At 39.2% G+C, this 288,358-nt stretch overlaps 3 protein-coding genes and 1 non-coding gene across 15 annotated transcripts; 2 read left to right on the top strand and 2 right to left on the bottom strand.

Moving 5' to 3' along the window:
• Positions 1–1,379: 1,379 nt before the first annotated feature.
• LOC135274889 (leucyl-cystinyl aminopeptidase-like) lies at positions 1,380–46,405 on the bottom strand. 2 transcript variants are annotated; one of them, XM_064376180.1, is made up of 14 exons: positions 45,773–46,405; positions 44,941–45,095; positions 42,814–42,927; positions 41,200–41,334; positions 35,353–35,484; positions 32,688–32,848; positions 32,368–32,456; positions 25,063–25,246; positions 23,805–23,961; positions 16,836–17,020; positions 14,897–15,058; positions 12,542–12,682; positions 11,829–11,910; positions 1,380–1,762 (listed from the first exon to the last, which is right to left on the bottom strand). In XM_064376180.1, the coding sequence occupies exons 2-14, from the start codon at positions 45,058–45,060 to the stop codon at positions 1,469–1,471; spliced, it is 1,956 nt and encodes a 651-aa protein (XP_064232250.1). In that variant the 5' UTR covers positions 45,061–45,095; positions 45,773–46,405; the 3' UTR covers positions 1,380–1,468. The 2 variants fall into 2 exon arrangements, with proteins under 2 accessions (XP_064232250.1, XP_064232251.1); XM_064376181.1 differs by lacking the exon at positions 1,380–1,762 and adding an exon at positions 9,654–11,251 and having other exon boundaries at positions 45,773–46,402.
• A 19,357-nt stretch (positions 46,406–65,762) lies between these two features.
• On the top strand, positions 65,763–65,903 carry LOC135274913 (U4 spliceosomal RNA). Its single transcript, XR_010342658.1, has one exon. It is a non-coding gene; the product is annotated as a U4 spliceosomal RNA (small nuclear RNA).
• A 12,100-nt stretch (positions 65,904–78,003) lies between these two features.
• Positions 78,004–187,585, top strand: CAST (calpastatin). Of its 8 annotated transcripts, none has more exons than XM_064376173.1 (32): positions 78,004–78,125; positions 91,087–91,149; positions 108,248–108,319; positions 135,659–135,718; positions 139,810–139,875; positions 140,494–140,535; positions 141,864–141,920; positions 142,629–142,742; positions 143,849–143,929; positions 147,934–148,002; positions 149,895–149,993; positions 152,058–152,138; positions 152,773–152,811; positions 153,300–153,392; positions 153,529–153,615; positions 155,016–155,117; positions 159,144–159,227; positions 160,190–160,237; positions 160,958–161,053; positions 163,251–163,346; positions 166,943–167,044; positions 167,545–167,628; positions 170,364–170,414; positions 170,503–170,574; positions 175,111–175,209; positions 178,082–178,186; positions 178,894–178,986; positions 180,280–180,324; positions 180,743–180,835; positions 183,378–183,449; positions 184,592–184,657; positions 185,586–187,585. In XM_064376173.1, exons 1-31 carry the CDS (start codon positions 78,051–78,053, stop codon positions 184,640–184,642), a joined length of 2,391 nt encoding a protein of 796 aa, XP_064232243.1. In that variant the 5' UTR covers positions 78,004–78,050; the 3' UTR covers positions 184,643–184,657; positions 185,586–187,585. The 8 variants fall into 8 exon arrangements, with proteins under 8 accessions (XP_064232243.1, XP_064232244.1, XP_064232248.1 ...); XM_064376178.1 differs by lacking the exon at positions 78,004–78,125 and adding an exon at positions 142,166–142,222; XM_064376174.1 differs by lacking the exon at positions 139,810–139,875.
• Positions 175,111–222,741, bottom strand: LOC105707067 (endoplasmic reticulum aminopeptidase 1). 4 transcript variants are annotated; one of them, XR_010342617.1, is made up of 20 exons: positions 222,689–222,741; positions 216,205–216,741; positions 213,995–214,133; positions 210,460–210,594; positions 208,323–208,443; positions 207,106–207,260; positions 206,676–206,789; positions 205,394–205,525; positions 203,862–203,993; positions 203,652–203,723; positions 201,588–201,742; positions 199,569–199,648; positions 198,883–199,066; positions 196,835–196,991; positions 195,974–196,158; positions 194,941–195,102; positions 194,264–194,404; positions 193,639–193,720; positions 192,327–192,460; positions 189,721–189,770 (listed from the first exon to the last, which is right to left on the bottom strand). XR_010342617.1 is itself a non-coding variant. In XM_012437830.3 (19 exons), the coding sequence occupies exons 2-19, from the start codon at positions 216,726–216,728 to the stop codon at positions 189,615–189,617; spliced, it is 2,826 nt and encodes a 941-aa protein (XP_012293253.2). In that variant the 5' UTR covers positions 216,729–216,741; positions 222,689–222,741; the 3' UTR covers positions 175,111–189,614. The 4 variants fall into 4 exon arrangements, 3 of the variants coding, with proteins under 3 accessions (XP_012293253.2, XP_012293254.2, XP_012293255.2); XM_012437830.3 differs by lacking the exon at positions 192,327–192,460 and having other exon boundaries at positions 175,111–189,770; XM_012437831.3 differs by lacking the exons at positions 192,327–192,460; positions 222,689–222,741 and adding an exon at positions 217,191–217,285 and having other exon boundaries at positions 175,111–189,770.
• Positions 222,742–288,358: the final 65,617 nt, after the last annotated feature.

Genomic DNA, 288,358 nt, shown 5'->3' with positions numbered 1-288,358 from the left:
TTATCACATATTGTAGTTTCTTCCATCTCACTTTTTAAGTCTTCTGGATGTTGTTCTTCTACATCCACCTGTGGTGCCTCTGAATCGTTCCAGGGATTTGCGGGGACGTTTAGCGGGTAGGGGCCCCACGTCTCTCTCCCACCTCCATTCCTGGGGAGGGACCAGTCGAAGACTGTGGCTGCCAGCTGCGGGTAGGGAACAGCTGCCTACTGCAGGAGCTGCAGCATCCTTGGGCTGGGTGTCCTCCCACTCCATTGTGGTATCAGAGGTGTTGCTGAGGTGGTCTTTCTGCCAGTGGGAACAGCCAGGAACTGGGCCAGGAAGCACTGCTGGAGCTGGGTTGTTGGGGCCTCTTAGGATGGAACTGGGCCCCAATTCCTGGAAGAGAGAGTGTGCAGAAGAAAAGAATGTCAGAAAGATGGGGTCTGGAGGACTGATGAGGCAATGCCCCAGTCAGCAGTTTATTTCATGCACAGGGTCTCATTATATACTTTTCAGCCCACAATGGCTGACGTCAAATCATTACAACAAAGGGGAATAGAACATTGCAAGCCTGGGGATCAAGATAAAACTAGTACGTAAAGATTGATCCAAAAAATCATAAAACAAACAGATGACCTTTTCTACTTACAGGAATAAGATAACATTTTACAACTGTCAAAGCAAGCGATAAATCTTGAGGACAACAATTTCAAATGGCATGCGAATAATCGCAAGCTTCAGTGAATACCTGGTAAACAAAGTGATAAAACTAGCCCAGTACAAAAACTTCAAGAAACACAATGTCTAATAAAACCACACAGGCTTCACCCAGCCATAATATTAGGTCAGTGAACCAGAAATAGACTTTTGCAATATCAAACTCCTTTCAGTTCCTTCTTTCCCTCAGCTCGACTGCTTCCAGGGAGGGAGAAATGTGTCTGGGCTCAAGCTCCATTATGGTGGAGACACTTAGGGGTCTCTATGCTGGAGTGATCCCCACACTGGGTCAGGCTTCCCAAAGGGAAGGACGCCTCCTGCAGGGCTGTGTGCGCTGGGCACTCCATGGCCCTTGGAGTGGGAACTCACAGGCACCTGGGCCTTGTCAGTCCTGTTCATTTCTGTCAGGCTCCTGCTATGGGCATTTCCCTTTAAGGCCCTGGGACTGCAGTCGACGGAAGCAAGGTTTCCCTGAGTCTCCAGGGGCCTCGAGATAGATGCTGCTCCCCCACTGCTACAGGGGCCCCCTTTCTCCTCCTCCTGCCCCTGGGTCTCTACCTGATCGTCGATGTCCATCGGCTCCTCCTCTGCCCTCAGCTCTGTATTTGGGACTCCGTCTTTTACAGGAGGGATCCCCACGGTGCTTCTGCTGTCTGCAAAGTTGTGTGGTGTCTTCCTCGTGGGGTGCCTCAAGACAAGAGGAGGAGGGTCCCGTCGTTCGTCACTCAGGATGTTGCAACTGACTGCAATACAGAGCTGAAGGCCAGGCTCAGGGGTCAAAAAAAATTGATGAAAGTATAGCGCTCCCCGGGGTGGTGCACGCGCAGGAACTGCAGGGTGGTCCTGGCCGGCTGAAGAGTCTGCATACAGAGGAGGTGACCCTTGTGAGGCCGGCGCACGTGCAGGAACTGCGGGCTGAACCTGGCCACATGAAGAGTCTGCATACAGAGGAGGTGACCCTTGTGAGGCTGGCGCACGTGCAGAAACTGCGGGCTGAACCTGGACAGCCAGAGTGTCTGGATAGACCGGAGGTGACCCTTGCAGTTGCCACTGCTGCTGGGGCCTGCGTTGGAACCAATAAAGAAATTTACTCAAAAAATTCCCCATGTTTGGGAAGTTGTGCACAGACCAATACAATGGTCAGAAATGGAGAGGGTAGTCCTGAGTCACCCACTAGTCTGTGTCCGGGTGGGGCACTGGGCAGCTGGGCTCTTATGCCATCACAATGGGGCTGGTGACAGAGCAGGGTGTGGGGCAGTGCACAGGAGCCCAGTAAGGGCACCTACAAGTGGAGTCAAAGATACTGGATACTGGTGAAACACAAAACTAACCACAAAAGACAATGAATACAGGAACTGCCCAGGTAGAGGCCATAACCCAAGAAGAAATAGCACTTTATATATATACATATATAAATCCAAAAAGGCCACACAATATTTGTATTTAAATACTTTTATTTTCATTTCACAAAAAAGCAACAGTGTTTGCAGTTAAACATGCCTTTTAGTCAGTGCTGGTCATATGCAAAACAGGTTATCAGAAATATAAAGAAAAATAAGCCTTTTCCCTTTACAAGTGAAACAACACAATTTGCATATACAATATTATAGATACATATTTTCAAAATCTTTCCCAAAAGACAGATTATAATACAAATTTAGAATTCCACCCACAAGCTCAGACTCAAGGAATTGAAGATCTCTATAGGGGTTTAAATATAAAAGTGTAATACCTTTACAAGTTTCCAAGTAGCTACTTTCCAAAGTATTTGAAAGAGACTGTTCTTCACAGCAACATGGAACACTTGGCTTTCATCAAGACCGCTGTAAGACTAAGTTTTGTCTCAATGTGAGTTTGTTGATTAATGCAAATGCTCCAATTATGCCGTAATTCTCATTTTACATACACATACATACGCAGAGTATTATTGTACTGATGGTTTATACAGTTGAAACTTCTGGAGCATTTCCTCCAGCTAAGCCATCACCTTTACTTCCTCTGAAGTATTTTAAATTAAGAACTGTTCAGAAATATCACTAATGACTACCATGACTAACTCCAAAAAGGTTCCCTTTTTTCTTTCACTTATGATCAAATTTAAATGTGTCATGAATAAACATTTTTTTTTCCTACAGCAGCAGGTATAAGTAATAACAAAGTATAGGCTAATTTTTCAACACTAGAACCTGAGAGTTTGATATACAGTCTATAACAGTGCTTTGCAAATTTTCTAGGAGTTCTATCACTCAATGTTACCAAAATAGTAATATGGCAAATCTTCAGCATGGAGTAGAAGAATCATAAAGGAGAAAACAAACAATGTTAAGAGGCTTGAAGGGAGGGAGGAAAGCAGAGAGGGAGGGAGGGAGAATGTGTGCACATGCATTTTCTTTGATGCAGACAAATGCGGAGTTTTAACATTTACCATATGGTAGATAAAGAGACACGGTGATATAAGAATGCTTAAAGCGAACATACAGGTCTGGATACACCATATGCACCAAAATACAATTTGTGAATTCCAGTGAAGAAGACATCTAACTGTGTAGGCACGAAACTCAAAATGGAAAGCATACAATGGAGAACAGAGGAGAAAGATGCAGCCACACAAAGAACTCTGGTAGGAAAGGGCCAGCTTGTCTTGCCAGATGTGGGGGTTGAAAGAGAAAATTCCTTTTGGATTAGTTTTAGGGCTCATGTTGTTATTCATCGGAGCCACGTCGATAACTCAAAAGGTTCATTCCAAGAAACAATTTCTACTAGGTACGCAAGCTATGTTATTGATGGAATCATAATAAACTTCTATAGATGAATCAGAATTCCAGGCCTCAAAAAGAAGCTACTCTTAAGGGTTTGCAAATGAGTTTTAGACAGGACTTTCATTGGCTTATCAGCTTCACCGGTTTACTAGTTACTAAGAGATACATCAGCAATGAAGTTTAAACACACCTTTATTCAGTACTGTCCTCTTGCCTTTCTAGAATTTACAAAAGCACAGGTCCCTTTTCGCTATCTCATTCAATCTGAATCAATATAAGAAATGCTGGATCTAATTAGTTTGCACAGCTCAACCATATCCAAGTGTCTTTCCCATCTTATCTGCTGCACACCTGCTGCCATTAGCTACATCACTACACTGCTACACCTTCCAGCCAGATGGCAGGGATTTAGTAGGTCTTTATTTTTGTTAGGTACAGTCAGACCCCTGCAAAGGACTAAGTGTTAAAGGAAAATAATGAAGGAAAAAAGCAGCAAATTATGTATGTTCATCTCTATGTTTGCATCCTTAATGGAATAGATCCTAGAGAATAAAATAAAATAACCACAAAACAACCATACTAACTACTGCTAAGTGAGGAATATGTAGGAGAGGAAGAAGTGAGCTGTCATATTATGAAACTCAACTTTCATTATGTCCCTACATAGCCATGCAAAAGACAACAAAACAAAATAAAGATATGAAAACATATTTATACTTATTAAGAATATTTCCCTAAGAAAAACAGAAAATCTCTACAAAACAGACAAGTAAGTAAACGACACACAACTATTCTATTTGCTATTGCCGAAACAGGCAATAAGGAAAGGGGAGGATGGGAGATTTGTCATACACTGATCCTCGATTTTCACTAGGTACCTATATATCCACACAAAGGACTAGGTACAAAACCAGTAACATGAAAACATTTATATACATCTTTAAAAAGTATAGACACTGTCCTTTTCCCCTAACCACTACCCACCCAAAGAACCCCTCCCTGCAAAAAAATAAAAATTAAACAATAAAAAAACCCAAGATATGAAATGATTGCCCCTGCAGGCAACAAGGGAAGGGAAACAGAGGAGAGCTATCATACGTCTGGACCTCCACGTTTCATTATGTACATACATGTCCCAGCAGAGGACTGGCATCACGTTATATAACACACAGCATTTAGCAAATATTTATATATATTAAAATACTTGTGTGTGTGTGTGTATACATATATAGTATATAAAATGTATATACACATAAATGTGTGTTCTTGTGTGTGTGTGTGTGTGTATACACACACAAAAACACACACCACACCGACACCTCCCAAAAGAAACCAAACATCTACTCTACCATTGCCCACTAGGCAATGAGGGATGGGGAGTATGGGAGATTTTTCATAGAGCCAATCTCAACTTTATTTCTACCTAAGCAGTCATGCAGAGGACAAGATTCAAAATAAAGTTAACACAAAAAAGTGGCAAAACATTTATACACATTTAAAAAAATTATGTATCTTGCCTTTTCCTCTCACAATCCCACTCCTCATTAACACCCTCAAAAGCAAAAAGCCAAAACCAAAGCCCTGCAGTGCTCATATACTATTGTTTGTGTACACAGGCTCTGAGGAAGGAAAAGAATATTTACCACAATCCTGGGTCTGGGTCCCTCATTACATTTGATTCCTACAACTGGCTTGAGAGTGAAAGAACAACAACAAATACTAGCAAACTTGTATACACATTTAAACAAAAGACAAAGACAAACCCAGAAATCCCCCACCTCCCCCCATCAAAAACAAAAAAACAAACAAAAAACACAAACCCTTAAACAACTACTCTACTAGCCATTGCCCAGACAGGCAATAAGGGAAGGGGAGAAGGGGAGATTTTTCATAGAATGAACCTCAATTTTCATTACGTACCTAAGCAATCATGGCAAGGCCTAGGTACACAATGAAGCAACTGGAAAAAGGAGCGAGAACATTTATATACATTTCAAAAAGTACACACCCACCCTCCTGGAGACAGGGAGATGGAGTGAAAAAGAAAAACCATCTATACTACTCTATAATTATTGCCCACACAGGCAATAAGGAAAGGGGAAAAGAGGAGATTTTCATACATCCGGACCTCCACGTTTAATTAGGTACCTGTAAGTCCAAGCAGTGGACTGGATACAGCATGAACTAATACAATATAGTAATGAAAAGTATATATACATTTTTAAGAGTATATATTCTGCCCTTAGACCCCTCCCACCCGTCAAAACTTCAAAAAATTCAAGCTACTTTAAAATTATTACCCATATACATAAAAAGAGTTAAGGGAGAAGAGATTGTTATACATCCATAACTCCATGGCTCTTTAGGAACCTACATGTCCAAGTGAAGGACCAGGTACCCAATGAAACACTATAATGAAGAAGTAAAAATGTGTACATACATATACAAAAGTATATACCCCAATACTCACAGAAGAATCCCTGAAGCTAATCAACTATTCTCTCAGACACTGCCCACACAGGCAATCTAAGGGAAGGGGAAACGAGGAGAGTTGTTACAGGCTGAACCTCAATTTTCCTCATCCATCCATGGAAAGGACAAGGTAAGAAAGGTAGTGACAAAAAAGTAGCAAAAACATTCGTATACATTTTAAAAGCGTATACTCTTACTCTGAAACCACTTTCTCTCTCCTAGAAAAATATCTTCAATAAACCCAAACTACTCTAAGTATTGCCCACATGGGCAGTAAGGGAAAGGGAAAGAGGAGATTGTTATACATTTGGAATCCCGTGGTTCATTACGTACCTTTCAGTCTGGGCACCCTACGAATTAATACAATGAGTAGTAAAAACGTAAGTGCATTTTCCTACCTTCCCCGTCCCTCCCCCTCACCTCAAATACTCCATTTGACAACTACTCTGTTAGCTACTGCCCAGTGGTCAACAGGGATGAGGAAAATGGGAAACTGTTATACATCAAGATTACCACATTTCACTAGTACTTTCACGTCCACAAGAAGGACACAGTGTGAATTAAATTAGTAATACGATGTAGTAGCAAGTATATTTATATACATTAAGTTCCTACTCCACTCTCTCCCACACCCTAAAACAAAACAAACTACTCTATTAGCTATTGCCTAAAAAGGCAATAAGGAAAAGGGAGAAGAGGAAATGTGTCATACTCTGAACCTCAATTTTCATTAAGTATATATACATCTATAGAAGGAAACAAGTATAAAATGAAGTAGAAAAACGTGGCACAATATTTATACACACTTGAAAGAATAATATACAACCCCAGCACCCAAGACTAGTCAAAACAACAGCAAAGAGGACTGCTCTGTTAGTTATTGTTCATGTGAACAATTAGGAGAAAGGCAAAGGGGACATCTGTCATGCTTTCGGATCACCACGTTTTATCTACATGTCCACAAAATGGATGAATGAAATACAAAATGAAATAACACAGAAGAGCAGCAAAAACATTTGTATATGCTTTTAAAAGAACATACCCAGCTCACCTCTCAACATCATCACTTTCTTCTAAAGAAGGAAACCAAATAACCAGTGTGTAGCTGTACCTATTGCCCGTATAGGTAACATGGGAAGGGTAGATGAAATTTTCATAGGATGATATATATCACTCTTCATCAGGACAAAAATACACAAAATGAAAGAATATAAAAACTATCAAAAACATATATGTACATTTTAAAAGTATATATTCCCCAAAAAATAAAACAAACAAACAAAAAACTCAATTTTTCTGTTAGCTATCAGCCACAGAGGCAATAAGGTTAAGGGAGAAGATTTACCATACTTTTGGATCTCCACTTTTCATGTGGTACTTATTTGGCAAAGCAGGGAATGGAACATAAAATAAAAGAATGCAAAACCCAGCAAATACATATACCTTAGTTTTTAAAAATATCAATGGGGTGAAGGGGGAAGGAAGCTCAAAATTTAAAAAAATGTAATTCCAACAAATATAAAAGTAACAAAGGCAAAGGTGAAAAGAAGAGATATGTCATATCCATGAGCTCAGATTTTAGAGATGCCTACGTAACAAAATCCAGAGCTAGTTTTGCAGCCCAGGAACTGCTGTTCTTGGAGATGGCTCATCTGAGATGCGTTTACCTGCCCTGTAGCCCCGTGAAACATGGGGATTATGTGAATGTTTAGCAATCTGACCGCAGATTATGGTTCCAGGCAGTTGGTTTGAATAGACTCTTTTTAAAATCCACCTCAACAAGCAGTCAGTAATCCAACAAAATCAACACTTAACTAACTTATTTTTTTTTGAGACAGAGTCTCACTGTCACCCAGGTTGGAGTGCAGTGGCACAACCTTGGCTCACTGCAACCTCTGCCTCCTGGGTTCAAGCGATTCTCATGCCTCCCGAGTAGCTGGGATTACAGGTGTGCGCCACCATGCTCAGCTGATTTTTATATTTTTAGTAGAGATGGGGTTTTGCCATGTTGGCCAGGCTGGTCTAGAACTCCTGGCCTCAAATTGTCTGCCCACCTTGGCATCCCCAAATGCTGGGATTACAGGCATAAGCCACTGCGCCCAGCCAACCCTTAACTAATTTCTTACTTCCTAATAGAAAGGATTCTGTTTGGTACCCTATAATACTGACGCAGGTTGATTTGCTCCCTATTACCCAGGAGTCTTCTGACAACTCTTGTGTTCCTATGGTGGCTAATGTCACATAAAATGGAAAAACATATGGCAAAGAAAATTAAGGTAAAACCTGTGATGGCAAGCAAGTTCATGAATGTTAAAACAATGACAAAATTTCACTTAAAGAGACTTAAATAAAACAAGATGGAAGAAGGCCCAAGCTTATGGTGAAGTTGATAGGACTTGTAGTTTAATATATCTAGCCACTTTATATTAACAGAACAAACTGGACTCCTCCACTTCTTACATTCATAAGTTTTTAGATCTCCAAAGCATAAATATTTCTTCCACCACTCTAGATTTCCCATTCTATCGTTTCAAAAATAATCTAGTATGATGTCTCTTTTATATTCAAGTAGACCTCTCTGCAATGAGAACACTTATTCAACATGTACTTATGTCATGAATCGTGTGCTTAAATCAAAGAAGCGTACTGTGACTTCTGTGCTTCAGTCTGAGTTCTCAGAAATACAGTGGCTAAGACACGTTTTGAGAAGATAAAATTTTGAAAGCTACCATTATACCTATTACCTTATGAGTTCTACCTCTCATTTAACCTTACATTCCTGATGTGGTTTTCAGAAGTCCTATAGAGATGGGTTAATTCAACATTAAAAATTTGGAATTCTATGGGAAAAACTGAGGCAAGGCTTACTAAAATTACAAATAATTAAGGTAAGGGCCACAAAAAATAAGAACTACAACTATTATGGATCTGGTACCGTAGGAATGAACAGCCTTTGGGTAACAAAGATAGCAATGGATCGTGAGTTATCTATTTTTTTAGACCAAGTTTTGATAAGGTTTTACTCATAACAACATCCCCCACACCTCCCCCCGCCACACACACACACACACACACACACACACAGAGAGAGAGAGAGAGAGAGAGAGAGAGAGAGAAAGGAAATGATATAATTCAAGACAAGATTTGCCATATGCAGATTAACTAACATACATTAAAGGAGCGATGTCAAGATGTACAGGTAAAACTGAAGAATCTTAAACTGATTTTGAGAAGTTACAAAATTTAAATTCTGTATCGAAGTGGAATTTAGTAGGACAACATGGTAAAAAAAAAAAACTAGCAACAACAACAAAACTCTCAAAAGTTTACTATTTTTCCCTCACTCTAAAAATATAAAAACACATTTACTTTCACTATCAACTAAGATATCATTCATTTACCAAAGCACAAGAAAAATAAAAACCTGCAATGACCTCAGTTCAATAAGACATACTTAGATGATTCTGTGATTCTCAGGATATAATATTTTCTACTCTAAACAGAGAAATTTTAGAAAAGAGTAAATGGGGAAAACACACTAGGATTAAAGACAACTTTTTTTTTTTTTTTTAGCTTACTAGTCTTTTAAATTTTATTATACAAAAATATTTTCATAAAATGAAATATAATTTTATGCACAATTTCATACATTCTAACTTTATACCTGCTGAATTTAAAAAAGGTAACCTTTCCCACTATCTGACTCTGTGGAGTGTTTTAAGTGCTCACAAATGGGTAACTACCCTTTTTATGTACATAGGAAACTGTTTTCCAAACAAAATATAAAGTTCTCAAGAATCATTAGGAAGAAAGCTTTTCTCCTAAGAATCAAAGAAACACAACAATCTAGGTATAAGTCTGCATAGCTCAAAAATTCAAGTACAGTATTTCTCTTTCAGAAGGAGTAAAATGCCATACAGTTTGGACGTCCTCCCTCATTTTTGCTTCTTTCTTTCTTTGATCACTACTTTTATGTTAGTTTGGACATAAAAAAAGAAAAACTATAATTTTTAACTACAGAAAAGCACTATTTTTGACAGTGAAAAAAATTCAAAGCCCATCATACTAAACACAAATTCAACTTACTCCTATCCCACATTCCCTTTGTTCCTTTAAGGTACTATGGTGAACTTCAAATAAATGTTTTTTCAATTTCTCAAAGGTCCTATTTTAAAATATGATTCTAATATGCTACACTATCATATAAAATGAAAATCCACACATGGGTATGATTCAGAGAGAAAGTTTCTAGAATCTATGATGCCAAAAGGCAACTTAAATTGCATTCTTAGTAATAGTGATAAAATTCACAATGAAAAACACTGGTGTTAGCAAAATGCTTGCCATGAATGTAGAAATACTAACCTAAAGTATAGCTACTGCAGAGAGTGAGAAAGGTATACAGATTTGGGGACTATCACCATTTACAAATAAAATAATTATAATTAAAGCTAACTTGGTTTGGAACAGTTTCCTATGGTAATGCTATAAAAGATGAAAAGGAAAGTCTTAAATATTCAAAAAATTTAACCTTTTGGCCTTGTTTAGCTTTTCAATACAACAAAAATTTTAAAAATCTGTAGCACCTGGCTATTCTGCAGGAAAAAACACAACAGTTACAGACATTATTTAAACTTTTTTTCAGAAAATAATTAATCAAAACCCCAAATCAAAGTAGATCTGCACACCTGAGGTCAGTTCTTACAGTGCATACTTACTGTCTTCATTATCATATTCTTCGGAGCTAACTTTGTACCACATTCCAATACCATCTATCAATAAGAAGCAACAGATGGCTGACAAATCAGCAGCCTGCAGTGATGGTGGCTCTTAGGGTAGACCTTTCCTTGTTTTACTGTGTCGGTAACTTTCTGGATACTGAGGAATAGAACAGAATTCCAAAACAAGGTTTTCCCCCCATTTGTAGATCTTCAAAGTAGAAAAATTACTCATTGTTTTTGTAGATGGTTGGCATTTAGGTGAATATAATTTTGTAATAAATAACTATATACTGCCCAAAGACATTTCAGAAAAGACGGATGAAAAATAGGCCCTGAGCTAACTAGAACTCCTAAGAGTGCAAACAACTCGGCAGCAATCCTGGCTTTACCTTGGCTTTTGCAAAAGCATCAGAGCCCAAGCTTACAAGCTCTCTGAATGGGCAACAAAATGAGGTGTGGTTGTGCATGCTACAGCCACCATGTGAGACTTTTGAGGTTCTTCTCCATCCAGTGGATATTCAACTGAATGACTTCCAAAGCCTCCTGGACACAACGAAGCTGGAAGGTTGCCTCTGTCTGATTTTCAAAGAATGCCTGAACCTGTAAGTTCCACATAGAAGAATTTCAAAAGAAGAAAAGGACAATAAACCTCAGGTAACTCCAGCTTTTAAAATAAGCTTTAACTTAGAGATGGCTCTGCTGCTGTATTGGAAGCAGCAGAAAGAAGTACTTGAATATTCAAGGTATCTACATAGAGTTCCCAATCAAGTATGGTGATATCGAAATGATTTTACAAAGGAATTCTTTTTATTCCCACATGGATACATTTTTCTAATTTAAAATGGAACCAACGAGATGTTGAAGTAACAATAAATGAGGTAGAGTCCAAAGGCTTAGTGCTATGAATTCACCCTTAGAATGGAATTTTTCCAAACAATTTTATGACCACTTAAAAATTATTTGTATCAGGGAGACAAGGGAAGAGAACGGAATCAGAATTTTTCCTCATTATCATATATCCCATCCTCTAGAAGTAATCACAATGCAGAAACATTAGTACTGATTAAGGAAGACAGAGGCAAGAGACAGGAATTAGCACAAAAATCCACCATCTGGCTTAAAGTGAGCAGCCTGGCTAGGGGATGCAGTGTCTGTATTAGCATTTTATACAACCAACCTCAGATAAATGTGCCTTTGTTGAAAACAGATGAGTTGATCCAGCAACAATACTTTGTATGGCATAGGACCGCAGTCGGAACCTGAAGAAACACAAAAATGAGAGCAAAAAAATTAGGCAGCTGTTGGTAAAGCGTTGTTCCTCAGTGCAAAGGAAAGTATTTAATGCCAAAGGCAGAGCAGAATCCTCCTCCCAGGAACCACAGCTGAGACTAGGGTAGTCCCATGCATACTTACTGCTGGTGGTAAGGAAAGGTGGGCAGAAAAAGGGAAGAGTTCAGAACATGCAGACAAATTATTAATCCATTTAATATCATCGAAGATCACACTGAACACCCAGAAATGCCGTTATTAATTTAAATGAGAGAAAAAAGCAAAAAACCTACATCTGCATCTAGCCGTGAGTTCTTAACTGATGCCTGGGCAATGCAGACGTATTTTTCAACATGCATAGCTAAATGGTTGCTGTAAAATAAAATAGTCTGTAGCCATGCTGAGCTAAGAGACTTGGTGTCAACAAGGCTAGGCTTAATTAGAACTTAGATGGAATGCTACTGTTAAATGATGCCTGCTACGGAATTATGTTAACAAATGTGAACATTTCCGGATCTTTCAGTTAAACTCTCATGGAAGTGAGCCAACACAACACTGGGAACTTCTTTCAAATGCACAACTTGAGAATACTAAAAGTTAACAATTCTCTGAGAAACTTACTTCTCTACAAGCTTATTCCAGTTCTCTTTGACAAAATCCCATGCTAGTAAGTGTCCAGGAAGATGTCGACCCACTGTTCCAATGATAAAAGACAGCTTCTGTGCTCGGATGATCTTCCCATCAAGGCTAGTTTTCATTAACCTGAAGAGCAAAGCAGATTTAGCCTCCCAAATTATTATTCATGAAGAAGTGATGACTGAACTTGGATTAAACGTAGTATGGTTTCCTAATTAAAGCTCTGTAGCAACTCAAGAAAAATAACTGTTCAGTTAGTCTATGGTTGATTTATAGATTGAAAATGTCATTTTTTTAAATGAAGAATTCACCAATGAAATAAGCATTTACCTATATTGTCACATGACAATAAATAGTTTTGAAATAGTAAAAACATTTAGGAAATAAATTCTGGTAGAATTTATTATAATTCAGGAGGTGGGTATTTTTTCTGGTAAAAACCTTATTTGATTTGAATGGGCAGGTATATTATATTACTATTATTATTATTATTATTATGAGATGGAGCCTCACTCTGTTGCCCAGGCTGGAGTGCAGTGATGCGATCTGAGCTCACTGCAACCTCTGCCTCCTGCATTCAAGCGATTCTCCTGCTTCAGTCTCCCAGGTAGCTGGGATTATAGGTGCCTGCCACCATGTCCGGCTAATTTTTTGTATTTTTAGTAGAGATGAGGTTTCACCACGTTAGCCAGGATGGTCTCAATCTCCTGACCTCATGATCCGCCCGCCTTGGCCTCCCAACATGCTGGGATTACAGGTGTGAGCCACTGCGCCCAGCCATATTGCTATTCTTAAAGAAAACTAGGCCATTTGAAATATTTGAAAATTAAGATACATTTCAGAATATACTCTTATTAATGTTTGTAGTTAATATTTAGTGATACTATGTACTAAATAACGTTCTAAGTCCTTAACACAACAATGGTGTAAAGTAGGTATTTATTAATACTACCTAATTCAATTTTATAGTTCAAGAAACTGAAGTTATCTAATTGACCCACAGTTACACAGTAATAAATACTAAAGCCTGACATCTGAAGGAAAGCAATTCTAATCTACCATGCTGTACTATCTGTTTATAGTGAGAAACCACTCCCCACCCCAAGGCAGTATTTTTAGAAGGTAAAAAAAAAAAAAAGCTCAACAAAATGTGATGGGTTAAATAAATTATGATAGATCCATACTACAGAATACTATGAAGCCATAGAAACACTTTAGTTTTTTTTTTTAATAAAGCAGGCTTCGTGAAGTGACATGGCAAATCTCATAGACTGATCATTCACTAAACAGATTGTCAAAAACACTGAGTACAGTATAAACCTAATGCGATTTTTAAAATGTGGTTAAACATGTATGTATGTATGCACGTACATACATATGTACATATATCTATTCCAGATGAATACAAAGACCAGGACTGACACTGTTGTTAACAGAGAAAATGAGAATGGAAGTGAAAGATCACGAAAAGACTTTCATATTTTATTCCATATTCTTAGGTACTGTTTGAATACTTTATTGTGGGCATTATTAGTGTATTACTAGTACAGTATAAAAACAATTATTTTTCTCTATTTGCTTAAGTCAGAAGCTGGCTAATACTTTAGATAAAATGTCTATTTACAGCATATCTTTTGGTAAGTGGGTATGGGCAGGTGCTGAGGACATCTCTGCGAAGCTATAAAGATTTATCTGAGCAAAATTATACAACAGAAATAATGAGACCCAGGAGCCTCCCTCTATCCTCGGTGTGACTTTTAACATCTGTGCTCTCTATACCAGTTACCTCCATATTCCTTTTGGCTACGTAGAGCTCCTCTACCCCACCACCGCCTGTTCTTTTTCAGGAGGCCCTACTTACTGTCCTTCCTTCACCCATATGACACTCCTACTTCTGGGCCTTTATCACTACATACTAAAAAGTCTGACAAATAAATTCATATGAATGTAGAACCTAGAATGTTGAATATGTTATCTTTTTCTGAAATGTCTGCATTGTTAAAATGACAGCTTGCACAGATCAATGCCTCAGCCCCAAAATATGGAGTACTAATTGTGGTGTATGAGACAACATTCCAAGGGGAGGAAGACTTTTTGAGCAAGGAGTAGGAGGGAGCTATGATTCCTGACATCTTGCAATCTCTTTTGGGCAAAGCATATTATACTTGTCCATAAAGATAAATCCCAGCACCTGTAGTCTCCTCACCACACTGCCCAACTTAGGCCTGGCCTATAACACAATGCAGGAAAAGAGATCCCCTCAAAAATGAGCTCCTGCCCAGGAGCACAGTGCTTGTATTCTTTTGGTTTCTATATAATATTCCTTGGGTGGATTCATACCAGTAAAGGTTCTGTACATCCTCTGAGCTGGCAAGTGCCTCTAGTATTTTGTTCTTCTCTGCTTCAGAGCCTGTAGAATTGTACTTTTCCAAAAGGAATGACCAGCCTTTCTGAGTTTTTGCTCCAACCTTGAACACAGTTGTCATGACATCAGTAGGTAGGCTGTAAGAGAGGAGGTCAAACATGAGAATAACAAGAAAATATTCTGAATACAAAGGCAAAGAGTTGGCTGTGGTGGAGTTTCTGGTGTAAGGGTCAGTAATAATTACAAGTTTAGGTACACAATTTAGGGTCAAGGAAAAGTTTAATTCAGTGACTGCTACTTTCCTAGCAGAGCAACTATGGATATATCAGTTCAATTTAATGTTCACTGAGCACTCACAAAGAACCAGGCAGGCAACTGGCTGGACACTAGGGAGCAGAAGAGACATTAGAGCCTCTATCCTCTGGGAACTCACAGGTTATTATGAAGCATAGAGCAATAAATATATGCATTAAAATTCAGTGTGATAAGTTTCATGGTAGAAATAAAGCAGTAAATGGGGTGCAGGGAAGAACATAGTGTACTCCCTTTATTAAGATCTCAGAGCTGGGAAAGACCTCAAAACGTTATCCAAATCCCCCACCCAAACTCTTCATCTGATGCTTGAATCTTCTCTCCATAATGTCCAGTGAGGAGGTGGACAGAACCATTTACCACCGAAAGCATTTCCATTAACTGCTAACTCTACCTGCTATGTTTTATTTCTAAATTAAGAGACTTGTTTATCACCTCACACCCATTAGGGTGGCTGCTATCAAAAACCCAGACAATGGCAAGTGTTGGCAAGGATGTAGAGAAACTGCAATGCTTGTGCACTGTTGTTGGGAATATAAAATGGTGCAGCTGCTGTAGAAAACAATATGGCAGTTCCTCAAAAAAAATTACCATATGATCCAGCAATACTACTTCTGGGTATATATCCAAAAGAATTGAAAGCAGGGTCTCTAGGAGATACTTGCACACCAGTATTCATGGAATTATTATTCACAATAGCCAAAAGGTAGAAGCAACACAAAGGTCTATCCATGAATGAATGGATAAATAAAATGTGGTACATACATACAATAAAAAAGTATTTAGCCTTTAAAAAGAAAGAAATTTCGGCCAGGTGCAGTGGCTGATGCCTGTAATCCCAGCACTTTGGGAGGCTGAGGCAGTCGGATTGTCTGAGGTCAGGAGTTCAAGACCAGCCTAGCTAACATAGTGAAACCCCATCTCTACTAAAAATACAAAAATTAGCTGGGCATGGTGGCGGGCACCTGTAATCCCAGCTACTCCAGAGGCTGAGGCAGGAGAATCGCTAGAATGTGAGAGGTGGAGGTTGCAGTGAACTGAGATCACATCACTGCACTCCAGCCTGGGTGACAGAGCAAGACGTCGTCTCCAAAAAAAAAAAAAAGAAAGAAATTTTAATGCATGCTACAACATGGAAGAAACTTGTAGACATTATGGTAAGTGAAATAAGCCATTCACAAAAAGGCAAATTCTATACGACTTTACTTATATGAGATATGCAGTGTAGTCAAACTCACAGAAACAGAAAGTAGAATAGTGGTTACCAGGGGTTGGTGGGGAGAAGGAGTGAGGAATCATTCAATGGTATAGTTTCAGTTTTGCAAGATGTGTAAGTTCTGAAGATAAGTGTACAATAATGTGAATATATGTAACACTACTGAACTGTACAGTAAAAATTGTTAGGATAGTAAATTTTGTTATGTGTATTTTACCACAATTTTTTTAAAAGTCTTGATTTGAGAATGTAGATACACAGAGTTCACCTACACTAACACTCAGTTTTGTAACATTTATGATCCAGGATGAGATTACCCTGGTTTCTGTATACGATGTGAGGTAAAGAAAAAGAAGATAATTCATCTGAGTAGAAGTATACTTCACCTTTGAGTTCCATTGGATGCCATCCAGTCATCAAACAGTTTCATGGCAGTAGTGTAGCAGTTCTCCTGTTTGTAGGTGCAAGCAAACTCTAGCAGGACTGACCGAAGCTCTCGCATAGATGGAGTGCCCTCGTCAGTCCAAGTTTGTTGTTTAATTTGGTTTTGAAGTAATTTAAATACTCTGGCCTAGAGAGACAAAATAGATTGTAATGGCTTAATAATAATGAGGACAATCAGAAAAAAATCAAGACAATTACAGCCAAGTGCAGTGGCTCATGCCTGTAATCCCAGCACTTTGGGAGGCCAAAGTGGGCAGATCATCTGAGGTCAGGAGTTCGAGTCCAGCCTGGCCAACATGGTGAAACTCTGTCTCTATAAAAATACAAAAATTAGCTGGGCATGATGGCAGCTGGCTGTAATCCCAGCTACTAGGGAGGCTGAGGTGGGAGAATCACTTGAACCTGGGAAGTGGAGGTTGCAGTGAGCTGAGATCACATCATTGTATTCCAGCCTGGGCAACAGAGCAAGACTCTGTCTCAAGAAAAAAAAAGAAAGAAAGAAAAACAAGAAAAGAAAAGAAAAAAATCAGGACAACTGGATCTCTTTTCCCCAACATTTACCCAATGAGGAAAAAAAAAAGCATAGATATTATTCATTAAATATCAACTGGCATATGAAGCCCACATACAGTTGGGATGAAATCATTCAATAACAAAGGTTATGCATAAGGCTGCTATAGCTAAGGGGGACTTTTACTGATGTTAACTCAGAAAAAAATTAATGACTTCTGTGCAGTAGGAAATCTTTATGCTGCATATACTCAGCTAGAAGTTATTTTCATGCCAAAAAGTATCATTTATACCCATTGCTGGAAGGAAGTCAGAACTTCCTGACCTTGTCACTTTAGAATCTACAAACCTATAAAGCAATGAAAGAAATTTTAAATATACTTTACTGATGTTTAAATGTTTCTGAATCCAATATTAAAGGTATATTTAACACTATCAACTAGTTTGATTTTATAACAAATTAACCCAATTAGCAAGAAACTGAGGCCTGCAGGAAAGAATAGTTGTTTATAGTTTATGTTTTCTCCCAAGTTTTTATTTAAAAACCTTTCAAACCTACAAAAAAAAGATGGTACAATGAACACCCTATACACTGTTAATCTAGAGGCACCAGTTTTTAACATTCTTACATTTGCTTTGTTTCCAAGTGTGTATAACACACATATACACAAACATTTGTTTTTTTTTCTTGTTTTGGCTGAACAATGTGAAAGTGAGATACAGATATGATATTTCATGTATAAGTACTTTGGCATGCAACTCACAGATATCAGAACATTCTCTTACAGAACCATAATACCTTATCACACTTAAGACAACTAATAGTTATTCATTAATATCATCTACTACCTAGTCCATTGGTATGGGATGTCATTGCTAAATGTATACTTGCAGTATTAAGGTACTAACAAACAACTTTTTCATTTTTCTCCACTTAAAAACACCAAAGCTGTTAATAGTATGTGGAAGTATTTCCATACTGCAAGTTGTGCATGGGGAGGGGTGAGGACACATGAGATTTAAAAAGCGTCATATGAAATATACTTTTATGAATGCAACTAGAAGGAACAAAAATTCTGATATAAAAAATGTTTTCAGGTATTCTTTAGAAAACCTTCATGGCTATATAAGGAAAATCAAAATGAAAAAAATTTCAACAGACACCCCCTCTGCAGGAATCAGCACGGGTGTATTTCTTCCTGCTGGTGCTTCTTTACCTCCACCACCATCGTCACATCTTGTCTCAAGCAATCACGTACCACAGATGACCACATACAAAAACACCTAACTTCAGAAGTTTAGCTCAAGTTCTTCACAGATCATTGCTTTCTTCCTTTCTTTTAGGTATTGACAGTGAGTACCACTGAATACCACTGCCAATACCTAAAATAAATCAAATTTGGAAATTTTTTAACTATTGAGGCCATTTTCCTAGCAATGACTTACTCTGAATCAGCTTCTTGTGGAGTTGAATTTGAGAATAAAAAAAAAGAATCTGCAAGGAAAAAGACTCAAGGTTTGTGACGACATGTGAACTCACTTGTGTTTGTTAACAAAGGCAATGAAACACAGAACAGACACCTTGTGGAATGCATAAGTGGTAAAGCTTTTGAGTCACAGGAGGACATGAAGTGGAAAAATATTTGCTATGCGGACTGACAATGCAAGCAACAGACAAGCAATAGAGACAATCCCACTGGACACACCTGACTTCATTACTATACAGTATCTTCATTGGCCTTACCTTCTCAATAACATTATAACAGAAACCATCCCAAATGACTGGAGAAAAAAGAAATTTAAAACCTACTCATAACTGTCAAATAGAAACAAATGAAGAATGTAGGAAAAAAATCACATGCTTGAAATCCTATTTTTTAAAACTCAGTGAAGAACAATGGCAATACTCATTGAGAGTTTACTAAAACACAAAGGCAGCAATGGAAAAAATGGCACTTAAAGTCCTGGAAGCAAATGAAATCTGACACTTGAAGATGACTGTGGTTAATTCCTAAGCAGTTACACCACTGAATTACAGTGAGCAATTTTACTAGTCTCTGTACTAAATCATTAAGATGAGTTCTCAAAATAGTTGTTTAAATATATCTCAAATTATAGCATAAGAGTAAAACATTTTATTTTTTAAAAAGAATAATTATATTTTTAGAAAAATCCTGCTGTTGTATCATTTTTATAAGGAATCCAGGTTTATTTTTAATATTAATATTAACGAAGCATAGCATGTGCTTCAAGTTACCTTTCCCTTTTAGAAATAAAATGAAATGTTTTTCTATGACTCCAAATTAATTTTTTTAGATTTAAGCTCATTTGACAGTAGAATCCAACCCTGATTTTACAAAGTGAAATGGCAAGTGGAGAGAGAAAATAAATTGATGGGTTATACAAGCTACAAACACTGGATTTGTAATAAAATGTAACAACAAGAATATACAATTATTTCAAAAATGAAGCAGACAGGGAAAGATGCTAGCACTTATGCTGTATATTACATTTTGATTTACTGCTTTAATTTTACACTGATATGCCCAGGGGGTTCTTTCCTGGGTCAACTGAGTTTCTTAAAAGTGAAATGTCAGTTTTTATTTCAAAAGGTTTATCCCACCAATGCCTCATATGTAGAAGAATGACAGATTTGTAAGTGATAAAACAGGAATATGGCTAGGATCAGATGTTCACATTAGATATGAACAATTTAACACAATTGAAATGTGCCTCCAGACCCTACCCATCACAACACCGCGGCATCACAAAATGCAGCAAACTTCATGTGCAGCCTACATAACAAAATGACCAATAAATGTACATAATGCTCTGGTTACAATGATATAGAAGTTAAATTAGAAATCAGTCTTAGACACTAATACATCTGAACATTGTATCCAAGGATTCAGGAATGTCTGCCATCCTAATTCCTAACTGTAGATTGTCAGATTTCCTAGTTTGAGAGTTTTGATGCTACCAGAATGCCCTAACATTAGAATAAGAATGTTAAAGAGACACATTCTCCCTCCTGATGAACTAAAGTTAACTGGGCTAATTTTAGCTAACCATATGAAGACATACGCAGTAAAAGGGCATCTAATCTTGGAAACACATACTAAGCTTTCTGCCCTTGCCCTCTATCCATCAGTGCCTTGGATCCCTCCTTGAGTTATGTTCCTAACAAACACATACCTGCTCAGAAAGCTTGAAATCATCTGGGATGAAGATGCAGTTGAAGGAAGAGGTTAAGTATCAAGTGCTTCCTGAGCACTAAGCTCTAAACTGAGTTAACAGAGAGGCAAGAAGAAGACTGGCTTCTGCCATTATGAAGTTTAACTGGGCAGCTTCAGAATCAGAAGATATTCTGTCTCCTCATAGTGTATATTCAGAACCAACACCGCCCTTTAATAGTGAAAAAAAGTGAGTGATACACAGTAATATTATTTATTGCTACCTGTAATAGGTTGAATAGTATTCTCTCAAATTTTGTATCTTCCTGAAACCTAGGAATATGACCTTATATTTAGGAATAGGGTCTTTGCAGGTACAATCAAGTTAAGATGAGGTCATACTGGATTATGGTGGGCCCTAATCTAAGAATTGGGGAATTTGGACACAGAAACACAGGGAGAATACTGTGTTGACAGAGGCAAAGGCCACGGTGAGGCACCTACATGCCCAGGAATATCAAGGATTGCTGGCAATCGCTTGAAGTTAGGAGAGGGGCACGGCATAGATTCTTCCTCAGAAGGACAAACTTTATTCTGCCAATACGTTGATTTTGTCCTTCTAGCTTCCACAGCTATGAGAGAATGCATTTCTGTTATTTTATGACATCATGCAGTAACTTGTTTTGATAGCCCTAGAAAATTAATATACTACCCCAAATGGTGTTGATATGATACTAATTACCTCCAACATAATTCTATACAATAAAATACGCTGGTGCTGGGATAACTAGATATCCATACTGAAAAGAATGAATCTTGGTATCTATCTCACACCATCCACAAAAATAAATTCCAGATAGATCATAGATCTATCTGTAAAAGATAAAATCATAGTTTGCAGAAGAGAAAACAAAATATCTAGGGGTAGGAAAAGATTTCATAAACTAGATTACATTAAAATTTAAAGCTCATATTAATAAAAAATCATTAAGAGAGTAAAAAAAGCAAGACGGAACAGGAGAAGATATTTGCAAATATACATGACCAACAAAAGATTCATATCTAGGATAGATAAAGAACTCTTACAAATCAACAAGAAAAAGGCAGACAATTTAATAGAAAAATAAGCAAAAGACACGCATTTCATAAAATTACACCCAATGGTCAATATACATATCAAAAAGAAATTCATCTTCACATCAGTAGAAAAATGTAAATTAAAGCCAAAATTGCAATACCACTATACACCTATCCACATGGCTAAAATGAAAAAGAGTTGGTATGAATGATAATTACCAGCAAAGAAATAGAGCCCCAGAATTCTCACACACTGCTGAGTGTAAACTGGTACAACTTTGAAGAACTATTTGACAGTACAGTATTAACTATGCATATGTTATGACTCAATAATCCCATTTCCAGACATATACTCCATAGAAATGCATAACGACATTGATCAAAAACACCATAGTAGTGCTATTCATGATAGCTCCAAACTACAAACAACACAAATGTCTATCAACAGTAGCTGAACTGGTTAACTAATGGCCAATCTCTTTCCTATACTAACACTAGAAAGTCAATATTGGATTCTAAGTGTGACCTAAAGAGATGAGTAAGCTATTTGCATACTTCTTGGAAAGGCACATAAATATTGTTTTAAAAAGCCATTAACATTTTAGATACAATATATAACTCATAAGTTGACAATTTCACTTTTAGGAGAACAACTAGATGTTGGTCTGTCACTTGAAACCTTAAATGCATGGTCTCCAAGCTTTTCAAAAGAAGTTGACAGGAAGAAAACTTTAATTTTTCTAACAAAAGGTATCCTGGAAAGACAACGTTGCTAGGACACAAATTAATTTTAAAAATAGCAATATACCACAAAGATCAGTCTTTGGAGTGAAATTAATCTGGGTTTAAATCTCAGCTTTCTCATTTACTAGGTAAGTGACTTTAAGGAAGCTATTCAGTCTCCTCATTTATTTAATGGGGGTTGAAATATCTACCTTGGCATTGTGTTAGGATTAAATGAGGTAATCTATATGAAGTACTAGCATGGTGTGTAAAAGCACTCAAATGCATTTGTTTCTGGTGTGTTTCACTCATTTATTCACTCAACATTTACTGAGTGTCACTACTGGCCAGGTCATGTTCCAGGCACTGGTTTTTATTAAGGCTGCTAGCTGAAAGCCTTATATGAAACAGAAAATGATAAAAATCTTAAAAATTAGAAAAGACCTCAGAAATCATCTAACTTAAGCATCTCATTCATGGGTAGGGATGGAGTCATTCCTCTAGGGTCAGATCAGAAACTTTTGGGGGAAGAGAGCTTTTCAAGCTCCATATGGCCACTCTGCCCTGCATTCCCTCCCCTCACCGAGAATTATGCAGGTGATGTGAAAACTGATCACAGGAGATGCACAGTCAAGCAATAATAGAGGCAGAAAGAAGGTTGTTTTAAGAAATGATTTAATCCAACCCCTTCCTTTTACCAGTGAGAATACCAAAACTCCAAAAGACCGATTCTAATTATTGGTCTAATACTGCCTTCCTTTCCCTGAAAGCTGCCTTCTGCCTGGGTCCCTGGAAAATCTCACTAGTTTATAAAGCAAATCAAAAACAAATAATTTATCACTCTCTTCTAAGCTTTTAGAGTCTCAGTCGACAGTTTAATATTGAAAGTATCTAAAATAACAACTGTTAAGATCAGGCAGTTGATATTAAGAAAGGTAAAATGGCCTCTGATACAAAGATTCCATCAGTGCTTTGCAAAGAAACATATCCACCATCATCATTATCATTTAGACAGTTATCAGCAAGAACTCTTAAGTGGAATATTCTCAATACAAACATAACTGTTATTTTATAATGACCACTAGAAATTAATGGGGAGATCTACTTTGCAAAAGGGCCTATTTCAAGCATTTATCATGCAAAAATAAAACAGGATTTGAACAGAGAAATATTATTCTCATGTGACCTCATTTTGATAGTGGTGACAAATGTCTGTATTTTGACATTCAAACAAGACCACAGCATACTAAGCCTTTATCAGCTCTTCACAGTAAGCAACATCTTGATTTTAAGTAACAATTTCACAAGCAGCAAAGTAAAGAAAATGGAATTTAACTGGTTGCTTTTTCAGCCTATTACTGGCTGAAAATGGAACCGTGAATAACAATATTAAAGAAAAACAAGAAGCTGGCAAAGAGGCAGACTTACCACCAGTCTCGAGGTCAGATTCATGTATCCCAGTTTTTCAAGGAGGTTATAGATGAGGCCTGTCTGAAACAGGGCTTCAGTGATGGGTGCAGTATGAGTCTCATTTCCAAGATAATTAATCAAATCAAAGGCCTTCTGGAGTGGCACCTTGCCTAGGCTGAAGGATAAAAGAACAGAAAAAGTAAATATGCAGAGACACACGGAAGAACTCTGCATGCCAAGAGAAAAACTTATGGTTAGATGATGAGTCTTGAAGACAAAAATTTAAGCTTATTCTGTAAAGTTAAGCTAAGTATGATTATCTCTGATTACGTTCATGTGGCCCAAGATTAAGGAAGCATTTCAAGAGAAAGATAAACAATAGCTCATTTTTTTTTTATTCCTAAGTCTCCTGTAAATTGCTACTGACTTAGCAAAAGTATAATATCTTGGGTTAGAAAAGATCAATAGTATTAATTTTATTTATTAATTAGTTATGTTTCTCAGGAAAGACAGTATAGCATAGAGAGTATCTGAATTTTTTAAAAAAAATTTTTGTTGGTTGAATGTTGTTCAAACTTGTTAAGACAAAGTCTATTGTGAATTTATGGTAAGTACATTTTAAAAATTAACCACTTTATAGAAATCACAGCCATAATGGCTATGACGATGTAAGAAGGGTACTTCATAAAAAATGAGACAAAATGGAAATGTCAAGGGAGGTCAGAAGGAATACTCTTCATTCCTTCTGACCTGAAGTGTTCTGGTGTTTCTAAGGCTATCATCAATCTAAATTGGTAATATTCTATTCAGAGAACATCTTTACATGAGGTCACTGTCATCTTTGGCTTTGGGATTCTATAATTCATAAGGTGGTTGGGGAGGCAAGCAGTACAGATAAGGAGGCTCCAACCATAAGAGATGTCCCTCAAAACCAACGGGTAAGCACTAAGCTTCATGCTTAAACCAACTCCTGCTTGAAAATAGTTATCTTATGAAACAAAATAAAGCCTATATCAGTTTATTCAACAAAATATATATCCTGTTTTTGGTATCTAGTCATGAATTATTATTAAATCCTGTTTTATTTAAAGGTTCAGTATGTTTGTAGCTAATGTTTTATAAAGTCCCTGGAGGCAAAGCACACGTCCTATATTTTCCCAATCCTCCAAAATGAATTGTACCAATACATGCTAGTCCTTTCAAACTGTTTTTCATATATGTTCTTTATCTCAATAACACTTGTTTAAAAAAAGAAAAAACTCTAAGTATACTCTACCCTGCAAGTTCAAAGATGTTGTTGATAAGGTTCGCTCGGTCTTTGTCACGTAGAACATGTGGATTTCTTTTCAATTGTTTGATTAGTGCTTCCCAATCATCATCCGCGTACTGTACAATAAAATAACCATTCATGTCTATATTGACTTTGACCCATTCCACTTCTTCTGTAAGATTGATGACATCTAATGGAAACCAAAAAATGAGAGACTGAGAGAGAAGACAATCAGGCCAGGAAAAAAAAATTACACTAGTGCTTTGTTTGTTTCAAAGTTAATATACTTTATTTTGATATTTAATCATTCTAGTAAGAAAAAAAATGCTTGTCTCCAAGTACAGTTATTTTCATGTTAGTGAAGGTCAGAACATTCATTTAACAATTATTTATTTATTATGCATTATTGGTTCTAAGCCAGGTGCTGGAAATCAAATGGTGAACAAGGTAGATATGTCTCTGCTTTTAGAGATCTCACTGTCTAAAGTAACCAGGCAAGTACAGTATCATACAAGCGCTACTGACAGAAAAAGAAAAGACAACATTCAACGAAAGCACAGAGGAAAAATGCTTCACTCTCCTAGGGCAAGTTAGGAGCGATTTCTTGCAAGAAATGACACATAAGTTGTCATTCTTCTAAGAGACCTCAGAAATCATAGGTGTTGGCCAAGTGAAGAAGGTATAGTAGGGAATCCAAGTGCTCAAGGCCCAGAGAGAAAGTATACATGGTATCCGTGCACTGAACTGGCTTCCGAGTTCATTATGGATGGAGGAGAGAGGGAAGGAGAAAGTAAAGGTGTAGGATGAGGTAGCAGGGGAAGACAGTGAGAGAACTGTGTAAAATGTGTTCCATTTCAGCCTCTGTCTTTTGTCATGTTAGCAAAGGAAGAACAAACAAAGCTATTTAGAAAAGTCACATGATTTAAAGCTAGCATAATAAACAATAGGGAAGGCTTAAGATCGCCTTAGGGACAAATAAGAAATAAATGGGTTAAAATAATAGGAAAGGATGTGCACTTTTTGGGTTTCTACCATAAATGCTGAGAGAATTGTTAGAAATTTCTATGGAATTATGTCAATAATGTACCAATAATGAAGTGCTAAGAGCTAAATGACCACAAAATATATGCATACCTTTTTAAAATCCTTAAAACTGCTAATGAAGAAATGTCCTTTAAAGCTGGCAACAAGGATGTAGACTTAATTATAATAGGGATATGCTTCTAAGCATCTTGAGGTTTACCTTTTACTAGAATATAAGCTACATAAGCTTACTATTTCGTTTACTGCTAATGCCTCAGCCCCTAGAACAACATACCTAGCAGGTATTCAACAAATACCATTTAATTAGTGAGTAAAGGAATAAATAATGACTATGTCACAATAAATAGCTTAAATCAAGTCTAGATAAAAGTTTGCAGATATTTATTATGTAATTTTTTACCCCCTTTTAAAGTAACAAATACTTAAAACAATTTTAATTATAAGAAAAAGAAGAACAGAGATAAAAAGAATAATCTAAACTCAGACAATGATAGCATTTTGGAATGTACTTCTTGCCAAATTTTTTCTTATACTTGTTTTTAATATTTTATACAGCATATCTATATGCATTTATTTTATCCTTTTTTCACCTATCAGACCCCCCCTCACATTTTTGCATTGTCTTTATAAGCAGTGTTCAACTATCTTCATAACATTCCATCTCAAGTTTAACCAATCTCCTATTTTTAAAAATTTAGGCTGTTTTAAAATGTTCACTATCATTATAATTCTGTCGTGAAACTTTTGTATATAAAATGCTTTATAAACATGTTTTCAACCTAAAGAGTATATATTAGTACCTGAAGCCTTAGCTTAGGAACTAAAGATTATATTATTAGTACCTGAAGCCTTAGGGTTTAACAACTTCAAAAACATGAATTTAAGATTATATATATTTAATATATATATAAATATATTTTTAAGATTATATATTATATAAATATAAATATATATTTATATTTTTAAGATTATATATATTTAATCTTAAAAACTAAGATGCCCTTAGTATCTTTGTTATTCCAATTATACTGATACTGCAAAAGATGTTTAAGATGAAAGATATTCTGATCATGTCTTAATAAGCTAACCAGTCTTTTTTACTAAAACAATCCCATACTTATTTCTGGTACATTGCTGATATAGCAACAAATGGGAAAGATCAATTAAATAAGGTTTATTCCTTTTTCGTGGGCAGAATGCAGTTTTAAGGAATACTTGTGATGGCAACAGTGGCTGCTCCAAGTTGGAGCCATTTTTAGCAAACCTATGACGAAGAAAATTACCTTTATTGTTAGCTAATAATATCAACACTCTTCAGGTCACCAAACACTATATCCTATGGAGCTTTTATCAAGAAAGAACCCCGGGGTGGGGCATGGTGGCTTACACCTGTAATCTCAGCACTCTGAGAGGCCAAGGCAGGAGGATCACTTGAGCCTAGGAGTTTGAGACCAGCCTGGATAACATAATGAGACATCATCTTTACAAAAAAATGAAAATTAAATCAGGTATGATGACACATATCTGTAGTCCCAGCTACTCAGGAGGCTGAGGCAGGAGTATCGCTTGAGGTCAAGTATCACTAGGTCAAGGCTGCATTGAGCTATGATGGTGCCACTGTACCTTAACCTGGGTGATAGAGCAAGACCCTGTCTCTAATAAAAACAAAGGTAAAGAAAAGAAACAACCCCAGGAAGAAAGGCTACAGAGACCCAAATCTCCCTTGCCCATAAAAGAAGACAAGGAATGACAGCTATGGCAATTGTTCCACTAGATGGATAGAGAAAACACTGAAATACATAACAGAGTATCTTGGTTGATAAGCAACTTGCCATGTTGTAAACTTACGCAAGTCCAGAGTAGAGAGGAGGGACACAGCTGGGAATATACTGGAAATTATTACTGTCATTGAGGTGACACAAAATAAAGCAGTGCAGCCAACAGCACAAAGACAGAGTTACCATTTAAATAATCAACATATCAGTCTCTCTTAGGTCTTCTGAATGATTAGAATCGCGGACCTTAAAACCACAGGTATCGAAAAATAATAGCTTTGCACACAAGGGAAGTAACTACATCTTGCAGTTCAAATGTGGATGAGGCTACCCTCGTATGTTTTTAATTTACTGTAATCATTAACAGATTAACAGTTCAATTTTCAGTCTATTGAGTAGCAAAAAAGAGTGAGCAACTGCAATATTAAGTGGCAGAAGCCCAGACGAAGTAATCTAACAGCGATTTTTAAAAACCACCATTTGTCAATGAGCTATGAAAATCAACTACTGTTTTACAAAAAAATTAAAGTTCTGAAACTAAAAAACATGTTTCCACTACAAAGTTACAAAATTTCCTGTAGAGTTTGCTGTAGAGGGCTGGCATCATACATGCTATTGAACTGTATCACTCCTTGTTCAAAAGCATTCCCTTCTCTAACACTCCTTTCTTTCTCCTTTATTAGGAGAAAACAAGGCAAGAGCAGAGAATGGACATGATAAATATTTTAATTACTATATGCCCTTCCTTCTTTCATCCTAATTGCCTTTTCTTCCAATGACATATCTTTTACTTTCACAGTAGTATTTCTGATAGTGACATCCATTTGGAAACATGAATGTTGTGTATTTGATTTAATATGAAAATCTCCTGTAGTTAAAGATCTTAGGTCTGAGTAAAATGTGGTTAAGAAAGAGAGGGAGGGAGGGACAAAGAAAGGGAAGAGGAAAACTTTTTAAAATACAATTTCCTAATATGTAGACTGGAAAAATGACCCCATCAGCTGTTCTTATGCACAATAAATATTAATTGTTCAAAATTCATGTGAGAAAAGGAGACAAATATATTGACCAAACATCACTCTTATATATGACTGAACTAACAACTAACCCAACAACCCTTGAATTAGAACACGTGAAAATATATTTAAAATAAAAAAGAAAGAAAATATATTAAAGATTTAACCAACCATCAAGCATCAAAATAATACGCTATGCAAAAGTATCATGGCATAAAAGAAGCCTGAAGTCACTCCCTTGGCTACCTTTCTATTAAGAATAGAAAAAATAAAAATGCAGTTACATTAAGAATAATTCTCATTGGAGCATTAGGAACCAAGAAGACTGTCCTCAGGGTTAAACATGTGGACAGAAGTTTTCATGTGGACTCTCTAAACCTGAAATGGCAGGAATTAAAACAGCAGCAGCAGCAGCAGCAAGGGAAATAACACAGTTGAAGAGGAAGTAACAGACACTACTTTCATTAGATACTGGCCCAGTTCCAGCTCTAGATTAAATCAATTATATTCTTGTGAATTTCGTATATTCTTCTTTACTAAGAAGAGGAAGGGAAACAGAAAACATCATTTTATCAGGCTTTGCATGTTCTTTTCCTAGAAGTTTTTATAGTGAGACTGGAGTCATTTCATTACAGATTAAAATTTAGTAATTCATTATAACACATAAATTTTTGTGTGCCTACTGAGTGCTAAAAGTGATTTACAGTGATTCATAGAGCCATAATCCCTACCGTCAATGGGAGAATTATCTAATTATGAGGATAGATATAAGTGAACAGTACTTAACAGTATATTATGAGTGGAGAAGTAGAGAATGTTATTAAAAAACCTAAGTAGGGCATCTAACCTGTCTTCAGGGTAGGAAAGGTTTCCTGGAGCAAGCAATAGCTGAGCTAAGATCTGAAGAATAAACAGGAGTAGGCCAAGGGAGTGAGGAGGCAAGGGTGTTCTTCAAGGAGAGAAAACAGCATATGCAAAGGCCTAGAGACAACTGGCAGTATAGCACGTTTGAGTTGCTGACAGAATTTTTGTGCGGCGAAAGCCGACAATGCCAGGTAAGGGCCAAGAAGGCTAAAGCAGTAGAATATGAGGTCGTCTATGGGGTTAAACTCTCAAAGAGAGTTTAACAAGCTCATAAGTAAAGACGAGCCACGTGTGGTGGCTCATGCCTGTAATCCCAACACTTTGGGAAGCCAAAGCAGGAGGATCACTTGAGACCAGGGGTTTGAGACCAGCCTGGGCAACATAGGCCCTGTCTCTATGAAAAATACAAAAATTAAGCCAGGCATGGGGATACATGCCTGTGGTCCTGACTTCTTGGCAGGCTTAGGCAGGAGGGTCACTTGACCAGGTAGTCTCCAAAGTCCCATTCCCTTACCCCTAAGCTACACTCACCCCTCAAAAATAGAGGCTTTGACACCAGATCCAGATTCAAACAAGACATTTTCCCCTTTCATCAATCCAAAGCATCACTAATGGGTCCTACGTAACCCAAGAGCCTTGTGTTTCTTTAGGATGTAAATTAAGAGGGTTTGAGGCTGCAGTGAGCTGTGATATTTTCACTGCACTCCAGCCTGGGCAACAGAGCAAGATTCCAACTCTAAAACCAAACCAAACCAAACAAAACAAAGCAAAAAAACAAAAAACAAAATAAAACAAAACAAAAAAACCCAGAGATAATAAAAGCAGATTTCTTATTGTCCAATTATTTCTAATACCATCAAAAATTAATGAACTATCAGAAAGTTTGCAAAATTTCCTTAATGGTTTCTTGCAAATGCTCCAGCCATGTTTTGACTGTTCTGCAGGATATAGGGAAATGGGGTTATTTGTTCTCTCTTGGGTCAGAGACTATCCTTTTAGGGGTCATTCAAAGTTAGAGTTTTGTTTACTCAAAGACAGTAGCAATTCCTTGCACCTCCAGCTATGCTATCAAAGATATGATGACATTACCACTACCCCTAGGATTTTAAATAATTAGATTGTTGCTGCTTTAACTCTCCACTATGGTAAGGCAATGAAACCAGCATATTCATATATTTCAGGAGGCATTATCAACTGTAACTACACAATAAAAAGGGCAGTTCAGTTATATGTACCAAATCACAAAAGGCAAATGCAGTCTTCATTTTTGAGAAGCATGCCTTAAAAAATTCTATATAATGGAAAAATCTTTAAGATTTGAAATATTTAATTAAGGCAATTTTTTATAAAGACAAACGGTGAATCAAGCATGTTAAGGCAATCACTATATATGTTAAGTAAAAAAAGGCAAGATACAGAAATCATATATACATAATGATTTTGACCTAGTACAAATATTTATTAAAAATGACTGGAAACAAATAATCATGAGAATAGTTTTGACAGGGTAATAAGATTTGTTCTCCATTTTCCAGGTTTTATGTAATATGGATATATTATATTAAAGATTTACTTTTTCAATAAAATCCATGATAGTTAACATTGTTATAGCATATAATACATGCCACTCATTGCTCCAGGTGCTTCATATAAATGAAATCATTTAATCCTCACCACAACTATATAAAGTAAGTATAATTACTATCTCTCTTGTATAGCTGAGGGCATGAGGCTCAGAGAGGTCACATAACTCGCTTGAAATCATGTAAGTGATCAATGGTAGTGCTAAGAACTGAACCAGGCAGTCTCCAAAGAAACATTCCCTTACCCCTAAGCTACACTCACCCCTCAAAAATATAGGCTTTGACACCAGATCCAAATTCAAACAAGAAATTTTCCCCTTTCCTCAATCCAAAGCATCACTAATGGGTCTTACAGAACCCAAGAGTCTTGTGTTTCTTTAGGATGTAAATTAAGAGGAAGATATGAGGTGTGACATTCACAGTGGTATTTAACAAATGGTCAAAAACTATATTTCAATTGCTTTTTATATTGTAGGTAAGCATACGCCATGTTTATATTTTACTCTCTCCCTCCCCATTCCTATCATAGCTTCTTCCCCCATTTTCTTGTTCCCAAAAACGTATACTATGTCTGCAGGGCATATTGCAATAACTATTTAATCTAAATCTGATCATGAATCAAACTTAATTATGCACACAAATTATTTTGGGTGTATCTTGTTAAAATGCCGTTGTCCAAACCCAACCCTGGAAGGTAGAGAGAAGATACTTTAAGAAACTCCCCTTATTTTGTAACAAGATATTAATCTTGGATATATACATAAAAACATGGCATTTGCTATTTTCTGTCAGGAATGCCAGCACATTCTCTGCAACTTTTTGTACCTTATTTCACAAGGCTAAAGGTCAGTTTTGTGCATGATATACAGAATCAATCTCATGTTAGTTGTATCTTGTATATGCAATTCATAAAACCAGTTCAGACAGTGTGCACACTGGAAAGTGTAATCTTACATATGCACTCTGATCAGATTTTAAAAATTATGCCATTTCCAATTTCTTATCAGAGCTGTGTCATTATGGTCCAACCTGATTTCTTATCCAGTAATAACACCGATTGATATTTTGAATAATTTCCTCCGTCAGTGATATAGGATAGTGGAATATGCCACAGGTAGCTGTAAAGAGAAAATATTGGAAAATTATTATTATAATATTTCAGTTAGTTTCACATGATTTGTTTTTTTGTTTTTTTTTTTTAATTTGGCAGAAAGGTTAACTTTGTTAAGCTATTCCTAGAAAAAGATAATCTTGTTAGGTTTCACAAGAATGTATGATTACAAAACACTTAAAAATATTTCCACCTGAAGTTGCAAAAGAGATGGCGTGAAAAGAAAGAGGGCATGTACCTTGCATTTGAAGGCTGAATTCCAGGCTTCATATTTAAAAAGAATCTCTCTTGTTGTATAAAAAGTTCTTTTCCTTTCCTTTGAACAGTCACTAAAGGAAATCCTTTCTGATGGGTCCAGGTTTTCATCATTCTCTTTACATCTAGTGTTTGGTCTGTGACCTATAAAATATATATACATATAATTCTTTTTCCTTAAAAATAAAAATTGGTTTAAAAAATTTTACAGTTTATCTGTACCCTTCCCTCTTTTCCTACCACATTTTTAACATTACATTTAATGTTAATATAAAAAAGAAGCATGAATGTTGAGTTTACACTTCTAATCTAGGTAAATGAGCAACTGCTAAAAGGAATGTAACCTGGAACAGAACTAAGTGATAGCCAAGTGAGTGACAGAGGCACTAGGTTGAGAAGTTGCACATATAGCAACCAACTCAGAGTTCATTAAAATCCCTATATCCTTCACGATTAAAATCCCTAAGGTATAAGTATTCTTTCAAATCACAATACTATCATCTAGAAGATATGAATAATGATATACAGTCTAGAATCAGAAGCACTGCTACTCAATCCTGTGAATCACCTGAGTCTAGGTTTCTCCTTATGCTCCTACCCTCTACCTCCATAATGATAGTCTTTTAGGACCTAATACTGCAGGAGTGCCAGGAAGCAGCAGCAACAGAAGAATGACAAACAGGTCAGTTGCCTTAAGTCTTTCTAGAAAACAGTGGTAAACTACTTTGGTAGTCACAGACCTTCTTTCCCAGAAAATATATGAACTTAACTATAAAATCTGGAACCTAGTGTCAGAGCTTTATAGACTCCCTAAGGCCCACAGCCCCTAAGACATCCAGTATCAATGACTAAGAAGCAATTTTTGAACAATGGTATCTTTAAAACAGGTGGGTTAAACTTAGGATTAAAAGTATTTTTCTAGATTACATATGAATTTGAATTGTAAGAAACAAAGTCATCATGTACCTAAATTGATAATATCACTCTCCTATGGCAGGCCTTACCTCCATCACCACATGCCCATTTATTTAAAGCACAAAAGGATGGAGCAAATCTTCCCATTTTAATTCATCTTATATTTCTCATGGCTCTGACCTATTTATTTCTGAACCAGAGGATTAGAAGAAAACAAGCTTGCCTAAAAGCAAGGTGGTTTGGGGTGTCGAAGCAGTATTGAAGTAAAGAGGCCAATGCATAATTTGATGTGGATGCTGAAAAACCTGAGGATACTGTTAGGAACTAGGTTGGGACAGAAAAACACCATGATGCAAAAGCTACAGTCAATGAGAAAGGCAGAAATATATTCTAAATGTCAAGAGATAAGACAGTAAGTATAAAGTAAACAATGTGGCTTTCAAATGAAATGCACTATATGATCGAGAAAAAAACAATGATTTAGAAACAACTGTTAGGTAATAAGATCTCAAAGAGAACTCAGAGAGTAGGGAAGGTATATCTTCTGGGCAAAAGATTAACAGCTAGAAAATACCAGGATTCAGATGAGGCAAAGAAGCAGAAAGAGTGTATGAGGAAGATCGAGAGCAGGGGTTCCTAACCTAGAGTCAATAAAACTTTGAAACTGCGTGTGATATTCTGCATATATGTGGTTATTCTGAGTAATATGGCCAGAACTTTCATCAAATTTCCAAATAAGTCTGTGATCTTTCTGTTGTTGTTTTTTTTTTGAGACAGAGTCTTGCTCTGTTATCCAGGCTGGAGTACAGTGGCAGAATCTCGGCTCACTGCAACCTCTGCCTCCAAGGTTCAGGTGATTCTCCTGCCTCAGCCTCCCAAGTAGGTGGGACTACAGGTGTGCGCCACCAAGTCCGGCTAATTTATATGTATTATTAGTAGAGACGAGGTTTTCCCATATTGGCTAGGTGATCTCGAACTCCTGACCTCGTTATCTGCCCACCTCAGCCTCCCAAATTCTTGGGATTACAGGCGTGAGCCGCCACGCCCAGCCAAGTCTGTGATCTTTCAAAGCATTATGATCTATCAATCTAAGTCAGGGTAACAAACGCAAATGCTTATAAGGGTTATGCAGTCAGCATACATGCATGAGGTAGGTCGTGTTCATGCGCTGCTTCGAAGTGTAACTTCTAGATAATTATACTGTTTACTAGAATATTTCCAGGAATGACAAAATTCCAACAGCAAAATCCTCTAAGGGTAACATGCAGTCACCTTGTGATGTATCATCTACTCTAGAGGAATAGTCACCAAGTCAAGAGATGCATGGAGCAGAGTACAGAATCATTAAAAGAAGGGAGAAAAACTAAAAGAGGGTAAGAATAGGAAAAGAGATTTTGGGAAAAAAAATCAAGTAATGAAAATATAGTAATATTCATTAATACAGAGAAGATAACTTTTCTACAAAATAGGAATGGAGTTTAAGTTACAGACAAAAAACTGGCTACCCAAGCCCACACACATCTTTTCCAACAGCCAGGAACAACACTCCCATTTTTTGACATAAAACTCAGTGCTCCATTCATAAATATTTATATAGCAAGCTCCATCCCTCTCTTTCTCAAATAACTATGCTTGGTACCACAGACTTAACTTACACACATGCTAAAAAGTATAAATAGATGACCCCCCTCCCTTTTATAGTAAGAGCTAAAAAAATTACCTAGGTCACTTACCTCATTAAAACTATCCCACAGATCATCACTTTGAATGGATGCATAGCTGTGATTATGCAGGTAAAGAATGAGAGCATGTTGAAACACATCTTCACTAAGGAAAGTTTTCAGCATCAACAAGAGAGAAGCTCCCTATTCAAAAAAAAAGTGAGAAAAAAGGAAGAAATAACAGAATACTATAGATTATTGAATTGAGAATCTAAAATTCAAACTACAGTCAATCTAAAAATATGCTTCCACATACAGAACTTAATACACTGCTACTTAGTTTCATATGTGTGATATGGACTAGATGTGGACTGTGTTCAACTGTCTTAAAATTATTTTAAGGGATTTGAAAAAGAGTTAATGGAGTAGATTCCCATGTGCACTATTCTAACCATGAGCCATTCTGTGTGGTCTATCGGTATACTCACTGTTTTAATGTTAGTGTTGAAAAGCTAAGTATTTATAAATACATTTTAATAGAAAAACATGCCAAATTCTCTGTGGCATCCACACCTCCATCTCCAGTGCTTAAATTACCCATTGAATTCATGAGTGCACACTGCTGGAAGCACAATAAGGCGAGGTTCTCAAAAGTCTCCCTGCTAGGTAGGTCATTAATTTCTTATTTTAGTACTTTGTGTTGTGATGTAACAAGGATCTCTCTTCTTCCTGCAGAGTCACTTCAAATGCTTGGAACTAACAAATGTGTAGGGCAGTAAGCATACTATTAAGGCCACACTATATCCATTCATGTACATGTCATCATTCCCAATCCTGAAATAAGCACCACCTCCTCTGTGAAGCCCCCTGACTTGAAATAGAAATCACATTTCTCCATCTTCAATACAATTTATATGATATCCCGTATCTGTTACACATTTATTTCCTCATCTACACTGTATGCTAATTGAGGGGAAAAGTAAAAAGCTCAACTCCAATGACAAAAATAATGCCCACTAAATAGTAGGTACTCAAATAGTTTTTGAATAAATTTCACTTTTGATAAAAATGTAGTAATGTCAAGATTATTTGTACACATAACTAAATTTATTACCTATTACTCTCATTTCTATGTCACACTTCATAGCTATTGCTTGTTCTATAAATTTAAGTACTCATTGTTGTCCCCATCAGTCCCTTCTCTTCTGCATCACCAATTTTCCCCTCCATACTGTAACATGCCCATGAATAAAACAAAAACAGGCTAGGCATGGTGGCTCGCACCTGTAATCCCAGCAATTTGAGAGGCCAAGGCGAGCGGATCGTGAGGTCAGGAGTTTGAGATCAGCCTGACCAACATGGTGAAACCCCATCTCTACTAAAAATACAAAAATTAACTGGGCGTGATGGCATGTGCCTGTAATCCCAGCTACTCAGGCAGCTGAGGCATGAGAATCGCTTGAACAGAGGAGGCGGAAGTTGCAGTGAGCTGAGATCATGCCACTGCACTCCAGCCTGGGTGATAGAGCAAGACTCCGCCTCAAAAAAAAAGAAAAAAAAAACCCATGATTTAACATTCCTAATTTTTAAGATATAAAAGAATATCCTTCCTTAACTTCACCCTCCTCCAGTTACCACAGTATTGTTTTGTTCCCCCATTGTAGTAAAACTCCTCAAAAGAGTTGTCCTCAATGTGCCATCTCCATTTGCTCTCTTTCATTCACTCTGCTGGAAAGGTTTGTTTGTTTTTTCTTTTTTTTCTTAGGCGGAGTTTTGCTCTGTCGCCAGGCTGGAGTGCAGTGCAATCTCAGCTCACTGCAACCTCTGCCTCCTGGTTTCAAGTGATTATCCTGCCTCAGTCTCCCAAGTAGCTGGGACTACAGACACGCACCACCATCACCAGCTAATTTTTGTATTTTTTAGTAGAGATGAGGTTTCACCATGTTGGCCAGGATGGTCTCTTGACCTTGTGATCCGCCTGCCTCAGTCTCCCAAAGTGCTGGAATTATAGGCGTGAGCCACTGTGCCCGGCCTCTTTTTTTTTTTTTTTGAGAGAATTCTCACTCTTGTCACTCAGGCTGAAATGCAATGGCACAATCTCAGCTCACTGCAACCTCCGCCTCCTGGGTTCAAGCGATTCTCCTGCCTCAGCCTCCTGAGTAGCTGGGATTACAGGCACTTGCCACCATGTCCAGCTAATTTTTGTATTTTTAGTAGAGACAGGGTTTCACCATGTGGGTCAGACTGGTCTCGAACTTCTTACCTCAGGTGATCCACCTGCCTTGGTTCCCCAAAGTGCTGGGATTACAAGTGTAAGCCACTGTGCCAGGCTGGAAATATTTTTATCAAGGTCACTGGTAAACTTCCTGGTGCCAGACAAATGTGAATTCTCAGGGTCATCATATCAACCTATTTGATACAACTGATCACCTGCTCCTCCTTGAGAGCGGCAGGACACTACTCTTGATTCTCTGCCTATTCACTGGGCATCATTTCCAAATGATTCCCTAATTTATATATCTAACCAGATTTCTTACCCCTTGAATTTCAGACTCATACCCAACTGCCTGCTTGGTACCTCCATTTGGATGTCTAATCCATATCTCATACTCACTCAGAAATTGAAGTTTCTTCCCCCTTTTTTTTCCCTAAATCTACTCTTAAAGAAGTCTTCCTCATTTCAGCAAATGGCAACTCAATTTTTCCAGTTGTTCAGGCAAAAATCTTAAAGTTGCCCTGACCCCTCTCTTGTATTTCACATCTAATCCATCAACAAATTCTACTGGATTAATCTTTAAAATATATTCCAAGTTCAGTAGTATCTCCATCACTTTCACCACATCCCCCCTTGTGCAGGCCACCATTATGTCGCCACCCATCTATTACAATAACTTCCTAACTAGTCCTCTTAACTTCATGTACTGCTGAAGACTGGAGTGATCTTTTACAAAATAAGCCATACCATGGTACTTCCCTATCAAATGGCTTTTCATTTCACTTAGAATAAAATCAAGGTCCCTACCATTGGCTTAGCAGACCCTATAATAATCTGGCCTCTTACAATCCCTCTAACTTCATCGACTACTTTCCCCTCTGCTTACTCTACTCCAGATAATATTGGATCCTTGCTGGTATTTGAACATGGAAAGCATCTTATACCTCAATCTCATATCTCTCTCAATCTTGTATCTCGTGTGGGGATCTCCAAGACCAGTTCCAGGTTTGATTATGTAGTAAAAGGATTCACAGAACTCAGCATATAATCATACTCACTGCTATCATTTATTATGGTGAAAAGATGTGAACTAAAATCAGCTAAGAAGAAAGGTGTATGGGGCAAAGTCCAGAGGAAACCAGGCACAAAGTTTCGAGTCCTCTCCCAGTGGAGTCACACAGGATGCACTTAATTCCTCCAGCAAGTTGTGACAACGTGTGAAATACTGTCTACCCGGGACGCTCATTAGAGATTCAGCACCCAGGACATTTACTGTGGGGTAGTCATGAAGGTACCTTCCACCTAGCACATATCAAAACTTCAGATACCCAGAAGGAAAGCAGATGTTCAACATAAACTACATTGTTTAGGCACAGTGAGCTACTCTTATAATGTAATAGTGGGAACTTTCCCAAAACCCAAGTTTCCACATGCACCCAAGGGCCAACCTTGCAAGCAGGTCTTTCAAAGGATAGCAATCTCAGGCCTGCACACAAGCACTATACATTGGCTATTTCCTCTGCCGGAATATTCTTCCCCAAGAAAACCACATTCCTCATGCCTTAGGCGGTGTTCAAATGTCACCATACAGGAAAACTTCTCAACCATATTATATTATAAATATATTTTATATTATATTCCTTTGTCATTCTCATTTCCCTTATCATATTTTAATTTCATGTTAGCACTTATTACTTAACACAATACCTATTTATTCATTCATTTGTATACTGGCTGTCTCTACCTTTGACTCCTGAAATGACAGCTTCAAAAAAGAGATGGTCCATCTTCTTCCCTGATATAACCCAGCACCTAGAACAATGCCTGGTACACGGTTAGTACTTGTAAGATTTGCTAAATGAATGAATTCTTACAAGGCAACCTGCATCAGAATTAGGCTTGATGATTATAAAGACCAAACAGAATATGTCTGCTAACATATTTCCCTACCGGCGCTTACCTTCTTACACACAATACTCCAAGTAAGCGCCAGTAGGGATAACTGGATAAGTTATCTAGTATCCTACTTTTCTTATAGAATATTTTCCAAATTCCCAATTCTGATACACGTAGTTACCATGTTGACAGGGATTGACTATGATGTGGAAACTACATGTTCAGAAGACACTGAATTCTGGGATAAGAGGGCTGGGGTCAGAGACAGAACTCTGTTATGACTCTGTTTTGTTATTATATACTGAACTTAGAGCATTTTAAGCAGGATTTCAAATGCTGAAATAACTGCACTGTTTAAGTTTGGTATAATAACAGAACCTCAAGTTTTAAATTTTCTGTATTGACAGGTCCATTATGGGCTTCAAAAATCATAGCAGTAGCTCTAATTGGAATAGATTTCATATAGCTAACTGAACTCCTGATTTTCTTGTTTGTTAAAAGTACCTGTGCAGTAATTCTTCCTGTCAGTCAGGTTTGAACCTGAAAAACATTTCTGCCTCTTTCTTTACCTGCCTTACCCTGTCACTAATAATTTCTTTCCCTGCCCAGTATTTTTTATACCCATTGTTTTCTTTCCACCCTTACTAGCACTCCTCATTTCGAACTTTTATCATTTCATGCCTAGACTTTGGCAGCAATTTCCTGACTTTATATTTCTCTCCACTTAAATCTACTTTATAAACTGAAACCAATTTACTTTTCCTAAATAGTAACTTTAATCAAGTTATTTCACTGTCCAAAAGTCTTTTCAAGCTTCCCATTACACAGGAAAAGAGGATTCCTTATGGTATCCAGAGCCTTCTACAACTGGGCCCAACTCAACTTTCCTTCCCCTCTTCACGAGGCTTCCACTGCAGTCAAACACTGACTCTCAGAAAAAAACATACTTGCCCATTAGTACTTCATTTTCTTTGCAGATCTCATTGTTCCATTCCTGCACTACCCTATACGTCCCATTCCTGCACTACCCTATACGCCCCATTCCCCTTACGTATATTTTAATTATTTAAAGCATCTCAATTCCCATTTTTCTCCCCCAAATTTCTCTTCGTTATCCTAGGCAAAAATTCTCTGCCCCACTCAGCACATATTACCTCTTATTCCTCCACAAGTACCAACCACCTAAACTTTCAACTACTTGATGGCACAGACTGTATCTCACACATTTTATGTATTTTCTACTCTATCTAGTCTGACAGTCATAACATTCATCCCTCCCCACAATATAAATGTGAATGACACTATTATTCCTATTCTTTCATTCTCTGACCCACGGTGATTCGAATGGGGTTTAACTTTCTGCTTTTTCTTTACTTTGAAACCCAGAGTGTATGTTTCAGATCCTGCAATCTAATCTTCAATTCTTAAAATCTTTTTTGCTTACTTGTTTTGGCAATCCTGACTTGAGAGCATATCTCATTTCTGAGTAACACAGCCAAAAGCTTGCTTAGGACCTTCCTCAAACATACTCTACCTGTAAATCTGGAGTGTAAACTGACTTTAAAAGATGGATTGCTATAAGATCTGGTTAATTGTCTGGAATACTAGTCATACAACTTTAATGAGAATTAGAGAAAGGTAAAAACTCACAAAAAAGTTAAGACTAACATATATATATAAGCAAACATTTTAAAGTTTAACATTAATACCTGAAAAAAAATTAATCTTTAAAATAATCTAAATCATGCAGCTTACTCACATATGAAATTTGAAACCCACTCCAACTACCTTTTTGTTCACAGTAATACCTTTAAATAGTAAAAAGAATCAAACATTCCAATAATTTGTTCTGCAGTCTGAACAGATGGTGGTGATAACAGACGAGTTGAATTTAAGGAATCTCTCTTCATGGTTTTAAATCGAGCATCTAAGAAATCTTCGTACTTTAAAAAAATGAAAAGGTTAGAGTATCATGAATAGTGTCAAACGCAAAAGTATAGTAATTATTTACATGAATTAGACTAATTATTATGTAAGATCATTAGCAAAAAAATGATGTGTCACTAAACTTCAGAATATAAGCTTTCAAAAATGTAGGAAGATTGCGATCTTCATTAATATTCCTTAAATTTAAAATTACAATTATAACATGGCCACATGAAAATTAGCATTTCCTAAACAATAGCATATGAAAAATTAAGAATCTATTACCAAAGTAAACAAATGCCAACTCTGGGTACACATGATGAATATTCTAAAAAGGTTAGCATATATATTTTCTAAATGAAACCTGAAATTTAAAAAGAGAAAGAACAAAAACTGGTCCTTATGCTTATTTCTTATATATAGCCTAGCGTTTCTATTAAGAAAATATATATTTCCCTTAACTGAGGTCCATTTTAAATAAAATATAACTCTTCAACAGAAAGAATTCTTTAAGAGGTCAGCAGATGAGCTCCCCTAGAACATGTATTAGACGTTTTTGCACATGCTGGGCACCACCAAGTGGTCAAACTGTGTATCTCATTGCTTAATTAAGTAGCATACACAGATTTAGAATATCTTTCTTAGTACTCTAGCTACCACTTGATATTCATCAATTAACATCGGTTGATTTCTCCTACCATTTGAAATTTTTGAACAAGCCCTATCAAAAATTTAAAATCAAAAGCTCTAAGAGTACTTCTGTTTTAAAAGCCATCTTGGTTCATAAGTTTAATATCAGGAAGTTTAATAGAAAGTCAAAAAAATTCAAGGTTGGAAGGTATCTTTACACTTTCCCACCTGCTGTTTGAGTTATCTTGATAATATCTGGGCTAGTGTGTCTGAATATCCCTAAGTACTAGAAATATTTCCTGAGAGTCTCATACCACAGTGACAACACTATTATACCTCTCTGTATTGAAATGCTATTTCTAATCTTTGGAAAAAGGCATAAAATGTGGTTTGTACCTTAAAAAGGGCAAATTATTTATTTGTAACAACTTATATACCATTATTACAAGAATGTACATTGTGATAGTAAAGAAACAGTAATGCTACAAAATGTTTTAATTTTTTTCTCTTTTTACACACTTTAAATTTTGCAAAAAGGAATTTGCAACTTTATCTAAATTCCTGCAAGCAGAACTACAACTCTTTAGAAGAAAATGTTGCAAAACAGTTTGAAATGTTCAACTTAGTGACAAAAATATGAAATAATCTTATACAAGTTCAGCTTTCAATGAAACACATCAATAAATAGTAGCATAATTTTCACTATCAAATCTCAAAAGGTATAGCTATCAGTAACCAAGGTCAAGCTTGGCATACCTTCCTAGAAACATTTTCATTACTCCAGATGCACAGAAAATACATGAAAATGTGATTTGACTATTTTTCCTCCTAGCATTCATAGTAGGCCAAAGATACTCTGTACTTACACTAGAAAGCTCTTTGAATATTTTTTCCAAAGAGAAATACTCCATGAAAGTGGCAAAACCTTCATTTAGCCATAGATCATTCCACCACCGCATTGTCACCAGATTGCCAAACCACTGAGGGAGAGAAAACAACCCACAGTATATTTATATCCTCAGGAATTTCTTTTAAATAATTGGCTGAAGTGTCATATTAGTCACCCATAACTTGATTATAATATCTTAAAATACACTTATAGTTAAACTGTATTCAAATTAATTTAAAACTTATAAAAGTTGTATAAATTTGCTTTAAAAATAAAATAGAAATTTTAACATTTTACCTTAACTGAATGGGAAAACAAGCAAGAAAGGTTATTAGCATATTTATCAATTTAATAAACATGGAATATAGCATGAATATAGGGAAATTAAAACTTTTTTTGGCCAACTCATAAAGTGAGATTTCCTAGATAATGACTTTTTCTACTTTCTAATATCAAGTTAGTAAGATTATTTTCCATTATATCTACTACCATCCATAATAACTAAAAAGTCTCTATATGAGAGATGTTTCTGTAGTCAGAAAGCCTATAACTTTGTTTCTCCTCAGTTGCCCAAATTGAAGACAGTATTTGCATGATTCAAACCAGAATTCAAATAACATTCCTTAAGGATTTCTTAAGGCCAGGAGTTCAAGCCAGCATGGACAACATAGCAAGACTCTGTCTCTACAAAAAAATTAAGCCAGGCATGGTGATGCATGCCTGTGGTCCTAGCTACTTGAGAGGCTGAGGTGGGAGGATCACTTGAGCCCAAGAGTTCAAAGTTGCAGTGAGCTATGATCATGCCACTGCACTCCAGCCTGGGTGACAGCGTAAGATCTTGTTTCTTAAAAAAAGATGGCATATCTATAAACAAATGAAGTCAGAAAGATATTAAATATTTCCTTCTATGAGATAGAAGAAAAGAGGAAGGAAAAAAGTAACAGGAGAGTCCCTTTAAAAAAATGTATCTAAAAAGTCCTCGAAATAAAAAGTAGTTATAAGATATGTAATTTGGTCAGTGTGGCCTAAGGCTTATCTCAAATCAGCAGCAAAAAGATGAGGTTACTGCATAAAACAAAATACCTCTGAGAATTACAGTAACATATTTTTCTATGATATTATCTTCAAACCTGTTTCAGAGGAAGATGATTTATAAGTCCTAAAGAGGAAATAACAGAGTAATAGTCCCAAATGGTGGCAGGTGGCTTCAGAAATAACAGACATAGAGGAGATCCCCCAAAAGACAACTTACCTATATGACCTATTTTTAAAGCAAATAAGAATGTGCTTCATATGCCAGTGTGTCATGAAGTCTTCACAAGGGCTAGATTCATACATGGTGTTTGAAGTAGGAAATAAGCTGACTAGAATACATCCTATTCCTAACCTGTTGCTGTCATGACATCACCCAAACCATATCCAATTCTAGTTAATCACCTCATCCAGGGCACAACAGACAAGGTATCAGGGAAGAATGGGGGTGCTATGTACCCATATAATCATCTTTCTCTCCATATCACACAAACAGTACCTTTGCCATTTTCTCAGAAACCCCCTCTCCAAAATTAAAAAAATTAACAGAGAACCCCATTCCAGCAAGAGATGAATAAAAAATCCAGCCCTGACAGCTACCATTCGAGTTGTCAGAAGAGTGCAACTTAAAGAAAGGGATTCTTCCCCACAAAGTTATACTGGGCAGTGGCCATTTGTCAGAGGTGAGGCAGCTGTGTATTACTGAGGGGGAAAAAGAAATCTTGAAGAGATAGTGGCTCTACATGGACCAAGTGCTGCCACTTATTAGCTATATGACTTATGGCAGGCCATTTATTTAAACTGAGTCTCAGTTTTTACATCTGTGAAATGTGATTAATACCTACCCTAGAGAAGTTATGAAGAAAGACAGATGTGAAAATCCTTTAACCTGCAAAGTCATACATCAACAACTGATAGCATTTTCATTGGAAAATTGTTTGTGTTTAAAAAGCATTTTTCTATTACTAAAAAAGGCAATACTTAAAAAAAAAAAAAAAGGTGAAGAATTATTAGCATCTAAATGCTAACAATAACTCCAGGTGTGACATGTAACAGCCCTGGTTGCTAATACCTGGTGGGCCACCTCATGAGCAATGATTTTAGTCATCAGTTTTCTATCCGCCACTGAAGAAGTGTTACTGTCATACAGAAGCATCTCCTCTTGAAGGGTGACCAAACCCCAGTTTTCCATTGCTGCTGCTCTGAAGTCAGGAATAGCCACCAAATCTAGACATAACAGGAAATAAGTGATCAACTTTCCCTCATCTTTTGGCATTTTCTACTCAAAATATTTTATTCAGTGGTTTATCATTGTGAAAGCAATGAATTCTTCTTATGCTTCTAATAAATGGAATCTTCCTTATTCTAAATCTGCATGCTCCCTACCCACATGTCAGCTGAGGCAGACCTGTTCAAACCCTTTTAGAGTCACTGGACCACTGTGTCTTAGTGAGGAAAGAGATGCCTAATTCCTTCACAAATCAATCAGCTTCCCAGAACAAGAAGGACAAAGTTCATGGCCAATACTCTACTGTCTAGGACTAGCTACAGTACTGAAATGCTCTTGCTTTCCTGAGCTCCCATTACTCAGTTTTTAGTATTTGAATCAGGTATTTCTTGGAAGTTACAATTAGTCAAATTGCAGACTAAGTCCTAAGCAAGTTCCTACTTATGCAGCTCTATAAACTTTTTTACAGCCCAAGAAACTTAAGTGTTTGAAGTTCCAAGTTTGGATATATTCATGAAATCTAAATAATCTTAACAAATACAATTTTAAAGCATTAGTAATGTTTTTTTGGTTTTATCTGCAAACAACTTGGGCAGAACTTCCTTTTAAAAAACATTCGCAAAATAAATCTAGGTTCTAATTATAACAAAAATCAGAGACACTATTTGATTCTTACCCAATTTCTTAAGTGGGTACTGAATTTCAAAGTAGTTTTGAAAAAACTCGAGAAGCTTCACAGTTGTTTCGAAGGCATGGTGAACTTGACCAACCTTTTCTGGTACAGCATATATAGAAACCTAAAGGGAAACATTATGCACGATGTAAGGACAGGAACAATTAAAATGGCATGATATTCAAGTAGCACTGTCTAGACTAGCATATCTGAAAATGCTATAGAATTTTATGAGATCTTTCTGGATAGAAACACTTGCTTATAGTTACTTTAGGCTCCACAGAGTTTAGCAACTCCCTTCCATACATATAAAATGTTGAAAAAACTTACTGATTCCCTCCCCTCCGACTTTTTTTAAGCTAGCAACATTCAAAATAACTACTTTAGGTCATCTTATAGCAATTTGTAAGTATTTGCCTGTAACTATATGACACTCTTCTCTTCTTCCATTACCTGTAGTTGCCCTTCCTTACTTATGAGGTATAAAAATTGAGAGTTATTTGAAGGACAAAACTAAATGTTCATCATTTCAGGACCTATCACTGCACCTGGCATCTAGCAGGCACTTAACACTGAGGAGTCACATCTTATGATGAAGTTAGTTCTAAAGTTAAGATGTAAGGCATAAATTGTACATTTGTTGAAATTATCGTGCATCGCTCTTGGGCTTCCATTCTCCAGAACTGTGAGCCACGTAAACCTGTTCTGTATAAATTCCCCAGCCTGTGTTCTTCTGTTATAGCCACAGAAAATAGGCTAAGACAGTATTCTTTCCAGAGCTCCCCTCTGGGTAGGCCAAGGCTTTGCCAAGACACAATCTCGGTTCAGTTTCTCCCACAGCTGAATCCTGCATCCATTCACAGGTATTAATTCCTCATAAGTATCTTGTATCACAAACTCTGTCTCAGCATCTTCTTACTAAAAAGTGTGGGTTGGCACTTTGCCTCGGTTTCTCTAAGAGTGAATATATCGCTAAACAAGAGGACTGTCTTAGGTCAATCAACCTGAATTCAAACTCTCAACTTATATCTCAACCTTTTCTTCCAATTTCATTCTTTAACACTCCTTCTCAGCCTCTGGCTCAAGCAACATGGTGTTTGTTCACTTCCCACCTTTAAAACCCACTGCTCTGCTGTCTGGGAGAAATGTTGTCTCCATCACTCTCTGCCCAACCTTGACTAATCAGGCTGAGCAATGTACCACAGCACTTATTTAGTGTTGATTTAGGCAGAGATGAATTTCTTCTGCTATAGAATACTATAAATTTGCAAATACAGATTTAAACCACAGCCAAGCCCTAAACCAGCTAAGCCAGGAGTACTGTGGACTAGACTCAACAGGATTGCAGAACAAGGCAATTCCAGGCCACTTCTGGGCCTGCCTGTAACCTGAGAAGGCTTGATCTATCTGTCACAGCTTCCTGCCTTCTCAATTAGTCATTCATTCAAATAATATTTATGGAGCACTATCCTAAGCACTGGGGATGTATCATTCAATAAAACAGTCATGTTCTCTGTCTTCAGAGCTTACAGTCTATGGTTAGAGACAAAAGTCCAGCAAGGAAGCAATTAAACATAATTGCCCATACAGGATATTAACAGAAAGCAGTGATGGAAAATAATGGTGATAAGTGGGAACCTATTAATACTCAGCTATCAGGGAAGGCTTCTCTAGAAAAAACTAAGTTGGGCCTGAAAGATAAGAAGACATGAGTCATGGGAAAGTTAGGAAAGAGCATTCGAGGCGGAGAGACTACATCCAATCATCTTTTGTTTATTGATCAACTAAGTTACTTCTAAGCGAAGGATTAAAATACAGGAGGGAAGAAGACTAACTTCTGTTCAAGAGAATAAAGCATCATACTCCCCTGAGGTCAGGCACGGTGGCTCACACCTGTAATCCCAGCACTTTAGGAGGCCAAGAAAGGCAGATCACCTGAGGTCAGGGGTTTGAGACCAGCCTGGCCAACATGGTGAAACTTTGTCTCTACTAATAATACAAAATTAGCCCATTGTGGTGGTGCATTCCTATAATCCCAGCTACTCGGGAGGCTGAGCTGGAAGCGTTGCTTGAACCCAGGAGGCAAAGGTTGCAGTGAGTTGAGATCGTGCCACTGCACTCTAACCTGGGGGACAGAAAGAGGCTCCATCTCAAAAAAAAAAAAAAGGAGTATCATACAAGGAAGGAAGGAAGGAAGGGAGGGAGGGAGGGTATTTTGTTTTGGTCTACAATTGATTCTTGTATACTAAAAAAATTTTTTTAAATAATCTCTTGCAGAGTCTCGACCTGACTGCATTGCTTCATGGCACTGTGCTTTGGACATTTGATATCCTTCAGCTAGAATATATTTCTTCATCGTTCACTCACAGGAGCCTTTCTTTATTAAAGACTCACTGTAAGCATCTTCTCTTTTTAAAGTCTCATTTTTAAAATTGAAATAGTCTTAACATGATATCAAATCCATCACCTTAAAACAAGTTCACTATGTTGTACAACCATCACCACTATCTAATTCCAGAACATTTTCATCTCCCCAAAAAGGACTCTAGGACCCGTCAGCAATTAGTCCCAGTTCACCTCTATCCCCATGAACTGGCAAACACTAACCTACTTTCTGCCTCTGGAAATTTGGCTATTTTGGACAGTTCATATAAATGTAATCATAAAATATGTATCTTTTTGTGTCTGGCTTCTTACATTTTGAAGTTCATTTATGCTGTAGCTTGTAACAGTACTTTCTTCTTTTTTATGGTTAAATAATATTCCATTGTACGGATTCCATTTATTTATTTATTAGCTATGGCCATTTAGGTTACTTTCACTTTTGGCTATTTTGAATAATGTTGCTGTGAATGTTTGTGTAAAAGTTTTTCCGTGAATCCTTGTTTTTAATTCTCTCAGGTATATATTTAGTAGTAGAATTGCCAGGTCAAATGGTAAATTTATGTTTAACTTTTTGAGGAACTGCCAAGCTGTTTCCACAGGGGCTGTACCATTTTACATTCCTACCTGCAATTTATGAATATTCCAATTTGTCCACATCCTCGTCAACACTTGTTATTGTCCTTTCAGAAATTATTATTACTACGGCTATCCTAGTGGGTATGATGTGATAGAGCATCATAATTTTGATTTGAATCTCCCTAATGACTAAACATGTTGATCACCTTTCATGTGCTGGTTGGCCATTTGTATATATTCTTTGGAGAAATGTCCATTTAAGTCATTTGCCGATTTTTAATTGTGTTGTTTGTCTTTCTGTTTTTGAGCTGGAAGGGTTGTTTATGTATTCTGGATACTATACTCTTATGAGATGTCTAATTTGCAAATATTTTTTCCCATTCTGAGAGTTGTCTTTTCATTTTCTTGACAGTGTCAAGAAATGTATACCTGTATTACAATACCTACTACAATATTCCAAAGGCCAATTTGTTAAGGCCCAATTTATTATGCCAATTTTCCTTGCTTGTGGGCAAAGACCATCATGCTCTGTTCCCTTTTTCACCCAGGACAAAGTGTGAACAGAAATAGCAAAGCCTAGGAATGAAGTTAACTAGAGGGAAAAGATGAGTTCGATGTTTTCTTGACAATGCTAGCGAAAGGCTCCACTTTACCCAGAAACACAGTTACATTAGTTATTCTGAGAGATAGTGACTCAGGCCTTCTCCTGTTAAAATCTATTTCTCTTCTTTTACTCACAGCCAGTGTATATCTCTTCTCTAATTTTCCAACCAATTAGAACAACTCATGACTCATCCTGACTCCTCAAAACTGTTTTGCAAATGGAAAGAAGTGATTGCTTTAATTATGTCTTCAATATGTCTCTGGGTTCAGTCTAGCTTAGTATAAATTCTTTGAGAAAACCAAATTTTATACTATGTCTATTATGGTTGTGCTGACTGAATACACGATGTACTTACTAATCTTTTGTAACTATACAAAACAGTGCTTTGATTTCAGAAGAATGTGCAGACTTCTTTTGCAGCATGTGTATATTTCATTTTGCTCTTAATATGTTCTTCAGTTGACTTAACCTTTATCATAGGGATCAGCAAGGGCAAAAGGGGTTCAACTGCTTGTTCTTTTACTCATTGATTGTACACATTATCTAATCTTCATGACATTTAGTGTTCTACGATACAGGATTGTTGTGAATATCCTGTGAAATTATGTATATAAAGCTCCTAGCAAATAGATATTCACATAGGTTAGTTTTTCTTCTCTTCCTTCTATTCAATATACAACATGCTTTCTACACTTAAACTTCAGATAAACTGATGCCAGCGGAAGGGACTCTTATCTTGACATAGGGGACCAGGGAATTGGAGCTTCAGAGGACAGGAGCAGTCTCATTTCCTGGATCTTTCCTGGCTGCCTACATGAAAATGTCAAGGACATCTCCATTCCAAATCCTTTTAATAAAAGGCATCAGATAGTGTTGCTTCTGAAATGAGATAATGTTTTGCCCAACATAGTTTGCAGTTTGACTAATTCCTAACATATTCTACAAGGATATAATAATCCCTACCTAATAACCCCTGTGTTTTTTTAAATTTTTTAACTTTTAAGCTCATGAAAACTCAACATTGAAAATAAGCTCACAAAACTATTTGTGACTAAAAATAAAAAAATCCTTGCATTCTGACTGTGCAATTTAGGGGATTCAGAAGAGCACTGGGTAAGGTTTTTTAAAGAACTCATAATCTGGTTGGAAAGATGGATATTGTATAATGCCAAATATTCACAGACAAGGTAATTCAGCACTAAACTGTGATACAGACTTACCGTATCAGAGAAATTCTGAGAAGAGTATGACTAGAGACTCCATGACTAGAGTGAGACTTGAACACTGAGTAGAACATGGCACAGTAGATGGGTGGATTTCCTAAGAGAAGAGCATCCTAGGCAAAGGAAAGCAATGTGAGCAGGGACATCACACCTGGAAATGGGTCTTGATGTTCTACAGAATGAGGAGATTTGAAACTTCTTTACTTGAGAAAGGCATTTTTGCTAAGGCATTACAAGGAGATAATAGGAAATGGGACCAAATTACATAGATTTTGTTATCCTCTTTGTCTCCAGATTCAAACTTTCTCTTTTTGAGGGGAGAAGATGAGAAAGCCTAAAAAGAACAAGTGTTGTTATGCACACGTTGAAAGAAAGTCGAGGCACTCCTTTCCTAATTAATTGGGAATTTGGGATGTTTTATATAATCAAGAGGTTGTATTGGATCTTGAATGGCTAGACTCCATCTCTTTGGGTTGAGGCAGGATAAGATGCAAGCCATCCAATACTGGTTTAAAACTGTATATTAAAGTTTCTAGATACATAGATTGTAATCTTTCTGGTAACTTTTCAATTCCACAGCAACCTTCGCCTCAGAAAATCTTACTACTAGTGTGCTGAAGTATCTCCTGTTGTGACCTACCTAAGTCTTATGCATTTGTTCTGTCCTAGTGGAAATCAGAAACACTCTATGTTCATAGTGAATTTCACTGGCTTCCCCAAAACTGAGCTATTGCCATTCAGTTGCCTTTCTGAAATATTAAATGACTCTCATCTGTGCTTATTTAGAAAATTGCTTCTGCTTCAGGTTATTTTAAAGATTCTTCAATGTGGCTCACAATAGATATATTTAGATAGCTTCTTTCTATTCCCAATCATCAATTCTTCCCTACTGCTTCCTAGAACCCTGGCTTCTCTCAATAACTAGTGTTTAATCTTGGAAATGTCAATTTCCTTTTTATCTAGGTATGCAGCCATGAGCCATGTGGAAGAAGTAAGAGTTGAGAGCTAAACAGGCTTAGAATTCCAACTTGATCCCTCTATGACTCTATTTTCTTATCTGCAAAAAATTAGTAATAATAATAGTACCAACCTCATAAATTTGCTATGTGGGAATTATAAAAAGTACTCTCCACTGAGTATGCTCCATAGTGAGTACTCTATAGCAGTTATTATTCACTTTTTAAAGCCTCACACCATCAAATGCTAACTGCGGCTTTACCTTTGTAAGCACATTTGCTCATTTGATACTGAGTATAACAAGATCTGTCTAATACACTATTAAGCTCCTGACATCAAGGGATGGACTCATTACTCATGGGAAAAATTTGGTATTCACAATGGCCTATCCACCCTTACTACATACTAAAGGACATGATTCCAATTTTAGGGTCAAAAATGTATTTAAATACAGGCATTTCTCATCTATGTCCAAAGCTTTTTCTGAATCCTTTAAGATGCCCCATAGAGGTTCTGTAGCTGTCATCAGTGGCTCTGATGGCTTAGTATTAAGGACTACCATTTTATGTGGCAAAAAATAAAAGATAAAATTCTTCAGCTATCCTTAGATTTGTGCTGCTGATCCCCTAATATTAAAATACTCTGTTGGATTTAGGAAGAAAAAAAAGAAAACAAAAATAAAATTAAAATATTGAAATGTAAAATGAATGAAAGGTTGAGTAGTATTTGGAAATGCTTTCAAATGTACATTCATAAGGAGGTCAGTGGTGGCTGCGGCTGATGAGGGAAAGGGCTTAAATGTGGCTGCTGGAATTCCCTTAAGACATCTGCACAAGTGTAAGAGGGACGACAAGTTCTCGTGCTCCACTCTGGAACTGCTGGACCTGAACAGCCACATTTAACTTTGTGTCACTCCTGGGGAGCAGAAGGATAAGGGTTGGGGATGGAGATGCAGTGTGGGTGATGTGGAGGTACGGCTTCAGTAGATCCTGGCAGGGGATCAGAGCTGGAATAGATCACAGTCCCACTTTGGGTTTTCCAGCTCTCTGCCTCTCCATGTGCTCAAGGCCATTACTGTGACTATGAATGAGTTGCAGGCTCACCATCAGAAGCAGCACCAGCGCAGAATATAGTGCTCCGAGGCTTGGCCAATTACGTCTTAGGTCAGCTCAGTATTAGTTGTTCTGTTGCTAATGTAATTTTATTACTATGTTTACTATGTGTCAGGTACAATCCTAAACACTTTACATTTATTTTCTCAGCTAATTTGCATAGCAACTGTAAGGTCTGTTCTCACCGAGGATGAAACGAAGAAACTGAGGCCAGCACGAAAATAATCCAATGTAAGGGGTTTTATTCAGGCTCCCGGACGACGTTCTGCGGCCCGACAGGAGGCGCCGGAGAAGTCGCGCAGACGCCTCTCAGGCACGGGATTTTATAGGGAGTGGAGGCGTCCGATTGGCTGTGGCCAAGGTGAGTGAGACAAAATGGAGGGGAGTGGGACCCGGATGAAACAAAATGGAGGAGAGTAGGACCCGGATGGTGGGGAGTGGGGCCCAGATAGGACAAAATAGTAGGCAGGGAGTGGAGCCTGGATGGGACAAAATGGTATCAGGTAAGTCCTGATGGGGCTTTTTTTCCCGGGCTCCCGGCGGGGGGGAGGGGGCGTGTCTGAGCTCCCGGCAAGGGAAGGAGGCGTGTCCGAGCTCCTGGCAAGGGAGGGAGGCGTGTCCGAACGCCCCGCGAGGGAGGGGGCGTGTCCGAACGCCCCGCGAGGGGAGGGGGCGTGTCCAAACGCCCCACGAGGCAGCCAACCTTACAGCAACCATATAAGAGGTAGTTCTATTTCACAAATGAGAAACTAAAGCACAGGGAGGCCAGGTAGCTTGCCCAAGTTAACTCAGCTAGTATCTTCACAAGGCAACTCAGAGGTCTAGCCCCAGAGCATCCTATGTAACCACGAATTTCTACTATCTTTCTGGAATGTGGCTTTCTAACATTCCAGTGTTCCATTTTCAATAATTCTAGTCCATGAGTAGGTAAATGAATTCAGCTTTTTTTTTTTTTGAGATGAGTCTCGCTCTGTCACCAGGCTGGAGTGTAGTGGCATGATCTCGGCTCACTGAAACCTCCACCTCCGGGGTTCAAGCTATTGTCCTGCCTTAGCCTCCTGAGTAGCTGGGACTACAGGTGCACACCACCACACCCAGCTAATTTTGGTACTTTTAGTAGAGACCAGGTTTCACCATGTTGGCCAGGATGGTCTTGATCTCCTGACCTCATGATCCATCTGCCTTGGCCTCCCTAAGTGCTGGGATTACAGATGTGAGCCACCCCACCTGGCCAAATTCAGCTTCTTAGAACACATTTTGCAAATACTTCCCCTGGTGAACTGTTGTATGGCCAGTAATCAAAGAAATTCAAGTACCCGAAAGTGACATTAAACAGATGAAAACTGGCTGGCTTAATGATCCTTTAGAAATTACATTGCTGTCATGTTACCAACTCTTGAGAGTTAAAGATTTCTTCCCAGAACGGTAATATAAAACTAAAATCCATAAAAGTTAAATAGCTTATTTTCTCTTCTAAACACAGATTTTTTTTTATTAATCACTAGTTGCATTTTTTGACAAAATAATATCTTACCAAATAAGTAAATTTTACTATTTAAGAAAAATATGATAATGTAAGAAACATACAGTATTTTGTCTATCTAAATAAATTCGAAGATTTAAAGATTGGCTTTAGATACAGCATTCATAGTGTGAAAAGAATTGTGACTGGGCTTTGGAAAAAGATAGCGAAATCCCTGGGCCACCACTATCTTTTGGAAAGCTTGAGTGCAAATTTTGGAAAAACTTCTCCTGTGAGTAGATTAACTGAGAAAAGTCACTTTCTCTGACTGAGTGAAATCTTGGGCATGGCATGTAGCTCGGCAAGGAGGAGGTTGGGTCCTTCATCTGGGTGTTTTTATATGCTATACAAAATGCTCATTTGGGCCTGGTGTGGTGCCTCATGCCTGTAATCCCAGCACTTTGGGAGGCAGAGGAGGGTGGATCACTTGAGGTCAGGAGTTCAAGACCACCCCGGCCAATGTGGTAAAACCCCCATCTCTACTAAAAAAAAAAAAAAAAAGGTACAAAAATTAGCCAGGTATGGTGGCACAGGCCTGTAATCCCAGCTATTAGGGAAGCTGAGGCAGGAGAATCACTTGAACCTGGGAGGTAGAGGTTGCAGTGATCACGCCACTACACTCCAACCTGGGCAACAGAGTGAGACTCCATCTTAAAGAAAAAGAAAAAGAAAAAAAAAATGCACATCTGTAAACAATGGCATTACTGGGTGCTTCATCCAAATTGCTTCTCTTCCATTGGAAAAGCCTTTGGCATTCTTCTGAGGATCCTCTAGATCTCCCCCAAACACCTTGGGTGTTTTTCGTGCAAGTGCTTGTGAGGTTAAGGTTACACAAGGCAGCTGAAGTTTTCTCCTTCCCTTATCTTCTGAATCATGGGCTTGAACGATTTTGTTCTGATAAACCAGTAAGAACACCATAAGCAGCTCAACTCTCAAAGCCCCTCTCAGGGAACATATTCGTGGCCGTTGTTAACGCTAAGGATGTTTTCTCCTCCCATGGGCCTCTTAAATTCATGGGTCTCAATAGTTTGTATCAGTTCCATCTAATTCCAAGGATTCCTTTCTAAATGAAGCATAAATAAGTTGCAGAACAAACTTTTACGACTGCAGAATTTCCCTATCCCATCTTCATTTCATCTCTTTGTCTCTACCGCAGCACGTAGGGACATAATTTTCAAAGAGAAACAGCCTGCCTCAGAGGACTTCATCCCTTCTCTAGAAACTCTGGTTCTCAGACGTGGCCTCCTGTCTTCTCAGGATCTTTTCCATCTTTTGATATTCAGCCCACGTCTTGGTCTTTGGTCCTGTTCCTTGTCCCACAACAACAGATCATACAGCAACATTATATAACTCCTATTTCTATACTCACTCATCCCATTCATCTGAAAAAGTGAAGGTGTGCAAGCAGAGAAGGATCTACCTCAAAGCCTGAACTGCAGGGCCCCCCACACTGTGACCGATGTACAGTACACAATCACAGCCACGTGATCCTAGGAAGAGGGCAGAGGCAGGCAGAGGTATTTGGAGAGTGCTGTCAGATTCCAAGATGGGCTTCTCACTGAGCCTGAATGAGGGGTAGGCTGGCTGTAGCGAGAGGAGAGCTGAGGGGCTCCTTCCTCCCATGTTCGGCCTGAGTGAGCTGAAACCCCATCCTAAGTCATCTGCACACTTTATCTCCTATTCTTCATCCCCACGGCTCCTGCACTTGTTCAGAAACTCATCACTTCTCCTCAGGAAATGTATAAAATGAGAAAAAGGAAGGCAGAATGAAGTCCAGAGCGGGAGAAGCCAATGATGCCTGAACAGGAGAAGCTTATAGACACGGGGCCCCGGGGCCCTGGTAGGAGGGTGCTCTAAAAGGTGAGGATGGGCCATGCAGGGACCTTATCAACACAAAAAGTCACCCAAAGGTTGTCAAACAATATGTGATGAGTATCCATTTGATCTGAGAGCCGAGAGTTTTTGGGTAACTCAGTGGGTAAAACTGAGACGGGGCCGGGCGCGGTGGCTCAAGCCTGTAATCCCAGCACTTTGGGAGGCCGAGGCGGGTGGATCACGAGGTCAAGAGATCGAGACCATCCTGGTCAACATTGTGAAACCCCGTCTCTACTAATACAAAAAAATTAGCTGGGCATGGTGGCGCGTGCCTGTAATCCCAGCTACTCAGGAAGCTGAGGCAGGAGAATTGCCTGAACCCAGGAGGCGGAGGTTGCGGTGAGCCGAGATCGCGCCATTGCACTCCAGCCTGGGTAACGAGAGCGAAACTCCGTCTCCAAAAAAAAAAAAAAAAAAAAAAAAAAACTGAGACGGAGGCAGAGTTTTTTTGTTTTGTTTGACGTATGCACAGTTTGGGCAGTTCCCTCCACTTTGGCTCTCCTGTCTCCTCAAGTCCTAGAAGAGAAGCCACTCCAGGTAGCCTGGACCTTGTAATTGACACCCAGTTGCTTCCAATCCCACTAAATCTTACCTGTCCTATTTGCCATCTCCTCTCAATCAAGCTCATCCCATAGTGATGTTTTCCTGAGTAAACCAGAAAAAAAAAAAAGAAGAATCCTTGTAAACAAGCAAAGATTAATTAGTAAAATAGGCAAAGACTCTCAGAGCCCTTTTTCCCATGTAACGTGCATGTATCTGAATAGGAACTTCTTGCTTCTAACTATTGAATTATCCAAAAGAATGGCTTTAGTGGTGAATTTTGTACATAAAAAGGGGAAGGCATGTTAGCCAGCAGAGAATACATTTAGGCCACAGGGACCTTGTGGTGTTTCTTGGATTACACTGGGCTTTAAGCATGGATAACAGATGGGGCCAGGGGAAGAAAACCTCTAGAGCTGGAAGGATGGACGGACAAAGGAAGAAGAGAAGAAAGAGAGAATAAACAACATATGAAATATGTTGAATTCGCACTGCTACAAAGCAAGAACCTAAGACACACATGCCTAGAGCTAGGCCCTCAGGATATATTTCTCATCCTTTGTGTTTTACTCTCCTCCAGATAGTAAAACACCTGCAAAATACCTTCAGGCCTTGTTCGTCAGCATGACAAAATTTCCTGCTTCTTGCCTCTGTGGACAAGGGGGACTGAGATTGTATCTCCTTTCCACAAGAGCCCTTGGAGTCAACACCTATGGAAGGGAAGGAAGGAATGGGCAAAGGGACAGCTGAGCTGGGATGCAGACCTGCTAGATGCCGCAGACAGCCCTGCAGGGAGTTACAGAGATGGAATGCCGTTTAGAATTGTTCAGGTTTCAGGAGACAGGAGAGGCCTTTTTATGCCTGCATCACTTAGTCACCGGATATGATTGATAAGGAAGAATCATGACCTTAGGAGAGGGAGGTGGCTTTCTGAAGCTGTGGCAATCCCCAAAGCGGGCAGAGCTCTGCAGATGAGGTCTTTCTTTTGGCAGCACTCCCAGAAAAGTCTCTGTTATTCCTGAAGGGGATCTGGATGGCTTATGTCCATTACACTCCACAGTGCTGTGTAATACTATAATACTATAAAACTTCGCAAATTAAAAAAAGGAGAAAATAAATATTGCAAAAGCATACTGTCAAATTGCTACATAACAGAATATTAAGTCTGAAAATATTACCCATTTAATTAAATTTTTCCTCCTTTTACAATAATGTTTGCTTTTCATAGAGTCACCAAAGAATAATTTGTTTCACAGAGCAGCCATGCTATTAGTACTACTGTTTAGAGATACAGAAACAAGTTTACAACTGTGAATTGAAAAGAATTGTAGAAATAAAGGGAAAATAAAATTTTTATTCTCGAATTTTGTCTAGTGATAATAATAATGATAATAACCTCTCTAGTTCTGGCACTAGGCAAAAGGTATAAAATATCTCCTGCTTGTGAGGAGGCTATGGAAAATTTCCAGCCATCTTCTGGTTTCTTGTTAACTTTCTTGAAGTTTGCAGCTTTCCATTCTTGAGGGTGGGATGTGGGATATGGGATGTGGGGTCAGTATGGGGTAGTGAAAAAATCTTTACTCTCAAGAGTCGGGCTCTTTGCTGGACCAACAACTACTAGCGCCCTGTGAATCATCCCTGTTCAGTGCTTACAGTCCTTGATGGTTTCCCAGTGCCAAGAGGATGAAGTTTAGACCCTTATGACCTCGCAGCCTCATCTGCTGCCTTCTGCCTTCTGGCTAATGTGTTCCAGCCATGTCCTCCTACTTTCAGATCCTGGAACATGCCTGGCTTGCCCTGTTCCTGCCTTTGCTCATTTCCCCTCTCCTGGAATACTTTTCCCCATTGCAGCCCCTTCATCCTCCAAGTCCCAGTTTAGATGTCTCTTGCTCCTTTTTGAATCTTTTAAGTTAAAGTCCACTTTCCTGCATGCTCACAAAGCTCCCTCTAACTTTCCCCAGGATTGCATAATATTGTAACAGGCTAGAACCTACATAAAACCCAGGATCCTCACAGCTCAATCCTAAATGCAGTCTGTATTTCAAGAAACAGTGGTCAAATGTTCATAAAGTAATTAAGTGTTTTCATCTTTACTGAAGTCTCTTTACTGCAACTGAAAATGCCTGATGGGGGGAAATCAAAACTCTCAGCAAAACATCTCAGAAATCCTTCCTCCCTTTATCTTACTCCCCTTATCTCCCTGTGCTCTGAAACTTCTCTAAGCTCTCCAAAAACCAACCAGAACGTGTTATCTTGCCTGATTTCTCTTTGTTCCCTTATGCAATGATATAATTCTTCTGTTTACTACGTTCTTTGATCCCTGTCATAACCGTTTACCTGTATCTACCACTAGAATCCATGATGAAAAGGATCATTTCAATCTTATTCACAGAACTTGAGATAATGCGTGGTACATAACATGCCCTCAATAAATATTTGTTAAATGGATAAGGCCACATTATTGGGTCTTTCTAGGCTAAAGTTTCTTCTTCTAAGGATAGAGGAATAAACTGGAGAATTTAGAAAGGCACTTCTAGTTGAAATGGTCTATGATTGAATAGGTTCCAGGGAGTACTTTGTGGCACTTTTTGCATTGAATTGCCTTCACAGTTGATAATGATAGTAAATAAAGCACATATAGTTTGTTTGTTTTTTGAGAAAAGATTTCACTCCTATCACCCAGGCTGGAGTGCAGTGGCCTGATCTTGGCTCAGTGCAACCTCTCATGCTTCAGCTTCCCAAGTAGCTGGGATTACAGGTGCATGGCACCACACCCAGCTAATTTTTGTATTTTTAGTAGAGACAGGAGATGGGGTTTCACCATGTTGGCCAGGCTGGTCTCAAACTCCTAACCTCAAGCGATCCACGCACATAGGCTTCCAAAGTGCTGGGATTACAGGTTTGAGTCACCATGCCCAGCCAAGTGCATATGTTCTTAATATGTACTATGAACTGTTTCAAAGGCTCATTTTATCCCTCTATCCTATTTACTCATTTTATCCTTCTAACACTCTTATGAGGTAGGAACCATTATTTTCCCAGTGTTACAGGTGAGAAAATTAAAAACCAGAGAGGTTGAGTAATTGCCCTAGGTTACACAGCTGCTACAGGACAGCATTAGCATTTAAAGTAGGTGGCCTGCCTCTCTCGGCTGTGCTCTTAACCACTACTCTATATTTATTATTTTGCTACATACAAAACAATGTTTATAATGGAATGTGGAGTGGCATGTTTGCATGCAGATGGGATGCAAGACACCGTGGGAGTAGGGCATTGAGATTATATTTCAAAATGATATAATATCTGCATCCCTAAAACTGCATTTTTGCTATCTATTTTTGCACTTTTGCTATCTATTCTTCAAAGTTTATCTGGAGAATACAAAATAATACTTCAAGCCAGTCACAAAATATCACTTATTATACAATTCTATCTCTATGAAGTGTTCAGAATAGTTAAATCTATAGAGGCAGAAAAGTTAGTAGTTGTTCAGGGCTGGTCGGGGGGTGGATGTGAGGATAGGAAGGTGATAGCTAAAGAGTCTGGAGTTTCTGGCTGGGCGTGGTGGCTCATGCCTGTAATCCCTGCACTTTAGGAGGCCGTGGCGAGTGAATCACCTGAGGTCAGGAGTTTGAGACCAGTCTGGCCAACATGGTGAAACCCCATCTCCATTTAAAATACAAAAAATTGGGCTGGGCATGGTGGTTCATGCCTGTAATCCCAGCACTTTGGGATGCTGAGGCAGGTGGGTCATTTGAGGTCAGGGGTTCGAGACCAGCATGGCCAACATGGTGAAACCCTATCTCTACTAAAAGTACAAAAATTAGCCGAGCAGTAGTGACACGTGCCTGTAATTCCAGCTACTTAGGAGGCTGAGGCAGGAGAATCGCTTGACCCTGGGAGGCAGAGGTTGCAGTGAGCCGAGATAGGGCCACTGCACTGCAGTCTGGGCGAGAGTGAGATCCTGTCCCAAAAAACAAACAAAAAACCCCGACCAAAACTCCAGACTTCATTTGGATTTATTATCCCACTAATTCCCTTTCCTTGTTGGAGATCCCAATCCAACATTGCATACTCACTACATTTAGTCACCATGCCCCCTTCGACTCCTCTGCAGTCTGTGACAGTTTTTAGGGCTTTCCTTGTTTTCACGCCCTTGACAGTTTGAGTACATCTAGTATTTTGTAGAATATCTCTCCATTTGAGCTTATCTGATGTTTTTATCATGAGTAGCATGGAGATATGAGTTTGGGGAAGATTATCACAGTGGTAAAGTGGCCTTCTTGTCACGTTCTACCAGGCTGCATGAGATCCACATAACTACCACTGGTGCCGTCAACATTCATCAGTTGGTTAAGTGATGTCTTTCAGGTTTCTCCACTTCAATGTTATTATTTTGCCCTTTCTATGTTATTTGGAAGCAAGTCACTAAGTTCAGACCATGCCCAAATAATTTTTAAATGTGAAAATTAAAATTATTCCTATTTTATTTATTTCAAACATAATATCCATTTGTAAGATTTTCTAAGTTTATTAAAATTGACTGGGATTCTCTTTTCCTTTAGTCTGTAATACTTAACTTAAAATTTATGGATTCTAATGCTTTGAAAATATATATATATAGTTTTAATTATAATTATAATTATAATTATACGATAATGTGACTGCTGCTTTCCAAGACGTGAAATGTAAATTTAAACAATTATCTTTTTTATTTTAAAATGGCACTTACTGGGAAAACACTTTGAAAGTATATCAAACTTTACTAAAACAAAAGAAAAATAAAGGAGAGTATTTCTTACAATCTTGAAAGGTGGCCGTCGGCCACCTTGAATCAAGCCACCTTTGCTGCCTTAGTTTCCCTATTGATCAGTCATTCTAGGGCTCCTGGATAAGGCTGTTGAAAGAGTCATGAGAACTGGATTCTAGTTTTCCACCGGAACTAGTTGATGCAACTTTGACCCAATTGAGCAGTCTCTGAACTGTTTCCTAAATAATCAATTGAAAATTATGTTTTTCCTGCATCACACAGGTTTATTGTTGACATTCAAACTGTAAAATACCATTCAAATGTAATACGTTCCTCTTAGAGTCACACTTCAAGTCACAGAGGCAGTAAAGATTAGTCAATCCTTGGTGTGTATAGTGAGTTAGGTAATACGGTAATGATGGTAACATAACAGCTAACAGTCATAAAATTTTCTCTCTGACAGACACTATTCTGAAAGTTTTACTTGCAAATTCTCATATAATCCTTATAGTAACCTCATAAGTTAGATATTATTCTATCTCTATTTTACAGTTGAAGAATCTGAGTCAGAGAGCTTAAATAAATTACACAGTGAGGAAGTGGCAGAATCAGGCCTTTCCATCTATGCTTTCAGCCTGTGGTAGAGATATTTAATGCTCACCAAATATCCATGTGTTCCCTTTAATTTCCAAGACTCCCTTGTAATTAAACTGGGGCCTTGGAACTAGTTCTGGTCAGTGGACTGAAAGTACAAGTGATGCGGATCACTTCCAGTTTGAAGCATAGAAGAATGATTAGGATTCTTCATACATTTTCCTTTTCCCTGCTATAGGCCTCAGGTTGAAATGATGATGTTAATTATGAGAGCGTGGGTCACTTGAGAGCAATCTGCCTTGGGGAGCTGCTGGACCTGCAGTGGACCTTGCATGAAAAAGGAATGCACTTTCATGTGATCAGCCACTTAGGTTTCACGTTTGTTGGTAATTGAAGTATAGCCTATCTTATCCTGATGATTATCCTACTTGTTTAAGTAGATGTATTTATTTTTGCATCTAGAAATTATAAATTGTAACTTGGAATTTGAAATCCAATATTAACAATTAGACAATTGTCCTCTAACATGCTTCCTCCTAAAAATCTTCCTTTCAGAATTACTTTATGTAATTTGCAATTCTCCCCTTCACTTACTTTCTCTACCCGTCAGCCTAAGATGTATTTTCCATACATCTTATGTTACTACCTCTTACCCACTTAATTTCCATACACTAATGTTCCTACCTCTTACCCACTTAATTGTGTGTTTGTGTATGTAGCATGTGTGTGCATTCATGGGAGGGTAGGTGGGGGAAAGGAAGAAAAGATTACTCAAAACAGTCTTTACTGCTTTTCAGATGTATACCATCCTTTTAAAGATGCAGATAGACAAAGTTTAGAAAAGAATTTTTTTCAAACTAATGGCGCAAAATTGATATATAGAATTGTGTTTGGAAATTTGTTTTCCAATCTTGACATTGAAGCATTCATTGGCTGATGTATTGTGATTGTTCTTTCTGCTGTGCTCTCTCAGAATTGAGCTTGGATAACAGTGTGGGTCAATATTCTCTTTCCGAGAATATTCTGGAAAAAAAAATTGAACTAATAAAAACAGACCCAAGCAGTAGTAGAAATAAATGTGGTTTTAGGGAAATGATGCTGCGGACGCCAGCCTCCCCATCTCAATTATCTAAATCAGACAAAAATCTACTGTGCCTTGGGCTCCTCAGCAACAAAGCACTGTCTAGTTAGGAAGGAGAACAGCAGTTTGTGGTGAGACGACACGGCAGAGGATGTCCCCTCAGCCTCTGAGACATTCTGATGTGGGACAGAGCACCAGCGATGTGCCTAGGGAAGATTGTGAGTGTGTGTGTGTGTCTGTGTGTGTATTAATATCAGTCGATGCTGATATTTTAAAACATCATCACTTGGTTATATCTTCTCTGCTTTCTCTGTTGTCTTTTCAGAAATCCTACTGGATGTTGATATCTAATTTTCTTATCTTGTCTCTACTTTCTTTCTCTTTGTAAACTTCCCATCTCACCTGAGGCTGGGAAGGGGTAGTTGCCTTGATGTGTGGGATGGAAGAAAGAGACTGAGGTTCTAACTGCAATCAGTAAAGATTTTCACCCATCTCTTTCTTTACAGCCCATGTCCCACCTCCAAACCCTGAGCCTCAAACTGTCATTCAGTCTGGCTCACTTCTGTCCATATCTCCCCTGCAGACTCTCAGGTTGTAGCTTTCTCCATTCTGTAAAATTTGGCTTCTACTACACATTTTACAAAATTGTGTTGATACATCATGTTTGTAATTGTCTCCTGTTCTATTCCCTTTATCCTGTGAGTTTAGAACTTTCCTATTTGTTTTAATTTCATTTACTGTCAGTGAAGTTTCAGGTGAGAGAATGAATAAAGACACACATATTTAACCTGTGTATTAAATCAGACTCTCCCTGTGGCATGTTTATAAAAGTAACAGCTCTGCAAGGTATATATTAGTAGGCTCATCTTACAGATAAAGATACTGAGTCTCAGAGATCTTCAGTAAATTGCCTAAGAGCGCACTGCGAAGGACCAGAGCTGGGATTCAAATCCATATGCGACTGAATCCAAAACCCCTGCTCTTCAGCAGAGCAGATCTTCCTGCAGTGGCCACTAGAGCAGGGTCAGAGGACCTCCCGGGGATGGTTCTAAGAAGATGGTTCATGGCAAACAAGGTTCAGACCAACCCTCAGGTCTCTTCCAACCAGGTTGTAATAATTGGCTTTGCTTTGTTTGATAATTACAGATGATTTCCAACATGGAGTCTATAATTAGAATATTCATGGTGTAAAAATAACACCCTTTAGGGAAAAATGTAGAATTGATGGGTCACAGGGATTTTTTTAAACAAAGAAAATTGATGCAATATTATTTTATCCTAAGTGCAAAATAGTGCTCAATTCAAACTCTAGGGGAGGGACATAAACAGAAAAACTAGCTTAGTAACCCAGAGCACCTAATTATACTTTTGGCTACCGATCCAATCAGTTCATGGCACACCCACAAAGAGGAAACCCTATGTTTATGTGACTCCTTGGTGAAGCCTCCACATAAATGCTGTGTGTCAAAGAGCCTCCTGATGCACAGCATTTGGCCTAACTCACTCAAGGAGTGAGGTATGTGCCATTTGTTTATTTTAAGATTTCCTTTGGATGCGTTATTTGCACATGGGCTCATCTTGCCTATATTAAACTGACACGATGTAAAATGTAAGATGTGATATCTGATATATCCCAGGAAAAATAGAGCTGGTGACAGAAATTGGTGGGCATAGGGACTCCAGCAGTGACAGGCTGACTACTGCCTACTTCTGAAGGGGCACGCACTGCACGGGAACCATAATCCTTCCCGCAGGCCAACAGGTTTGGGAGAGGTAGCTAGGCACCAGCCGAGACCACACCCTCTTACCCACCTGCTGTGAGGAGCTGGTTTGGCTTGAGCACAGTGCTTGAGGGATGTCTCCCAATCCTTGAGACCCATCAGGGTCCCTGTTGAGCCTCCTTTTCTCACAGCCATTATCTCCCAAATTAATGGCAGTGTTCCCACAGTTTAGCGATTGCCTTGATATAGTTTCCCAGGCTCCAGGGACATATCTCCTCTGTGACAGCTATCCTATATCTCCAGGGTGGGGTCAGACCTCACAGGGAGTCTCTGGGTCTGAGTAGGCAAACCAGTCCGGATCCATTGCCTTGGGGTGGGGCTAGGCCCAACCTGGTATTGAAGTTATGCCAGACAGGTGTTTTTAATCACATTTTTTTTCTCTAAGTCAACTGCAAAATAAATTCATAATAAATAAATGTGGTCTCATCTAGAGAGTTCTGGGAGACCTAGAAAAACAGATGATTAAAAGAGAACAATTGAGTTGTTGCTCCAGAAAGGGCAACGATTTGGAGAGGAAGTGTAGTTAGTAGACCTGGCTTTGGAATCTGGCTCTGCCGCTTCCCAGCTGTGGATGAAGTCTTACCTTCTTAAAACAGGCATCTTCTTCTCTGTAAAATAAGGGTACAAATAAACCTCATAACATTGCTGTGAGGATTTATAAAATGCCTGTAAAGTCCAAGATTACAGTCAGCAAAAGGTAAATTATAGATAAAATAAAAATTATTTAAAGACTCTTTTCTTTCTTTTCTCTCAGATCTTTATCTTGTATCTCAACCCAATATTTAGAGAACTAAGGAATATTTCATTTTGACTTCTTTAAGCAGAAAAGAAAAAAGAATTTGGGGCCCAAAATAACTATCTTTATATATTTGAAAGACTGAAAAGCAAAATAAATATATAAACAAGTAAATAACTATGGGTCTTATTCTATCTTTTTCTGGTGGTAGCTTTAGTCTAATATTTATTGTTTCCCCTTAAAAATACTACTTAATTAGCTTTGCGCAGTGGCAGTGTTATAGGCAATGAGGTTTATCCGAGGCGCGATTATTGCTAATTGAAAACTTTTCCCAATACCCTGCCATGACGACTTGAAATATAGTTGGCATTGGGAATTTTTGACAGTCTCTATAGAGATTGAAAAAAAAATACTACTTAATTTCCCCTTTTTCATTCCTGTTGCTTAACTACCATTTTTCCTTTTTCTTCTTCCTCTCTCCCTTTCTCTTCCCTTGTATCTCTCCTTTCTCTTTATCATTTTCTTTTTTCCATTGTCTTTCTTACATTTCTTTCACTTTCACTTCTTCTCTCATTTTCCTTCCTGTATCTTTTTCTTAAGAAAACCAAATTGTGGAGTACATAGTGTAAGCAAAAAACCTCACATGTATAGTTTGCATCGCTACTGTATATTATCAGTTTCAAAAACAAAGCACTGTCCTTTTCTCTGATGTTATGCTTTAATCTGAGAGGCAATATTTATAGAGTGTTCAGTGGTCTGAAGGAAGTAAAATATAACACAAAGATCTTCTAGACATACACAGTATAAGCTTTTACTTGACTACATTCAGATGTTATCAAGAGCAAGTTCATCAATAACTTGCTGTTATATCAAAATTGGAAAATGTGAAAAGCAGCATCTGGATTTTCAAGAATATTGCAATACATTTGGAAGTGGAAGCTGAACGCATGGGAAGAGAACAATTAAGTCCACATGTATTTGTGTTAAATTTGGGGAGTGCTCAAATGATAGAAGACATTCACAGCTAGCTCAAAAGTTAAGACTTTCCTTTTATTATATTTATTGTATACTATGTGTTAATAAGAAAACATAAACTGGGAAAACAAAACCAAAACAGAATTACCCAAATACATCTAGTTAATTTCTGGATGTATAGCTTTATCTTTATCTTTAGCTCTACAATGTACATGCTATTTTATAAATACACTCTTCTTCCAACAGGATCCTCAATATTTTTCTGTATCAATAAATATGGAATAAAAACCTTTCTAGGCCTATAGGTGATCAGAAAAGGAAGAAAAGATATGGGACATCATGATCAGCAAGACCTGATGGTGGGTGAGCTTATGCTGCTACTTGAAGGATGTGCAGGATTTAGAATACCAGATAGGAGATGAGAGTCTCCCGGAAGAACAGCAACATGGAAAACTGCAGGAAAGGGAAAGAGCATGGGTCAGGCATGGCCCAGTGGGCGGACCAGTGTGGCTTCCTGTGGGTAAGTGGGGAAAGGCAGAGAGAAGGATAGACCCAGGCAAAGAGAAGCTTTAGAGCACCTGTTCATTATCAAGAAGAAATGAATTTGAATGGCAGTCCACAGTGAAATACAGAAGACTCTCCACATAAAGAGAATTGTTACAAATTATCCACAGTACTAATTGAAAAACTGGGATTCCCCTCTAGAGAGCTTTAAAAAAGACAGATGTGACAGGCGCACTGACTCACATCTGTAATCCCAGCACTTTGGGAGACCAAGGCAGGTGGATCATGAGGTCAGGAGTTTAAGACCAGCCTGGCAAAGGTGGTGAAACCCTGTCTCTACTAAAAATACAAGTATTAGCCAGGCATGGTGGCGAGTAACTGTAATCCCAGCTACTGGGGAAGTTGAGGCAGAGAATTCATTGAACCCGAGAGGCAAAGGTTGCAGTGTGTTGAGATCATGCCGCAGCACTCCAGCCTAGGTGACAGAGTAAGACTCTCAAAAAAAAAAAAAAAAATTACAGATGTCTGAGCTCAAATAAAGATCTATTGTAGATACTTGCAATGCATTTGCCTTATCTTAGCTCACCTTAGCAGTAGGCAATTTTACAACATTTCTGGCATACTGTTTTTCAAACTGTGGGGACAATAGTCAGTTATGACATTAGTGAGTCATCATCAGCAGTTTAAAAAAGAAATTTGACTAAAGTATAAAGAAGTTAAACATCAGAATATGCTGCCACTGTTAACAGTCTCAAGAGCCTATTTGTGTAAATGAGGATTTTCAATCTTGCGTCAATTAAAATAACAAAAACACATAGCTGCAGCATTAAATAAAGTATTTCCTAATTTTTGGTTTGGTATTGTTTGTTTTTGATTTGTTTCCATTTTGTGTTTACAGATTAATAAAACAAATATTCACATTATACATTGCTTTTACCTGATCATAGATAATAAAGATAAGAATTGTTTCATGAAACTTCATGTTCTTATTATGTGAATGTATATGTACTAGTTGAAAGGTAAGATGTATTTCTTACTGAGGACAATGGGGAAAAACTTTTGGAAAAATTACTGAGAACTTTACTTAAAAACAATTTATTTATCTGGCAAGCAGTCTATTTTGTTGATCTTTTCAAAACCACTAACTCCTGAATTTATTGATTTTTTGAAGGATTTTTTTATGTCTCTATCTCCTTCAGTTCTGCTCTGATCTTATTTCTTGTCTTCTGCTAGCTTTTGAGTTTTTTTGATCTTGCCCCTCTAGCTCTTTCAATTTTGACGAGAGGGTGTCGATTTTAGATCTTTCTTCGCTTCTCTAGTGGGTATTTATTGCTATAAATTTCCCTCCAGACACTGCTTTAAATGTATCCCAGAGATTCAGATACACTGTGTCTTCAAAATAGACAGACCGCTAGCCAGATGAATAAAAAAGAAAAGAGAGAAGAATCAAATAGATGCAATAAAAAACGATAAAAGGGATATCACTACTGATTCCACAGAAATACAAACTACCATCAGAGATTACTACAAACAACTGTATGCACATAAACCGGTAAACCTAGAAGAAATGGATAAACTCCTGGACACTTGCACCCTCCCAAGCCTAAACCAGGAAGAAGTGGAAACCTTGAACAGACCAATAACAAGGGCTGAAGCTGAGGCAGCAATTAATAGCCTACCAACCAAAAAAAGTCCAGATACAGACAGATACACAGCTGAAGTCTACCAGATGTACAGAGGAGCTTGTACCATTCCTTCTGAAACTATTCCAAACAGTACAAAAAGACGGAATCCTTCCCAAATCATTTTATGAGACCAACATCATCCTGATACCAAAACTCAGCAGAGACTCAACAACAGCAACAAAAACTTCAGACCAATATCCATGATGAACACAGATGCAAAAATCTTCAATAAAATACTGACAAACCAATTGCAGCAGCACATCAAAAAACTTCTCCATCATGATCAAGTAGGCTTCATCCCAGGAATGCAAAGCTGGTTCAACATACACAAGTCTATAAATGTAATCCACCACATAAACAGAACCAAAGACAAAAACCACATGATTATCTCAATAGATGCAGAGAAGGCCTTTGACAAAATTCAACAGTGCTTTATGCTAAAAGCTCTCAATAAACTAGGTATTGAAGGAACATATCTCAAAATAATAAAAGCTATTTATGACAAACCTACAGCCAATATCATACTGAATTGGGCAAAACCTGGAAGCATTCCCTTTAAAATCTGGCACCAGACAAGGATGCCCTCTCTCACCACTCCTATTCAATATAGTATTGGAAGTTCTAGCCAGAGTAATTAGGCAAGAAAAAAAAGATAAAAAGTATTCAATTAAGAAAGGAGGAAGTCAAATTGTCTCTATTTGCAATCGACATGATTGCATATTTAGAAGACCCTATCATCTCAGACCAAAATCTCCTGAAACTGATAAGCAACTTCAGCAAAGTCTCAGGATACAAAATCAATGTGCAGAAATCACACATTTCTATACACCAATAACGGACTAACAGAGAGCCAAATCATGAGCAAACTCCCATTCACAATTGCTACAAAGAGAATAAAATACTTAGGAATACAACTAACAAAGGATGTAAGGGACCTCTTCAAGGAGAACTACAAACCACTGCTCAAGGAAATAGGAGAGGACACAAACAGATGGAGAAACATTCCATGCTCATGGTTAGGAAGAATCAATATCGTGAAAATGGCCATACTGACCAAAGTTATCTATAGATTCAATGCTATCCCCGTCAAGTTACCAATGACCTTCTTCACAGAACTGGAAAAAAACACCTTAAAATTCATATGGAACTAAAAGAGAGCCCGCATAGCCAAGACAATCCTAAGCAAAAAGAACAAAGCCAGAGGCATCATGCTACCTGATTTCAAACTATACTACAAGGCTACAGTAATCAAAACATGGTACTGGTACCAAAATATAGATATAGACCAATGGAACAGAACAGAGGCCTCGGAGGGAACAACGTCACATATCTACAACCATCTGATCTTTGACAAACCTGACAGAAACAAGCAATGGGGAAAGGATTCTCTGTTTAATAAATAGTGTTGGGAAAACTGGCTAGCAGTGTGCAGAAAGCAGAAACTGGACCCGTTCCTGACACCTTACACTAAAATTACCTCCAGATGGATTAAAGACTTAAATATGAGACCTAACACTATAAAGACCCTAGAAGAAAACATAGGCAAAACCATTCAGGACATAGGCGTAGGCAGGGACTTCATAACTAAAACACCAAAAGCATTGGCAGCAAAAGCCAAAATAGACAAATGGGATCTAATTAAACTCCAGAGCTTCTGTACAGCAAAAGAAACAATCATTAGAGTGAACTGGCAATCAACAGAATGGGAAAAAATTTTTGCAATCTACCCATCTGACAAAGGGTTCATATCCAGAATCTACAAAGAACTAAAACAGATTTACAAGAGAAAAACAAACAAACCCATCAAAATGTGGGTGAAGGATATGAACAGACACTTTTCAAAAGAAAACATATATGAGGCCCATAAACATATGAAAAAATGCTCATCATCACTGATTATTAGAGAAATGCAAATCAAAACCACATTGAGATACCACCTCATGCCAGTTAGAATGGCAATCATTAAAAAATCTGGAGACAACAGATGCTGGATAGGATGTGGAGAAATAGGAACACTTTTACATTGTTGGTGGGAGTATAAACTAGTTCAACTATTGTGGAAGACAGTGTGGCGCTTCCTCAGAGATCTAGAAATAGAAATTCCATTTGACCCAGCAATCCCATTACTGGTTATATACCCAAAGGATTATAAACTGTTTTATTATAAAGACACATACACACGTATGTTCCTAGTGGCACTGTTTACAATAGCAAAGACCTGGAACCAACCCAAATGCCCATCGATGATAGACTGGACAAGGAAAATGTGGCACACATACACCATGGAATACTATGCAGCCATAAAAAATGATAAGTTCGTGTCCCTTGTAGGGACATGGATGAATCTGGAAACCATCATTCTCAGCAAACTGACACAAGAACAGAAAATCAAACACAGCATGTTCTTACTCATAGGCAGGTGTTGAACAATGAGAACACAGGGATACAGGGAGGGGAGCATCACACACTGGGGTCTGTTGGGGGGTGCCAAGTGAGGGACAGCGGTGGGGTGGGGAGGTCAAGGAGGGATAATGTGGAGAGAAATGCCAGATGCAGGTGACAGGGGGGATGCCGGCAGCAAACCACATTGCCATGTGTATACCTATGCAACAATCCTACATGATCTGCACATGTACCACAGAACCTAAAGTACAATAAAAAAGAAAGAAAGAAAGAAAGAAAACAAGTTACATACTTCATGCATATTCTGCTTAGTTTCTGAATTTGTTGAGACTCTTTTGGTTAATAAATAACAGAAAAAACAACTTGTACTATGAAAACAAAAATGAGGAGAGGTTACTTTGAAGGCTATAAGGTACCTCCCAGAACCAAAGCCTTTTGAATGCAACTGTGCCTCACTGGAGAGTGGAGCTCAAAATTGGAAGGTTGCAAGGAAGCTCAGCCCTTTTCTACCTCCTCCCATCTCTGCTTCCCTGGCAGGCCTGTTCCTTCTTCCGGTGCAGACTGGTTTCTGGGTCCTCAATGTCCACAGTAAAGCCCAGGTCTACATGCTTCATGTTACCGTTTTTAGGACCCAGAAAGTTTTTTTCTTCTATCTTCCTCTTAATTTCATTACTCAGTCCCCATCTCCCAGTGAGGAAAGAAAACTTGTTTGGGTCAGTTCAAGTCAGGTGTACCGTTGGTCCAGTCAACTGTGGGCTGCAGAGAAGAGGGATAGAGTAATGGAGCCCTGATGGGATCTAGATTTCTACTCCAAAGAAAGAGAACGGGAGAGAGCTGGGCAGATAATCCAAATGGCCCCTGGTGCATGTTCAAAACTCTTTTTTCTAGAAACTAGTAAATTCTTATTTGTTGAGTCAAAGAAATCAAGATTCTGCATGTGCCCAAAATGAATTTGAGTATCAAATTCAAAGAGATACTTTTTCTCAATTAAAAAAAAAATAGACAAAAACACTGTGGCTTGCAGGCAGTTGAAGAACCTCTTAGAAATGTCACATTTCTTTCTGCAATATTCTAAGCTGGAAACAGAAATGCAGGGAAAGAAACAAAAGTGAAAACAAACCCAACACCAATAAATATGTAATGTGAAGTGATCAGCAACAAGAAGGATCAAGACTATTTGATAACCAAACACCAAAGAGAGGTGACCTTAGGCATACCTTGGAACATAAAAATCTTGCTTTGCAGGATGGCTTTATTTTCTGTGTTAAATCTAATCAAATTGTTTGCAGTATTGTGTGGCTTGGGTGTGGTGGTAGAAGCCTGGGGTGAGTCACAATGATGACCAATTGTGGTTTCTTTTTCTCTATAGTGAAGAAATGTGGTTTGCTCAGCATATCATCCCAGTCTAAATGCCTTCTGGATAGGTTACAGGAAATACCTATTAATGGACAAAAGACAGGCTGAGGGAGAAAATGAAGACAAGGCCTGGATTTAGATAACAATTTTTTGGGCAAGAGGGGGTAGGTTAGGCTATATAGAAAGGATAAAATAATTGATTCAAAATCTTCTGTATAACAAAAATATAAGAATTCTTATAATAAAAGTTGATTCCTATGAATGACTGTGTCTGGATACATTCCAGACAGAAATAACACGTTAAAATATTCATCTAGCTTTGGTAAGTATTCGAAGCAAGCAGTTGGCTGTAGAGATATTTGGACTGCTAAAATTTCTATATAGAAAATTAATCCCATAAGGTGGTGCTTGTGAGTGGGAGAAAAATGAAAGTTACTGGAAAGGGGCAAGAGTTCAAAAATATAACTTGATTTCCAGAGATACACTTGCTTGTCTGAAAATGTAATTTTGTAGACCAGGTGCAGTGGCTCACACCTGTAATCCCAGCACTTTGGGAGGCTGGTGGATCACTGAGGTCAGGAGTTCAAGACCAGCCTGATCAACATGGTGAAATCCCATCTCTACTAAAAATACAAAAATTAGCTGAGTGTGGTGGTGGGCACCTGTAATACCAGCTACTCAGGAGGCTGAGGCAGGAGAATCACTTAAACCCAGGAGGTGGAGGTTGCAGTGAGCCGAGATCGTACCTCCAGCCGTTTCTGCAGTCCAGCCTGGGCAACAGAGTGAGACTCTGTCTAAAAAAAAAAAAAAAACCATGTAATTTTGTGACTCAGTTTTCCGTGTCGCCTCGAGGTCTGAGGGGCCATGATGAACTTGCACCTATCCCAGGACAGGAACACGGTAGTACTTTGGGTTTAGTAAGTTCATTACCATGCACACATCATGCCAAATTTGGTTTCTTGTTGCCTAACAAATGTTAAAGTTATTTCAAATAACCAGCCACTCTATCAGCACATACGCAAAAGAAATAAACCAAAAAAAAAAAAAAGAAAGAAAGAAAATGAAAAATGGAAGAAGTCCCCATTATTGGGAATGAGCACATCAGCATGAATTCTGGCTGCTAGCTCAGGTATGTGGGTCCGGATTAGAGCTTTCCCGAGGTACTGCTCAGCTATGGCTCATTTTATGATGTAGAGAATGTCTGGAATGTGGGTTGAATGGCAACAGATCAGGAACATTCATTGACTAGACAGGAGGTTGCTTCTAACTGGGGATCCAACCAAAAATGCTTTGCCCCTGTCCAAAGAACATTCAGAGATTTTGAAATTTTTAACTATTAATAATAAATGCAATTTAATAATTGCAACCAGCATTTATTGAACAATTATCATACATGAGGCACTATGTCAAGTGCTTTAATACATTGCCTTATTCCATTGTCGGAATAACCCTAGGATGTGGGTATTCAGCTTTATCATCCACAGGTAGCAGGTAAGAGAACTGATGCTCAGAGTGATTAAGTAATTTGCTTGAGGTATGCGGTCCATAAGTGGCAGGGCTGGGATTTAAACACAGCTGTGTGGATCTAAAACTCTTAGGCTTTACCCACTATGTTGTATTGCCAAAATATGGCAGTCTCCAGCAAACGTGATGTGATGTTTACTTGGGTATGTTTCTTTCTTTCTTATTTTAATTTTTTTTTTAAAAAAGACGAGGTTTCTCCATGTTGGTCAGGTTGGTCTTGAACTCCCGACCTCAGGTGATCTGCCCACCTCCGCCTCCCAAAGTGCTGGGATTACAGGCATGAGCCACAGCACCCAGCCTCTTTTTTTTTTTTTTTTTTTTTTTTTTTTTGATATGGAGTCTCACTCTGTCACCCAGGCTGGAGTGCAGTGGTTTGATCTCGGCTCACTGCAACCTCTGCCTCCCCGGTTCAAGCAATTCACTGCCTCAGCCTCCTGAGTAGCTGGGATTACAGGCATGGGCCACCAGGCCCGGCTAATTTTTTATTTTTAGTAGAGATAGGGTTTCATCATGTTGGTCAGGCTGGTCTTGAAGTCCTGACCTCGTGATCTGCCCACCTCTGATGTCCACCTCAGGCCTCCCCAAACACTGGGATTACAGGCCTGAGGCACCATGCCTGGCCTTACCTGGGTGTTTCTTTGACTCTGTTATTTACTTCTTTATAGGAATACTGTTTCAAGTATATATTTATATGCAAATTGATTCCTAGGTAGAACAGCCCATTGGTGGAGCAGTCAGAACACACACAATATTTATGGATTAAATTCTCTATCTTCTATAGGTACAGTGTGTGGTGCCCCAAAATCATTACAATAATAACACCAAAGATCTCTGATCACAGATCACATAACAGATATAATGAAAAAAGTTTGAAGTGTTGCAAGAATTACCAAAATGTGGCACAGAGACATGCAGTGAACACATGCTGTGATGCTATTGACATGTTCGAGGCACGGTTGCCACAAGCCTTCATTTTGTAAAAAACACAGTATTTGTGAAGTGCTATAAAGCAAGAGCAATAAAATGAGGTATTCCTGTATTTACTTGTCTGTCTCTTCTAATTGTAAAGTTCTTTAGTGTAAGACGTCTCCAGTACTTCCCCATAGCAGGCATCTGTTACTGAGTAAATAAAGGAATAAATGATTACCTATGTGCAGACAATAATGTAGCAAAAGCTATTTATTTATTTATTTATTTTTAGTTTATTTATTTTTTTCTTGAGACAGAGTCTTACTCTGTCACCCAGGCTGGAGTGCAGTGGTGCAATCTTGGCTCACTGCAACCTTCACCTCCCGGGTTCAAGGGATTCTCACGTCTCAGCCTCCCTAGTAGCTGGGATTACAGGTGCGTGCCACCACAGCCAGCTAGTTTTTTGTATTTTTAGTAGAGACAGGGTTTCGCCATGTTGCCCAGGCTGGTCACGTACTCCTGAGCTCAGGCAATCTGCCTGTTTCGGCCTCCCAAAGTGCTAGGATTACAGGCATGAGCCACCACTCAGGACCCCAAAGCTATCTATATTTAAAAGGACCTTCCTCAAATTAGTAAATGCTGGTCCATGTTATCAAAGTTCCAGTAATTCTTCACTGGCTACAAGAGAAAGTGAAGCATCAGGGGCTTCAACTTCTTTGAAATTCTTCTTTTACTCATAATCATTAATGCATTGTTTAGCAATTGTTCTGCTTATGTGAGTTCTGACTCTTAAACTAGGCCTAAACTATCAGTCCCGGGAGGGCAGGAAATGCATCTTTTTAGTCTCTAAACCTACCTTCTACTCATCCTTTCACAGCGCTTTACATAGGATGTCTCAAGAAATACATAACCGGTTTGAACTCAATTTTTTTTTATTGCATTTTAGGCTTTGGGATACATGTGAAGAACATGCAAGATTGTTGCATAGGTACACACATGGCAGTGTGATTTGCTGTCTTCCTCCCCATCACCTATATCTGGCATTTCTCCCCATGCTATCTCTCCCCAACTCCCCACTCCCCCGCTGTCCCTCCCCTATTTCCCCCTGACAGACCCCAGTGTGTGACGCTCCCCTTCCTGTGTCCATGTGTTCTCATTGTTCATCACCCGCCAATGAGTGAGAACATGCGGTGTTTGATTTTCTGTTCTTGTGTCAGTTTGCTGTGAATAATGGTTTCCAGGTTCATCCATGTCCCTACAAAGGACACGAACTCATTGTTTTTGATGGCTGTAAACTCAATTTTTAAAAACTTTGTTGGAAAATACCTCAAACTTTAATGTCACCAAGTCAGTGGAAACCATTCCAGAGTTTGAATAAAGTACTTCAGGGATCAAAACCTTGAATCTGGGACATTCAGACTCCCTAGTAAGAAAATCATTGTAGTTCTTGGGGTGGAGGCCAGGAAGGAGAAGTTTCCTGTCACCTCAAGGCTACAGCTTTTGTGTTTGTTTAAATTGCTGTAGTGGTGTGGTCACCATCATAAAAACACCTTGTTTTCAGACTTATGGCATACTTTCCCTCGTTTCTGAATGTAACTGATACCAACAATCATTTTCTTTTTCCTGAGTGGACATAGTCCCGATATCTAAGTTGTTTCATTTTTATGTATAGATTCCTGCAGTACTGCCTGTTTGTTGAAATACTAGATACACAGATAGTAAGTAGAATCCTTTAAGAGAAAATGCATTTCAATCCTCTTCTTCCCCCTCCCCGCTCCCTCAAAATTAAGAATGCTGCTAGCGTACCCTTTGAGGAAGAAGTGAGAATTCCTAAAATGAGGAGGTAGAGAGGAAACCAGAATTCTGTTCTGCCAGGCTCCATATAGCATAACAGATCTCTCCTTAAAATCTGCCTTCTGGCCAGGCGCGGTGGCTCATGCCTGTAATCCCAGCACTTTGGGAAGCTGCAATGGGTGCATCAGTTGAGGTCAGGAGTTCAAGACCAGTCTGACCAACGAGGTGAAACCCCGTCTCTATTTAAAAATAAATAAATTAGCTACTAAATAAATAAATAAATTAGCTGGGTGTGGTGATGCGCCTGTAGTCCCAGCTATTCAGGAGACTGAGGCAGGAGGCTGCAGTAGTGAGCCGAGATCGCGCCACTGCACTCCTGCCTGGGTGAAAGAGCGACACTGAGACTCCAAAACAAAACAAAACAAAACAAATCTGCTTTCTCTCTCTTCAGTTGTCTAAACCCCAATCCTGCAGACAGCTGTGACCCCAGGTCCCAAAATGATGTTGCTATTGCAGGGTAACAAACAGGTTTTCTGTCAGGCCCGACGGTGAACCAGCAGCAACTGCAGGCTGACAGTCTCTCACAAGAGCGTGTCCTAGTAGGGCTTGTTAAATTTCACTTCCAACCCCAAACCAGGAAGTGCTGTTTAAGATGAGCCCAAGACAAAAGCAATCTAGCTTCAGAAACAGAACCCGCCAGACTGTAGAAAGACTATAACTGTTTAATAACGGTTTAAATTTGGGACTGTTCTCCGGTTTGCACTGGCATCTATGATCTCCTCCCCATAAAAGTTTATTAAAGTTCAAAATTGCCAAAAAACAAAGTAAAATCATATAAAGCATACACAGGCGCGTGCACTCAAACACTCACACACAGACCAATTGTTTTTATGATCCGCTTCCTTATCTAGACAGTCCAGGCTTGAGCCAGATTTGAGTTGGTAAACTCTCAGCTAAAGCAGGGCGGAATGTAAAAAAGTATCTACTTCTCCGGATTCTTGGGAGGAAGGTCGAAGGGTAAACGGGCCACGCCCGGGTCCCGCTCTCTCGTTGCACAACTGCAAGATCGATCTGGGCATCGAAGGAGGAACGCTGTAACCTCCAACCCCTTTTTTCTGACCAACCGGGACCCGAGCAGTGCTGGGGCCGGGGAGGGTCACCCGTTGAGGACCGGGGCGGAGGGTGTTAAGTTACAGGGCAGGAGCCCGGGTCCCCCCGCGGGCAGGAAGAGGAGGGCCCAACGGGGCGAGGGGAACCCCTGTGCAGGCCTGGGGTGGGGTCGGAAAAGCTGTCTCACAGCGCGCTCCAGGGCCCTCCGCTCCCTCCCTCCCTCGCTGGCCTCCCCGCCACTCTCTGCGGCGCCTTCCCGGAGGCAGCGCCCGCAGCGGCCTCGCCATGTCCCAGCCCGGCCAGAAGCCCGCCGCCTCCCCGCGGCCCGGGCGCGCTGCCGCAGCCCGCCGCACCCAGGAGGTGAGTGGAGCTCCTGTCGGCGCCGCGGGGCTGGGAGACTGGGGACCGGGTCTCGGAGCTGTGGCCGCCCTCCAGGGGCGTTGCCGGGCTGGCCGATCTGCCGCCCCCGGCGCCCCGGCGGGGCAGGGAGAGGGACAGGGAGAGGGCTCCTGGCTCGGCCGCTGCTGGGCAGGTGGCTGGAGGTGGCCGCGGTTTCCTGTCCGGCTCAAGAGCGCTGGGCGTGGCGTTGGCCGGGTATAGTGGGTGGGGGGCGCGTCGAGAAAAGTTGGCTGGTGAGACATGGTGAATGAGGATGAGGATGAAAGGGGAATGAGGTTCACTCAGGACCCCCGAGTGAGTGGGGTGGTTTCACTGGACAGCGGAATCTAGTCTTCTACGCTAGTGCCGGGCCGCAGGGCGCGGCTGCCTGGAGACGCCGAGCCTCTTTCCTACTCAGCCCTGAGCCAAATCGGGCGGGCGGGGCGGGGCGGGGCGGGGCGGGGACCTGAGGGGCGGGGTCTACTACTGGCCCCGCCCCCAGGGTTCTGCCCACCTGGCAGCCTCGGGGTGAGCCGAGCTCAGTGCCAACCAAGTCCCGGCCAGGCATAGTGCGAGCCCGGCGCCCCCAGCACAGCACCCCGCGTCCTCGCCGGGTCCCCCGCCGTGCGGATCGGAGCCAGCCGGTTGTCGCCATGGCATTCGCCAGCTGGTGGTACAAGACGGTAAATAGGAGCGGTTGTGCCTGGGCAAGACCTGGAAGGGAGGGTGTTGGAAGGGAGTGTGTTGGCTTTGCCCTTCTGGGCGTGCGGACGAAGCGTTGTCCGAGGTTTGGCGGAGAAGGGTTGCGGACCGGGTGCGACCTCCTCACAGACCTCCAGGTTAGGCTCCGGGAAAGGCCGGGGACTCACCCTCTTGTGGTATGTGTGAGCGCGCCCGAGCGTGCGCGGCGTGTGCACCTCTCTCGCCCCGGTACAAGTGGGATGGAACTGGAATTGTTGCTGGAGGAATTCCGTCTAGGAGGTGGATTCCTGAATGAACTCGGACGCAGTTCATACGAGCTTAGATCTAGGGTTTGTTTTTAACCCCTAAGTAAACCTCAAAACTTTTAGAGGGAGGTTGTTGGACTTAACATTTGCCAATGCAAAGGAGAGGCAGCTGCAATGTAAGTCAAGGAGAAAATCCCAAACACCAAGGCGCAGAAGCAACTGAGATCTGAAACCAAGACCCTTGGACAGAGCCTTGGAGGGATGGGAGAGAGAAACCGAGGAAGTGAGAGAGGGAGGGAGAGAGAGACAGCGCGCAAGACAGCGATCTGCTCTGCACTTTATTGCTTTGGATGAGGGACGGGAACGTTCCATTTGTTTGGTGCACTGAATGTCTGTCTTACCAATTAGGTGTGATATCCAGTCAAGCTGGCACTTCTAATGTTTTGGAACCAGGAAGCATGATTTAACATTACATTGCCGTTCAAAAAAAAAAAAAAACACACAAAGGTTTTGTTGACAGTGAAAGCCAAAATGTTTATGTCCCCCATTGATTTATGGTGAGAATTTAAAAATTAGTTAGGTATATCTCTTTCTCTCTTAGCATGTGGTGTTGGAAAAAGCAAAGATGTTGGATTCAGACACTTTGGAGCTATAAATTGTATATAAGAATCAAGAAACTGTTACTTATCAGACAATGGGCATTTATTGATCATCTACTATGTGCCAGGCAGAATTATATCCACAAGTAGTGTTTTTAAAAACTATTTTTACTCTCCCTTTCTATATATATAGTATATATAATATATACTATATATGGAGATAGGCTATATATGTGTAGTGTGTATGTGTGCATATTTATAGTGTATATATATGTGTGCATATATAGTACTATATATATATACACACACACATACAATATACTATATAGGGTCTCTCTCACTATGTTGCCTAGGCTGGTCTAAAACTTCTGGTCTCAAGTAATCCTCCCACCTCAGCCTCCCAAAATGTTGGGATTACAGGCATGAGCCACTGCACTGGGCCTGCAAGTGCTTTTTAAAGCCTCCACATACATTGTGGAGAACAAAGAGTTTTTCTCAAATGGAAATAAGTCAACCTTTTCAACCTGCTTTCACATCTGTAAAATTGAAATGATATGCTCTACATAAGTACTGGTGAGGACTAATTAGATTCAAAATCAAGATGCCATTTACATATACTTTTAAGAATTGGGAATTCCAATTTCCCTTGAGATATTTCTTCATGAATGTTTCCCAGTGCATTTCCTGGACCTTTAAATGTAGCATTTTATTGATGTGCTAAGAGAAAAAGTTTGCTTTGAGTCATTATTGTCCTAAGATTCTTATCGAAATGAACCATGTACATTATCTGCAAATATGAGTAGTAGTAGTTCAGAGCTGACATAAGACTTCTCCTTCCACATTCATGATTCTCTAAAGGAAACTACTGGGTTACTTGGATGAAAGGAGTTTAAATCTATGCTGTTCTGTTTAGTCATAGTCTGATGTTTTTGCTAAAACCTCTCTTAGAATCCAATTTTGGTACTGTCATGAAAACTTTTTGCTGGTAGGAACTTCCTAGAACCAGCAACATGACTGTGATCAAGCTTTAACTTTTCCCAACAGAAATATAATGTGAGCTACATCTGCAGTTTTAGATTTCCAAGGAGCCACTTGAACAACAACATCATAAAGAGCAGGTGAAATTTGTGCTAATTGTTGTATTTTACTTAACCTACTACATCCCACATATTATTATTTCAACATGTAATCAGTGGATAAGCCATTAAGATATTTTACATTCTTTTTCATATTAATTCTTCAAAATCCAGTGTATATTTGCATGAACAGCACATCTCAATTCACGCTTGCTGCATTTCAAGAGTGTTCAGTAGCCACAGTGGCTAAGGGCTATACTAATGGACAGTATAGCTCTAGACCATGGGCTCCTAAACTTTCTTTTTTTCCTTTGGTAATAGGTAGGTGGTCAGAGACAATTTTGAGAATCAAATGGAATTTATGGACTGCTTTCCCACAACAAAATACATACAAATGTACACAAAATGCAGTTTCCAATATACCTTCAGGGAGTTCAGAGATTTCCAAAAGAACACCCATAAATCCCCCAAAGCTCCATGAAGCCAGTTTATATATATATAATACCTACATACATATATATGTATACGCATACATAAACATATATAATCCAATATAAATATGTGTGCATATTTTTATATAATATACACATGCATGTATAATACATATATAGACATATAGATTTATATGTGTATATGTCTACAGATATAAATACAGATGTCTGTATGTACACAGGCATGTATAATACCTATATAAATATAGATTCTTATGTGCATATATCTACAGATATAAATACAGATGTCTGTATATACACATACATGTATAATACATATATAGATATAGATTCATATGTGTATATATCTACAGATATAAATACAGATGTCTGTATATACGGACATCTCAGAATACCTCAGGTAAATCCTATAATTAAAATATCTTTGTGGAATCCTTTAAGTACTGAAAAAGTTTATAAATGATCTAACTTTCAAAATTTAGGCAGAATAAAATAAAATAATTAAAAGACATACCTAAGCTCGTTCGTTTAACAGCATGCCACCTTTAAAGCTAGTCAGTGAAACATCACAGTGTGTATTTCCACATTGAATGCCATCAATCGTATTGACTTCATCTTCTGAAGAATTATGTGGTTGTAGTACACACGCACACACACACACACACACACAACTTTGAAAGGCTAGATTTGAAGAACATCTTATGAGCAATGTAATGATCAAGCATGAAAGAAGGTAAATTTGGCCCACACCAGTAATCACATTCCTGAATCACAAGTTGATTCTATTAGGCTATGTTAATTAAAGGTGCTTCTTACCCTAATTAGATCCATAGACCTAGTGACAGCATGATCAAGGAGCACAGTCATTTGGGAGGCCCCATCATTGCAGCCAGTCTGGGAAGAGTGTTGCAAGCCTCCCATGGCAGGACAGATCTCTCGCTCATAGTGAATTTTAGGACTAAGGAAGGCAAATAATAGGGCCTGCAAAAAGGCCACAGACTTTAGGGTAATGAAAACATAGAGGTCAAATACAGCCTTTCTCTTTCACCTGATAGTCTTTGAATTAGTTTGCTCCCATTGTGTATAAGCCTTTTAAACTAAGAGTAGCATCTGATAATACTTTTCTTTAATCAGTTTTGGCACTTCCCAGAAAGTTAATTATATCCTACAAGCGCTTTTTAAAGAATGCTATAGCCCTCTGGGGGTGGGAACAGTGGGTGGTCATGTCAGATTCCAAGGTGGATAGGTGGGTGATTAGTCCTGACTAGATTGTCTCAGCAGATACAAGAGTACTCTAAGTAGACCATCATTTTTCCTCCTTGAGACATATTAAAGATGAAAATAATATTAACAGATACTAAAGTTCTGTTTTTTAAGTTCTCTCATTTTCTTTTCACGAAAACATACCCAGAAAGCTTTACAGCCACCATAAGTGGGGGCAGGTGGGGGGGAGTATATCAGATGTCTTCCAGTTAAGAAAAATGCAAGAACTCCATCCAATAAATACTGTTTATGTAAGTTACTTCCTCAGATGGAAAAGTCAGTTAACTCCGGAAGAAAAAGGTCTAAAGTTATAGTTTCCTAAAACTGTATGGAGTTCGTTTCGACTGTAGAAAACTCATAGAACATAAGAATACATTTGCTAAAGGTCAGAGATGTTCACAGTTGTTTATTGTCCACCTGCTGTGTGTCAGTTTTGTGCAGACTGCAGTGGACACACACACAAAAATAATTGTGTGGTGGTCTGCGCGCCTGGCCTCCTCTTGCATTTCATTCTCATGACCCACTGCTGTGGCAACAAAGTAACTATGTAAATTCTTCTGATACCCCTTTTGACTTAGGAAAAACTCATTAAGGCTTACTTCAGGTAAATCCTAGGAGCTGATCTGTGACAGGCAATAGATGCTACCTCTGAAAACTGGACACAAAGAGCATATACCTTTATGGTGTCATCTTGTCTTGTCCACTAAAATCTTAAAATGTTAGAAAAAAATGAATACTTGGGGTTCAATGAGACATAGGGATTTCAGAATTACAGCTATGCAGTTAATCCTTAATACATAGTAAGCATTAGTACACAGAACACGAGAAGAGTATAATGACCTCTTCATATACCAATCATTGATGTCAATAATTGTCAACATTGTGCCAATCTTATTTTATCTGTTAACCTTCACAGCTGCCAGCACACACACACAGACACACACACACACACACACACCCCCTTTCAACATATTTTAAGCATGGGAATTGCAAATCTAAGTGTCATCCTTGTAACTAAATTGCTGTAGTTTGTTGGGAAAATGAATTTTTTAACCCCCATGTAGTTTATCTCCTTTAGTATAATATGAAGATGTGAGAATAATATATAATACACAGTCATGAGATAGACAAAGTACTAAACAAAAGCTTTATCAGATGAAGCTTAGAAGGGTCATTTGTACTTCAGGAAAAGTAAAATACTAAATTCATCTGTTCTAGTGTTTACAGCCTTAGAACATGAAACCCTCAAACCTTTGCTCACTGGCTTCTAGTTCACCAGAGTCAGATTGCTGCCAGGGAAAAAGAAGGGAGTGTAATAATTTTAATTGTATTGTTAAAATGAATGAGGAAATGGGCCAGGCTCCTCACTAATGTCAGCTCTTTTCATAAATTTGCCAGCCCCTGGAATAGATACCATTAGCCCTATTTTACAAGAAGAAACTGAAAAATTAAATTATCTGCCCAAGGTCACGGTCACATAGCCTTACAAATCTATGCTCTTTCTGCCCTATCACAGTCAACTAAGAGACTGAAATGACCCTGAGTATTTAAAACAAACGGACTGTAACAGGGAATTGGTTACCCAGGTAACAGAAAAGTCTGGGAAGCCATCAGGAGATGGTGAGGCAACGCAGAGATTAGAAATTACAGGAAGCTGCTACCAACCCTAGTCTAGCTGGACACTGGGAGGACAAGGGTCACCTTGCAGAAGTTGGAATCACAGCTGACCTGTCCTGCAGGAGGTACTACTGGAGGAGAAGGGGGTGGGGCAAAGGGAATACCACCTGCCCACCACCTCTAGTCTCCTGGCAGTACCTGCTGTTGGCTAAATGCAACTTGAGGCCATCCATCAAGAGAATTGCAGCCAGCAAAGTTCCACTGCAACTTGAACAGAGCAGGAGTGGAACGAAGAATCCACCTGAAGGCAGACGCTCCTAGGATCTGCACCCAGGGAGATTGTTCTGAAACAAAACCAACTTTACAGAAGCTTTGGTCCTTCTGCTTGTTTGCTGAATCATCTTGCTTTAGCAACTAGAACACATATACAAATGTTAAGGTGTTTTTGTGGGAAATACCAATTTGCACATTGTCTCTTAATTTTTCAAGCTACTTTCTTGGCCTCTTTCTCTTTTGTCTAGCTTCCTGATCAGAAAAGAGCAAAAGTACTTCTCAGAGAACGTTTATAGGTTTGTGGAAACATGGTCATTCAATCAAGAATTATTTGCTGTGGTCCTACCAACACTAGGGAAAAAAGGATATAATTTATCCTGCGATTAGGAAGGCAATATGTAAGTTTATAAAGTCATCAGTAAGCAAGAGAGTGTACGATAAAGTGCTAATTTGTTTGCTTTACTGAGAAAATAGAGATTAATGTGCAAATATGAAAATATGATGCTTCATTAGTAGGGCAAAGCTCAGAATTAGGAAACACTGGTGTGGACATGGGGCACTGTGCTACTTCACTGAGCAATCAAAGTTTACCCAGGAGGAGCCCACAGACGCCCCAGTCGGCCTGACCCTGGGAACCTCCCCGCAGGTGCTGACTCGGTGGGATGGTTTGAGAAGTAGAACCTTCCACTTCCTATCATGGTGCCCACAAATCTTCCCCCAAAACCAGTGGTTCTCAGTCCTGGCTGTATATTAGAATCAGCTGGAGAACTTTAGAAAATTTATCCATGCCCAGGCCCCATTCTATGCAAACTAAATCTAAATCCCTGTGCCCTGGCACAAATGTTTCTAAAAGCTTCCCAGGTGCTTGTGACAGGCACAGAAGGATGCGACCCACTGCTAACCTGAAGGCTTTGTGATCCTCGGGAGCCCCTGGAACAGGCCTTTCTCAGTGTGTGTGATGGTAGAGAGCTGAGTTTCATACACTCCGAGAGTCCAGAGGGCACCAAGATAACTTTTTGTTGCCCCATGATTTTTCCACAGCTGTCCCTGGACATGCAAATACTATCTCGATGAAATTGTCACCAAATTGAAGAAGGAAAATTTTTAAGTTTTCAAATAATTCACCCACTAAAGCATATGATACAGTATTTTTTAGTATATTCACAGAGCGATCACAACCATCACCACAATGTTACTTTACAATGTTTTCCTTTCGTCCTAAAAGAAGACCCATTAAATAAATAAATAAATGGCATTTCAGAAGCACACTAGCATTTGGTATTCTCACAACTGGACTTACACTGGCAAGGACTGCTTTTCTGTCTTCTTGCTTTTTTTTTTTTTTTTTTTTTCTGAGACAGAGTCTGGCTCTGTTGCCCAGGCTGGAGTGCAGTAGCGCGATCTCGGCTCACCACAACCTCAGTCTCCTAGTTCAAGGGATTCTCCTGCCTCAGCCTTTCCAGTAGCTGGGACTACAGGCATGCGCCATCATGCTTGGCTAATTTTTTTGTATTTTTAGTAGAGATGGGGTTTCACTATGTTGACTAGGCTGATGTCGAACTCTTGACCTCGTGATGCCCCCGTCCTGGCCTCCCAAAGTGCTGGGATTTCAGGTGTGAGCCACTGCGTCCAGCCTTCTTGCTTCTTTTATATGTGAAGAAGTTTCTTAGATTTTTTTTTTTTTAAAGACGGAGTTTCGCTCTTGTTGCCTAGGCTGTATTGCAATGGCACGATCTCGGCTCACCGCAACCTCTGCCTCCTGAGTTCAAGCGATTTTCCTGCCTCAGCCTCCCAAGTAGCTGGGACTACAGGCATGCGCCACCATGCCTGGCTAGTTTCTCTGATTTTTATCTTGTTTTGTGTGACGTGTTTCCTTGGCTGTCTATGTATCTGTGTGTATCTGGGTAACAACAGGGCGGGTGCCCAAATGTGGCAGAGCTGAAGCTTCTACCCTGGCAGAAGAAGCCCTGAGCTGGGTGAGAGCTCAGGCTCTGAGCCTTATTGCATTTAGCTCTTGTTGATTTTTTTTCAGATTTATGGGTTTGCTATGGCAGATTTTAAACATATAGAAGCTGTCACCTAGAATGAGGACAAAGGACAGTTCTACTTGCCAATTATGTGATAAAAATGGGAGTGAAAACAGTTTGGAAGATTATTCCTTCCTGAGTGAAGACAGCAAAGCCCTTTATGTGGTTTTTGTCCCTGGCTCTGGCTTCTGTAGCACATACCACCTTCATCTTAGCCCCGAGGTAGTCTCCTGTCTTCTACGGCCTTGTCCTCCCAATGACATTCTTTACTGTGGCATCCTGTCCTGCTCTTCCTGTCTTTGACCTCTGCTCTAGCTGCCAATACAGGACAGAATTTGTAAGTATTGTGTGTTCGGTTCATTTGTAAAACAAGTTTTAGAATAGGAAGATTTTGTTTTGTTATTTTTCATGCCCTTTGTTTTGTTTTCATTCCAGAGCACTGGCTTGCTCTAAAGACTTTCTTGATGATAATCCTAAGATCTCAGTTAGCTTTTCACTAGATCCAAAGTAGCCTGGCCTCTGGTCCTCATAATCCTGAGAGATATGACCATGGAGAGCATCACTGTTCAGATCTTTAGTTTCTTTATCCATGAACCAAGGCCACAGTGGGTACTCCCTAGAGTTGCTATGGGGAGCAAAGAAGACCACATAGGAGATGCCTGGCACTAGGCCGAACACAGAGCAGATGCTTAGGAGGTGTTAATTTCTTTTCTCTAATTAGTTTCGTGGTGCAATTCTCCTTTCCCAGCTGTCACTCCTTCCCTGTTCCCTGCTTGTCTCACTCTCCTCGATCCAGCAGTTACACGTCAGCAGAGTTTTCTCTCTTCACTTGTTAGAAAGACTCCTGCAGATTCCTGAGCTGAATCAAATTTGACATATGTCAACCCAAGTATTTCATTCCATCCTCTCAATTATGTGAAAAGTACTCAATTATTTCATAAATCTCTCTCAGCGAAAAGATACAATTGATTTTATATTATTAACAGACTGCTGAATATTACATAAGCTCCAAGAAAAGATCAGGGCAATGGTTACTTGATACAGTTGTTATTTACTGGAAGTTCTTGTTAATTCTCTTAGGGTGATAATGGTATTGGGTATATACCAATACCATTTGGGTGAATGTGCTCAAGTTTAAGGAGAGGCATGGTGAAAAGTTTAGGGTTAAAATTTCAGGATGTCTGCAATTTACTTCTAATACAGGTATGTAAAGACGTGTAGTGCCCACTTGTTTCTCTCTCTCCTCTCTCATGCAAACAGGGCAAAATATGGCAACTATGTTAATAGTTGTTGAAATCTAAGTGGGGGGATTATGGGCATTCATTGTATTGTTCTTTCAACTTTTCTGTCTGTTGGATATTTTTCATAATAAAAAGCTGGGCTTAAAATAGGAACTGTGTTGGGCATGGTGGCTCATGCCTGTAATCCCAGAGCTTTGAGAGGCCGAGGCAGGCAGATCACCTGACGTCAGGATTCCAGACCAGCCTGGCCAATATGGTGAAGCCCCATCTCTACTAAAAATACAAAAATTACCGAGGTGTGGTGGTGCACACCTGTAATCCCAGCAACTTGGGAGGTTGAGGCACGAGAATAGCTTGAGCCCAGGAGGAGGTTGCAGTGAGCCAAGATTGCACCACTGCTCTTCAGGCTGGGCAACAGAGTGAGACTCGGTCTCAAAAAAAATTAAAAAATAGGAAGTGGGCCGGGCGTGGTGGCTCAAGCCTGTAATCCCAGCACTTTGGGAGGCCGAGACGGGTGGATCACAAGGTCAAGAGATCGAGACCATCCTGGTCAACATGGTGAAACCCCGTCTCTGCTAATACAAAAAATTAGCTGGGCATGGTGGTGCATGCCTGTAATCCCAGCTACTCAGGAGGCTGAGGCAGGAGAATTGCCTGAACCCAGGAGGCGGAGGTTGCAGTGAGCCGAGATCGCGCCATTGCACTCCAGCCTGGGTAACGAGTGAAACTCCGTCTCAAAAAAAATAGGAAGTGGAAAAATATAATCCATGAAGTTTTTGAAAAGTTGACTTTTTATTATAAGTGAGTTTTATTGATGCCATTATACTTTTGCTTATTTTAAAATAGCTTTCTATTGTGAGCAACAATTTCCTTTGAAGTCAAAAAATAACAATGCTTATAATACATAATTTAAAAATTGTTATTATAAGTCAACATTTTAAAAAGCATTCATTATTTATGTCCCTCCCAAACTATTATTTGGAGCCTGCATAATTTTGAGAGGTTTTAAACATATCAATAGAAGCAAGTAACTGATAATGTTAGTTAATCTAGATGTCTACAAGGAAATCCCTTTTGAATTATCATTAGGAAACAATTTAAAACATTTTAAAAAAATAAATCTATATCCCTGTATTTTAAGGGAGAAAAGTCTGTACGTGCATTTACTGTGGGGTAATAAATTATGATATATATTTACCACAAAGTAGAAAGCAGAGTGAGACCCTTTGGAGAGCTTTGAACCTTGTACCAAACAGGAACAAGTCACCTTTTAAAGTTTTCTCATTTGTAAAATGGAATAATTACACCTCCTGACAAGTCAATGAGTCACTCAAATCAGTAAATACCCAATAAAACAGTGGCTATTATTGTTATTACTTACATTATGTAATCTGAAGAAATATGAATTACAGATAATAATTGAATGTGATATTATGGTTCTAAAATTACCAGTTCTGGAAGATTTGGTAATCTCTGTCTTTGTAGAATGTTTTTTAGAGATGTTTAAATAAAATTTTAGACAAATTTTTTTAGGGATGTTTAAATACAATTTTAAACAAATTTAACAGAGCTTATTCAAGCAAATGATGATTTATGAGTCGGCCAGTACTGAAAATCAAAAGTAGTTCAGAGAGCTCAGTACACTTCAGCAGCAAGAGCAGCAAGCTTTTACAGGTGAATGTGATTACAGAAAATATTATCTAATTCCATTTAGCATGTTCTAATGGCAAACAACAGATTTTAGTCAGAAAGCCTGCTTTGTGACTTTTTCCCATTTACTAGTTATATTTCCTTGTAAACACCATCAAATCACTATTATTCTAAGTTTTCTCATTTATGAAACAACATGAGCCTCTTTTTTGTATCAAATGAGACTCTATATGTAAGTGCCTTGTGTATAATTATAAATTATTATATTACCATTATTATTATCATTTTTAATTCAAATAATTTCACTGACCTATAAGTCCAGTTTATGAATCCTCTCTAGGGAACATAATAGCATTTTATATTTTGATTCAACTGATGGTGATTAGGATTGAATTCAACGGTGAACTTTTATTTTCTCCTATTTGGCTCTCTTTTCCCACTTTCTTGAACATCCCACAGTGTGCCAGAGATGAAATAATTCTTTGCACCCCCTATTCAGAAACATATAACTATTTTTTCATTTTCAAAAAATTTCAGTAAAGTTATGGTTTATTTTATCACCAACACAAATGAATATGTAAGCTACTTGAAGCTTTTATGCCCCATGTAAAAATATTTGCCTTTGGGAGAGGTTGATCAATGGGTATAAAGACAGTTGGTTACAAGGAATAAGATCTGTTGCTCTATTGCACAGTAGAGTGACTATAGTTAACAGTAATGTGTTATATACTTCAAAATAACTAGAAAACAGGATTTTGAATGTTCTCACCACAAAGAAATGATAAATGTTTGAGGCAATAGATTTAGCAATTACCCCAATTTGATCACTACCGAATATATAATTTCAAAAATCACCTTGTACTCCATAAATATGTACAAATTATGTGTCGATTAAAAATAAAATAAAACTTTTAAAAAATCGCATTTATCCTCAGTGTCCTAGTAAGAAAAATAATTCTGTTTATAGACATAATGAAATCTTAAAGCCATAATACATAGAAGAAGTTTCAGGTATGGTCTTTGTCCTTCAGGTCTTATCTTTCTGCACTGGTGAATACATGGAAGAACTCTAGGGAATTTCCTTGGAGGACTCTTGAGTCCATGCTGAACTGAGCCTTAAGTATGGCTTCAGATGAAACATGGTTCTTAGAGGTCTCATCTCCTTGATAAATGAGATGTCTACCATGCTTTAAACTTGAGCTTAAAGTTCATGAGACGTTTTGTAGGAGACAAGATGCCACCTTGGCATCACCATCAGCTCTGCATCTAGTTAATTACAGAATGACCTTCTGGATCCCAAATGAATGTCTGTAGCATCGCTTGATTTTTGAAAGCCACCTAATTTGTGAATTACCAACATTCTCAGGAAGAAGATTAAAGTGGTCCTTTTAAAAAAAGCGGCGGGGCGGAGGGGGGCACGGTGGCTCACACCTGTAATCCCAGCACTTTGGGGGGTTAAGGCAGGTGGATCACAAGGTCGGGGGATTGAGACCATCCTTGTCAACATGGTGAAACCCCATCTCTACTAAAACTACAAAAGTTAGCTGGGTGTGGTGGCGCAGGCTGGTAGTCCCAGCTACTCCAGAGGCTGAGGCAGTAGAATCACTTGAACCAGGAGTCGGAAGTTGCAGTGAGCCAAGATCATGCTACTGCACTCCAGCCTGGTGACAGAGTGAGACTCCATCTCAAAAAAAATCAAACAAACAAAAAAAGGGTATGCATTTAGCCTTTGGGGATTAAAATTACTATCATCTGTGTCATCTTCCTTTATTAAGCATCATTTTTTCCTTTTTTATAGCACGTCAGTGAAAAAACCAGTGAATCGCCTTCCAAACCAGGAGAAAAGAAAGGATCAGATGAGGTAATTTCCACAATGCTGGACTTTCATTTTCTCTTGCTTTTAAACTGCGAAGTCTGCCTTGAAATATTAAATAATGATGTCACAAAGAGCTTCTACTTTGCTTCATATTGGTAAATTTATATTTAACCAATATTTGATTCAAGAATATAAAGGGAAATCACTAAAAATACATTAAAAACATGTTCTTGGGAACAGATCCTATATGAATACTTTCCATTTAGAAAGAGGCCTTGGTTGCTTAGGGTGTTTTCTCTATAGGAATTGGTGAATCCAAATTGTTTTGTTGGTGAACCCGGCAAGTGTAGAAGGGAAAACAAATGTTGTAGTAGAGAGAAAAATCTTTTTTTCTGACAGTAAGCCATGAAAGGAGGATAGAGACAGCCAGATTAACCAGTCATTCAGGTTCATAAACAAAAGGAAGAGATAACTACTTTTATTTGCACAGATTCTGTGGAAAACTAGTAAAACCAAATCTCCCCACCTTGAGATGGGTTTTTCTTTGAGGCTGTGAGTTTCGTCTTTCACTGAATGACATACCATTCTTTGTTTACACTGTCAAGAATGACCTGCTTCTCTACAGAGGGGTCATGTGAAAATTCTGCCCTTCCAAAGGGTACAGGATTTGCCTCCCCTTACCTGCTTTTTATGTGTTAAATCTCAATATAACTGGATGATATATCCATCTTCCTCCACTAGAAATTGAGTCTTTTCTAACTTGTAAAGGTCATACAGCCAGGTTCTAAAAGGTATATGGAAATTTAGAAAGCATCAAGTGATCATTTTTTCTCTATATTGTCAACATTAATCAGGTTTTTTTTTTGAAATTTAGTTCCTCTTTCAGCTTATTTTCTGCAGTTTCAAAATAGTTAATATGTAAGAAGGCTGTCATAGCTATAACCTGCTATCCAGTCTATACTAAAGTGTATGCCTCCATTTTCTACCATTGTTTTCATTACCAGTACCCATGAAAATGTATTGTAGATTGTTTCTTACCGAGCAAGTTTGTAATGAATTTTTTATAGCCATGAAAGGCAAATGTTTCTTTAAAAATAGAAAATAGAAGTAAACATACTAAGATTTCATCCTGCTTACTGGTTAAATTATTGAAAGTTAAATTTTCATTTAAAAAAACCCCACAATTTTGGCCGGGCAAGGTGACTCATGCTTGTAATCCCAGCACTTTGGGAGGCTGAGGCGGGCGAATCACCTGAGATCTGGAGTTCAGGACAAGCCTGGCCAACACAGTGAAACCCTATGTCTACTAAAAATACAAAAATTAGCTGGGCGTAGTGGCGGGTGCCTGTAGTCTCGCTACTTGGGAGACTGAGGCAGAAGAATAGCTTGAACCTGGGAGGTGGAGGTTCAGTGAGCCGAGATTGCGCCACTGCACTCCGGCCTGGGCGACAGAGCTAGACTCTATCTCAAAACAAACAAACAAACAAACCAATTTCTTCCTTTCCCAGCATGAATATCTACCTAGTGTCATTTAACTCATTCATCAATGGTACCCTTTAAATATATTTCCAGATAGGTTATATATCAAATTAATATTGAACAAATATTGGAACACTTCCTGATTGAAAACCATGATGTTCCTTTATTCTCCAGACTAGTAAATAATGTTTTGGATGTTATCCTCTATTAATGTTAATCCTTCCTTTCCAATATGGTCAAATGGATACAAAGCCAAGACTCATATGGTCATTCTGGCCAATTATAACTTGAAAACTTAAATATTACACCTTGGATATCCAGGCATTATTGGTATGTAACAACTGATGGCACATAGATAAGTCTTTATATAATGTCTGGATTATAATGCCTCTCATCTCCATATTTATTAAAGGTTTAGAAAGGAAAACACTGTTAAGAAGCCCTGTTAGAAGAGGCAGACTTTACTTTGATTTAAAAATTGAAAGGCTGAACTTTTGCTTTAAAGAAGGAACAGGGGATTTTTCTTCTCTTTCTTGGCCATTCAAGCAATTCTGATGTTGTTTTATATATTACTGGTAAATTCACATTCGTGACTCCTGCCCTTGTGCCAGAGCCTGGACATATCAGTCTTTCAGCTCTGTCCCAACCAACGGAAGCAAAGAGAGGATAGAGACCTTGCTCTGCCCCCATGGCTTTAGACAAAATCAGTTTAACAGAATTTGTTTGAACGAAGAATAATTTGTGTATTGGACAGCACTCAAAACTGGAAGAGGTTCCTAGAGCTCTTCTCTCTCCTCAAATTCTGCCAGTATGTATTTGCTAGGGTGGCCAAGCATGGAGGTGGGTGACTTGGTAGTCAAGGTATATTTCCAAAATGATCTGCCTCAAAAGGCCTCATTCTTTATGTTATGTGTAAATAAGTCATTGATGAGATACTGTGTCCTGGAGGCAGTTCAAGGAAACTTGGAAATAGATGCTCGATGCCATAAAGAAAAATTGGCCGGGCGCAGTGGCTCACGCCTATAATCCAAGCACTTTGGGAGGCCGAGGCGGATGGATCATGAGGTCAAGAGATCGAGACCATCCTGGTCAACAAAGTGAAACCCTGTCTCTACTAAAAATACAAAAATTAGCTGGGCGTGGTGGCAAGTGCCTGTAGTCCCAGCTACTCGGGAGGCTGAGGCAGGAGAATTGCCTGAACCCAGGAGGCGGAGGTTGCGGTGAGCCGAGATCGAGCCATTGCACTCCAGCCTGGGTAACAAGAGCGAGACTCTGTCTCAAAAAAAAAAAAAAGAAAGAAAAATCAGCACTGATACAAAGGATTTTTCAGCAATGCAATTTTTACTTCCTGGACTGTAGGAAAGGTACCCTCATTAACCATCTTACCCCAAGAGTACAATGAACAAAGGAAAAACAGACGAATCTATCCCTTACACATTTGGGGTCCTCCTTACTGCTGTGCTTTATCTTTGTTGGCTGGAGCCAGACCTCACAATCTAAACTAAAACCCGATTGGCTAACAACTTAAAACTTTTCTAAACAGGTAAAAGCAATGGAGAACTGGGAAATGCCTGTGAGCATGTCCAGCACAGATATCTTGGTTAAAGTGCAAGGACATAGAATGTACTATGTTCCTGTAGGCATGCATGTCTAATAGCTCCATAGGATAGGGCTTAACAAAGAGTTGTTAGCACACTTATTATTTAACAAGAAAGGAAACTTTGAAAAGGAACTTTTCTACTTTCCACAGAAACTATCCCACTTTAGGCATTATGTTAGCCTTTATGTTCATGATTATAAAACCATGAGCAATCTGAATTTGTTATCTGCCCTGCATACCATCCATAGTTTGTTGCCATCCCCTTTTCTTCTCAAAATTACCAGAGAAAGACTTCCTGAAACTGATTATTTCTCCCAAATACTTTCTTACCTGCTGCTCTGTTGAAGAAAACGTGAGATTAAGAAGCTTAGTTTGGATTTAGTAATCCATTTCCAAACTGGCATGTACCTTCAAACGTTAAATAATGTATTGTCCCCAAGCATATGCAAATATAATGGTTAGTCCTCTGAGTACAAACCAGGGCCTTTAAAACAAAATCAGTTTGAAAATTTGCTTTCTGTCTTAGGAGTACTTCTTTACAGTTTTTTCTTCTCTTTTTATTACCCTGCTGCATTTCAATTAAAGATGCCAGAAAAGGGCACAGAGGACTTTGGGAGAGTATAACCAAAAGAAAAAATTGATGAGGGTTAGATGAGAACCACCATTATATTGCCATATATAAAAATACATGGAGTTGAATATAGCCATGTGAATTTCAGAGCTCTTTCTCCCTTGCTATTTGTCAATAGTTTTTACTTTTTCATAATATGACCCCAACACAACTGTTAAGTGATCCTAAGATACCTGCAGCATTTTTTTTTTTTCTTTGAGATGGGATCTTACTCTGTCACCCAGGCTGGAGTGCAGTGGCATGATCATGGCTCACTGCAGCCTCGACCTCCCTGGGCTTAAGTAATCCTCCAACCTCAGCCTTTCAAATAGCTGCGACTACAGGTGTGTGCCACCTTGCCCAGCTAATTTTTTCTATCTTTTGTAGACATGGAGTTTCATGTTGCCCAGGCTAGTCTTGAAGTCCTGGGCTCAAGTGATCCTCCCGCCTCAGTCTCCTAAAGTGCTAGGATTACAGGTGTAAGCCATGACACCCAGCTACCTGCAGCAATTTTAATAGAATGTTGCAACTAACATATCATTTTTCATGCTACATTTGAAATACAAATACTTGAGGATAGGGTAAGGTAAGTGTCTATGAGAATTTATTTATGTTTGCTTGTTTATACTAATTGTTATGAATTTTTCAATTCTTTCTTAGATGTAGAGAAATTATAGCACCAAAAGTTGCATGAACTAACAAGCCAAAGATAAAATAGTTAGAGAGGAGGAAAATGAAAACACTTAACATCAGCAACTTTAAATACAGCAAAACAAATAAGTCTTTCCAAACCTGCAATCAAATCTATTTAAAGGATGTAACTAACACATCTGGCCACACTGTTGGGAGTGTGAATCTTTTAGCAACAAATTTCAGTGAAGTCCTGGGGAATGGAATTTAAATTATAAAATGGGCATGATCTCAGAGAGCCTATTTTAAAAGCTTCAAATTTAACAATGGGTGTATTTTTATGAGTAAAGAAAAGAAGATATAAATAAAAGAGAATGGAAATTATGCCTTAAAGGAAAAGATATTTGTAACATTTTCCTTACTATAATAGCATTGGTAGCACTCTTTTCATCAATATTAACCTTTCCTCTTACTAAAATGTATGAATTGTGTTGAATGACTCAAACATTTTTTTAACTTTTTTTTGAATGAAGTTAGACTTTTTTTCATCACAAAAGTAATACATACTTGTGAAAAACAATATTACCCTGAGTCTTACTGCTTAGTTATAACTACTGCTATAAAATTGTGTGTATATTCTTAAATTATTGTGATAATGTCATGTATTTATAATTATTATATATGTCAATTTTGTACTTTTTAATGATTGTGCAGCTAAAGTATAATCATTGAAAAAAATTTAGAAAGTACCAGAGAACTTAAAGAAAATAAACACCCTCATCTAGGATTCTAGCACCTAAAGAAATGGACACTATATACATCTTGGTGTATTTTCCTGCATCTTTTTTCTGTGTGTGCATGTTGCATTTAGTTAAATGCTGCATATCTTGATTTTTAAGCAGAGATAGCAAAGGAACATCACAAATAGGGCCTAGTCTGAAAATGATAATGTGCTTCATGATAGATAAATCTTTTTCAATTAAAAAAAGACCCATCAGTGTGTGCGGCATTTAAGCATATAGAAAATCATTATTCAAGTACCTTGGCATCCAGTATGGCATTTAATCTGTCATTGTTTTGTGCTCTGTTTTTGAAAGGGGGAGAAATTTACTTCTTACTCAATAAGTAATTTGTGACGGTGTTCCCACAAGTGATTTAGCTGTCATTAGCAAGTTCTAGAAGAGTACTGCAGCAAACATTATTTTAACATTGTTTTATGTGTCATGGCAAGAGAGTGCTTATTATTTGTGGGGAGTTGATTGTGGCTGCACAAGCTCATGTCTCAGTGCCAAGAAAGGCCAAGCTGAAAAGCTGCATTGAGGCAGTCACATCTGGTTCACCAGGAGATCCAGCCCCAAGCAGTGAGCACAGGCTCGCGCTGGGTGTCCGACTTGGGAGGCTAAACTGACTCCGGGAAGTTACAAGATCTTTCAAACTGTGGTTTCCCCATTTTTTTCATTTGAAATTTTTGTTTCATTGATTAGAGTATTTTCTAAGATTTTTTTCAGGGAGAGAGCACAGTGATGATTTTCTGAGTGTGTGTGAATGTAAGAATGTTTTCTCTTTGGTGACAGACAAGAAAGTCAATCAATGCAAAATTGTGCAACATTCTCGGGTCACAGTTTTGTTTCATCAAAATTCTGTATCTATTGCTTCATGGTTTTCTGGCTTTTTGTGCTACAGAGATGTCTGAGGCAGCCTAATTGGCTTACTTTTTAGGAAGCTTATTTTTCTAGCCTTGGTGCAAGATTTTATTTTTCTTTTGTTCTTACAGTTTAAAAATACTGCCAGAATGTCCCTATACATTAATGTGTTTTTCTTTATTAATTTGTCTTGGAATATCTGTTTAGTGATTTCTTCATTATTAGTCTTATTTTAGTTTCCCTTGTTTCTTCTTAAACATACATATGCAATAGTTCCTCCTTATCAGCTGTTTCACTTTTCATGATTTCAGTTACCCATGGTACAATACAGTGAGATATTTAGAGAGAGAGACCCCATCCACAGGACTTTTATTATAGTATATTGCTATAATTGTTATATTTTATTATTATTGTTGTTAGTCTCTTACAGTGCCTATTTTAGAAATTAAACTTTATTATAGGTATGTATGTATAAGAGAAACTATAGTGAATACAGGGTTCAGTACTATTCGCAGTTTCAGGCGTCCATGGGGGAATCTTAGAATATATCCCCTGCAAATAAGAGGGACTACTGCAATTCTGACATTAGACATTCACTAATCATCTGCCTCACAATTTTCTTTTGTTGGCATTTACCCTTGCACTCTAGGAGAGTTTCTGAAGTTTGCCCCCCCCCATATATTTTATTTCTAAATTCTGCTCTTTGAAACTTCTAATACAGGTTTAAATTTTGGTTTTGGTTTTTGGTTTCTTTGTGCCCCCCTCTTATCCTCTCTTATCTCTTTGTCTCACTCCGTTATCTTTCCATCTCAGTCTGAGGGACTGTGTTAACTTCTCTTCCCAGTCCACAAGGAGCGTGGTTTCAAAGGCAAGAACTTCCCAGAGCCATGCCTCCATCCACCTCCCTGTCTGGGAACTTGAAGTTCTTTGTCTAACTTTCCTGCATGAGGGATGGGTAGAAAGCCCAGGTGAGCTTCCTTTGTTTAGAAAGCCTGCCAAAAGCTCTGAGGGAGGAAGCTTTGATTGTGGGCCAGGCAACCAATCCAATATCAGAGTCAAAGATCAATGACTCCAGAGGAAGTTTGGAAGAACTCCTTTTACTGGACAAGAACTTGAATGGAGTGGGAGTAACTCCAGGGTTAAATTCCCCCACTCCCTTACCTTTACGGATTTCCCTCTCTGGGATCCCCTCCCATGGCAGCATGGGAGTCTTCTCTCTTTCTCTCTTTACCTATGCAGACTCCATCTCTGGATCCCCTCCCACAACAGCATGGGAGCTCTCTCTATATATTTTTTCTCTCTCTCTCTCTCTCTCTCTCTCTCTCTCTCTCTCTCTCTGCCTAATAAATAGCTTTCAGCAAAACTCTCTGTGTCAGATACTTATTTGAACAAGCTCACTGCACCACCAGGGCCCTCTCCCCATTCTTGGGTGAGTGAGGCCCAAGGACCTGGGAAAACACATCCGATTGGGGAACAGTGAGCATCTTTTGGACACCCCCACAACCCTGCTCCTGTCACCCAGTTAAAATTCTGTAGCTCTCTATTCCATTTCATGAAGTAATAACCTCTCGTTTCCTATCAAAGATGCACACTTTTGTCTGAATTTTCTTCTTATCGTGTATCATTTTATGAGATCTTTTTCAGTCTTCAAGATAATGGCACCCTCTTCCTTTCTCTGTGTTGGTTTTGAGAGGCAAAATTTCTTTCTAGTCACTCATTTTTAAGGAGAGCTTGACCTACTTCTAGAGCTTGTCAGCTGTGATGAGCACACTGTCCTTAGCCCTGCTCTCCATGTTCAAGCTAGCTAAATCTCCTCAGAGCTACAGCTGTTGGGCAGGTGAATAGGCACAATCCTGATAAAAATTCCCACTACCTACTAGACTTTCATTCATTACAGAGCATCTGCTGTATGAAATGAGATGCAGGGAAGAACTCTCAGATTGTTTGGTACTGTTCTCTGTCAGTTGTTTGTTGGTAAATGGATTCACTTATTAATTAAGCAACATCAAATAAGAAAGGTGTTGTTTGGAAAGAACTAACAAGTGAATCCTAAAAAATTGTTTATCTTAAACATTATGATTCTAGACTTCCTAGTTTGTTATTCACATTAAAGCTGGCATTTCTGGACTCTTTCCTTTGCACATCAAGTCTCTCATTGCTAAAGGATCTAATTGGAGGTTAAAGACCAGAATTTTTTAGACTTTGGTACCATTCTATAAATATATCACTCTAAAATCTGAAATCTACAATTTTGAAGAAAATCATTTATAGAAAGCCAAGAGCTAAAAGAATCTTATAATCACATTCCATTTTTGGTTTCACTTAGTACTTGGGATAAAAATTGCTTCTCTGAATGTAATTTTGTCACCTTTTTTCTCCTGTTTACTTTCTTAATACAGCAAGTAGACTCAGCAAAGTCTAATACAATATACTTCTTTCACTAAATAGTGAAATTGAAAGCTCAATGACTAACAAATTTAAAAGATAATGAGGGTTCTTACTACCAGCTGCTGATAAGAAAGATTAGATATTTGTTAGACATGAAATGGTGTTATCTGCCTGGGGTTAACTGCCTGAGTATTAACCATATAGTTCGGGGGACACCCAGTGGTTAAAAGTAGGTAATTCCTTGCTGTGGTACAGTGTTAAAAAAATTATGGAAAAATACATTTCTTGGCTTAGCAGTGACCACACATTGTTGACTTTGTCTTTCTGAATGAGTATATGTTAGGGTGTGTGTGTGTTTTGAGAAAAGGTTTGGTCTTGATTTTATATAAAAATTTTCTTTGAATAATAAAAAACTTACCAATAATGTTGAAAATGTTAGAAATATGATTGAACTTTTCCTTTAATTAAAACAAATTATATTTATAAATAGGGAACAAGTGACTGCATCATAAACAAGAAAAGCCTTTTTGATCCAGAAATTCCAGTTCTAGGAATGTATTCCAAGTACATAATCAGAGGTGTACATGATGACTGACTGACTTATATTCAAAGATATTTATGATAGCTTTATTTATAATAACAAACTTGAAATCATGGCACTGATGTACTGATGAAGGCATTTTTAATACTCTGTTTTGAAAAACATTTAATGGCAGGTGAAATGCTTATATTAGGTAAAAAATCTTTATAAATGTAAGATCTACAATTCCATTTATATAACATAATTATAATATGTTATCTTGTGCATATTTTTGTATTTGTATAAAAACAGAAAAAAACTGAAATTAGTTGTCTTGATTGACAGGATTTTAAGTAATTATTATTTCTTCTTCCTACTTTTTTAAAATCCTAAATGTATTTTTTAAACCAGAAGAAAAAGAACAATAAGCAGCATAGATAATAAAAGAGTAAGATAAGAGTGTTTTAACAATGACCAGAGAAATACCTATGCATGTATCTGCTTACACCTTAAAGAGACCAGTGTTGTGTATCTGAGCTTTTTTTTTACTTTGGAGCCCCTAAGAGATACTTTCAGATCAAGGCTGCTGCTGCTGTGTGTGTATATATGTGTGTGTATATTTTGTGTGCTTGTGAGTGTAGGTGGGGCACACGCACATGTTTGAGTAGAAAAGCACCTCTTAAATATGGACAGAAAATAAGGACTTACAAACAAAGACAACTTGGAGGGCTAGAATACTGAAATAATTTTAGTTCATGTTTTGTTTGGAATCTGATGAAACTGTGATTTTTTCTCTGAAAGCTACACACATGTATGAATACAAGAAATATCCTCCAAAATGTTACATACGATTTAAAGAGGTTTCTTCACACACATCATCCCCACCCTTGCAGGGACAGTCTTATCAAGTAGATATTTAGAAAGCACTATGTAATCGTATTCCTAGTTGGCTTGTTGATGTCTGAAATTCTACCATTAACAATTTCCTTGTACTCTCATCACCTTTTTCTGGATCTTTTTTTAAACTGTAGGTATTTCTAGTTAATACATTCATTATTAATGCCCCAGTGAGAAGTAGTTTGGCAGGAAAGGAAGAGAAAAATGTAAGCATTTTTTTTTTCTGTAAATTCTGTAGAGGTAGTAGTGAACTAGAGTCATTTGATGAAAATAGCTAACACTTACATAGGCAGTATATACACATGCAAATACACATGTGCACACACATGAGCACACACATACCCTATATGGCAACCCTGTTCTCCTGATAAGGAAATTGAGGCACAACTTGATTAAATAACTCGTCTAAGGTCACATAGTTATTTAATAATAGAACCCAGAATTGAAATTACTTTCCAGAGTCTGTGCTTTTCACTAGTATCTGATACTCATCATGAAATTACCTATATCATGAAGTCTGCCTTATAAGATGGAGGCCAACTTCACAGACTTTCTTACTTCTGTTGTCACTTTTTTGTTATTCACTTCTCTACCCTTCATATCCCTCCTTCTTCCTTGTGTGATACCCTCTTTTCATTCAAGAAGATTGTATAGCAAGTTAAATTATTTCAATTCTCATGATGTAGGTATAGCTATTCTCCCTTTGTAAGTAGGAGATGAGACTCTGAGGGAAGCGTTGGCAAGGCAGAGGCAGAGCCCTAGAATAGTAGCATTTTCCTGACTCCTGGTCAGTGCAACAACCTCATGACTGGAAAGACTTGAGCTGGACTACCTTGAGAGGCTCCACCTGAGATGATGCATGGAAACTGAGTAATCTGAAAAAAACAAAACAAAACAAAACAAAAAAAACCTCACTGGAGCATGCTCACCACAGTGGGTGTTATTAAGGCCCTAGAACATGAGACATTTCATTCGGTATGTAAATGTCTATGTAATATTATGAGTTAATGATAAGGCTTATTCATTGTGACTTAGTTATCAGTGTTTATTGGAGCCAGCACATCCTATTTATTGCTTTGCATTTGCAGTAGCACACATTTATACTTCTTTTGGTAATAAAAGCAATTTGTACTTATTTGGTGACTGCTTAAACTATGGTGTAAAAGAACATTTGTAAATAAGAGTCATAGTTTTATAATTGCTAGTGTTGGAGAATCTACCTACACTTGAAAGACAATCTTTTTCTAGACACTATTTCCAAATCATTTATTTTCACATGGAAACAATACTTCTTGCCATTTTATAGGATGACTCCTAAGTTATGGAGTAGATTTCTTAACACATATGTAAAAACTTACATATTTCAATGAGAGTTTTTATCCTGAAAAATACTTTTCATGAAGTCTAAGAAATGTGTCATTAATGTGATTTTATCATTGTGGAAATGCCAGAGTGTACTTATACAAATCCAGATAGTATATACAGCTTTATTTATATATAGTTTTTCATATAGAAAACCAAATATCTCAGCACCATGACTGAATATTAGTAATTTCCCCTATTTGATCTGCAATGCCAATATCACGTGTCATACATCAAGTTTGCATATATGCCCTACTATAATCTTATGGGACCACTGTCCCATATACAGAAAACGCAGTCTGTTGTTGACTGAAACATGCTTATTCAGCACATGACTATATACATTTCTTTTTATATCACAATAACACGTACTCTAAAGGCTGATCTGTTCCAACCTAACAAAGCTTAACAACAAATCTCAAAAAAATCAAACTGTTTCCAAATAACTTAATAGCATCCCATTATTAGGATCATGAGCTAGTTCTAAGGAAGAAATTACATTTTTCTGTCCCACAAAAAGTTATTATTTTTATATTTATATACATAATAAAACTCATAGAAGATTTTCAGCAGCCACTAAGTCTTCTCATGAGTAAAAACCAGACCCACTGGGGTTGCCCTGTAGGGGTCAGTCTGTTCCATTGCTACCTGGGCGAAGACTCTGAGCCTCTCACTTTAGGGTTAGGAATTTCAACTTGTGGGTCACAGTCCTCAGGACATGTTTTAGCTCATTTAACCCTCAAAATCACCTTCTGAGGTATGAGCAGAGTTATTCACATTACTCAGTTAGAAAACTGGTGTTGACCAGTTAGAACGGCGATCATTTCAAAATCTGGAGACAACAGATGCTGGAGAGAATGTGGAGAAATGGAACACTGTTACACTGTTAGTGGGAGTGCAAATTAGTGCAACTATTGTGGAAGACAGTGTGGTGATTCCTCAGGGACCTAGAAACAGAAATACCATTTGACTCAGCAATCTCATTACTGGGTATATACCCAAAGAATTATAAATTATTCTATTATAAAAACACATGCACACCTATGTTCATTGCGGCACTGTTTACAATAGCAAAGACCTGGAACCAACCCAAATGTCCATCAGCAATAGACTGGATAAAGAAAATGTGGCACATATACACCACGGAATACTACACAGCCATAAAAAATGATGAGTTCGTGTTCTTCATAGGGACGTGAATGAATCTGGAAACCATCATTCTCAGCAAACTGAAACAAGAACAGAAAACCAACACTGCATGGTATCACTCATACAACACGAGTGTTGAACAATTAGAACACGTGGATACAGGGAGGGCAGCATCACACACTGCAGTCAGTTGGGGGACACCAGGGGAGGGACAGCAGAGGGTGGGGAGGGACAATGTGGGGAGAAATGCCAGATATAGGTGATGGGGGGAGGAAGGCAGCAAACCACATTGCCATGTATGTACCTATGCAACAATCCTGCATGATCTGCACATGTACCCCAGAACCTAAAGTACAATAAAAAAAAAAGAAAGAAAGAAAACTGGTGTTGAGAACTGTTCATAAACTTGCCTAAGATCTCATAGCTGGAATTTGGTAGAACAGGACTCCTGCTATATAAATCATAAGGTAGGATCATTGTCCAAGAGAATGTGGTGCCTTTCTTCACAGAGTCAAGAAGTCTCAGGGTAAAACATGTGGCTTCACTCAGGGAGCCCTTTCTGAGATTTTAGGTGACAATGACGCAGCAACTCTTTGCCTGGCTCTTGAAACTTCATTGTTATTTTGAAAATTTTAAAGATTCAAGTTTTGATTGGTTCAGTAAAAAATTTTTTCTCTGAACTGCAGTAGATACACAAAAAAGTATGCAACTAATTTTTTCATGCCTTCTTGCAACAGATGATGCAATATCATATATAAATGAGCTTGTTTTGAGAGTTTCTGCTTACTGTAGGTAGATGAATTCTGTCCTGAAGGTGGATCCAGCCTTATCACTAGTTAGTGAGAATGCAGATCTAGCAAGGTAAGAGATCTGTCCAGGGCAGGGTGGAATTTCTAAGGACTGATGCTGTTGTTAAGGAGTATGAAGGTGAAGAAGATACCAGCAACACTAAGCACAAGATGACATGAAGCCAGAGGATGTTGAGAACCTTGCACCTGAAGGCAAGGTTCATGGGGTCTAGATAGTAACCAGAGAAGACCAGAAGCAAACCAGATCTTCGAAGAAACTGATGATCCCAAACTCATGTGACTATAGGGCTATTCTGAACCTGCATCACTTCAGAATAAATATTGTGATCCTGCATTTTGTTTCATCTCATACCATACATGCCCGTACCCAGCATGCTTTGGCTGCACTGGCTTCTTTCTGCTCCTCCTGCTTACCAAGCCCAATCTTACCTTAGGGCCCTTGCACCTGCTGCTTTGTCTACCTGGAATGCCTCCTCTCCATCATCCCATATTTACATGGTTTCTTCACAGCAGTCAGGTCTTAGTCAAATGTAGCGTCCTCATCCATCCTGTCTGAAGCAATCCTCAGCCAATCACTCTCTGTTACCTCTTCCTGTTTCATAGTTTGTTTAGGACTCACCACTCTCTGAAATCATCTTGTTTTTTTGTTGACTTACTTAGAGGCTGAGTCTTTCTACTGGAATGTAAGAGCCATGAGAGCAGCAGCATTTTCTGTTTAATTGGTCATTCTTTCCCCATTGCCTAGAATAGGACCAGGTTCATAGTTTGCCCAGTGAATGAATGAACAAATGAATATGTAAAGTGAGACACAAATGAAGAAGGGGGGCCAGGTCTTGTACATCGGCCAAAACAACATGTAATTAAACTCTGATTACCAATCTCAAAATAAGAAGGAGTCTGCTCTGTATATGGGTGTATTTCCAGCCTTTGCATTGTATTTTGAGTGCCAGATGTCAACAAAGAGCTTAATAAATATTTGTTAGATAAAAATGTAATGAAAGATCATTTTACATATTCCACTCTCACTTCAGCTGAACTACATTGGTCCTTTGTGGACTAGGTCATCCAGGCAGCTCTGAGAGCAAGACAGTCTGTAGGGGAACAGATCACACCCACAAGAAAGTTGAGGGAACCTCCATTAAGTTAAAAAGCATTTCATTCATTAGTAAGTCATTTTCAGCATGTATATTAAGTTTACAGTTATTATTTTTAACTTAATAGTTTCGTCACTGCCAAAATACAAGTTTTTAAATTCTCATTGGCAGATACTATTTGGCATATTGTAAGTAGTGGAATCGATTTACAGACTTTACAGGTAAGCTGGCATCCAATATGTGGGCTGTGACGTAGTGAATGGAATCTGTAATTAGCCCAGGATTGGGACATGGCCTTCCTCAATTATAGCTAAGATCAAAAGCTAATAGCTGGAGTTTGGGACAGCTGTGTCACATTGAAAATGGACCTAAACTCCTTCAGTTTCCTCATTGGAGAAAGAGAGGCTGAGATAGGTATGAAGTTGAAATGGATGCTGCTGCTGCTGTATTCTTGTCTTTATGTCTTATGTCCAGTCTTTTACACAGAATCCATTTGTACATTAAGGTTGTCAGAAGCTATTTGTTATTATTTGTGATAATTTTAAAAAGACTTGCAATCTGGATAAAATGTGGGTTATCCCCTCCTTTTACCATCTCACCTATCACACCTGCATCACGAGCTTCTTAGCAGCCTCTTTTATTTTTATCACATTTATCTAGGATTTTTCTTTCCTTGGTTGATGGTAGTATGTGTATGCTTGGGAGAGACTGTTTATTTATTCTACAGATGATGCCTAGGAGGCTGAACTCCTGCAAATGCCTGTGAGGCCCCCTAGAGTGGTTGACCAGTGGACACATAGAGATTGTGCTTTGAGGACAGCAAGCTAAGTTTTGAGTTTTGGCCATGCTAAGGCAAAATTTACCCTGAAGGAAAAAAAGACTTCAGTTCAAACTTCCATGGCATGCATTTTCAATAAATTAGAAAATATAATCCCCCTTTGACTAAATATTTATTCTAGATATTAAAGAATGAAACCAAATAATTATCAATATGCATATAAAATGTTTATTGCATAGACATAGAACACGTTAATGTGTTATATACCAGCTAATTCATGCATTAGCTTACCTTGTGTATTCAATGTGGGCTTTGTTTTGTTTTTTTGTTTGTTTGTTTGTTTGTTTTGAGACGAGTCTCGCTCTGTCGCCCAGGTGCCCAGGTCAGAGTGCAGTGGCACAGTCTTGGCTCACTGCAACCTCCGCCTCTCAGATTCAAGCCATTCTTCTGTTTCAGCCTCCCAAGCTGGGATTACAGGGGTCAGCCACTACGCCCAGCTAATTTTTTGTACTTTAGTAGAGAGGGTTTCACCACATTGCCCAGGCTGGTGTCAAACTTCTGATCTTATGATCCGCCCACCTCAGCCTCCAAAAGTGCTGCAATTACAGGTGTGAGCCACAGCACTCGGCCTATTCATTGTTTACAGTACATTATTCACACTTTAGAGACCTTGGAGCATATCACCATTTTACATTATAAAGCTTTATAGTTTATATGCTTGCTTCTTTGGAATATAGATACTCATAAGAAAGAGATACAGGATATGAAGGTCTTGTTGAGAAAGCAACTGTGTATTTTACCTTTCCTTTTTTCCTCCATTTATTTTCTTTTTCTCAATTAAAATAGTTACATAAGAAAACACAAAAAAAGCCCAAGAAGGATTTTTTAAAAATTACTCTTTACACCATCAGAAAATAACCTCATATGACCTTAAGGGATCATACTATACATACTATTTTATAATTTGACTTTATATAAAATATGAATAATGTGTTTTTATCTAATGAGGTGTTCTTCTAAGTCATAACTTTTAATAACCAGATGATATTTCATCCTATGGCTGTGCAATAACATAACCCCCTATTATGGGAGGCAGTATAGGTAGGTAGAAGATTAGAGTCTGGAGCAGACATCCTGCCTTTTACTATGACCATGGCCAAATAATCTATGCATTCCGTTCTTCAGTTCTCTCACCCATAAAAGGGATAACAATAGTATCAGGTTTATATTGGTTTATGTTGTTATGCATGCTATTTAAAACACTTAGAGTACTTAGAATAATGCTCTAAGAGGCTTTATTCTTAAAGTGTTTTTATCCTATTATTATCTATAATTCTATTATTCTAATAGAATAATTACCTGGCACACCATAAGTACTCATAAACATTCATTATTATAGACATTGTTTTCAGCTTTTTTTTTTTTTTTTTTTTTTTTTTTGAGACAGAGTCTTGCTCTGACACCCAGGCTGGAGTGCAGTGGCACGATCTTGGCTCACTGTGACCTCTGCCTCCCAGATTCAAGCAATTCTCCTGCCTCAGCCTCCTGAGGAGCTGAGACTACAGGCATGCGCCATCACACCTGGCTAACTTTTTGTATTTTTAGTAGAGATGGTGTTTCATCATATTAGCCAGCATGGTCTCTATCTCCTGAGCTCATGATCCACCCGCCTCTGCCTTCCAAAGTGCTGTGATTACAGGCATGAGCCACTGCACCTGACCTGTTTTCAGGTTTTTTAGCTTATAGTACTGTGATGAATATCTTTGAAGCAAAATACTTTTTCTCTTCTCTTATTTCCCTAAGATACATTTTTACAAGTAGAATAGCATCCTTGATACATATTGCTAAATCACCCTCCACAGACATTGTGACATTGTATACTCTCTGTGACTGGGAGAGTGATGTTCTTGGAAGTGTGTGACAACTGCCCTGGTGAGTTTTGCAGTTCTCCGAACTCACTGAATATTGAACAATTGAGATTTATTCAACGTACTCTTCATTTTAATTTCTATATCATCTTCAGGCAAAGTTATGAAAAATTAAAAGCATATGTTTACTTTGGGTGTGTTTCAAGTATTAGTCTGATTTTTGCTTGAGAAAATATTTGTATTGATATGTAAGTTTGCATTTGACTATATTGGTAAGGTGTTTTCCCCATTGAAACTAATATTTTTTATTTTCAAGAGAAAAGCAACAAGCCTCAGGAGCAGTCAATCCTCCAGAGCCCATGCTGATGGAACAGCCTCGGCCACCAAGGTCAGTGATTTCCTGAACATAAAAAGACCCCTACTGTATTCTACAGGGATATCATTAGTGGGTGGGGCCTGTAGGGAAGGCAAACAGTGTCTGGATATCACTGAAGGTTTTTGAACCAAGTATCATTTCTGTGCTGAAGACAGAATACAATTTCTTAATAATGAGGTGAGTGATTTAAAACCTAGTAAAACCATTTATTGTATAATTCTCCTCGGTATATAATAAGTTTTAAACAAATATTAATTATGAAGACTATCTGTAGATAATATTGCACTTTTGCACATACTGTGAGTAAAAATGTAGTCCTCCCACTTTAGAAAATAATTCAAATCCTCCTCATGGGCATTAACCACACCAGGCACTCTGCTAAGTGCTCTGTGTAATTATATCATGTAATCTCCTCACAATCTTCTTCTTCTTATTCCTTTATACACGAGGGAACCAGAGCTCAAGGAGTTTAAGTAACCTTGACAAGCTCACAACACCAGTAAGATGGAGATAGGGCTTGAACCCAGGTTTCCTGTCATGAGGTCTTTGACAATGCTGGATCTCATAAGCTCCATCTAAGCAATTTTGGTAATATAACCCTTCAAAGTTTTGCAACTTATAAAAATCACTGAAATGTCACCTTTCAAGCAAGAAAGTGGCCAGGCACAGTGGCTCATGCCTGTAATCCCAGCACTTTCGGAGGCTGAAGCAGGAGGATAACTTGAGCCCAGGAGTTTGTGAACAGCTTGAGCAACATAGTAAGACCCTGTCTCTACAAAAAAAATTTAAAAATTAGTCAGGCTTGGTGGTACGTGCCTGCAGTCCCAGCTACTCAGATGGCTTAGGTGGGAGGATCTCTTGAGTCTGGGAGGTCGAGGCTGCAGTGAACTGTGACAGTGCAACTGAAGTCCAGCCTGGGCAACAGAACAAGACCTTGCCTCAAAAACAAAAAGACAAGAAAGTATAATTTTATAATTTTAGCTAGTAGTTTTTGATAAATAAAATTGTTTCAGGAGGCCGAGGCAGGCAGATCACGAGGTCAGGAGTTCAAGACCAGCCTGGACAAGATGGTGAAACCTTGTCTCTACTGAAAATATAAAAATTAGCTGGGTATGGTGACATGCTCCTGTAGTCCCAGTTACTTGGGAGGCTGAGGCAGGAGAATTGCCTGAACTCAAGAGGCGGATGTTGCAGTGAGCTGATATTGCACCACTGCACTCCAGCCTGGTGACAGAGCGAGACTCCGTCTCAATAAAAAAGAAAAAAAAAATTGTTATATTCCGCCCATTTCAACTTTGTGGTCTTTTAGTATGTCCAAGATTATCTAAAACCTCAACCTATGTGTCAGGACTATCTATACAACTATTTAAAGTAAACTTTTTTGTTTGAAATTGGTGGCTATCTTATGAAAGTCAGACTTTCTCATAGATGTCACTTGCTCAATGAAGAGTTAGTATTTTAGTGTCACTCAGAGTTCTGACTGTTCTCAAAGCCCCTGATGGTGCCTAACAAATAATCAGCTGAGGAGTGAGAAGAGGCCAGTCCCTCTAATGCTAAATACCATCCCACTTTAAGACCCATGTCTTTTAAATTCTTTTTCAAAGCCCTCTTCTGCCAGTCAGTAAAAATATAAAAATCATTGAAAGACAATGAATCATAAATACAGGGAATTAATTAATGTTTGGGACCAACATAAACTCAAAACTGAGGTCTGCTCTTTTTTAGCCATTCTTTACTGCTGGAGACACCACAGCATTGATGGTCACTGGGTAAGAGACTGTTGCTGACACAAACAAATACAAGCTTGGATTTCCTCTTTGTCACTATGATTTGTCCAGTCCATTGAACCTCAGTTTCTTCATCTGTAAAATGAGGATAGGACTTCTCTTGTCAGAGCTTTTGAGAGGCTTAAATGAAAGAAAATATATACTAACACTTAGCCCCGGCCCTGGCGTTTAGTAGATGCTGGGAAAATGGACCTCTCTGTGACTGATCTTGTTAGTCTTCATATTCTGTTGTTTCCAGGTCTCCAAATAAAAGAGATTCTCCAACTAAAAATGATTTACTCTGATGGTTATTAGGACTTGTATTTAGCATACCCTTAAATTATGCCTCTAGAAATGATACATCTCATTGGCAAAACCACCCAATGAGATTTAGTAAGTTATTTGTAAATGTTCCCAGACTTTCTATTATCTAAACTTTGTATTAACTGAACTTGCTACTATCTAAACGTTTTGCTATTATCTAAACCACACCCAGTTTTTTCTTGAACGTAATCATAAGAATCAGACCTTTTCCATTTTTTTTTTTAACATGGACGTTACCCAATTTTTCTGAGATGGGATAGTTATAAAGAACTTGAACATCTCCCCACAAACCGTGTTCTGTCTTAAGATCTGGAAGGGGCAGAGCATAACTGGGAAGTGGAGATGTTTTAGCCACGTTTATTGTTCTAGTATTTAACAGCAAACTTGAAATTATTTTCTTGGCTTTATGAACACTGTCCTCTCCCATTTCCATTCTTATGTCTCCTGTTTCTCTTTCTCACTATGCTTTTCTGACTCATTCACCAGTTTCCTGACTGTGAGTTCTCCAGGGTTTGATTCTTCACCTCTTCCTTTCTCAAATATTTAATTTTTACAAAGTTTTGAAGAAATGTAGTTGCTTATTTCTTATTTTGATGCCAGATTGGAATGGCTGTAGCTCGTAGCATTATCCCTTAAGAAATTACATACCCATGCATCATTTAGAAAAGCTGGGGGTAATAGCATAACTTGAAGCCTTTTATTACACAGTTACCATTGCACACACAGGCAAATAATATTCTCCCAATACATTATGAAAAGGTGTGACAGAGTGGTAGATAGAATTGGCAGTAAGAACTAGTGCTAGTTTTCTTGATTCTGGAAATAGTTGATTTGAAATTTAAAATAAGTGATAATTTTATAATTATTAAAATGTAAAGTTTTATTAAAGTTTTAAAACTTTAAAGTCTTAAAAATTAAGTACTTAATTTGAAGCATATGTGTAAGCTATGTATTAGAGCATGGTTTCTGTATATTTTAGAACTGTTTTATGAGAATGCTTAGAAAAGGAGGATTTGTGCCCTCAAATAGCATCCCTTCTGCTATGCAGGTTTGGGTTTCAAAGATCCAGTGCTCTTCAGTGATGTAAATATTTCTAATTTAAAATAATTATTGTAAATTGTTTAGTTCTTAAAATCTAATTTTTGGTAAATCAGTAGTGAAGATGAGGCTGCAGAAATTATACAGATTATTGCTAAAACCTCTATGAAAATAGTTGTGATCCATAATCAGTCATGCAATTTTATTGCTGGAAGACTTCTCAGGCAACTTCTATTTCATCAATCTGACTATTCAGGTAGGGAAACCAAGGTTCAAATTGCATTAGGAATATCTCTGTGGAAGTCAACATGGTGAAACCCCGTCTCTACTAAATATACAAAAAATTAGCTGGGCATAGTGGTGCGTGCCTGTAATCCCAGCTACTCAGGAGGCTGAGGCAGGAGAATTGCTTGAACCCAGGAGGCGGAGGTTGCAGTGAGCCGAGATCGCGCCATTGCACTCCAGCCTGGGTAACAAGAGCGAAACTCCGTCTCAAAAAAAAAAAAAAAAAAAGAAGATGTACTGGTTGAAGCTGTTAGTTCCAATTAGAGCCCACTCTGACTGAGCCAAAAAGGAATTCCTTAAGGAACAGGGGGTAGCTGGTAGAGAAATCCAGGCAAGTACAGCAGAAGAAATCTAAAGCTTTACAGCAGGAACAATGCACAGTAACACTATGAGGCTTTCTCCTGCTGCCACCACAGCTCAGTTTCTGTCACATTTAGAACTGGGTGCCGGAACTCTGTCACTACTGATGCAGAAAACTCAAAATCCTTATTATAACATGGATTTCCTGGTGGGCAGCAGCCTGTACACGTTGCTCACCTCCAATCTCATTCTTGTCTGACACATCTGATCGGCCAGCGTACATCATATGCCTTCACACTGCTACAAGGGAATCTGGGAGTGTGAGTTTTCTGGATCCTGCTTTGGGAAGGCATGGACTGATGAGGTGGGAAATTATCAATATGTGGTGAGGGTTTTCAAATGTGTGGCCACCTGCTGAATGACAGATATCCATGAAAGAAAGGAAAACAGGAGAATTACCTAACTGTATAGAAGGAAAACCATAGATGACAGGTTATTCAGAAACATTAGGCCTTTCAAACGGAAGGAAGTGCAAACAACTTCCCTCCCAGACTAGCAGGGAGGAGATCTATGAAGGAATAAGCACCTATCAGAGAAATACTTTTGTGATTGGTCCTGGGTCTGCCACAAATAGCTGTGCTAACTTTGGCAACGCAGCTCTCTTCCCAGGTTCTTACTTTTCTCACCCCTAATAGGAGCGAGGGTCTGGATTAACTCTTTGGGTATTGTGGAGGATGTGCTGACATTCAGCACCGGCATCAGCCCACAGTATCCTCCTACCACCTGTGGTTTGTGAGATGACTGTCTGTTAGACAAGAAAGCATTTTTATTTTAATAATTACACTTATATTTTAATGTGCTATAAAAAAAGTAAGCTAGCACATCAACTCCTAATCCCATGGATATTTTTATTTATGGCGAGGCCGAATTGAAGGTTAAAGTACATCTAATTATTTTATAATAATTACAATAATTATAATAATACAGCTATGGCAGGTTTAAAAAATATTATGTAAGTAATGTACAAATAATAACCAGAGTTTGAGAAATAATATCCGGTTAATTCTCACCTTTTAATGTACATAATAAGTCAGCGTAGCTTTTATTAAAATGAAGATTCTGATTCAGGAAGTCTGGGGTGAGACTGAGATTCTGCTTTTTAACAAGCTTCCAGTTGGTGTGCTGCTTCTGGCTTGGTGGCCACATTTTGAGCAGCCAGGAGACTGAATTTTGCTGAAGGTAGGTAGTTTAGGCTACCCATAACCTAAACACCAACTGGAGAATCTGGTTAAAATGCAAATTCTCAGGTTCCAAGCCAAGAAATTTGGATTCACCAGAGTGGGGAAGAGCCCAGGATTTTATATATTTAATAGGCAATCCCAGGAGTTTCAGATGCAGGTGATTTGAGAACCACACTGGCAGGAAGGACACCCTCAGGGATTGTGATGGCCGTAGCACAGCCGTGGAACAACAGTTTCCTTTCACTCTAAGGAAAGGAGCCCCTTTCTACTTAGAGCAGAGAATGTTCCAAAAATTTGTTTCTGTTTATTTTGTTTTATTTATTTTTTGATACAGGATCTCACTGTCACCGAGGCAGGAGTGCAATGGTTCAATCTCAGCTCATTGCAACCTCCACCTCCTGGGTTCAAGCAATACTCCTGCCTCAGCCTCCCGAGTAGCTGGGATTACAGGCGTGCACAACCACATGTGGCTAATTTTTGCATTTTTAGTAAAGACAGGGTTTCACCATGTTACCCAGGCCGATCTCGAACTCCTGACCTCAGGTGATCCACCCACCTCAGCCTCCCAAAGTGCTGGGTTTACAGGCGTCGGCCACTGTGTCCAGCAGGAAAATTTGTTTTGTTACCATGTGATTACTCATCTGTACTCTTCAGGAGCACAGAAATACATTCAGAGATAGGCATCATTGAGCTGCCTAACTCTGGAAGCTATGCCCAGGGCCCATCCCTATGGGGTGTGGCCTAAATTAGTCACCCTGTGCTATTTTTGTCACAGGAGAAATTAATGTCAGTGAAACCTAGATGAGCTGAGTTTTAGTTTACTTTTAAAAAGGAATGACAATACTAATGATCAACAACAACAAAAAGGGGATATATACGCTATACTTCCAACAAGAAGAATTATAAGGCCGGGGGCAGTGGCTCACATCTGTAATCCCAGCACTTTGGGAGGCTGAGGTGGGCAGATCACTTCAGTTCAGGAGTTTGAGACCAGCCTGGCTAACATGGTGAAACCCTATCTCTACTAAAAATATAAAAATTAGCCAGATGTGGTGCTGTACACCTGTAATCCCAGCTACTCAAGAGGCTGAGGCAGGAGTATTGCTTGAACCTGGGAGGTGGAGGTTGATATACATATGCATATATGTATATATGTGTATATATAGAGACTTTATATATCTGTATGTGTATATATATAAGGACAGAGTCTTCTACTCTGGAAATGTTAGCATCTTAAAGTTGGAAGGGCTCTTATTTCACCAGATTTTTCACAGAAATAAAAGAAAAAAGATAAGGTGGCTATGAGGAGTACCTTGAAGGGGATGTCAGAGGGCCCTACCTGCCTTGACTGCTTGGTGGTGTAGGTATAGGGCACAAAGCTGTGGTTGAGTTCACCTTTTTCATTCCACTGGCCATCACTTGTCATGACTCGACACAGCACTGTGTCCAGCCTGTCCTGAGGTCTGTGTTCCTCAAACAGTGACCATCACCACCTCCTTCATTCATACCCCAAGTTCAGGGTTCAGAGCCTTTAATGTGGTTGGTGTACAGCTTTTCATGTATATATTTTAAATTTTTACAATTTTTTTCTCTAACTCCATAATTCATTCAATACTTATTAGTTGGTCTTCTTCTATAAGAAAGAGTGACTTAACCCCTCTATTCACTTATTCATTCATTTCTTTACAGCAGTATAGACCCATGAATTTATATTGTAGCCACTGGTTTCAAATCTATTCTTATTAATTTTGAAGTTTGTAATATACTATAATATAAAATAATCTGGCAGAATTCTGACTGTTAAACTACACTTTTTAAAAAAATCCATTACACAGTTTTGACTGCATTTGCAAATCCTGGTTGTAGTCATTACTAATCCACTTTATAGTTTCAAAAGAGGTCTTCGCGGGGAGCCTATTTGCGAAGAGCACCCAGCGTCGTTCCTTTATTCTGGTAGTCACAGGGTGACAGCCAAGGGAGCGAGGGAGCTGTACCTGTCATCAGCCGGCCGAGCGCAGCCCACACAGCACGTGGCCCGCGTCACAGGCTGCGTTACTGAGTGAGCCAGTCTCCAGATGCCAGGCGCATGACTAATCCATGGAGCTGGACGTCCCTCCCCACGCATCCCGGGCTCCCGGGGCGGGGCTGCCGGGGGTGGGGTGGGGGGCGGGGTGTCTCCGGCGTCGCCGTCCCGGGACCGCCCCTCCCCGTCGCACTCTGCGAGCCGGGCTGGAGCTCCCAGCGGAACCAGCGGGAGCAGAGCGCAGCCGGGAATGCAGACCTCCTGAAAACCAAGCCGAGGTCTCCGGAGCCCGGAGTCCACGCAGCGTGAGTGAGTACCGTCTTCTGCCGCTTTGCTCCGGGCCGCGCGGGCTCCCAGGTCGAGCGGCCCGTGTCCCCCGCGCCCGGCCCTGCTCTGCCTGTCCGGGGCCCGGACCCTGCAGCGGACTCCCCGGGCTCTGGACATGCGCTCTTCCTACTGTGGTAACCCTGGCGATACTGTGCGTTCTGGGTTTAGCTGTGTTTCTTGGCGATCCTCCTCCCCGTCGGTAACACGGTTACTGCCCCTTCCGCTGGGAATGTATCTGGTGACCGGACGCGTAAGGTTTCGAAACAGGGGATTTGTGCGGCCCGGGACAAGTGCCGAAAGAAGGAAAGCAGCAGCTATGTCAGTTTGGTTTGGCACCTTTATCCCTAGGGTTGGAGATGGCCCTTCTCCTCCCCAACCCTGCCCCACCCCGTGATGACCTCCGTTTTAGAGCGTGAGCTCACTCTGACCTTTCTGCGCACCTGATACATACTGGGTGTGGCGTGGCAAGGGTTGTAACATGTTTCGGTTCCATTTCCTTGACACAACCTGAGACAGTTGTAGGATAACATCACTGAGGGTTACTTGGTGTCTATCTTTTAAGACTACAAAGTGTTTTCACAGAGATTTAACAATCTCTTCCGTGTGGTTAGGGACCCGGCATTCTCCACTTACACACAGGCAGGGGACAAGTTCTTTATTCCCATTCTACAGCTTCGGAAAATGAGGCAGAGAGTTTAGGCAGCCTCCCTAAGGGTTGGGACTTTGGGACCTCTCTAGTTTTCTAGGAACCCACCTATGCATCAGAATGACAGAAATGCTTAATCAGCAGCTCCAGAAAGTTCCTGCTGTTTGAGATGTTTTCCAGAGGAAAAACCTCTGCATTGCAGGGAAGCTCAACAAGGAGTGGCATCTACTGCTCAAAAGGGGAAAGTAATCAGTGCTAGAGCTTATATTAATATAGAGTGCTTCTTTCTGATGTTTTGCTTGTAGGCATGAATTCAACTTTTGCACACTGATTTTTCAGTATCTAAAAGGAATATTGAGTTGCTGGGAATGTGGTGGGGAGGGTGTGCTACCTGGGTTCTAGGAGGCAGTATGGGATTAAAATGAAGTAGGGAAATATAGCAAAATCTTCGGAACAAGGAAACGCCACATCTGTAGACTGATGGAGAAGGAGTAAGCCACCTATAGCAATGAGACTGACTAGGGAACCCGTGTGTGCAGCAAGGACTCTTGGTGTCTGTTATGAACTAGCATGCTTTGTAGACTGTGAAACAGTGTTCATGAAGCAGCACATTCAAGTATAATTATTTACTGTGGTTGAGTTCAGATACTTTGAAAGAAGAGTCCCAATGCATGAGAATAGTTGATTATATAGAATTACTGGGGAGTTTTGGTTCATTGGTTACTCTCTGGTAGAATTGATTGAGTATAACATCTCTCCTGCAATGAAAATGTAAAAGATAGTATGTAAAATAACAGTTTGAAATAATGAAACCAAAAAGAAAAAGAAAGCATTTTCTTTTCATTTGAACTAACTTTTTAAAATTGGCCAAGTATTTATGTTTCTATTCATGGCTATAATAACATTTAACTTTAAGTGATCACTACTTCTTAGGTGGAAACATTTACTTTTTCTCAAAATATGAACTATCTTAATTAGTCCTATTCAAATAAAATCTCTATAACCCATACTCTTCTATGTTCGTATATATCTTTGTATCTGCTCTTTCATTATACCTTATAATTCCCTCAATTTGGAGATCATATGTATCTGGGATATCTGTTTTAGCATTGGTGTGTCTAACCTCATAAGAAGAACATATTGCATAGTTTTTCTGATATATTGAATTAGCAATCTGCATACTAGAAAGTTACAGGAGGTCTTCACAAACATTGTATTTTATTTTTTCTCTGTGGACACTCTTGACTTAAAAATGTCATCTTAATATTTCTCAAAAGGCATACTCTTGGCATTTTGGGTGACAGTTCCGAATTGGATAGAGCTCTTTGCTCCCACTGAATGTCAGAGCATTACCAAAAGCACTTTCATGCATTTAAATGAACTTTAGTTGGGTACTACCTCCAATCTTTTTTTAATTGGATAAGAGATATTAAAAAGGGCTAGGCATGGTGGCTTATGCCTGTAATCCCAGCACTTTAGAAGGCTGAGGAGGGAAAATCACTTGAGGCCAGGAGTTCAAGATCAGCCTGAGCAACACAGCAAGGCTGTGATGCGTACCTATGTGGCCGCAGCTACTTGGGAGGCTAAGGTGGGAGGATCAATTGAGCCTGGGAGGTTGAAATTGTAGTGAGCTGTGATTGTGCTGCTGCCCACCAGCATGGGTGACAGAGTGATAAGACCCTGTGTCAAAAAAAAAAAAAAAGAATTGAGCCATACCATTTTGATGGAAAGCCATAAAAATACTCAGTCACATGATTTCCAATTTTTAAGTCAATGTTACATCTCCTAAGACTTGATGTCTTCTGAGCAAATCTGTTTATTTGAACATTGTAATTTGGACAGAAACTATGTAACCATACCACTAGCAAGGTGACATTGTTGGACCCATGTCCTATAGTTCTCTATTGTCTACCCTAAGCAATAATAATAGATTATTAGAAGGTGACTGTAAGAGGTTCTAGTAAAAGAATAGATTAACATAATCTGTATTAAAACAGTGTTAATAGTTCTAATATTAATATTTATATTAATAGTTCTAATATAGCTATAACAGATTAATAGTAACAGCTACATTTATTGAAATGCTGTATTCTAAGCACAGACTGAACCCTTATGTGCTGTGATGATAATGTAGCTATGCTCTTATTATGTTCATTTTACAGATTGAGAAAATAAGAACTACCACACTGTATTGTTTTTTAGGACATAGTTAACAGCTTGCTATGAACGCTTTTCAAAGAATGACCTTCAGTGCATGAAAATTTATCACACACTAAATTCTTATTTTGTTACAGTGATTTCCTCTCAGAATGCAAAATTTTACTATACCATAAGCCCCTAAAGACAGACTCTCCTATAGCATCTACTTCATGTCTTCCACATAGTAATTGCTCACTATTTATTGGATTGGAATTGCTTAATATTTATTGGATTATCTTAATATGAATAGAGCCCTAAGATGCCGTTACCTTAATATAGATTCTTCCTGGTTAGGTAAAAATGATAAAGTAATATTCATTTTTGTTCTCTGGGATATAAGTAGAGTTTTTGGAACTTAATATTTATTTGTGCTTTGGCTAAAGGTTACAGAGTGGATAATCAAAAAAAAAAAAAAAGATGAGCAAGGAACCCTGTTTTTCTTTCTTTTTCTTTTTTCCAGGAGTTTCTTTAATCAGCCAGATGTGATGCTAGCCATACAGAAGTATGGACCACATTATCAAATATAAAGAGCAATATGAAAAGTATTAAATGGCACTGCTATCATGATGCTGTAAAAGCAGAGTGAAAGGTTAAAGAGGGTTGAGGTTCCATCCTTGCTAACATGGTGAAATCTCATCTCTACTGAAAATATAAAAAATTAACCAGGCATGGTGGCACACGCCTGTAGTCCTAGGTACTCAGGAGGCTTAGGCAGAAGACTCGCTTGAACCTGGGAGGCGGAGGTTGCAGTGAGCCAAGATAGCTCCACTGCACTCCATCCTAGGTGACAGGGTGAGACTCCATCTCAAAAAAAAAGAGGGTTGAGGTTAAGCTTGGGAGCCTGTTTTTCTGGGAGTATACAGTAGAAATATGATTTCCTTAAGGGAAATCTGCAACCAGGAGGCAAGGCTAAATCAGAAAAGGCCAACAGCTGCAGATCCTAATGACTGAGATATTATTCCGGTGGAGCCCAGTCAGAGGCAGGACTGCTCATAAGGGTGAAACACATCCAGCCTCCCAGTCATTGGCTTACCTCATGCATTATTTTCTTAATCTCTTCTTCCCATGCTTTCCCCTGAGACACTCCAGTTTCTGTTGCACACCGTTGCTTGTGCTGTTTTGTGGAATTGAGAGTTCTGGTTAATTCTTGGACTTTCTGATGAGATGTTCTTGCTACTCTTCCCTTGTAGACAGACTGGATTTTTATCAGGTGTCAGCAACACCTGAGATTTTCATTTTGTCCTGGGGCTCTACGCACTTTACGCATTTCTGCTTCTCATATTTCGGTCTCTTTCTTCACCACTTAACCCAAGGTACAAAAGTGCAAAGACAAGTTCATCAACAATCAGAATAACCTGCCCCCTGAATTCTTTCTAATGACTCATTTTTCTCAGTCTAGTTTCTAATTTCATATTTGGCGGCTGCCACCTGGTGAATACATCTTAGCTAGAGGAGGAACTCATCACACCCAGTTTACTCACCTTTTGTCATTTTCCCTGGTTCCTCTCACAGGAATGGTTAGCACACCTTGGTTTCAAAGTTGTCACTTGGTCTGTTTTGTTGCTATTCATTTTCCTTCAGATCCCTTTACAACACTCTTAAAAAAAAAAAAAAAACTAACATTTAACTTTATTTGGGGAAGATATTTTATATGTTAGAAAAGGATTTTGGGTCTGCTTTTATTGAATGTGTTAACTTTGGTAAGCACTTTTTGTATTGCCAACATACTCATAATTTGCCTCAGTTCCATAGGCCCCATAGTCAAGTACATAGTGATCATACTGATTAAAGTGTAAGTGAACCAGGAAGGCAACATTGATTAGAGAGTCTCACCCGTAGACTTCTGATGAGCTACTAAGGAATGATGAATGGAATTGTGATCTAAGCAAGGCATCTTCAGTTGCAGAGAGCTGTGCTTTAACATTTGGGGTCTCCTTGTCCTCAGACAGAGAGTGCATGCCAGTAGGTTGATTCCAGAATAACCCATGGCTCTGGGGCTCTCCCAACCCCTGTCCCACAAATGTGCTGCAACTTCTTAGGATTCTCTTAGACAGTGTTTCGTGATGTGTGGTCTGCAGAGAAAGTGCATCAAATTCTCCTTTGATACTTGATAAAAGTGGAGTTTTCTCCAGCCACACCTCAGACCTACTCCTATCAGTATCATCGAGGAATACATGGCTTGGTAGGCTCTATAGGTAAATCCTTACACCTGTTAAAGCTTGATAAGCGCTGCTCTAAGAAAGCGATTGGACTATAAAAAGCCCATCTGTAAGTAGTCTTATGGCCTGAGCAGTGAAATTTTGGTAAGGAATTTAGCCAGTTACATAGGGCTTAGACTGCTGAATCACAGGGAAGGTCTCTCATGAACTGAACTGATTGATGTGCATGGCCCATGTTTGGAGCCTGAGCAAGGTTGTGGACCACTCACATTTCACTCAAAGTTGCCATAAGAGATGAAGGCGTTTGGCATGCAAGCATACTCCCTGAATTCTATGATGAACTGAGGTCCCCCATACAAGTGACTTAAGGGTCAGACCTAGATCACACCTCAGGGCCTCCAGCGTTGCCTAGGATAAAGTTGTTGGGAAAAGTATGAGCTGTGAGTGCTGTTCCCACCGAGAAACCAGGAGCTCAGCCTCCTGCGCATACTGTTTCCTCATTAACTATACTAACAGAGTGGCCAGGGAAGGTAGCAAGGAATAGAATCACTTATACATTTTTCAGTTACATGTACCTTTTCCTTATTGTGAATGTAGGAAGTTGTGTTTATATCCAATAGGGAAAATGAAACCCTTTTATATGACTCCATTACTATGACTAATAATCATCAGAGTTCCTGAATATAAATATTCTCATGCTAACAATATGTTTAAAACAGTGCCTCATATGCTTTTAGACATGTGTCATTTTGTAGTATTTTATTTTAAAAGATGTGTCAGGTTTAGAGGGCCAAGTCTGCATCAGAGAACTGAAACTGGTAGCCAGCATTTTTATTTTTCAGGATTCTTCTCTTTCATATGCCCCATCTCTTTATATTTCTGTGCTGTATTCTGGGTAATGGCCTCAGATCTATATTCCAGTCACTTAAGTTTCTATGCAGTTATGTGTAGTTTATATTTTCACCTATTTTTGATTTGGGTTTTTATTCTTTCTTTTGTGTCTCTGATTTTTTTTTTTTTTTTTTTGAGACAGAATCTCCCTCTCTTGCCTAGGCTGGAGTGCAGTGGTTCAATCTCGGCTCACTGCAACCTCTGCTTCCTTGGTTCAAGCGGTTCTCCTGCCTCAGCCTCCCAAGTAGTTGGGACTACAGGTGCACGTCACCACGCCCAGCTAGATTTTTTGTATTTTAGTAGAGACGAGGTGCCATCATATTGCACAGGCTGCTCTCGAACTCCTGACCATGATCTACCTGCCTCAGCCTACCAAAGTGTTGGGATTACAGATGTGAGCCACTGCACCCCACCTGATTTTTAAAATATATTAAATGTCTCCTTGAGATTTTTCTATTGTCTAAGTTTATTTTTTCTTTTCAGACAGGGTCTTGCTCTGTCGCAGGTCAGAGTGCAGTGGCACGATCACAGCTCACTGTAGCCTTGACCTCCTGGGCTCAGGTGATCCCCCTACCTCAGCTTCCCAAGTAGCTGTGACCACAGGTGTGAGCCATCATGCCCGGTTAGTTTTTGTATTTTTGGTAGAGACATTGTTTCATCATGTTGCCCAGGCTGGTCTTGAATTCCTGGGCTCAACCGATTCACCTGCCACAGCCTCTTTCTTCACCTCTGTTTCTTTCTTCACTACTTAACCTAAGGTGCAAAAGCAGATAGACAAGTTCTGGGATTATAAGTGTGGCCACTGCACCCAACCTGTCTTTAATTTTTGAAGTATAATTTCTCCTGTATTTGTAATGCTGACTCTACCTCGTGGTATTTTGCTTCCTGATTAGGTTTGAAAAATATGGCTTGAAATTCATCTTCAGTGAGGGTGGTTTTCCATGACAGTCCCTCTCCCACTGTGTTGTAGATCTGCCTCTACGAAGTAGTTTTTAGTATGTCGCTGCCTGTGGTCATTCAGATTTCATCAGCATTGATATCTTGGCTTGGAGCTTCCTCTCTACAGGAATAAATTTGGTCCTTGAGTGCCCAATGGCACAAGTTTGGAATTTCCTTCTCTCATATGTGGCCGTTTTTACACTCATGGCTCCAGCCAGAAAGGAAGCTTCCATGCCATTGTTCTGGACAGGTGGGCAGTTTTCAACGCTTGTGTTTGTAGATGATCAGTTCTTAGTAGCTCCTGGCTTTAAGGCAGTAACTCAGCACCGGGCCTGCTGCCAGGATTCCTTTCTCATTAGAGAATTCAATTCCTAGTTCCCAGCTGTTATATCTGTTTCTGATATCCCCATGAGCCATTCTGTCTCAGCCCTGCTCACCAGAGGACTTAGAGTTCCCTCCCCTTTAGGTCACTTGGGAATTTCTCTTACTTCTTTAAAGCTTACCTGTGTATTTTATTTTTTATGTTAAATTTTATTCAGTATTTTCATGTCTGGAACAAAGGAGGTTCTTTTATTAAACACAGACTAATTTTGTTAGACCTGAACAATGGGTTTGGAATGTCTGAAAGCCTTTAAGTGGGGGAATACATGTACTGGTTTGTCACATGCTTATCTTATCTTCATACTGGCCTTATGAGATTCATACTAGCCTGATCTTCATACTGGTCTGATGATAGTCACATCAACCTACACGTTTTCATTTGTTTTTTAGACTCCTCATCTACAGAAATAGACATATATTATTTTCTAAAAATTTAATTACTTGACCATTTGAAAATTGCATCCTGTTTTAAAAAATATCCTGGCAGCTGAGCTGTATACTGGGTGTATAATGTATGCAGCACTAGGGGTTTCCCTCATGTTCCAGAATATCTACCTATAAAATGATAGCATTATTGGGATTGATGATGTCTGCAACACACTACTATTCCTTGTAGTGCAAGAAAGGATGCGGGCTACAGAGAAAGTCACAAGTAACAAGTGTTCCTGGGGTTTAGGGACATAAGACTAAAGAGGACAAGTATTCTTGAGGTACTTCAGGGGAAGCAGGTATGCCTTTGTCCCAGTCTTTTTAGGGAATGTTTAGATTCTTTGGTAACTCCTGGGCTGGCAATATTAGCACCAAAAATCTTATTTTAAATTGGCTGGAAGGTAATTTTGATGAGTCATTTTGCAAATTTATCCTAATATCTAATGTGATCCTTTCTTTTAACTAAATGTAAGGGTGAAGAGACAGAGATTGTCGCCAGGAATAAAGCACTAATGTACAGTAATAGATGGTAGAAAACAGCAGTCATTTCACTGAGCCACTACAAAGCCATCTGTTTAAAATTACCTAAAAGTGATTCTCCATCTCTGGGAATTTTAGAATTACCTGAGGGCTTACAGCTTTTTAGGCCACAGACCTCCTTCCCTCTTCTTCTTGCCCTTTTTCCTTTGTAAATTTCTAAGTGTCCATTGGTCTTCTCCTCTCCCACTATTCTAACTATTGCCTATAAATAATTCTGTACCAGGACCATTTCTACTCATTATGTCAAGAACCACTGAGCTATGGTATTAATGCTTGGCCTGTTACATGGACCAATTGCTTGACATTACATTCATTGCCAGCAATAACTATGAATGTTTTTAGCCTAAAATATTTAAATAGTTATGAATTCCTGCCTATTGTACATACAGTTTCAATGATTAGAATTAGTGATCATGTTTTCCCCCAGCAATATTATAAAACTAAATATGTTCCACGTGGTCTCTTACTTTAACCTTGAGTTTTTAATCAATTAATTAATTATATTTACTTGGAAGTTTAGCCCTAAAGGGTCCACATCACTAAAATAACAGTCTGTCCTCTGCTGAGTATTCAGAGTTCAGAAACGGAGGGTTAATCTTGCTTGGCTATTGAGTTTGACCGTTCTGTTGGTTTCAAGAATCTCTTAATTATTGCAGTATTGTATGCTGAATTATTCTCACTATGTTACTGTGGCAGGCTTGGATTCCTAGCCTGACAATCATATTTTTATACCCGTTCACAGGTTTCCAAAGATTAAATGTGATCAACACTGATCTCCATATTTGCAATTAAAATCTTGGTGAAATACCACTTGATTTCCGGTTGAAGTAGTAGTAAACCATACCTTCTCTATGAATGTGTAACTTCTTCATATCCATATAGGCCAATGAACTGAAAATTTGGGTACCATTCAAATTGGCAAGACAACCTATATAAAACAAAGAAAAAGTTAACCAACGACATTCTAGCTATCGCTGATAATCTGAAAAAATTTCTGGAATGCTCTAGGGGCAGGATTCAGTCTAGCATGTATATAGTTTAGGGAAACTCTACAGGATGTAAATTTTGAAAATAAATGTAAACAAAGAAATTTAACATTTATTAATTTATAGGACAACTACTGAGCTAAGTGATTTACATAAGATTTCATTTATTTCTCTTAAGAGTTGCATACTTTACAACTAGGTAAGGAGGTATTGACAGTTTTATAAATGAGGAGACTGAGGGCGCAGAGAGTTTATATAACTTACCCTGGGTCCCACAAATAGCAGGATTCTAAAATTCTTTTCAGCAGACTAGTCTTACGAAAGCCTTCATTCAGTAGTTTATATCTAAGTAGTTTAAATAACTGAGAGGGGAATTTGTATCTAAACTTAAACCCTAGAAATCAATATTGTGCTTTCTTTTGTTATACACAGTATCTTAGTACTGTTGAAATTCTGATGGGTGAGGTTTCCTGCTTGCATGAAAGAGAGTATTGTACACTGATTGGAATTAGGAGATAATAGTTTGACAGTTTCTTTAGACATTTTACATGGGCAGTAGAAAAGGAATAAATTAGCCATTTGGAACACGGTGAAATTTTTAAATAGTAAAATTAAGTGGCACATAACTGAAAATGCTCTTATCCTATAGGAAATAAGACAGCCTTATCCTATAGAAAACTTTTGCTTAGATTGAAATATAAGTAGCAGTGCTCATATATTTACAGCAATTTCAAATTCAAATGAATCCTACTTTAAAATCTGTTCTTCTATTCCATTGAATTTTTATCTGATGGGAAAGTGGAATGCAATGCAGTGGAATGTATCATTATATGAAACAGGCGCAGAGCAGTTTTGAAATTTGCTCAAGGTCACACAATTTAGCAGAGCTGAGATTAAAACTCAAGTGGCCTGGCTCCAAAGCCATTCTTTCAACCATGACACAACTTTTTTTTTTTTTTTTTTTTGAGACAGGGTCTCGGGGTCTTGCTCTGTCATTTGGGCTGGAGTGCAGGGGTGCGATCATGGGTCACTGCAGCCTTGATGTCGGGGCTCAAGTGGTCTTCTCACCTCAGCCTCCCAAGGGCCTGGGACCACAGGTGTGTGTTACCACACCTGGCTAATTTGATTCTCTTGTAGAGATAGGGTCTCACTATGCTGCCCAGGCTGGTCTCAAACTCCTGGGCTCAAGCAATTCTCCCACCTGAGCCTCCCAAAATGCTGGGATTATAAGAGTGAGGTGAGCCACTGTGACCAGTGGCCATCTCTAATATTTGCAAAGATTGATACAACACTGCCTCTTCATTATTTGCAAAGTTTAAACTTGCTGTCAGTATACATTCATGAATTTTTTCTTCTTAGGTGGTTTCCAGAATGACATTTTATTTCACTCCCCATTTTCATGTTAAGCTATCCTGTCTCTTAAACTATCTTAAACTATGCTCATATGTTCCTCCTCACTTTCTGTTAGAGACATTTTGAGTCTATCATTTCTGTGGAGATTTAGGCTTGCCCTTGGTTTTCCAGCACAAATACCCATAAAAGTTCTTGTGTTCCTTGCTCTCTATTAGGTTTACACCTAAGGAATGAATGCATGATGGAAGTCAAATAGAAAGCTTCTGGGATGATTGTTCAGCAGAGCTCAGAATTTCTCATTCTTATACCATAATCATATAATCAATAACCATATATTCTTTAGATAAGCTCATAATCTGTCAGGGTTGTTATAAATATATGCTCTTGCTACCAAGATTCATCTTTATTTGACTGGAACGTGGGTCTAAACCAACTATGCATTTGAATCCAAAGAAAATGCCACAATGTAAAATAATATTTCAGATTCTTTTCTTTGAGAAAGATCAATATGTAACTTCTCAAAGCAGTGGTCAGGCTGGGCATGGTGGCTCACACCTGTAATCCCAGCACTTTGGGAGGTCGAGGCTGGGGAATCACCTGAGTTCAGGAATTTGAAACCAACCTGACCAATATGGTGAAACCTCATCTCTACTAAAAATACAAAGTTAGCTAGATGTGGTGGGGCGCACCTGTAGTCCCAGCTACTTGGGAGGCTGAGATGGGAGAATTGCTTGAACCCAGGAGGTGGAGGTTGTTGTGAGCCGAGATCGCACCACGGCACTCCAGCTGGGTGACAGAGTGATACTTTGTCTCAAACAAAACAAAACAAAACAAAACAAAAAGCAGTGGACAGCACAGAGTTACTCTGTCATCCTGAGGCCAAGCAAAGAAACTTCTGAGGCTGTTGGCATTGATAAAATAATAAAAATCACTGCTGTCTATAGATGTACCACATGCCAGGCACCAAACCAAGCACTTTATACACATACCATCATTTAATCCTCACTGCTATCTTATGAAATAGGTATCATTTTTTACATCCATTAAATGAGTTTAAAAACCTCAAATTTGGAAGGATTAAGCAGCCTGCCTGAAGTTGTGCAACGAGAATTAGGCCTCAGGTCTGTGGGATTCCAGAGGCCATGCTATTAACCCCATTTCCCAATCGAACATCTATTCTTGAGCACATTAGTTAATGCCCTTCACTAAAGAATAGCATATAATATTAGAGTTGCAGAACGACAAGATTCTCAAGGCCTACAGTTTACAAATAAAGAAAAGGAGTGCAAGAAAGATTAAGAGCTCCAAGTCACATGGCTAGTCAAGGGCAGTCTTCCTCATGGCTCCTGTAGTGTCTGTTAGCAGAAAGTGCTTGGTTCACAGGCTTATGTAAATCCTCACCTGTCAAAATTCTTGGGGAGGGACAAGAAGCAGAAAGTGTTCTGCATTTTCTGGACCTGACTTCCCTGTTTTGCTTCATTGTGGGCAGCCAAAGATTAGGCATAGTTGGAATTATTTCATACATCAGGAAAAGCAACTGAAATCCCTAGAGATATGAATGCAACTTCAGGAAAAAAAAAAAAAGGTTTTCTATTCCTTGATGACTGACCTAGGCTGTGTAGCTTGCTCTTCTCTTTACTTACAAAATTATCATCCCATCAAAAAGCACTGGAAACCTAGAGTTTGGAAAGCAATGAAAATGAAGCAGTTGCCTTGTAGAACTGAAAGCTCAACTTCGTGCCTTATGTGGATTTTTTTTTCCCTAAGTTCTTGGGGTGGTCCAGTATCAGAGCTCATAATCGGATACTCAGAGAGTAAGGCCAGTTGTCCTTCTAGGTTGGCTTTAGAGCACAGATCAGCTGTGACTATTGTCGCAGTTGCTAGGCAATGCTTGTATGTTTATTTTGAGGTCTGCCCCCATGTTGCATCAGAGGCCAAAGCTTCATGTGCTCTGCACTCCCCAGAACAAGTAAAGCTCTTTATTTTTAACTAAACTGTTCCCTTGTAATATATTTTATGGATGTACAGCCTACTCTGCCAAGCAATAGTTATCTTCAGTTTCTTCCTAATAGTCCAAATTCTCTAAATTTTTGCATTCGACTTCATCTAACCTGTTGCGTTCTGGACCGACTGTCTCTGGTACTTTCCTGACTCTAAGTCTTGAGCAAGCTGTTTTGCTCACCTGGAATGCCTGCCTGATCCAGCATTTTGTAAAATCAAAATATTTTGTTTTAATATTTGAAATGAGGGCAGTCAACTTGTTAACAGCAAAAAGTTTATGGACATTAATGTTATATCTATGTTCAGATTCAGGCTCAGCCACTTCTTAACCATGTAATCTTAGATAAGTTATTTAACTTCTCTAAGCCTCAGTTTTCTCATTGATAAAATGCAGATAATAATGTTCGCCTCTCAGAACTTTGTGATGATATATTAAAATCAGATACAGAGAGCACCTGTCACAGTTCCTGGCATATGGAAGATTCTCTAAGTTGCCACCTCCCTGTAGATGACACTACAATAAGCATCCAATAAATAGTCCCTGCCTTGTCTGTGAAGCCTTTCCTAACCATCTTCCAAACCGGCACCTCAGAAATAGTCTCCCTCTTCTGACAACCTGTAGCATTGTATTGTACCTAAGATCTTATCACAATCAAACTTGTCAAACACTATGTTCTGAGGTATAAGTTAGCACCGTAACTAGATCTGCTAGCACAACGCCGTATTGTCCCCAAAAGAGTTGGCTGAATTTCATTCATAGATGATGCATTGTTTATCTCTCATCAGAATCACACTTTCTGTTATAAACATTATACCTTGTTAGATGACTCTAGGAGGTCTCTTTAAAAGCACCATTATTATACTTAATAATTAAAGGGATTGCAAGAATGTATGTCATGCTGTGACAGCATGGCAAACAACAGACATCTGAATATTCATTTCCTGAAGTGAATAATCTATCATTACAGAAACAAAAATGGAAGCCTGTATTCAATAGACGTATAAATGGTGTTTAAACAATGTCCATGTCTTCCTTACAAAAGCCCCTCACGAGCTGCCTTGTTTTGTTGCAGGTATCTTACAGGAAGCAGCTCAGGGTTTTGTGTGTAGTTGTGTTTTTTTAAAAGTTGTACAACTCCTGGTTGATTACAATAATAATGTAAATGACCTAATGTTTAAATTGTGTTATTCTAATCAGTTTTCTGACCTGTGCTATCAACAGAATTTCTGATGATCTAATAGTAAAACTCAAGGTTGATTTTGTGCCATCAAATAATACTCTTGTGTTTATTCATGCACAAATTCATACATTTATCTCAGATACTTGTTAAGCAACTACTATGTTAAGACTCTGTGGATGGGATGGGTGGCAACTCAAACAGGCTGGTGCCTGCCCTCATGGAGTTCACATTTGGCTGTTTTATAAACGTTGGGAGGAAGGGATTTTTTTTCATACATGATTGCCTTTATTTCAATATTTGAGCTGTGTTATTAAATAAGAATCTGATCATGGTTTAGGACAAATTATTCATTTTTCTCTTGTACATCTAGCAGAGCTATTTTTAAAAGTTAAAATTAGTTATTGATTTCTCACATTTTTTAATTTAGAAAATTTTTTGTATTTGTTTTGTTGTTTGCCTAAATTGCTCTAAATTTGGTATGTATCTAATTTGAGTCTTACAATAACCCTATGGGGTTCATGGTATTCCCATGATAAGAAACTAGATTCTCAGAAGACTTAATTGACCTCCCATGGAGTCTGAGCCACTTAGCATCCACCCAGATGGAAACTTAAATCTTTTGATTTATTAAATATGTTCTGATTTCTGCTTAAAAAAAAAAAAAACCTGAAGTATTAAAACTATATTTTATTCCCTGTTTAAATGAAACTTTAATTGACAGCTAGAAAGTGGAAACAAAAATGTGAATCAACTGTGATTTTTGAGCCCCTCTCTGCTACTGTATAGGCAATATGGAGAGTAGAAATGACCTCTGCCTCTTGCTAAATTTATAGCTTCATTGATAAGACATTATGTACACTTAGAAAGGAGCTCAGTAACCCTCCAACACAGAATACATGATTCAGTGTTAAAATGAGGAATACAAACACAAGAGCTGAGACGATAATAAGAGCTAAAGCAGATGCAAATAGTGTATCTTGACCTACATCTTCAAGGGTTGGGACAGTGGGACTTGGGCAGGGAAGAGGCTTTCTAGGCAGGGGGAATGGCAAGATGCAAGGCTCAGAAGTGGAGGGGAGTGTGGTAGTGATGGTGATAGCAATAACTGTCATTTGCCCAGCACTTACCACTTGCCAAGAAGTTATTGGTTCACATGCATCAACTTATCCTTAAAACAGTTATCAAAACAATTCAACAAGAATTGTTACTATTTCAATTTTACATTTGAGGAAACTGAGGCACAGAGAGGTTAAGCAACTTGCTCAAGGTTGCACGTGCACTAAACGTCAGCTGGATCCCACCAGGGTCTTGAGACAAGAGTCCACCCTCACGCTCTTACTATGTGTTATGCTGGCTGATGCGGTGCTCCTGAGATCATAAGGACACCATCATGGCTGGAGGGGAGACTTGATGTGGGCCCATCATGAGAGAGGTGAAATAATGGAGAATCTAAAAATCAGGCAGAAGCATTATACTTTGTCTAGGACATATTGGTATTTCATCAGTGTGGAAACATGGTAGACGTTTCTTTTAGAAAGATTAGTCAGCCATAGACAGAAAGGATTGAGAGACAAGTAAGGATAAGGATGGCAACTATTAGATGGAAACTATTAGCAGGAGCTTTCTATAATCCAGGTGTGGGTGATAGGTGATTAGACCTGGAGTAGGGTAGCAGTAGAAATGAAAAGGATGTAATGGTGATAAGACCTGGAACTGGCACTGAATCAACGGGTGAGTCTATGCCAGGTGATTTCCCAAGAGCAGCTTCAGATCCAGGCGGTATTACCCCCGTTTTACAGATGAGGAAATATGGAGACTCCAAGAGGTTAGTTAATTTGGGCAATTAAGCATTGGAGCAGAGATTTGAGCCTGTATCTACTTTTCTTGGCTTCTTCTCTTTAAGTTAAAATAGTACAGTCTGGTGATAAAGTAGAGTTGCTGATAAGGCTTGAAGAATTCCTCCCATAATAAGAGACACCTAAAGTCATGGGGAGAAATCAACGTTCAGAGGGAGCAATAATATCAGAGAAAAGGCAGAGCCCAAATATTAAAGAACACTGGAGGGAGGGAGGAGGGATAGGACTGAAGAACTACCTATCAGGTACTATGCTTATCACCTGGGAGATGAAATAATCTGTACACCAAAACCCCACGACACACAGTTTACCTATTTAAAAAAATGTACACATGTACCCCTGAACCTTAAAGTTTAAAAAAAAAAAAAAGAATACAGAGAAGAATGGAGCAAGTGGAAGAGGCTTCCAGAAGAAAACAAGTCAGAGGTATAGGGAGGGAATCTAGGGCTCCTAAGGCCACAGCAGCCGACAAGGAGATAAGTCAGTGACTCCAAGTGAAACTGCTGTTGGATTGTCAAGCGAGAAGGAGACTGCATGCACGCAGCCTGATGTTCTTAGTAACCCTCAACAAACAAAGGCAGGTTCAGGTGTGTGAAGGGCAAGTAGTGTTGCAGGTGGGAGGATATGGGAATGCTGCCAGTGATGGGGTGGAGAATGGAAGCAAAGTCTGGTGTGAGGAGAAAGAGATCTGACGCATCCAATGCCTCACTCTGCACAAGTTGAGCCAAGCCAGCTGGGGTCAAGGGAGATCACCGTGAGGTTGAATGGCTGGAGGGGAGGCAGAGTGGACTTCTGTAATCCAGTGGCAAGTGCCTGGCAAGAGGCCAGGAAGACGTGAAGGGACTCTAAAGTGTGGTAGACAAAGTAAGGAGCTGAGGGAATGGTTGTTCCATCAGCTAGATGTAGTGGTACAATGGACCAGCACGCATTCTAGAAGCCCCCCACCCCCTTCTACAGAAGCTCTTATCCTCCCACCCTGGCTCACTTGCCAGGACCTGCTGAGGAGCTTACAACCCTCCCCACTCCCATCCAGTCTCACAAGACAGTTAAGCAAGCTTCCCACCTCAGCCTCCCAAGTGGCTGGGACTACAGGTGCATGCCACCACACTCAGCTAATTCTTAAATTTTTTGTAGAGACAAAGTCTCACTATATTGTCCTGACTGGTCTCCCAACTTCTCAACTCAAGCAGTCCTCCTATCTCAGCCTCCCAAAGTGCTGGGATTACAGGTGTGAGCCATTGCACCCATCTGTACATTGCTTTTTAAATAATAATTGTTGAATAGGTGGGTGGGTGGAGAATGATTTCTATGAAGGCATTTTTCTCTGCTTCTTGTTACTCTGATTTGTGCCTTAATTCAAGTTTATAAATGATTACTAATATTCAGGATATTAAGACAGTTACATGGGCCATTTGGGAGGGGAAGTATTTTGATAGCAGCACTTAAGTCGGATTTACAGTATTAATTCTTTAGAGGTATTTTGGTGTATATGAGCACTGGTGGTTGTGCTTTAAAATTGGCAACCTGTTGATGTTAGCAGGACCAGCCAAGTGGCAGGCACTGCAGTAGAGCAACACTGGGTTAGAAGTCAGATGGCCAAGCTCCCAGGCCTGGCATACACAGCTCAGAGGGTCCTCATGCAGAGAGTGCTCCTTTCCAGCCCGAGCGATGCCTCCTTATCCTCCAGTTACCGCATAACCAGCCACATTCTCAGAACTGCCTGTCTCAACTATCCACTGAACTAGCTATGGTTCCCTCATCTACATTCTTATGGAACCCTATGACTTTCCTTTGTAGCAAATAATTGTTGGAGTGATTATTTTGCTAATGCCATCTTTGACTAAGCTATAGATTTCATAAGGGCAGGGACGTGCCCATTGGTTTCACCCCTGTGTCCCCAGCACCTGACACAGTACCTGGCACAGACTGTATTCTGGATAAATACTTGGGGAGCCAATTAACTCTGGTAAAATCTTGAACTTGAGATTCCATTTTTCCCATCTGTTTAAAACCTGTGTATTAAAACTTGTATTATACTTTATCACTAAGGTGCTTTCTCTTTGAAGATCTATGGATTAACCCTTCACAATTTTTTATTATAAACGTTATCCACATCAATGATAGGAAATTCAAACAATGCAAAAGAATATAAAATGAAAATGTATTCAGTCCTTCACTGGAGATTACAAATACTGAAAGTTGCTTGTCTTTACAGAGAGAATAAAAAGTGAACAAGCTGCCATAAGCCAGAGTCGAATGGGTTAATAATGGGGTGGGCGTACTCACCATTTCTAACTCCCATGAAGCAGCTTTCATATTTCAATTTTAAAATGGTTAGTGTCTTAGTGAGGGAAGAAAGCTTTCATGCAGGAATCTGTGCTGCCAACAGGGGCCAACTCCTTGAGCTGAATTCCCACTATACTCTGCTCCATTGCTGATTTATAGCTATTCTATGTAGAGATTTTACTGTTGATGGGGGTCCTTTGAAAGTTTTTTCCTTTCTGGAATTTGAGGATAACTTCAAGATATTGTTTAATAAAGTAAAAAGGCAGGCTAGACAATTCAAGGCTGTGTGATTTTAGGAATGATTTAATACATTTGGATGTGTGGAAAATAAGTTAATGTCTACCTAAAGATTTTCAGCTTCAGAAGCCCTTTCACATAGAGTGTTTAGTTTCTATGTTGGTGTCGCATGGTTGAGGGGAATCATTAAAGGAATGGAATGCAGCAAAGTAGAATTTCTTGAGTTTGAATGGAAATTTGTACAACCAATTCTACTTGTAGAAGGATAGAATTATATAAATATGGGGACATTAATCCCCATAACATTTTTTAAATATTTTCAAGGAAAAAAGTAGATATTCATATATTTATCCATTAATTTGACAGAGGGAAAATCTATCTTGGTATATTTTCCAGTTTTCAATACCAAAAAGAATGTGAGAGAGGCCATTCTATGCCCTGCTACAGTGACCGGGGCTTAGTGTGTGTGTGTGTGTGTGTGTGTGTGTGTGTGTCTGTGTGTGAGAGTGTGTGTGTTTATGTGTGTATTTTGGTGGAAGAGGGTGTCCAGTTGGTACCTAAGGGTTATCAGGAATAGTTATGTTTATATGATTATTTTTTAAACATAAGTATACTAACGCTTTGGATTTCTATATGTAAATTATGATAGTTTAACTACAAGCATCAATGTGTTCTACATTAACTGAGGTTTGTGGGGAAGTGATTTTGTTCATGGGCCATAGGCTTTAGTGGGTTTCATACAATCACCTTGAGTGATAGTGTATTGGGGGGTGGGGAAAGGTAAAGGAGAAGCAGAGATGTGCTCATGCTGCCCTGTGACTCAGCCTTTGAAGTGGCTTTGGGCCAGGCATTAGAGACAGAGTGAGGTCCATCTTATAGGCTTCCCTGGGTATTGCTGGCAGGGTAGCAGCTGTTTACTGAGAGTCAGTTACTTAAGAAGGAAGCTCATGCCAGATGGAATCCCTGGGCTCTAAAACCTAATGGACTTAAATGTTAAGGAGCTTTAAATGAGTCTGGGTAGGAGTTTGCAAAGATGATAATTATCTGTTTAATATTAACCAGTGTAATACAAGTTAAGTACTAGAATAGTACTCCAAACCATGCATGTATCCACAGGCACATCCCGGTACTTAGATGACTGGATCACAGGGCTGACTCCACCACTGCAAGCATCTGAAGAAGGGTGTTTCTTGAATACTTCAGTTACTATTCATCGCCTCCTACCTTCTAAAGAAGAGCCTAGATGAGACGAGTAACACAGCAGAATTCCCACTGCAACCTTGTCTCCCCTTCTCTTTCTTACATGTCACTGAAAGGACAGTTAGCATCCACCCAAGTCTATTTCCAGGAGTTTTGTCCTTGTTCCTTCTTTCTTATATATTAGGAATAATACACTGGCAATTTAATGAGCATTTACAATTTGCCAGACATTTTGTGCACATCATCTTAAATACAACCCTGCAAATAGATGTTATTGGCCTTTATTTGTATATGGACCTGGAAAACTAAGGCTCAGAGTCACAGAGCTTGCAATTGACAGAGCTGGGGTTTGAACAAAGTTTTGTTAAGTTGCAAAGTCCATGTTTTTTTCTGAAAATAACATAAACAGTAATTATAATATTTACTGAGTGGCCATTATATGCCAGGGAGTAATTCTTATATTAAACTTTCAAGGTAGTTGTTAACTACCAAAGAAAAATTGAGCCTGGGAAACTGAAGATAATAAAATTTAAGTATCTTACTTGAGATTGTTTAGTAAATAGCAGACCCAAATTTTGAACCTATTTGATCTGGTTACGAAGGCTTTCACTGCTGGACACCACCTCCTACTAGATTTTTGTGCTCTAAACTGGGTAAAACCAAGGTAAAGGGCCAAGGGCAGTATGATTAAGAGGACCTGAAGGACCATGTAGTTTGCAGGTTAAAGAGAATCAAACTTTCTATTTCTTTCTTTCCTTTCTAGGTGTCAGCTTCCTCTGGTGCGACCAGCAAGTCTTCCAGTATGAATCCCACAGAAACCAAGGTATGAAAAATGCCAATTGAGTCAATGCTAATTTAAGTTGATTGTGTTGCAAAGCAAAACAAATGTAGCTTAATTGTTGTTGATGAGTTCTATGTGCTGGGAAGTTTTAATTATGGAAGTAAACATTTACTTCCTAATTTATGGGGGTCTTAGAAAACTCAGCTTTCCTTTCAATGCTTACCTCAAACATCAGCTACATGGTTTTAGATTATCTAGAAAAGTGGAGTCACCTAGAGTTGTTTTGTTTTGTTTTGAGACAAGGTCTTGCTCTGTTACCCAGGCCGGAGTGATTACGCTCACTGCAGCCTCAACCTCCTGGATTCAAATGATCCTTCCATCTTGGCCTCTTGAGTACCTGGGAAATACAGAGGCACACCACCATGCCCAGCTTATTATTTTGTTATTGTTGTTGTTGTTGTTGTTTATTTGTAGAGACAGAGTCTCACTATGTTGCCCAAGTTGGTCTCAAATTCCTGGACTGAAGCGATCCTTCCACTTGGGCCACCCAAAGTGCTGGGATTACAGGAATGAGCCACCATGCCAATGGCCAGTTTTGTTTTTGTTTTGAGCCTAGATTTGATTGAGTTTTTTAATTGAAGTTGTTTCTCTTAAGTTTCTCTCCATTTCTCTACATTGAAATGAGAACATAAATTATTAATTTCTTGCTACAATGGTCTTATTATTCTGGCCATTTAAAAATAAATATAAAAGTGAAAGATTATACTAAATAAACATAAAAACATACTGGTTAGTTCAGATGCTTTCCTTAGTTTTCTTTTTTTTTCTGAAATTTGAGTCTTGTGGGGTACCATTTTATTGACAAACCTTTCTTGAGCTGTATTTGGGATTTATTCTTAAAAATTTTTTTTTTTTGAATTTTAGAATTAAAAATTTTCTCTAGTGGGATTATTCACTTTGTTCTGAAGAGCTGGCTGAAGCTGACTTTTAAACCCTCTCCCTCAGTTACTGTATCTCAAGCTCTGTCTCTTGGGAATATTTCAGGGGAGGGAATTAAAGAGGGAGCGTTTTCAAAATTTTCTCAACTAATTTTTGTGTGCCAGTTTTCTTTAAGACCTTTAAGAGCTACCCCAACTCCATTATTACTACATTGCCCTTGTTTAAAATTACCAATCTACTTTTGTTTTCATATCACCTTGCTATCCCTAGAGTTTCCTATCCCCAGGTGGTGTGGCACTATAACTTAGTACTATCAAAGGATCATATGGCCTCATCTTGAATCATCTTCAAAAAACATTACAAATATCTAGAAACACACTATGCACATCTAAGTTCTTATAAATGTCATTTAGCGTTCATTTAAAATTGTAATCTAAAATTATTTTTTTATTTAGTATTTAAATTTACATTGATTTCTAAATTGCTTTCAAAATATACATTACATAATCTCTAATTAATCTATTAGCCCGCTCTACCTAATTATGTCAATCTTAATCTTAAAAAATTAAAAATCTTTTTTTTTTTCTTGAGGCAGGGTCTCACTCTGTCACCCAGGCTGGAGTGTAGTGGCATGATCATAGCTTGCTGCAACCTTGACCTCCTGGATGCAAGTGATCCTCCCACCTCAGCCTCCTGAGTAGCTGGAACTACAGGAGCACACCACCATGCCTGGCTAGTAGTTTTATTTTTCTGTAGAGATAGGGTCCTGCTGTGTTGCCCAGGCAGATCTCAAACTCCTGGGCTCAAGCAGTCCTTGCATCTCAGCCTCCCAAAGTGCTGGCATTACAGGCATGAGCCACTGTTTCCAGCCTAAAATTAAAAATCTTAATTAAAAAAAAATATACCAGAAGCATCTACAAAATAAAAATTCTCATTAAGGCCAGGCACAGTGGCTCACACCTATAATCCCAGCATTTTGGGAGGTCAAGGCGGGAGGATCACTTGAGCCCAGGAGTTTGAGACCAGCCTGGGCAACATAGAGAGATCCTATGTCTACAAAAAATTTTTCAGGTGTGGTGGTGCACTTTTGTAGTCTCAGTTACTTGGGAGACTGAGGCAGGAGGATGGCTTGAGCCCAGGAGATCAAGGCTGCAGTGAGCTGTGACTGCACCACTGTACTCCAGCCTAGGTGACAGAGCAAGACCCTGTCTCCAAAATAAATAAAGAAACAAACTCATTGCATTTAGAGAGCATGAAAACCAACGAAAGATAGGAAAGAGAGCCAGAAACATAGGATTTCCTTTTTATTCTTTTGGTTCTTTTTCATCCTGTTGCCTGATTCTAATCCCCTGTGCCTCAGCTCAAGTACCAACGTTTATTTCAAGCGTGCCCTGTTATCTAGAACAAATTTCAGCAAACTCTTCACCCTTCTCTAAGAATGAATCATGAGAATTCTTAGCAGTCCTGTAAAACTGGACGAAAGTAGGAGGGAGAAGAGAGGGAGAGACAAAAATAAGATGCACATAATGAAGTGTCCCCAGTGGCTGACTAGGGACCACTTTTGGCCTCAAGTCTCTTTCCCTGGAACTTGGTTCCACATCAGCTGTGATATTGGGCAGTCTCTTTTTGCTTTGGTTCCTGTGTCAGTACAGTTTGGAAGAAGGTGACAATAGTACCTATCTCACAAGACTGTGTAAGGAAACATAACGTATATTGGATAATGCCTGTCCTATAGCAAGTATCCAGATGGAGTTGTCTGTTGGCCAGGGCTAGGGAAACAGTGCAGTGTGGTGACTGGAACACACAACCTCAGATCCACCATGGATGTCTAACCTCAATTTCTCATCTCTGAAATGGGTATAATAATACTTGTCTCAGGATTATTATGAAGTTAAAGTGAGTTGACACATGAGATGATTGATACACATTAGTCATTATGGTCATCATTATTATGTTCAGCACAACCACTACAAGAATAAATTTAGCCATTACTGATATAAATGTGCATTGCACTATAAGCTGCCTGTGTCTGTGAGCATACATTCTTAATTGTAGGGTAGCGTTCTCCCATGCAAAATCTTGATTGCCAGATTACAAATTGGAAGCTATTAATAGATTCAAACCACTCTACTACCAGCTGGCTAATTTTCCTTGTTAATCATTTAATAAATTATATTTACATAAACCGAAAGGATGGTACCATAAATAGAAACTCATTAATGAGGATGTAATATGAAAGGATCCAATTTAAAATTTTCTTTAAAAACATTTCAATCATAAGCTTTGTTTTCTTCCCAAAATAGTGTATTGGCGTAGCAAGGGGCCATTATTTGAGGAAAGTATGTCTCTTCATTACTAAAGTAGAAGACATGATAAATTAAGAGGATAGTTAACTTTAGCCTCTTCAAATGAAAAATAAAACAACAACAACAACAACAAAAATAAACAGAAGTTTGTGCTGATACCACCAAGCAGATAAAAAGGAAAGAAAAAGCAGGAAGCATTAGATGCTAGTTTGTAATCTCTGACTTTGAAAAGTCCATGAAATGTTTAATCAAGTTTTATTCCTGATTTTATATCTTGCCTATACTGAGAATGCATGCATGTACTTACTTTTTTTTTTTGGTTTTGTTTTTGTTTTAGCACAAGTAATGTTTAGTTGGATAAAACTGTAAAATATCATACTAAAGATGCTAAGTTACAACCAGTTCTTTAGAAGAATTTCTAGAACTTTAAATTAGATATCTGCATACAGGGCTATGCTGTGCTCGATAAAAATCCATGCACTAAATATTTATAATTTTTTTAGGATTATCTTGACAGAATGTCATAAAGCTTTCAATTACATCTGTCACTACTAGATCATAAACCAAACTTTGGGTACATAGGAAAAAATGATATTCACGTAGTCTTTACATAGGGAAAGGAAAGCAATGAGAAATTAATTTTATTAATGGAAACCTTCACTGAAAAAACCTTCACTGAAAAAATGTAAACACAAACTGAAATATTTGCTCAGGACCTTAGAATGTAAGTGCTTACAACTTCTTAGAGTTATACACATATGCATCGAGTAGATGCAGTAGATGAATAGAATGAATCTTGGTATAATCATTTTAACCCTTTTTATACATGTTACTTATTTGACTGACAGATAAAATAAAATTATACCTGGGGCTGTGCTCTTATATTAGGCCATTCCAATCAGCCAACAGATGGAAGGACCACATCCTCCTAACAAGAAAAAACATAAAAAACAGGTGATGTTGTTCATTATACTAGGGCATCGCTATTTACTAATGTTACATCACCTGCTCAGCATGTGCTAATAACTGCAATTCACAGTCTTCTGTTAACGCTCAAATTCCATTATGGACTTTCTGTAGGCTTAGCTGCTCATCAGCCACATTCTGGCACTAAAAATAATTTTCACTGCTTTCTGTGCCCTCAATTCTGTCACCATCCCATTGTGTTACACTGTCAGCCAAAATCCAGGATGAGTATTTGACTGATAAAAACATCTTGTTAGTGGCATAGAAGCATAGTACCCTTGGCTTTGTGATGAGGGTTTTTATTTTCTGTTGCACATGTATTAGCTACAATGTAAATAGTAATCTTTACATATCTTTGATATACATAGCAAGAAGACGTCAATTGCTCCCTGAATAGTAAGAACAGAATATTAACTAGTATGCTTAATTTTCTCTAAAGAGTTGCAATTTCAAGCAAAATGTAACAAACTTAACTGATAAAGTTTATAATTACATCAAAATAATCTCTTCTGAGTTTCCTCAGTTGAAGAAAACCTGTGATAATCTTTGTAAACTATGTCTGTCTTTCTTTTTGTTCTTTCTTTTTTTTCTTTTCTCTTAATTTAGGCTGTAAAAACAGAACCCGAAAAGAAGTCGCAGTCAACCAAGGTAATGATTTTAAGTCTGCTAGTGAGTTATTTGGATTTTTTTAAATAATAATGAATAACTGACTTCCTATCCTGGCACTGCTGTGAATGGTAAAGGGTTGCTGGCTAATTTAATTAATTTTGGACTGCCCTTTTGAATGGCTGTGTACATGTAGAATATATAAAATATTCATAACCTTAAGTCCATATATTGTTAAAAAGAATGTACAATCTTTTGTAGATGAAAACTATATTTCAGAAGTATTTTGTTCAATTTTAGTTTTTTGTTATATGTATAGGGATTGTTTTCAAAAAGAAAAAAGCAAGAGGAGCAAAGGAAAAAAGGCAAAGGGTAGTGAATATCCAATTCCAATTCCAATTTGACATCGAGAACTATGCATCTGCTGAACTCAACACCTAGGTGACTTAGGGATGAGAATCTTTCCTAAGAAACGGGCTGTGTTTATCATGACAGTCTTATCTCAGTTGGTGGAGCTAGTTGTCAGTTACTCAGGAGGCTAGCTTCTGTTGCTTTCCTGACCCATGACTGTCGAGAATGAATGCGATTCTGCCTTTGCATGCAGGGGAACCCCAGGATGTGTATGGCAGCACAAATGTTTCTCTTTAATAAGGTGCTGCATTTTATTTTGTCAAGCCCTTAAGCAAGTACTAAGACAAGACCACAAGGCTTCCTGTGGAAAAGCACAGATATTTGAGCCCAGGTACTTCAAGCACAGGTGAAGGAATGGAAAAAGATATGAAAGGTGAAAGGTGAGGCTTGTGGAAGGCATCCTGGTGGCCCCTGAGGATGGTAGAACATAGAGTACTCAAGAGTGAAGAATTCAGCCGCTAAGTGGAAGTTGTCTTCTGTTCCACTTTAAATACTTTTGATTATCTACTGAATCTTGAGAAAATTGGGTTTCTGGTGATAAGATCTTCTCTACTAACAAAGAAAAAATCTTTGTAAATCCTTTGAAAGGAGATTCTTAAAAATACATTTTCTGGAGTGGGATCACCTGTCAACAGACTCAGTAGTCACATGGATCATGTGTTATCTGTGCAAATTGTGAAAAACAACCAGCAATTTAGAGATATACATGTATTCCAAAATATTATTTGGATGAAATACTAAATTTTTCATTATTCTGATAATCACTGTTTCCAGAGACTGCTGACAGGGTTACTGTTGACCTGAGAGCACATGTCTACTTGACCTTAAAGAATGGGCCTAAGTGGGCATTTCCTTAAAAAGGCAGAATGTTTTAGTTGGAATTTTGTTCTTGTTCTTGTTTGAAAGTATTGAAACATTGGATTCCAATGTAATCAAGTTTAATCTTTTGAAATTGACAGCTGTCTGTGGTTCATGAGAAAAAATCCCAAGAAGGAAAGCCAAAAGAACACACAGAGGTAAATGATTATCATGAGGACTTACATTTTAAGGGAACATCTTCTGGTGGGATGTAATTAAAATCGTTCATCATTCAAAGCTAATCCCTACAGTGGATAGTTGGATATTAGTTTTTTCAGCTAAAATGATGTCATCATGTGGCAATAGCAGTGTTTACAATTTATTTCTATGATTCTTGCTGAATTTTGCTGAATTAAAACATTGGATTCCAATGTAATCAAGTTTAATCCTTTGAAATTGGCAGCTATCTGTGGTTCATGAGAAAAAATCCCAAGAAGAAAAGCCAAAAGAACACACAGAGGTAAATGATTATCATGAGGACTTACATTATAAGGCAACATCTTTTGGTGGAATGTAATTAAAATCTTTCATCATTCAAAACTAATCCCTACAGTGGATAGTTGGATATTAGTTTTTTCAGCTAAAATGGTGCCATCATGTGGCAATAGCAGTGTTTACAATTTATTTATGCAATTCTTGCTGAATTTTAGGGGAAGGATTTGCACTATTTCAAATTTTGTACCTAAAATGAAATTGTTTCATGTACATCACACTAATTCAGATTCACATAATTTAGAACCACAGACAGCACAGCTGTTGTGAACAATTTTTATTCTATAGAGAAAACTATCAATATTATGTTTAGGACTACCATCTTCTTAACGATGTCTCTATATATGTGTGGGCACCTTTGTATGTACTTTCAGCCAAAAAGCCTACCCAAGCAGGCATCAGATACAGGAAGTAAGGATGCTCACAATAAAAAAGCAGTTTCCAGATCAGCAGAGCAGCAGCCATCAGAGAAATCAACAGAACCAAAGGTAAATGAAGCAGATTGATAGGAAAACCTTAACATCAACTAGGTAATAAGATACAGTTCCCCTATTCACACTGAGATGTGTAGTTAAATCTGTGGGGCTGTGCTGAATATATTTTGTACTGTAGTGATTTGGTATTATTATTTTGTTGGTTTTGCATATAGCCTTATAGAAATTTGGGTGTATGGATGGCCTGAGAAGGGCATCAGATTGGTCTAGGGGATGTGCTCTTCATCCTTCTCCCACTACCGAGCAATGACCAGCTGTGACAGCAGGCTCTAGCGTCTCCCAGCCAGGCAGCTGTGGATTGAGGCTGCCTGCTGGAACTCTCCCCTCCACCCCCCACCCAACACACCTGGGCTGGGGAACATATTTGCCCTGAATTTTATCTGGTTCTTTAAATGGAAATCCTAAAGCATTTTTAGGGTCTTGTTGTAGAAGAGCTGAACTTACAGAGCCAAAAATCAGAAATTGCTTCCATAATTATGTGGTTAATAGCAGTCAGCTTTTAGAAGAATTAACATTTACAAGAAGTACTTTTCAAAAAAAATTAAATAAATAAAAATAAATACTTTTTCATTGAGAGCACTTGGAAGATAATAATGAGGCCTGCTTCACAATATATTTTATATCAGAGATCACAAATTTGTGATCTGCCAGTTAAATGCCATATGTATATTTTTTTTGGCTTACAATGTTGTTAAAAAATATTTTTAATAAATTGCCAGCAATTAAAATTAGAGTATTTCAAGTAACATCCCAAGTTCAAACTTCTCTTGAAAAATCAGACTGTCTAACCACAGTGGACTCACATGGCAGCAATTGACTAGAGCCATTACACCTGGTATGTGTACACCAGTACAGTTACCACAGTCCCTACCTAGCCTGATTGAGCTACTCATGTTACCTGAATGTACAATTTAGGCTCGAGTCCACTTTTACCTGGTGCCTAGCACTGTACCACGTACAATAAAAGCAAGTAAACATTTCTTTATCATGGTATCCATGAGGGTGAACTGGCAGATGTTAGTGACATTTGAAACTGATGATCTTGATAATAGCCATACAGACATACTTGCTCTGTCAACCTTTTATCCTCACCATCTTAGATGAAACCACAAGATGTGATTTCTGCTGGCAGAGAGAGTGTTGCTGGTGTGGCTGCAGCATCTGACAAGCCGGGTGACAAGGTGAGCACACACAAGCAGACAGAAACATGGGCCTCTGTGCTTCTCAAGTTTCTTTTATAAGAAACATATGCTCAGATAACCTATCATTTGGCAAAACTGAGCACTGTTTATATGTAAAATTTTGTGAAGAGCATGCATTTAAGGGATCTAGAGTGAACAATATACCAAAAATAATTTTTAAATTTGTGTATTCAATAAATGCTTACTGAGCACGTGCCGTATATCAATACCAAGGACATTAAAATGTGGGTTGACTCAGACCCTGCCTTCCAAATTTATAGATAGGAAATAAAGCAAATAAAATTTCCTTGAGCATTTGGATAGGCTTTTTCAGCTTTCAATGTTGACACCAGCTATCTTGAAACTAGCGTATCACAACCATGGCATCAACATGAATGGATATGAGAAGTTTTCAAAGGAAATATTTCAAGCCCTCTCAGGATCAAGTAGATGTATTGAGCTGGGTGATTGTGGACACACCTTCCTTAGATTTTTTTGAAGAGCTGCTTCAGATACTGGCCCAGAAATATAAGATGAGAAATTATTTACTTTTTCTACCCATAGTAATATAGAATTAGTAATCAGTTTGGAGAGCATGTGATCAATTTGAAGCCACAAGTAAGCAACTGAAGGAACACTGAGAAGATGAAAATGAAAAATTTTAAAGTAGGATAGATTTATTTATACTTTGGCTTCTGTAAATGCGACCAGTATCCTGCTACAGGCCAAATGGTAAAGAACGTCATAGAGTAAATGATTTCTAGGGTAGAAGTATGGGATATCTCCCTGAAACATCATATTCCACCCCCCTGGGATTTTGGGAGAAAAGGCACATTATTTTATCCAAATTAGTACAGGTCTCCTATGGAGCAAAGGCGACATTTACAAAAACTTTTAAATGAAAATGTCAAACTTAAAATTGTTTTTTCTTGCAATAGATCACTTGTATACTACCTTGAGACTCACAGCCTCAACCCAGGAATACACATCACTCTCTTGTGCCATTGAGGAATACTTAGATGAAATGGTTTGAAAATGGAAACATTTAAGGCAGAGGATTAGATAACGTTAAAATAGATTTTAAAATGTAATCAATGTTTTCGGTTTGAAAATGGATAGATTTAAGGCAGGGGATTAGGTCCACTAAAATATATATACATATGTATATGTTTTTTGAGATGGAATCTCACTCTGTCACCAGGCTGGAGTGCAGTGGTGTGATCTCAGCTCACTGAAATCTCCTCCTCCCAGGTTCAAGCAATTCTCCTGCCTCAGCCTCCCAAGTAGCTGGGACCGAGTAGCTGGGACTACAGGCACATGCCACCATGCCCAGCTAATTTTTGTATTTTTAGTAGAGATGGAATTTCACCACGTTGGCCAGGATGGTCTTGATCTCTTGACCTTATGATCTGCCGACCTCAGCCTCCCAAAGTGCTGGGATTACAGGTGTGAGCCATCGTGTCCAACCATGAATTTTTAAATCAAAATTTTCAGTTTTGAACTAGTTGTAAGTTAGTGTTATAAGTGAAAACTGAGCAATAAAATTAGGAGAGGCTTATGTGGAATTCTGCTGTGCATTGACTTGTGCTAGAACTTGTGGCAAGTCATTTTATTTTATGTTGCTTCTGATTCGCCTCCTATTAAATAGGATCGAATGACTTCTTATTTTAGTACATAGTGTGTTTAAAGTACCGTGGTTGATTCTGCAGGATGCACTAGATATAGGCTGGCTTGTCTAAGGGGAGAGGAAAAGACCTGGGGCTGTAATTCAAGCAGATTAAGAAAGCCCCCCTCAGGGCGTTATTTAGTGAGGAAAGAAGGGATTCTGTCTAATTCAGGGAATCCCCAGGGGCTTTGAGAGAGTAGATCAAAGTTCAGTTAGGTATGGAAGGATAGCCGGGATTGCAGGCTTGCAAATGCATCAAGGTGTTGAAAAGTATAAGATGTGTTCTGGGCACAAAGTACATTCCAGTGTGGGTGAAGCACAGAGGAGGTGAGTGGTGGGACTGTGAGACCAGAAAGACCGGTTGAGCACTGCTGTGGAGAATGCTGAGGTGAGTTTGTACATGAAGTGATTCAGCTGACAGCGGGTAGCCACTGAGAACCTGAGAGAACAGATGGAGTGATGCTACTGAATCAGAGCTAAAGAAGGATTAAGGGACTGCAGTAGGTGGGTGAGATAGAGCAGAGATAGGAAGGTGGAAAACTGGTCAGGGGTCAGGGACTGTTTCAGTAGTCCTGGTGAGTCATATTTTAGCCTAAATTACAGCTGTGATAGAATAAGAAAGTGGGGAGTTATACAAGATGAATTGCAGAGCAGAAATCTTCAGGTTTTAGGAAATGATTGACTGAAGTAGGCAAAGACAAAGTAAAATCTAAGATAACCTGGTACTTCTGAGTCTGATGGAGCAAGTTTGGTAGCCACACAGTAAGGGAAAGGAGGCCCCCAGACACTCATTGTCATGTTTGTGCAAGTGCAGAGTTGGCACCTGAGAATGAGTGCCTTTTTCACTTGTGAGCTGGGCACCTTGCAGGGCAGTCTCTAAGTCTCCTGGGTACCATTGACAGGAGTACAGATGTCAGAGGAATTGAGGAAGAAAAGGGATGTTTCTGATTTTGAACAGGCTAAATTTAAGTGTTTGAAGTGTCCAAAGAAATATGTATAGCAAGACAATTAAAATATTGTTTTCTAATTGAAAAGAATGAAGTAGGAGGAAGGGAGAGGAAGAGAAAACGTGGATGGAATAGAAAGATAGTGGGGATAGAGGGAGGGGAAGAGAGATATTGAGAAGGAGGAGGAAGGTCAGGGAGAGAACATGAGTGAATATCTCTATAAGGTAGTGGCTGAATCATGGAAGTAGTTTCAATTATCCAGACTCAGGCTCACACACTCGTGGCCTCCACAGTGTTTCTAGCATTGCAGTCATAATAAGCAGTCACTTATTTAGCGCTTACATTTATATAGCAAGTACTTACAGAGTGCTAAGCATGCGCCAAACAGTGGTTTTCATACTTCATATAGATTCATTTATCTGATATCTCCAAGGAGAAGTGACTTACTAAAGCCTCAAGCAGCCACGCGTGTCTCAACTGTCATGCAAACCTTGGCAGTCAGAGCCTGTGCTCTTCCTGTGCTTTGTTGCCTGAATTTGGATACCTTCAAATGGGACATGGTCCTCTTTTATCTTAAACCCAACAGCTTCACCCATTTAGTTTCTGCCAGTCTCTGAAAGCATTTGATCCTGGCCCTAGAGGATGACTTTAGATGAGACCTCCAGCACAGGGCAGAAATGTGCAGGGTGTATACAGTGGGGACCAAAGTAAAAGAGATGCCAGAGGTCATGGAGAACAAAGGACACAGATGCCACAGTAGGATCAGAATGGTTCTGAAGGACGGCAGCTGGGAGGGAGAGATGCTCCAAGGGTCAAACTTCAGAGATTATATCTGGATAAAAGCATGGAAACTGCAGATTGGAAAGTTATTTGCAATGTTTGATAGAGCAATGGAAGCAATGATGTGCGTTAAACTCATTTTAAGGAAAGAGGGGGTGATGAGATGCCGAAGTGAGGGATTTAGAGGTCTTGATATGTGAGGGCAAAGACCCAGAGAGCAAGTCTTTCTGGCAGCCTATAGAAAGAGGCTTTTCTGCAGCCTATAGAAAGCCTACAACTTGAGATGTTGCAAAGACTGACTGTGGGTCCTGCAGAAGAACAGCGAAGAAAGAAACAGTCTTGGATTAAAATCTTCATTTTGTCCCTTTCTGTGTAACCTGAGGAAAGTGGCCCAATCTGAGCCTTGCTTTGCCCATCACTAAAAGAGGCTAATAGTACTGAAGCCCTTCTGAAAAAGCATAGAAAACATACAGCACAGTGTCTGCTGCAGAGCAAATGTTCAGTGTATGATCAGTGCTATTAATAGAATGAATTTATTTTAAAATTTGTGATAGTATTGAGTTTTATTAAGGTATGTGAGAAGGAGTTTTTAATTTCTCAATTCTCACCAGAAAAAAGAAAAGAAATCGTTAACTCCAGCTGTGCCAGTTGAATCTAAACCGGATAAACCGTCGGGAAAGGTATGAAGACAGCAGTGTCCTTCTACATGAGATAGTTGCCAATATGTTCTATGTTTATCCTAATCTGATTTCTTGTGGGCAAATAATATGAGGGGGCAATTTAAAGGACCATTTTAATGAATTATTGTTTCAAGCTAATATTGAAAGTGTGGTTGGAAGTATGATTTTCACATACACATCATGTTTGTAACACTTGATATTATAACCCCTTTAAAAAAAAAAAACTCCAGTTTCAGCCTGTGGTGTTTACATTCCAGTTTCTCTCATGACAATACACTTTATTTAACCAGTGGTATTACTAAAGAAGTCAGGTACTTCTTTATTCTGAAATTCCTAAAAGAATCAGTCTAAACCTAACAGCCTTCAAATTGTATTTCACATATCCATAATCAGGAGAGTCCTAAAATTGTCATGTGAATATGGTAGTTGAAAAAAAAAAGACAATTGAAATAATTATTTTTCATCTAAATCAAATAATACAAGGTCTTTTTCTAGATTGTTGTTTTCTCCTTTAGATACAAGTTACTGTTTATAACAAGTCATCATTAACATAAAAAATAGAGGCATGCTCATTTATTATTGTATTAGTCCATTTTACACTATTATAAAGAACTTTCCTGAGACTGGGTAATTTATAAAGAAAAGAGGTTTAGGCTGAGCATGGTGGCTCACGCCTGTTATCCCAGCACTTTGGGAGGCAAAGGCAGATCACAGGTCAAGAGATCAAGACCATCCTGGCCAACTTGGTGAAATCCCATCTCTACTAAAAACACAAAAATTAGCTGGGTGTGGTGGTGTGTGCCTCTAGTCCCAGCTATTCGGGAGGCTGAGGCAGGAGAATCACTTGAACCCGGGAGGCAGAGGTTGCAGTGAGCCAAGATCATGGCACTGCACTCCAGCCTGGGCAACAGAGTGAGACTCTGTCTCAAAAAAAAAAAGAAAGAAAGAAAGAAAGAAAGAATAAAAGAGGTTTAATTGACTCACAGTTCTGCATGACTTGGGAGGCCTCAGGAAACTTACAATCATGGTGGAAGGGGAAGCAGTCACCTTCTTCACAAGGCAGCAGGAGAGAGAGCATGTGAAGGAGGAACTGTCACATACTTATAAAACCATTAGATCTTACGAGAACCCACTGTCATGAGAACAGCATGGGACAATCACCCCCATGATCTAATCACCTCCCTTCCTTGACATGTGGGGATTATCGATCCCTCCCTTGACACATGGGGATTACAACTTGAGATGAGCCTTGGGTGAAGACCCTAGTCAACCATATCAATTATACTGATTTAAGCCAATATTGACAGAGTAAACTTGTGAGTTCTTGTAAGTTTAATGTCTCAGGTAATTTCTGTTTTATAAACCTCTTAGGCAAGCAATAACCAAAAACCATGAATGAAATAATAGAGTGATTCCCTTATGAAACAGATACTATTTGGAAGAGATACCATATAGAGATTTTTAGGGGTTCTTTGTCTGAATTCTGGAAAACTATTGATAAGCAATAAATATCTAGCATTTCCCTTATCACTTAAAGCAACGTGGTTATAATTCCCTGTATTTTGTTTTGGTTTCTTTTTGCTTTTGTAACTGTCAGTGCATTGGACTGGCAGCTTTAGTGAACTTACACATTTGTTCATGTATGTAATGCCTTTAGACTTGTTGAAACTGTGCTTCTTATCTGAATGTGACTTTTTATCTTTCCAACCCAGAATTTGTACTTTGAGAAATGGTAAAGTCTGTTAGAGATCAGATTTTAACTATTTTGGAGAACTATTTGAAGAACTTTAGGCGTTTGGTGTTTTTCTACACAGAATGGCTTTTTTGTAGTTAAACTAAAAGTGAAATATGTATAACAAATAACATTTAAATATCTGCTCTTTCTTTTCCAGTCAGACATGAATGCTGCTTTGGATGACTTAATAGACACTTTAGGAGGACCTGAAGAAACTGAAGAAGAAAATACAACATATACTGGACCAGAAGTTTCAGTATGTGATCTTGATATCTGTAAAAATTCAGTGAGTAGGAGAGCAAATAAGCCCATGGTCATGAAATACAAAAGAATATCTAGTGAGGCCAGGCACAGTGGCTCACACCTGTAATCCCAGCACTTTGGGTGGCCAAGGTGGACAGATCACTTGAGATCAGGAGTTAGAGACCAGCCTGGCCAACATGGTAAAACACTGTCCCTACTAAAAATACAAAAGTTAGCTAGGTATGGTGATACATGCCTGTAATCCCACCTACTTGGGAAACTGAGGCAGGAGAATTGCTTGAACCCAGGAGGCAGAGGTTGCAGTGAGCTGAGATTGCACCACTGCACTCCAGCTTGGGCAACAAAGTCAGACTCCGTCTCAAAAAAAAAAAAAAAAAGGGATACCTAGTATTCTGTCATTTGCACAGAAACAGGATGATGTCAGTATCAAGACAGCAACTAAAAACTAATGTCAGGGATGGAAATGGTTTGTCGTTTGGCAGCTGCATTATAACATTGAGTTAGCAAACATTTATCGTTGTGTTAAGATTGACACTGGGACACAGCCTACTAGATCACAAAGACTTATTTTCCATCTTCGAGATTTAAGTAGAACAGACTAGAACTTGTTTTGGTTTCTCAATATTTACCACCCTCAGTTTATCCCTATTCCTAATTCCTAAAATTATATTTTCCTTGGTATTAAAAAAATAAGACATGCTGGCCAGACATGGTGGCTTGGACCTATAATCCCAGCACTTTGGGAGGCTGAGGTGGATGGATCACCTGAGGTCAGCAGTTCGAGACCAGCCTGGCCAACATGATGAAACCCTGTCTCTACTAAAAATACAAAAAAATTAATTGGGTGTGGTGGCACACGCCTGTAATCCCAGCTACTCAGGAGGCTAAGGCAGGAGAACTGCTTGAACCCTGGAGGTGGAGGTTGCAGTGAGCCGGGATCGTGCCATTATACTCTAGCCTAGACAATAAGAACGAAACTGCATCTCAAAAAATAAAAATAAATAAAAAGACATGCCATAGACTAGACAAAAATATTTTATAACAGACATAACAAAATATTTGTTTCTAAATCAGAAAAAGACAACCCAGTGGCAAATTGGGAGAAAACTTGACTGGCCAATAAACGAGTAAATGAAACTCTCCCTAGAAATTAGGAGAATGATATTAAAACACGGAATAAACACTACTTTGCATATACGAAATTAGCAAAAGTGTGAAAGTCTGACAATTCCTATAGCTTTCCTATAGCTGGTGGGTGTTCATGATGAGTATTCCCTTCAACCAGGAAGTCTACCTCTAGGGAGTTTTCCAGAAAAGAGCCTTGCCCATGTGTGCAAGGAGTTACAAGAACTGGTGAAACATTTGGAAACATAAAATTCAGTGATTTATAGTGGTTAAAACGGATTATTCATCTATCAACATGGATACGTTATAAAAACATAATTTTGAATAAAAATAATGCAGACTGGTATGTAGAATATGATACCATTTATATAACATTGGAAAATAAGGAAAGTAATGCTGGAAATTGTTTATGGATACCTACGTATGTAGAAATTGTTCTCAAATAACTAAATTGACATGCTAAAGTTCAAGATGGTGACTATTTCTGATTAACAAGGAAAGGGAATTAGGTTTCAGAATGCTAAACAGAAGACATCCACTCTATCTGTGATTTTGTTTTCTCAGAAATTACAAATCCAGTAGAGTTGGGTATTGGATTATACAGAAGCTCATTATCTTATTAACTATTCTTTTGTATCAATTGGAAACATTAGATAATTAAAGCATTTGAAAGCAAAATGTATTTAGCAATCAACTTTAGTATTTTGAATATTTTCTAGCGTTACATGTGAGTTAAGCCAATTAAATATGGGTGTTTGTGTAAACTTAGAAATTTAGTTTGTGTAAAGTATTGGCTTCTTAATGATTTATATAGTTTATCTCAGTACTTCCATAAATTAATAATGAAATAGTGCTTTAGTTTCAGAATATGCATATACCATTCTCAGCTAATTAATTACATATTGTCCCCATGTGTATGATTTTGTTCCAGGATCCAATGAGCTCCACCTACATAGAGGAATTGGGTAAAAGAGAAGTCACAATTCCGCCAAAATATAGGGAACTATTGGCTGTAAGTAAATAATCATTTACTTTTATTTCACTGTTTCCTCTTTAGAATATAATTTCATATTAGTATTTTCACAATGTTTAAAAGTTAGAAAATATAATGGTGCATGTGAAATTGTCATTACTATGAAGCTCACTGTATCGGTTGGCTGGGGCTGCTGTAACCAAGTACCACAGACCAGGGATATAAACAAGAGATTGATTGTCTCACAGTTCTGGAGGCTGGAAGTCTAGAATCAAGGTATCAGCAGGGCTGGGTCCTTTGAGGGCTGTGAGGGAAAGGTAGCTTCAGAGCCTCTGCTTGTCTTATAGATGGGCGTCTTCTCTCCGTGTCTCTTCATACTGTCTTCCTTCTGTGTCTCTGTGCATATCTCTGGGTCCAAATTTCTCCTTTTTATAAGGACACGCATGATCATATTGGAGTAGGGCCCACCCTAATGACCTCACCTTTACTTGATTATTTCTATATAGAATATATCTCAAAATCAGGTCTTGTTCTGAGGTACCGGGGTTAGGACTTCAACATATAGATCTGGGATGGGGGGCACAATTCAGCCCACAATGAGCAATAACACATTTGGCCGATCTTAAGGGTTAAGTCCACCTTCTCAACGTCATCAAATTGGTATTTGTTTCAGAAAAAGGAAGGGATCACAGGGCCTCCTCCAGACTCTTCGGTGAGTTTACATTAATGTCTTCTGATCTAAATTAATATTTTTTATATTTTTGATTGAGGGAACAGGGCTATCAATTCTGTATTTGAGGATTATGGCTTAACTCATCTCCAAATCAAATGGAGTTGCTGTGTGTTCAGAGAAAGGGGTTGGTGTGAGGGTTGTCTCAGTGCTCCTTAGTCTCATGAGTAGGGTTTTTGAGGGGAAGGGGAATGAAAGCAAGAAAGTATTAGGATAGAATGCATGTTCATAATAATAGAATGAGAATACTCTAACATGTAGCTCCTTTAGAAAGGAGGAAGTGGAAAATAATACTTAGTGAGTAGCCACTGTCTTCAGAACATACACTTTGATCTAAGTTGTTGCAGTAACACATCTCATTTTGTAGCACAGGAATTGCAAAAGTGCATTCTTCATTTGCTAGGTTCGCAATCCATTCTTCCCCTTGAGTGGTTCCCGTAAGTCACTCATCACTGTGCCTGTTTCTTTAGAAACCCATGGGGCCAGATGATGCTATAGACGCCTTGTCATCCGACTTCACCTGTGGGTCGCCTACAGCTGCTGGAAAGAAAACTGAAAAAGAGGTATTGTTTTTAGTGTTGTTGAGGGAAACTTGTTAGAAACCATTGAACTTTAAAAGAATAGTAACTTTTTAGTTCTGGCTATTACAGTTAAACTTTCCTCATCTGTCAATCTAATCTTTTGTATTTTATTTTTCAGAAATCTACAGAAGTTTTAAAAGCTCAGTCAGCAGGGGTAATCAGAAGTGCTGCTCCACCCCAAGAGAAGAAAAGAAAGGTGGAGAAGGTATAGGCACAGTCTACCTGACAGCAGTTGCTTTCCTCAGCCTGATCTAGCTCATTCAGGATACTGCCAGTAGCACATTACGTGTGATGAGAAGCCATGATCTTTTCCCTCTTGGGTCTGTCTGGAATAGTGAAGCCAATGAGGGTTCTATTGTTCATCTCCAGGCAAGCCTTGTGTGTTTCTACAACTGCTTGTGGAGGATTTTAGCACAGTTATCAAGATGGTCATGATCCAAGACCATCTCACCATGATACAGAGAAGGGCAGAAACCAGAGAAATTGAACTTGCATTCTTGGAACATAAAACCTTCAAGTTTGATTTTCTTTTTTCTTTTTTTTTTTTTTTTTTGAGATGGAGTCTCGCTCTGTCACCCAGGTGGAGTGCTGCGGTGCAATCTCGGCTCACTACAACCTTTGCCTCCTGGGTTCAAGCAATTCTTTGCCTCAGCCTTCCAAGTAGCTAGGATTACAGGTCCTGCCACCACGCCCGGCTAATTTTTGTATTTTTAGTAGAGACAAGGTTTCACCGTCTTGGCCAGGCTGGTCTTGAACTCCTGACCTCGTGGTCCACCTACCTCAGCCTCCCAGACTACTGGGATTACAGGCATGAGCCATCGCACCTGGCCTCAGGTTTGATTTTCTAAAGGACTTTGAGCCCTGAGGATCACTAGAGGGACACCATGTAACTGGTACTGCCCACCACTCTCAACTATATTTCACTATGACATCATTCTCACAAATCCCAAAAGGCAATCCTGCTGCTCTGTGCTGACTGGGAACACTTGTCTCCTCTGCAAACAGTCAAGATAATGCTAAGGAACAGTTTCTATCAGAGCTGCTTGTGCCTCTCCCCTCCTGGAGTGGACGGTTTATTTTTATCTGGCAGGCTGGCGCACAGTGGTGAGCACCACACCCCTGAGAGTGGGAGTTCCTACAACGATCAGCCATTGTGCCTTCAGAGAAGAAGGCAACGGAGGGCCACTTCAGGCTTCCCTGCTTCCTAAGCTTAGCTGTTTCGCTAAAGGTTGTCAGAAGCCTTTTTAGAGACACATTCTTAGAAAAAGAAAAACAGGGTGGTAAAAGTTTACTACTTCTTTTATTTTGTTAAGAATATTTTATAATAATATTACTATAGCTTTATGTCTAGCTTACTAAATAAGGGGTGCAGTGTGCCCCAGAGAACGCTGTTACTATAGAAACGTGTCTTAGCCCCAGTTGCCACTCATTGGTAAGTTCTTTTGCTTTCTCTCTTTTGCAAGGTTTCAAATAAAATTGCCTTTCTAGAGCACTTCCCCAATCCACAGTTCATCTTATAATCTAAAATGTATTTCACAAAGAAGTAAATGGATTCAGGCTCCAGAGATGTCTTTTTTCATGCACAGAATTTTTTACTTTCAACAGGATACAATGAGCGATCAAGCACTCGAGGCTCTGTCGGCTTCACTGGGCACCCGGCAAGCAGAACCTGAGCTCGACCTCAGCTCGATTAAGGAAGTCGATGAGGTACTGGCCTTAGAGTTGATTTACAAAGCCTGTTAGTCAGCACGTTACAAAACTGAATGCATGCCATATGTTTAGAATTCTTGCACAACTTTTATTGGAGAGTAAAAGTGAACATTCTTCATTGTGTCTTATTTATTAGCAACTAAGGGGGATAGTTAAATGATTGACTTGTGAAACAGCTAGAATTTTAACATTTGAAATGAACAGGAATCTCCCTTGCTAGAGCTTAAGTGACACCTGACTAAACAGGATAACAAGGAGACAGTGCATGGGGAAATAGTGAAGTTTGTCTGCTATTGTGGCAATTAAAAATTTGTATTTTCAGAAGAGTTCTGGATGCTGCTCTTTATAAGAGAGGGAGATGCCTATACAAGGAGTGGGACGATCCTTCATTTATCACTATGAGGAAAGATGTTGAAAATTTTGTCTCAAATTAAAATCAAGCAGCAATTACTCGGTAACTAGAGTTCCTGCATATTTAGAGAATAATGCTGATGAACGTTTATCCCACCACACGCCAAGATCTTAACATGCCTTCTGAACCAAAGCAAGCTTATATCTGGTGTAGGAAAGTTTTAATATTAAATTATAATTTTGGTAGAATTTTTCAACTCGGTCCTCTGTGGGGAAGGAGGTAGGAAAGGAGAGAGTTGCCCGTTCCTAACAAGGCAGTGTTGTGGGGGATGGAAAGGCAGCCTGGGATCCCTAGGGGCCCACACCACCTCCATCAGCTCAGGGTAGGGGAGCTGACAAGCATTGCTGTTACAATGCCCCATCAATGCTGTCACTTCCTGTTCTGAGTCATCAGGGAAGGGGAGTCTCCCTGACTCCCAGCAGCTAGCCTTGAGTCTGGGACTACCCTGGTCCACGATGGGCCCGTTTCTATCTTCGACTTACTTGGAGGGCTCACCGATCACAGTGTGGCACAATAAACTTTATGATGGTGAACGCAGGGGAGCAGGAGAAACCGTTACTATCCTCCAGGACCAAGTAATGTATTGGGAAGAAGGGAAACTTAATTACAACACAATATGAGATGTACATTACTTCGAATAGCCCATAGAAGCAGTAGCAGAACCCAGGGGGAGTCAGGAGACCAAGCCGAGTTGTGGCTTTACCACCTGTGGGAGGCAGGGCCACAAGTAAATTGCACTTTTGCCTCAGGCTTCTTACAGACAATTAGGGTGAGGCAATAAATGTGGGAAGGGAGGGTATAAACATGTTATAAATCCCAGGATGGAAAGAGTCTTAAGAGTGACTAAAAGCAGATAAGTGGATGTTAAAAAAGGTGACATAAAGTAAGTTATTAAGCATGTGAGTAACTAGTTTGAGAATCCACATGAATGTATTAAGTTTCTTCTAGAAAACTTCAGAGTAGCAGCAAACTAAAATTCCAGCAGAAAGAACTCTTCTTTTCCACTCTTGTGATGTACTGTTGTATTAGTCTGTTCTCATGCTGCTAATAAAGACATATGGAGATTGGGTAATTTATAAAGGAAAGAGATTTAATTGACTCACAGTTACACATGGCTGGAAAGGCCTTATAATTATGGTGGAAGGTGAATGAGGAGCAAAGTCTATGTCCTACAAGGCAGAAGGCAAGAGAGAGAGCAGATGCAGGGGAACTCCCCTTTATAAAACCATCAGATTTTGTGAGACTTAATCACTATCATGAGAACAGTACAGGAAAGCTCCACCCCCATGATTCAGTTACCTCCCACCAGGTGCCTACCACAACACGTGGGAATGACAGGAGCTACAACTCAAGATGAGATTTGGGTTGGGGGCATGGCCAAGCCATATCACTGGTTTTCCTTTTTAATCATATACAAAGTATAAATGTTTCTAAAAAAGATCTTTCAGTCCTTCTTAAGCTGAATTCTTAGTACCTGACTTAGTGGGTTCTTTACATCACAGGTAGTCTGATGTGGTGAGAAGGTTCAGGAAGGTCACTATCAGCCTGGAGGGGTGTCCATTGCCACCCCAGGCTAGAGAGCTCTCTGTGGAAAACCACACAATACTCTAAAGAGGAGACCGATGCTTACTTGGTATTCCTGTCATCTACCATAACATAAAAGTTTTTTATTCTATAATGATGCCCCATTATAAATCTCCCACATTTTTAGGTGTGACTACCTAGTCTAATGCCATTTCAATTCAGTAGACTCTTTTTTTCTATGCCTACTATGTACAGACCACAGTGCAGGCATTTCAAGAATATAAAGATCAGAGAAGAAAATAAAAGTTCTGGCTGCATGTGTAACTCTCACGATCACAAGCCAGATATTAGTGGGAAGGACTGTGTTAATAGAGGTGACCCTGGATGTTCCTGAAGGCTGCTGTGCCCTGACCTGGGTGAGGAGTGCTGCTCCATGATAGAATTTTTCCATATGCTGAAATAAATCATGACTGGAAATGTTTAAAAGAAAACCATGACTTCATCCTTTAGAGTTTCTCAATAAAGCAGTAAAACTAATTCCAAAGCATAGAACAGTGCCTGTCTCATTAAAAGTGCTCAATAAGTCCAGTGCGGTGACTCACACCTGTAATCCCAGCACTTTGGGAGGCCGAGGTGGGTGGATCACCTGAGGTCGTGAGTTCGAGACCAGCCTGACCAACATGGAAAAACCCCGTCTCTACTAAAACTACAAAAAATTTCTCAGGCGTGGTGGCACATGCCTGAAATCCCAGCTACTGGGGAGGCTGAGGCAGGAGAATCGCTTGAACCCAGGATGCAGAAGTTGTGGTGAGCCAAGATGGCACCATTGCACTCCAGCCTGAGCAACAGGAGTGAAACTCTGTATCAAAAAAAAAAAAGTGTTTAATAAGTACTAATTAATCAACTAACCAATCAGTAGAGAACTACACTCTTAGGCTAATATATAGATGGGAACCGTGGGCTGGGTTGGAATTTGCCAAGTGAAACTCCTACCTTGGTTTGTAAATTAAATCCACGCCTTGATATAGGTACAAATTCTTACATATTATGGGACTTCACTCTACCCATCAGCAAGTTAAATTGCAAGTGTTGTATCCTAGCAGTCAGTGATCTACTGTAGAACTACACTTTTATTTGTAATGCAGTTATTTGTTCATGGTTCAGTAAGCTAGAGAAGTCCTGACATTATTGAAGGAGTCCTTTTTTTTTTTTTTTTTTTTTGAGACGGAGTTTCGCTCTTGTTACCCAGTCTGGAGTGCAATGGCGCGATCTCGGTTCACTGCAACCTCCTCCTCCTGGGTTCAGGCAATTCTCCTGCCTCAGCCTCCTGAGTAGCTGGGATTACAGGCACGCGCCACCACGCCCAGCTATTTTTTTGTATTTCTAGTAGAGACGGAGTTTCACCATGTTGACCAGGATGGTCTCGATCTCTTGACCTCGTGATCCACCTGCCTCGGCCTCCCAAAGTGCTGGGGTTAGAGGCGTGAGCCACCACGCCCGGCCTTGGAGTCCTTTTAAAAGAGGTAAAACAAGTTATCCATGGATCACCCAAGATTTGTGATGGCATGCTTCTCCCATTTCTGAACTGGGTTTAATGTAAAAATTAGTGGTGTTTTCCCTCCCTTCCTTAGATAGCTGCCTCGTTGACTAAGACAGATGAAGGCCATTAAAATAATTGCAACTAACCGCTACACTGTGCTTACTGTCTTCAAAGGATCTCTTATTTACTTTTCTCTGGTGATCTTCACAAGTCAGTGAGCTAGATAAGGGTTATTAGTAATCACATTTTACAGCTGAAGAAACTGAACCAAAGAAAGGCTAAGTGGCTTCCCGAGGTCATAGCAGCTGGGAGCAGAGCAGGGCAGCTCCCCGGGATCCCTGGCTGGGCTGCTTTTGTTCAGTCACCCACTGCTACCTTTCTCACAGCTGCCCACCATGGTCTTGTGCTTTGTAGTTTACAAAGCTCTTCCAGATGCTTTTACCATATTTGGTCTTCTCTATAACACTCAGGAAGTATGCAGAGGAAGTGATATCATCTCATTATGTGCATTATCCAACTACTTTTTTTTTCCTTCCACTTTCATCAGGCAAAAGCTAAAGAAGAAAAACTGGAGAAGTGTGGTGAGGATGATGAAACAGTCCCTTCGGAGTACAGATTAAAACCAGCCATGGTAAATTTTTAGCTGCAGTGCATGACAATGGCAGCTTGCCTTTGCATCTTGTTTTGTTGTATCTGTATCCTTGACACTGTCAAAGGACATGTCTGTCCACCATTCAGATATCAACTCTAAAAACCCTGAACCTTTTTTCTCTGCTCCCTGCAGTTAAACCCCTTGATGGATGGTTTTTCCCTGCCTGGCTCCTAAGTAGTGACCATGCTCATTAAAATCCCCAGAGATTTAAATGTTTCATTTATTAACAATTCTTACAATAGATCCTTAAACTCAGAAGGAACAATTTGGGGGTAATTTTTTTCCCTAACTGCTATATAGATAAAACCACCATAAGTCTTCTAAGGGGTAGGTATGAATGTACGAAGTTTTACCAGTAGCCTAAGTTAAGGTGGTTTTGTTGCTGTTGTTTTTGATTATGGTGAGGATGGTAGACTAACTCCTGTCATTACATTTATAATTTACTTTTGAAATCATGCATATAAACACATGATGGAAAATGGTAGCAATTCTTATATATGCTTAAATATGAAAAGTTTCTAGTTTTTAGAAATATTCTGAATTAGGAAACCTCATATCCAAAAAAACTAAACAGTGCTATAGACGATATCTACCTCTTCACTCTAGGTTGGAGAATTAGGATTTTTTAAAAGCTTTCATTAACATAGCTACATCTTTATTGCCAAAGAACTTTTTTTTCCTATTACTCTATCCAACAGATGAAAAAAAATTTTTAACAACTTAAAGTAAATGTGCATTCTCTTTGGTAACATCTTGATTTTTACAGCTCAACTCCTTTTTTTATATTTTATGAAAAGTAAATCTGAAACACAAATTCATGTATATCTTAAGAAAAAAATTAGCCAACATCTCATATCCTGGAATTCCCAGAAACAAACTTGATCAGACATGAAAGCAAAATTTTCTCATTCATTTCCAGTGAATTTTAATTTCATTTACAGGATAAATATGGAAAACCACTATTGCCAGAGCCTGAAGAAAAACCCAAGGTGAGGGAATACACTTTTTTCTGATACTTAAAGACTAATAGACCTGTGAAGTATAAATTAAGATAATTTTGACAGTCCAGAGTTCACTGTGCAGACTTGTATGCTAACCTAGTACAGAGGACGGGGGACCTTCTGATGCTAACACCTGGCTGATACCTGAAGCTCCTTTCTATATCTTTTAAAGATGATCTTCCTCATAAATCATTACTAGACTCTAAATTTCTAGGTAAAATTTATTGCACACTAGAAACTGATGTCAAGAGAGCCCTTAAGTCAGATTAAGCTAGCACTTAGAGTTCCATCCTGATGAAATTGTCTAAGGATTGAGTATCACCTTAAGTTAGTAGTAACCTGTCAAAATAATATTAACCAGCACAACTGCTTTTTAGATATTATCTTTGTGAGTCCTCAATGAATGAGGACAATACTGTTGTTATTCCCATTTTACAGTGAGGAAATTGAGACACAGAGGGCCCATGGAAACAGCCCAAGGTCATGCAGCTAGAAAATAGCAAGCCAAACCCAGCACTTAGACCTCAGGCCGTTTGGTTTTATCTTATCGTTGATAAATGAAAAAATATGCACTTTATAAATTATCTTTGGGTTTTAAGTATGGCCTCATATGTGTTCATCATAAAAAGAAATTTTTTTTGCTCCATGTAAACTTTTTTACGAAGTAAACAAGAGTCCCCTTGTAATAAGGAACTTCTCATATTACAGCCTCGGAGTGAATCGGAACTCATTGATGAACTTTCAGAAGATTTTGACCGGTCTAAATGTAAAGAAAAACCATCTAAGCCAACTGAAAAGACAGAAGTATGTTTCTAAACATAAATCTCTAGTTTTGAGGTTTGTGATCTTAAAAACGTAAGAAGGCCAGGTGGATCATGAGGTCAGGAGTTCAAGACCATCCTGGCCAACATGGTGAAACCCCGTCGCTACTAAAAAATACAAAAATTAACTGGGCGTGGTGGCGCGTGCCTGTAATCCCAGCCACCTGAGAGGCTGAGGTAGGAGAATTGCTTGAACCAGGACCCGGGAGGCGGAGGTTGCAGTGAGATGAGATTGCGCCACAGCACTCCAGCCTGGGCTACAGAGCGAGACTCTGTCTCAAAATAATAATAATGATAATAATGTGAGACAAACTATTTTAACATGAAGCGGTCGATTAAAAGGCCCAATATGCCATCTTTTTTTCATGTCATTTTTGTCTTCCTTTGTGAATGTGCTTTGTTCCCCAACCTAACCCTGATATTCTTGCAATTGAAGTCCTGCAATGACTCCTTCAGAAAAGCTCTGGAACCCATGCCTTTCTTGTCCCAGCTTCTGTAACTGACCTGGTTGAAGCTGTCATCACCCCTCTCCTCCGGGTTGCAGTGGCCTTTCTACAGTCTCCATCATGTCCACTGTACTCATTTTTTCTCAAGCATGTCTGTAGTCATGCCATTCCTCTGCTTCTATCCCCAGGAACTTCCCATCCCTACAAAAAAAACCTTCCCATTACCATATTCTTGACCCATTTTTCTTTCCTACCAAACTGTGTCCCTGTGTCAGTAAACTGAACAGTAAGTATGCGTGCGTCCCTGGTTTTCTCACTTGGTTCCTCTGTCTCGATTGGCCTTTCTTTCTAATTCTAGATCAACTAAAGTCTGATTTATTCTTTCAAGGCTCTGCTAAAATATGGCTTTCTTTATCTCCTGCTTTTCCCTCCCTAAACCATATCCATCCAGCCTTTATTAAGCAGAACACAACACGGCAGAGGATCTGTAGTTCTTTTTTTAATATATCACGATTAAAGCCTTTGTTACAAAGAAGAGTTTAGCTGTTTTCGTCCCTCTTTAACATTTATACCAAGTTTAAGTGGGTAGTAAGTTCCTTGAACAAAGAGATCATATCCTGTTAATGACCGTCTGCTGAGCACCTTGCATGTAGGATAGGCTTCCATAAATGTCTAGATTTAAAACAATTTATTTAAAGTTTTCTCCCCTCCCCTCCTCCCACTCCCCTCCCCTCCCCTCCTCCCACTCCCCTCCCCTCCCCTCCCCTGCCCTCCCCTCTCCCAGCTGGGAGTACAGTGGCACAGTCTGGGTTCACTGCAGCCTCAATCTCCCAGGCCCAAGCAGTCTCCCACCTCAGCCTCCTGAGTAGCTGCGACTACAGTTGTATCCCACCATACTGGCTAATTTTTGTATTTTCTGCAGAGCTGGGGTTTGGCCGTGTTGCCCAGGCTGATCTCAGACTCCTGGGCTCAAGCAATCCCCCTACCTCGGCCTCCCAAAGTACTGGGATTACAGGCATGAGCCACCATACTCAGCCTTGAAACTTTATTCTTGTAATAAAATAAGATGGTACAGTAGCTCTCAAACTTTAGTATGCATCAGGATCACCTGGAGAGTTTGTTAAAACACAGACTGCTACACTCTACCTGTGAAGTTTCTGACTTAGTACATGGGGCGGGGGTCTAAGAATCCACATCTCTAGGTTCCCTTATGGTGCTGAGGCTAATAGTTCAAGGATTACATAGTATATATAAAGTGCTCTTAGATTTGTATCAACACATTTTACGTAATGCCATGTTATATAATAGGCATATTTTATTGTTATACAAAGTGACAAATAAATACTATAAATAATAGCAATAATTGCTGAAATTTATTGAGCTTCCTGTATTCCCAGGTACTATGCATAGCACTTTGCCTGCATTGTCTCATAGGCCCCATACCAACCCTTCAGATGTGGAGACTGCTGTTGTTCTCATTTTACACATGTGGAAACTCAGTTTCAGTGAGTTTCAGTAACTTGCCTAAGGTGAGAGATAAAACCAAGCTGAAAAAAACGGCAGCTGAAGGGTCTTAGCATGCTTTGACTTATTTACTATTCAACAGTCCTTGGGTAGTCAAGAGAATCATGTTCACACCATAGAATGTAGCAGAGTGTCTTGTTGGTCTATCCTTGCTCAGACTTATGAACCAGACTTTCTAAAGTTATTGAGAACACTTGCTTCTTTCCTCAGGAATCTCAGGCCGCTGCTCCGGCCCCTGTGGTGGAGGCTGTGCCTCGGACCTCCATGTGTAGCATACAGTCAGCACCACCCGAGCCGGCTACCTTGGTGAGTGACTCCCTGGGCATTTAAGCTTGAGAACGTTTTCTTCCTCCTCCTGTCACTCTCTGCTGTGTGTTACCATCATTTTATCTTATTCTGACAAATTAAAAATAAAATCTGATATAATGATAGTATCTATTATTTCTTTGGGCTTCAGGGGTGTCCTAGAAATACATACTAAAATTTAAATTATTAATTAAATTACTCCAAACTGTATTTTTCTCTACTTTTCTGAAATTCTTTCTAGTTCCTCAGCTATTGTGGATAATCCTGCTTTTTCACTTTTCTGCATCTTTTAAGCTTATTTGGGTTTCCACAGAAAGCCCAATGTCACTTTTTACTGACTTTCTTGGTAAAATAACATGCATCAAAATCATTATGATTCCTCTCCACTCTCCCAACTACAGGAGGCGACACTGACTCAATTTCTTTCTCTTTCCTTCTTTTCATGCTTCTCTCTCGCTTTCTAATTGTCATAAGTATGACATTTAACTAGCAGAATCTTTGTTTTTCTTTTGATTTTAGTGAGTTGTTTTTCCCATTAGTTGATGATAGAATTTGACTCAGGGAATAACACCTGATGGAATTATATTTCGTTAATACAGAATTAGTACATCTTCCCTCTGAACACCTAACTTTTATCATCTATTGTGCCATTGCTCTGGATGCTTTGCAGTGTCTTCTCATTAAATTTTCACAAGGACACTATGATGTCTGTCCTGTTCATCTTCCTATGATAGATGAGAGAAATGAGGCTTTGAGTTGACCTTGAACAATCCACTTAATATTTCAGAGCCTCGGTTGAGATGAAAGATATGGCCCCAGATCACAGCTGTCTTCAAGCATAGTGTGGATATGGGCCAGATCTCAAGCTTACAAGTATAATTTGATCATTCCTGTATGGAAAAAAGGCAGAAGGAACATGCTTGAAGGAACCACTTCCAAAGGGATTAGGAGAGGCCTGCAGGTGGAGGGCAGGATTACACTGAGAACTGAAAATAGTATCATTTTCTATGAAGACCAGTGAGCCAACAACAGACCAGCACAGAGGTGTGGAGCACTCGGTGTGCCTGGCATGTGCACATTCAGTTGCTTGAGAAGAGGGGCCTTGGAAAGGACGTCGCACAGTGTCTGGGATGCTGTGTGGTGGCTGCCTACTGCCTGGGAAGTCCTTGGTGCCTACTGCAAACCCCTTGAGTCCAGGGCCTCCTTTCTACCTTAGAACCTGAGCCCTCCCCAATTTTTTGAGGTTTCAGGGCACTCTTCAAGAACTTTTTAGAACATAGGTGCCAGGCCACAGTGGTAAAGAACAGGAGAGGAGGAGGGACTCTAGGAGGACTCCAGTGAAGAAAGCAGGCAAAGAGGCCATAATTGGAGTCAAAACAACAATAGCCAGTATTCCCCAGCAGAACTCTCGTGACCAAAACCTGCACCTGCACCATCTGCCTCATCTGCCTCATCTGCCAAGCGTGACTGCCAGGCCCTTAGAGGGCTCAGTTCCTTCCCAACTTTACCCTGACTGTAGAGCTGAGCATTGGATTGTTAGATGACACAAAACAAAACAGAAAGCTCTTGTTCTCCCCTTCCCTGCCCTCCTTTCCAGGACCTCAGCCCCACCAACTCTGGCCGCAGTTGCCAAGGTTATTGTCACTGAGGCAGTTGGCATTTCTGGGATTGTGACACCCAAAAGCCAGAAAGAATAGCTGTGGAGTGTAATAAAGGTCAGTGGACCCAAGAAAGGCAGGAAGATTAGTGAGTAAAGGGAGACAGACCAGAGGAAGGAGATGAATGTGTTCCCTAGGTGGTTCTTGTGTGTATAAAAAGAAAATTTATTAAGGAAACCCAGAGACTTGAGTTGTAGTTTGATAATATGAAATACTACAGAAATAGAAGTTTTGTTCTTTATTCCTGTTTCCAGATTCCTTCGTTCTTAAAACTGTTTCTCCTCCTAGGTTTTCTTTAACTGTTTCAGTAATTTATTAAGCAAGAGCTTGGCAAAGGGCACAGGCTTGGGGAAGCAGTGGTTTCTAAGATTCTATAGCATAGAATATGAGAAAACAGGATTGTAGTGTGAGCAAATGTCTTAAATCACGTAGCAACTCAGATTGATTGGATAAGACGTGGGTACCTGTACAACTCTTGATATCCTTGATAAGAGTATTGCAGCTCTTAATACTTAATTTAGGTATAATCCCAAACAGGTTAGACAGCGCAGGGATTTTTTTTGTAGTTCTTGGGACTAAAACCCATGCAGTGTCTAGCCACTAGGTGGTGTTAAATCACTTTTCTAGGCTCTCTCTCCTCTTTGGTGAACTTTCCTTTGCAGCGCAGTTTAGCAGAAAAACAGCTTTTCGTACTTGAAATGATGGCTAAGATGTAAAACAGAAATACACTTTTACTCTAGAATTTTAATAGATGCTCATTGTGGGGTCAGAGATTTTAATAGTAAGATTAAACTTGGAGATCGTTTAGCCGAAGGGCTTTTACACTTTTGAGCAAGACCAACAGTAGGAAATTCATTAATAGTGCAGCCCCATCCCCATACAATGGAAGCAACAGTTTAAAGAATAGTATTTATCCCTTCTATGTATGATTTATTCTCTCTCTATATATATATACATATATATATGTATATATATGTTTTTGTGGGGGGTTTTTTTGAGGCAGAGTCTTGTCTGTCATCCAGGTTGGACTGCATTGGCGTGATCTCGGCTCACTGCAGCCTCAACCTCCTGAGGTCTCACTTTGTTGCCCCAGCTGGTCTCCAACTCCGGGACTCAAGCAGTCCTCCCATCTTGGCCTCCCAAAATGCTGTGATTGATTTACTGGTGTGAGCTACTGTGCTTGGTCCTGTATTCTTCATTAAAAAAAAAGTCCTGGCCATGACCCATTAAGTTGATTTTGAGCCACTTATGTACAGATCATTCCCTTTATTTTCCCTTTACACCATAAGCTCTGTGTTCATCCAGTGTGATTTTAAATACCAGCATGGCCAGAGTTCATTACATTTTGTGGGAGCACATTTCATTTTGAATAATTGGACCACAGGTAGACAGTTCCCACTGCGCCATTCAGGTTAGCTGGTCACAGGCAGTGTCACCGGAACCAGCCCTGAATCCCCTTTGGCCAGTAAAAGCCTTGTGGAGAGAACAGGCTTCTGAGCCTCCTCTTCTGAGACAAGCCAGGCTGTCTCACAGGAAATGGAGAGGAATGGCTTCTTGTGGGCTCTCTGAAAATCTTTCCTGCGCCGTCTACGGAATGATCTCCATAAAGACCACGTCTTTTTTCTTTCCTGGTATTCAGCTTCTCTGTGGTACACCTCAGTCCATTGTCTTTCTTATTTCTAAACCAATTCCGGGTCATGTCTTGTAAGTTTCACAGTATCAACATACAATTTGCACACAATGTTTAATATAAGAAATTTGCTTGAATGTGAAACTTTTTTAAACATAGATTCTAATTCAGTTGATAATTCAAGTTATTAAAAGATAACATGTGCCTTTCATCTGAAACAATGATATGCCTTTCTGAATTGTTTATAGCAACTGTTTTAAAGGGAGTGATTAACCACCTACTTAATATATCCACTAATGCACTTTTAGAAGGGCACAGTGCCAGATGATGCTGTAGAAGCCTTGGCTGATAGCCTGGGGAAAAAGGAAGCAGATCCAGAAGATGGAAAACCTGTGATGGATAAAGTCAAGGTAATGGCAACTGAGATACTTCTAGAAAATAACTATCATTGATCACCTCCTCCCCCTGCAAATAAGTTATGAGTCATTTGTTGTTGTTGTTTTTTATTTTCCACAAAACATGACCAGCTGGCTTTTTCTATTATTGTGCATATCCTGTTTAATAAGCTAAACCGGAATAAGCAGCAGTGTTGAACCCCCAGAGTGGACAGACGACATGCACAGACCAGAGGCCTCTGAGTCTCATCTTTGCCCACCTGCACTGATGTTGCAGGGACTTGGGAAGGAAGCGGCAGCTGCCTGCTGCTCCTCACAGCTGCCTTGCCGCCCAGCAGGCTTTCTGCTGGTGCCTGAGCCTGCCAGATTAAGTTGCTGTAGGAACACTAAGCATATGGCCATATGTACGTTCTAACCTCATGATAGATTTGTTTACCTCAAATCTAGTCACTCAGGCATTAATTTTATGGGGAGAAAAACATACTAACAATGCAAATGGTATAATTTTTATTCAGGAGAAAGCCAAAGAAGAAGACCGTGAAAAGCTTGGTGAAAAAGAAGAAACAATTCCTCCTGATTATAGATTAGAAGAGGTCAAGGTAAACAGGCTGGAGTCTTTTTCTATTTTATTTTAATTCATACTGAATTCATACACATAACGAAGAGACTTGGGGACAGACCTGGAATATAAAGATCTTGTTTCTTCATATTTCAAACACCAAATAGTATTAGTCTATTAATAATCACATTAGAACACCAGATACAAAGCTAAAATATTCCTAAGTAGACTTTTGATCCTCAAGCAAAGAAATTTAATGTCTGAGCTACCCAGTGTTTTCCTTTCTAACCCACAGCTTGTTACAGTACCAGAAATATTTTAAAAACCTTATGTAGATGGGAGAACTAAGATGAGGAATAGGCCAGGCATAGTGGCTCATGCCTATAATCCGAACACTTTGGGAGGCCAATGCAGGAGGATCCCTTGAGCCCAGGAGTTCAGAACTAGCCTTGGCAACATAATAAGACCCCGTCTCTATAAAAAATCAAAAACATTAGTCAGGCATGGTGGCATGTGCCTGTCCCAGGTACTTGGGAGGCTGAAGTGGGAGGATCACTTGAGCCCAGGAGGTAGAGCCTGCAGTGAGCCATGATCGCACCACTGCACTCCAGCCGGGGCGACAGAGCAAAACCCTGACTCAAAAAGAAGTAAAAAATGAAAAAATTAAAATAAAATAAGCAGCAATTATTTTATATGAGGAAAAATTTGCAACTTTCAGATGTAAGTTGGAAAAATAAGAGAGTCTATTTAACATTAAGTATAGTGATAAGTTGCCCCATTTCCTCTATTTTGAAAGTACAGATTGTGCAGAACAAGGGGGAAGACCCCGTTATGAGTCTTGTAGTTTAAATGCAGTCACTTAAATGAGGCAGATTTGTGGACAGTTGAACAAATGTCAGTCATCTTTGTAACAGGCCTGAATTAAAAGAGTATTCAACTAAACTTTATTAGCAGTTCTAGAAAATCAAATTTCTCACTCATCCATGTGCTTCTCACTCATCTATGCGCACTAGCCCATTTATTTAGCAGATGCAGGAACTGGACTGAGCTGTCCTTGTTGAAAGTTTATTATTCTGGATACCTTCATATTTGCTTCCTTTCTGGGTTTTACAATTCAGTTGAAGCCATAGTATTTCCATTAATTTGGGCTCATTCATACTTTGCTTTGCAAAGTTCCTAGAGAGCATCCTAAGGGCCACATGTTCTGTCTCCACTGAGTGTCCATACATTAGAGGCTGGTCAAGTGCAGGTAAACTCTCTTCATGATAGGTGATTGGTTGGTGACTTGCTGTCTCCCTTTACTGAATTTAGTAGTAGTGTTTCAGGAAGCAGCTGTCCCTGATCACTTTATTCTGTAGTTGTTTTATCCTTCTCTGACTTATCTCACACATTATTACTATTACTTAATAACACACACTATTACTTAATAACATTTACAGGCACTAGCTTCACCTCTTGTTTAAATTCTACGTTGGTATTCACCAACTATGCTCCCATCAGGTCTCTTCAGTGAGACTCAGCTCCCTGAGGGCAGGCCACAACCTCCCCTTCCAGACACAGGATGACGCAGTGATGGAAAATGGATTTCAGTTTGAGTATAGAGCAAAAGTACCCTGGGAGTCCCAGGCATCACTTAGAAAACTTTCTGCCTTTACAGCTAAGAGATGGTGGAGAGCAAGTCGAGGTTCAGCTTTCCCCTGTACCTGAAGAATGGTCAGAAGGCATAAGTCAGTCATGAGGGAAGCAGGTGATACAAGTTGAATATCCCTCATCCAACGTGCCTGGGGACCAGTACTGTTTCAGATTTCAGGCTTTTCTGGATTTTGGAATATTTTCCTTATGTCTGTTGAGCACCCCAATCTGAAAATCCAAAATGCCCCTATGAGCATTTCCTTTGAGTGTCAGGTCAATACTCAAAAAGTTTCAAATTTTGGAGCGTTTAAATTGTTTTCAGATTTTCAGATTAGGGATACTCACCTAGTACCTCTAAACCATTGCACCTCACATTTTTAATGAAACAAAAACCAACCTTAACCAGTTTCCCAGGTGAAATATTCATATATAGGTGTGTGTCTTTGTATTTACTTATTTTTGTATAGGTGGATACATGGGATTTACTATTAGTATATAGATCTTCTTTTACTAACAAGCCCCAAATGCTTTCTTCATTTTGTCCTGTTACTCAAATGTGGCACTTGGAGTCATTTACAGCTTGACATAATCTGAGCCATAAGTTGCACAGTGTTTCACTGACAGGTTAAACTCTCTGAGGGCAAGGCCTTTGTCTATGCGATTTTCTGTCATACTGCCAATGCTTAGGTGAGGGCTTGGCACATAGTCCATGCATATGAGTTAGATGTGTGGCTTACAAAGTTAACAGCATTTTCCAGACAACCTCTACAAAGCCCACCCCCAGGTAGGTAAGGGGCTTATCCCACACTGCCCTGCAAACCCCAATCACAGCACCACATACCACGCTATGCTGACTTTCACATTTTCCTCCCATGATAGTCTCTGGGCTTCTGAGGTCACAAGCCATACCTCATCCAGTGTGTAGCCTCCATGACTTGGGAATGCCTGGTGCTTGTGAGCTGTTTGTTGACATAAACTAATTAGAGTGTATTCTCTGGTGAGAGAATCTTTTTCCTGACACCATGGATCTAATTTAAAATGTTCAACTGCAGGTATAACAGGCCCTTTGTAATGTTTACAAGGTTTCATACTTGGGATAAAATGTGAAATGATTTCATGCCATGTTTTTTTTCCCCTGGATAGGATAAAGATGGAAAGCCACTTCTGCCGAAAGAATCTAAGGAACAGCTTCCAGTAAGCAAACCAGTTTTCTGTGAGGATATCTTTTCCTTTTGGCCCCGGTTGCAGTGGTGTTCATTGATACATTTCCTGGTTCTTGCAGCCCATGAGTGAAGACTTCCTTCTGGATGCTTTGTCTGAGGACTTCTCTGGGCCACAAAATGCTTCATCTCTTGTAAGTCTGAAACTCTTGGTTTTCTTTCTTTAGTTTTAGGGTGGCAGGAATAAATGGAAACTGGTGACTTAGAATCTAACTTGGGAACTCAGGAACAATCATGAAATTAATGGCCCTCAACCCACTGTAGCCATTAAAAGTGTGTTGCACCATGAAATATTGTCCCAATGCTGTGGATTCTTTTAGCAGTGTAACTATTACCAAGTACCAGTACCCCTGTGAAAAGAGAATTTAAATGTGAGTTTATCCAAAATTACTCTTCAGACAAGTTTACCTATTGATATTTCTACAATTTATCATTTCCCAAATTGCCTCCTAAGGGAACTTAGCTCCATGTGGAATATAGAGTCCCTCAAAGGGAACTCTGTTACTAGGAAAGTTTGGACGATGTTGAGTAATGTTAAGCAGGTTTCTCTACCGTAGGATTTTCATGGCTTTTTATATGCAAATACATAGTGAATCTGTTAGAGTTCCCGAACTTAATAACTGCAGAACCTTTCCTTGTGGGGTCTGGTTTATCTGTTTACTGGGAACTCAGTTTTTGTTTCTTTGTTTTTGTTTTTTTTGAGACAGAGTGTCACTCTGTCACCCAAGCTGGAGTGCAGTGGCACAATCTCGGCTCACTGCAACCTCTGCCTCCCGAGTTCAAGCAATTCTTCTGCCTCAGCCACCTGAATAGCTGGGATTACAGGTGTGCACCACCACGCCCAGCTAATTTTTGTACTTTTATTCGAGATGGGGTTTCACCATGTTAGTCAGGCTGGTCTCGAACTCCTGACCTCATGATCCGCCCACCTCGGCCTCTCAAAGTGCTGGGATTACAGGCGTGAGCCACTGCGCCCAGCCAGGAACTCAGTTTTTAAACCACTGAATGTATTGTTGGCAGTCAGTTGGAAAAGAGATTAACGGTTTCTATGACAGTGGCATAGAAAATATATCAGTTGGAGAATACACAGAATGACAACTAGAAGAAATAATGATTCTTTGGAATTGCCTGAAGTTTTTGCTTTTGTTGAAAGAAGCAATAAAGCCCCTCAAAGAAGGGCTTACTAACCAGAGCATGTTCTTCTCTGTACCCCTGTAAAAGCACCATGCTGCTCAGTCACCTCATCCCATGACCTTCCCCTCATCGTCTTCCATACAGACCACATGACAGGCAAAGCACTCCAGCCTTGATTTAGAAACCATGAGATACAGGGAAGAATACAATATGAGAAGTATCCCAGGACTGTGGAGAGTCATATCAATACACTGATGCAGAACATATGAACAAATTGTGGGGAACACGATCTCAATTCCCTTCCTCCTGCTATCGTTATTGTAATAGTTAGGGTTTTTTTGTTTCTTTTAGAAATTCAAAGATTTGGAAAAAGTAACAATGCATATATATGCCCCCCTCAAAGATATGTAGCAGTGAAATGGTGAGATGAAACAACCATTTAAAAAAAATTTCTTACTCTTAAAAAAGTAGCAAAGAAAAAATTAGTGTCAACAATATAGTTAAGAAAAGTAGAAATAACTAATAAGAAAACCAAATAATCAGAACGTTATTTAGGGGACAGTTCCTAGAACTTTGGGGGAAAAGTATCACATATGGCTCATAATTAATGTTCATATAAAATAGTAACTCCCGTACATACCATGCTCTTTGATTGTAATAAAATAGAACATAAGTGCTATATAAAAAGAAAAACTTAAAAATATTCCCCTAATAATACTGAAATCACCTTGATAATAGACTCTTTTAAAACATCAAAGATATTACAAATAAAAATCTTTGAGAGGCAGCTGAAGCAGTATTCATGTGATACATTTATTGTCATAAATGCCTTCATCAATAATGGAGATAGAGAAAAAGAGAAACCTGACAAACCAAATGTTTATTGAATTTTACACTTAAAATTTCTAAAAGTTATAATAAGGTAACCACCCAAAAGAAAGTAGCAATAAGCATACCAGGAAATGAAAATAGCAGCATAGAAGTTAACTGGCCAATAGTTGTCTCTTTTGAAATAACAAATACTTTATAAAATACTAGCAAATGCAAAAGAGGAAAACAATCAGGCCGGGTGCGGTGGCTCAAGCCTGTAATCCCAGCACTTTGGGAGGCCGAGGCAGGTGGATCACGAGGTCAGGAGATCAAGACCATCCTGGCCAACATGGTGAAACCCCATCTCTACTAAAATAAAAAAAAAATTAGCTGGGCATGGTGGCGCGTTCCTGTAGTCCCAGCTACTGGGGAGGCTGAGGCAGGAGACCTGCTTGAACCCAGGAGGCAAGATGCAGTGAGCCGAGATCACGCCACTACACTCCAGCCTGGTGCCTGGTGACAGAGCGAGACTCTGTCTCGGAAAAAAAAAAAAAAAGAAAAAGAAGTACACAAAAAAATTGAAGGCCATACATTAAGTCAGTTTAACTAAATATCTTAAAAAGAATGATGACAATTCAAGTCATTTTATATGTTAATTTTTTATTAAAAAGCAACAAGATACTTTTATAATTCAATAAAATTATTCAAAGATGTATTTGAAAAATAAGTGTATAAAATATGAAAAAATACTGAAAAGCATCTTTCAGTACTTTTAGGTAAGATTAATCCAACTAAACACTAGCATATGTTATAAATAAATAGAAAATACAGTAATGTTTAGAGAGCAAATTCATAGCATAAATCAATGGAAAAATTGAGAAATGGACATAAATGATAGATTTAGTATTTTTTAAAGAGTGAAAAATCATTATTTTATACTTTTGTGTAATGTCAGATGAATTAAATAACATGCACATATAGTTTGGCAAAACAAATTTCCAGACCATAGATTGTTTCATACTTAGTATTAAAAAACTTAAATGATAAGTCAATAAGATAGTCTAAGAAGAGACAATACAAATGTTTCAGTATGTCATTCTTTTCATTTGACAACTTGTTATTCTTTTCATTTGTCATATAAGCAAAGATTTCTCATAACTAGAAATGAATTGTATTTAATTTAGTACATTTTAGATTACCTAAAATATTCTAAAATGGCTTTACAGAGTATAAATGGACAACAAGTACCTTATAGTTATCTAAATTAGTTTAAGTAATCTCTAATAATAACATGCTGAAATAAATTTCTGAATATTGGTATCTTTTTAATGTGCTTTTCTCCATCTTTTGGTAAAATTTGGAATTATCTTTTTTCAAAACAGGCTATCCATAGTTGGAGTCACCAAAGAGTTCTGGACTTCTTTCTGATTTTTCATCAACAGTTATACCTAAGTTTTTTGTCAAAAGGGAGTATTTGAAATGAAACAAATATGCAATATTTTTTAAAAGGAAATTCTTTCACAAAGTTTCTAGAATAATATTTAACATTGAAAAAAAACTGAAACCTGACACCATATAGCACAATATGCAAGCAATAGTAGTATATCATTTTACACTCATTATCAGAAATAAAAATATGGAAGAAAAGTCAAATTCTAGGCCAGGCGCAGTGGCTCATGCCTGTAATCCCAGCATTTGGGAGGCCGAGGCAGGTGGATCATGAGGTCAAGAGATCGAGACCATCCTGGCCAACATGGTGAAACCCTGTCTCTACTAAAAAATACAAAAATTAGCTGTGCATGGTGGTGCGCACCTGTAGTCCCAGCTACTCGGGAGGCTGAGGCAAGAGAATTACTTGAAGCCGGGAAGCAGGGGTTTCAATGAGTTAAGATTGTGCCACTGCACTCCAGCCTGGCATCTAGCGACAGAGCCAGACTCTATCTCAAAAAAAAAAAAAAAAGTCAAATTCTGGCAAGCAAGACCATGGGAAAACAGGCATGCTTATTCATTGCTTTTTGCAGTATGAATTCCTAGCAACATTTGAGGGGTCAGTCAGTTTGGCAGAATATAGGGAGACCCACTTCTAGAACTTATTCAGAGCAATTTTAAAAGAGCTGAAAACTTTGAATAACTTAAATGTACAACAGGAAGTGTGTAAACAAACGATGGAACTCTAAGTTATTATATGATTGCACAGTATTTAGAATAATAAATATGAGAAGGAAATAGAAATAGGATATTGTATAAAATAATGTGATAGAGAAGAAAGAGAATTTAAATTGCTTTTAAAATTATGTTATTGGCTGGGTGTGGTGGCTCACGCCTGTAATCTCAGCACTTTGGGAGGCCAAGGCAGGTGGATCACAAGGTCAGGAGTTCAAGACCAGCCTGGCCAAGATTGTGAAACCCTGTTTCTACTAAAAATACAAAAATTAGCCAGGCATGGTGGCGGCCACCTGTAATCCCAGCTACTCAGGACGCTGAGGCAGAGAATTGCTTGAACCCAGGAGGTGGAGGTTGCAGCGAGCCGAGATCGTGCCACTGCACTCCAGCCTCGTGACAGAGCAAGACTCTATCTCAAAAATAATAATAATAATTCTATGTTATTGTGAATCTATTTGGATCAAGAGAATAAACAGTCATTAAGCTATCTTTAAGAGTTATAGTTAAGTGATGGCATAATTTTATATATAACATGTTACTAATAAAATTTTTTTCAATAAAAGAAATTTGAAGATGCTAAACTTGCTGCTGCCATCTCTGAAGTGGTTTCCCAAACTCCAGCTTCAACAACCCACTCTGGAGCCCCACCCCGTGATACTTCGGTAAGCAGTACATCTTATTTGGGAGATAAATATTTGTTTTTGCAGTAGCCAGAACTAGAAAGAAAATAGGGCACCTGTTTAAAGCAAATGAAAATAGGCAGAATTATTAGGAAGATCAGGCACCTTCTATTTCAGAAGAGCCGAGACTGATAATTTAGGGAGATGGCAGAGAGCAACTTTGAAATGATTAAATGAAACAATATATGTGAAAATACTATACACGTAGTCAAGGACCTTAATACTATTGTTGCTTTACGAGAATTGAAAGCATAATAAGGTGCATTGTGCCTATATTTGATTACTAGATTTGAAAAATTCTTTAGCTTTCCTGATAATTGATTTTATCTTATACATTTTTCCTTATACATGCTGTAATTTACTACCCTTTATTTAACCACAGGTTTATTTTATGGAATTGTTGTGTTTGAGCTTCTCTAAACAAACAAAAATTTTACAAACTTGTCATGGAATAGCACTGTTTTCTTCCCAATTCACACCAGTAAAAATCTGTCACTTTCATACTAGTAGTGGAAGAACCTCAGCATCAATATTGTTTTAATTATTTACATGCTCTGAGGCACGGCTGTGGGACCAAAGCTTTTCCAGACTTCCTTGATTAATTACCTCTGTGCAATACCAAATTATACATTATTGAGGAGACCACAGCACATCAAATTATAAAGGGATTGCCCTAAACCAGATCCCCATCTCCTTTGGTTGAGAAGAGTTCCTCATTTTCTAGATGGAGATGAAGTAGCTTTAGTGAAGTCAGCTATGCTTCCATTCCTTTTGATGTAGCATCAAAGCATATTTAGTGCTGTAGTCTGAGATTCTGATGGATTTTCCTCCTGTTGGATCAGCTTCAGGATCATCTGAAAATATCCAGAGGCACAAATGACAAAGCCCAGACCTGGCCCCAGGCAGCTCTACCATTAGCAGCTATAATCCTAGGTTATAATAAACTACTTAAAACCAGTAAAATGCCGTTGTGTGTGTGTGTGTGTGTGTGTGTGTGTGTGTGTGTAAACATACCCAGTCCCCATGCAACAAAAAGGAAGAATCCTTAAGTCTAGGCTGCCGTTTATACTTCAGTTCTTAATATTTGGGCCAGAGATTCTTCCCTGATGAAATAGTAAATATTTGCAATCGAAAACTTTTTGCCTTTAAGAAGTAAGTTTTAAAATGACACTTCTCTCATCACATTTCCCACCAGTCTTGTTTTTAGTTAAGATTTTATTTGAAGGTGTCACTAAAACAAGGTATAAAGCTTTATTTAGATAAAAAATATTGGGAAATCGGAGTCAAATAAGCCATGATAATTCACAGGAGTTTCCTTTGCTGAGATTATTAGATTGTCACTAGCAATGTTACATACGCTGAAAGCATTTGAAAACATATTTTCAAAGATCTGTGTAATAAAATCACTCCAACAGGAAAAACTGCTTCAAAGGAAATAGAAGATCATGGATGTAGCTTAGCATGACAGGGAAAAGCTTTATCAGTCCCAAGACCTGCATTCTATTCACTTTTTAACAATTTGTTTTCAAGCAACTGACTTAACTTCCCTGAGCTTTTTACCTCCAAAAAAAAAAGAGCTTTTTACCTCTTAGTTCACTGAGAACCATTGTGGGCATCAAATAAAACTGGATAATGTATATGAAAACACTTTGAAAATCAACTGGAAAGTTCTGTACAGTATTGGACAGAGTTCAGCACGGTGTCTTATGCAATGTAGATGTTAAACACATTTTTAATTGATTTCATTTAGAGGTAGAAGTCAACATTTTGAATGCAATGTGTTGAAAAATGTTTTGAAAAAAACTTCTTAGGATTTTGCTGTAATAATACTAATAATAATTTACCATTTGTTGGGTCCTAACATACAAGTACTATTTTAAACGCCTTTTCGATCATTTGCTTTTCTCAGCAACATAGGAGTATAGGTACTACTATTATTCACATTTCACAGCCAAGGAAACTGAGGCTCAAAGGGGTTAAATAAGCTGCCTGAATCATACAGTAAATAAATGTTAGAGGAAATAAGCTACCTTAGTTACAACATTCATTGTTATTCCAGTAGCTGCATTTTTTTTCCTCTAGAATACCAGCTCCCATTTCTGCAATTTAGCTTCCATGAGCTTCCTGAAGATGAAAAGAGAGATTTCCCCACCAGTTCAGAAATTCTTGGAAGTCTTTCAGGCCACTCATAACCAGTGTGGCAGAGAAGCCCCTTCTCCTCTCCTGACCCCAGATCGTCTCTGGGGTTTTGTGCTCTAGGAAGTATTAGGATGGCAGTGCCAAGCTCCATGGCTTCCCACAAACTGCGGGTCATGCTGCACTTTATGAAATGCACCCCTCAAGATCTTAGAGTCTTACAGTGGACCCACAGAACCAAAGAAACGCTCACCCTCTATTGCAGAATCCTGCTTCTTAACCATCTGACAACATCAGTGGATGTTGTTTTCATATCCAGTTTTCTAATTGTGTTTAATTTCTAAATGAAAGGCACACATGATTAGTTCATTTGCTTTTGGACTCTTTATGTGACCTCCAGGCCACCCACTGGGTGTGGCTCTTGATGCTGCCACTAAGACCTCCTTAACCTGGTGGGATCTTCGCCAAGAGATGGGCAGGGTGGATGGAAAGTGTTGGACCTCCAACTCCAATAGGTTGACAGATGCTGCTGCTCTTCTCCTGACTTTCCATTCCCAGCCTTCTCTTCTCTGACCCTGTCTACTCCCCTGCCCCACCCCCAGATGTCTTTTTCTTCTGAGGAACAGGTTCCCTCCTGAGAAGATGGAGTTCCTGGGCTAATTTGCCTCTGATATAGTTTGGCTAACGAGTGACTAATTCAGTATTATTTACTTTTTAGCAGAGTGACAAAGACCTCGATGATGCCTTGGATAAACTCTCTGATAGTCTAGGACAAAGGCAGCCTGACCCAGATGAGAACAAACCAATGGAGGATAAAGTAAAGGTAAAAAAAAAAATTACTAATTGAAATTTTAATCCTTGGGTCTTGACTCTATCATTGTCATAGGAATATTGATATGAACTTAACCTATATTTAAAAAATGAAATTATAATGATATAGAAAAATCAATCTGTACTCCACTGGAGGGGAAGGTCACTGAATCTGTGATAAAGAGACCAGTGGAGCCTCCTGGAGGAGATTCTGGGAGGTAGGTGTGGCTTATGCATGGCTTCCTCCCATGCAACACATGCAGTCAGCACATCCATTCAAATTAGCTATTGTCCCAGGGTTGCTTATAAACAGGCAAAGTTGCAAATATGACCTCTTTAAATGGCAAGGTACAGTGGCCTGATTTTTTTTAGAAAAGTGAAACCATACAAGAAAAAAAGAAAAAGATATTTTATACCTTTGGGTTCTAATCTTCTAACATGGTTTCTGAGGATAATTATTTAATCATATATTTCAATTTAAAATATAGCTAGAAAATTCACAGATATGAATTGACATATAGAAGCATATGGGTTTATGTATTTTAGCCAACTAGCAGTCTGTTGAAGTTATCTGTGTTGTTCTGTTGCTTAAAAAATAAAAACAGACCATATGTTTTGCCTCATAAAAGTATAACAAATACTGAATGCTACATTTGACAATGTATTTTCTAAATGAAAGAGGAAATGAATATTAATTATATCTGCTCACCATTTATATAGGAAAAAGCCAAAGCTGAACATAGAGACAAGCTTGGAGAAAGAGATGACACTATCCCACCTGAATACAGACATCTCCTGGATGATAATGGACAGGTAAACTGAGGCAAATTGCTAGATCGGATTTATGCTACAAAGATCTTTAAATTCAAACCTCCCTTGAAATAAACAGTAGTTGCAATCTTTTACAATAGCATAAAAACTTATCATAACTGACTGCTTTTCATGTGTCACTGAAGCTGACCAGCAGGTAAATATTTTTTGAGCCAGTATCATTGTACACACATATGCTAGGCTCTGTGGTATAAACAGGGTTGAATACTGTTCCTTTACTGATGCTTAAGAGTGATCCAAGAAATGTGATTCTCTTTTTCAGGAAAAGCTATAAAAATGACTAAGGTGATAGGATTTCAAAGGAAGTAATCTCTGTTTAAGGAGAGCAGAAGAGGAGCTGGTGTTGGGATAATCAATAGTAAAATCAATAAGGCAACTCCAAGACCTAGGGTCTCCCTATCTTCTTCTACATCACCACCAGCACTATTGAAAGTGAATACAGGCAAAGCGATACTCCCAATCACAAATGCTGTTTCTCTACCAAAAAGGCCCTGGCCTTCTGTCTTCCACATGGTAGAGGCTAGTCTTTTGTAGGTCAACCAGGACTGTTTTTTGCCTCTTTCTTATTTGGTTTCTACTTTTTAGTCAATTAGATGAAAAAATTACCCTTTCCATGCCTGTTCATCAAATAAAAAACAAGGAAGACCACATTACACCCTTCTCTTTCTGTACTGATTCATTTTGGTGCATAAGATCTTACTCCTGATTTAAATAGTACTATCAGCCTCAGGGTGTCCTATTATAGGAACCAATTCTCCTTGCCTGCATTCAGTATTCCTCAAGACAGCAATTCCACATTCTGCTTAGAGTCCTTGCCACTTTGATAGTACCAACTCACCCTGCTTGCATTCTTTGGGAAATTTATTATTCAAGGCCCTTGCCTTTGACGATGGGAAAGATCACTGATGACTTTCTAAGTGTATTAAGCTATAGTAAATAAGATATAAAAACACAGGTAACTTTTTATAACACTTTAAGTAGAATTATAAATGATAATACATAATGGCAGAAGGTTCACAAATAGCGTTTCTTTCACTTCCAGGACCAGACTCTTTCATACATTTCTCCCAAGTCTATAGAAATGATTTTAAAGAATAGAAACTAAGCAAAGCTGATGAATAAATAGTAGGGACCCAGGTTTATTCATTATTGCAAGTCTACACTCCATTTTATCCAAGTCAAGTCACTGGATAATAGATTCTCTAAATACCGCCTAAACCTAAGTAAACCTTTACAAAGATCTATGCTTAACCAATAGTCTGCCTTATTTTTAAGGACAAACCAGTGAAGCCACCTACAAAGAAATCAGAGGAATCAAAGGTAAAGACCATAGGAACATATTTCCATTACATTTTGTTTTATTCTAGCCATAGGGTTATTCGGCATTTTAAAAAACTAAAACATATTGAATGCCTACTCTGCGCCTGGTACTTTGTGAAAACATGCATATACATATGTGTGTCTATTGTTTACCTCTCAGTTAGTCTTCACAAAAGTCCTTTAAGATAGAAAACTGAGGCTCAGAGAATACTAAGCAATGTGCATTAAAGAGTAGAGGAAAATAAAGCCGTCAAGATTTTCTTACTTTTCTGTCTCCTTTACAATACATTATTGTTAGTAAAGAATGTCAGCAAGTTTTTTTTCTTACAGAAACATCTTTTATTTGTAAGTGATGTGGGAAAATACACCATATTGCATTTTGCTTCTTCACTGATGGTTATTTCTACTCATATCTCAGAAGCCTGCAGATGACCAAGACCCCATTGATGCTCTCTCAGGAGATCTGGACAGCTGTCCCTCCACTACAGAAACCTCACAGAACACAGCAAAGGTACTATGCTTTTTCACATAGACTTTCTTTGACATGTATGTGTGCGTATGTGTACATATATATAATTTTTATTTATTGATGGATCTATCTATCCATCTATCCTGTAACAGGATCTTACAGCCCAGGCTGGAGTGCAGTGGTTATGATCTCAGCTCACTGCAGTCTCTGCTTCCCAGGCTCACACAATCCTCCCACCTCAGCTTCCTGAGTAGCTGGGACTACAGGCATGCACCACCATGCCCAGCTAATTTTTGTATCTTTTGTAGAGATGGGGTTTCACCATGTTGCCAGGCTGGTCTCAAGCTCCTGGGCTTAAGTGATCTGCCAACCTCTGCCTCCCAAAGTGCTGGGATTACAGGCTTGAGCCATTGCACCTGGCCCTTATAATTTTTCAACTGTAGAATGAATCAAACGATGCCATAGAAAACCTTAAAATGAAAAGAAAAAATATCTATAATTCCACTGCCCCCACCAAACACTATTATTTTGTGGATTTCCTTTTTTTCTATATGTATGTTTTATATAATTATACTTACAGTCTACTTGTAAAACATTGCATAACATTATTTCTTAAATGTTACTTTGTAATTTCCATAGCCACCATTTTTTATCCCCACACTATATGGTTGTGCAACAATAATGCTATGTCTGTATTCATTTAAAGTGAGAGCAGGCCCTAATGAGAGGAGGCATTCTCATGCTCTTTTGCTCTCTGGCGCTTCCTCCCCTTTTCTGTCTGCTCAGCACAACTGGTGACTTCATTCCTCAGTGCACAGCTCAAGCATCAGCTCCTTAAGGGAAGACTTTTTTGTCTTACTTCTTCTCCCTTCCCAGGCCAAAGTTAGAGGCCTCTCTCCCATGCCCTCCTTGCTCTCTGGTTACCTGTCTGTGCTTGTGTATCACACCACTGAGCTGTGCATTTTATACAGTAGTGATGTGTCTTTTACCTCAGTGCTTCTCATACAGCAAAATGCCTGGCACTTAGCAGGTGCTCAAAACATGATTAAAAGTGAATGAGAAAAGACTGTGTAATTAAACAAGTGTGGGGCATTTTCCCTCAAGCTATACCCTCTTGTAAATCAAATGGAAGGAAAAGTGAAATGAGTACCTCCTTGTTATTTTCAGAAGAGTTAATTCTGTAGCTCTGAGTTTGCTGTTGTTTTGGCTGTTGGAAGGCACTGCTCTTGATCACTGAATTGTCAGTGCTTCCATATTGGTAGTTTAATTTCTAGACCACCTTAGCATCCTGTCACCCCTGGTAACTTGTAATTAATGCCCTTTTTGGTGAATGGACTTTATTTTCATGTAACTTACTCCAGCTTTCTCTGGTTGTTTCCATTGTTACATTTCTCCTTCATAACACTGAAAACAGGGTTCTGTTTTTGCCCTTTTGGCACACAAAAGCCAGTCCTGATAGAGACAAACTCTGTTTTGTTTTTTAAATTTTATTGTGTATATTTCAGGTTTAAAACATGGTATTTTGGGATGAAATACCAATATTTACTAGAAATAGTAAAATGGTTACTGTAGGGAAGCAGATTTACATATCTATAACCTCACACAATTACTTTTTGTGACAAAAGCAGCTAAAGTTTACTTATTTAACAAAAATCCCTAATAGAATTTTATCCTTAGTCCTCTTGTTGTTTGTTAACTCCCTACACTTGCTAATTCTGCGTATCTGCTATTTAGTATCCTTCAACCTATATCTTTATTTCCACCTCCTGCTCCCTACCATGGTAACCAGGTTTTATTCTCTGTGTTTTTGAGCTTTTTCTTATATATATATTCTACATATAAGTGAAATCACTTTTCTTTCTGTGTCTGGCTCATATCATCTAGTATAAGGTCTTCCAAGTCCATCCATATTGTGGCAAATGGCAGGATATCATTTTTTAAGGCTGAATAATATTCCTGTATATATATATATTTTATACACACACACACACATACACATGACTTTTTGTATCCATTCATCAACAATTAGGTTATTCCATATCTTGGCTATTGTGAGTAATGCTGCAGTGAATATGAGAGTACAGATATCTTTATAAGGTGGTCATTTCATCTCCTTTGGGTATACACCCAGAAGAGGGATTGCTGGGTCATATAGTACTTCTACTTTTACTTTCTTTAGGAGCCTCCATACTGTTTTCCATAATAGCTGTACCAATCTACATCCCCACCAACAGTGTCCTAGGGTTCCCTTTTCTCCACACCCTTGCCAGCATTTATCATCTCATTGATAAGCTCTGTTTTGATTAGGAAAATAAGGTCTGGGTGAGTCATGCACCACAAGAATTGGCAGAGCATCAGTGTGACCCACACTTCTCTCCTTATTTCTATCCTTTTTCGCTCCTGCTTTAAACAATTCTCTGACACTCACCATTGTTCAAAAAATCATGACAAAAACATGCAAAGTTTTCCATTATTTAATTAAATTGAAGATCTCAGGATAGTCTGGATTAATTTAACTGCAGCCTAGCTAATTGCTATATGGATTGATGATAGCCATAGCCTCATTACATTTCCTTTGCTTTAGGATAAGCGCAAGAAGACTGCTTCCAGCTCCAAAGCATCTAAGAATGGAGGTAAAGTGAAGGATTCAGCAAAGGTAAATGGAGCAGTAAATATACTACAAATTAGTTTAGCAGTTTCACAGAGTAGGGTTTATCACTTCAGTCATTTAGTTTATTACTGGAATCTATTTAGAATAAAAGATTTCTTAAAGTACTCTCTATCCCATAGTATGCCTTGTTAAAGTAATTGAATTTGTATAGATATATATTTTTTAAAGTAACAGGTACTTTAAAGTTCTAAATGAATGTTCTTGACACAACTCAATTTTTCTGTGTTTCCTGCCCTAATTAAAATACTACCAGAGTATGTGGTGTATATAGATTTTAGAAGATGGAAGTTGGAAACTTCCTATTATTAAAACTACTCAAGCTGTGATCAGAAATGAAAATTGGATTAGACAACTGTTTCCTGCCCTAATTAAAATACTACCAGAGTATGTGGTGTATATAGATTTTAGAAGATGGAAGTTGGAAACTTCCTATTATTAAAACTACTCAAGCTGTGATCAGAAATGAAAATTGGATTAGACAACCTCTAGGTCCCTTCTGATTCCAAGACATATGATTCAAATGATTACTACTGTGATCCCCTGGCTATAATGAGGAGTGAGTCCAGTTACATCAAAGCTTTTAAAACAATATATTAAAATCTTCCTATAGTAGATTCCCTTAAGGGACATAAGAAACAGCATTAATAATTAACAGTTACGCCATTATATCTCAGAATAAATACTTATTTGCCAATTATTTAACTTCACTTATACAAAGTATTTGATCAGCTCTTTAACAAATAACAGAAAGCATAATAACCCTATATGATGAGTGGATTTGCTGGACAGCTGTGACCCTATGTACAGGAGAAGGAAGGATCATCACAGAATGAAACATTGCCTATCAAGAATACCTATGCATATTTTATAACCTACTCTAGCCTTAAAAAATATAAAGCTGAGAGCCATAAATTTAGGATCAGCATCACTTAACGTTATTTTTAGCTTATAAACTTGAGGAGGAAGAACTCACAATGTTTTAGCCAAATGAAGAAGAGAAACTGAAAGGACCATCTTATTTTTCCCCACTGACTGCTATATTTTGTCCCCTAATTCTGAAAAGGCCATCTCCTCATACTTAATACAGAAAGGAGAGAGCTCACGGATGGTTTTGCTTTCCCTTTTAGACAACAGAGGAAGCTTCCAAGCCAAAAGATGATGAAAAAAATACAAGTTAAAGTTTAAACTATCTGGTAAGTTGGGTGTTTATTGTAAATGAAGACAACTGTACATTCTACCAATTTCTGTGTTATGGATGAGAAAAATGAAGTCCACCTCTTAATTCATGCTCTCTTTATACTATTGACATGAAATGCATACTGCAAGATCTACAGAGTAATCAGTCATTCTCCAAAACCACTAAATGGGATGAGTGTGCTACTGAAATGTTTAAAAACCTTAACCTTATAATTAAAAGCTTTTTAAAATATTAGGCCAGGCACTTAAAGAAAATGGCCATCTGAGGCTACTTGAATCTTTGAAATCCAAATGCTTATTACTGCAGATTATTGTGGCAAAGCAAAATTAGCATGTTACAACTTAATGAAATGTCCTTAAGATATTGATATTCCCCAAAATACCAATACGTGGTGGGGTGGGGAGAAGCTCTTTAGAGTCTGGTGAAAATTACAGGGTTTTGGGAACAAGGACAAAGGAAAAGATTGGCCACTTTTATTTGTCTTTATTTTAGAAAGTAAAGTACTGTGTTTGATTATAATTTATGATAACTGAAGAAATTGAACAGATGAAGGAATTTTTGAGATCTTCAGAGCTGGGCCCTTATCTTAATCTTCAGAAAGGGGAGGACTTACTGTAAGCCTTAAAAGCATACAAGCACTTACTGACCAACGCCTAAAAGAAATCAAAACGTAGGTTAAATTGGGTTCAGCTCTCTCACCACGATCCATTTTTCACATAAAGAAGGAGCTATATTAATTAGAACTGCTCTAACAGTTTTCCTGAAATTAAAAAAATTATCTTAATAATCCACTTTCATGTTTACTTACAGGAAATTCCTTCTTGTCTATTATACAATGCTTTTACTAAGTGGTATATTTACTACGCTTCTAAGAAAATTACATATTAAATGATTCACTTCATTTTTTATTTGAAATTTTCAAGGTATCTGCATATAAAATCTTCAGCTGGTGGATGGTGACTTTTGAAGAACAAAAGGCTTTGGCAACAGAAAACAATTGTTCTGGGTAATTTGCTGAGTCTTTGAACATCCTAAATATTGGTTTGTTAATCTTTTCCAGAAAGAAAATGAATTTGACTGGTTCACCTGTGTTATTGTACTGAGTACTGATAAACTTTGAATTTTTTTAATTGCCTTCAATTGGGAGAGAAAGAAAGCTTTATATTTGTAAGAAATATATTTGATAAAGTTTCTTAAAGCAACACCAAAAAAAAAAAAGAAAATCTAAGCAAACTTTTGCACATTCTACACACAGTGCCTGTAAATCTCATTTGTATTTTCAGTTTGCACTTAAATTTTTTTGTTAGTGTTTGGAAAACAATGCTTTAAACATTCTTCAGTGTTCTGATTTCTTATTACCCCCTTTCTTCTTGGGCTTTTGAACTGTATTTGATGTTGCTTTGGGATTATGTTTATAAAACATAAGATATTGTATATGGGCACATATCTCCTTTTGGGCTGCTAATAATAAATTAATAATAGGTAACCTGGACAATCCAGGGAGCACCAAACCCCTTTTCAGTTTGAACTCTTCTTTGCCAGGTGTAAGGACTCTGCACCTTACAGTCAGCACAAAACACACTGAGACTTGAATCAAGTCAGCAACAGAGCAGAATACAGGTTAGATAAGTCCCTGTGTAGCAAGTTTTGAGCATAAGAAATAAAATCTAATTCTTAGGGTATTCATCTGACTTGAACTTGGTGGTTTACGGTGTTAGTAAACTGTGCTTTCTATTATCTATACAGAAAACCCACGTAGCAACTGTGTGCTTAGAGCTATTGCCACGTTAGTCCTTGCACTGTATCACATCTGGCTTTATGGAACTTAAGTTTACCTATACAAAAAGAAACTTCTGCTTTAAAAAAATTATATATATGAAATTTTAAATCTGCTTTTCTCCCACAGCAATTTAAGAAGTAGGCTCTAATGTCCTACAACTTTGAATGGTTTCTGAATGAAAAGCTTCTGAACATTGCATTGATATCATTGATTAGAATTTTGATATTTAATTTCATCTTTATTTCCTGGTAGTGAATGCAGGAAAAGATGTCAGGTACATAACACAAAACGGATTGGGAATTTCTTGTTTCCAAAGGGCATGGCCTTCCTTAGCATCAGTTTGAAGCTTTTGTTATGGCTTAGCTGACTTGTTGGTAGCGGAGCAAGCAAAAACAATAATATTGCTTAGGAATGGGCACCACATCTTGTTAACCTCCCCCACAAATACTCTCTGAAAGTCATGCACATACCTATGCGATTTCACACTCCACCAGCTTAAAACGCTATGTCTCTGCCTGTCAGAATTAGTCACTATTCTATTTTTAAGGCAACAACAAGAAAAGAAAAAATACTTTTCCTGAGTGATTTCTAACTTTTTATCTAATCCTCCCATTTGGGCAGTATAGGGGTTTGCTTTTTTGTTGTTGTTGTTAAAAAAGACCTCGAAACCTTTGACACTGACAGATGAGTTTGCAAGGTATAGCTGCAGTATGACTAATTTCCATGTGTATCTAGAAGTATTTTTAAATGGCATACCAAAATCTAGAAGTTTAAAGATGCCTATAAAAGTAAACATTTATTTAAGGTACTCTGAATATGCCTTCTTTTTAATTAGAAATATCTTCAAGCCTTGGGTGTTTGTTAATAACTAACTGGAGTAAGCTACGGGATCTAAAGCAGCCCTTTTTACAATCAGTTAGGAGAAAATAATTGCAAATATCCACTTAGAGGCAAAGAACAATTTTTATTACCTAAAAAGTTTCTGCACATTGTTGTGGCAATATTGTATCTGTTTAGAAAATGAGCTTTTCCAAAAGCAAATGAAGATAAATTCCTCAGGTGACCAAAACTGAAAATCAGTATTTCCATGTTTCATTAATCAAGACATAAAATACAATTAAAGCAAAATAGTTTACATTAAAATCTTGGTTGTGTATTTTTTTTAAGGGAAATAGCTTGGGGTGGAAATTACCGGTGATTTCTGTTTTTATGAAACTATTCACCACAACAAATAAGTATAAAAATTCCAATTCCATTTTTATACCTATTTGTTGTGGTGAATGGTTTAATAAATTGGAGAGTGATGTCCAGAAGTCACTCTGTTCCATCGTGTATTAGAGGAACACATTTTGACATTTTTCATATCAATCATACTCCTTTATCTTGAAATTTCTGCCTTACCTTCGAAAAGTTCAGTTTGAACTCTTCTTTGCCAGGTGTGAGGACTTCCGCACCTTATAGTTAGCACAAAATACACTGCGACTTTAATCAAGTCAGCGACAAAGCAAAATGCAGGTTAGATAAGTCCCTGTGTAGCAAGTTTTGAGAATAAGAAATAATAAAATCTAATTCTTAGGGCATTGTCTGACTTGAACTCCATTGGTTTACCATGCTAGTAAACTGTGCTTTCTATTATCTGACATAAAACCCGAGCAGCAACTGTGTGCTGAAGCAACTGTGTGTAAAGTCTTCACAAAAGACTTCAAAGCCAAAGATTGTCCTCAGGCAAATAGGAACAAATATTTTGTTTCACAATGTAGTATCATTTATTGGTGACTCTTCGATAATTTACCATCAGTAAATGCCAATAACTAGTTACTTAGAAATTGTGAACTAGGCCAAATAAGAAGCAGCGAGAGAAAAAAATCACCTCCCTAAAAGGGTTTTCCTCCAGGCTTGAATGTAAAAGCTCTGCCTTTTCAGATGAGATACTATATCAGTCAGGGAAATAGATGACACTCAGAATTATCTGAGGAACGTTCTATAAAAATATTTTTTACTAAGTTTGCCAGCACAGTAAGTGAAAACTGCAAGTCCCGCCAGGACTAGTAAAAGCCAGGCTCCCACCGAGGCCCTAATCCTGAAGGGATGAGGAGGGAGCAGTTGCCAAAATCCAGAGGTGGAAAAGGCTGTGTGGAAATGAGGGTCCCCTCTCAGGAGCTAAGGCCCTCAGGGGAGGCCAGCCCGCGGTATATCCGAACGGGAATCAGGGAAGAACACCTCTACTACTCCCTACCCCGACCCCAGCCCCAGCTCTCTGACTCCCCATTGACCAACATCCAAAGGGCAAGAAAGCGTGATGACTTGGTCTCCTGGGCATGGAGCAAGGAAGAGAAGGGTGGGCAGGGGGTCTGGCGGTGTCCGCGGGGAGAGCTTTAACCCAGCCATCGTCTGGCTTAGTCTCGGATCCAGGAGTTCATTGTTCAGTAGTCGACTATTCAGTCTTTTGAGGAGACTGATAAAACAGTTTATGAATGACAAGCATGGGGCACAGGGTTTTGGACACTGAGGGGCTTAAGCATAAAATATAAAATGAGAAGAATAAGGTACTTTATTCCTCTGTGGCAGGGAACTCACCACTTGGGTTTACATTGCAGGGCAACACCTGTGATGAATGAAACACATGGTAGTGATCACCCATTCATGAAAAACTAACAGCCAATCTTTTCACAGGAAGAGTCAAAAAATGAGTTGAGGGGGTGAAAGTATCTTCAGCTGGTGCCCAAACAGCCATCTCTAGTTTGAAAATACACTCAACAAAATGTTGGTGATTAAAGATAGCAGGAATCTGGCAAGGGAGAATTATTTTGTTTTGTTTTGTTTTGTTTTGTTTTTGAGACGGAGTCTTGCTCTGTTGCCCAGGCTGGAGTGCAGTGGGGCAATCTCAGCTCACTGTAACCTCTGCCTCCAGGGTTCAAGCAATTCTCTGCTTCAGCCTCCTCAGTAGTTGTGATTACAGGCGCCCACCACCACGCCTGGCTAATTTTTGTATTTTTAGTAGAGACAGGGTTTTACCATCTTGGCCAATTTCTGTATTTTTAGTAGAGAAAGGGGTTTTACCATTTTGGCCAGGCTGGTCTTGAACTCTTGACTTTGTGATCCACCCGCCTTGGCCTCCCAAAGTGCTGAGATTACAGGCATGAGCCACCATGCCCGGCCAAAGGAGGAATTCTTACAGAAATTCTAGCTTTTCACTCTGCAGCCATACTCTGATTTTATCAAAATTGTTATCCATCCAACGGATATTTTCTCCAATGGTTTCAATTGTCTGTTGGACACAACGGAGCTGAGAACCATTTTCTTTCAAAGAGCTGAAGAATCCTTTTACCTTGTGAGGAAAAAGTGGGTTTTAAAAATTAATTTTATTACATTAACCAGATGTAACTTTAGTTAAAAGAAAACTGAAGCCAAAATTCCAGCATTTGTCAAAATTCTATATAGAAGGCAGTCCCAGGTGTCTGAATAGGATTATGTACACATAAGCTATATGAAATCAGCTCATGCCTCAGGATGTCAAGTTTTGTGTTTTTTCTCTGCAATTCTTTTGTTTATTCACAGTTGTCAGATGTTAAAAGACTTCACTGTTTACCATTTTATAATTAAGGTTTAATTGAGTGTGTCTATTTAATGTGTATTCTGTTGTCTACTCACAGATGCAAACTTCACTTTTAAAAAACATGATATCTAAAAAGCAGAATGTGCAGTCTCTTCTTTGCCAAGCAAAACAGTTTCCACTACATAAATGCCATCTCTCTCCATGGACCTGGTGTTGTATGTTATTATAGAAACACTGTGGGGAATGGGATTCTTAGCAAGTTATGGCGGTAAGACCCAAACCTTGCCAATTTTTTTTATCCTAATCCACAATTCATGTATTGTCCTCTCAAGATAAAATCCATATAAAATTCCCCATAATTTTAAAGAGATAAGAAACTCTTGCCTTTCTCCCAAAAAATATCTTTATTCTTGTTTCATCTCTGGGTATCTTAACCCCTTGAGCTCACATGACAAGATAGGCTGGCTTTGCCACAGAATTGACCGTTGTGTAATTCTGTTTCACCCAAAAGGGTTCTTACCCTTTTCCCATAAATTTTCACAGCACTAGTCCGTCAATTTTTGATTGGGTATTCAGGAAGCAAATGTAGGCCAAGATGTATTATTTATTCAGCATAGATTCCAGACAGCCAATTCCTTAAAAATCCATGTCATAATACCATATGATTAGTTTGGGAATAAGGAGGGAAGTAGGAATGGGCTTTAGAAAGAACAGATTTCAATTTTAAATGATGCAGAGTTGTTTTAAAATTATATGTCAATATGGTGCAACTCTTCAATGAGCCAAAGGCCTGGGCTCCTGCTGTAGCAACCTAGAAAATACTTCTCCACTGTCTACCTTAAGTTGTAGCTCAATCTGTTTCATCCTCTCAGAACTCAAGATTAATTCACAGCTAATTAAAAATCACTTTGAGCACTATTCAACAGTCAAAGCATATCAATAATTTTACTAATTGCTCAAATCATTAACCCTGAAGGAGCCCATCATGATAGCTCCACTAAAAACAGACCTTCTACAAGAGTGAAGCCAGCTGTTAGCCATTACTCTTACCCTGACCCAAAATCATCTTTTCTGTCTTCACCTGCGTTGGAAATGCAACATCTCAGCTGAATCTTTGATTCAAACTTGGCTCCGGAAGAACAATTTCTGTGCAATAAGCAGCACAACACAGGGATAGGAAAAGAGGTTTATCCTAACAACTTGATTTGAGCAAATGATTTAAGTTCTATGGAACCCAGTCTCCTCATTTGTAAAACGGGGGAGAGTATCCACACTGAAGAGCAGTGGTGAGAATGTAGTTATATAATGCAGGTAAAGTGCAACACCCCAAACCCAGCATGTATCAGGGACTTAACCTCATCCATTTGTTCACCAGAATTTACCCTGGTATTTATTCATCCCTCTGCTGGAATTACTGTGCTAGACGCTGAGGATGCAGCCATGAATCAGGCAAGCACCCTCCCCTCATGGAGCTTACAGTCTTTTGGGGGATACAAGCAGTAAATACGATTATTGTAATAACCTGCTATGAAGAAAATATGCCAGGGGTATGATAGTAACTGGGGAGATGTGGCCTGCATTGAACAGCACGGTTTTGGGGAAGGTAATTTGAGCCAAGACCTCTCAGAGATAAAATTCCGCTTTCTAGTAGAAAGTTGGGGACAGAGCAAGCCAGGCAGAGAGAAGAAAAAGTGCAGAGGCTTAAAGACAGGAGAAACATGTGGTAGCCCAGGAGCAGGAGGAGGCTGAGTGGCCGTAGTGTTGTGAGAGAACCAGGAGAGCCTGTGGGAACTGGCACCAGAGAGGTCCTCAGAAGCCAGCCATCAAGGTCGTGGACCCATGGGAAGGAGGGATTTGGAATTTACTGCAAGAACAATAGGCAGGATTTCAAGAAGCCAGGGTCAGTCATGGGCTGACTTGCAGTCTTAAATGTGGAAAATGTTCTGCTATTGGCAAAGTGGCAAGGAGGAGGCCAGTTAGGACACTATTGCAATAGGCAAGGCAAGAGATGAGAAAGGCTTGGGCAAAAAGAAGTGCACAGATCCAGTGCATGTGCTGAGGGAGAACCAGCAGGACTTGCATAATTAGATGTGTAGGGAAGGAAGGACTCAGGATGACTCCTCTATTTTGTATGTCAGTACTTTGCTCTCCTAAATTATGACATCTCGGGCTCTTTAGTCTTCATGCCCTGCTTCAGGGTCTTTGCACCTGATGTTTCCTCTGCCCACAATACTCCTCTAGATGTTGGCCTTTCCTTCAATATTTTCTCAAATGTCTCCTAATCATCTGTAAAACAACACCAACCCTCTACCCCAATCACTTCCTTGCCTTATTCATCTTCAGAGCATGTAACTACTTGACATCTGTTGATTTGTCTGTAATTATCTGATTCCCACAGCAGAAATTTCAGCTCCGTGACAGCAAGGGTTTTGTCTGTCTGTCCATTGTTATGGCCCCATAACCTAAAACCATGCAGGGAATATATGTCTTGAATGAATTAATGAGAATACAAATGAATGAATGAAATGCTTTGTTGCTCCAGATCTTGTCTATGGATAACTACCTTTCTGATCAAACCTTTGGACAGCTCTTCAGTCATCACACAGACTGTCTCTGCTCTAGACCTTGCTGGAGTCCAAGCTTGAATTATTATATGCAAGTTAATTTTACAAGCCAGGACAAGGCCACTGAAAACTGGAAAAAGCTAAGAAACTGTAACAACCCTTTATTCTTTTTCATTTCTAAAGCTCTCTCCTCATCTCAAGCTAGAAAATAGTGTAACCAGACTACACAATGGAACCACTCCTAAAAAATGTAATATTCGCTTCTTGGCTTTTATCTAAATGTACCATAATTTAAGAGCCATGTAAAATTTGTTCCATGACTTTACCATAGGAAAATGTATTATAGAAGGGACATTACAGAACTCAATGACCCACACATCAAAGTCCTCAAGTTTAGGACTGAGGAAAAGTCTGCTTTTGTAGAAAACATGTATGTTTCATGTTCCCTTTTTCAGACAATGAGAATAACTCATACTGATTCCTTTTTCCTTGACTTCTAGGAATCTCTGTGATAAATTTAGAAGACAATTACAAGAGTTCTTCCCAGCCACAGGTGATGACAGCCATGGTCATCACCTGTCCGTTATGCATCTTTTTGTCCTTCATTTTAACATTTCTTTTATACATGGATCTTAAAGCTGCCTAAAATTCTTTCTGAAGGTAGATGGCATATAATTCTTTCTGAAGGTATATGGCCATAGTAAGTAACAGGAAACCATGAACTTGAATGGTTTATTAAAAAACCTAGATTCCAGACCTGCCCTTTAACAATAGCTGGATGACCACTTCATTCATTTATAACTCCAGTGTTCACTTTTAACATCCTTGAAGACTAATTGTCTCAGTAATTTTTTTAAGTCCTAAGGTTTTTAATGGCAGAGCTAAGACCTCTTAACATTTCTGAGAAGAGGCAGTTTTCACTAGTTTGCCTGCAACCGATTTATGCTTCTGTCAACACTATAGCATCCAAAAATAACTTCTAAATGAGAAAATCATTTCTAACTCACCACACCCTCAAAGTATTTTGTCTACCCATATTAATTAGCTAATTTTCATTTATGTTTAAAAAGAAATACCTCTTCAAGTCGTGTTCTTGTGGAGAATTGATTTGTTGTACCCATTACCATGTGGGCTATGGAATGTGAGCCAAGTTCAAACCTAGAGAGGTAAATATTCAAAAACAGGTTGTGAAATATTTATTCATTTAACATATATTTTAAGGGTCTCCTATATATAATAGGTTTTAACTAAAAGCTAATTAATGTGAAAAATATAAAATATGATATTTATCCAATGGGTTAAGATCTAGCAGTAAATAATAATACATACCAACAGTTTAATAAAAGGTAAGTATCTAAAAGAAAATGACAGAGGCAGGAAGTGCTATAAGAGTTAGACAAAGACAGATGCAAACAAGCAGATGTGGTCATGGAAGACCAGGGCTGAACTGTGAGGAGGAAGGCTTCAGATAAGTCCATCAGGAAGGGGCTATACCAGATGGAATGGAAAACATCCCTGTCCAGATTCACTAGTTAGCACTGAATTCCAGTTTTATGTTTTCTACAAATATTTTAAGTACTTTCTACTTGCATATCTTCAACCAAAAAGTACCTTTAGACTGTTCTTTTACAAGCAACAAGGCTAAAACACAGTAGGGTCATGAACTTATCCAGTCACAGCACAATTTTTGGCACTACTTACTTTTGTACAAGTTTGTTCCAGTTTTCCCTCAGAAACTGCCAGGCCAATGGGTATCCAACTGGGTTCCTGCCAATTAATGTTAGAATGCCTGGAAACTCCTGAGTTTTTATTTTATCACCCTTAAAGCTTTCATCTAGTAGCCTGGAAGAATTAAGAAATGTTAGCAATAAATAGGTGATGAAACAGTTATGAATCACTGCAATAAAATTACTTGTAAGAGAAAAAAAAAAAGTCTGCCAATAACAAAGGTTAAAAAGATAAATGGGTAACCAGAATCCTGATAAACCCACTGTAGCTACATAATAAAGGGTAACCAGAATCCTGATAAACCCACTATAGCTACATAATAAAAACTAACATTTATATAGTGTTTATAACACCCATTCTCATATACCCTCTCATTTGTTCAAAACAATAGTTAAGGAAGAGTAGCTCTAGTAAATATTTTAAATATGTTCTCATTTTAAAGATACACAAATGTATATGCCTTTAAGTATTTTTCCTAACACCTGGTTCTCCCTAATTATTTGCTATTCTTATTAGATGTGTGCTGACTTGTAGTATGTTCCCAGCAGAATAGACAATTCCTGGCCAAGAAAACAAAAATAGATGCCAGAATGATGTAATCGAATCTAATTTCCTTTGGCTACATGAACATGAATGAACAACTGACTTACCATTGAAGCTTTTCCTTATTTTGGGTTATGCAGAGGGCAAATTCAATTTGGTTTTTCTCAGTACTAGACAAAGAAGACTGATATTTACTATAAAGAAAATCCCAGCCTTCCGTGCTCTGAGCCCCCACAGCAAACACTGCCAAGGTCACGTCGACAGGCAGGCTATAGAAAGGAACACACCCAGTGAGAATCTGAGATGCAGTAAGTACGTTTAGAGGCATAATGGTGACCAATTATGAACTGTTAAACTGTCCCCCTGATCAGAGAAGCATGCCTGGAAATATAAACAAAAACCACTCATTTCCTTCAGTTACACTTTATGAAAGAGGCAAGAGAAAAATATCTAAAATTAGGTTTTAAGCAGCCTTCTCAAAAATGTAACATGAAATGCCATTTTTATAAATATCTACATATTTAAACACTTTAATGACGCAGGGTAACTCCATAGGTGATTGCCTGTCAAGCCAGATGAAAGAAATTCAAACTATATTTAAAATGTACACCATGATCACAAGTCAGGACTCCAGTGGGCCCGCTGTTGGGATTTCTTTAAGCTGAAGCATGTAGATTGTTGGCACAAATGTTTCCTGGGTGAGATTTAAGCTCCAAATGTAAAAGGACTGAAGTGTAGCAAGAATAGGGATTTCCAGATATGGTAAAACCCTACCTTGCTTAGACAGTGTCAGCAATTGCTATGTCTCCCTGTCAGGGACTTTGGAAGCCCAAAGAAACTACTATAAAATACAATGCCTATGTTTCTCTATGGCATGGCTGTCACAGTTCAATATGACTTTACACTGCCTATACAAAAACAGGAATTATTCCAATCCTAACTCCCCAGATATTTGACTTTAATGCACAGAAGTTCCCTTCTAGCATTTCTTAAAGTTGAGAGATACATAGATAAAAAGTAATTTATTTTCCCAAAAAAAGGCAGTGGGAGACACACATTTTGTTTTCCCTGATGTTTAGTACCAGTGATGGAAAACAGAAAAGAATCCCTTTACATCAACAAAAGTCAGTAAGGACTGACCTCAAGTTTCCATTGGATGCCTTCCACTTTCTGAAATAGTCTTCTGCCTTGTGTATGCACGGCTGATACTTTCGCACACAGGCGAGGAGGAGTAGCTGACTCCGCAGCATTCGCTCTGAGACTGAGCCCTCATCTGTCCATGTCTGCTTATCAATGAGGTCGCTTAGCAGCCTGATGAGGAAGCCCTGAGGGCGTTATACAGGAGAACAGGGACTAGTATTGTCACGAGTCATTTCATGTTAATATAATCCATTATGGTTTCAGATGATAGGGGCTAATTTTTAAAGCATTATCTAACTTTTACTGTATAAATCATGCAGCAATGTCTATATTTAATTATAAAAGGGTCAAAAACAATAAATATTGATGAATGACTTTCATATTTTCATAACAAACTTTTATTAGATATCCTATCTACTTAAAATCAGGATGAACTGCCACTTTTAAAAACAAACTAAAAGAGAGTTTATGTGACCAAATTTTGAGAGCAAATTATGCAACAAGACTTCATGATTTTGCCAAGAATAACAATTTTGTGCCTCTTCCTCTAGTACCATTAAGAGTCCCAGAAAATCTTAATGTCAGCCATCATAATAGGAAAGGAAAATAAAATGTTTGTGAAATAAAGGAAATAACAAACCCATGCAAATTAAGTAGAGTCTAAGAATGCCATTCCTATTTTTAGTGACAAATAAAACCAAAATCTTTGCTAATCCATCCAAATACTGAATTAATATTTATTTGCTTTTCCTTAATATATATATGAAGACATACACAAACACAGACCCACACAATGATTAACACTCTTTTTAACACACCAAGAAATAATAATTATGTAGCTATTTTATTTTAGGCTTTTACCTTGAATTGAGTTTCCACTTCATTCATATCTCTTTTCTCCATTAACTTATACATAGGAATCAGCTCATTCAATCCTTGAAACACGGGCATAATTTCAGTTTCATGTTTCAAGTACAGGGATAAATCCAAGGCCTTTTCAATGGATAGCTTCCCAATGCTGATCAAGAGACACCATGGTTAGTAGTTTTAAAAGTAAATCCGGAAAGTCAAGTTTTTGCTTCAAAATATATTTTAATCTTCTAGCAAAACAAGCCAATCAGATATAAATGTTCCTTTTAAATGGGTAACTATGGCCAGGCGCAGTGGCTCACGCCTGTAATCCCAGCACTTTGGGAGGCTGAGGTAGGTGGATCATCTGAGGTCCGGAGTTTAAGACTAGCCTGGCCAACATGGTGAAACTCCATCTCTACTAAAAATACAAAAAATAGCCAGGCATGGTGGCACACGCCTGTAATCTCAGCTACTTGGTACTTGGGAGGCTGAAGCAAGAGAATCGCTTGAACCCAGGAGGCAGAGGCAGTGAGCTGAGATCATACCACTGCACTCCAGCCTGGGGGACAAAGCAAGACTCCATCTCCAATAAATATATAAATAAACAGATAACTACTATATAAATCTCTCTTCTATCACATATAACACAACATCTGACATGTTTACACTGGGGAGGAAGTTTCTCAAACAGTAACATCCAGAGCTAACATATGGATAAGCCGGAATGGAAGCACATCAGTATCTGTCCCTGTGAAACACTGGATTATGTGCTGAACTTCTAAAGTAAGCAGGGGATTTCCTTCAAAGCCCCTTCAGGGAGCCTGGTCAAACAACTATCGTCTGGAAAGAAATATGAGGGTCGGTGTTAATAACCTCAGTGGTAGGGCATATATAAGTTAAAAAAAAGAAAAAGCCCTCTAAGGCTCAAGCAGAAATATTCTACAGAAGGGAATTTTTTTAGGGAGAAAGAAACAGGTAAGCAATCCTTAACTTTCTCCCCTATTGCTTTTTCTCACTTCGGGAGGCCCAGTGTGGTGGTGAGAAGAACAAGAAGGCACTCAACATTTAGGACAGAGGGATATGCATCTGAGGAGAAACAGATAATCCTTCCCACCTGCATGGTTCCTCTTAGGACTTCAGATCTGCCTACATGTTGAAGAAGTTTGAGTTTTAGGCTTCAGGAGCATTTCCTTAAAAACATTGTCGGACCAGGCATGGTGGCTCACACCTGTAATCCTAGCACTTTGGGAGGCTAAGGTGGGTGGGTCACTTGAGGTCTGGAGTTCAAGACCAGCCTGACCAACATGGTGAGACCCTGTCTCTACTAAAAATACAAAAAAATGAGCCAGGCGTGGTGGCACGTGCCTGTAGTCTCAGCTTCTCAGGAGGCTGAGGCAGGAGAATTGATTGAACCCAGGAGGTAGAGGTTGCAGTGAGTGGAGGTTGCACCATTGCACTCAAGCCTGGGTGACAGAGCAAGACCCCTGTCTCAAAAAAAAAAAAAAAAAAAAAAAAAGGAGAGTGTTAACTTTGTCCTCACCCACTCAAAGATTATTTGGTTGAGCTATATTCCATAAAGATGTTACAGTGTTCAGGTATGTGGTTTAGGAAAGAAAAAAAAAATCCCTTCTTTAATCCAAGAAATGTAATGCAAACAACTTGGGCCTGAGTCACTGAGTCTTCTAAGAAGCCTTCAAGGCTGTTAAAGACCCAGTGATGGGAGAAACCTGATCCGGTATAGCAGGGCCAGAAGAAGCTGCAGGACTAGGCAAGGAGCTTCGCCAAGATGTTGATTTCCTGGTTATCTATACTTCTGCCTCAGTACGATCTGAATTGCCAATGAGAAAGACTGAAATACAGATTCCTTCCTTCAAGTTCCGTAGCAGTCACAGACAGGAGGTTAATTATAAGGCTAAAAGCAATCTTGGGTTGTTAGAAGAACTTAGAGGAAAGCACCTTTCAACTTCTTGTTATCAATCATTTTTGTCTCTAGAAATCAAGAATTTGAACGATAACAACTGCTTTCAGAAATAAACCGCAACTTTGTGCAGTATTACCTGACAAGCTGAAATGCATTGTTAATGAGACTTGCCCGATCATTACTGCTGATTGCTGTGTGTGTTGCTTTTAAAAGGCCAGTCAAAGAGTCCCATCCGTCATTCTCGTAATGCACAATGTAATAGCCACTCATTCCTACATTAAATTTGATCCATTCCACCTCTTCTGGGAGGATGAGCACATCTAGAGTAAATAAAATAAATCAAAGCTCCATTTGCTCCTTTGCCTGGTGAAAGCTTTTCTGATCAGAGACTGGGCAAGGAAAATAGAGAAGAGTTTAATACTGAACAATTTGAAATCATCACTTACTTCTTTCAGAAACCAGAAAACAGCAACTCAATAGACAAAAGCTAACACTAGCTTTAAACATCAATTTTGTGAGATTTATAGATCTATGAAAAGATGCAACCATATCTCTGGCCATACATATGATATAACCGAGTAATGTTAACAAAGTAATAGGGAATGTTCACTGGTAATCAATCCCTCCTTTTTAGCGTTATGTAATTCGACTTGTAATCTCTATCTGGCAAGATATCGGCCATTCTTCTTTGAAACCAGAAAGCATTTTCAATCTGACCCCTTTTGATTTAACCAAGATAAATAGCAAAAGAAACAGCATTTTAATCCTACAGGTTTTCACACTCCTCCTTGAATTAAACTAGTTATTTCCAAAACAAATTACCTGTTTTTGTTTTCAGCAAAAATCGATGGACCGTGTCTGATTTGCTAGTGATGAATGTCAACGGAACATGCCACAGGTACCTAAAAGAAAGGAGAGATGGATTGCTCATTTGTTGATTCAATTCAACAAGCAGTTATTAAATCACCTATCATGTGCTAGGCACTGGTTGGTTTAGAACAAGATAATACCAAAACTGCTATGGCCAAGTTCTCAAAACATCCCAAGTTTGTTTTCCAGCTTTGTAGGGAGTGTCGGCTCAGGCACTATTTCTCTTTCTTGGACTCCTTGAGTAGAGCTAGGAATTTGGACTTAAGTGAACCCTGAAAACCTTTTTACAGTGATTGGCTGATTCCATCTCCGATGCCTGACTTCAGGAGTCACGTGTCTCCTGAATTGTATACTAGGAAGAACACAACATCACCTCCTTGGCATTCTTGTCAATGATATGTAAGCTAAATATGATCATGGAGAAACAACAGAAAATCCAAATTGAAACACATTCTATAAAATAACTGGCCTGTACTCTTCAAAAATGTCAATATCAAGAAGCCCAAAAAAGACTGAAGAGTTGTTTCAGAAAAAATGGAGACCAAAACCATGCAACAACTAAATAAAATATGTGATCCTGCATTAAATCCTAAATCAGAACTTATTTTCTATTTTGCTATAAGAATATTTTTAGGACAATTGGGAAAAGTTGAATGGGATTTATAGATTAGATAATAGTACTGTATCAAGTATATTTCCCTATTTTGATAATTGTACTATGGTTATGGTTATACAAGTGAATGTTCTTGGGTTTTGTTTTTTGTTTTTGAGATGAAGTTTCACTCTTGTTGTCCAGGCTGGAGTGCAGTGGCAAAATCTCAGCTTACTGCAACCTCTGCCTCCTGGGTTCAAGCTATTCTCCTGCCTTAGCCTCCTGAGTAGCTGGGACTACAGGTGCCCGCCACCATGGCCGACTAATTTTTATATTTTTAGAAGAGACAAGGTTTCACCATGTTGGCCAGGCTGGTCTTAAACTCCTGACCTCAGGTGATCCGCCCACCTCAGCCTGCCTAAGTGCTGGGATTACAGCCGTGAGCTACCACACCTGGCCGTGAATGGAAGCATTTAAGTATGAAGGAGAATCATGTCACCAACTTACTGTCAAACAGTTAAGAAAAACATAAGCCAAGTATATATATACATATATATATATATATACATATATATATATATATATATACACATGCACATAGATATGTATACAGGTGTCTATATAGATAGATGGATATAGATTAATCAAGATTTAAAGCCTCCTTAATCCTTTTGGGAAGATGGAAGAGGGAGGTGTGTATATATGTGTGTATACACACACACACACACACACACACATATATATACACACATATATATATAGAGAGAGAGGTGAAGAAAGTAAAGAAGAATTGTATCTAGTAAAGGATACATGGGAATTTGTGGTGTTATTCTTGTAACTTCTCTATAAGTCTGAAACTGTTTCAAGATAAAAGAATTTTTTAACGGTGTCTATCCGGGGTCAATCAAGTTGCAGCATCTTGTTTCTAATAATATTCTTCTCTAGCATTAAGCTTACAAACAGGTTCCAAATCTAACTCAGAAGAAGACAACCAAGTCTCTCATAATTCTCAGAAATCACCTAACTTATGCTGTCCTTAGCTCCAGCCAAATGCTAGGCACTATTGTAATCTAGTAGCAGTTGCTCAGGTTGGAGCTGATTTCAAGCCAGTAACCAGAAATTAGCATCCTATCAAATTACAAAATATGAATGTTAAAGTAATTATATCATCAACTTTACTGAGATGAACCAAGGTTTAAAGCCTCCTTAACCCTTTTGGGAAGATGAGGGCAGGGAATATAAGTCAACTTCATAGCTACACAGATGCAGTTGAAATATTTTAGCAGTAGCGGTAAGGGCATTATTTCAAAAGCAAGGTTTCATCCTACAAGGCAGATGTTACCCAGACAACAAAACGGATTTTACTCTGTGAGCATTACCCAGTGTCCGGGGTGCCGTCAGATCCCTTCAGGTAGTGCTCTTGCTTCATGTGCACGTTCCTCCCGCTCACTGTGATGGTTATCAGGGGAAAACCCTTCTGCAGTGTCCAAGTGTTCATCATGGTTTTCACATCCAGGCCTTCCTGATGCCAGTGCTGGTGTGTACACAAAAAGGCAGACACATCACCCACTTAACCCAACTCTAAGAAAAGACAGAACACCAGCTTGTGCTCAAACAGCGTCTACCAGTTGCCAACTCCCTCTTTGGAGCTCTTTCTGATCCCTTCCTCCACTGTCTCCAGCCATCACACCTCTATTAAGAGTACCAACTGTTTGCTTGCCATTTTCCTCCACTACACATATGTGTCTAGAGGACAAGTAGCATACCTAGTTCTAGGCACACTTTGGGACTGGCAATAACACTGGGCACAAAGCAGGCATGTGAATGAAGGAAGGAAGAGAAAGTGCCAGGTTTTCAGTAACTACATAACTATGCTGGTTTTCAGACAAGCAAGGTGGAAACAATGTTCAGTCAAAAGCCTGTTTCTAAAGTGAGAACACAGAGATGACCCTCACTCAACAAATAGTGGCAACTCAAAAGGAGCTATGTTATTTGATACTACAAAAGCTTTTGGCTGGGCGCGGTGGCTCAAGCCTGTAATCCCAGCACTTTAGGAGGCCGAGGCGGGTGGATCACGAGGTCAAGAAATCGAGACCATCCTGGCCAACATGGTGAAACCCCGTCTCTACTAAAAAAAAAATATAAAAATTAGCTAGGTGTGCTGGCGTGTGCCTATAGTCCCAGCTACTCGGGAGGCTGAGGCAGGAGAATTGCTTGAACCCGGGAAGCAGAGGTTGCAGTGAGCCGAGATTGTGCCACTGCACTCCAGCTTGGCGCCTGGCGACAGAGTGAGACTCTGTCTCAAAAAAAAAAAAGCTTTTAAGAAAGGATTTAAGAGGTAGTAAAGGCTGGGAGCAGTGGCTCACGCCTGTATAATCCTAGCACTTTAAGAGGCTGAGGTGGGCAGATCACTTGAGGTCACAAGTTCGACACCAGTCTGGTCAATATGGTGAAATTCCGTCTCTACTAAGAATACAAAAATTAGCTGGGCATAGTGGTGTGTGCCTGTAATCCCAGCTACCTGGGAGGCTGAGGCAAGAGAATCACTGGAACCGCAGAGGCAGAGGCTATAGTGAGGTGACATCGCACCACTGCATTCCAGCCTGGGTGACAGAGTGAGACTCTGTCTCAAAAAAAAAAAAAAAAAAGAGGTAGTATAAAGATAAAATGTGCCACAGGACGAATCCAGAAACTACTGAATAAACCAATTTCTAGAAACAAAAAAAGCCAAGAAAATAAAAATATAAAAAGAAAAAAGAAAGATAAAATTCTGTTGAATCTCCAGACTCATCCTCAGCTTCCCCTGAAAACATCCCATAAGACCAGATAAAGAGACTCAGGCTGTTATGTGACTCGAGGTTATGAAAACTTTATAGCGTAGCAGTTAAAAATGTGAGTTAGATCTAACTTCAAACCTCTCCTCTGCAATTTACCAATCATATGTCTTTGGATTTCATGTTCTCAACTTTAAAAATAGGGATAGTAATAGTCCCCGGCTCATGGGTTTATTATGAAGAGTAAAGGAGATAATACATGTAAGTGCTTAACATGTGCCTGATACATGGCAAGTGTTCAAGAATGCTCACTGACAAATCTTTGTACAAATGCAGAGCTCTAGAAATGACTGACATATCCTTTTGACTGCTACAAAGCAGCCATAATCTGCTATAGAAATATGCCATAAATCCACTGCTGTCCAAAATGAAGCTGAAGAAATTAGTACCAGTGAGAAGCATTACCAAAGAAAGCTCTGCAACCCTCCTGTATAGATACATTTTCAGAAAAATTGAAAAAGATTGAGTCTGGTATAGTTTAAAGCAGTCTTATCTGGAATGAGGGTGATATAATCAAGAACCTCAGAAAGTCTGGCACAGAGCTATCTTTCAAAGAATATGTAGTAAAACAATGTGCTTGGGGGAACATGTCGAGATGTAGAAACTTACTGAGGATGAAGATGAATGCTGACTTCTAGAGCAAAAGCCATCCATCTCTTGTACGCCATCTGTAGGGCAAATCTAAAACCCAAAAATAAACACATCACTCTTATTTCTATAGAAAACAAATCTCAGAGGGATTAACATGATGCAGGGAAAACAAAACAAGATGATAAGCCTGTCAATCCCAAATGCAGAGATATTCAAAAACATACTCACACTTGCCATACTATCCCACAGGTCCTCGTTTTTTGTATTTTTATAGCTATGCTTCTGGAGATACTGTACAATGCCAATTTTAAATGTATCAGCACTAAGATACTCCCTTAGCATATTCAGAATACAAGCTCCCTGAAAAGATAATAGAAATAATTGTTATCTACAGTTTTTGGTTGCAATCTCATCTGAAATCACATATTCTTTTGCAATAAAACACATTTCTTAGAAAATGCAACTGCAGTAACAGTGTTAATGTCTGGCAATTTGTGAAACAGGGTAAGCAGGTTAAACCTGGACCTGTTTAGGCAGGGGATTTGTCTAATGTGATTGTTTATGCTCTCAGCCCACTGAAGCCCTTATTTTCTGTCAGGAGCCATGCCTCCCCATGGGGTAAATTAGCAGCATCTGTCAACTCCCTTTGTTCACATGTGAGTGAATAATGGTGTTGATCAAACATTGGACCTGGCTCTCCCACTGCCACTTCAGGGCAGGTCTAGAGACAGGCAGGTACAACAAGGGGTGGAACACTAGAGATGGAAGCAGAGGTAGATGCCAGGGAAGGAAAAGTGGATATGTCCAGGGAGCCCAGGCAGCCTAGAGCACCGGAGGGCTGATGGGGCTGGAGTCACAATGAGAAGGGGGACAGGAGTATTCCCAGACACCCTGTATTCCTGGGCAAAGGGCTCTTTTCCTCTCCACTCCCATTACCACGAATGGTGAGTCACAAACTCAAATGCCTCCAGCGGCATATGACAGGGTATATAAATGAAAGAAGTAGTCCAAGGATAAGAAGAATGCTCTTACATTCTTTTTCCCCTGGACTTCCAATGGAAACATGCAAGCAAGAAACACATTTCTGTTTGCTATCAAAACAACAGCCAAGCACAGATGACAAATGGCAACTCATTCTCAGCCTCAATGAAAAGAAGATGGTAGAACAGTTAGGAACGGTAGGGAAAGTGGAAAAGCAGAGCCCCGATCTTACAAAGAGTGAACAACTTAGCTCCAGCTTATGCTGCAAAGGAAATACAGCAGCCAAATCCTCCTTTTTCTCCCACAAGAGAAGCTAGAAATCTAGATTTTTACATAAAATCCCAATTATTAAATTGTTGGCAACAATCCTCAATTCTGTTACTAAACACACTGTGCAAGACAGTTATTTGCATTTCAACGATATTAACTGTTTCTGAAGGTCCTGAAAAGTAAGCTACACGAGGGCAGGAATTTTTATCTAGTACAAAGTTGATGCTCAATAAACACCTATTTGTTGAATGATGCATAAAAGCAGAGGTTCTGTAAGCCATGAATTTTCAACCCAAGAAAGAGTATATGAAGAATTTCCCATAAAATGATCTTTAAGGTTATGAGCCAAACTGCAAGTTAGGACTAAAAGAGTTAACTGTAGCCAGCCGGGGTCAAGAGAGAAGGCATTCAATCTGGGTTTAACCCCACAAACTTGCCTATAACTTCTCCACCCCAGTATGTATAACTTTAGTATCCAAACTATATCCCTATACTCAATCTACTTTTACCTTATCATAAGAAACACCATCAAACATCTCCTGGATCTGAGCAGGATTCTCCACAGGTGTAGACACAGGGTGTGAGGAATTTAAAGCATCTACCTCCATCGCACTGAAACATTTGCCAAAGAAATAATCTTTCTATTGAGACAGAAGAAAGAAAACATCGCCTATGATTTACATTTAGATAAAAAATGTCAAAGGAGGTAAGTTTATCTGAGGCGAGAAGCCTATACTTCACGTTTTGGGGCAAACCTATTCCATCTTTCCTAATATTTATGAAACAAAATAGAATTACTATCTTCTAAAAACCACCTAAGAAACAATGATTTTAGGTAAACATTACAGATTTTGTTCATCTTAAATACTTTAGAATAAAGAAAATTTCATATTAACCTAAAAATGAAACCATTATGCCTATAGCCAAACAGCAACAAAACACGAAACTAAACTGTATGGTAATTTCAACATTGTCTATACCATTTTAGAGCAAAAATATTTAGCTTTAAAAACATGTGATGAAAAGAAACAGAGAACCTTAACCTGCTTTATTAGAGCACATTAGCTCAATAGGATAATATGTATTCATAATCATTGTTATTACTAAAGATTATACAGAAACATAAGAAAATATTTATGATCCATTATCGTGCAATATTGATATATACTTTATAATTATGTATACAGGCAGATGAAAATAGGAAGTAATAAGTATTCACAAATGGAAAGAATCATTGGAGTAGGATAAAAAAATTTTACATAAAGTAAGTTTAATTTTGCTATATGTGATTTTCTCAAGTTAAACATGGTGATTTAAAAAAACAAACCATATAGCAGTTCCAAAGCAATAAATTTGTGACCCAGAAGCCTAGGTTGTTATACAATCAAATGTACAGTTACCTTAAGTATAACTCATTTGATTTGGCAAATAGCGTCCTATTGAGATAATAGCAATGTGTACCTAATAATTCTGCAATAAGCAACCTGAAGGTTGGGAAAATGAAATGGAATGTTTAGGCTGCCATCATTTCTATTTCTTTGATATTAAGAAAGATAAAATTTGACAATTTCCAAACAATCACAGATTCACAACTGAGTTTGTAAATAAGTCTTCGTGATATATCTTGAAAGTTCACTAGCATTTTTGCAACATGATTCACATCTAAATTGTCAAGGAAATTATCAATGAAATATTTTTCTAAGTTCTATAATAAAAGATTGGGAAATATTTTCTAGCAATATTGAACAAAACACATTAACCTAACATGTAAAAAGATAAATAAGTACTTACAACTTTCAGTTCAGGATGGGTCACGCTGACAGACACAAACTCCATAAATTTGGCAAACCCCTCATTTAGCCAAAGGTCATTCCACCATTCCATAGTGACCAGGTTCCCAAACCACTAAAAGGACAACATGACTCAGTTTATTCACACATTTTCATGGAGACCGAATATCTATTATCTAGATTGGCAGCCATTAACAAAGACATTCAGAAAGAAGTATATTTTAGATGTCTAATATAAGTTTATGAATGTTAACATATATTTACAGGACGAATATTTAATGATGGTAAAAATAAAAAACTTTTATAAGACATTAAACCTAATGCTTTGCAGAAACAGTTTTTCCTAAGAAAAAAAGACAAAGCACAAATATGTCCCATAAAAGCAATAAAAACATAGTTTATACTTTTTAAAAGTATGAGTGAGCTTATACCTGGTGAGCCAGTTCATGGGCCACAATCATTGTGATGCCAAGCTTACTTGATGCAGAAGACTTTTCTGGATCAAACAACAGAGCAGATTCTCTGTATGTTGTCAGTCCCCAGTTTTCCATAGCACCAGATTGAAAGTCGGGAATAGCAGCAAGATCTTGGGAAGGAAGTAATAAAATACATTATCAATCTCTAAGCTACACATTCCCCTGAACATACTAATCTTCAGAATGGATAGGTGTTTGAACCAAAGGAAAAGCTAAGCTACCTGTGCAGAATCATGGAGCTCTAGAATGGAAGAACCTTTCACAATTGAGAAAAAGAGGCTCAGTGACTCAGCATCACTTTGCCGTATATGTGGCAAAATCAGACTTGCATCTCAGACCTTTTTTTTGTTTTTGGAAACAGGGTCTCACTCTGTCACCCATACTGGAGTGCATTTGCAGTGGCGTAATTACACCTCACTGCAGCCTCAACCTCCCAAGCTCAGGTGATCCTCCCACCTTAGCCTCCCAAGTAGCTGAGACTACAGGAGTGCACCCCCATACTCAGCTAATTTTTTTGTATTTTTTGTGGAAACCAGGTTTTGCCATGTTGCCCAGGCTGGTCTCAAACTCCTGGGCTCAAGTAATCCACCTGCCTAGGCCTCCCAAATTGCTGAGATTACAAGACATGAGCCACCGTACCAGGTCTCTTCAGGCCTCTTGAGTCCATTTCTAACCTTCTGATGATGAGTTTGGAAATTGAAAAACTTAACAATTGTAACAATCCACTCTATTTTGGATGCTCAAGACCCACAATAGTTTTAAGGGCTCATGTAAGAAAGAAAATGCAGAGTGTCTTACACCATATAAATCTATTCATTCAAAACAGTTTGTTGAGCATCCTCTGTGTTCCTGCCAAGCAGGTGCCAGGAATGAAAAAAATGTGGCTTCTTCCCTTTGCTGTCTGCCCACTAATAAAATCAGAAGGCAAGAGTCCCCATGCCATGTGCCTCAGGAACTGTACGAAGATCTGCTTTCTTCACTATCACTAGAAGTTACTGTACACATCAAGGGTGAGGAGATGCTCAGAAAGATCAACTGCAGGTTTGTCACTTGCTGGGGTTTTTATGGCTTGAGGGGCTGCTGAGGTAATCACAGGGATGCACCAATTATAATGACAAATCTATGACTGTGTTCATCAAACGTCGTGTGTAATATCTGTGCAAAATCTCTACCTTGTTTGGGTAGGGGATATGGTATGCTGAAATAATCCTCATAAAATTCTAGAAGAGTCACTGCAGCATCCAGTGCATAATCTGCTTGATTTATCTTGTCTGGCACAGCATATACAGAAACCTAAAGAGAAAGGCACAAGAAAGGAATGCAAATACCTTAAGTGGCTTCTCTCCACATTGTATAGAAGACTGACATTAATGTCTTTATATTGTGGGAGACAGTTGCCAATATTGAAGAAAATAATTGGGAATTCCATTTCTTGCATTAATGCTGACTGTTCCTGATCAATCCCCCTTCTGAAAACAATGACAAATGCTGGATAACATATACAAAGTCTTCTTACATGTGTTTATGAGATGGCAAATGAGAAAGGAAGATTCAGAAGCAAAAGCGAAATGACAGCTGGACCCTCTGATGTCCTGTGAGCACTGTAACCAGCTTTAGCCCGAAGGCACTAGCACAATACAGCTTCACTTGAGCTTTGGTTCTTATGGCATTGAAGGACTCAGGAGATAAGAGACCAAGTCCAGGGCCTGCCCAAAGTAGAAAGTCTAACAAGACATACAACCCCTGCATAAAGCTAGAACCCAAAGGCCAGGCCCTCAGTGTAAAGGTAAACTAGAAATAACTACCCTTTCTCAAGGAAACTACAAGTAAAGTGATCCCTGGGCCAGTAAGTACTCCCAAGAGTACTTACTCTGCAAGAGCAAATACATTTTCTCTCTGGAATAATCCATTTTAGAATCAGGCAACATAAGCTCACAGACATAATTCACAATACAAACAAAGAAACAAGATACCATAAGCAAGAGCCAGCAGAAACAACAAACCACAAAATCAGATACACAAAGACTTCAGATAAAACAATTACCAGACACAGAATATATAATATGTATGCTTAATGTGTTTAAAGAAATTAAAGAATTAAAAATATTAGTATAGACTAGACATTATTAAAATAATTATTTCTAAGAGATTCAGATAAGTTGCAAAACAATAGGCAGGTGTTTTTGCTGATAGTTTCACTGCTGAATTAAGAATGTTCCCTTCATCAAGGTCTCAAGTCACCTTCAAATCACCAAGTAAGTAAAGATATCTCCACAAGAATAAGAAGCCTCAGCACTAGAGGAACAAAAGCAATTCAGCAGTGAATCCCCATCTATTCAGGCCTCAGTGAAAACCAGCACAAATATATAAGGTATCTTCAAATAAAGCATCCCCTCCTCCCCTCAGAAAAACCTGTTTGCATTCCGAGCCATGGCACACAGTTGTATAGGTTGCTCACTAAGCAACAGTACCCAGATGAGGAACACCTGCTCCTTGGAACAAGATTTTTCTCTCCAGCATTCCAGTATTCCCTGGCCCAAATGCCCTTCCCATGGCCTCGGGCTATTATTTCAAGCAGGTTCTCTATCTTCCTTATCATAGCCAGAAATCCCCTGCCAGATAGTAACATTTACTTCCAAACTGCAGAAAGAAATAACCAGAAGCAACCTTAGAGACTATTGCAGGATCTAGTCCAAGTTATACCTTCCAAAGAAGTAAATGCTAAGTTCCAGAGGAAATAGGCCAAGGTCAGAGAGTCAGTCAGCGGTGAAGTCAGGATCACGACTCAGGCCAGGCCACACTCTCTCCATGTTGTTATTAGAACTTCACTATACAAATCAGCATCTGTGACAATAGGCTGGCCAACCATCCTGGTTTGCCTCAGATTGAGGAGGTTCCCAGGATGCAGGACTTCCAGGATTTTGTTATTTGGTTTTTTGTTTGTTTGTTTAGACACATGGTTTTGCCCTGTTGCCCAGGCTGGAAGGCACAATCATACCTCATTGAAGCCTCAAACTCCTGGCGTCAAGGGATCCTCCCACCTCAGCCTCCCTAGCAGCTAGGACTAATAGCCACAAGGAACCATGCCTGGCTAATTATTTTATTTTATTTTTTGCAGAGACAGGTTTTCACTATGTTGTCCAGGGCGGTCTCAAACCTGTGGCCTCAAGCAATTCTTTTGCCTCAGTCTCCCAGTGTTGGGTTTACAGGCATGAGCCACTGCACTCAGCCAGACTTCCAGTTTTAAAACCAGCACAACCAGGCAAACCAGAGCAAGTTGGTCATCATATGTGAGAATCCTAGACTCACCTTGACTCCACTTTTGGTCATCTTGCTGACAGACGCAAAATCTGAAATAATGAAGGCCACCAGATAGGTGCTCATCTTCACAGTGACATCAAAATGGTCTTCTATGAGTCCTTCAGCAATAGTCACAGATTTCACCTAAAATCAGAATAATTCAAATTATCAAGTAATCCAATTATCCAATACACCAAACATAAGAAAATTCCCAATTACCAAACATAATATTAAAAGTATATCAATCCTAGCACTTGGGGAATCCAAGGCAGGCAGATTGCTTGAGCTCAGGAGTTTGGAACCAGCCTGAGCAACATGAGGAAACCTTGTCTATACAAAAAAAATACAAAAATTAGCCCTGTGGGTAGTGCATGCCTGTGGTCCCAGCTACTGGGGAGGCTGAGGTGGGAGGATGGCTTGAGCCAACAAGGTGGAGGTTGCAGTGAACCAAGATTGACCCACTGCACCCCTGCCTGGGCAACAGAGCCAGACCCTGTCTAATGACACTTCTATAATTACTTTAAAAGTTATCTTTCCAATATCTAATTGTAATTTAGATATTAAGGTCAAACTGTTCTATTCAATTTCTTTTTTATTGAGATATAATTCACATACCATAAAACTTACCATTTTAAAGTTTACAATTCAGTGGCTCTTAATGTGATCATAAAGTTGTGCAACTATCAACACTCAACTTCTTTTAAATAATTCAGATGATTGCAAACAGACTAATATCTGGCATATGTGAATTGATAACATGGATGAGACAAAGCAAAACTGAGACTGTGAGTTTTGCCAAGATGTGGCTAGTCCACATGTCCTTAAATACAGGTTTGAGAATTATCTGGAAATGCAATTGCAAGCATATACTCAATGGGGAAAATACATAACCCTGTAGTACCTAAAAAGAGCTTCCGTTCTTCTGTATAATTGAAAATACCTATACCTGAGCCTGATCCTGCAAAGCTTCTTCCAAACTTAGATTTGCTTCATTGGAATCACCTTTTTAAGTGCAATCAGAGAGTAAAGGTGGGGTATGGTTAACAGAGGTACAGTCTTGGAGGCCTGCACCCAAAGAAGAAAGTCTAATACCTCAGCAATAAAAAGCACTGAGATGAGACCTTGGAGAAAGAACCACCCAGGATTAGCTGGGTGAAACCATGATAACAGGCATTCTTCCTGTAATCCTATATTCTTGTCTATTGCTATGCCCTCATCTCTTTTTTTTAGAGAGATAGGGTCCTGCTATGTTGCCCTGGCTAGTCTTGGACTGCTGACCTCAAGTAATCCTCTTCTTCTGCCTCCCAAAGTACTAGGATTACAAACATAAGCCACCTCACCTGGCCCTCATCCTTCTTAATACCCATCAGCCACCAACTTCTGGTCACCATTTGGTCATTCAAACTAATTCTGCTAGACAGCCTGAGATTACTCTGAAAGGAAGTAATCTTCCCTTCATCAAATCAAAGATGATTTGATTGCTCTCAAATCATCTTTTCTTTTTAAATGCATTCTGGTTCTGCCCACCCACAACAAAAATTTCCTTTTCTTTTTTTTTTTCTTTTTTTCACAGAGTCTCGCTCTGTCACCCAGGCTAGAGTGCAATGACATGATCTCGGCTCACTGCAACCTCTGCCTTCCGAGTTCAAGCGACTCTCCTGCCTCAGTCCCCCAAGTAGCTGGGATTACAGGCATATGCCACCATGCCTGGCTAATTCTGTATTTTCAGTAGAGACAGGGTTTTACCATGGTGGCCAGGCTGGTCTTGAACTCCTGACCTCAGGTGCTCCACCTGCCTCAGCCTCCCAAAGTACTGGGATTACAGGCATGAGCCACCGCACCTGGCCAAAAATTTCCATCTCTCGTTCTGTTAATTATTAGGAAAGTAATGTGATTAAATTAATTCAAATTTAAATGTGGTTAATTTCTGCCCCATGCCCCAAAGCTTCAATGTTCCAATGGTATATATTTTGTTTTTCTGGTCTCTAAAAGGATATTTTGAGACCCCATTGTTCTCTCCCTCAGCTCAACATCTGCAGCTTGAGCTCAGACCACTCATACTAGATTTCTGTTAGTGAGAAGTGTTCCTGTCCAAAGGGACAAGCTTGCATTAGAAGTCTCCCTATCTTAAAAAAAAAAAAAAGAATAAGTTTTCCTATCTTCAACAAGTGGATCCTGGATACTCATGTATTTAGACTGTAGCATGTTCATGGAGCTTCCAAAGCTGCAGGCCTTCCTTCTACAAGCCTACAAATTTCTCCTCTAATCCTGTTTGGTCCTTCAGTCTCTCCTGTCTCCTTCCCAGCCCTGATCCTTTGTTCTCCCAGAACTATGACTCACCAATTCAAGAACTCACTTCTGTCCCAGGGAGGAACACCATAAAACTGGGGGAGAGGACTATATTTTGAAAAAGCACATTCTGTATTTTAAATTTATATTAGACAAATAGCGTAATTGTTTCTTGTCTTTTCATACACAAGGGTGAAGTGGGGACAAAAGTTCATGGCTGGTAGGAATTTGCAGATGAGTGTTTTTCACAGAAGATAGCCCTCTGGCATGGGGATGGGAGATTCGAATCTTGTTTGAAGAAGACATCCTTATGGTACTCGAAGGCAGGTGTAGAGTTTTAAGGTTGGGAAGTGCCATACTGGAGGTTGGTCTGCGGCTCTCAGTGTCTCTCCATGCTAAAATACTGCTTCCCTGGTCAGCACAGGGATGAAGATGTCCATCCCTCAGGACTCTAGGCAAAGCCTGTTCTACCCTGAGTCTCATCCCCAGTGAGTTTCTCTGAACAAAGGATGTGCTTACAGAAGGTGTTACGCACCAGTTGCAGAATGACGACCCAGCTGATGCTTTTCTAAACTACCAGAATCAAAGGATAATGGCACTGAATAGTTTTATTCATTTGGCATGGTCATCTTCTAGCAACTTTTAAAAATCAGAGGCAATGCTGTCCACATCGGCTTTGAAATTGGACAATAATGGTTTCCCTTGGGAAGCTAAGCAATCTATCATTACTTACCTTTAGCAGCATAATATTTGGAAAAGATTACTTTTATTCTCTTTTTCTGTCTGCCTAATTTTGTACATTCAGTTACAAATTATATAGTGAATATTACTATATTGCATATGGAAATTATAGAAAATAACTATATGCTAAAAATATGGCCTTATTAACAAAGCATTCTCTTTAAAATAATTTTAAAAGATCATATGAGAAAATGAGGGTGAAAGTGCTTTGTGAAGGGCACTACTATTTAAACCTGACCTGAATTTCTTACACCACTTCCCTCCTATCAGCATGTATAACCTGGAATGTCACTGTTACTGAAATCTTGCATTTTTAGGGGCAATTTTTACTTTGATTACATATAACTGTGGCTTGAAACAAAAGCATAGGGTGTAAATGAAAAGAAAAGTTAGCAACTATCTGCCAGGCAATAAAACAAAACAGGTGACCCAATGTTGACTGTTCCTGGGGTAATGTAAGTCACAGAGAATCAGCAGATTTTCCTGTAGAAAATACCTAGGAGTGCAGACTCACCAATGGCATATTGGAGATGGCTAGGTGCCTTGGCTCTCTTCTAATTTTGATTGAGAAGCTTGCTTTGAAGGCAGGTTCATCAAAGCAGGGAAAGGCCATTCTAGCTGCAGTGGGTTCAAATTGTGTTGATGCAAGTATCCTAAAATTAAGGCAGGTGAAATAAAAATTGAGCATGAAGCACCAGGAACTCTAAACCAGGTGTTTGTTTGCTTTTTAATTCCTAAAGTTACTATAAGATTGATGAATTTTACTACTAAAAATATTTTACATGACAAAAGCTATCATAAACTAAGTTAAAAGATAAGTTAGGCCAGGCATGGTCACGGTGGCTTACGCCTATAATCCTAACATTTTTTTGGGAGGCCGAGGTGGGAGGACTACTTGAGTTCAGGAGTGTGAGACCAACCTGGGCAACATAGTGAAACCCCATCTCTACCAAAAATACAAAAATTAGCCAAGCATGGTAGTGCATGCCTGTAGTCCTAGCTACTTGGGAGGCAGAGGTGAGAGGATGGTTTGAGCCCAGGAGGCGGAGGTTTCCGTGACCTGAGATTGCACCATTGCACTCCAGGCTGGGTGACAGAACCAGACCCTGTCTCAAAAAAAAAAAAAGGAAACAAAACTGGGAAAATTCATTTAAGAAGTATGTGAGGAAGAGAGGAAGAGTTAATAGCTTTAACAGATAGTGAGATCCTAAAACTGTGTAAAAGAATACCCAACAACCAAGGGAATCTCAGGCAAAGTCAAAGTTCATAAACAGGCAATTAATGAAAGAAGAACCTACAAATCATTAAGAAACATATCAAAAGCTGCTCAACTTCCTTAATCAAAGTTATGTAAATTAAAATTATTTTGGAGCCTTTTTTGCTCTAAGAAGACTGCCAATATATAGTATTGGTGAAGGGTGAGAAAAAATGTCAAGAGATCAAAAATGTATAGGCTCTTTGATTTTACCAATTTTACTTCTAGGCATTTATTCTAAAGAAATAATTTACAAAGACGTTCACCAAAGTGTTGTTGATACTGAAAAGTTGAAAATACTTTCATTTCTATTGCCAAAGGATTGGAGATATTAATGTACAAACATATATTTTAATAAAATCATTAAAATGATGCCTGTAATAATCATTTATATAAAACATCTTCCCAACATATTAAGTCAAAAATTTTTCCTTGTAAAAGAGAAAATATAACAATTCCATTTATATAAAATAACATATATGCACACCCAGAAAGAAGTCTGGGAGAATATTCCACTGAAATAGAAGCAGTGGTTAGTTGAGGGGGCTGTGAGTGAAATAAATTTTACTTTTTTACCTTGATAAAATTGAAAAACAAATTAGTATAATCTACTAATAAATAAAATTTCATTTTAAAACTCGGCACAAAATCTCCCGCAAATAAGTCTCCTCCTTAAAAACAGAATCAAAGCAAGTTGAGTAGAGATCTCTAAAAAAGTTTTAACGGAGATGAAAGTATTCCCTCTAATAGGCTGCTAATAGGATTTGCTGAAGTCCAAACCCGTGGTATCTGTGCACGTGACCTTATTTGAACATAGGGTCTTTACAGGTATAATTGAGTGAAGAAGTGGCCACCAGGCTGGGCCCTAATCCGGTATGGCTGGTTTCCTTATAAGATGATGGAGACTGGGATACAGGGAAACAGAATGGCCATGGGACAACAGAAGGAGAGACTGGAACGAACATGCAGCGTGAGGCATGGAGTGCCAGAGGTCCAAGGCCACCACCAGATGCTGGGAAGACACAAGGAGGGATTCTACCCCGTGTCTGGAGGGAGCACGGGCCTGCTGACACCTTGATTTCAGACTTCCAGTCTCCAGACCTGAGAGAGAACACATTTAGTTGCTTATAGCCACCCAGTCTGTGGTGCTTCATTACAACAGCCCTAGGAAATGAATGCACGGGTCAGGAAAATGAAGCGTGTTTATTATGTGTCTGAAATCTAACTACATAAACAAATAGATATTCACTCTGATAGACCTAGGGGAAAAAATTGGTTAAAATGGAATTTTAAAATGAGATTTAAAAGCAAGGGAAAAAGCCATTTTTAACACTATAAAGAAGATGCAAAAGCAAAACCGAAGAAAAAGTTCAACAACAAAGGGAATTTTAAAAGACAATCCATCTGAAATAATGAATTTAGCATGGACAGCACTTGCAGTTTAAAAAAAAAAGAGAAAAAAAAAATACCTCAGTTCCCCTTCCTTGGTTCTGTAGGTGCTTTTGTAAAATCCGTGGAAATTCTCTGAAAGATTGCCAGCATAGTGAACGACAACTGTGTACGGGAGCCCAACAAGGAGGGGCTCGGGAGCCAGCAGCGCGATTTGCTCCTGAGCCTGGTGTTCCAGGACCTGCAGCGGTTCTTCTGACAGCCTCTCTCCAGTTCCCTTCCTGAGGGTGGCCTTAGATATCTGCAGGTGGTGACTATGCAGAATGATGGTGCTGGTGGGCTGACTGGCTGTGATTTCTACTTCCGTGGTTCCCCAGAAGGTCAAGTTGGTGAGGTTTGCATGGATCAGAAGATTATAATGAACTGGGATGATGTACTCAGGAAGTCGAATTTTATCCCAAGGAAATGGTGTCCCATTACTACCTTTTGGAGATGCTTCACTGCTCTGACACCATGAAGGAGTGGACACAGTTAAGAGAGCCAACAGTGAAGAAAGCAGAAATGACATTGTTGCAAGGGACCACCTGAGGGACGGAAATACCATCTTCTTGCTCTACCTAGTGGAACAAAGGTACAAAAGCAAAAATACATGTCACTAAAATGTTACTGACACAACATAATTTCAGCATGTATCCCCAGCATTCACAGAAATAGACACAAACTTCCAAAAGTACTACATCTTTTCCAGAAAATAAAGGGACCTTCCCTATGTTATGGTTTCATGTAAGGAAGACGTTTATGGTTAGCAACAATCATTAACACCTAGTAGAAAGCATCATTTGATGTTCAAAGTTTAAATTAACTCTACGTGTCAGGGTTCTTGGTTTTAAGCAATAGAACAAGCAAGCTCTGGCTGATGTAAGCAGAAAGGGAATCATTAGGGGATCCTGAGTGGCTCACTGAATGGGTCCAGAGTTCCAGGAATTTGGGAAACCAAGCTCATGAAATAGGCAAAACCAAAACCAAATGAGAGGAACATCTGATCAAGCTACCACTCCCCACTGACCTGGACCTTGGAGAGAGCCACTGTCATGTCCTGGAAATCAAATGCCGACACTGCTGCCGACACCACTAGAATGAGGTCTCCACTGCCCCTGCGAGTAATGGCAACCTTTAATAATAGTGTCTTCCTCAAATCGTCATGCCAAAAGTTAATTACGTATTTATTTAGCCAGGAAGAGCTTAAAGGGTTCAATTTTCCCAGTAGTTTGTGACAAACGTATCAGTCACCCAGACTCTGTCTTACAATCATCCACCAAGTATGTGTTGAATGCCTGTTACACACAGGCAGTGTGTGGAGTCCTGTGTGGGATAAAATAATACACAAGACACTGAACCCCTACCCTCAAAAACTTCAAAATCTGGAAGGACAGAAAACACTCAGGCACAAATAATAAAACACAATATGGAAAGTGTAAAATATTTTTAATATAATAACAAAAGTGTAAAATATTTTTAATATAATATTAAATTTTAATATTTAATAATAATAAAATATTTTTAATATAATAACAAAAGGTGTTGGGAAGAATGAAATTATATTTCCAAAGAGAAAGAGTGACTGACTACGGTGACTCCTTGGGATGCCTTCACACAAAAGCATTTGACTGTGAAAGGATATGTTAGATTTCTAAACGAAGGAGAGCATTAACAGCATCACAGGTAGAGCAAACCAGGGCAGGAGCTAAGCCACAAAGCGGGGACATATAGGCAGCTCAGGCAATTGATGTGGACAGAAGGGAACTCCCAGAGGACTTGATGGAGAATGGTTATATGAAAGGCAGGGAAAAGAGTAATTCCAAGATTCTGCCAAGAACATGTGGGAGTCATGCTGCAGACCATATTTTGCACTCCATTTTAACAGCCATCAGACATAAAAGCAAAGTGAATTTTAAGGGAGTTGGCAATCCATGCCCCAAGAATCAAACATAAGTTTTTATTTCTCTTATACAAAAACATACCTTTCTAATAGGCGTTTGCCAAGCGGGGCCCTACCAGGTGAATGCAAGTGATTGGCCCATCACCTCTTGCTCCAGCTGGGAAAAGCAGCAACCCTACAATGTGGATCCCTCAAAGTGTTCACAGTACATGGAATTCTCCTTCTCTGAGATGTCAAGTTTCTCAACTCTGGCTGCATATGAATGTGACCTAGGAAGCTTTTAAAATTGTGAATGCCTGAGTCCTTATTGACAACAATTAGACTGGAATCTATGGTGATAAGGTCAGGGTATGGTTTTCTGGATTGTTTGATTTCTGGTTTTGGGTTTTTTTGTTTTCTTTTTTTTTTTTTTAAATAAAAACTGTCCAGAGATTTTACTGAGAAGCCAAGGTTGAACAGCTCATCCCGGCCAAACCCTGGCTTTCCCCCTTCAACTATATGTGATGAGATATACTTCAAGGCAATGGCTGATGTACTTTCTTTAACCCCTCACTTCCTTGCTACCTTCCCAAATGCACAGCTCAAGGGACCTCCCTTCTCCTTACCTCTGGAGCAATCTGGAGGCTAAACAGAATACCTACACAGTAAAGAGAGTCTTGGAAATCTCATAATCCCAGTTTAAAAGGCACCACCCAGATGAGACAGGAAGTGTGAACAGAGAGAACTTTTTTTTCCTTTTTAGTTGGGGAACTAGAGAGTAAATGGAACTTGCGTTCTGCTTTCCATATGGAACTACTGGCAGCAACAGCTTAATGAGCACTGCCCTTGCCCCAAGATGGGATCCAGAGGGCTCTGTGAAGGTGGCAGATTCAAGCATGTAAGGACTCTGAGAGATCTCCAACAGCCCCAGAGGAGATCCAGAAATTCCAACTGGTTCTGAGCTGACAGAAAGGCTGATGGGCTGCCGAAGGGGTTGGTACTGAGACCTGGTATCAGAGGCTTTACAGGGTTGGGTCCATGCAGGGGCCAAAGACAAACAGTTGTGCCTCAAGGAGGATGCAGTGCATGAGTGGGGCTTGGTAAAAAAAAAAAAAAAAAAAAAAAAAAAACATTTTGCACATGACTGGGGTGTGGTAAAAACTCCATGTAGTGAACAGAGGGCTTCGGTGATAAATTCTCCTATTAATTCCCAACAGTAGGCTACATCCAAGATTTTGTGACCATGTTCCAATGTGTTTAGCTCTTCTCCTGAAAAATTTGCTCGTTTGGCTTTGCTTCCAATAGTAAGTGTTCCAAATTGAAACACGGCATTTCATGGTTCTGGCTGGTCTTTTAGGGTCTGGTTTTAATTTTCTGAAAGGGATGAAGTTAAAAAAAAAGAAAGCTCTCAAAAACAGTAGTCTACTCAACATCAGCAGCTCTTCCCAAGAGAAGTACAATTCTCTTTGAAGTTAAACTCTACTAACACTTAAAGGAATAAAAGCCAAGGAGGAAAAAGAATATTTACTAAGCTCCTCCAAAGTGCCAGACACTTTGCACATGTTCACTCTCTCTAATAGCCTATTATTCTCATTTCAAGGTGGGGTGACTGAAGCAAAGAAACATTCATGTAACTTTGCCAAGTTCACACAACTTGTTGGAATGCAATCCAAGTCTGTGTGAGTATAAACTCCCTGCTTTTTCAGCTTCATCAAGATCTCTTCGATTTATTTTATTTTGTTTTGTTTTAAGATGGAGTCTCACTCTGTCACCCAAGCTGGAGTGCAGTGGTGCAACCTCAGCTCACTGCAACCTCTCCCTCCAGGGTTCAAGGAATTCTCATGCCTCAATCTCCCAAGTAGCTGGGATTACAGGTATGTGCCACCACGCCCGGCTAATTTTTGTATTTTTAGTAGAGACAGGGTTTCACCAGTTGGCCAGTCTGGTCTCAAACTCCTGAGCTCAGGTCATCTACTGCCCCAGCTCCCATAGTGCTGGGATTACAGGTGTGAGCCACTGCGCCTGGTGTAAGATCTCTTCTTAAACTTCTGCTTTTACTTTCTGATTTACCATGTGGTGCTCTACTCATTTTTCCTTTGCATGTTATCAAGACTCACAATGCACAGTTTTATTTAGAATGCCAAGTAGTAGTCTCTGATTTTTTTCTACAAATATGGTTACACACACACACACACACACACAGATATATACATACATACATACATACATATACATGCAAAATTATAAAGATACAGTAACATACATATTAGGCTTACAGCCAGAATACCCGGCTTTGAGTTCTTGCTCTGCCACCTACTGTGCAAGTTATTTAATCCCAATTTCATTTTCTTCATGTGTGAAATGAAATAATAATAATACCTCTCTCACAAGATTGTGGTAAAGATTAAATGAGTTAAAACATTTTCAATCATTCATTCCACAAACGCTTATTGAGAGCCTATTATGTGGGAGGTCTTTTTCTGGGTATTAGCAGTACAAGGCAGCACAGGTCCCCGATCTCAAAGAACTTAAAATCAGAGGTGGGAGTTTTACAGAAGAATTTATATAGCAACTAATTGTGATTAGAGATATAAAGGAAAACACACACATATACCAGAAGAGAATAACAATAGACTAATTTCCACTGGGCACTCTGAGAATATTTTAGCTGAGACTTAACAGACACAAGTTAACTGAGAAAAGAGGGACAGGGAGCGTGTTCCAAGTAGGGACAACAGCAAGCATTTTGCAGGCTCAGAGGCAGTAGAAAGCATTGGTTATGAAAGCCAGTGAACTTAAACACAAGTTCAAGGCAAAGATGCAACAGGAGACGCAGGCAGGGGCCAGAGTATCACACAGCCTTAAATGCAGGTTAAGGATTTCAGATGGCATCCTAAATGCAATGAGAAGCTGCTAGAAGGGTTTTGAGTTAGGAGGTCTTAGGGTTTCTTTCATGTTGCAAGAAAATCAACCCAGTTGCTGTGTGAAAAATGGAAGACTGAAAGGAAGCAAGAGTAAAGGCCAAGAGACCAGTTAGTAGTCTAGATAAAGTAGGCTTGTGGCTTGTGCTGGGGTGATGCTGAGAGAGGGGAGACGGGAGAGAGAGAATACACTATAGATGGATTCGACATTCACATTTGCAGTGGATTGGAAGTCGGGGATGAGGGAGAAAATGATCAGGGATGACTGCCAGGTTTCTTGAATTAACATCTGGGTAGTCACAGGTGCTCTTTATTGAGATGGAGACGCCTAGAGGTGGAAGAGATTTAAAGGGGAGGAGAAGAAATCTTGAGTTCATTTTTTAATATGTTTAATTTGTGATGTCCATGAGATATTTAAGGAGAAATATCAAGTAGGCAGGTTTAGAGCCCGCAAATAGGAGTTTTAAAGGACTTTTCTGTACTTGACTATATTCCTTTAAAGGTTTAAAAATAATTGTCCTTTGGCCTCTGATCAAACTAAAGCATCTGTCACAATTACTTCACAGCAAGGAAGAGTTCAAGATATTTTAGGAACGTTATTTGAGCTGCATGAGGTGATTCCAACTTTTCCCCATCACCAAGGAAGTCAGGGGCAACTGGTTGGGTTATTTCACCCTTCCTTTTATTGGGGCACTATAGGATATGAAATAGATCATCATCATGGAAGTTCTTCCAAAGTTTTCTGAATAATGAAATTAACAAGCACTGTTGGTAACTAATAAAAATGCTGGATTGAATTCGAAAAAAAAAAAAAAATACTAGAATGTTTCCATTCGGGCCCCACATGAAAATGTGCTACTTAGTATAATTCCAAATCTTTAGGGAAGAGACAACTTTGCCCAACATTAAAGTTTTTTTGTTTTGTTTTGTTAGTTGTTGACCATGTCCTGAGTTGAGGCGAATACTCTAGGTGTTTAATAGCAAACAGACAATTTCTTTCTGAACCTAGCCTATACAAAGAAATCCAAAAGCTTAAAGAGTGTGTGCTCTTCCCCGCCCCCTCATGAAATTAACTTTCAGGCCCGCCTGGCCAGTGAGGCACCCATATACGGAACTTCTAATTTGCGTCAAAAGGGGAGCTTTAGCTGAATAAACCCAGCCAGAGCCACAGCGAAGGGGGAAGAGAGAACTGCCAACCAGAACAGGAGAAGCAAGGAGCGAAGTGACCTTGAGGATACACACGGCCCGCGCGTTCCACCCCACCGAGTCGTTAACCCAAAGCCTCTGGGTTTCTCTGGCAGCTCCGGGCAGGTGCCCTCCTCGGCCTGACCCTGCCGCCCGCCCCGCGCGGGCTCGATGGCCTGCAGGGCAGACAGGCACACAAGCGCTAGGCGGAGCGCGGAGGGAGGCTCCCGCCGGCGGAACAGCGGGGAGACCCGCGGAGCAGGCGCGCCGGCCACGCGCCCGGAGGAACGGGAACCGGGACTCGGACCGGCAGGGGTGGGCCCGCTGCCGACCCGCTAGACACCTCGCAGACCCGCCGGGCACCCCGCAAACCTGGGCCTAGCCAGCCACTCCCCCACGCCCCTCCCGCGCCCTACCTCCCTCCTCCTGCGCCCCAGGCCTTCAGGCCTTCAGGCCTCCCCCGCGGGCTCAGGGAAAAGGCGGGTGTCGCGCTCTCCTCCGGGCCCGCAGTCCCCTCCCCGCGGCTCGAGCGCGCTGTACCTGAGGGTCTGGGGCCGGGCTCACCCTCGCGCCGCCGCCGCCGCCGCCACCGCCGCAAGCCTCGCCGCCCCGGACCGAAAGTGAAAGTGGAGCCCGAGGAGCGGCAGGCGGGCGTGGAGCGGCGCTTCGGCCGGAGCCGTAGCTGCCGGCGGGAAAGCCCCTGGCTAAGGCGGGAGTTGGGGAAAGGGTAACCCCGAGTGGGGCCGAGCGAGGGAGACCGCAGCTCCCAGAAAGGGAATTGGTAAATGGGCGCTGCACGCCCGGGAAGCTGTAGGATGCGACATGGGGGATCAGGCGGGGAGGTTCACGCCTTTCTGAACGCGGATCCTTCTGTGTGTGTTTTGAGATGGTTCCTGTTTTTGTCCTTTATTTTTATTTTTTTTTAATTGTTTAGCGTTGCGAAGGCAAGGGACGTGCAGCAAAGGGCCAGTGATCAAGTTGGGGACCAAGGCCAGGCTGGCGCTCACAGTCCGCCAAGCCTAGACGCGCTCGATGCCCATTGGACTTGCTAGGTGTCCGTCACCCCGCCCCTGCAAATGGGCTCAGAGCTCTTGGCCCGCCTCCTAAAGAAACAGGAACCCAGAAGTACTCTGGGTTTTGTTGTTGTTGTTGTTTGTTTTTTTGAGGCAGAGTCTCGCTCTCTCGCCAAGGCTAGAGTGCAGTGGCGGGATCTTAGCTCACTGCAAACTTCACCTGCCGGGTTCAAGCGATTCTCCTGCGTCAGCCTCCCGAGTAGCTGGGGTTACGGGCGCATACTACCATGCCCGGCTAATTTTTGTATTTTTAGTAGAGAGGGGGTTTCACCGTATTGGTCAGACGGGTCTCAAACTCCTGACCTCGTGATCCACCCGCCTCGCCCCTCAAAGTGCTGGAATTACAGGCGTGAGCCACCGAGCCTGGCCCCCAGAAGTACTCTGTTGTAGCAAAATGCTGCACCCTCTGGGGCTTCGGTAGAGAATGACTACAGTGGGAAGTGCTGTAGCGGAGGAGGGCAGGTTAGAGATGGCCCCCAGGATTTTCCTGCACTACCAAGAGGCACTGTACCCTAAGGATTGGCTGTTTCCCTCATCAACACGTTCCCTCTATTTTTCAAAGTAAATGGTCATTTCTTCACTCCTCTAAGAACAATTATAGCTGCATAAAATGGCCAAAAAGCCCACCTTTAAACAGTTGAGAGTAAACGAGGTAACAAGCCAAGGAAACACAAACATTAAAACACCAAATGCTACAAGTTCATTACCAGAAAGGGGCCCCGATCCAGACCCCAAGAGAGGGTTCTTAGATTTTGCAAGAAAGAATTTGAGGGGAGTCCATGGAGTGAAGTGAAAGCAAGTAATTAAGAAAAGGAAGGAATAAAAAAATGGCTACTAATAGGCAGAGCACCCCCGAGGGCTATTGGTTGTCCGTTTTTAGTGTTATTTCTTGATCATATGCTAAAGAAGGGTGTTGGGGGAAAATCCCGCAAGAGCTGAGGCAAGGGCCTGAAGCCTCAGCATGTTCTCATATAAACATAGAATTAGAAAAGAATTAGAAATATTCCTAAATATAATCATATATAATCACCTAGCTATTCATATGTAATCATAAATATATACATATAGATAGATAGATAGTCCTTTAATCTTTATTCTTACTAATAAGTCTCAGGTCAAGAAGTATGGGACTGACGTGGCATTGGAAAAGAGGTGACCCTAAGACAAGATGCAGTAAGTCCTCTGTCATGCCCGCATAAGGGCTGCTGGGAGGACACCTTGGCTGTGTGACTGTGCCAGCGCTGTGAAAGTGCCTGCTATTTAGCCTTCTAGGGAAGGAGACGTCTGAGATGGCCGAGAAGTCTCTTTCATTGGGGGAGTTAGGAGAAAACTCCGCTTCTCCAAGCTCTTGTGGTCCTGACGGCTATCAGGGAGGCCCGCAGACATCCGGGGACTTAACTGTCTCTATGTGGTGCTGTGCTTCAGCGGTCACGTTCCATGTCTACTTTCAAGTTCTGCTTCTGCACCTGGTTCCTCTTTTTCTTAGAAGATAAGAATTAGTAATAACAGAAGTCTGAGTGACCTTGTTATTTCTTGACAAGTATGAAGAAAGTGCTGGTGCCTTAGTTTTTCTCCTCACCTCAGCTTCTTCAAAGTCTTAGGCCCCCTGTCTCTAAGACACTGATTTACCTGACCCTATCACTGACAGCCGTTACCTCATCCTACCTGCCCTTCTGCCTGCTTTGTACTCAATAAAAATCAGAGTGTCCAGGCACTCGAGGCCACTGCTGGTCTCTGCATTTTGGGTAGCAGTGAACCCCTGGGCCCAAACTCTCTTTTCTCTATCTCTGTGTCCTGATTCTTTATTTCCAGTTTCTCATCTCCACACCAGCAGGGAGGAACTCACTGGACCCTATAGGGCTGGACCCTATACAAGGGGTGAATTATTCATGCCTCTCCTTTTTAGACCATATAGGGTAGCTTCCTGATGTTGCCAGGCCATTTGTAAACTGTCATGGAGCTGGTGTGGGCATAGCCGTGAGGACCAGAGGTCACTCTCATTGCCATCCTGGTTTTGGTGGGTTTTGGCCGGCTTCCTTACTGCAGCCTGTTTTATGAGCAAGATCTTTATGACCTGTATCTTGTGCCTACCTCCTATCTCATTCTGTGACTTAGAATGTCTAACCTCCTGGGAGTGTAACCCAGTAGGTCTCAGCCTTATTTTACTCGGCTCCTATTCAAGTTGGAGTTGCCCTGGTTTCAACGCTTCTGACAATTTGGTGAGTGGACCATGGTCCTAGTGGGAACAGGACGCTTTTTATGCGGTTCTCTGACTTTCTCCTCCCACTTCTTTATTGGCCTTCTTTCCTTTGAGAACTTGGGATTCCAAGTCACTGGAACAGTATTTCTTATTTTTTTTAATCTCATGTTTCCTTTTGAAAAATATAATATTTAGTTCTGCCTGTTCTCTCTAATGAAGGACATTTTATAATATAAAGATGAACACCCTGTTCCAAGACCCAACTGTGGTGGGATCCACAGAAGTTTTTTCACTAAAATTCAACAAGAAACGAGGGCTCTGAGATCTGGTAATTTCTGCATGTTCAGAATTTGACAGGAGGTATCAGTGGATAGCATGTAGCCTCCAAGACCTCCAGGCATCTCTGAGTGCTCCCAGTTTACTCAAGATGAGAACTCTTTGTCCAGTAAATGCATGTACTTCTTTGCTTTTGTTATCATATTTTTGAATATGATGGTTTCCCTTTTGTTTCTAGTTGTTTTTTTTTTTTTAATACATGTTGAAAGTCAAGCTGGCAAAAGTGAATACACCCAACAGGCTGGAGGTTAATACAGAAGACAGCTGAGAAGAAGAACAGGGCAATGCCCTGAATGGATGTGGGCAGAAAGGAACTAAAGTGTGAGCAAGGAGAGAGCTGACACCGCCACCCCTTCCACGCTGTTTCCTCAGAAGCTCACCCTGGCTCAGACTTTAGCCTGTCACCCTGGCCATGATTTCGTCTTTAGGGTTGAAGTGCACTTTGTAGAGTGATAAGCCAGAGGATTTGGCAGCATTCACTTCTAGTTTCAAAGCCCTAGCAGGGATATAGAGGAAGCAGACCTTAGAGTAAGGACTTTAAGGAGTCCTAGTTGTAGAGCCTGGGAGAGCAAAACAGCCAATTACCAAGCTTAGAAATGGTTAGAAGGAAGGGAACAGAGAGAAAGGGTAGCTAGGTTGGTAGCTAGGGTAGCTACCAACTGTTACATACTGCTACATGCTAGCCGTGTGTGTGTGTGTGTGTGTGTGTGTGTGTGTGTGTGTGTATCTGAGCTTTTTAGCAACCCTGTAACATAGGTATTATGCTTTATAAATGAGAAAAATGAGACAGGTTGGCAACTTGCTCAGAGTCCAAGAGAAAATAGTGAAACCTATTTGGACCATCCAAAGGTATATTTGACTCCAAAGTCCATGTTTTTTCCATTAAATTGCACCCCTTCCTCAACTAGCTGTTACTCCATCCTCCTCTTTGCCTCACCTCCATGGCACTCTCAGTGATTCTAGCTTTGCTTCTGCAGCTGGCCCCTGTGAATTTCGCATCCTGAAAAACCTTCCTACAGTCTCCAAATCTCCTTTCAGAGGGTACTAGATTATGCTGTTGTAACAAAGTAACAAAATATCTGTAGTTTAAGGACACAAAGCTGTATTTCTAGCTCATGGTTAGGCAGGGGGTCTACCCCGCACAGCCACCCAGGACTCAGGGGACACAGGCTCATCATCTTGTGGTTGCACCTTTAGCCTTGCAGATCACCATGGCAAGAAAAAGAAAGTCCTGAGTAGAATGCATCGTAGGGTTCACCCCTACAGGGTCCCGTGAGTCCCTCTCTGCTGGTATGGAGACGAGAAACTGTGGAAAAAAAGACACAAGACACAAAGAAAGAGAAAACAGAGTTTGGGCCCAGGGGTCCACTGCCAACCAAAGCACGAAGTCCAGCAGTGGCCCCGAGTACCTGGACACTCTGACTTTTATTGAGTACAAAGCAGGGGGAAGGGCAGGTAGGATGAGGTAATGGTGGTCAGTGATAGGGTCAGGTAAATCAGTGTCTTAGATACAGGGGGCCCAAAACTTTGAAGAAAACCTAAGATGTCAGCACTTTATTCATACCTATCAAGAAATAACGAGGTCACTCAGACTTCTGTTACTAATTCTTTTTTTTTTTGAGACGGGAGTTTCGCTCTTGTTACCCAGGCTGGAGTGCAATGGCGCGATCTCGGCTCACCGCAACCTCCGCCTCCTGGGTTCAGGCAATTCTCCTGCCTCAGCCTCCTGAGTAGCTGGGATTACAGGTACGCGCCACCATGCCCAGCTAATTTTTTGTGTTAGGAGAGACGGGGTTTCACCATGTTGACCAGGATGGTCTCGATCTCTTGACCTTGTGATCCACCCGCCTCGGCCTCCCAAAGTGCTGGGATTACAGGCCTGAGCCACCGCGCCCGGCCTACTAATTCTTATCTTTTAAGAAAAAGAGGAACCAGGTGCAGAAGCAGAACTTGAACGTAGACATGGAATGTTACCTCTGAAGCACAGCACCACATAGAGACAGTTAGGTCCCCGGATGTCGGTGGGCTTCCCTGACAGCCGTCAGGACTACCACAAGACCTTGGAGAAGCGGAGTTTTCGAGTTTTCTCCTCACTCCCAGAGGAAGGAGACCTCTCAGCCATCTTGGACATCCCTAGCTGGCTAAACGGTGGGCGCTTTCACAGCGCTGACACTGTCGCACAGCCAAGGCGTCCTCCAGCAGCCCTTATGTGGGCGTGACAGAGGACTTACAGCATCTTGTCTTAGGGTCACCTCTTTTCCAATGCCACATCAGTCCCATACTTCTTGACCTAAGACTTATTAAAGATTATATGATTATATATATATGTATATATTAATGATTATAAATGAATAGCTATGTGATTATGATTATATATAGGAATAACTATGTAACTATATCCTAATTCTTTTCTAATTCTCTGTTTATGGGAGAACATGCTGAGGCTTCAGGCCCTTGCCTCGGCTCTTGCAGGGTTTCACCCCCACACTGCATCACCTTTTTACCACCTGAACACTGAACACACACTATTTCTCACACTGCATCAGCTAGAACAAGGAGGGGTTGGTAAACACTAATAATATTGTGAACCATATAGTGTAGGAGGGCTGGTTGGCCAGTTGAGCCCGTCCATTACAGAGGCTTCTCAGTGTCCTTAGCCTCAGAGGTGAGCCAGAGGAATGAGGGGAATGAGGGAGGCCTATACCACTTTGAGCTATTACTTAAAAAATATTGAATTCTAAATATTGTCAAGTAATGTTCAATTTTGCTGTAATTGATTCAGTTCTGCTTTCATTAGCTTTTAGTCAATTAATGTCAGCATTTGGCTCATTTCTCCTGTTTTGATGCCAAAGTTACTCCTCTTTTAATCATATTACCACTCTCCTTTTTGATGTAAAATCTCACCCAGAATCACTGTGTAGAAAACAGACAAAAGCAGGCCTGCTCTGATTAAACAGGGCAGCTCCACCCAGTCAGCCTTGCCTACTGCCACCTGGCCCCTCCACATACACTGTGGTCCCTGGGACTCTTCCACAGGCTCCCAGGACCCTAGAACTTAATTTTTTAAAATGCCAATTTAAAAAATAATAATGTCCATCATTCTTGATATTCTTTATAAAGTGGATGACTTTTCTCCCCTCTGTGCCAAGTTGCAGAGCAGGCCTGCTTAACAACACCAATACCATCTTAATCAGAAACAGGGAAGAAGGTATAAATGCCATGTTAAAGACTGTTCCAAAGCAAGCCGCTGAGCTCATATCAACTAATAAAGTCCTCTGAAATGTGGCAGCTTGAAAGCATTTATATATAGTCTATCTCATAGGATCCTCACAGTGTACTTATGCAGGTGGCTAGTAGCTCCATTTTTTTAGAATGAGGAAACAGGATTTGAGATGTTAAGTGACCTACCAGGGGCCACCACATGGAGAGAGTGTGCTTTAAAGTGAAGCCAGTTCAAAGATAGCAGGACTGACAGAGACAGAGAATACTCCCACTAAAACCCTCAGCTCCAGCTGTCCTGAACAAGCCCTATCCTTGGACTTTCCATTCAAGAGGACTAATGCTTTCCTTTTTGATTTAGCCAGTTGGAGTCAGGCTTCAGAGAGAGTCTTGTATTACCATATGACAGAGCACCATGGGAGGGAGCAAGGGATGCCAGATTCTGTAGGAACAACTCATGCACTTGAGTGACCACAGCTGCTCTTGAACTTCTAGAACTGTGGATCCTGAAGAACATTCTAGGAGCCACAAGTACTGATCACATGTTTCCCATTTTCCATCTCTCAGGCATTTATTTCACAAGATGCTGCTGCCTAAGGTAACCTGAGCATCTTTCCAGTTCTTGCAGCCTTATAGAATCCAGGGAATCCACCCCTCTCCGTCCTTCCTCAGTAGGTGACAGGGCCCATCTCACTGCTCTCTAGCCAGTCTTCTCTATTCCTGTTGCTTTTTCCCTTTGCTCATGTCAATAAGGAGGTAAGTCAGTATAACATATTTCATTTTTTCTTTTCAGTTCGTTTTTTTTTTGTTTGTTTTTTTTTTGAGACAAAGTCTTGTTCTGTTGCCAGGCACCAGGCTGGAGTGCAGTGGCGTGATCTTGGCTCACTGCAACCTCCACCTCCCAGGTTCAAGCAATTCTCCCGCCTCAGCCTCCCGAGTAGCTGGGACAACAGGCGGTCGCCACCATGCCCAGCTAATTTTTGTATTTTTAGTAGAGATGGGGTTTCACCATGTTGGCTAGGATGGTCTCCATCTCTTGACCTCATGATCTGCCCGCCTCGGCGTCCCAAAGTGCTGGGATTACAGGCATGAGCCACTGTGCCCGGCCAACATATTTCTCAAATTTGTATTTCTTTCATCACTAATGAGACTGAACATATGTTGATTAGCTGTTTTTGCTTTGTGTTTTCTCTTTTGAGAACTGTATGTTTATATTTCTTGTCCGTTGATCTACTGGAGAATCATGATTCAGTTATATAAAAACTATCTAGGACACACAAGAGAAAGCAATGAAATTTCTTTAAAATGCAAACTATCACAGTCAGCAAAGCTCTACTGTTTCAAAGAAAACACACAGATGTGTCTGGATGAATCATGTCAATTTCTTAAAAATCCAGATCTATACCTGTTATGGTAAGTTTTGAAATATCAGAGTTTACTAGATATTGTCAATCTGAACACATTAAAGCAAATCCTGTTTTCGGAAACGTGGTATCTAGACTTTATTTTATTTATGGCTCCCTCTGCCACAGCTATTTCACAAAGAAAGAGTGAATTATGCAGCCAAGAGTGAGCATATTCTTTGCATATGCCTACAGGAATGATAAAAATATTGGAATGAAAAATAGGTAGATTTGTTTATTGTTTTTTTCTGAAAGACCATGGTGTTATGCTACTAAATAGTTCTCTTGATTTAGCTATAATGAATATCTGTTGCAATAACTGAACATGGGGAAAAATCGCTTTTTTAAACCTTAGTGTCTAGATGGTTAATGGATTTTATTATATTGAAATTAAATGAGCTATGATACAAAGGAGAAAAGGAGAGAAAAGAATAACTTTCTAGATGAAGTTCTGTAAAGTATATACAATTGGGGCCTGAAAAGAGAAACTCATTTATCCTCATCCATATGAAGCAGTGTGAGGTTGACAGAGTTTGGCTTAAGTGAAGTCTGTGGTTCCGGAAATGCTTGCAATTTATTGGAAAATTAGATTGTAATTATAGAAGAAATGATTCAAGTGATCTTCAGGCCACCCCAGCCTTTCTTTTCTTTTCTTTCACAACCATTCCTAAGGGACAGTTCTCCTTACCTCATTTAAACTTACAGGTTTGAACTAAACTTACCCCTGTGAATCTACAACACTCCTCTAGCTACCTTGATGTTCAGGAATGCTGACTTTACCTGTCCTTAAGAAGCTGTCTGGAGCATAAAAGGAACCCTTAGTTTTATACAAAGCTGTCTATAGGATGAACAAGTGTTTAGAGGATTTCTGAGACAAGAAATACTATCAAATTGAAGAGAAGGGAAATAGTTTAGGCATAAACATTTTTAAAAGCAAGATAATCTAAGCCTTTGTAAAATTTTAAGAGTAGTCTTATAGGCAGATTTAGGGAAATATCTTAATTAAAATGACTTCCATGCTAAAAGCAAGTTTTGTTCACTCGTCTGGACTTGTTTGGCTCCAACAGTTATTCTGTAAATGTTGTTCTTCCAAGCAGAGACTCCCATTTAACTACATGACTGGTGGCAGACACTCCTAGTGACCCACCCACTATCCACTCACCTTTCCTTCTTTGCTAACAGACCCTGATTTGTTTATGCATACCTCAGCAAAATACCTAGCTAAAATACCCAACCCCGCCCCCCACACACATATTTCATTGCAGGTGACCGTATTGTTATTCTATCTTGCCCATTCAGATGTAGGTAGAGGTTTCTTGGTAGAAACATCCAGAAAAGCCTTTTTAAAAAAGTAAAGAATCAGCTGGAATCCACCTTTGTCCTTCACTCTCTGTCCTGTAACACAGATGCCTGGAGATGCAGCAGGCATCTTACAACATGACAACAAAATCCACTCACTAAGGATGCTAGAATAGGAAGACAGAAGGAACCCAATCCCCAGTGACATGTTGGCATTGCCTCACAAGCCCTGGACTGCCTGCATGAGGCATTTTCATATATGAGGAAAATAAACACCTTACCTTACTTATTTAAGAAACTGTAGTCAGCCTTCTGTTATATCCAGCTAAAAGAAATCCTAAAAGATAGGACTACAGATCAAGCCATAAAGAGCTAAATCATTTCAAATATGTGGTCTGTGTTATAAAATTTTTTAAGTGAATCCAACTGTTATGGCATTTTTTAGGAAGTTTTCCTAGTCACTTTTTACTATCTTGTCTCAGAAAATGGCCCATTTCCTTCCCTTGGAGGAAACTGTGTCTCTTATTGTTAATTGTATTAGTTATCTATTATTGTATATCAATAATATGAAGATAACAACTTAACACATTTATTATCTCATAGTTTCTGTGGGTTGGGAGTTTCTGTGGGCTGCAATCAAGGTAACGACTGGAGCTGCGGTCTCATCTGAGGGTGAGCAGGAGGGAAGGATCTGCTTCCAATCTCACATAATTGTTCCAGCATTCAGTGGATTGAGAACCTCAGTGTTTTGCTGACTGTTGTCTAGAGGCTGCTCTAAGATATGGCTAGTTCCTTGCCGTATCCTATGGGTTAGAATCAAGTCACAGGTTTCTCTCACACTCAAAGGAAATTATGCAAGAGCATGAATACCAGGAGGCAAGGATCATGGGGGCAACTTAGATTATGTCTGCCACACTGATGTTACCACATATTGAAAGTATTTCTATTATTATAATCTTAGGATTGGCATTATCTGTGTTTTTGAGCCAGGGAAGGAGACATAGATCAAGAAAATAACTGGTGGATGGATAATTGGGAAGAAATTACAAAGCGACTAAATTCTAGAGACTAGAAAGATTTGGTTCTTTATTGAGCTGAAATAGGAATATCTCCCAAATAAGGAGATATTCATGAGAAATTAATGATAGCTGAAACTTTCTCTGATGGAAAAATGAATTAGCTTCTGCTCACCGGAAAAAGCGATGCTGAATTCAGGAGAGAGAAGGCTGCTGACATCCTGACCAATAAAGAAACCAAGGCCCAATAGCTGGATTTGAACACTGGTGGAGAAGATTATTAAAGGTAGAAAGAGCCTTTACAGGCTAGAGAAAATAGTACAGGCCCAGTGGAAACCCAAAGTCAAAGAGATATTCTAGAGAAAGACAAAGGAAAAGGTATCCTTGGGACTAGGGGTGCAAGCAAGACCTGAGAAGGCCTGAGCAGCCACACAGAAGCACTACAGATGTAGTTGAGTTATCTGGGCCTAACACCAAACATTCTAGAAAGACCCAAAGTACTAACCAGCTCTGACACAAGACCAGCCCATGTCTACCCCTGCAGAACTTTGAGAATCTTTGGCTCATTTTTATTACCTAACTCCCAATCAAGCAAGACTAAGAGAAGGGAAAGAGACCAAGATGGAATGGTTGGATCAGCCAACAATATCAAAATTAAACTTCAGTTAAATTAGTAAGAATTCTTGGGCTTTTCTGTTTCTGTAGCATTGTGTTAGATTTGGTTTTTTCCTTGGTTTTCCAGTCCTCGTGGTAGATTGCTAAACTTTTATCCTTTTTAATCCTTGTGGTAGATTGCTAAACTCTGTGTGAGTTTAGCATTCTGACTGTTCCCATTCTAAAAGATGAAAATAGAAAACTCAAAGTAAAAGTTTGTATTTCTCATTTGATCTTTGTAAATGCACTACTGAATAAAACACCCAAATCATTAAGGTGTTTTTAATTCTTTTTTTCTTTCCTGTTTTTGTAATCAATAATTTATTAATAGATGCAATAAGTAAATTGAAGCAAAAAATGCATCAGAGTAACTTAAGAAACTTACTAGGCTGGGCACAGTGGCCCACGCCTGTAATCCCAGCACTTTGGGAGGCCAAGGCAGGTGGATCACCTGAGGTCAGGAGTTTGAGACCAGCCTGACCAACATGTGGAAACCCCATCTCTACTAAAAATACAAAATTAGCTGGGTGTGGTGGTACATGCCTGTAATCCCAGGTACTCAGGAGGCTGAGGCAGGAAAATTGCATGAACCCGGGAGGCAGAGGTTGTGGTGAGCCAAGATCACAACATTGCACTCCAGCCTGGGCAACAAGAGTGAAACTCTATCTCAAAAAAAAAAAAAAAAAAAAAAAAAAAAGAAACCTAATTAAAAAAAAGATTCTGAGCCACATGCTGAAAAATTCTGATACCATAAATCTTGAGAGATATATAGACACATATATGTATATGTGGATAGACGGATGGATGGATAGATAAATGGAAAGATAGAGATTGAGATATAGCATAAACTTCAGGGCAAGTATAAGCTACTTTTGGGAATTTGGGGGGAAATTTTATTTTATCACTGTTGTACTAGGAGCAAAGGGGATTTTCCACACTTTAGCCAGAAAATGTAGGAGAATCAGTGAACCTCAAAGGGCCAGCACTCAAAACTGGGCAGCAGCAGTATCAGTTCTGGATCCTAGAAGAACTATTGGAAATGATGCAAACAGAAAAGGGAAGAGAGGTAGACAGAATCTGGACTCAGCTGCAGTTGTTGACAACTATCTGAATTGTTCTCTTACATTCTCTTTCTTAACAAATTATAAACTTGAAAATTGCACACTTGGAAATGAAAATATGGGTGCTTACTGGAGGGAAAGCACTGAGAGAGGAGGTAGTTAGTGGCTGGATAGGCAAGATAAGAGAGGGAGGGTCTCGGGAGAAGGGACAGAAAGGAACAACGTTCACAGGAACAACTGCAGGACAGCATCGATACCGCCTCTGCAGCTAACAGGAAGAAATGTGGTTAAGAACTTGCCCTTATGCCAGGATGTTGCTTAGTAGGGACGGTCCCAACTTAGGCGCAAGTGCAATAAATCAACCTAAATAGCCTTCATTTGACCCAGCACAGTATAATCTCATTAATATGACACTAGCATTGTTGTTTTAAGCACCTCCCACCATGGATTTGACTTAAGCATTCATGGGTAATAACCAAGTTGGAATCACTTTGGCCAACCTTAGGCACTTGTAGATGTAGTACCCCAGGAGGGAATTTTACCCCTCCCGTCTGGGCAAAACCCACAGAAGACTTCCTGGCTTCTGCCACATAAAAGACACAGAACACAGATGCCTTACTGGCAACCTGCTTTTAGGACCCCTCTCTTTGCTGAGAGCTTTCCTTTGGCTTAATAAATTTTACCCTGCCCTACTCAGCCTCCGTGTCTGTGTGCCTAATTTTTCATAGTTGTCAGGTAAGACCCTGGACCTCACCAAACTCCAGGGGCAAAAGCAGACTGCTACAGCACCAGAGTGGCCATTCTGCTCGTGAGTTTTGGACTATAAATTCTCAGTTGGCAAAAGAGGGGAACTGCATAGTAAGAAATTAATAAGTGTCGTTTATATTACATTTATTATTATTTCTTATTTTTGAGAAGGAGTCTCACTCTTTCACCCAGGCTGGAGTGTAGTGGCACCATCTTCGCTCACTGCAACTTCTGCCTCCTGGGTTCAAGAGATTCTCCTGCCTCAGCCTCCCCAGTGGCTGGGATTCCAGGTGCATGCCACCACACCTGGCTAATTTTGTATTTTTAGTACACACGAGGTTTCACCATGTTGGCCAGGCTGGTCTCAAACTCTTGACCTCAGGTGATCCACCCACTTTGGCCTCCCAAAGGGCTGGGATTACAGGTGTGAGCCACTGTGCCAGGCCTTGTGTTATTTTAAACAATATGCTAGATTCTGTGATTAAAAGGGTTTAAATCTGTTGCATGCACTATTTTAAAGTCTTTTTGGGAAAGCCCACTGGCCCTTGTTAACGTATACCATTTTATCTGTGTGTTACATCCATCTTCATAAGTTTATAGCTTATTATTTTGCTACTAGCTCTTGTGTGATTTACTGAAAAACGTGTTGAACCTCCTTTAACTTCACCACTATTCCTTTCTCATCCCATCTCCATAATACCTGTTAGGCCAGAACAACGACACTGTTATAATTTCTTGTCTAATAAATCATAATCGACGTTGGCCAACTGGCAAAAAAAAAAAAAGAGTACAAACTCTGACCAGAAGGAAGGAATACATTAACTAGGGCACTTTTGAAAGAGAAAGTGAATGGTAATCTAAAGACTAGGGGAAGGGACAGACGAGCAGCATAAATCAAGCCTCTCCATGGGCAAAGCCAGGGAACACAGAGAGCCATTCTTGCTAGGCATTCCCAGGGCACAGAGCAGGATATAGAAGGGTGAGGAGTGGATCTGTAGGGGCCAATGGAAGACCTCCAGCCTCAGCACGTTGAACCACAGCAGGTGTTTCCTATGGGTCTAACTAACCAAGCATCAGTTAGCAACTGTGATCACCTAATTCACCTAATTTATCTGCTTGTCAAAAGCTACATATAATGCCAGCCTCATTTCATGTTTTGCATCCATGCAATTACAAAGAAGGAAAAGAAAAATAACACAATCAAAAAGGTCAGTGACATTTTAAGAACTAATTTGTATGTTGTATCAGGGTTCAATGCCAGAGCACAGAATCACTCAAGCTATTTAATCAGTAAAGGATGTACTGCAGGCTATTACATGACTTACATAATCATTGGGAACGCTTAAAAAATACCCTAGACTGAGCTTCCAGAAACAAATCCCAAAACCACAATGCAGAACTTGGCCACCAGTGAAATTGTTTCTCTTGCCATGATCCAGAAGCCATCTGCTAAGTTGGGCAGCCTCTGCCACAATTGCTGGCTCCCAGACCATACCATGTGTACCACAATCTGTCCCCACAAAATGAATACCTCAAGCGCTGCCTCTCTCCCTACTGAACTAAGTTCCAAATCCAAGTCTCCCGCCAGTGCTTCTGCTTGGCAGAGCCTAAAGCACATCCAGAATCTAGGAGCAAGGAGTCTGGAAAATAAAGTGTTTGCTTTCCAGTCTCTACAGTGGTGTGAGAAATTCTGAAAAGCATCTGGAAGAGATGCCGAGTGAGCCAGTCCCAATATCTGCAATAAATGTTAAACTGTTCTGAGGCTGAACAAATAAAAAAGAAATAAAGCAATTATGAGGAGGCCTCAAGTAATGTTAGTTGTCATTATGAACAAAAAAATAATAATTGGGCTACTAATTGTAGATAAGACATGGGGCAGTTGGGAGTGAGATGGCTATTTAACATTGTGACATAAGGGTGTGGCCAAAAATCAAGTTATCATTTGGTATCTTTGGAATGTCTCTAGGGGCTTTTTTCCCCCCATTTGCCTGCTCAACACCCCTCCCTTTCCTCCTGTAAGTGAATATTCACACTGCTCAGGCTCAGTCTGAGATGAACACAGCACCTCCACTCTCTGGCCACCTTGATGAGGCCAAGGGCAAAGCCAGTCCAAGCAGACTCCCTGCCCAGAATTGCTCTGGCTGAAGCTAACAGGGAAGCCTCTTTTTTTTTTCTTTATGTTCCCATCACTGTATAAATATGGCCCTAGAGTTAATAGCTAAGCTTCCCTTACGGGTGATGGCTGAGACAATAAACTAACCCCAAAGAAGAAAGAAAAGCAGTCCAAGCTTGAGAGGCTTTTTTGTTGTACAGGTTTTCTGAGTTCATCCCTAATTAAGGTCTGGAACTATCTCTTTCCTCCAGCTTTCTTCAATGCTTGAGGCATCCAGAGTCCATCCCATAAATCCTCCCTTTTGGATAAAGATAGTTTTATTGAGGTGAGAATCAGTAGCATTTAATTTTAAGAGTTGTAATAAATAAATCACAGTCTCAATCTTATCACCTACTATTCCACAATTCACTTAAACGAAGGTAGTGTCTTTTGTGTCCCATGAGAAAAGTGAAATTTTTTTCTTTGCTTTCCCATACATTGTTCGAGGTGGACCTAAATTCCAATGAAGCCTAAACCGGAACTGCATTTCTAAGGAACCGACTTTATTTCAGTGATTTTGTAACATCACTCAGTTTCAGGTAAGTACTCTCTAAGAACAACTTCATTTTTCAGAAGCCTCATTGACAGCTGCTACCACCAAATGATCATGTTTTCATCCTACAGACAATCACCAATTGTGTAGACTGGTGAGTTGCAGATATTTTACTGGCAATGGAGAAGAGCCAAAGAAAAATTACTGTGAGACCAGGAAGGGAGGAGAGCCTATGGTTCCAGAGGGCAGGTGGGGTGTGTGTTTCTGCATGCGCATGTGTGTGTGAAAGAGGGAGAGACAGGAAATGTTTTCTACCAACAAAACTCAGGTGTGTTTCCTTTACTTGCCTTGAAGCTTCTTCAAAACTTGTTATACTGTAAGTTTGAAAAACCAAACACTTCCTAGGATTGTTTTTTCACATACTAAGGACAAGATGAGATCAACAATTAGAAATACGGCATACAAAATGATCACCCTCAAGGAGAGTTTAAATTAGGGATGAATTCCCTGTATTGACAGGGATCTTTCCAAGCATCCTGCACATTCAGCACAGTATTCTAGTATTTTGTGAGTGAAGTCATTCTCTCTCAAGGACATCATCAAAAGATTGAGCATATAATAGACTTCCAGCAACTGTGGACTTCATATTTACAATTTTGACTATTTGGGGGTGACCTGAAGGTCTACAGCTTGTGTAGTTTATAATTTTTTTGTAACATAGGTTAGAACTACATGAACAGATGCAAGAGAAGGAGCCACGTGACCCATATGTGGGCCAGTGACTCAGAATCCACATCTCAACCCAATTCTGTTGTGCTCCACTTGCCATCACAGGCATACTCACTTTCTCAAGCTATAAAATCTCAACAGAAACAACAACAAAAAAAGCTGCATTTCTATAACTTCATGAACATTCTTGAAAGGATCTTTCAATGTTCTAAAAATCATTTTTACTGCATTTTATGGGAGAAAAAATATATTTAAATGGTATTTAAGATTTGAATCTTGGTAAACAGTCTTGTGAAAGTTTGTTGTAATCTAGGCATTACTGGTTTTCCTTAAACTGTTGAGGATCATATAATATGTAAGACCATACAATTTTTTGGTGAGTCCTATAAAACTGCTACTAATTCTGAAAATGAGATTTTCTTTCATTTATCTTTTTTTTTTTAAAAAAAAAAAAAAAAGCTATGTTGTTTGCTAAGTGGCAAATAAGCAAATGCTGATTAGTTAGTTGCCAGGTTAAATATTTTTTCTTCAGTCATGTTGGTTTTGTGCCATATTTGATATTGTCTATAACCTCTTCCTTCTTGCATTTTCTCAGCTCCCTTGCATTTTCTTGGCTTCCTCAGATTCAGAGATACCAGTCTCATAGTAATAACTTCTAATTTGTTGTTTACTTACTTTGATTTCTCTTTTGAGCTCTAAATCTGTATAAACACTTATTCTGGAGACTTCTCTTGAATATTTGTATCAGAGTTCTACGGAGAAGTAAAACTTACAGGAGAGGAGGGGAGGGGAGGGGAGGAGGAGAGAGATTCTAAGGAATTTGCTCATACAACTGTGGGGACTGACAAGTCCAAAATTTGCAGTACAGGCTGGCAAGCTGGAGAAACCAAGGAAGAGTCAATATTTTTGTCTTGAGTTCAAAGGTAGTCTGGAGTCGGAACTCCCTCTTCCTCAGGGTACCTCAATCTTTTCTCTTAAGGCCTTCAACTGATTGGATGAGGCCCAACTACATTATGGAGGATAATCAGATCTGCACAAAGCCTCCTGATTTAAGCCTTAATCATTCTAAAAAATAGCTTATGATACATTAGAGGATGGATCTCCTAGGAAAAAAAAAATAGCTTAGCAGCAGCTTGTAGACTAATATTTGACCAAACACATGGGTACCATAGCTTAGCCAAGATGACACATAAAATTACCCATCTCAGTGTTCTGTAAACACTTTTAAATTCAACAGACTCCAGAATAAACTGCCACATTTCCCACATTCCTCACAAACTCAGTCTCCATTTGTGTTGCCTTTTTGGTTTCCTTCCTGTTGGCATATGTAGGGAAAGGCCCGGGCATTTAGGCTGATGGGACCCAGGGGGAAGCACAGAATGAAGGCAAGAGCAGTGGCAGAGGTATCCTTCATCTATGACCAGGCACTGTGATTGTATCCTAGACCTAGAAGGAGCACCAACATCAAAGCAAGGGAACCTAGGAGCTCAGTGAAAGCTAATGAGACATGTAGTGAAAGAAAGAGACATCAAGGCAGCAGGAAATCTGAGGCTGGTAAAAGCATGACTGGGCCGGAGAAAACCCAGCTCAATAAAAGAGCTAGTTTACACTGAACATTTCCTGTCTCTCAAGCAGGACATCCTCAATATAAACTAGCTTTAGTATATGAAATCTTTATTTATGTCTGCTCTGTCAGGTGAATAAATTTGTGAGATAGAGAGCTAGAAAGCTATAGAGACTAGCTGGTGGAGAGGTTGGGGTTAATTCCAGAAACAAATCCTGCCTTTCAAATCTTTCCTGGTGTGGATATATTCATGCGTCATATTTATTTAAAAGGAATCGTGGAGGAATAAACTATCCCAAGTGTGATTACTGTATTGCTTTCTATCTGGCCACCCAAGCTAGATGTCATTAACAGATCAGCGTCATCTCCCACCATTCATCTCTTCACTGCTCAATTTCAACAGGTCCTGTTGATTTTGCTTCCAAAGGGTGTCTTGAGCCTTCCCTTCCTTTTCATTCATCTTGCCTCTAATCAGGCTTCAAATAATTTCACCTGTGCTATTAGAGCATCGCCTAATATTTTAACTTGTAACCTCTTTCTCATCTTTAATCTGCTATTTGTATTGTCATCTGTCTAAACCACCTTCCCAGACTAGCAGGAAGCCCAGAAATCCAAATCATGAAGCCAGAGTTTGGCAAGAGATTTAAGAGGAAGAGCAACTTCTGCCATGGGAAGGAATTTTCAAAGCAGAATCAAAAACATTGCTGAGGAACAAAGGTGGTCCCAGAAACCTAGAAAAAGATCCAGAAAAAGTATAATTCCAAAAGGAATCAGAGATGCAAGAATTATGTTTTAGGCAGTGTGATGGTTAATTTTATGTGTCAACTTGACTGGAATAAGGGATGCCCAGATAGCCTGTAAAATATTTATTGGCCAGGCATGGTGGCTCATGCCTGTAATTTCAGCACTTTGAGAGGCTGAGGTAAGAGGATCGCTTGAGGGTAGGAGTTTAAGAACAGCCTGGGTGACACAGCAAGACTACATTTGTATTAATTAGTTCCTTGTCACACTGCTGATAAAGACATACCCAAGATGGGGCAATTTATAAAAGAAAGAGGTTTAATTAGATTTACAGTTCCACATGGCTGGGGAGGCCTCACAATCATGGAGGAAGGCAAGGAAGAGCAAGTCACATCTTACATGGATGGCCACAGGCAAAAAGCTTGTGCAGAGACACTCTGTGTGGGGACACAGAGCCAAACTCTATCACCATTGTGACAAAAGAAATTTTTTTTTAATTAGCCAGGCATGGTGGCACACACCTGTAGTCCCAGCTACCTGGAAAGCTGAGGCAGGAGGATCAGTTGAGCTTAGGAGTTCAAGACTGAAGTGAGCTATGATCACACCACTGCACTTCAGCCTAGGTGACAGAGCAAGACTCTGTCTTTGACAAAATAAAATAAATAAAACATCGTTTTTGGGTACGTCTGTGAGAGTGTTTCCAGAAGACATTATCATTTGGCTTAGTAGATTGAAGATCTGCTCTCACCAATGGGGGCAGGCATTACTTTCCCATTTGACAAACTGCCACAAATTGAATAGCTTAACACACGTTTATTATCTCACAGTTTCTGAGTGTCTTGAGTCCAGGCACAGCTTAGATGGGTCATCTGCTTAGGGTCACATGAGACTGGAATCAAGATGTCATCCAGGGATACAGTCTCATTTGAGGTGTGACTGGAGAGGGATCCACTTTCAGTCTCACTCAGGTTGCTGGCAGAATTCAGTTCCCTGAGGTTGTAGGATGGAGCACTTCGGTTTCTTGCTGGCTTTTGACTGGAGGCCGCCCTCATCTCCCACAGGCAAACTGCAGTTCTTTACCATGTGGGATCCCCCAGCGTGGCTGCCTGCTTCCTCAAGGAAGCGAGGGAGAGACAGACTCCATTAGGTTGAGCCTTACAGTCTTATGAAACACAGTCATATAATCATACACATCCTGCCACCTTTGTCATATTCTCTTTGGAATAAGCGGCAGATGGCACCTGCAGTCAAGGGGAGGGGATCACATGAAGACATGAACCCCAGGAGGCATGGATGATGGAAACACCTTAGGAGTCTATCACAGGCACCAAAAATATTTGACAGCATTTCCCATCTTCCTACTTTTCACCATTTCCACCGCCATCCTCCTCATTCGAGTCCACAGTATTTCTTGCATAGATACTACAGTAGCCTACAAATTCTCCTCATTTTTGCACTTGCCTCCTTAGAATCCATTCCACACAGCATGCAAAGTTGTTTTCTTAAAATGGACAAAAAATTTTAGTCCCTCACTCAAGTGTGCAAGAAATACCACTTTTTCTTATTTTATTTAAAATTGTAAATTCTATATCAAGCTCCTACCCTGCTAGGCTGGTGAGAAATTCCAAGACCCATAATGGTTGCCTGAAGCTGCAGATGGTTCCGAATCCTAAGTACACTCTGCGTGAATTTCTTTTTCCTTCTTCACAATTTCATGGATGGAAGATTTGTTCTTACCATAGATCTTAGCAATCTTGACATACAATTTTTCTTTCCTTGTGAAGTCAAGAACTTTCACATTTTTACTTAAAAGAAGTACTTTACTGCCTCTCTTTAGCATATTCAAATTGCCAGCATCACTATTCTTGTGCTTTGAGGCTGTTATTAAGTAAAATAAGGGTGACTGGAGCACAAGCACAGTCATGCCACGACAGTGGATCTGATAACCACGATGGTTACTAAGTGACTAATGAGCCAGTAGTGTAGACAGTGGGGATATGCTGGCCGTGTGATGATTCCTATCCCCGACAAGTCAGAGCAGAGAGGCACAAGATTTTATCAACTACTCAGAATGATGCACAATCGAAAACTTGTGAACTGTTTGTTTCTGGAATTTTCCACTTAATATTTTTGGACAGAGATTGAGTAACTGAAAACATGGAAATGTAGATAAGGGTGGACTCCTGTATTCACACCCAGTGCCTGATGTTCAAATGTTCAGCCACGTCCCCTTGAGAATACAAATTACCTCGGAAACCACATTCCTCAGACACTCCACTGGCAGCCTGGGTTGGGAGCTCAGGTTCTTGCCTGTGCTACAGTTCTTGGTCATGCCTAATCCAGCATCCAAATGTCTCTTCTGCTAGCCCAGAAGCCTTGTCTCCACCTGTAAATTAGATCCTATCTTCCTTCTTAGGATCCCTCAATGGCTTCCCTTGACACTTCCTGAGGTCTATACGTCCCTATGTGTTCTAATTCCTGTCTGTCCTTCCAAATCATCTCCTATCTCTTTTCTCTTTGCTAAGTTTCTATCATACTGACCTTCTTTCATTTCCATAAGCATGCTAAGCGGTTTTCTGCCTCACACATGCTATTCTCTCAGCCTGGAAAACTTTCCCATTGGCCAACAATTGGATTTCAACTTAAATGTTACCTTCCCTGACCATTTTATCAAAAAGTAGTTGCATGCCCTTACTTTTCTAACACCACTGTAATCATAATTATTTTTATTCCATTTTAAAAATGTTTCTGGCCAGGCAGAGTGGCTCACACCTGGAATCCCAGCACTTTGAGAGGCCGAGTCAGGAGGATCACTTCAGCCCTGGAGTTCAAGATCAGCCTGGGCAACATGATGAAACCTCATTTCTACCAAAAATTAGCTGGGCATGGTGGCGTGCACCTGTAGTCCAGCTACTTGAGAGACTGAAGTGGGATGACTGATTGAGCCTGGGAAGTGGAGCCTGCACTGCGGTGCAATCGTGCCACTGCACTCCAGCCTGGATGACAGAACAATACCCTGTTGCAAAATTAAATAAGTAAATAAGTGAATAAATAAATACATAAAATGTTTCTATTTACTTGGTCATTGGTCAGTAAGTTCCATGAGGCCAGAACTGTGTCTCTCTCTTTCTAAGCACTGCTTTCTCTGTCCCCTACACATTTTGATAGGCTGTATTTTCATTTAGTTCAAAATACTTTTTAACTTCTTGAAACATCATCTTTGACACATAAGTTATTTAGAAGTCTATTGTTTAGTCTTCAGATATTTGGGGATTTTCCAGCTCTTTCTGTTACTGATTTCTAGTTTAATTCCATTGATTTAAGAGCACACTTTGTATGATATATATTCTTTTAAATTTGTCAAGATGTGTTTTATGGTTCAGAATGTGGTCTATCTTTGCAAATGTTCTATGCAAATCAGAGAAAAATGTGCATTTTGCTCTTGTCAGATGAAGTGTTCTATAAATGTCAATTAGATCCAGTTGATTGATGGTTACATCTCTCTTTTTTATCACTGTATTCCCAGGATCTAACAGAGAACTTGACCTATAGAATGTGCTCCATAAATACTTATTGAATAAAGGGAAGAAAGCAAGCACAGGAAGGGAAAAATGAATACAGAGATCTTACATGTTACTCCCTGGATTAAACACTTTCAATGGTTCACTATAAACTACATGATACATTTTCACTGTCGTTGCTTCTACTGGCTAGCAATATTTTACAGTCCATATACTATATTTCTTCTGTTGCAACACACAATTATTTTATATACCACTGTACAAGAAGAATTAAATTCTGCTAATAAAATCATAAGATGCCATCCATTTCAAAGATGTTTAAACATTAAAAAAAAAAACTTGAGTCGCAGAGTTGACGAAGTATTGTGGTTAGCTTAAGTTTATCTGATCTGCTAGATAAATTCATCCTTATTTATCTTTGTATCCCCAGCACCAAGCATAGTATGTGGTAAAGATACTCAGTAACATTAGTTCAGTTTAGTTATTTGACTTGTTGCTCATTCTGCACCACCAGCTACCTGGCTTTCCTTCATTCTGCACCCCTGATACCTTCTATACTCTAATGCTGCTGGCATTACTGGCTGGCCAGAGATTTTCATTTCTTTTGAAATGCCTTTGCTCTACAAAAATCTGACTCTTTTTCTATTTTCTAATAAACTTGATGTAGGCTGCTAGCTGCAGTACAACTAAACATCTTTCAGACTCATGTGTGTGCTCTTGAAGCTACTATGATACATTAATATCTTCCCCCACTGTCCTCACGCCCTCAATACAGTTACAGTGTGGTTTTAGATACTGTGGCGAACCAGAGAGGAGGCATATTTGGGCACAGAGAATTTCTTAAAGCTTCAAATCAATAGATAATTGCACCTGTCTATTCACTAGACTGTCCATTCCTTAATATCTACTTAGGAGAAGTAAGAAAAAAGAAAATAAAACTCAGGGATCTTCTCCCCCATCAAATAAGCCTTATCCCTTTTTATCCCTTTGAAGTAGGACTTTATTGAAAAAAGAACCACAAATGGGTGTTGTGGTAGATGCATTTAGCCAGCCAGGTTCAGCCAGTATGGTGTTTTTTAGACGTGTAAGTTGGCTGTGCCTCCTCCAGTCAGTCAGCACATGACTTCCTAACCATGTTACTGTAGCTGATTCATTTACTCCAAATTACCCGCTGGCCCCTTAAAACTATCTGAATTTTTGACCCCTGCCTTAAACATTAAGGTTTTTCTTCTCCAGGAAGAATTCCAGCTCACTAGGTCCCCTTAATTTTGTTACTCTTATCTTGAAATATTGGCCATTAGAGATGGATCAGTTTAACTATAGGGAAAACTATACTGTGAAGTTGAAATAAACTAGTTATAGAAGTGTTTATTGGATATATTTTTGGTGCAGGGAATAGCTATAAAAATAATCCCTGACTCTATCCCCACAAAGCTCAAATGTCCATAGTATTTATGAGGTGGTATTGGAAAGGGGAAGAGAATAGATAGAATTTTAAAACTATTGTTACAATGTTAGCACACAAAACTGCATCAAGAATTTTTGGATCTGAGACTCCCCTCTCATTCTGGCTCTAACTTACATTCCTTCATACTGATCTTTCCTGTGTTTTTGCTTGTATTTTAATAAAGCAAAGTCAGGAGAAGTCAGTGTTGGATGAAATTGCAAAGAGTAGTTCTAATGAGTCTTTTAATTCATAGCCATCAGGGATAGGTGTTCTTTGTTTCCCTTTAAAAAAGTCAGTTGGAGGTAGAAAACAAGTGATTAAGAAGTTAATAATAAAATTGAAATGCTTCTCTAAGAAATAAAAATATAAAAATGTTTTTGGGAATTTGCTGCTTTTAGTTTTTTAATAGTAGTTTCCATTTCACTTTTCCTCTCTACCTCACTTTGTCCCCCGACTTCTACCCACTCTATGTTTACCCACCAGAATAAAATTTAAGTCCCCAAATACTAATCTAAAGAACCACCCTGAATAAAATTTAAGTCCCCAAATGCTAATCTAAAGAACACTGAAACTTCTGTATTGGATGAAACCCTGTGAGGATAATAGAAGATAACTGGGTTCTGAAACACTGGTTATTTTTTTCTGCAAGACCAATTTAAACAAGAATTTATTAGGTTTCATTATTATTTTCCAAATAAGACTTTGCAGTTCACAGACTAACCTATTTAAAGCTACTGTGATAAACTAAGCCTGTTAGAAGTGGATACATTCATCTTGTAACTTATTTCAAATTTTAGCCTGAAATTCCCTGGCATTTATACAAATGTAAAAATTTTCTTATAAGTGCACAAAGAATAGAACCATTGAAACCATAGAGACCATCTCTGCTGCCTTTTATGGTGTCTAATTCCAAGTGTCTTCTTTTCTATTTATTACAGGGGTAAACCTCTAATTTATAGGTCTCTTGTGGGTCATTATATTTGAGTTATGACTACAAAATAAAGATTGACATATTTAGGCAAGTTTATAATCCACTATGAATGTAAATGAATTACTAAGAATATATAAGTTTCTAGATTCAGTGTAAATAAACAGTAATAATAATATTTGCCAGACACTTTGGTATCAGTCTTTTGAAGATTAAATTTTTAATTGAAAACATTACTAACTTAAATATTTACTAAGAGGAAAATAAAACTAATAAGTGAGAACTGATTACAGTTCAAAGTTCATTTTCAAAAAGAACTGTATTGGAGCAGACCCATCAGTGAAGCAATTTTGCCACACTTTCAATATGGATAGGGTGGTATTTTTATCATAATTACAGAATCACCAGGGTAAAAAGAGTGGGAGATTTTCAGGGTTATTCTTCTATGTGAGGGGAGAGCCATACTGACTCCATCCTGGACAAATGGGAATTTGCCCTAGTTTCAAACATAGTACATTTGAGTTATTCTAGACACTGGGATGGGGTGAGGGGTCTAGGAAGGTCAGAAAAAAAATCTAGATTTTAAGAAACTACTCACTGGCAATCAAAATGAACTTAATAATATCTTTCTTCATGATATTTTAATTCTTATTTTTCATGACTTTGAATAAACTGTGCAGTCTCCTAGGGTCCCAGACAGAATAACTTACACATGTATACAGATAGTATTGACCTAATAGGAGAGTATTATTTTTTCATATACTAAGTAAATTCAATGGATTTCTAAAATTTAATACAATTACTTATAAGATTGCATCTTGCAGAATTAGTACTGCTGGAATACTGACTTGTTTTGATTTTTACTAAATCAAAGAACACCCTTAGTAGGGAAGGAATTGAAAACATTATTTTCCCCATAGCAACAAATGAACTAGTCATTTCTCTAATGTACATTAAGACTTCCTGATTGAATTCATTCCATCCACTATGATCTTTTGATCCATGCTAATCCAACAACACTAACCATTTTAGAGTCTGTGAATGCAAACATTGACATTCATAAGAAAAATTCCTAAGCTAACCCAGCAATCAGCTCAATATTGAATTAGCGAGAACACAGGGAAGCAGAGTTGAGCAATTACAACATGTGATTTAGTTTCCCTGAGAGCAAACTGCCTTCCAAATTAATGATAGCTTATTTTTTATTTTTAATGATTTTTGCATGGATTTTTGAGTTTATAATTTATGCCCAGAACACAAAAGGCAAAGAGTACAAAACGATATGCATAGGAAAGTAAATATCTCTCATCAAGAGAAATGCTATTCAGTGTTAGCAGGTATAAAAACCAAACAGAAAATTAGTTTTCACTAGTCAGGTTAAAAATATGGACTTTCTGCTTCTGATAATGATAGACTATATAAATTAAACCAACTTCCCCTCTGACATCAACTAAAACAACTTGAAAGATTTTAAAGTAAATCTTATCAAATGCATCAAAGAGTTAACAAGATTTTGAAGAATGACGTTCAGGATCACGTTGAAAGAAATTTCAAGAAGTTAGTCTCCAAGACCACTCAGAGGTAGGGACCCTGGTCTCACTGTGAGATGAGGCCCTGTGGGACTGCATCCCAGCTGTAAGGATAAACCTAGAAGGAAAGTAGCCTGTGTGCAGACTGCAGACCAGCTTGTGGTCCTTAAGCTGGCTCCAGAAATTATGTGATGATTCTAAATGGCTGCTGCCTTTAAGCACTTAAAAAAGGGCGATTTAAAAATCCTCTTTGGAAGAAAATAACACCTTAGGCCTCAAAGTGCCTCTAGGAAAGTTGATGTGCATGCCCTATGATTCCACCACACCAGGTTTGTAACTTAAAAAAAAACTGTAGCACCAGGTGTGCCAGGGAATGTGACCAAGGATGCTCATTGCAGTAGGGCAGTGACTGAAAACAACCCAAAAGTTCATCAGCAAGATGAGATATTCATATGATTGGACACTATAGAGCAGTAAAGATAAATGAACTTTTGCTACAGTAAAAATAAATGAACTATTGCTACATCAACATGGATAAATCTTGCAAATATAATATTCAGCAAACAAGCATGTAGCAAATTATATATAGTGTGATACCAATAATACCAAGTTTGAAAGCCAGCAAGACAAAGAATACATTTAGTAATATATACATTTGTAGTCAAGTTTAAAAGCAAGAGAACAATAAAGCTGGGAGCCCTGATTGCCCCTGGAGAGGAGGGAAGTGCATAAGGAGTGCTTCAGTTGTATTAGTTATGTCTCTCCAGAGACAATCATTCTTGATCCTCAAATACAATCATCCCTCAGTATACACAGAGGATTAGTTCCAGGACCCCCACAGATACCAAAATCCAAGCATACTCAAATCCTGTAGCAGGCATCTGCAGAATCCAGGTGTATGAAAAGCTGGCCCTCCACATAGGTAGATTTCATATCCCAGCTGTATTAGTTCATTCTCACATTGCTATAAAGAAATACCTGAGATTGGGTATTTATAAAGAAAAATTGTTTAATTGGCTCATGGTTCTTCAGGCTGTACAGGAAGCATAGCATAGCATGATTGTAAGTTCCTGGGGAGGCCTCAGGAACTTACAATCATGGTGCAAGGTAAAGGGAGAACAAGGCACTTCACAAGTCTGGAGCAGAAGTAAGAGAGGAGGGAGGTGCTACACACTTTTAAACAACCAGATCTCACAATAATTCACTCACTCACCTACTCACTCACTCACTCACTCACTATCACGAGAACAGTACTGAGGGGAAGGTGCTAACTCACTTATGAGAACTCTACCCCATGATCCAATAACCTCCCACCAGGCCACACCTCCAACACTGGTGATTACAGTTTGACATGAGATTTGGTGGGGATGCACATCCAAATCATATCACTGGCAAATATTGTATTTTCCATCCACGCACAAGAGGACTTGTGTCTTTCAACCCATGATGTTCAAGGGCCGACTGTATATCATGACTCATTTTGGAAAAGGCAAAGAGCATGTTCCTTTCACTAGTTATAAGGCCAAGCTGCAGTTTGTGCAAAAGCTACTTTCCTTCCAGATTTATCAACACTCCTGGGATACAATCCCCAAGGCTCTTATACATAGCATATCTCAAAATCAATTAGATATAGTCTAGTGTGTCCTTTCCTCTACAACCAGTCCTAGGAAAGCATCTGTCTGGCTAGGGAAATGCTACTATTGCTTCCTCTAGAGTCCAGGCTTAGCAGGGGTGGAAGCAAAACTTGGTGAAGTAGAGAAGCAGCTAGCCCATGTCCTTCCCTCTCCCCATTTCTCCAGCCCTCTGCCTCACCCACTGCAGACTTTGCTCCTGTGGTGGGCTCGAGCTGGGTTGAGAAGAGCTTTAACTTTGAATACAGTCAGAGATTGTTATTATTACAGTAAACTGGACATATTGACTACCATAATGACAGTATTTTGCTATAAAAGTAATTAGAACTTTTTGTTTGTGAATAATGAGAGAAAACTATGGAAGCTGCTTGTGATTTTATCGAAGACATGAGGAAAACCTGGCTTCACAGAATGGGTCTGAGTGTGCCAGAACCATGCAGGGGGAGTAAACTTGCTGAAACAAGAATCCTACCTAACATACCAATTTTACAATACTTAGGTACAGAAACTGACTCATTCTATGAATGGAAGTTCTCTATTCACTCTGTAAAACTTGTTGACTTGTGTCACAGCATACTTTGCTCCTGGTGTACAAGTGAACTTCTGTCCCCTGAGATGAATTCTGGCCAGGAGGCAGTTACATTTGTTCCAAACCTGACTGTGCCAGTTGTATTCTTTAGGTAGTTACTTAAATTTTAAAAATGTTATTAAATCAATGGGTAGAATAGAATGTTGTTGCACCTATGAACACCAAGTTGAATATTTTGGAAAGTCTTGATTAAATTGAGTGGAATTGGAGGTATATATAATAGCTGCAAAAGACTGAGAAGACCTATAAAAATATAGAATTACACATTCAGATTGTTCCACAAATGTCTTTAAAGTCTTCTTTTGAAATGAGGAATGCATAAAATTAAAGGATTTGAAAAAATTCTTTCTGGGCCCCTTCCAGCTTGTGTTATTTTACGACTTTCATACTTCAAAATATTTAATCATCTTTATAAATATGAACAGGATTTGTAAAATGCATTTAAGTCTCTGAAAATGTGCTATAAGTAGCAGATAGCATTGTACCTACAAAGAGAAAGTGATGCTACAAGTATCTTAGATTTTAAGTTTATCAATATAAATATTCTTCTACACTGCTTGAATTGCATTCATGAACCCTTTTGGCTGATGTCATGGCCTGAATGTTTGTGTCTCCTGAAAATTTATATGATGAAATTTAACCCCCAATCTGATGATATTAGAAGATGGGGCCTTTGAGACTAATTAGGTCATGAGGATAGAACCGTCATGAATGAGATTAGTGCCCATATTAAAGGGATCCCGGAGAGTGATCCTGCTCTCTTTTTGCCACCTGAGGATACAAGAATTAATCACTCTACAACCTAAAAGAGGTTTCAACCATGCTGGTGCCCTGGTTTTGAACTTCTAGCCTCCAAAACTGGAGAAATAAATTTCTGTTGTTTACAAGCCACCCAACCTATGGTACTTTGTTATAGCAGCCTAAACTAAGATAGTCGATAAATTTGGAGACCAATATTCAGACAGAAACTGAAATTATTAATTACATTATTCAGTCTGCCAAAGGTGACATTTTAGGATTGCTGTTGTCCATCTGCAAATCTCTTTGTGTTCCATTATGCTTCTCCAGTGAATGGGGGCCGAGGTTGGAGTGCAGTGGTGCAATCTGGGCTCACTGCAACCTCTGCATCCTGGATTCAAGCAATTCTCGTGCCTCAGCCTCCCAAGCAGCTGGGACTACAGGCCTGAGCCACCACACCCAGCTAATTTTTGTATTTTTAGTAGAGATGGGGTTTCACCATGTTGGCCAGGCTGGTCTTGAACTCCTGACCTCAAGTGATCCACCCGCCTCAGCTTCCCAAAGTGCTAGGATTACAGGCACAAGCCACCATGCCTGATCCACATCTTTGCTTTTAACAAAATTGAAGGGAGACCTAACTAGTAGATCATTAAAAATACTTCTTAATGATAGGTCACTGTGACTTTTGGCATATTAGTGGCAAGGAGTTCAAATAATTGAGTGACATTGCTGAAACAAAATTCATTTCATCCCCAGCCGCTAATATGAATAAGATTCCTTAGCACTTACATAAAAATAATTTAAAATAGGTAAAAAAACTGATGCTGAATCAAATTCATTCTAGCAATCAAAAGCCATATACGAATGCATCAATTGAAAAACAGAATTCACTCTTCTTTTTAAAAGATATGTAGTGTTAAATAATATGTCAAAATTTGTCACGTATTTACTTCGTTTTGATTAACTGGTTACCAATAAAAATTGTAATGATAATGCAAACCAGAAGATTTTTTAAACAGTTAAGCCTTATGGTCAATAAAAAACAATTTTTTTCTGTAATCCCAGCACTTTGGGAGGCCGAGGCGGGTGGATCACGAGGTCAAGAGATCGAGACCATCCTGGTCAACATGGTGAAACCCCGTCTCTACTACTACAAAAAATTAGCTGGGCATGGTGGCGCGTGCCTGTAATCCCAGCTACTCAGAAGGCTGAGGCAGGAGAATTGCCTGAACCCAGGAGGTGGAGGTTGCAGTGAGCCGAGATCGCGCCATTGCACTCCAGCCTGGGTAACAAGAGTGAAACTCCCGTCTCAAAAAAAAAAAAAAAAAAAAAAAAATTTTAAAATTATATTTCAATTTACATACATATTTCTGTTTCAAAAATTATGATGCATAAGCTCTTTCAATCAAAATATATTAGGCTAAAATTTGGGGAAGAAAATGATGTGGGGAGGAAGGAGGAATTTCTAACTATTAAAAAAGAACATGTTTCTCTTTTTAGTGTAGTTATGTAGGCATGAAATCCTCATGATAGTCACATTCCACTGGACACATTTTAAAATGTAATGTGACTTTTAAATGTCAATATTTATGATATGCTAGGAATTATATCATTTACAACTATTAAAAGTATAAAGCTTTTAGATATTTGAAATTTAGGTATAGCGATAACATTTTTAAATGTTGGAAGGATACATAGTTTTTCAAAGTTATTGTACAGAATACAGTAGCAAACAAATCTACATCAGTCAGTAGTTATACATTAATGAAGCAGGAAATTTCCCTGATCCTTTTGCGGGCAGGAACTGGATTGCAGGGGGTGCTGGACTTAGCCAGGAGCTCCAGCCTGGTGAATTCCACCAACTCAAACCCACTGCATTCTACCCCTTGTGAGATGTGGAGTGCAGGTGAGTGTCACAGGAGCCGGGGTGAGTGTGTTTAGGTGCCAACAGGAGCAAAATTCTGTGTGGGTGATGTGGCAGCATCTAGGGAGCTGTTTGCGACCCCTGAAGCTCCAGAAGGAATGTTACAGTCAGTGCTCTTTTAGCTTTGCCGTCCGTGTACGGCTTTAGCGTTAACAGCTCAGTGGGGAGTCAGTGTGACAGCCTTTCCCACCTGCACCCGAGTTCTTGTCTGGCATCTGGGAGGAATGAGGTCACATGAACAAATTATATAGCAAACGTGGGGGATTTTATTGCCGATGAAAGTGTCTCTCAATGGGAAGGGGAGCTGAAAGGGGACAGAGCAGGAAGATAACCTTCCCCAGAGTCCGGCCATCCCTCTCTGAAACTATGCCATCAAGCATCCCTCTGAAGCCAAGCTGCTTCTCTCCAATGTCCAGCTGTAGTCTCTGACATCCCACTAACTGGAATTTGTGCAGACTTCACAGGTTAAGGGCACAATCTCCTAAAAAACTGCTCTCACTTCAGATACCAGTTACAAGTTTAGGGACTCCCCAAGCCATGCACACTTCTGACCAGCTGGCTACAACTTCAGGGGTTCCCACAACCCCTCATGTTTATAATTTGCTAGAATGACTCACAGAACCCAAGAAAACACTATACTTGCAAGCACAGTTTTATTATAATGAATACAACTGAGAAACAGCCATATGAAGAGACTCACAGGGCAAGGCCTGGGACGTCCCAAACTGAAAGCTTCTGTGTCTTGAGGACATGTCATCCTCGTGGCACATAAAGGTGTGTCACTAACCAGGAAGCTCACTCAAGCTTCAGATTAATTAGAATTTTTATTAAAGCTTCGTTATGTAAACATGATTGATTGAAGCCAGTCTCCAGCTCCCCTCCCCACTACCCCCCAGAGATCAGGCTGATATCATGTGGCTCAAGATCCCAGATTTCTAATCACATGGTTGATCTTTCTGGGATGACCAGCCCCATTCTGAGTTATCTCATTAGCATAAACTTAAGTGTAGCCCAAAGGGCCCACGGTGAGTAAGGAAGACACTCCTATTAGGAACTTCTAAGGATTTAGAGGTTAACTCCCAGGAACCAGGGACAAAGACCAGCCAAATTCTTTAATACACAGTACTATTCTTAAAACCCTTTCATTGGCAGGATGCGGTGGCTCACGCCTGTAATCCCAGCACTATGAGAGGCTGAGGCAGGTGGATCACGAGGTCAAGAGATGGAGACAATCTCGGCCAATATGGTGAAACCCTGTCTCTACCAAAAGTACAAAAATTAGCTGCACGTGGTGGCATACGCCTGTAGTGCCAGCTACTCAGGAGGCTGAGGCAGGAGAATCACTTGAATTGGAGGTTGCAGTGAGCCAAATCGCACCACTGCACTCCAGTCTCGGCGACAGAGGGAGACTGTGTACTCTCTCAAAAAAAAGCCCTTTCATTGTTTCTCATTACCTTTAGGATATATATTGACATGGTCCACAGGGCCCCACATGATCATTTTTCAGCCTTTTTTACCTGTCTTATTTCCTCCTTCACTCCCTGCTTAGAGGGAAAGAGCGAACAGATACACTGGACTTCTGTTAGCTCCTCAAATACGTTAGGCACCTTCCTGTCAAACAGCCCTTTCCACGTATTTTACATGAAACAATCTCTACCCTCAACTTTTCTTAATAAATCCCACAAATATTTGGATCTCAGCTCAAATATTACTTTCCCAAATCTCCTGACCTCATCTGAGTTCCCAGAATATTTCTCAGGTTTCTGTTCTTCCTGTTGTACATTCTCATAAAATCTGTACTTCTCCTCACTGTTTACACTTTTAAGTAAATGCTTAATTGTGTAATGAGTTGTTTATTGCTTGTCTCCTCTGCTAGAATGGAAACTCAATAATCTCAGGTATTATCTGAGCCTAACACAATTCCTTGCGTATAATATTTTTCCAATAAACAATTATTAGATGAAAGGAAGAATGGAATCAATAACTGAGTAAATGCTGATTTTAAGCATTCCTAAGGACCTCCATCTTTCCAATAGCGAAAACTCCTTAGATGTGTACTGTCTCAAAATGTTTAAAGATTTATAAATGGGGACTGTGTGACTTATGAACCCTAACATTATTGGCAAATTAACTATAGCCTTCTCTTTGCAGTTCATCAACCCCAAATTATAATCTTTTTCATTTCTTAGGAAGTAAAATCATCCCTGATCCTGGAAAACATTTTGTTTTATTTTCACTCTTTTTTTAATCTTTCCCCCTGTGAATCAGGTTTCACTTTAGAGTCCATAACATAAAATGTAAGCTTGCTGTATATAATAGTCTAGAAGTCTAATATTAATAGCCTACCCAAAAAAAGTAGTAGCTCTAACTAGCAACAAGTGACAAATGTGTAAAAGTTTCAGTTCTCTAAATCCGTTAATAATGTTAACGTGTAATCTCAGTTGCTCTCAATCCTGGTTACAAATTAGAATTACCTGGGTGCTTATAAAAAATACTGATATTCTGTTAAAGCAGATCTCTGTCTGATGGGACTCAGGCATTGGTCTATTTTAAGGGTCCTGGGTGATTAAAAATGTACCATCAGTCATGACCACTGGGGTAGCTGAAGCATTAATTACAGTCATGGCTGGGTACATAAATTCATTCCCACCAAGGGCATATGTCATGTCTCCTAATTTTCTAATTGCTTAACCCTGGTTAGGATGCAAATACATGATCTGAAAAAAGATAGTGGCTGTGCAGAAAGCCCTTGGGTGGCTGCACAGCCACTATCTTTTTTCAGACTCCCTTCCCTGAGAATACCACTGATATTCTAGGTTGGCTGTATCTGTATATTATAACCCTGTCCTGCTGGCCATACATAATTAACACAGAAGTGTACACAAACTGAGTCATTTCAACAACCTCTGTTTAGAACTTGTTGTTTACAACAAATTTAGAGCAGAACCATACTGTTCTGGTAATGCTTTTAGTAACATTTACTGATTTCCTTGGCATAAATACACCATGATCAGTTTCAAGCTGCTGAGGTAGAGCAGGGATCCCTCTCAGGAGCCTGTGCCACCCTGGCACCACCACCCTGCTCAATGCCCACAGCATGGAAGTAAAGGAAAATCTTGAGTTCCCCCAAGGGAAATTTCAGGCAACCTAACTAACCCTGAGAAGTAAATGGGCAACTTGATAAGCAAGAAGGTAATAGTAACTTAAAACAATAGCCAAGGAAGTTAGAGTAATAAGATGTTTTATTCCCTCCAGAAATTTTAACATCTTTTTTTTTTTTTTTTGAGTTTTACCTTTTTCATTTTATTTTCTAAGTTTTTTTCATTTCAGCAGTTTTGGGGAACAGGTGGTTTTTAGTTATGTGGATACGTTCTTTAGTGGTGATTTCTGAGACTTTGATACACCCATTACCTGAACAGTGTACAGTGTACCCAACGTTGAGTATTTTATCCCTCACTCCTTCCCACCCTTCCTCCAAAGTCCCCAAAGTTTATTTTATCATTCTTACGCCTTTGTGTCCTCACAGTTTAGCTCCTACTTATATGTTTGATTTTCCATTCCTGAGTTACTTCACTTAGAATAATGGCCTCCAATTCCATCCAGGTTGCCACAAATGCCATTATTTCATTCCATTTTATGTCTAAGTCGTATTCCATGGTATATGTATATACCACATTACCTTTATCTACTTGCTGGTTTACATTGCCACCAGCAGTGTAAAAGTGTTCCCTTTTCACCACACCCATGCCAAAATCTATTATCCTTTTTTTAAATCATGGCTATTCTTGCAAGAGTAAGGTAGTATCGCATTATGGTTTTGATTTGCATTTCCCTGATCATTAGTGATGTTGAGCATTTTTTCATGTATTTGTTGGCCATTCGCACATCTTCTTTTGAGAATTGTCTATTCATGTTCTTTGCCCGCTTTTTGATGGGATTATTTGTTTTTTCTTGCTGATTTGCTTGAGATTCTGAATACTAGTCTTTTTTCTGATACATAATATACAAAAATTTTCTCCCATTCTGTGAGTTGTCTGTTTACTCTGCTGATTATTTCTTTTGCTGCACAGAATCTTTTTAGTTTAATTAGCTCCCATCTATTTATTTTTGTTGCATTTGCTTTTGGGCTCTTAGACATCAACTCTTTGCCTAAGCTAATGTCTAGAAGGATTTTTTCCAATGTTATCTTCTAGAAGTGTTATGGTTTCAGGTCTTAGATTTAAGTCTTCAATCTGTCTCGAGTTAAATTTTGTATAAGGTGAGGGATGAGGATCCAGTTTCATTGTTCTACATTCCTTAATTGGCTTGCCAGTTAAAGATAACTTCTTAATGTTACCAGTGGAGGGGGTCCAGGTTCTTGGTGCTTTGAACAAAGAATTGGACAAAACACACAAACAAAGCAAGGAAACAGTGAAGCAAAAAAAGCAGAGATTACTGAAAATGAAAGCACACTCCACAGGGTAGAAGCAGGCAGGAGCAAGCAGCTTAAACACCTAGTTACAGAATTTCCTAGGGTTTAAATACCTCTCCACGTTTCCCACTAGTTATTGGTGTATACCCTATGCAAACGAAGTAGTGGCCTGAGATCAGTCTGATTGGTTGCTGAAAGTCAGAAGCTTAAGTGAAGTTACAAAGTTATACCCTATGCAAATGTCTTATTGGTTGCAGAAAGTGACCAATCAGAGATAAAAGTGAAGTTACAAAGTTATACTCCTTTGCAAATGAAGACTTGGCCCATGACCAGCCTGACTGGTTGCAGGAGGGGACCAATCAGAGGTACTTTCAGTTTTTCATCTGCCATGTAGAAATGCGGGGAAGTTGCAAAGCGAGTAACCTTTTTGTTACTTGGGCATGGAAAGTTGGGGTTTTCCTTTTAATTTAGTTCTAGGAATTCAGTGTGAATTGACCTTAGGTTCCCTGCCTCAGGCTCTATTTTCCTGCCTCATTAACAAAAGTTCCTGAGTTGTTTTTCAGAAACTCAGACACCCACCAAATGTATCCACTGGCACAGAGACTTCAGGTAAGGGGGAACTGAGGACTGAACTCTGACAGCCATTCATTGTTCTAAATTTCTTCCTGAGGGGCCTGGAAGGAGTAACACCCAAGAGCCAGAGCTAACATTCTTTTCTGCTGACCCTAAATGTTTAAACCAAGCTTTTCTTTTTTAACCAACTGCAAATCAGAAAATCTTTGAATCTACCTATGACCTGTGAGTCCTTGTTTCAAGATATCCTACCTTTTTATGCCAAACCATTGTATAATCTCAATGTATTGATTTATGATTTTGCCTGTAATTTCTGCTTTCCAAAAATTTACCCTTGCCTTTAAAAACCTTACTTGCAAGACATCTAGGAGGTCAGGTCTTAAGTCTGAACTGCCTAATTCTCCTTGCTTGGTGCCCTACAAATCAATACTTCTTTCTCCCACTGCAAACCTTGATGCGGATGTTTGGACTCACTGTGTTAGGTGAGACCATGTTTGCTAGACTGGTGTTGAACTTCTGGCCTCAAGTGATCTGCCTACCTTGGCCTTGCAAAGTCCTGGGATTTATAAGTGTGAACCACAGTGCCTGGCTGCAACTTATTAATTATATGCATATCAGGAAATATTTTACATATAAAATTGGTTCTTTTATTGGACAAATTTACCTTTACATTAATTAGCCTGCATAATTTAAGCTATATTTGCCTACTCAAACTTTTAAAAATTATCAGAAGTACTAGTCACATTCTGGGATTTCCTGTATGATCTTGGGTCAAAGAAGAAATTAAAAGGGAAATGAAAAGGTATTTTAAGATAAGCAAAAATGGAAACAAAATATTCCAAAACTTATGTGATAGCAAAAGCAATTCTAAGAGAGAAGTTTATAGCATTAAATGCCTACACCAAAAGAGTAAATCTCAAATAAACAGTCTGATGTTGCTCCTCAACAAACAAGAAAAAGAAGAACAAATTAATATTTAGCAGAAGGAAAGAAATAACAAAGGTTAGAGCAGAAATTTAAATGAAATACAGACTAGAAAAACAAAAGGAAATATTAGCAAAACCAAGAGTTTGGTTTTTTGGTTTTTTGTTTTGTTTTTGTTTTTTGAGACAGGGTCTTACTCTTTCACCCAGGCTGGAGTGCAATGGTGCTGTCTCGGTTCACTGCAACTTCTGCCTCCCAGGTTCAAGCAATTCTCCTGCCACAGCCTCCAGGATATCTGGGACTACAGCTGCGCACCACCACACCTGGCTAATTTTGTTGTATTTTCAGTAGAGACAGAGTTTCACCATTTTGGTCAGGCTAGTCTCAAACTCCTGACCTCAAGTGATCCTCCCGCCTTGACCTCCCAAAGTACTGGAATTACAGGCATGAGCCACCATGCCCAGCCAAGAGTTTGTTTTTGAAAAGCTAAACAAAATTAATAAACTCTTAGCTAGACTTTAAAAAAGAGAGAGGAGACTCAAATAGATAAAATCAGGTATGAAAGACAAGGCATTACAACAGAGAACACAAAAATACAAAGAATCATAAGAGACTAATATGAACAATCATACACCAGCAAATTGAATAACCTAGAAAGGGTAAATTCCTAGAAACATGTAACTTATCAAAACTGCATCATGAAGAAATAAAATATCTGAATAGACCAAAAATGAGTTACAAGATTAAATCAGTAACTTAAAATTTTCCCACCAAAGAATGACCTAGGACCAGATGGCTTCATGGCTGAATCCTACCAAACATTTAGAGAAGAACTAATACCTCTCCTCAAACTCTTCCAAAGAATTGAAGAAGAAGAAATACTTACAAACTCTTTTTATGAGCCAGCATTACCCTGATATTGAAGCCAGACAAGGACACTGCAGGAAAAAAAAAAACCTACAAATATTTTTAATGAACATAGACGCAAAAATTTTCAACAAAATACTATCAAACTGTATTCTATAGTACATTAAAAGGATTCACCATAATCAAGTGAGATTTATCCCTGGGATGCAAGGGTGGTTCTACATATGCAAATCATAAATGTAATTTATCATATTAACAGAATGAAGGACAAAATCCATATCACCATCACAATAGATGCAGAGAAAGCATTTGACAAAGTTCAACATTATTTCATGATGAAAACACTCAGCAATATAGGCATCAAAGAAATTGTCCACAATACAATAAAGGGCATATATGACAAACCCAGAGCTAACATGATACTCAAAAGTTGAAGATTTTTCCTTTAAGATAAAGAACAAGACAAGAATGCCCACTCTCACCACTTTTAGTCAACATAGTACTGGAAGTCCTAGCCAGAGCAATTAGACAAGAAAAAGAAAAGGCATCCAAACAGGAAACAATTAAATGAAGTAGTCTGTTTGCTGGTAACATGATCTTATATGTATAAAATCCTAAAACTCCACTAAAAAACTGTTAGAACTAATAAACAAAGTGAATGAAGTTTAAGGTCACGAAAGCAACATACAAAAGTCACTAGCATTTCTATACACTAACAGTGAAGTATCCGGAAAAAATTTTTTTAAAAAATCCCCTTTACAACAGCATAACTAATACTTAGGCGTAATTTTAACCAAGGAGGTAAAAGATATTCGTACTGAACACTATAGAACACTGAGGAAAGAAATTAAAGAGGACACAAATAAATGGAAAGATATTTCACATTCATTGATTAGAAGAATTAATATTGCTAAAATGTCCATACTACCCAAAATAACCTACAGATTCAATGTAATCTCTATCAAAATTATCATGTCATTCTTCACAGAAATAGAAAAAAAAAAATCCTAAAATTCTCACAGAACCACAGAAGACAATAAGTAGCCCAAACAATCTTGAGCAGAAATAACAAAGCTGGAGGCATGACACTGTTTTATTTTAAAATATATTACAAAGCAATAGTAAACAAAGAAGCATGGTACTAGCATGAAAGCAGACACATCAACCAATGGAATAGATTAGAAAGCCTAGAAATAAACCCATGCATGTATAGTCGGTAGATTTTCAACAAAGGTCCCAAGAACACACAATGAGTTTTCAATAAATGGCGGTAGGAAAGCTGGATATTCATATGCAGAAAAATGAAATTTGACCCTTATCTCACCTCCTCTACAAGAATCAACTGAAAATGAATTAAATACTTAAATGTAAGATCTGATGCTGTAAAACTTCTAGAAGAAAGCTTAAGGGAAAAGCTACCCATTCGTTTGGGCAATGATTTCTTGCACATGACTCCAAAGGCACAGGCAATAAAAGCAAAATAGGCAAGTGGGATCGCATCAACTAAAAACTTTCTGCACAGCAAAGAAAACAATTAACAGAGTGAAGAGACAACCCACAGACTGAGAGAAAATATTTGCAAATTATACATCGGATAAAGGGTTCCTATCCAGGATATATTAAAAAATCAAACTGCTCAATTATAAGAAAACAAATAACTCTACTTAAAAATAGGCCAAAACCTGCAAAGACGTTTCTCATAAAAAGACAAAGAAAAGGCCAAAAGGTATATGAAAACGTGTTCAACATCACTAATCCTCATTGAAATGCAAATCAAAACCACATTGAAGTGCCATGTCACATATGTTAGAATGGCTATAATAAAAAAGATGCAAAATATTAATAAGTGTTAGCAAGAATGTGGAGAAAAGGAAACTTTTATACGCTGTTGGGTAAATGTACATCAGTACAGTCATTTTAGAAAAAAAACAGAGGTTCCCCAAAAAGTTAAAAATAAAATTACCACATGATCCAGCAATCCCATTTTTGGATGTATAGCCAAAGAAATTAAAATCAGAATATTGAGGATATATCTGTAATCCCATGTTAATTGCAGCACTATTCACAACTGCCAAGATATGCAAACAACCCAAGTATCCATTAGCAACTGAATAGATTTTTTAAATGTAGTATCTTTACAAGATGAAATATTATTCAGCCTTTAAAAATAAGAAAATCCTGTCACCTCCACTTCAGCCTGAGTGACACAGTGAGCCCCATCTCAAAAAAAAAAAAAAAAAAAAATGAATGAATAAACAAAAAATTAGAGTATTGTAACAGAAGTGATATGTGGACGTTAAAATAGAGATACTCATTGGGATTCTGCATTCTTGGTTCAGGCAGCCTTCATTTCTTCAATGTTCAGAAATAGTACAACATGACATAAATGAATCTAGAGGACATTATCCTAAGTAAAATAAGCCAGACAAAAAAGACAAATACCACATGATCTCACTTCTATGCGGAATATAAAAATTCAAACTTGTAGCAGTAGGCAGTAGAATGGTGATTACCAGAGGCTGAGGGATATGGGGAAGGGGAAAAAGAGGAAATGCTGGTCAGTGGGTACAAAGTTTCAGTTAGACAGGAGGAGTAAGTTATAGTGATCTACTGTACAGCAAAGTGACTATAATAATAATGTATTGTATATTTCAAAATAACTGAAAGAGTAGTACATTTTAAATATCTCACCACAAAGAAATAATAAGGAAGTGAGGTGATGGATATGTTAATTAGCCGGATTCACTCATTCCACAATGTATACATGTTTCAAAACATCACATTGTACCTCATAACTATGTATATTATTGTCTGTCAATTAAAAATAAAAATTATTTTTAAAAAAGATGTGCTGGACAAAGATATCCAGAAAGTCAATATTTGTAAACAGAATAGTTGAAAGAAATGAATACTAACATACTGCTTATGAGAATCTTTTCCTCATAAAACCTTTCTATGGTAATAAAGAACTTCAGCTTTGGGAAAAGTGCCCTGTGGTATCTTAATTTTAATTTGGTAACTACTATAGATTGTATTATTGAGATAGACGTTCTCTCCATCTGTTTAAATAAAACTTTACTTGCTTGAAAAATAATTAAAAAGTAAACGATTGATTTCTATTAAATCTTGCTGATAAAAAAACTCATTTAATTTTCTACTAAATATACACTTCAACTTTTTGTGTTTAGTTTAGCAACCTAAAACACTAGTGAGGCTGAAACAACATGTTCAATCTCAGTCTTGCTGAATTCTGGTGAGGTGTACTAAGTGTAAGTGAATTCTGGTGATGTGTACTAAGTGTTAGTGAATTCTAGCAAGGTGTACTAAGTGTAAGTGAATTCTGGTGAGGTGTACTAAGTGTAAATGAATTCTGGGATGTGTATTAAGTGTTAGTGAATTCTGGCAAGGTATACTAAGTATAAATGAATTCTGGTGAGGTGTACTAAGAGTAAGTGAATTCTGGTGAGGTGTACTAAGTGTAAATGAATTCTGGTGAGGTGTACTAAGTGTAAGTGAATTCTGGTGAGGTGTTCTAAGTGTAAATGAATTCTGGGATGTGTATTAAGTGTTAGTGAATTCTGGCAAGGTATACTAAGTATAAATGAATTCTGGTGAGGTGTACTAAGAGTAAGTGAATTCTGGTGAGGTGTACTAAGTGTAAGTGAATTCTGGTGAGGTGTACTAAGTGTAAATGAATTCTGGTGAGGTGTACTAAGTGTAAGTGAATTCTGGTGAGCTGTACTAAGTGTAAATGAATTCTGGTGATGTGTATTAAGTGTTAGTGAATTCTTCCAAGGTATACTAAGTATAAATGAATTCTGGTGAGGTGTACTAAGAGTAAGTGAATTCTGGTGAGGTGTACTAGGTGTAAATGAATTCCGGCAAATTCTGGGTAAGGTGTACTAAGTGTAAGTGAAATCTGGCAAGGTGTACTAAGTGTAAATGAATTCTGTAGAAGTATACTAAGTGTAAATTAATTCTGGTGAGATGTGCTAAGTGTAAGTGAATTCTGGTGGGGTTTACTAAGTATAAACGAATTCTGGAGAATTCTGGCAAGGTGTACCAAGTGTAAGTAAATTCTGGAGAGGTGTACTAAGTGTAAATGAGTTCTGGTGAGATGTATTAAGTGTAAGTGAATCTGGTGAGGTGTACTAAGTGTAAATTAATTCTGGCGAGTTGTACCGAGTGTAAGTGAATTGTGGCGAGGTGTACTGAGTGTAAGAGAATTCTGGCAAGGTGTACTGAGTGTAAGAGCATTCTGGCGAGGTGAACTGTGTGTAAATTAATTGTGGCTAGGTGTACTGAGTATAAGTGAATTGTGGCGAGGTGTACTGAGTGTAAGTGAATTGTGGCGAGGTGTACTGAGTATAAGTAAATTCTGGCAAGGTGTACTGAGTGTAAGAGCATTCTGGCGAGGTGAACTGAGTGTAAATTAATTGTGGCTAGGTGTACTGAGTGTAAGTGAATTCTGGTGAGGTGTACTGAGTGTAAGTGAATTGTGGCGAGGTGTACTGAGTGTAAGTGAATTGTGGCGAGGTGTACTGAGTTTAAGTGATTCTGGCGAGGTGTACTGAGTGTAAGTGAATTGTGGCGAGGTGTACTGAGTGTAAGTGAATTGTGGCGAGGTGTACTGAGTGTAAGTGAATTCTGGCGAGGTGTACTGAGTGTAAGTGATTGTGGTGAGGTGTACTGAGTGTAAGTGAATTGTGGCGAGGTGTACTGAGTGTAAGTGAATTGTGGCGAGGTGTACTGAGTGTAAGTGAATTGTGGCGAGGTGTACTGAGTGTAAGTGAATTGTGGCGAGGTGTACTGAGTGTAAGTGAATTCTGGCGAGGTGTACTGAGTGTAAGTGATTGTGGCGAGGTGTACTGAGTGTAAGTGAATTGTGGCGAGGTGTACTGAGTGTAAGTGAATTGTGGCGAGGTGTACTGAGTGTAAGTGAATTGTGGCGAGGTGTACTGAGTGTAATGAATTGTGGCGCGGTGTACTGAGTGTAAGTGAATTGTGGCGAGGTGTACTGAGTGTAAGTGAATTGTGGCGAGGTGTACTGAGTTGTCCCAGCACATATCTTTATGCCCTTGTGTTGTTGCTCTGTTATCTATTTTTAACCCTGCTTTTAATGTAAACATCATATTGAAATATGTCATGATAATTTCTCTTATTAATTACATAGTGTAGCTTCCTCCCTCCCTCTCCCTACCCTCCTTTTCTTCTCTCCCTTTTTCTCCCTCTCTATTCCTCTCTCCCTTAAAAAACATGTTATACAGTATAGAGCACTCAGAACACTAGGACAGCAAGCTCTTCTGCCAGTTTGTTCAAATAACATCAGGAAATGCTGCATGCATTTCTTTCTCCTCAAGATTTATACTGCACATTAATAAAGGTTCTGTTACCAAAGTCTCTTGCAAAAACTTATAAAATAAAATAAAATTTCTCAACCTTATCTAGGCCACTGCTTTCACAACCTATTAGTCCACAGAAACCTCCCTTCATGTTCTCCCACACCCCTACTACACATGAACATCTCAGGGTGCACATTTTGTAAAATGCTGCTCTAGAGTCACAGATCTAATAATAGAGGTTGGGGGAGTCAGGAAATATTTTGACATGTTCAGTTTCTTTCATTTTTCTTTCTGCTCCCTCAAAAATATCTATTTGAATATATAAATGGCATCCATGAACATTATTTCTGATAAGAAAGGGTTTCAGGTAATTAAAAGCCCAGGATAATTATATTATGGTCTATGTTTAATTAGTGCTTCATAGTAATTAAATTAACTTTTCTTTTCTTGAAGGCATGACTTTGAGAGTTGATTATCTAAAAGTAATTTTCTAGGCAATAATTCTGTCCCTGTTGAAATATTAGTGTGAGAAGCAGGTGAACTTGGTTTCCTTAATCAGGCTGCCCAGTGCCTTGCTCACATCCTGGGTTTCCTTTCACAGGTAAAGGATGAGCAAGGACATCACAATCTACAAATCAATTAGATTGTATGGAATCAAAGAAGATCACTTCAGAGCTTTAAAAAAAAAAAAGAAAAGAATTAGATTGTAAAATGAACTCTGGGAGAAATAAAAATCTCGAGCCCTCTGCAAACTTAGGAGACAGATGAGCATTTAGCAGGGTCCGCTACTGTGATTAGACTGGACTGCTTGATTGAGAAATGATGTCAAGCACTGTTTTGACGCTGCTATTCTCTGGTTTCTTTCTTTTCCCAGGCTGGGTTCTATAAGTTTGCACCCAAACAACCTACAGACATGACACAGCTAACTGTCACACAAACCTGGTTTTGCTTTCTGTATTCAATCCAAGACAGTGAGTACAGTCTCCATTTTCTGGCAATCTCCCTCTTGAGCCCTGGAACCGGAGAAATTCTATGACAGTCTATTCCTATGGTGAAGTAACAGATGCACAGTCAAGGAAAGCCAAGGAACTCAAGTATGCATTGCATGCTGGCATGAGGTGCACATGATTACTCGGACTGAAAGTGGCAATAAAGGAAAGCTGAGACACACGGGAAAAGGGACAAGAGCCAGAAGAAATACACGACTAAAAAAAAAGCAGGAACAGTAACGGAGACCAATGTCAAGCACAGCTCAAAATAGAAATACTGGTGGGGAAAACAAGCAGCAAGTCCTCGGACAGCTGAGAAGAGCCCAGGGAAACTTCCAGCAGTTCTGTCGTGTGGAGAGAGGGGCAAATAGCCTCCTGGCCCTCAAAAATGTAGCAATGAAGGCATTCACTTATTCACTCATTTATTCAACAAAAACTCTGTGGGAAAAGCTTAAACTTGATTCACTTCCAAACACCCACTTCTCTATTTTTAAATTGTACTATGATTTAAATTTTATTATTTAAAAAATTTTTGGCCTTATATGCTTAGGATGATGAAATCTGGCAGAAATGACACAGATGAAAAATACTGTTTTTTATGACAAGGGACACCAACATGGATGAATGCTGAGTGTGGACCAGACGTGTGTTTCCACCTCTCCCATCTGTGTGTAACTTCTAGCACCCTTCCCACCTCCAGGTAGCATAGAAACACTGATGTCTCCATCAGCGGGTGGCTTTGGGACTTAAAGTAGAAGTCAGTTATAGAAAAGAAAATTTAAATGCAATTTTTACACATCTAGGTTTCTGGCCTAGGTAAGTATGCTCTTAGGTTTGATTTGAAAGAAATGTTTTTAAAAATTCCGTTCCCCAAATTTTCTAGTTAAAATATAAGGACGGGATATACTCTCCCTGTTTAACAACAATGAAAATGGTATCATTTTCCATAAATTTAGTACTTTCCTACTTTTGAAAGAACAACATTTTAGATGCAAAGTCCTATATTCAAGGCTGACAATTAAAATAGACTTTTCAAAAAACCATTTTAAAATCCCATAGTTTTTAATTTCGCTTCACAATGTTCAGATGGTAATGTGAATAGAAATGGTGACTCAATTACTTTTCCAGTGAAGTACCTTGATGAATATATTCATTTTCTCTTGGCAGGGAATTATTATTGCCCTAAATTTAATATGACTTCTGCACATGCTACAGGAATTTTCATGGCTAAACTGTTTTAAATCAACTTATGATTCATCCACCATGAAAAATGAGTGTACTCTACCCACAATGAGGCTGAATGACAAGTAGTAGACTGTAGATGACTTTAAATTTGATTTTCTAGGATATTTTATTAAGACCCTTCTCTTGGGTTCCTAAAATTCATGCCTCTGGATTCACTACAGGGCAGGCTTGGGAGACTGGACTGAGCTGGCAGTACATGCACTTGTCCATTCATTCAACAAATGTAGAATGAGGCATACAAGGGATCAAGGCCAGAGGCTCTGCTAAAACCAAAAAGAATAAATGAGGCTTTAGGTCCAAAAGTCCACTGACAAAGGAATCGCCAACCTTTGTTCCCTAAAGATAATATTGTGGCCACTGATCCCAGGGGAGAGGTTGTTTGCTTTCTGCCCCGGTTTGAAACATCCTGAGGGCAGAAGAAAGGAAAGACCAGGATCTATACTACAGTGGAAAGAGATGAGAAGTCTGCAGGTGAATCTAATTATATGGTTCCAAGACAGAGAGGCCAAACTTGCCTTAGGTATGCTACCGAGTTCAAAAACATTATTCCAAAAGTCAATATTAATGCCTTATGTATTTATCTCTAGTTAGCAGTGTGTACAGATGAACAAATGCCAAGAACTGGGAGATATAAAAGCACCTCTCAGGTAACAGGACAGCTACGATCAACTTAATTTGGCCCAATGAAACCATCTTCTCCCAGGAAGGAAGGAACATTGTAATTTTGTGATGTGTATGTATACATATCATAAAATAGGGAGCAAACTTAGAAAGGCAAAACTCATTTTTTCACACAGGCCAGTGCCAGATGAGAATTTGGGACTCACAGTGAACTGTAGCTTTGGAAAGATTGCCCTCTTTATGTAGTATTTTAAATGTGTTTTGTGAGCAGAGTAGGAGATAGCAGGAGACACAGTTACAAGTATGATAAATCAGCCTTAGGCTATTTAAAAGTTCTAAAAAAAAAAAGATGATGACTTTTCTGCACCTTAGAAAAGTGAACAAAATACTACTTGCTCTTAATAGTGGTAGCAATTGCCTTTGTGCCCACAGAGGAAGAAACATTCATTTATAAAGACAGGAAAAAGATGGGTTTTGAAAGATGTCACCACAATGGAAGAAATCTGTGAACACAGCCATTTCTGACTTTGTTCTGAGTCAAATAATCTTGTTTTAACCATCTTCCACTCTCTCAAATCTTGAATAAACACACACACACACACACACACACACACACACAGAGAGAGAGAGAGAGAGAGAGAGAGAGAGAGAGCTATGTTATTGAGCTATTTATTTAATTTTAAACTTTAGTTTTCTTATCTATAAAATATGGATGATAGTATCAATCTCCTAAATCTGTTATGAGAATCCAGTGAGATGATCATGCGAAACACTTAGCAGTATCTATCTGGCAAATGTCAATATGAGATTGCAGTCAATGCTGCAAGTAAGTACTATATTTATGATTCAATAGATACTTCAAGCATGTAAACATACTTGAAGTGGTCTACAGTCCATAATTTGATCTGGATGTATAAAGGAATCACATTGAGCAGGTCTATGCACTCAAATCACTGAAGGCTAATGTAAAAAAGAAAGAAAGAGGGCCAGGCACGGTGGCTCACACCTGTAATCCCAGCACTTTGGGAGGCCGAGGCGGGTGGATCACGAGGTCAAGAGATCGAGACCATCCTGGTCAACATGGTGAAACCCCGTCTCTACTAATACAAAAAATTAGCTGGGCATGGTGGCGCGTGCCTGTAATCCCAGCTACTCAGGAGGCTGAGGCAGGAGAATTGCCTGAACCCAGGAGGCGGAGGTTGCGGTGAGCCGAGATCGCGCCATTGCACTCCAGCCTGGGTATCAAGAGCGAAACTCCGTCTCAAAAAAAAAGAAAGAAAGAAAGAAAGAAAAACTGAGCACTCTTAATTTTTATTTTTGTTTTTTTTTTTTTGTTCAAATGCCAAGTATAGGCATCTAACAATAATACCATATGTGTCCCTGGAAAACTTCATATTTTGGAAAAATTGCACACTGAAAATAATAGGGTCTTTGGGAAAAATAGCATTAATTATAGGATATTTAAATCCAATACAACTTTGAAATCAAGCCTCTAACACAACCAGTTAGAATCCTAGTAAGAAGTTATGCTATTGTGGTTAAATTTCCATGGGCATTTGCCATAAAATTTCAGTCATTCCAACCTTTGTGGCCTTTTACCATGGAGTCAGGCTTTATTTTTCTTTTAAAATGAATGTCCTTGAAACAGTCACTTCCATAGAAATAAGTTTAACCAAAACTTAAAATACAACCCAAGGGTAGCCCCCTTTTTAATCATGAATTTTCTTTTTAGCATGAGAGAAATATCTTCAGGCATCATCTTTTCTTGAAACTCCCTGAAGAGTTTAACATACAGAAAATCTAGCAGTTTTTCAAGCCACTAAGTAAGCCACATTTTACACAAATGAAAGGCATTTCTGCAGAATACATAGCTTTTATCTTCAAGTCTTAATATAGTGTAAAGTTTTCCCTATATTAGTGAGAAAGCTTGACTATAATGGCTTTAAAGCATTAGCATGTTGGGGGAAATTGCATAAACCCACATGACTTCCACTGACCTCAGCCTCCTCTTTGCCAGTCATGGATGAGATAATTAGCATTAAAGAAACACTCTGGGGGAGAACAGACTATGGTTGCATCATTAGTATCATGACAACAAATGTAAGCCGTACTGCCTGTAAAAACAAACAAACACGCTTTCAATTAATGGTAAGGAATGTGCTAAAAGAATAGATTGTTGCAGAGTTGAATATCCATGAAATTGAGCTTACAGTGTAAACAGTGATTCTGTCAAAACTACTTTCACAGGATACATTGTATATCTCTCACAGTTGAGACAACTGTGTCGCAGAAAAATTTTGGAGGAAAAAACCCCAGGTGGGTGGGCAGCAGTGGAACCAGATGGACATTCTCTGTGGAGCTTCCCCAGCGATTGCATAGCACCCTGTGATTTGACAGTAAAGACTCTGTTCCTTTCCATGACTTACAGAAACCAGGCACTTTGCTCCAAAGAAAAGGGTGATGACACTTTGAAAACTTTAGCTCACCATCAGAGGTAATTGCAGCAGAACTCTGGCCACCGTTGGATCATTTCCACTTCTCTCCCACTTACTTGACAGCCTGAGTCACCCTTAGATCTGATTTCACAGTCAAGAGGGAATCTGAGTCCCAAGACATCTCCTTCTTGGTCTTGTAGGTAAAAGGGAATAGAAAGATGTAGAGGAAGGGAATTTTCAGTTCTCAGATAATTTATGCAAATATATATACACACATACACATGCACACACATATGTGTATATGTGGGGGTCTTATTAATTGCAATGTTGAGAATGACTGTGTGTGGCCATGACCAAATTGCTGAGATGACAGAAGAAAGACTATTTCCTCTTACATGCAAGAGTCGACCTTTCCTATAAATATATTTTGAGCAAACACTTGAAGAATATTAGTTTGAAAGAAACAAATTGTTTGCATTTTTGAGATATAAGTATGTTTCAGTACAATGATGTTTGAGCAATTTGGCACCAACTTCCGCTTTCCTTCCAGCAAATTCAAACCCTGCCTCATATCTTGGCAGCCATCCTGTCCTTAAGAACATTTATGGAGCTAGAGCTAGTTCACTGTTCTCAGTAATTGCTTATATCAGTTTTGCTGCTGCTTCCGGCTGCTTCTGCTCTGGTTTTGGGGGCCTTATCCCATTAACTGGCCTTTGGCCATAGATTCATGACTGGCCCCTGCAATCATGCTTGGTCCATTTTCCTTCTCCCCACTTCCGGCACAGTTCTCACTGGGTGTCTGTCTTCACTGGTCTCTCTCACTTGATACCATATCAAATTGGCACTGCTGGCTTTCTGATCCAAATACCAACATTTTACCCATTGCACTTGTCTGTTGGTTCTCCATCTGCTGCCTCTTCCTGGACTTTGTGGGCACCGACCATCCACTTCTCCCCTTCTCCTTCTCTCCAGATCCCTGGTGCTTGTCTGGCTTTCTGTATCCTGATGCTCTCAGTTGGGCTCCTACTTCTGAGCCTCATCTTTGTAGATCTTTCAAGTTCACGCCCCACCACAGTCATTCCACTGAATTACTTCCCTGGTTCCCCGCCGCACCCCCACTCTTCTCCTTGCTTAGGATGTGACCTCCATTCTTCTAACTCCAAGCTAACTGCTTCTCATCTTTCAGGATTTAGCATCAATGCCACTTCCTCAAAGAAGCCTTCCCTGATCCCCCAGGGCCGAGTTAGGTCAGCATCCTATGTACTCTTAAAGCTTCTTAACTTGTCTTACTCCTAGCACACACATGTCACACTGAGTTTTTGTTGCATTTTTGTTTGACTTTTTCCCCTGGTTAAGTACTTAGGAAATGATCATCTTGAGGGAAAAAACTTCATCTTGTGATAATTTTATCCTCAGCATCTAGAACAAGGTCTTGCCCATAGAAAACTCTCAGTATTTTAATGTAATGAAGTAGAATACTAAAAATTAATAAATAAGGTTATACTGCTAATGCAACCCATAAAGCATGGGTATTATCACCATTCCCATTTTAAAGATAAGGAAACTGAGCATGGAGAAATTAAGTGACTTTCCCAGGGTTACATAGCCAAGGAATACAGATATGAGTTTCAAATCTAGGTAGTAAGCCTCCAGAGTCTGTATGTTTAATTGCCACTTTATAATCTATGCCTCTTGCTTCTGAGTTAGTGATAGAACCATAGCCATCATAAAGGATTACTTGTCATTAACCTCCAAAATAACCTTAAATTTAAAAGCTACAGATTGGATGAGAAAACAAGTTTTGTATTCAGGCTTTTCTAATTCTGCCTAAGCATACATATTTTGTGTCCAGGCCTAGATGGCAGGTCCGAGGGGCAGGGTAGAGGGTAAGAAAGAAGAAAAGCAGGACCAGAGGGAAAATACCAAGAATCATGTACAAAGGATAAAACAAAGATCATGTTTTCTAAATATGTTCCAAATGGGTCATACAGCAAGGGCGATGTCAGGGACCTGAGGAAGCAAGCTCAATGAACAGCAGCTTGGAGGGGCAAAGAGGCTGAACTCTGGATTCTACCAGCATGGTTTTGCCATTAGGTCACAATACGAGATGATTTTGTATCTGATTAATTTGGTTACAGCAAACATTGAGCCACTTTTTTTTTTTCTTTTTGAGATGGAGTTTTGCTCTGTTGCCCAGGCTGAAGTGCTGGAGTGTGGTGGTGCCATCTTGGCTCACTGCCAGCTCCATCTCTTGGATTCAAGCCATTCTCCTGCCTCAGCCTCCTGAATAGCTGGAATTACAGGAGCCTGCCACCACACCTGGCTAATTTTTGTATTTTTAGTAGAGATGGAGTTTCACTATGTTGGCCAGGCTGACCTCAAGTGACCCACCTGCCTCGGTCTCCCAAAGTGCTGGAATTACAGGTGTGAGCCACCTCGTCTGGCCAATTGTAAATTATTCTGCACTATAATTGTACCTGATAACCTTGAACTAATTACTTAGTGATCAGTGACAGCCATTCAACTTGGGGATTTATGCCAAAGAATATTGAATATGTGTAAGATTTCTCTGAACCCTAAATTTGGGCGACAGTATTTGTCTTCAGTACTGAAGTTCAAATGCATGACAATGCCCTCCACTCCATCAGCATTGTATGTGTTATACCTGCTGCCTTTACAGAGCCCAGAGTACACCCTAGGTTGTATTAATCATGGTATGTAAATAAATAGGTACTGTAGCTAAAATTTCATGTCCATAATAGAAGCCCAGCAAAGGAATAAAAGTGAGAAAAAGGAAGAGTAACGGTGTGGAACATCAGCAAGGCATTCTCATCATTTTAAAACTTCCCTGTGTTCTTGGTTCACAGGCAAACACAAAATGCAACATCACAAAAGAATTCTAAGAAGCCTGGCTCTGAAGAGTGTTTCTTCAAAACATGATATTGGGTGCTATAATTCCAAAAGAAAAAGATGAAGCTTATGTTACAGCAGCCCGTATCACACACACACAGACACAGACACACACATACACACAGACACACACATACACACAGAGAGACACACACATACACACACATACACACACACACACACACACACACACACACACACACACTGAACAGCAGACATGTTCTATTCATCTCCATATCCCCAAGTAACTAGCACAGGCCTTCATTTGTTAGGCATCTGTGCTGGTTGTTGAATTGGGTCGCTAAGCCACACAAAAGTGTCCTTTTTGTCCATCCTGGTCTGTACTTGGGGCTGTCAATGGAAAGCCTCCCTTCCACAGTGCCAACCCCCCCAACCCAGGAAAACAGGGTGCAAGCACAGCAGGGGGCTACATTCACCCTCATGTTCTCAACAAGCTGATGCTCTGTGAGTACAGGTTGAGTTGAGGGAACAGTTATTTTGCCCAGAGCACTGCCTCAGGCTTCCAGACTGTTTTTGCTGGGATACTAGATTGGCTGAACCAAAGAAGACCATTCTCCTCTGTGGGTTCAGAAGTCCCTGCTTTGTCTTTCCAGAATTAGGGCGACCTGAGCCTCAATGTCACACTGGTTGCACAGTGCAATGTGGGGAACGCCCAGGACAGAGCTGAGAGGCTGGATCCTGCCTTGGCCTTTCATCTAGTCACGGTTAAGACCTCGACAAATCACTTAACCTTACTGAGGTTCTGTTTTCTCATCTGTAGTACCTCCCCTGATTTCCGTAGAGAATTGTTCCTAAGATCAATGACATAATATGTATCAAAGTTCTTTGTTAACTGCTAAGCAGGCCTGGTAGTACTTGTGGCATTGTCAATTTTGGCTGGCAACTCTGACTCCGACCTCTTGACGTCAGCCTAATAACATCAGTAAGGTCAAGCAGGCTATGTTAATGTTTGAGGAAGATCTTTCATACATGATATTTAAAATCCACTCCAACTGGTATAAAATAATACTTAGCATACTGCCTGCCCAGAGCTTGGGCTGGGCTAGAGTGAATGGCATACAATTTTGTATTGAGATAAAATAGGGCTCTAAAATACATACTGTCTACCAATCTGTTAATACTGTCTATTAATTAATCAATTTTTATTTATTTATTTATTTATTTTTGAGACAGTCTCACTCTGTTGACCAGGCTGGAGCACAGTGGTGTGATTTTGACTCACTACGACCTCCGTCTCAAGCAATTCTGCCTAGGCCTCCTGAGTAGCTGGGATTACAGGTATGTGGGACCACACTTGACTAATTTTGGTATTTTTAGTAGAGAAGGAGTTTCACCATGTTGGCCAGGCATGGAACTCCTGATCTCAGGTGATCCACCCACCTCAGCCTCCCAAAGTGCTGGGATTACAGGCATGAACCACCATGCCAAGCCCTGTCTATTAATTTATAATTAGGATGGATTTCACAGGATGTGTATTTATAAATATAAATAATTATTTTATAATTATAAATTAGGCCTGCATTGTTGTTTGTGGTGGTGATATTAAGGCTGAATTTACAGAGGCAAAGAACTAGTCTCGCATTCATTCAGCAAAATTATTTAGCAACTACTGTGTGCCAAGCTCACTGTATTAGATACTAAAATAAAGTGCTGAATAAAAAAGATATGGGCCCCACGCTTACAATATTACTATCTGGTAACCCAAATGAGTATTAGGGGTCTAGGAAGGTTTCCTTGAGTAAGAGTCAGTTTCTGGAAGACTTCCATGAGAAGGAATTGGTTAGAATCCAGGGAGTGAAATAAAAGGGGGAGCGAATACACATTTGTCAGTTGGTTGCTGTTTATCATCTTTGAAATGATTACCTTACTTGTAGGTCCCCTGCCTCCATTATAGCCAAATTGCAGACATGTAACTTAGCTCTGTCAATCCAATGCGGTATATGTGTGACTTCAGTTTACAAGTGAGCAACACAGGTAACAGTCTTCATGTAGAGCTTTCTTTTCTTTTTTAACATTGTGTAGGCAGAAGCCTCTACCAATTGAAGAAGGCAGTCACTACAAGGTCAAAATCTTGCCTTTGTGATTCTGTGGCCAAATTGTAGGTGTTGTCCCCTAGAAGTTTGTGAGTCTGTTTCTACAGCCTTCCTGACAGTTCTTTGAACTGCCAAAAATCTTTTCATCAATTCTCACAAATAAGGCATCTTATCACTCCACAACAAAGAAGGTATGAACAAGGGCCTGTGCCTCTGATCTACTGGTCTTATCACCTGCTGTGGCATTCAGAAGCAGGTAGCATCAGTGCGGGTTTTCCCTGGAGACATCTTAATATTATTGAGGTAATAAACACATGGATACTTCAGTAAGGCAGCTTCCTAAAGTGCTGGGATTACAGGCGTGAGCCACCATGCCCAGTCTAAATCAATCTTTACAAAAGGTGATACTATAAGTTCTTTAGAGGACAAGACCTTGCTACCCAAGTGCTATCTCAATGAAAAGTAAACTTTTCCAATAAATAATCATAAAAATAAGTAAATAAACTTGCTTTCTTACTAGTGAAATTGAGGCTGCCAACCAGGTAAAGATGGCCTAACAATCAGTCTAACCCAAGCAGCCACAGAAAATCAGAAGGCAGCTTTTAGCAAATATTTCAGTGAGTCAAAGCTAGATATGAGCTCTGGAACTTAGAAACTCCCTGAAATTACAGTGGTTATGAATAAAAGGTATTAAAAAATTCCATCATTGTCTGGTGAATGGTTGACTTTTAGTAGTGAATGAGTTTTAAGGACCTCTGCTGTTTCATTTTAAGCTGATCTTTTCTTGATGGCAACAGGGTAACCTTCTCTGCAGCCACTATGATTGCCTAGAGTATGCGCCTCATTCCAAGGATATGAGGCAACTGAGAGATTAAGGAAGAGGAGTGCTCCTTACAAGATCCTCCCTGCACCATTCTCTGGGCCCATCCCCAAGAAAAGGTCTCATTTTGACCTTTCCTGTCGCCCTGCCATCTTGCTGTCCCCCTGCCATCTTGCGTCCCCCTGCCATCTTGCGTCCCCCTGCCATCTTGCTGTGACTTCCTACCAACATGCCTTGGACCTTTCAGAGCTACCTCTTTTACCCTCATCCATATCTGGGTTGAACAGGGCATAACTAAAAGTTGCACACTTGCCATGTTAACTTTTGTTCCTTGGAACTTTATGATCCACTTTTTTTTTTTTTTTTTTATGTATTTCTTCTTTTAGCAGAAAGATCCACCTGTACTATCCTCTCAAATCTCTCTTCTCTGAATCCACCACTGTGCCCTAAGTTTGCCCCCTGCCCCCACCTTCCCATTCCCTGTGCGCCCTCCTCAGGCTCCTCTCCAGTCTAAGTCCCCAAGGCTTGCTCCCCAGTCAGCCTCTTCCTGCACCGCCCTCACCCATTTGCCCTCTGTCAGCTACAGAGCCTCTACATTAGAACCTCTACAGATTCTACCAGCAGCTCCACTTCTGCTGGCCGCCCTTAGCTCTCTGCAGTGTGGTTTCAGCCTTTGCCCACCCCGGAAGTTAAGCGGTTTCTCTCAGAGGTATGATCTGCGTCATCCAATTCAACAAGTTTTTCTCAGTCACCATCCTCACTCACCTTTCATTTGTGTCTCCTGACCACCCCCCCAACCCCCACCACTTTTTCATGAAACTCACTTTCTTTGGCTTCTGTGTCATGTTCTTATAATCCTCCCCCGACCCTGACTTCTCTGGCTCTCTTTTCTTTGTCTTGTTCCCCAAAACATAAGCTCCTTCAGCCTCTTTCTCTTTTTACATGTATTTTCTCTTAGCAGACTCACCCATGGTCACGACTTTGCTGCCTTTTTATGTGAATTCCTGCCTGACTTTTTCATACATTTTTGTTCACATTTCTGACTATCCACTGATTTTGATGTGAAAATTCTTCTTAGTTCTTCATGCTAGATATGTTCAGGATCCAATCACGCCTACCACTCGTCTCTGGTACAAACCCATAATTCCAGCCAGGAAATTTATAAATCTCATCTCTTAAAAAGAAAATCCCATCTTGATCATTTTGCTTCTTTAGTATCACTTCTTATGTGCCCTTTCTTCCTTTTCAAATAATCATTTAAGGCCCAGCTGATACTGTGTATTATCCTCAAAGGCTTCCTTGACTCCAGCTACACTGTAAATTCTATACTATAAATTCTTAATTTTTTTTACCATGTGCATATACCATTGCAATGTTTTAAAAAGTGAGTACATTCATATACATATTCACATTTACATGCACACAAGATGCTTCAAGCACAGGCAAGAGTTGACTCCCTGGCAGTACTTATATGGCACTTTGCAGATAATGTAAACACACACACAAAAAGCTGCTAAATGAATAATGTTATTGCTTTCCTTGTAGTAATTTAGCGGGGATTTGACACTGTTACCTCCCAAAGCAATGAAATTGCCTTATCGTTGACACAGTAGTTGAGCCGAAAGTTATTTAACTTGTGCTAAATATGCAAAGCCATGTGTCTGTGTGTTTTCCCTTACAGTGGCCAGCAGGTGCTTCTTTATTCTTTAAAAGTTACACTCAATATTTTGAAGATTTTATGGAAATGAATGTACATTCTAAATGATGTTTCTTAGTACAGAAAAGATGACAGTGAAAAGTTTCAAATTTACTTTGCTATCTTTTGTGTGCATCACGTTGGTACAAAATGCACAGACGTATTCCATCACGTGATAAACAGAAGTCATATTTCAGCTGTGATAGAAGGTTTTAAGGTTATTTTTCACAAAATAAATTTGTAATAAAGTTAAACCAATTGATTGTGCAAGAAACCTTCATAATCCCTTGGAAGGATACAATGCTTTAAGTCAGCTGTATCATATTTTATAATTTGGATTTGGGTATCTTGAAAATGCAAGTTCAATAGTAATTTTCCTAGGACATTGGAAAGATTTGATAGGTTGAAAAGGGAACAGTACTATTTTTTTCCAAAGTGACTTATCTATGTGTAAGCTAAAACTATAAAAATATTGTCAGAGGTCCAATTTGTAAAAAGGTGTGTCTTCAGTAAACATCATATTGATACAGAAATGTACATCTGAGCTAATAATTTGAAAGACATGGAATTGAGCAGAGAGCTAAAAACTTTAAAAACAAGCCCTTGATTAAAGCTAATATTTGATTTTTTTCTTTACCTTTTGTATGCACTCTTCCTAGAACTTTTTCTATGGTCTTTTAGTCAATAATGAACTACAATTGAAGTGATGTGATATGGTCCCTGATAGTTTACTGGGTTATTTTCCTTTGAACTTCTGTGCCCTGTTCCATCCTCCTTGTCTTCTAAATGAGTGAAATTTTTATCCATATCATGGGAAATGTTTCTGAATGTTTTTATAGAGACAGAAAAATTAGTTAAGACCTGCAACTTATAGGAAAAATTATACTTTTTAAAATGTGATTAAAATACCCAACCAGAACAGAATTAGAAGGAAGTCCATTTCCTTCACTTCTAATGTCTTCGCTGAAATAATAAAACCTGTTGGTTTTGCTCCTGGTCCAGTTGTAAATATGTGTATAAAAGCCCTACTGCTTTCCAAAGTACAAACTAGTTCTAAGTAAATTAGGAAACAGGAGATTTGCTTAACATTAGCAAGCTACAGAAATGATGTCAAAATACCCAGATAGAAATACTTGGTAAATAATTACTTGTTCTCTACAAGTAATAAATCTGAGGTTTTGTTTTCTACATTGATAATCAGTAGTGGAAAATAAATAAAATTTCCAAATAATCCTCAAGTGTTTTTAGTCTACCAAAAAAGAAAGGTAGCTATTCTATTATTTATTTGTTCTTAGTTTAGGCTTCAATTGTGCCATACCAGTACTGTATTCTAAAATTCCTTTATCTCTAACGTTTAATTCCACCACCACCCACCACACCACATCTAATCTAGTTCCACAGCATACACAGTAACAGTTTTTTGAATGGATGAATGGCCTTCGTTTACATATGGGCAAATAAGATAAGTCCACACATGGGGTGCAATACTGTCTTCCAAACCCTATTGCTTTCATCAGGCTTTGCCAAAAACTTTTCTTTCTCAAAACCATTATACCCGGGCTGACAAAAAGTTAGTCGTGTTTTTACTCTATGCATGTATGTCCTATGCAAGATCACCTTTTCCATACTCAGTCTACCAAATATACATACTTACAGTAATTGGTAACATCTATTTGTAACCTTACTTTTCTATGTATTTACAAAAGGATCCATTCAAAAATGAAATATAGCTATTAGCTTAGACAAGTACAAAGCCTAGTAACACTGTCTACATGCTTCCGACCTCCAGTGTTATGCCTTATTCTCTCATTATGCCAAAACTGTACTTTCCCCTTTGGTCAAGTAATCACATTTTCTGAGTTCTCTTCCCCTTCCTAAGTGTCAACATAATCTAAACTCTGCAACTGTTGTATGTACAAGCTGTTTATACTTAATGCATCCCTTATTTTGGTCTATGACTCTTGTCTTAAAGAGCCAATTTTTAGGCTAATCTCTACGTTCTTCAATATTCACATCAATTTTAGTAACAAAAACACACCCGTGTGGAAAAAATGGACAGACATCAGTGTTTGTAACATATAGTATTAATAGTGATCATTACAACCAACATTCATTAACGATGTTTATTTAACACGTATACCCAACCCAGTTGATATGCCATCCCAGCTCTGCCCCAGGGCCTCAGTTGCTTTTCTGGCTGGAGTTGCCTTAATAATAGCCAATGTCATTCCTGCAGCTGTAAAGCCGTAGTTCCTGCTGTTGCAGCCACAAAAAACTTGGGAGACATCACAAGGCACCTTCTAGGAGAGACCTGGTACATGCACACTAGCCAGCCTAGAGGCTGGTCAGCCACCAGGAGGGACCTGCTAACACAAGCTGAAGTGCTGGGAGCTGCTGCGCTATTGACAGACAGGAGAAGAAGCAGCCAGCAGATCATTTGTCCATCTTTTACCCTATAAATAAACCATTTGAAGCCAGGAGTTCCATAATCCCTCTCCGGAGATGTCCCACAGGACCAAGCAACTAGCCATGTTTCCTTGAAGAGTGAACAGGTCATCAATACCTCGCTTTGTGTCCGTTTCCTTCCTTCCCTCACTGCCTCACTTCTTTTTTTCCCTCCTTTGCCTCCCTGAGATTTTTTTTTTTTTTTTGAGACAGAGTCTCGTTCCGTCACCCAGGCTTGAGTGCAGTGGTGCAATCTGGCTCACTGCAGCCTCCCCCTCCCAGGTTCAAGTGACTCTCCTGCCTCAGCCTCCCGAGTAGCTGGGATTATAGGTGCCTGCCACCACACCTGGCTAATTTTTGTATTTTTAGTAAAGACGGCTTCATCATGTTGTCCAGGGTGGTCTTGAACTCCTTGAGCTCAGGCAATCCACCTGCCTTGGCCTCCTAAAGTGTCAGGGTGACAAGTGTGAACCACCATGCCGGGCTTCTCCCTGAGATTATACTCCATGCTTTAGTTATGGTTGCATAACAAATTAACACAAAACTTAGTGGCTTAAAACAACAATAATTATTTATTATTTGTCACAGTTTTTATAGGTCAAGAATTCAAACAGGGCATAGCTGTGAGGACTTTTCTCTGCTTCAAAATGTTGGGGTCTTGGATGGAATTCTTGAAGGGTGGCGCTGGGATGATTTGAGACTCATTCATTCACTTGCCTGACATTGGATGTTAGCTGTTACCTGGAAGTATCTAGCTGGAAGTATCTGCCAGAATGCTAACAAGTGACCTCTCCTTATTGGCCTGGGTTTCCTCATAGTCTCATGGCGGGTGCAAAGGACCAGCAGAGAGAGAGAGAATCAAGGAGAAGTAGTAGTTCCAAGAAATATTTAACAACCAGCTCTCATGGTGGGAAAAAGGTCTTACTTTGAATAATTTGTTTATTTCTCTGCTTTAATACTCTATGTGGGCTGGGCACGGTGGCTCATGCCTGTAGTCCCAGCACTTTGGGAGACCAAGGTGGGTGGATCACCTGAAGTCAGGAGTTACAGACCAGCCTGGCCAACTAAAAATATAAAAATACAAAATGTCTCTACTAAAAGTACAAAAATGAGCCTGGTGTGGTGGCAGGTGTCTGTAATCCCAGCTACTTGGGAGGCTGAGGCGGTGAGAATTGTTTGAACCTGGGAGATGAAGGTTGCAGTGATTCGAGATCACACCACTGTACTCCAGCCTGGGCAACAGAGCAAGACTCTGTCTCCAAAAACAAAAACAAAACAAAACAAAACAAAACAAAACAAAACTTGAGGTGACTTTTCTTAGGCTACCAACTTGAAGTCACTGAACCCAAGATTGGAAAGAGATATATACAATCAGTTCTCTCTTGAAAGTCAGTTCCAGCACTCCACATGCACAGAAGCCACCTCCCTCTATGACCTGCCGCATATTATTGAAGGCAGTTACAAAGGTCTACCCAGATTCCAGGGGGGGAAACAGAGACCTTACTAACAAATGGGACTAGCCGTCTATCAGTGTGGCCATCCTTGGAAATACAACCTGCCACCCCTTCAATAAAGCATTAATACCTAAACTTTGCCTTATGCTATCTTTTGTGGGGAGCTTTGACTAAGGCAACACAGGCATATCTCTTTTCATTTCTCCCTACAACCCTATGAAGTTTGTGCTATTTTCACTACATCTGATAAATGAGGAACTTAAAAACTTAGAGAAAAAGTGTCTTGCCCAAGGCCACCCAGCTATTTAGGAATTGAGCTGGGATATAAAGACAGAATGTTTTATTTAAGATCCTGAACTCCTAATCCTATGCTAGTGGTTCTCAAGTTTTAATGTGTATTAGAACCACTTGGAGAGCTTGTTAAAAATACAGATTTCTAGACCCTACCCCAAGTTTCCAGTTAATTCCATTTGGGAAAGACTGCGAATATGCATTTCTAACAAATGCTCCGAGTGCTGCTGATGCTGTTGGAGGGGCATGGCACACACCGAGAATCACTGCCCTAGACTATAATAATGCATCATTATTCAAGAATTCAAATTGGATTTAATAATGGTATCAAAAAAATTCTAACCCCCAGTTCTCAACTTCATATATCGGAAATCCAAGCCTACCTATGACTCTGATTATCTTACGTCTGGGTTGGGCACTCGCAAAACGTATCTCATTGCTTTTTGGATTGTGTGATTTGCCACAAGATGTGTGTTTCCCCAAAGTGTTAGCTCTGTAACACGATTATCTGCAGTTACACTTGTTACCACTAGATGAAGCTCCTACTGCTTTTGCTTCCTTCTCTCAAGAGAATTTGTTGGTTGGCTACTAGATAGCACTATAATTTAAAATGCATAGCTAGGGTTACACAGAGTTGCTTTGCTCGGTAGGTAGAGTGACCAGTCTTATCAGTCAATAAAATTCAGAACACTAGGTGGTAAGGTGTATATCATGGCTTTAAGGCTATGATCCATAACTTCTCTAGCTGATAACTGCTTATTTAAAAATATGTAGCCCTTACTGTCTATCCTACACTGCCTAGTTTTATACCAAGTGTTGGCTGCAGGGAGATACAAACGAAAGACACCCATGAAAAGAAGAAGACTCTATTTACTCCCAGATGAAAGTTGAGAATTAGCTTACTCACCATATTTCCAAAGTACAACCATGAGCCCACCCACATTTATTTAGTTTACAGATTTATTAGAAAATAACAGGTAGATTCAGAATTTTTATAGAAAAGCGTGGTAGAAGGAGCAGTCTGTCTAGAACAAAGGGCTTGGGGTTTTTGCTGTATTCAAATGTCAAAAACTGTCAAATGATGCTGGAGAGTTAGGAAGACAGCTGAAGGAGAAGAATAGTGTTGAATTAGAGAAGACTAAATATACGGCTAGAGAAAACTCCTCAATAATCTCACCATGAAGACTGTGGAGCTATTGTAAGGTGATCAGACATCTACCCAGATTGAAATGATTCAGATAAGAAGATGGGTGCCCAGGCAAAAGGCCCAGAAAACCCTTTTTGGAGGCTCAGGGAAATCAATAGGTGGGACAGGGATGGGGGAAGATGCTGCCTCTCGCCTTAATGGCACAGTATGTAATTGGATCAACCGTCTCACTGAAGACAATTGTAAACACTGACAAAATATAAAAAGATCTTTAAAGCACCAAAGTCTAAAAAGATAGTGAAGAATTACTAAGCTAAGATTCTAGAAAAGATGAAAATCCAAAGAGGTATATCAGGGATTCCAGAAATGCCCCAGGGACATTTGCAGGTTTGGAAGAGGAAACTGAGAGGCAGACTAAGCTTTTGACGGTAGGACAAGAGGGTACCAAATCTGAGTGCTGCTGAGAGTAACGAGAAAGGCAGTCCCTGACAGCCAGGACCTGACCTGGCACTCACAGCCAGACCTCAGTCTTCTCCTGTTGAACACAATTTCATGGAATACGAACATCAGACACAACCGCTCTTGTGACTCTGATGGATCAAGACAAACACAAGCCAACTCCATAATCATGTCTGAACACAGGCAAACATGAACCTTGTCCAAACCGCAAAACAACCAAACACCTCCATGTCCTGACTAATATGAATGACTGCTGTTTCTTCACCAATTTCAGCTTTAGCCTTAGCCTTAGTCTAATCTTTTAATAAGATACCAAATCATAGAATCACCCCCACTTTCTGAGAACATTTAAAGCAAAACAAAGCCCCACTCCATTAAACTCTCATGCAAATCACCTATAACATCCGATAATGACCCCTCTCTTTCTGAGGTGCTCCAGGGCTCCCCAGGGTGTTTTCTCTTGTTGTAGTAATAACCCCAGTTTATTCAAAAAATCACCACCCACATTTTTACCTAGTTGGGTGGTGGGTTTTTCTTTTATTGCTATAAATAGTACTGAGCTTTGTGCTGGAACACAGTTAAGTTACTTGAGAAGTTTCATCGTTTTGGATCCTGCTTTTAAGATTTGTTAGGCAGGACCAGAGCAGAGCTTTATCTGCTCCCCACTACTGAGGCAAGACACTTTAGCATAGTCTACCCATTGGTCCATTCATCTTGAGGTTTTCCAGATTGATGGGTAGGCACAAGCACTATTTCTGTCTCTATGCAAGCATCAGGCTTTGTTCCCATTAATCTTTTGCAGTGGTTCAGTCTCTGACAACGTTACTTTCTGCTCATGCAAGTATTGATCATTGATCATCAGAATACTCCAGGAAAACCCTCAGCAGATTTCCAAAGCCTGCCCGCCCCCACAACCCCACCCCTGCACACCGTTCGTCTCCTTCTGCAGCTCTCTCCTGTTTGGTATTCATCCTATGAACTCTGATTTCCTTGCTCTCCCAGACTCTCATCTCCAACTGTTCAACTCAAAGAATCTGCTGGGCTCTGCCTTACTTCTCTCTCCCTGCAAAGCAGCCCGAAACCTCTCTCAAGGAAGAAAGCTGGGAAACCACAGAGCTTGCCTGTTTCCTTCTCTCCAGGGATGGCTGTGTTGGGTTGCCTGATATTCATTGTCTTGTAAACTGTCTTTTGTTCATCTTTTTTTGGTTTTTTCAAGCAGGAAAATAAATCAGAGTCCCTACTCTATCTTGGCCAGAAGCAAAAGTTCTTATAGATTTTTTTAGTTACATATTTAAGTAGAGGGAAGCCAAAACACTACTGATTTGGTTTAATCAGTTGATTTTAACCCATTGGTTGAAAACATACAAATTTATTTTCAAAATATTTAACAAGCTCAGAATCACTTTGGTTTATTTTGCCACCATTTTTCCTGTTTGAGAATATGTCATCAGCTATTTAGATAATCTTTGATTGGAAAGAAAATAAGAGAGGCACCAGCATTTTTCATTTGGCTATTAAATAAAAATTTTAAATGTGGTAAAATACCAGTCGTTCAGTGTCAGGTTGGTCTAATATTCTGTTCTACTTGAACAACATCAGATTTTTATGGTTGCATTTTTCTGTTTTTGTTTTCAGTAAATGCTTCGTGGAAGGCATTGCAAAAGATAACTATTTTTGAAAAGCCATTTTCCTGTCAGTTACTGATTTAAAATTCTGAGAATACTTGTTTTAATTTTCTGTTGCAACTGAGATTAAAAGAAGCTACAGATTGCATTTACTGCGTGAATTTCCCTTCCCTGCCCCCATTTCTCATATTTTGCATAAGGCCCTGAGTCTTTATACTAACATAAACTTTCACTTAAATTAAAAATTTTAAGCCCATATTACAGACTCGGTCTCTATTTTGTCTGAAAATAAGCACATGCTTAGCAATAATTCTTAGAAGTACTTTTAACAGATTTGTAGAGATCCTTTTGGAAAAAAAAAAAAAAGAAAGTCAGAGAAAAGGAAGCTACTATTTAACTATAAGTTGGCTTGAGAGTGACAAGCATCTAGCACTGACAAAGGCCAAGCTGTGACTATATTAAGAGGAAGAAGTTCAACAACCACATTAGCAAAAAGGGAGAAGGAGATGCAATAAAATTTCATTTGTCAGGAAGCCATTTGTCATTTTATTCATTCTGAATCTCCCCACCTGCAACACAGACAGCATTAGGAAGTAATTTTTTTTTTTTTTTTTTTTTTTTTTTTGATGAGGAGTCTCACTCTGTCACCCAGGCTGAAGTGCAGTAGCATGGTCCCGGCTCACTGCAACCTCCGACTCCCAGGTTCAAGTGATTCTCCTGCCTCAGCCTCCCAAGTAGCTGGGACTAAGGCATGTGCCACCGTGACTGGCGAATTTTTTGTAGTTTTAGTAGAGCCGGGGTTTCACCATGTTAGCCAGGATAGTCTCAATCTCCTGAACTTGTAATCCACCTGCCTCGGCCTTCCAAAGTGCTGGAATTACAGGCATAGGCCACTGTGCCTGGCCAAGAAGTAATTTTTAAGGCATCTGAGTGCCTGAAATAATATTCAACTAACTGCGTTTATTGATTTTTCAGTGTGCAGTATACTGAAAGAAACAATACTGAGAGAGGTTTAGGGTGGTGGTTAGGGTTAACTGCAAGTGACAATAGAAAGTAAATAAAAATTGGATAGTAGTGGGGGGGTGAAATAAACTTTGTACAGTACTCACAAGAATTCAACAAGATATAGCAACATGGGGTCATTTATTACATTTCATTTGCTACAAGAACAGCACTTTATAACAATATAATATAAAATGCTATTATAATAAAAGTAGGCTGGGCATGGTGGCTCTCACCTATAATCCCAGCACTTTGAAAGTCCAAGGCAGGGTCGGATATGGTGGCTCATGCCTGTAAATCCAGCACTTCAGGAGGCTGAGGTGGGCAGATCACCTGAGGTCAGGAGTTTGAGACCAGCCTGACCAACATGGCGAAATCCTGTCTCTACTAAAAATACAAAAATTAACCAGGTGCAGTGACAGGCACCTGTAGTCCCAGCAACTCAGGAGGCTGAGGCAGGAGAATCACTTGAACCTGGGAGGCAGAGGCTGCAGTGAGCCAAGATCGCGTCACTACACTCCAGCCTGGGCGACAGAGTGAGACCCTGTCTCAAAAAAAAAAAGAAAAGAAAAAGAAAAAGAAAGGCTAAGGCAGGTGGATCACTTGAGCCCAGGAGTTCGAGACCAGCCTGGGCAACATGGCAAATCCCCATTTCTACAAAAAAATACAAAAATTAGCCATGGTTGGTGGTGCACACCTGTAGCCCCAGCTACTTAGATGACTGAAACAAGAGAATTACTTGAGCCCAGGAGGTAGAGGCTCCAATAAGCTGTAATTGTGCCACTGCATCCCAGCCTGGGCAACAGAGCAAGACTTTGTCCCAAAAAATAAGAATAAAAGTAAATGATGTAAGTAAAGAAGTTTGAAGTGTATAAAACATTTATGAATTGTCTATCATATATTTTCCCTAATTGATTCTCAGATTGACAACAATCCTCTGTAGCAAAGTATCACTGTGTCTAATTTAGAGATGAGGAAGTGAACTATTTTAAGAAGATGATTCAATTCTCCTGATCCTAGGTTCAGTTTATGATTCAAAAAATGAAGTCATTAAGATTTAAATCTGTTGAGAACACTCTAAGAGGATAGAAACATATGCAATGTATTTGATAAAAACTTTCATCAAAGTTAGTGAAATCTCTAAAATATTTTGACAATAAACTATCATCTCTTTGGAACAATCACTTTTAAGTCATTCATTCTCACCTATTTGTTGAGGCCTGTGATGTGCCCAATACTGATAGGTGCTAGAAAGAGGTGGAATCCTGGTGCGTGGCCCATCACCTGAAGTTGATAATCTGAGGAAGAAAATGAAACACAAACATGTTAGCCTCAGATGGGGGCCAGCAGACCTACTAAACAAATGCCTATAGTTAGGGACTGGAAGAGGAGGCATGTGTTACTTCCAAGGTGGCTTCTGGGGGCTGGCATTTACCTTGTGATAGGTGGTTTACACAGGGGACATTCTGAGTGTTCCATAGACACTCTATGTCAGTGGAGGGACAGGTGCAGAAAAGGTGAGGAAACACATGGCTCATCCAGAAGTGGAAAGTACCCTGATGTGCCTGAAGCATGAAGCAAGTGTTGGGCAATCTAGGAGGAAAAAAAAACCTAAAACTAAAACACTGAAAATGCATTCACACACTCAGCTTACATTTGTTGAGGGTCTTTTACATGGCAGGCTCTGCTCTAGGCTGGGCACTCAGCAGTTAGAGGGCAGAGCTGCTATCTGCAAAGAGCTTATGTTCTAGTGAGGAGACAGGAAAACAAACAAACAAACAAACAAACAACTATATAATGAAGTATCAGGAACTGAGCAATGCTAAGAAGAAAATCAGGCTGAAGGGACAGGCCTTGGTCATGGCGGGGTGGATTCAGGGAGGACCGGTACTGTACTGCCTTAGAC

This window comes from Aotus nancymaae, unplaced genomic scaffold (assembly GCF_030222135.1).
Source record: "Aotus nancymaae isolate 86718 unplaced genomic scaffold, 86718_ANA_hifiasm-v0.15.2.pri h1tg000014l, whole genome shotgun sequence".
NCBI classification, from domain to species: Eukaryota; Metazoa; Chordata; class Mammalia; order Primates; family Aotidae; genus Aotus; species Aotus nancymaae.
The sequence above is the reverse complement of the archived record's forward strand: the minus strand, read 5'-3'. Positions and strand labels throughout refer to the sequence as shown.

Excerpts from the sequence above, each read along its gene's own strand:
- LOC135274889 (XM_064376180.1), bottom strand. The coding sequence starts at position 45,060 with ATGGAAAACTGGGGTTTGGTCACCCTTCAAGAGGAGATGCTTCTGTAT. Across the intron at positions 17,021-23,804 it reads ATCTGACCTCGAGACTGGTG|GCCAGAGTATTTAAATTACT; the intron begins GTAAGTCTGCCT and ends TTGTCTCTCTAG. Across the intron at positions 12,683-14,896 it reads GATGTACAGAACCTTTACTG|GTTAATGAAAACTAGCCTTG; the intron begins GTATGAATCCAC and ends TTTGCTCTTCAG.
- CAST (XM_064376173.1), top strand. The coding sequence starts at position 78,051 with ATGTCCCAGCCCGGCCAGAAGCCCGCCGCCTCCCCGCGGCCCGGGCGC. Across the intron at positions 143,930-147,933 it reads CTGACAAGCCGGGTGACAAG|AAAAAAGAAAAGAAATCGTT; the intron begins GTGAGCACACAC and ends AATTCTCACCAG. Across the intron at positions 153,616-155,015 it reads AGAAAAGAAAGGTGGAGAAG|GATACAATGAGCGATCAAGC; the intron begins GTATAGGCACAG and ends TACTTTCAACAG.
- LOC105707067 (XM_012437830.3), bottom strand. The coding sequence starts at position 216,728 with ATGGTATTTCCGTCCCTCAGGTGGTCCCTTGCAACAATGTCATTTCTG. Across the intron at positions 210,595-213,994 it reads CCATCTCCAATATGCCATTG|GTGAAATCTGTGACTATTGC; the intron begins GTGAGTCTGCAC and ends TTCTGATTTTAG. Across the intron at positions 205,526-206,675 it reads CCCATCCTGAACTGAAAGTT|AAAGATTATTTCTTTGGCAA; the intron begins GTAAGTACTTAT and ends CTGTCTCAATAG.